The sequence below is a fragment of the Schistocerca cancellata genome, chromosome 7, assembly GCF_023864275.1.
Source record: "Schistocerca cancellata isolate TAMUIC-IGC-003103 chromosome 7, iqSchCanc2.1, whole genome shotgun sequence".
In the NCBI taxonomy this organism is placed as follows: Eukaryota; Metazoa; Arthropoda; class Insecta; order Orthoptera; family Acrididae; genus Schistocerca; species Schistocerca cancellata.
The window spans coordinates 65,446,323-65,690,115 of NC_064632.1; the positions used below are offsets into that span (position 1 = coordinate 65,446,323).

Genomic DNA, 243,793 nt, shown 5'->3' on the forward strand with positions numbered 1-243,793 from the left:
CTCAATACCTACCAAAACTCTACACAGTTATGAGTCGTGGAGGTGCAGAATATCAATCCAGCAGTCTGAAGCTACTTCCATGAGAGTTTTGGTACACATTCAGATTGGACATCTGCTACTGCTGATTGCTCTTCCATTTTAATAAATAACGAATATGTTTACATACCTCTTCCAGTTTCTTGTTGTTGTTGTGGTCATCAGCCCTGAGACTGGTTTGATGCAACTCTCCATGCTACTCTATCCTGTGCAAGCTCCTTCATCTCCCAGTACCTACTGCAACCTACATCCTTCTGAATCTGCTTAGTGTATTCATCTCTTGGTCTCCCTCTACGATTTTTACCCTCCACACTGCCCTCCAATGCTAAATTTGTTATCTCTTGATGCCTCAGGACATGTCCTACCAACCGATCCCTTCTTCTAGTCAAGTTGTGTCACAAACTTCTCTTCTCCCCAATCCTATTCCATACCTCCTCATTAGTTACGTGATCTACCCACCTAATCTTCAACTTTCTTCTGTAGCATCACATTTCAAAAGCTTCTATTCTCTTCTTGTCCAAACTATTTATCGTCAATGTTTCACTTCCATACATGGCTACACTCCATACAAATACTTTCAGAAACGACTTCCTGACACTTAAATCTATACTCGATGTTAACAAATTCCTCTTCTTCAGAAACGCTTTCCTTGCCATTGCCAGTCTACATTTTATATCCTCTCTACTTCGACCATCATCAGTTATTTTGCTCCCCAAATAGCAAAACTCCTTTACTACTTTAAGTGTCTCATTTCCTAATCTAATTCCCTCAGCATCACCCGACTTAATTCGACTACATTCCATTATCCTCGTTTTGCTTTTGTAGATGTTCATCTTATATCCTCCTTTCAAGACACTGTCCATTCCTTTCAACTGCTCTTCCAAATCTTTTGCTGTCTCCGACAGAATTACAATCTCGTCTGCGAACCTCAAAGTTTTTATTTCTTCTCCCTGGATTTTAATTCCTACTCCAAATTTTTCTTTTGTTTCCTTTACTGCTTGCTCAATATACAGATTGAATAACATCAGGGAGAGGCTACAACCCTGTCTCACTTCCTACCCAACCACTGCTTCCCTTTCATGCCCCTCGACCTTTATAACTGCCATCTGCTTTTTGTACAAATTGTAAATAGCCTTTCGCTCCCTGTATTTTATCCCTGCCACCTTTAGAATTTGAAAGAGAGTATTCCAGTCAACATTGTCAAAAGCTTTCTCTAAGTCTACAAATGCAAATGTCAAACTCTTCACGCAGTATCATATTTCCCATTTCATCTTCATCTACATCCTCTTCGACTTCCATAATATTGTCTTCAAGTACATTGCCCTTGTATAGACCCTCTATATACTCCTTCCACCTTTCTGCTTTCCCTTCTTTGCTTAGAACTGGGTTTCCATCTGAGCTCTTGATATTCATACAAGTGGCTCTCTTTTCTCCAAAGGTCTCTTTAATTTCCCTGTAGGTTGTATCTATCTTACCCCTAGTGAGATAAGCCTCTACATCCTTACATTTGTCCTCTAGCCATCCCTGCTTAGCCATTTTGCACTTCCTGTCGATCTCATTTTTTAGACGTTTGTATTCCTTTTTGCCTGCTTCATTTACTGCATTTTTATATTTTCTCCTTTCATCAATTAAATTCAATATTTCTTCTGTTACCCAAGGATTTCTACTAGCCCTCGTCTTTTTACCTACTTGATCCTCTGCTGCCTTCATTACTTCATCCCTCAGAGCTACCCATTCGTCTTCTACTGTATTTGTTTCCCCCATTCCTGTCAATTGTTCCCTTATGCTCTCCTTGAAACTCTGTACAACCTCTGGTTTAGTCAGTTTATCCAGGTCCCATCTCCTTAAATTCCCACCTTTTTGCAATTTATTCAGTTTTAATCTACAGTTCATAACCAATAGATTGTGGTCAGAGTCCACATTTGCCCCTGGAAATGTCCTACAGTTTAAAACCTGGTTCCTAAATCTCTGTCATAGCATTATATAATCTATCTAATATCTTTAGTATCTCCAGGATTCTTCCATGTATACAACCTTCTTTTATGATTCTTACCCTTTGCACTTATCTACGAAACTGAACGAAAAACTGGAGTGCCACATCTGGCAAATTCACCGTGTTCTAAAATTTCTAGTACCAGTATCTTGAACAAGAAAAACAGAGGTGGCTTATCTATTATATCCAATGATCATGTTTATTTGTGCAAAATAGGCCAGAAAGTATTAAACAGATTTCAATTTTTAATGTGAAAAACCCTTTTTAAGAAATCAGTTACCTCATCGTTGCAGTATATAAGGGATGATGTTTTCCTTCATCTGAATAAACATATTTCAAACAGTCCTCCCCTTGATAATCACATACATCAACTGAAAAAAGGCTGTAGTAATTGACTACTGTGACATAAAGCTACATGATGAAGTGGGACTCTACAGCAAGAAGCTTCACCATGTTCTGATTAGAGGTGCCCATACAAAAATAGTTTTGTTTAGTAATCAGTGATTTTGTGATTGTTTTGAAAATAGAATTATATAAATTTGTGGTTGCACCTACAGCTGCAGAAGTCAAGTCACCTACAGCTGAAGAGTAGTTTTTAAAGTTATTCATCTGAAATAAATTATTGAATTTGAGTCTCATTCTGTAATCCTTCTCTGTATTTTTCATAAACTCTACTGCTGACAAGTGAGAAATTAATGCCTTAAATTTTTTTGAAAAAAAAACGACATTTTGTCAATGGAGTGACTGATTGATTATTTTGTAAAATTTTTTTGTTTGTTTATAGACGCAGTCACATTCTTATGACACTGTCATAACCGGTTTAGGCCATACAATGACCTTCTTCAGATTCTAAAACAATACAAAAGAAAATTTATATTAAAACCTAAAAATAAGTCCAACATTTAACCAGGCTTATTAGTAATCTAACTGAATTTATGCGCAATACATATAGTTCATACCTAAAGGCAGCATACAGTGAACACAGGTTCATGCGTTGACAACCAGCTAACCTAAGTACACTTCCAAACGGAACGTTGGATGCAAAGGAATAAAGTTAGTTGTCACGTTAGGATCTCCTGATAACTTTTTCCGTCGATATGTCGTTAGTTAACATTTCATTGTAAGAAATCCTTCCAGGAGTGACATGTTTGTGACAAATCTTCAATGCGCCAAAAACAACTTTAGTCAGAAAACGGATATAAACCTGCACGCGGGTGAAACATAGTGTTTTCCGGTTGGCGTTTCAGTTCTGACATTTCGTCGGTCACGTGGTTAGAGCTTGCACCATGTGGTGGGGATAGTGCAAAACCCTGTGTCGTTTCGCAACTTCTTGGCGGGCAGAGAGGTCTGTGTTCGTTATTGTTTTCGTCTGATACTGCATTGAACTGTAGTAGCTTGAGGCTATTCTGATTTCTAAGAGACAAAAATCGGATCGCAGAATGGTTGCAAGTTGTTGGAGAGAGAATAGGAAACGTGACATACATTCGCATCCTGGGAGGCAAGTAAGTTGATTGGTTAAAATGGTTGCAGCTAGAATACCGTATTTTCCCGTAGAATATATAATTAATTTAACACTGTGACGTATGTATTAAAGCTGCAAGTGCAGTGTTGCACTGATGAATGTTATAAACTGCAGCTTTAGTTTCACAGCAGTGTGCATATAAAAAGGCACACAGCTGTGATGTATGCAACTTATTACTATTATGACTATTGGAAGGCTTCTTCAAATTTAATTCTCAGCTAAACATTTTGAGTTGTTAAGTAACAGAGTTCTTGAACATTGCTAGATGTAAAAGGAGACATGTTACAAAACTGGAGATATTTTTGTAAATTTGCCTTTTGCAAAACAAGATGCTGAAATGGAAGGTAAGAGTTTATTAGAACGTCTCGGTTGATATTAAGAAAATTCGTAAATCAAATCAGTGCCTACTAAATTCACTCTTCATTGTTAACCACAAGACAATTAGGGAGTAAATGTTCGGGGATGTAAGTGAAAGACTTTCAATTTATAGTGGACTGTTATGACATCTTACATGCATTGCTTAAAAAGATTCTGCTATGGCAGATTGAATAAAAGTATGATGGCAGCCCTATCCGTGGTTCAATGCAGTGAGAGAGATTTCCAAGTGCAAGGCAGGCGGCACTGACCTTTTTAGGCAGCACCAAAAACACACCCACTCTGGTCAATGTTTCAACAGAAATAAAGCTTCACTCTATATAATTGAGTCCTGTTTTCTTGTTATTTGTTAATACTTGTCTCAACACTATTTTCTACTTGAGGCTAATGTAATTTTATTTTCACAGGATCAAGTGCTGATGCTGTTGGTGGTAGTACTATTTCTATTTTGGGTCACACTTTAGGCAGTGCTTGTAGCTCAACTATTAAATGTCACAAAAGTCAGTAGTCTCTCTGAAGCAAGGCTACATTTAGAGTGATGGTATGACCAAAGAATCTGGTACCTGTTACTCATTTTAGAATGTTACTGCTCTGTCCCATCGTAATAACTATGGCAATAGTGTTCCTTTTACAACTGTTTACTTGCATGAGACTACTGTAAGTTCATGTCTATATGCTCAGCTACAGATACAGAGTTATTACAAATGATTGAAGCGATTTCACAGCTCTACAATAACTTTATTATTTGAGATATTTTCACAATGCTTTGCACACACATACAAAAACTCAAAAAGTTTTTTTAGGCATTCACAAATTTTCGATATGTGCCCCTTTAGTGATTCGGCAGACATCAAGCCGATAATCAAGTTCCTCCCGAACTCGGCGCAGCATGTCCCCATCAATGAGTTTGAAAGCATCGTTGATGCGAGCTCGCAGTTCTGGCACGTTTCTTGGTAGAGGAGGTTTAAACACTGAATCTTTCACATAACCCCACAGAAAGAAATCGCATGGGGTTAAGTTGGGAGAGTGTGGAAGCCGTGACATGAATTGCTGATCATGATCTCCACCACGACCGATCCGTCGGTTTTCCATCTCCTGTTTAAGAATGCCGAACATCATGATGGAAGTGCGGTGGAGCACCATCCTGTTGAAAGATGAAGTCGGCGCTGTCGGTCTCCAGTTGTGGCATGAGCCAATTTTTCAGCATGTCCTGATACACGTGTCCTCTAACGTTTTTTTCGCAGAAGAAAAAGGGGCCATAAACTCTAAACTGTGAGATTGCGCAAAACACGTTAACTTTTGGTGAATTGCGAATTTGCTGCATGAATGCGTGAGTATTCTCTACCGCCCAGATTCGCACATTGTGTCTGTTCACTTCACCATTAAGAAAAAATGTTGCTTCATCACTGAAAACAAGTTTCGCACTGAACGCATCCTCTTCCATGAGCTGTTGCAACCGCGCCGAAAATTCAAAGCGTTTGACTTTGTCATCGGGTGTCAGGGCTTGTAGCAATTGTAAACGGTAAGGCTTCTGCTTTAGCCTTTTCCCTAAGATTTTCCAAACCGTCGGCTGTGGTACGTTTAGCTCCCTGCTTGCTTTATTCGTCGACTTCCGCGGGCTACGCGTGAAACTTGCCCGCAAGCGTTCAACCGTTTTTTCGCTCACTGCAGGCCGACCCGTTGATTTCCCCTTACAGAGGCATCCAGAAGCTTTAAACTGCGCATACCATCGCCGAATGGAGTTAGCAGTTGGTGGATCTTTGTTGAACTTCGTCCTGAAGTGTCGTTGCACTGTTATGACTGACTGATGTGAGTGCATTTCAAGTACGACATACGCTTTCTCGGCTCCTGTCGCCATTTTGTCTCACTGCGCTCTCGAGCGCTCTGGCGGCAGAAACCTGAAGTGCGACTTCAGCCGAACAAAACTTTATGAGTTTTTCTACGTATCTGTAGTGTGTCATGACCATATGTCAATGAATGGAGCTACAGTGAATTTATGAAATCGCTTCAATCATTTGTAATAGCCGTGTACTGCTACTCATTGAGGTTCTGTTATGAGCATTGCTTTCTGCTGCTACATAGGTCAAGTGAAACTTGTGGTGTTGGATTTTGGAGTTGTGTGTAAGTTCATGGTGTCTAGAGCTTCGTTTGAGCTATTTGGGTGAAGGGAAATTTGCAACACCATGTTTTAGAGTCGTTTGTTGGTTCCTGGTATCGAGGCCTTTGTTGGAGTCGTGCAGGTCAAGTGAAAAGTGCGCTATTGAGTTTTTGAGTTGTGTATGGATTACTGGTATTGTGGTCTTCATTTGAGATACATAGGTCACATGGATTTTATAATACCAACAGTTTTTATTTTGCAATTTTTTGTTATTGTGTTAACTTTTGAGAATTTTGTGTGCTTGATTTTTGGGTGAATATTTGTTTTGCATTGATATCATTATTCTTACTGTCGTATATTTAGTTTGTTCCCACCCAAAACCTCCCTTTTCAAGTGGCTGTCCTGTTAGTTTCATTCTGTTGCTGGAGTTAAATACTTCACATGTTATTTATTTTTGTTCACATGTCTAATGAGTGAAGTCGTGGTCGCCATAGTTTATGTGCTTGAAATAGATGTGTATGCCACCTAGATGACATCACTGGTCAAGACAGGTTGGTGTAATCACAACTTTTATAACTGTTTCAGCAGTAGATCCGTTTATACAGACTGATTTTGTTCTTTGGATATAGTTTGTGTGTGATTTGATTAGTTAAAAATAATGCCATATTCCAAGCATCAAAATGGCGTAGCTTACATTGGTTTTACACTCTCACTCTGTGTTCTTTGCATTTATGGCTACATACTAGCCATTTGCAAATTGTTGACTAGCTCCTTGGCTTAAAGGTAATTACATAATTACCATAGGACGTCGATTTGCAGCCTTGGCATCGGTTCTCAGCGTGATTCAACAGCAGCAGCGTTCTCCTGAAGATGATGAATAGTTAGATTGCCAAAATATTGAATAGAGTTGATTTTAGGATCCGGCAGCAAACCCAAAGAACCACCAGGAAAGCCTACGAAGTCACAATAATAATGAACATATTGATCTCTGTCATTGCTCATGTTTCTCTTAAGGAATATTTACGTCAACTTCTTAATAGGAAATCAATGATTCTAGTGTTTTATGTTACGAGTTTTAGTTAAATATTTATCTCCAGAGCAATGTAAGTTCAGAATTGAAATTGTGTAAAATTTGCAGAAATTACTGCGACCAGTGACCTTTTGTTTTCTTCTTCAATTTTTATTTACCATCTCTGGTTTTGAGTTAAACCCCAATTTATCATCAGATGGTACATATTTATTGTATATTTGTAGTGTTGTGGGAGTAATGTATGTAGCTATGGCAAGATGTAAAACCGATACACACACGCACAAAATGTGGTAAGAATTATACAGGGTTGTCCATTGATAGTGACTGGGCCAAATATCTCACGAAATAAGCATCAAACGAAAAAACTACAAAGAACGAAACTCATCTAGCTTGAAGGGGGAAACCAGATAGCACTATGGTTGGCCCGCTAGATGGCGCTGCCACAGGTCATACGGATATCAACTGCGTTTATTAAAAATAGGAACCCCCATGTTTATTACATATTCGTGTAGTACGTAAAGAAATATGAATGTTTTAGTTGGACCACTGTAAGATTGTTACTTTAATTTGCTATGATGAAAGCGGCACTGATGGACAATAAAGGCGGGTTAAAAGCTGTAAGCTGCCTGGGGGAGGTTAACCATGCATTACTGTGCAACTGTTTCTTCAGGTAACTAGTCTAGGTTTACCAAATTCACAAAACAGACTAACATTAATTATAATCTTTTAATAGTCATACGATAACTGGTGATATATATATATATAAATATATATATATATATATAAAAGTGAATTTAAATAAAAAGAAATAAATCAGTTTATATTTGGAAATTTATTTTAACATTGATCATTGAAATTTCAGCATATTAAACGTGAGTTATAACTGAGCTGGTGCCTTATTTAGGACTGTGAAAATGTGAGTTTGCAATCTTACGGAACACATCAAATATGGAGGCAAGATCGGGAGACTGCATACAACACTGCATTCATAAAACAACACACAAAGAACGTTGAAACGTATGCAAGAGAAAGTTAACCACTACTAACAGATTCAAATTTTCACCCAAAGAAGATACGTTCGTAGCACAATCCTGTCCGTCATGTAATTACCACACACTGGTACACTAAATTCATATTAACTCTGTGAAATCTTGGCGAAAAGAATAGCTGAGAGCTACTTTGATGATTACACCACTTGCTTCACGTGGTCAACTTGGTTTACACAAAGAGTGTAACTCCACAATAATTTTGATAATTAAAATAAATTAGATCGAAAAGCAATTTACAAAAGAAAAACTTCGAACTGGTTACTAACGTCTTACTGTTAACCTGACGGGTCAAACAGTTATATAAGCACGTGGTACTGGTCTCGCAAAGTACACCCCACGTGGGTTGAACATAAAGAAAAGTTGCTATATTGAAAAATATTGTCAAGACGAGACGTTATAATCACACAAGCATTCGCATTTAAGATTGATCTTAGTTAGAGTTACTGATCAACACGTGGTTCCACTTTACTCACAAAGTAGTGACAAAGCAACTACCGGAAAATAATCTGAACTTCACACGAGAATTACACTGCGCTGCAATTTAAGATAACATTAGATATTTTAGAGCTAAACCTGAAATAAAGGTGATTAAATTTTCAGTTAGGCTGAACTTAAGAAATCCATTGTCCTACGGACTTAGCAGACACGCGCTTAGCCGGAGATCTTACCACTTCAGACGCTCGCCACGGACCGACTGATCTGCGCTCCTACCGAGCGTGCTTCCCAAATACAAACGGAAGTGACCAGAGGGGCAGCTTCCTATACCAACATGACAACGGACGGACAGGACCATACTAAGGATAGAAACCTCTTTGCTTTTAGAAAGCGTAGCTACCTGTTCCGACGTTGGTCCTACTGTTCTCTAGTAGACAGGCTTGTCTGCTATCCTCAAGCATGCAACTACAAATACATTTGCTCATTCATCCTCTCACACAGAAGGAAAGGGGGATGACAGTATCTTATCATACACAGTGTATAAAAGAAAGCGGATGTAGGTTCCATATGAGACTGTGTGACATGAATTACATAGAAACTGTGTTTTAAAGTGTAGTAGTGTGACAGATCGTTCTTGTTTATGTGTAAAAGTAACACGTTCCACTACTCAGTCTCCTCCCATACAGTCAGAAACGCCACAGTAAATTTAGAAGAGGAATTTATTCCATAAATGACAACAGATTTAAGAAATCAAACATGAAAGGAATCCAACAGAGACCTTTCATAACCCCAACGCTCCGGGAAAAGACTGTGCAGTGAATTTTCTGGCCATGCTAGGACATTCCCAAGCAGGCTTCTCACACCCTACTTAAACCAAAAGTGTAAAGAAAAGGCAAAAGGTCACCAGCTACTTGCTAAAACACAATAATTTCAACAAATCTTTAAAATCTACTAATTTCAAACAGAAAAAAACACAATCTGTGACACCTATTTAAAAGATAGTGTAGACCTAATTCGGTCAGCAAGTAAAAACAATGGTTCCTGTGTCATTAATATGAAAACAATTTCTGGTTGTTACCCTTATGGAGTTCACCAGTATTTGCTCATTGCAAGAGCCAACTGATCACAGGAAAATTTATGACTGTTTATTAACAAGCAAATTTTATGAAAATAGCAAAGGTGCCACAGCAATTAAAAAAGAACATCAAATAACATCGGTATTTAAAAGCAAAACGTTACAATGCACAATCCGCAAAAGCAAAAATTGATAAGAAAAAAAAAACATGTTTTACAAAGTGGTTATCGCAAAAAAATTCTATATCTTATAAAACTAATAATTTGTAGAATTAAAATAACATTGTGGCAGTAATTTAATCACTCTACTATATTTCAGTTAATTAGCAAACCATGATCACTGTGTCATTATACTGAGACCACAATTAATTATGTGACTGTTACCCTTAAGGGGTTCCTCACAATAAATATGCCCCATGCAAAGGCTAATCGATCACAGTCCAATGAGAATGAATAGCAATCTGACTGATAAACGAAGCAATGCCACTTGAATGAATTTATGAAAGAAAATAACACAAATCTAATACATCACACAAGAACAAACATTGATCAATAAAACAGTATAATAGTCAACATCTAAAAAAAAACACCAATAAATAAAACACCTGCAAAATACAAGAGTCAAAGTCTAAAAAAAACAATAAATAGAACACCTGCAAAATACAAGAGTCAGTCTAATAAACACCAATAAATCGAACCCCTGCAAAACACACGAGTCAAAGTTTCTGTGACAGAAACACACGTATATGCACTGGACTAAGAACCGTATAATCACTGTTCACTGACACACTCAGTAGTTCCACTGTTCCGAGGCACAGTATAAGGGGTGGGGGAGGGGGGTTTGTCGCCACAGCTGTCAGTAGGGATTTTTGTCCATCTGTTGGGTGCGATCCCGCCGTCTCTGCCCTTTCATGAAGTTTCTCTTGGTGGCCCGTGTCACGTACATCTCGATTTGGTTCCATTGTTTGTGTTGTCAAATTCGTGCGGTCTCCTCGTTTGACACGCCAGGTTGATATTCCTGGGCAAGGATGACACTTAATGGCTCTTCTTTTGTGCCACCCTTAGCGACCAGAGAACATCGAACCATGATTTACTGTCGCTTGACAGTAGGCATCCGTCAGGAAGGGTTGCACGGGGCGGCCGCCCATTAGCTCCAGGTGCAAGGGAAAGTGTTTGTCGTGTGCCCTTCTTTTGTTGTCAACCACGCTCCCGAAGTGGCCCGGTTGACAGCGTGTCCTGCTGGGAAACCCGCCAGTTTACAACTAGTCCGGCTGCTCCCGCTGTCTCGTAAGAGTTTAGCCGGTTCGCTTTCACGTTCTCAACTGCATTTAAAGACATTGTTCATCATAGTTATGTCATTACAAAATGTGATACATAATACCACTTCGTATTGTCTTGCACAATTTTTTAAGAACGAAAGTGAGATTTAATTTTTTTTAAATAAAAAAGTTACATGAATCGACAGTATAAAAATAAAAGTTAAATGACTTGACAATATAAAAAAATAAAAGTGAAATGACTTGACAGTATAAAAATAAAATTTAAATGAACTGACAATATAATATTTAAATCCACATCACTAATGTGGTTCACTTACGTTTTAATAAATCAAATGCTACTTATTAATTCACTAAAATGAATAGGATTATGCCTTGTGCAAGTATAGGTCAGGACAGCATAGGGTTCATATGTTATTTACACACACACCTGTTGTCTATTCTACAAACTAACTACCTATAAACATGCATTACTGAAAATTTTACTTCAATCCACTACTAGTTAAGCCAACAAGCTACTTCAATGCTATTTCAACACCGTGTATATACCACTACAACATTGTTCTAATTCGTCCTCTTCTTGACACTCGCGGCATACATCTTGTTACATGATAAATATGGAGAACTTTCCTTAAACATACACAGTAAAAAGGACAATGGTTATTTACACGCAAAAACATTTATACCAGTTGACACACCTGATAAGAGACTCGCAATTATACATCTATCATACTCATATGTTTATACATAAAACAGTAAGACAATTTCATCTAAAATTACGTTATCACAAGAATTAATCACGCAGATGACTCTGAGAACGGTAAAAATATCTGCATTATACAGGTTATACAACATTTTCTTACCCATTTTGCTGCGATTTCGTTCCTTCTTTAAGTTACCTTTCGCTTCCAAATCAGTCATTTCGCCTGTGGTGGTTATTCTGGACTCATTTCTCATGAATGGCAAAATTGTGGTCACCTCTATTCTGTAAAACAGTTTCATCTTAACATGTTGAACTCACAACAGATACAAAAGATCCGAATCCTCCTGTAGTTTAAATGACAAATGTTTTGCTTCATCCTTATTACCTTAAACCAAGCTTTCCTTCGGTCCCATAATCAAAATTATTTAATCATCCTCTACCTTCAAGAGGGAAATTTCCTCAGTACAAATCATATAGGCTGCAGTGCATCCCGCACCAGCGAAAACAGTAAGCTGCAATGCTCACAGCATCAGCAAAACACATAAACGTCGCTTTTCTAGGACAAGTATTAACGCAGAATTATTTTTTAGGCTTTGGCTCAACATCAATCAAGACTACAAAAAGGATCCATATTTCTGTTCCATTCTCCATTTGCTGAAAAACTGCTCGTATTTGACTACCACAATAATATTTCAGAGCCACGTAAATTACACAAACCACAATTCTTCTTTCACCTTGAAGGCAATCAATATACTTACGAAATCCACAGACAGCACTTTACGCACTCAGCTATAAAGAACAAAAAATATATATCATCAATATTAACATATTAGCACATATTGGGTAGCCATTGGTTAAACAATCGTATTATCGCATCCTGTTTTCAAGATTCCAAACTTACTCATTCCTTTCTCAGAGTTCTCCTATCTTAAAATATTCATACAGCACGCATACTATAGTAAGAGATCCTCATTTATACTGACAGATATAGAATAGTAATAGATAGATAGTAGCACTGAAAGCAGAAAATCGGAAACACGGCTACTAACAGCTGGGGACCTGGGTTTGCCAGACCCAAAATACCCACAGATCGGATATTCCCCTGAGTTTTGCATTAATTCAACACAGATCTTGCTTCCCTCAGGAGCGACTCTTTCCAATTGACACAAAAAAACATAAACAACATTTTACTCGTTCACAAAGAAACCTTTTATCTTCACGTTTGAATCAAACTAAATCCTAATTGCACAAGGAAAGAAAAAAAATTAAAATATCACTTCAATCAATCACATAGAAACATCTTTATAATTAATTTTACGAACATATTATTCAAAATGCATATGTCACAAATGTAAACCAATCAATTCATTCTCCTCACCGTCCTCTCTGCATCTCATTGTCCTTTCTACTCATTTGCCATGTCGCTCATTTGTTCTGATTGAGCACCTTCTGCGCTGATCGTTTGTCATTGCCGGTTTTGTTCATTTCCATTTGCTGGATTATGTCTAGGGTTAGCTGGCCAAATTTCAACATCATGAGGTGCTCCGCCTATAGTCCTATTCCCACCGTGTTCACCGTAGTATCGATTCTGGTTGCCGTAACTGTTCCGTTCACGATTCTGTCCACGTCCTTGATCATTTCTGTTGTTCCACCTGTGTTCGCGACTGTTACCCCAGTTTCTATACGGCCGGTCCCGATTACTGTTCCGTTCGCGTCGCGAGGACCAGTCACGCCGTTGATTAGTACTACGGCCACGACTGCGATCGCGCTGCTGTGCCCCGTAATAACTTTGTGCCTGATGAGGCGGGCATTCTGCTGTATTATATTCCAACTCTTGGAGAAGTGTTTTAAACGTTTCCACGTCCTCTTTGCATCGTCCCGCAAGAATGACGTGGCGCAAGTGCATCGGCAATTTGGTGATGCATATCCTAATTAGTTCCGCAGGCCCGTATGGGTCGTATAAAAATTGATTTGCCTGCAGCATGTGGTCGAATAGGCGTGCAGGGCTGCCGAAACCAGACTGGTTCAAATTTGGCAGCATAATTATGCCATGTTTGACCCTGTCTTGAGCCGCTTCCGACCAATAGGCGGACAGAAAGGCTTGTCGAAACTCCTGAGTGGAGTTGCAGTGACGCGCTGCCGACCTCATGCGAATCGCCGGTTCGCCTTCCAAATAGCCACACATATATTCTATCTTATGTGAACTTGCCCAGTCGGGGGGAAGACAAAACTCAAATTGCTCGAGCCATGCACGTGGATGTATTCCTTTTTGCGAATTTCGGAATATCTCAAACTTTCTCACCGTAAGGAAATGTTTGAAATCAAATCCCCGCATTTCCTCCTGGCGAGGCCCTTGTATGTTTCTATTCGTCTCATGTCTGCCCCTCAAAATAAATTCTTCCCTGTCGTCAAAATCTCCCTCGTGGCCGGAGGCCCTCTCTGCACTGTTCGTACGGCTATTTTTAGTGCTATTGGCGAGTTCGGAATCACACGCCATGTGGTTTTCCAGATGCGCCATGCATTCTTGTAATTCGCCTGTTACAGCTTTGTGCTGCCTGTTCACTTCGAACTGTCCCTTCTGAAATCTAAGAAGCGAACGCACTTCTTCGGTCTCTGCGGCCGCCACCGGTGTAGTATTGTTCTCGCTTTCCGACAGTTTCATCGTGCCTACAATGTCCGCTAATGCCGCAATCTTATCATGTATTTGTCTCTTGTCCTCCACCCCAGTCTGCTTCAATTGTTCTACTTGCTGTTCCAGTGCGTGGATCGCTAAACTGTTGTCCGCTATTGTGTTGCTAACGGACGTGGGACAATGCGTTTCCGCCTCTTGGACCCTCGAGAGTACCTGCTGGTGTTCTCTTTCGCATTCTTCTCTCAGCGCTTGGAAATTCCTAAGTAGCTGTTCTTCGCTCTCTTTCGATTCCGTATTGTGACTCCGCTTGCTCTGTTCTAAGGCTTGCAGGCGATCATCGATTTGTTCAAATGTACGGCCTAATTCTTTCATAATATCACTTTTTATTTCACTTGCCAGATTGTTTATTCTTTGTGAGATATCATCGGACACTCTCTGCATCGACTTGTCAACTTTATTTGTCTGCTGGATTAGTTTTTTGTCTATTTGTTTGCCTAGCTCGCGGATCGATTTTTCGGATGTTTCTTTTTGTTCTCGGAACGATTTTTCTGATTTCTGCGTCATCTGTTCGCCTAGCTCTCGGATCGATTTTTCTGATTTATGCGTCATTTGTTCGCCTAGCTCGCGGATCGATTTTTCAGATTTCTGCGTCATTTGTTCGCCTAGCTCACGGATCGATTTTTCAGATTTCTGTGCGTTTTCTTTATTTTGTTGCAATAAGGCTTTCATGAGTTCTGCCAAATCAATTTGGTTAGTAGGAGGCAAATTTATATCTGGCTCTGCTGTGAGCCCGTTCGTCCTGTTTTGCATTTCGTCTGAAGTATTTCCCATTGTATTTTCGGAACTGTCCGACGCATTAACATTCGAAATCAAATTATCCCCTTGGTCCATGTTGCTTAAGCTGTCGGACCGCTTACTTTTAGCTTGGTTACATGTCTGCATTAGTGCAATTTATACCCGGTACGCGACACACTAATCAAAATAAATGTGTCCCCCAAAAATTACGACAGTCACACGAAAGATACCCAACCTAGTACGCACTTTTTCACACGCAAAACAAATTTTTATCTTTGATCGAAACAGTGGAATTTACAAGCGAGAAAAAAAACACACACACATATAAAACACACAAATATAGAAAACAAAACAAGACAAACAACACAACGCCGATCAACAACGCTGTGAATCTTTTGAAAGTCTTCTCGGAAACAACGCAAAAGTTGTTTGAGCGCTGTAGGGAAAAAAAAATTAAGATTATAACACGCTCGCAATCTAACGTTTCAGAGATTCCAGAGTCTAGCGGAATCACAGAACAGGGTCGCCATGTGTAAGATTGTTACTTTAATTTGCTATGATGAAAGCGGTACTGATGGACAATAAAGGCGGGTTAAAAGCTGTGAGCTGCCTGGGGAAGTTAACCTTGCATTACTGTGCAACTGTTTCTTCAGGTAACTAGTCTAGGTTTACCAAATTCCCAAAACAGACTAACATTAATTATAATCTTTTAATAGTCATACGATAACCAGTGATATATATATATATATATAAAAGTGAATTTAAATAAAAAGAAATAAATCAGTTTATATTTGGAAATTTATTTTAACATTGATCATTGAAATTTCAGCATATTAAACGTGAGTTATAACTGAGCTGGTGCCTTATTTAGGACTGTGAAAATGTGAGTTTGCAATCTTACGGAACACATCAAATATGGAGGCAAGATCGGGAGACTGCATACAACACTGCATTCATAAAACAACACACAAAGAACGTTGAAACGTATGCAAGAGAAAGTTAACCACTACCAACAGATTCAAATTTTCACCCAAAGAAGATACGTTCGTAGCACAATCCTGTCCGTCATGTAATTACCACACACTGGTACACTAAATTCATATTAACTCTGTGAAATCTTGGCGAAAAGAATAGCTGAGGGCTACTTTGATGATTACACCACTTGCTTCACGTGGTCAACTTGGTTTACACAAAGAGTGTAACTCCACAATAATTTTGATAATTAAAATAAATTAGATCGAAAAGCAATTTACAAAAGAAAAACTTCGAACTGGTTACTAACGTCTTACTGTTAACCTGACGGGTCAAACAGTTATATAAGCACGTGGTACTGGTCTCGCAAAGTACACCCCACGTGGGTTGAACATAAAGAAAAGTTGCTATATTGAAAAATATTGTCAAGACGAGACGTTATAATCACACAAGCATTCGCATTTAAGATTGATCTTAGTTAGAGTTACTGATCAACACGTGGTTCCACTTTACTCACAAAGTAGTGACAAAGCAACTACCGGAAAATAATCTGAACTTCACACGAGAATTACACTGCGCTGCAATTTAAGATAACATTAGATATTTTAGAGCTAAACCTGAAATAAAGGTGATTAAATTTTCAGTTAGGCTGAACTTAAGAAATCCATTGTCCTACGGACTTAGCAGACACGCGCTTAGCCGGAGATCTTACCACTTCAGACGCTCGCCACGGACCGACTGATCTGCGCTCCTACCGAGCGTGCTTCCCAAATACAAACGGAAGTGACCAGAGGGGCAGCTTCCTATACCAACATGACAACGGACGGACAGGACCATACTAAGGATAGAAACCTCTTTCCTTTTAGAAAGCGTAGCTACCTGTTCCGACGTTGGTTCTACTGTTATCTAGCAGACAGGCTTGTCTGCTATCCTCAAGCATGCAACTACAAATACATTTGCTCATTCATCCTCTCACACAGAAGGGAAGGGGGATGACAGTATCTTATCATACACAGTGTATTAAAAAAAGCGGATGTAGGTTCCGTATGAGACTGTGTGACATGAATTACATATAAACTGTGTTTTAAAGTGTAGTGGTGTGACAGATCGTTCTTGTTTATGTGTAAAAGTAACACGTTCCACTACTCAGTCTCCTCCCAGATAGTCAGAAACGCTACAGTAAATTTAGAAGAGGAATTTATTCCATAAATGACAACAGATTTAAGAAATCAAACATGAAAGGAATCCAACAGAGACCTTTCACCACTTTTTTCGCTTTGTGATAGATGGCGATATAATAGTCACAAACGTAACATTCCGCCAGTGCCCACGGTATTTGCTTCGTGATACATTACCCGTGTTAAAATGCACCGTTTACCAATTGCGGAAAAGGTCGATATCGTGTTGATGTATGGCTATTGTGATCAAAATGCCCAACAGGCGTGTGCTATGTACGCTGCTCGGTATCCTGGACGACATCATCCAAGTGTCCGGACCGTTCGCAGGATAGTTACGTTATTTACGGAAAGAGGAAGTGTTCAGCCACATGTGAAACACCAACCACGACCTGCAACGAATGATGATGCCCAAGTAGATGTTTTAGCTGCTGTCGCGGCTAATCCGCACATCAGTAGCAGACAAATTGCGCGGGAATCGGCAATCTCAAAAACGTCGGTGTTGAGAAAGCTACATCAACATTGATTTCACCCGTACCATATTTCTATGCACCAGGAATTGCATGCCGACGACTTTGAACGTCGTGTACAGTTCTGCCACTGGGCACAAGAGAAATTACGGGACAATGACAGATTTTTTGCACGAGTTCTATTTAGCGACGAAGCGTCATTCACCAACAGCGGTAACGTAAACCGGCATAATATGCACTATTGGGCAACGGAAAATCCACGATGGCTGCGACAAGTGGAACGTCAGTGACCTTGGCGGGTTAATGTATGGTGCGGCATTATGGGAGAAAGGATAATTGGCACCCATTTTATCGATGGCAATCTAAATGATTCAATTTATGCTGATTTCCTACGTAATGTTCAACCGATGTTACTACAAGATGTTTCACTGCATGACAGAATGGCGATGTACTTCCAACATGATGGATGTCCGGCACATAACTCGCTTGCGGTTGAAGCGGTTTTGAATTGCATATTTCATGACAGGCGGATTGGTCGTCGAAGCACCATACCATGGCCCGCACGTTCACTGGATCTGACGTCCCCGGATTTCTTTCTGCGGGGAAAGTTGAAGAATATCGTGATCCACCAACAATGCCTGACAACATGCGTCAGCGCATTGTCAATGCATGTGTGAACATTACGGAGGGCGAACTACTCGCTGTTGAGAGGAAGGTCGTTATACGTATTGACAAATGCATTGAGGTTGACGGACATCATTTTGAGCATTTATTGCATTAACGTGGTATTTTCAGGTAATCACACTGAAACAGCATGCGTTCTCAGAAATGATAAGTTCACAAAGGTACATGTATCGCACTGGAACAACCAAAATAAAATGTTCAAACGTACCTACGTTCTGTATTTTAATTTAAAAAAACCTACCTGTTACCAACTGTTCATCTAAAATTGTGAGCCATATGTTTGTGACTATTACAGCGCCAACTATCACAAAGCGAAAAAAGTGGTCCAACTAAAACAGTCATATTTCTTTATGTACTACACGAATATGTAATAAAAATGGGGGCCTTATTTAAAAAAAAACGCAGTTGATATCCGTTTGACCTATGGCAGCGCGATCTAACGGGCCAACCATAGCGCCATCTGGGTTCCTCCGTCAAGCTAGACAAGTTTCGTTCTTTGTAGTTTTTTCTTTTGACGCTTATTCCGTGAGATATTTGGCCCGGTCACGATCAATGGACCACCCTGTGTACAGCTCACGTCTGGCCACAGCTGCACAACTCCAATGCTGCAAACGTGCAATAAATATATACCGTCTGATGACAGTTGTTTGAATCTGGTCATGATAAATAAAAATTGAAAAATAAAACAAAAGGTGACTGATCGCAATGATTTCTGGCAACTTGTATTCATCACAGTCACAGTGTCCCATAACTATAATGGATAAACCTTAAAGTTTTAAAAATTGTGTTGGTACCTGCAAGATAATAGAAAACTTGTGTGGCAATTGTTGAATACTTTCATGAGCCATTGGCAGATTTAGTGATAAATTATTATCTTTTCTTCTAAATTTCGATTAAAATAACTTTGTGGCTGACAAACTTCCATGGTGGAGCAGGATTGTTGGTGTTATACAACAGCAATAGCTGGAAATGGAATGCAAGTGGAGGAAAACATACATCCAGATTATTGTTGTCACCATCAGCGACAATGGGGAGTACATCAGTGGTGGTGGTTGTTAGGACAACTGTTGGACCTCCCCTTCCAGTGTATCCTACTGTGCCTGGGAAAGTTATGTGGTGTCTAAAAATCAGTCATTATAGCGAATAAATGAGACCAATCAACAAAGACCAAAAAATGGCGATTAGGGGAAAAAATTCGTGTAGTCGCAAATTTTTGTATAGTTGTAGCGGGAGTGTCATGAACATCATACTAAAAGTCCTGACCTATAGGGTGTGGGCGTTGGGCCGTTTAAATGTCACTTTTGCGTTTTTCTTGAATAACACGAAAACCGTGACTTCCAACGAAAATGTTTCCCAATATAAAATTAAAGTACGCTGAATTTACTACAAAAAAGGTCCATCCACAAGGGGTGGTAAGATAGTATATCCATGAAAACAATGTTTTAATGGTATAAAATTAATGTTTATTGTTAAATGAAGTTGATTAAGACCAAATATTAAATGGCTATAACTCTTTATGTACAGTAGAACAGTATTGAGGGATAAATTTTGTTCTGAGGATGTGTGACAGGTGGCAGCGTGTGAGGGTGGAGTTGGGGGGGAGAGGGGGGGCGATGCAACGTAGATGATCATTGAAGGCATGGCGCAGAACTATGTCAAACACTTCCCTTATTTGTGCATCTGCAAAACGAAGAGCAAGTTAGCGAGTCCTCGCTCCACCTACCCCTTTACGTCGCAAGAAGCAGCTGTAGGATGTTTCACCAAGTTATACCAGCCCTTCCACAGTGCACCTCGTAAATAACTGGTGATGCAGTATACAGACACACCTGGAGATTTTTGATATTACACAAAATGCGTTGTATGTGGAAACATGATAGAAGTGTTTATTTTTCACAAATGCATTAACGCTAAATCCATTTAGTATTGATATTAGTATTTAGATATTAGTTATTAGTTATTAACAGAACTACACATATGAACAGAATCTACATAAATCTCAACACACCACCTTGCACCGGTAGGCACACTGTATGTTTGTTGCAGCTTTTTTTTCTGGGAAAGGCCCCTTCCCTCACCATGAGAACTACTCTTCAATTTATAGACAGCATATCCTGTCCAGATCTGTTATGTGAGTAGACAAGACAACTTTACTGTTGATTTAGTTCAGTGGTTCTCTCTACCTTTATACGGTATGTTTGTACCTCGTGCTTAGAGTTTATTCTGACTCTAATGGTTTAGATAAATTCATGACTCAAAAGTTTCATGTAATGACTACTCCATCATTTGTTGCAGTTTATATGATGGTGCACTAAGAGAACAAAATGCGTTTTTAATTATTAACTATTGCAGCAGAGACTGTCTTATATTTGGAAATCATTTTATTAAGTTATTAGTTATTTGCAGTGTGTAGGAGTTTCGGGCAAGGATGGAAACTGTCAGGATGTGCCGTATTAAAACTCGTCCGAGTTTGCCAAGTGATTTATTATTTCCAGCTACAGTGCCCCCGTTTCTCTCAGTCTGCATCACCGGGTCCCGCAATGCTGAGGACACCACTTTGCTGTCTGCAAAACGGCTTGGCATGGAATGGCTGCCTCAGCGACCTGTGCAGTGCACTGCTATGTGTCGGCCTTGTATGGCCGCAGAGTTGTGACGACGTCAGGATGTGCCGGCAGCCGACTCAGCGGCCTTCATCCCCAATGTCTCAGGGCCGCTCATGGGAAGCCGCGGTGTGGGCCACTGTGTGCTTCTTTGCTGTTGTGGTTAGGATTGTGGCGACAACAAGTGCCTGCGACCCAACAGCCAAATCTGTGGCCCTCGACTCGGGATGTCTCCGGCTTGTGTTGAAAGCCAAAAAGACTGCATGTGGTAGAGAGCCACGGCGTGGCCCGCCGGTGGCTGGTTGCAGACCCTGCATTAGTCTCAGAGAGTCGCACCAGCAGCCTGCCGAGGACTGGAACAATGGTGCCCCATCTGCTGCTGCGTGTAGCTGGTGGTGTGACAAGCGCCCCGTCCAGGAAAGCTGTCACACTTGAATGCCTTGTTAGTGAACCGGCACCTATTTATACATGGCTGTGCGCCCTGATTTGCTAATGCGCCACTCCGAGTCATGTACTCATAACACCTAGGTAGGCCAGTGGGCCCCTCTGCCTGTAACATATGCCATGCGTACCACTGTGTTTACTCTTTTCAGCAGTTTGACAGCCCTGTGGCCTCCATTCTACTTTGCAACCATGGGCAGCGTAACTACTGTGAATAGGCCTGCACCTGGCTGTAACTTTTGTGCTCAGAAATATTGCACCAAATCTAACTTTATCCTATCTTAAATGGTGGTGCCACTACATTATTCGGAAAGACCCTGTCCCCGGGTCGACCTCTAACTACTCTTAAACTTGTTTTGGTCAGCCCGTACTTATGACATATTTATTACTACTATTAGAAAACTTAGATGTGGTCTAGCCCTCTTAAAACATATGACATGAGACAAAACGTAAAAATTCCTCACTGGATGACCATTCCACTTAATGCTCGATCAATCCCTTACCTATCCATCTTACGCCCTTGGTATCCAATCCACTGGGATTTGGACTACCACTGGTTCCCTCTTGGAATTGGTTCTCCGCCTGATCAGAATGAAAACAACACACAACAAAGTACAGGATGCAATGGCACTTGGCACAGAGGTGCTCATACCGATCGTTACATGTTGTTGCCTTTCCCTACACTGAGCAACAAGCTGCACAAGCTGTTCGGCTGATATACACCCCTCTTGCTCTGAAATGAACTGTTTTATGGATCTCAACAGACCTGACTTCCGAGTTTGATTTAACAAGGTCAGATTCTGCCTTGGCAAAAACTCTGAAGTTGCTTTTGGCCAGTACAACTGTGGCTGTGTAACATTCAATTGTGTGACACCTGAAATTGACACTGACAGATGGAAGGTTGGTCCTATTAAGTTACACGCAGTTCCATTGATTAAAATTCTGTTCCCCTCAAGCTCTATACATTTTGCTTCTGCAAATACTCCCTGCTCGAAACAACTTGCTACTACTATCAAATTTTCGTAGGTGGAGAAAGTCCAATGCATTCCTACCCGTTGAAAGCTCAATTTTGGCTCCACGATGTCCCTTGGACAGTCTATTTCTTTCCTCCTGGCTAAAAATAACTGCACCATGCGCGTGTCCAGATTGGTGCTTATCACCATGGCTGGACATACCGTTACCTTTCCTCTATGGCAGCTCCGTAATTCCTCCCTTCCCACCTCGGCATACCAGCTGTTAACTGCCAAGATCAGCAATACCTCCTCAGTATTTAGTTCTACAAACATGCTCAACGCTCCCCACTTCACTTTCCTAAGGACAGGGATCACCATCACCCTTCCTCCCTCTTCAAAAAGACTGCTGTCCCAAACAGGCTCACAATAATCGGAAACACATACAACATATGAAAATACAATGCCTAATTTACGCAAACCCAATGGTACATAACAAGAAAACAAAAAATTACAAATGCTCTACTACTTTCTGGATCGCAAAGCATACGGTTCATCATGCTGTACTCTATCTTCCTGGTTTTCCCTGTGCTTAACACCCCTCTCCAATCTCTCTTTCTTCCTCTTCCCTATCTGTGTACTATCATTGTTCTAGTTGGCAGCTGAAGCTTAACGTTAATGGGGGATGTGGTATCAACTACTTGGTACGGCCCTTGATACCTAGTGACGAACTTTCTCGTTTTTCCCTTTTGGAGTATTAGGGCTGGATAGCATTACCCATTGCCCTACTCTATACTGCAGTAAACTTCCTTTCTGCTTCACTGCGTCTTCCTGTCTTTCCAAAGCCTTCGTGTTCACCTTTTGTACCCATTTCTCACGAACTGCCGTCTACTTCGCATCTCCTGTGCAGCAAGCTACGTAAATTTAAGTATTAACTGTGTTTTTCTTACTTGTCACTTCTATTTCCGTGTGTTTTTGCTTTTAGGAAGCTTTAATTTTCGAGTACTAGTAATAGTGTTCCATAGATTTCGTCTTTGTTTTGAATACAGTGCAGAGACAGTTAGTGCTTATTTTCATTGTTTCCAACAAGAAGTGTCTAGTAACCACAGTTTAATCAGCTATCAGCCGCCTTCAGTGAACTAGCAGTCTACTCAAAAGTTGATTACTTAACTCTCTACAGTAAATTGTTGATTTCTTAGGATGGATAGGATGTGTGACTCCTGTGTATGGATGCAGGAGGAGCTGGCCACTGTTCGCGAACAGCTGAACGTGCTGATGGTGACAGTCAGCTGTCTTCAGGCTGCTGCGTCGGAGTGTAGCGACAGTAGGGAGTCTGGTGCGTCGCATGGTACACCCCAGGTGTTACATGCTTCACCCTGCTGTCGAGACATCTTCGCGCGTACCGGGCGCGGTTGGGCCACTCTCTCCCCAAGGGGAGTGGCGGGTTCAGCGGCGTTCGCGGCGCACGAGGCAGAGGGTCAATGTGGAGGCTGGCCGTGTGGCATCACCCGCTCTGCCTGTGAGTCGACATTGTGGCCTCTCCTTCAGCAAGATCTGAGCAGGCACATGGGGGAAGGGGTTTATTAGTGATTGGGAGCTCCAATGTTGGGCGGTTGATGGAGCCCGTTAGGGAAATAGCGGAAAGGTCTGTCTGCTTGCCGGGAGGTCTCATCCGAGATGTGGAGGAGGCCCTACCAGCGGCGATAGAGAGCACTGGGTGCACCCGACTGCAAATTGTTGCTCATGTCCGCACCAATGACTCCTGCCGTCTGGGTTCAGAGGTCATCCTCAGTTCATACAGGCGGTTGGCAGAGTTGGAAAGCCTCGCTCGTGGGGTGGAATCTGAGCTAACTATTCGTAGTGTCGTTCCCAGAACCGATCGCGGTGCTCTGGTTCGGAATCAAGTGGAAGGCTTAAACCAGATGTGCAGACGATTCTGTGGAGATCTGAAGTGCAAATTTCTCGACCTCCGCTACTGGGTGGAGAAATGTAGGGTCCCCCTGAATAGGTCAGGCGTGCACTACACGCAGGAAGCGGCTACAAGGGTAGCAGAGTACGTGTGGAGTGCACATGTGGGTTTTTTAGGTTAGAGAATTCCCTCCCTAGGCCTGACAAGACGCCTCCTCAGACGCGACTAGGTAGCAGTAGGCAAAACGCAACATGGAATGAGAATATTAATGTGCGAATAGTAAACTGCAGGAGCGTCTATAGAAAGGACCCAGAGCTGCTCTCATTAATAAACTATCACAGTGCCCACATAGTACTAGGGATGCCCACATAGCACTAGGGACGGAAACGAGATGTAAACAGTAATGAAATTCTATACACAGATTGGAATGTATATCATAGACACAGGCTGGTCAGTGAAGGGGGAGGCGTGTTTATAGGGAAATAAAGTGCAATAGTATCGAAGGAAATTGACGGAGATCCGAAATGTGAAATGATTTGGGTGAAGGTCACGGTTAAAGCAGGCTCAGACATGGTAATTGGATGTCTCTATAGGCCCTCTGGCTCAGCAGCTGTTGTGGCAGAACACCTGGAGGAAAATTTCTAAAATATTTCGAGTAGATTTCCCGACAATGTTATAATTTTGGGTGGAGATTTTAATTTACCAGATATAGACTGGGAGACTCAAACGTTTATAACAGGTGGCAGGGACAAAGAATCCAGTGAAATTTTTTTAAGTGCATTATCTGAAAACTACCTTGAGCAGTTAAACAGAGAATCGACTTGTGGCGATAACATATTAGACCTTCTGGTGACAAATAGACCCAAACTATTTGAAACAGTTAACGCAGAACAGGGAATCAGCGATCATAAAGCGGTTACAGCATCGTTGATTTGAGCCGTAAACAGAAACATTAAAAAAGGTAGGAAGATTTTTCTGTTTAGCAAAAGTGACAAAAAGCAGATTTCAGAGTACTTGACGGCTCAACACAAAAGTTTTATCTCAAGTACAGATAGTGTTGAGGATCAGTGGACAAAGTTCAAAACCATCGTACAATATGCATTAGATGAGTATGTACCAAGCAAGATTGTAAGAGATGGAAATGAGCCACCGTGGTACAACAACCAAGTTAGAAATCTGCTACAGAAGCTAAGGGAACTTCACACTTGTGTGAGGAGGGCTATGCGAGAGGCGTTCAATGAATTCGAAAGTAAAGTTCTATATAATGACTTGGCAGAAAATCCTAAGAAATTTTGGTCTTATATCAAAGCGGTAGGTGGATCAAAACAAAATGTTCAGACACTCTGTGACCAAAATGCTACTGAAACAGAGCAAGACAGACTAAAGGCCGTAACACTAAATGTCTTTTTCCAAAGCTGTTTCACAGAGGAAGACTGCACTGTAGTTCCTACTCTAAATTGTTACACAGATAACAAAATGGTAGATATCGAAATAGATGACAGAGGGATAGAAAAACAATTAAAATCGCTCAAAAGAGGAAAGGCCGCTGGACCTGATGGGATACCAGTTCGATTTTACACAGAGTACGCGAAGGAACTTGACCCCTTCTTGCAGCGGTGTATCGTAGACCTCTAGAAGAGCGTAGCGTTCCAAAAGATTGGAAAAGGGCACAGGTCATTCCCTTTTCAAGAAGGGACGTCGAGCAGATTTGCAGAACTATAGACCTATATCTCTAACGTCGATCAGTGGTAGAATTTTGGAACACGTATTATGTTCGATTATAATGACTTTTCTGGAGACTAGAAATCTACTCTGTAGGAATTAGGCATGGGTTTCAAAAAAGACGATGGTGTGAAACCCAGCTCGCGTAATTCGTCCACATGACTCAGAGGGCCATAGACACGGGTTCCCAGGTAGATGCCGTGTTTCTTGAATTCCGCAAGGCGTTTGATACAGTTCGCCACAGTCATTTAATGAACAAAGTAAGAGTATATGGACTATCAGACCAATTATGTGATTGGTTTGAAGAGTTCCTAGATAACATAATGCAGCATGTCATTCTCAATGGAGAGAAGTCTTCCGAAGTAAGAGTGATTTCAGGTGTGCCGCAGGGGAGTGTCGTAGGACCGTTGCTATTCACAATATATATAAATGACCTTGTGGATAACATCAGAAGTTCACTGAGGCTCTTTGCGGATGATGCTGTAGTATATCGAGAGAATGTAACAACGGAAAAATATACTGAAATGCAGGAGGATCTACAACGAATTGACGCATGGTGCAGGGAATGGCAATTGAATCTCAGTGTAGACAAGTCTAATGTGCTGCGAACACATAGAAAGAAAGATCCTTTATCATTTAGCTACAATATAGCAGGTCAGCAACTGGAAGCAGTTAATTCCATAAATTATCTGGGAGTAGGCATTATGAGTGATTTAAAATTGAATGACCATATAAAATTAATCGTCGGTAGAACAGATGCCAGACTGAGATTCATTGGAAGAATCCTAAGGAAATGCAATCCGAAAACAAAGGAAGTAGGTTACAGTACGCTTGTTCGCTCACTGCTTGAATACTGCTCAGCAGTGTGGGATCCGTACCAGATAGGGTTGACAGAAGAGATAGAGAAGATTCAACAGAGAGCAGCGTGCTTTGTTACATGATCATTTAGTAATCGCGAAAGCGTTACAGAGATGATAGACAAACTCCAGTGGAAGACTCTGCAGGAAAGACGCTCATTAGCTTGGTACAGGCTTTTGTTGAAGTTTTGAGAACATACCTTCACCGAGGATTCAAGCAGTATATTGCTCCCTCCTACGTTTATCTCGCGAAGAGACCATGAGGATAAAATCAGAGAGATTAGAGCCCACACAGAAGGATACCGACAATCCTTCTTTCCACGAACAATACGAGACTGGAATAGAAGGGAGAACCGATAGAGGTACTCAAGGCACCCTCCGCCACACACCGTCAGGTGGCTTGCGGAGTATGGATGTAGATGGATGTAGATGTAGAATTGATGTACAGATTAACTGGTCCTTCCCTTCTGCAGCTTCACTAAATCAAACGGTGACGGCATTTTTCGCCTGTACACTACCTCATACGGAGACAAACCAGTATTGATACGTACTTTTGCATTGCATGTGCATACAATATGCTTCAAATACTTGTCCCACTGACGGTGGTGAGAATCCACATAAAAACTCAGCATCTTCCCGATTGTTCTGTGTACCCGTTCTGTCCTTCCGTTCGCCTGTGGATGCAACGTGCTCATCCTCAACTTCTTTACGATCAATAATTTACACAGTTCCTTCATTAAATCTCACATGAAATTGGTCCCTCTTTCAGTAATTATTGTCTCCCGTACACCAACTTCAAAATCCAGTTATATACTAACACCTGCGTGACCATTGCTGCCTGTTGATTTGGCATAGCCACCATCTGCACATACCTCGAAAAATGGTCTATTATTGTCAGAACGAATCTGTTCCATGATGGTGTTCGACTGAAACGTCCTAAGACATCAACTCCCAACATAGAAAATGGACATGTCGCTTCCGGCAATCGTTGTAGCCGTATCTGTTTCCGACACAAATCTGCCCTCTGCGCACATGGTATACAGTTCTTGACATACTGATCCACAACCACCTTCCTACCTCTCCACCAGTACCTCTCCGCCACTCTCCTATTCGTCGCTCTACACCCACTATGACCAGATAACACGTGATCATGTGCTTCTTTAAAACCTCATCTCTCAGCATCGCTGGCACTACTACCCTTGGCTCTAACTTCGTTTCCCTGTTCAGAAGACCCTCGTACATATTAAATTGTTGCTGTGAGCGATACAATTTACAATCGTTGTCAGCGTCCTGTAATGACTTCTCCCTTTGCCACATTTCTACTTAGTGCATCTGCATTACCGTGCTTCTTCCCAGGCTTGTGCACCACGTCGTATTCAAATTCACTAAGCCACACAGCCCAACTAGCGAGTGTAGTGGATGGATCCTTCAACGCCAACAACCACTTCAACGCAGCGTGATCTGTCACTACCTGAAATCTTCTTCCATATAAATAACGTTTAAAATACGTGATTCCAAAGGTTATGCTAGGCATCTTCCTCTCTGTTGTTGAATAATTCCCCTCCACTGCATTCAACTGCCTAGACGCATAGGCTACAGGACATTCTTTCCCATCAATTTCCTGACTAAGAACACACCATAATGCTTGATTCGATGCTTCACATGCTAGAATAAATTCCTTTTCAAAATCTGGAAACACAAGAACCGGACTTCTATATCTACATCCATACTCCGCAAGCCACCTGACGGTGTGTGGCGGAGGGTACCTTGAGTACCTCTATCGGTTCTCCCTTCTATTCCAGTCTCGTATTGTTCGTGGAAAGAAAGATTGTCGGTATGCCTCTGCGTGGGCTCTAATCTCTCTGATTATCATCCTCATGGTCTCTCCGCGAGATATACATAGGAGGGAGCAATATACTGCTTGACTCCTCGGTGGTGGTATGTTCTCAAAACTTCAACAAAATCCAGTAACAAGCTAATGAGCGTCTCTCCTGCAGTGTCTTCCACTGGCGTTTATCTGTCATCTCTGTAACGCTTTCACGATTACTAAATGATCATGTAACGAAGCGCGCTGCTCTCTGTTGGATCTTCTCTATCTCTTCTGTCAACCCTATCAGGTACGGATCCCACACTGGTGAGCAATATTCAAGCAGTGGGCGAACAAGTGTACTGTAACCTACTTCCTTTGTTTTCGGATTGCATTTCCTTAGGATTCTTCCAATGAATCTCAGTCTGGCATCTGCTTTACCGACGATCAACTTTATATGATCATTCCATTTTAAATCACTCCTAATGCCCACTCCCAGATAATTTATGGAATTAACTGCTTCCAGTTGCTGACCTGCTATATTGTAGCTAAATGATAAAGGATCTTTCTTTCTATGTGTTCGCAGTACATTACACTTGTCTGCATTGAGATTCAATTGCCATTCCCTGCACCATGCGTCAATTCGTTGCAGATCCTCCTGCATTTCAGTAGAATTTTCCATTGTTACAACCTCTCGATATACCACAGCATCATCCATAAAAAGCCTCGGTGAACTTACGATGTTATCCACATGGTCATTTATGTATATTGTGAGTAGCAACGGTTCTACGATACTCCCCTGCGGCACACCTGAAATCACTCTTACTTCGGAAGACTTCTCTCCATTGAGGATGACATGCGTTCTGTTATCTAGGAACTCTTCAATGCAATCACACAATTGGTATGATAGTCCATATGCTCTTACTTTGACCATTAAACGACTGTGGGAAACTGTATCAAACGCCTTGCGGAAGTTAAGAAACACGGCATCTACCTGGGAACCCGTGTCTATGGCCCTCGGAGTCTCGTGGACGAATAGCGCGAGCTGGGTTTCACACAATTGTCTTTTTCGGAACCCATGCTAATTCCTACAGAGTAGATTTCTAGTCTCCAGAAAAGTCATTATAATCGAACATAATACGTGTTCCAAAATTCTTCAACTGATCGACGTTAGAGATATAGGTCTATAGTTCTGGACATCTGTTCGACGTCCCTTCTTGAAAACTTTGTGTTAACACTTCTTTCAGTTTGTCAAACGCCTTCTGACAGTCTTCTATCCATTCAAATTTCACACCCTTCCGTAACAATCACGTCGATAGCTGTGCTAAATCTGCAAAACCCTTCACGAACTCTCGGTAGATATTGCAAATCCCGACGAATGATTGCACTTCCTTAACTGTTTTCGGCTCCCGAAAATACCTTACAGCCTGTACCAATCTCGGATCTGTTCACACTCCGTCCTCACTGATGATATGATCTAAATATTTCACTTCTTACAATGCAAAATGACATTTCTCCAGGCTCAACGTCAAATGAGCCGCTCTTAACCTCATAAAGAGTTCCCTTAACCGCTGTCTATGCTGCTCCATACTACTTGAAAACACTATAATGTCATCCAAACAGGCAAGACACTGCTGTGGTTTCAAACCCCTCAACACACTGTCTAGCAACCTCTGAAACGTTGCTGGAGCGTTTCTCAAACCGAATGGCATTCCGATGTACTTGTAATGCCCTCCAGGAGTAGAGAAAACAGTTTTTGGACGATCCTCTGGAGCCACATCTAACTGATGATAACCACTTGTCAAATCTATCATAGAAAAGTACTGGCACTGTCCTAAGTGATCCAAAGTCTCCACTATGTTGGGAATGGGGTATGTGTCCGTTACTGTCTTATTATTGAGGTATAGTTAGTCACAACAGAACCTGCATTTCTTAGTTCCATCCATAGATTCTTTAGAGACAACGACAATGCACGCTCCCCAGCAACTATTACTATGCTCTATAATACCAACTGCAAGCTGCTGATCAATGAAATCCTCCACAATCGGCTGCAAATACCTTGGTATTCTGTATGGTTTACGGTAAACAGATGCTTCGTTCCCTGTTGGTATCTATGTTGAATTAACGGAGTTGCTGGTGGTAATGGCCCTCGTGGAACAAGTAAATCCTTCAACAAGTAAATCCCTCAACAATTCTTGCATTGCTCTTTCTCTCCTCCTTTCAAATGCTTAACATTGTTGCGTAATGCAGTTGATCGCTATGCCTACCTCTCGAACACCAGTCTTCATCATCTGGTACATCCAAATTCGCTACTAAAACTCCTTTTATCAAATTCATGTCTACAGCGCTAAAATTATCCACGTTAATGGGGACTAATCGCCTGTCGTTTCCCTCTTGTACGCTTACAGTACTACATTTCACAAAACAACCTAATGGATCCAAAACTTCATTATCCTCCAGTGGTTCAATAACACATACTGTACCCACAGGTAGATTTGACTCAACACTTACCCAAAGCGACTTCCCAGTACCAATAGGCACACACTCATGCGTATTAAGCCTTAACGCTAATGTATGTGTTTCAGTTGGTTTGTTCATTACGTTGAACGCCCCTCGCGACAGCTCTGCATCGACAGCAGTTTCCCCTAGCTGGAATAACATTCCGCCAAGTACCACAGTTCGTTGTCCAAGATCAAATTTGGCATTTTGTTGATGCAAGAAATCTACTCCTAGGATCATGTCGTAGCCCTCGCTTACCCATGGTACTACCTCCAAGCATGCATCAAATTGGACTTCCCATATGCGAAAGTCAACTGTCACTGACCCCAAAGGTGTGACCTCCTTATCCCCCACTCCACGCAACCTATAACGTGGTGGGTCTAACTTCCTTCGTCCCATTAAACTCTTAGTAGCCACTGACACTTGTGCCCCAGTGTCCAACAAAATCTTAAACGTTTTAGTTCCTATGGATCCTACCACTGAACATTCCACCTCTGCATACGTATTTGTTGCATCGAAATTAAACAGGAGCTCCCTTAAGTGGGTCTTGGGCCCCCTCTGTTGTTTAACGACTGTCCACCTCAACTCCACTTCTCCATCCTCCACACTGCTGATGACTGGGTACATTGCCTCTGCACATGTCCCGTACGACCACACTTATAACATTTTATACCTGCTGTAAACTCTGCTTGTCTATCACGTACCCCTGTTGCCACGTCTATTTCCTCACGTTGAGTTGCCAGCTGAATGGCCGAATACAAATCTTTCAGAGTCCCTTCATGCACTTTCCGCGCCATATGCGCTGGTAACCTCCTCAAAAATACAAGTGCCCTTTGCTCAGCCTCCTGCAACAGAACACCACTCGCCTCATCGCTCTGACACAACTCGTAAGTATACTCGTTAATTACTCTTATCCTGTCCGCAAATTTCTCTGCCGTCTCTCCCTGCCTCTTTGTCATTATACGCAACCTCTCCTTGGAGTACCGAGCGCTGTTCTGTTTCTTGTACCTCTGTAAAAGCCCCTCCTTCAACTGCTTAAACTGTCCAGCCTTCCTTAAGGCCTCAGAACACCTTACATATGTCTTCACTTGACCCGTTAATCTAATCTTGGCTACATGTAACAACTGCTCATCAGACCAACCATTCATCACAGCTGAAGTTTCCAAGCCCTCCACAAACGAATGCACCTCCTCAGATTCCTTGCCAGGAAACAGAATAATCAAACTCGTGGCAGCTGGATTAATCTCCTGCTGCGGCACCCTAGGCAACAATGACTGATGCGATGCTGTTTCCCACTCACTTCTAGCTGTTAATTCACTTTTCAACTGCGTATTGTCTGCTGTCAATTGTGCTACCTTTCCCAACAAAATATGTACCACTTCTGGTTGTGACACACCTTGTGTCCCTGACTCTGCCATTGTGTTGCTTTCGTTCCCAGTTAGTCCTGAAAGAAAAAATTTAAGTACAAGAATAACCTGAGTTCCTACAGCTCTGTATCATCATACTCAGTATCATCGTACACCAATATAAAAGTAATCAAATGCCATAAAAAACAACATACACACTAACACTTATTCTGACAAAAAAATATACGCCTACGCAAAACATCTAAAATCGACTGCCAGAAGCTATACTGAAAACATAAACAAAAAACAGAAAGAAAACGTCCAATACTCAAAAAGAAAAATTGGTCAACATTCACTACATTTTGTGACTGTAATGCAGGCAGTGGGTTCAAAAGTCATACTGTACAGATGACGCCCGCTATTCTGACAGCAAATGTTGAGGTATTGTTGGGCAAGGATGGGCTGTCAGGATTAAAACTGGTCCGAGTTTCCCAAGTGATTTATTATTTCCAGCTACAGTGCCCCTGTTCCTCTCGGTCTGTGCCACCGGGTCCCGCAGTGCTGAGGACACCACTTTGCTGTCTGTGAACAGCTTGGTGTGGAATGGCTGCCTCAGTGACCTGTGCAACACACTGCTGTGTGTCAGCGTTGTACAGCCGCAGAGCTGTGATGACGTCAGGATGCACCAGCAGCCAAGTCAGTGGCCTTCGTCCCTGATGTCTCAGCACCACTTGCGGGAAGCTGCAGGGTGGCCCGCTGCGTGCTTCTTCACCATTCTGGTTAGGATCCCGGCGACAACAAGCGGCTGTGATCCGACAGCCAAATCTGTGGCTCTCGCCTCGTGATGCCTCCAGCGTGTGTTGGGAGCCAACAAGACTGCCCACGGTAGCGAGCCATGGTGTGGCCCGCTGGTGGCTGGCTGCGGCCCCTGTGTGGCCTCAGACAGTCAAACCAGCGAACTGCCATGGACTGGAATGCTGGTGCCCCATCTGCTGCTGCGTGTAGCCAGTGGTGGGACATGCCCTGCCGTCCAGGAGAGCTGTCGCACTTGAATGCCTTGTTAGTGAACCGGCGCCTATTTATACGTGGCTCTGCGCCTCTGTTTTGCTAATGCACCACTCCGAGTCATGTGCTCATAACACCTAGGTAGGCCAGTGGGCCCCTTCTGCCTGTAACTTGGGCCATGCAAACCGCCACGTTTACTCTATTCAGCGATTTGATGGCCCCGTGGCCTCCATTCTACTTCGTAACCACGGGTAGCGTAACTTACTGTGAACATGTCCGCACCTGGCTGTAACTTGTATGCTCAGAACTTTTTCCTATCTTAAATGGTGGTGCCACTACAGCAGTGATTAAGCGAGTCTGTACATGAAATGTGTTCCGATAAACAATGGTAGAGAAGTGTTTGATCTGTGAGTGTGATGTTGTCAGTGACCTATGCAATGTCGGTGGGAAAGAAATATGTGGATTGCTAAATGCCTGCTATTTGAGAAAAGATAAGAAAGCTGAAGCTTTCAGAAACAAAACACATGGTGTTGTTCATGCATCTTGCAGGAAAAAGTACACTAGAGGTGGTTCAGTTAAAAGATTTTTAAGAGAATCTCTTCCACAGGAGCAGACTTCAACATCAGCTGTAATCAAATGATTGCATTAAGCTGATGCGAAATTTGACTTTAAAACTATCTGTCTGTTTTATGCAGAATCAGTTGATGATGAATTTTTTGATAAACAGAAGAAAATACTCAAAAGATGGTGGCGAAAGATTTACAGTTTTAGATCCTTCAGTTACAATAATACAGTTTTAGTTTGTGCACAGGAGGGAAGGGATGAAAGGGGAGATACCGTCCAAAGAAGTATCTGTTCCATTAGCAGTCTACACACTGCAGATGCAAGGTATCATGAGGACTGCTACAAAAGGTTCTCCATTGGTTCAGTGCCTAAATCTAGACAGAGTGGACGCCCTGATGATTAAGTTATTAATGCGTGAATGGAAGAAATATTCTATTACATAGAGGAGAATGATGACTGCCAGTTCACCTTAGATGAGTTGTTGGAGCAAGTTTCAGGAACATTACCTTACTTAAAGGCAATCAGGGACAGATTGTTTTCAGCACAATCTACACCAGAAAAACTGACGTGTGCTTTTGTAGTTCAGGCGAAACAATTTTAAATAATACAATTCTATTCTTCAAAGAACAAAGATGAATAAGCAGAACGGGAAAGAATTATAAAGGCAGCTGCCACTATAATTTTAGAAGATGTTCAGTCAATGGTGTATGATATTCCTGTGTTTCTACCCTGCGACAAATTCTGTGGTGAAGCTGAGGAAATGGTATCTCATATACTCCATGTCTTCATGGACTGCATATCGGCGAAAAAAAGGGCAAAGTAGAAAATTAAAGAAATCTGACATCTGTATCCCATGTCATAGTTGCCATTCGCCCTCCATCATTCATGTCTCCTACACTACATGCTGTTGCACTCTTCAGTCACAGGAAGTTTGGATCAAAAACTTTGATCAATCTACTTGCTGGTTTGGGATTCAGTGGAACATATTACAACGCACAACAGCTGGAGCTATCAGCTGTCTGCCTCACTGAAAAGCCTCTCCCAAGTGGAACATTTTGTCAGTATGAATTCGACAATGTCGATTTCAATGTCCCACTATCGACAGCTAGTATATGTTCCACAGTATGGGGGGCATCAAATGCATCACCCCAGCCTCAGCTCTCTCACCCTCTGAACAGGTCCAGAAGGTTAAATCGGCTCCCTCTGCCACAGAAGCAGGCAAACTGGAGTCATGAAACTTGAAGTGTTTGAACATCCGTGAAACAATGCATTATGACATTTCCTGGCAGATTAAAACTGTGTGCCGGACCGAGACTCGAACTCGGCTGTGAGGACGGGGCGTGAGTCGTGCTTGGGTAACTCAGTCGGTAGAGCGCTTGCCCGCGTAAGCCAAAGGTCCCGAGTTCGAGTCTCGGTCCGGCACACAGTTTTAATCTGCCAGGAAGTTTCATATCAGCGCACACTTCGCTGTAGAGTGAAAATTTCATTCTAGAATGCGTTATGACACATTACTGTCCTTGACTTGAACATAATTAATCCCATTCCATCTGAAATATTAACACCCACTATGCCAGATATGCTGCGGATGTGTGTTAAATGGCTTCATTCTGTGCAGAACACTCCACAAGTGTCAGCAGTTCCTGAGTGGAAGGGATTTATGCAGTCTCTCAGTAACGCAAATAATGTTGAAAGAAGTGCAGTAAATTTCCTATAATTCATTAATTCACCATGAAGTGACTACAATACAGTGTACGCAGCTTTACAATCCGCTGCTAACGAAAGCCAGTAGCAAGGTGCCGCAATTTGTTTCGTTACTTTCGAACAACAACTGTACATAAAGGCTCGAGAAATCCATTGTAGGATAGTATCACTGAGATTGGGAGAATTTCGTACACACATGTCGTTCATGGAGTGCATTGGTCACACAATGTCAGGGTTTGGGCTGGAGGAAGTGTTAAGCTTAGTTTGTGACGCAAATTCTGTTGAAAAGATGTTAACTGAACATGCTTCTGGCAGAGGTGTTAGAGGAACTAGCTTGTTCAAGCTGTTTTAACTGGGATCATTCTAGAGGACGCCAGTGTCTCCGAAGAAGAAAAGAAGAGTTATCAGCATTTTGAGCAATAAAGATCATCTTAGTGCACAAAAAATTGAGGGAGATGATTGTTTGGCATCAATTATAAAAATGTAATAATGAGCTGGGTCGTTTCAAGGAGAATGGACCAACTGCTGCTTTGTGGGTGTAGTATTTTGGTATGGTTTCATTAATAAAGAAGTTCATAGATTTTGAATGTCGTGGTGATTGGAATGGTCATTTGGCATGTGTTCAGAAAATGATACCATTCTTCCATGGAAGTGGTCATTTTCAGTATTCAAAATGTGGCCATCTTTACATCCAAGATATGATATTATTAAAAATTAGCTGGCCAGATGTGTTCAAGTATTTCTCAACTAAGGGTTATTTCACCATAAATAGAACTGCATCTGTTCCATAAAATTTCGGGCGTGCAGCCGCATAAATTCAGCTTCTTCTCCTAATATTTCGGCTGAATACCGTCCAGCCATCTTCAGAGTGAGCCCAGGTGACTAACGATCCAGCACTTGCTCCATCCTTTTACACCTGAGGACCGAACCACTGCGTATGCGTCCAAAGATACACAAGGCGCCAGAGAAATATTAGAAGAAGAATCGGAATTTATGCGGCTGCACGCCCGAAATTTTATGGAACAGTCTTTGTGCCATGAAAACGCATCTTCTAGGGCAAGGACTTGATCAGATATGACAATAGAACAGACTCTAATGAGCTCCTTTACAAGCTCTTTTGATCAACTGTGGAACATGCTGTTTCTCGATTTCAACTTGTTGCAGAAGACGGTGGGCAGCATATTGAAAATGTTTTTCGCGTCACACAGAAATCAGTAATCCGACACGATTTTTATTGATGCTTTTTATGCGGATTTTGGCCTCAGGGCAATTAAAAACCAATTTTCCTCATCTGATGTGAGACGACTTTGCTGTGGTTGATGGGCTTACGTAGCTAACAGTATCACACCTGTACACTCATGCACACTGAGTACAACAGTTTAACGTCAAATGTACGCCTTAGGCATTGTTGTATGACTCATTTGTCATTTGTAGTCGACCACTATTAAATTGTGATGCTTACAGCGCCATCTATTGCTACATTTTGTAACTATTTAATTTTCTTCTGCTATACGTTTTCCCCCTTCTCCGATAATATTCCATTGCAATTTGAAGTCATTCTGACCAGTGGTGTTATTTCTACAGCGGTTTCAAAGTTTAACTTTAATTGTAATTATCCTGTACATTCAAAGCTCGTGCTTGAGTTTACCACCACAATGGCCACCTAGGAGCTATTCAATTTGCCCACAGTTCACAGTAGATCACTCATGCAATTGCGGGGCCTTGAATAGGGCTAACGAAAAAGTTGGCAGTTGTAGACTTGTAAGCACGAGGCACTCTTGCAGACTTGTAGAAGATAGGTGGGTCGTGTATTATATGTGCAAACAAAGTTGCCACTCGACGCCGTGGCTGATGGGAGCAGGCCCCCACAACCGCACGAGTGGTCAACTGTGAAGAGCGGACAAATTGAATAGCTGGCCGGCGGCCATTAGAGTGGTAAAGTGACGCGCGGATTTCGAATGTTTATACATCGCTTTTGGTTATAAAATGCCTTCCCTAGAGTTAGGTCACAAACATAATGCCTCATTTAAATACGTTACTACAATATAGTTTTTAATTTATGAACAAACAGCAACTAGTCACTGTTTATGAATTTATGTTACGTAGTACATGGAATCTGCCGTAGCTAAAAGTTATGCACTAGACCCCTAGCATTTTTCGTAGTTCATTTACGATTGATGTACGAAAAATGCATCAAAATACTCGAAGATTTGCCCACTATGTTAGTAGATATTTTCTGACTCTACCTTGCTTAGATTTTATGACGAAAAGTGCGTTATATATGGCGTAGTGCTTTGGCAACTCACGACCAAATTATCAAGTTTCAACCTAACCTAGACCATGAAAACACTACCGATCAGCCAGCTACAACAAACAAGACTTCAGGCAGGCATCCGGTATCGCATTAGTCACAATATTTACTTTCGAAGATGTACACTTCAGTTTACATGTGTGGTTCCATCGAGATAAGTTGTGAAATCAGATTACAATTACGCACATTCAGTTGCATTTTATAACGGTAAAAAGCCTGCTAACTCAAATTTCGTGTTGCTTGCAACTCAACTTTCATAGTTAAAATAAAATGTGGTTCACAAAGAAAAATTTATCTTCTGCTGTATATAGTCTGGAAAACGAAAGATGGATGGAACAGCATCATCTTTCAGCTTTCTGCGATTTACGTAATTTTCAAGGAAACAACTTTCTTCAAAATGATCGGAATATATAAAATGGTATTCTGTCGGTCGGAAATCTTGCCTCCTGACAGCGTGTAACCATTTTTGTAACAGCTGTCGTTTTGAGAAAGGAGACCTGCAAATATATGCACAGACATTATGCTAATACCGTGTTACAAAAACATTTACTAAGCAAGTGCACTGACATACAAAACAACTTAAAATATCCACATACCCGTGAAATGTAATATTCGTTCCTTTCTCGAATTTATTTGTGCAATTAATCGCTGCACAACTCTTCATCATTGTACTTCTTTTGATTGGAACGTACAGACAGTAGAATTACGAGTAACAAATACTGTATGTGCACCCCAACAAATATACAACGTTGAATCAGGGTCTTCATAAACAACAGTACTACACAACACATCAGACTACAACCACTATAATGGCGTCCAGCCGAAGGTTCAAATTATCCCGCGACTGCAGCGCCATCAGTGAGTCTAATTATTTTTTACAAGGTCTTTGGATGGGAGCGGCAGTAAAGGCACTTCCCATTTACAGTCGCTCCCATCAGCCACCGCGTCGAGTGTCAACTTTGTTTGCATGGTGGGCTGCTGCAAAATCGTTGCTGCGGTTACAGTGGACCGATATCAGTGGACTCCATTGACGACCGGCCTCAGCCGATTAAGGCCTATCTTTTGAAATCAGTACAGCAACGCCAATACGTGCTCGGTCACAATGTAACCGATCTCATCGCCCAAACATACAGATTTCGGACGACACTCTGTGAAACTCGATCAGTTTGGTTTCTTCGTCCAATATCGACGGACACGACAGGAAACATTGGGTCATCTGAATAAAACGGAGAATATATTTGTACTTTATATTCGAAATTTCGGATAACATTCTCAGGTTTTATGAATAAGGCGAGTCAGAGAATATACTTCACCCAAGAATGTTCTCAGCGCGAGTAAAAGGGTTGGGGAAGTTGCTCAAAATGAAGAACATTCTCCGGTTTCGGATCAATAAAACTGGAGAAGTATCACACAACTGAGGAACATCTTCTGTTTTCTGAAGTGACCTCTGTAGACTAGGTACTTCGAGCTGAATAAGTTCTGTTGAGGTTAATTTTTATCTAGTTGTTTTAGTTAAAATGACAGACTTTGTGTTTTTTGGAAAGCAAAAAGATATTTGTAGTCCGAATAAGTACTGAAGAGAGAAACTGTAGACGTTTTACGTGTTTAACAATAAAAACATTATTTGCTTGACGAATTTCCTTCCCGAAAATCGTGAAAGAGTAGGGTGCGACCTGAGAAACAACGAGAAAATTATACATTTTAGCCCTATTTGGTAAATCAAGGTTTTCATACTGGTACACAAGGACACGTATTTAGTATAAGCCAGACAACGACAAACTATCTAACCGACATTTTCAGATGCTGATCATCACGTTTTCTCACAATGTAAATCTTATATTTTGTCAGAAGTAAATAGGCGGATCAAAATAGTTAATAACTGGTTCATTACAAACCCAGCGAGCTGTTTTTCGTTACGAAACACAAGGGCGACTGCTTACGTAATTGACATACGAGCGGAACATTATGCATTGCATTTAACCAAAATTATCTCGTGTTAGAAAAATCTGACAGATTCCAGTTTGCAATAGACAAAAAAGTCATATAATCTTAAGATTTCGTTCACGTAGTGTGTCCACCTAACTCCAATAATAGAAAAGTTTCCCACATGTCGAAAATTCGATAACATCGCTAGAAATGCTTTTTCATGCACTGTCCGTAATCGTCTTGATGATTTGTTGTCGCACATAAAAGTGAAACAGAAAGGTAGTGCAACTCATCCAGGACATACTGATGCCAGCTCCATATTTGTAAACTGAATTCGTTTGCCTTTTTGAGCGAGTAGAATGAATGTAATATTACACGAGTGTTCTATGATGAGCGTGGCAGACAACACACACCGAGAACCTGCTCAAGAAGGATGGGAGGTAGTGACACGGAAATCCCTTATCAGAGAATACATTCGAATTTTTTACTCATATAAAATTGGCATGGAGGTAAGAATAAATATTCTGATCTCTGTGAAAATTGGGAACTTTTTCAGAGAATGCTCTTTTGCTCTGAGATTCTTGTCCGGTGAATGTTATCTTTTTTTATTCATAGGACCCATTGACTTGAGAAACTAATAAGTTTAGTGAAAGGAGGAATTTGTGGTACCCTGAGGATGAAAATATCATAATTAGGATTTAATTTGTTGCAAACCACAATTAGATAAAATCTATATCGGAAATTTTGGCGTACATTATAATTTCAAAAAATAATTTGTTCAGGTGAGAAGGATGGCGAATCAATGCTTAAAGTGACTGTATTGGTTCTTTTTTCGGCTGTGCTAGGTATAAAAATTGTTTTTACTGCTTACTCGTGTTTTAATGCCAGCAGAGTGGTGATTCCATTTCGGTTAAATAAATTGGTTTGGAAATGTGGTGTATGTCTTTCCACTTTTCAATGCTTTAGGTGTTCAGAGTGTCTTCTTCTAAACTTTACATTTGTCTTTCACACATAAGCTGAATGACAGTCATTGTAGGTTAACTGACCTACATCTGCACAACTTCAAATAAATGTAGCACAACAGAGTGTTTGTAATCTTGCTTTTTAAAAGTCACCATGAACCATCTCGAGTATGTAAAGCCGAAGACCCATACATGAAACTTTCGGATAATGAAAGCTAATGGCGAGTAATTTGTTAAAAAATCCGATACTCACATTAAAGAGGGTCTGGCTCAAGTAAAACTGAATGTGACACATTGATATTTGACATCTGGTGATTATACCTTTCCAATATATTAAATTCTAAAAGTACAATTTCAAAGTTTTTGTGTGATATGTTGAGTGCTATTTACAGTGTACTAAAGGATTATTTAAATTCCAATATTTTCACTTTACCCCCAAATAAAACAAAATATTAAATTTATTCTATACCAAATTTCAGAGCTATGTTTCGTGCAAGTGCACTGAAAGACACTGTAATATAGCTGATTTACTTTATTAAATGCTAAACTCAATCTGAAATAATACTGCCATCAGAATGCTTGTTACTTCCTTTCTCAAATTCACTGGGCAAATGTTCTATCTTAATATACTGCCAGTATTGAAGGTTAATTAACTTTCAGTGCGTTATATATATTTTATTTTATAACAAAAGTTGTTCACACAACTTTAAGCATGAAAGATTACATGCAGATTAACAACATGGTTCTTGACAAATTTGTGAAACCACTAGAACGGAGAGTGTGTTTTCCAATTTGGTACCTTTTTTTCTATTTCTACTAGTTTGTTGAGGAGGTACACATACTCCATCATTTCTTTTGTTCAGATATCAGACTTCACAGTTGTTGTGCTATAAAGTCGTCATAGCATGAATTATTCTTCTCTGTTTTCCTACTTTGAAACTTATGGTAACTTTTTCTTTACAGTAATATGATTGGAGATTTTCTACCTAATCCTTGGCACTCAGGGCATCACATCCCAAACTTTTAAACATTAAATCTTAGAAGCGGCATTCCATATGGCTTATCTTTGTAATCATCTATAAATTTAAGCGTGCTTCCTGTGGAATCGATAGGCACATGAATTGCTTCACAGCATTACCACAACATACTACACCACCAAACACACATGGGTCACAGCTACCTGTCTGCTAAAAAGTGCAAAGATTCCAATCGAAGCCGGGAGCAATGCGCTTTATACACTCCTGGAAATGGAAAAAAGAACACATTGACACCGGTGTGTCAGACCCACCATACTTGCTCCGGACACTGCGAGAGGGCTGTACAAGCAATGATCACTCGCACGGCACAGCGGACACGCCAGGAACCGCGGTGTTGGCCGTCGAATGGCGCTAGCTGCGCAGCATTTGTGCACCGCCGCCGTCAGTGTCAGCCAGTTTGCCGTGGCATACGGAGCTCCATCGCAGTCTTTAACACTGGTAGCATGCCGCGACAGCGTGGACGTGAACCGTATGTGCAGTTGACGGACTTTGAGCGAGGGCGTATAGTGGGCATGCGGGAGGCCAGGTGGACGTACCGCCGAATTGCTCAACACGTGGGGCGTGAGGTCTCCACAGTACATCGATGTTGTCGCCAGTGGTCGGCGGAAGGTGCACGTGCCCGTCGACCTGGGACCGGACCGCAGCGACGCACGGGTGCACGCCAAGACCGTAGGATCCTACGCAGTGCCGTAGGGGACCGCACCGCCACTTCCCAGCAAATTAGGGACACTGTTGCTCCTGGGGTATCGGCGAGGACCATTCGCAACCGTCTCCATAAAGCTGGGCTACGGTCCCGCACACCATTAGGCCGTCTTCCGCTCACGCCCCAACATCGTGCAGCCCGCCTCCAGTGGTGTCGCGACAGGCATGAATGTAGGGACGAATGGAGACGTGTTGTCGTCAGCGATGAGAGTCGCTTCTGCCTTGGTGCCAATGATGGTCGTATGCATGTTTGGCGCCGTGCAGGTGAGCGCCACAATCAGGACTGCATAAGACCGAGGCACACAGGGCCAACACCCGGCATCATGGTGTGGGGAGCGATCTCCTACACTGGCCGTACACCACTGGTGATCGTCGAAGGGACACTGAATAGTGCACGGTACATCCAAACAGTCATCGAACCCATCGTTCTACCATTCCTAGACCGGCAAGGGAACTTGCTGTTCCAACAGGATAATGCACGTCCGCATGTATCCCGTGCCACCCAACGTGCTCTAGAAGGTGTAAGTCAACTACCCTGGCCAGCAAGATCTCCGGATCTGTCCCCCATTGAGCATGTTTGGGACTGGATGAAGCGTCGTCTCACGCGGTCTGCACGTCCAGCACGAACGCTGGTCCAACTGAGGCGCCAGGTGGAAATGGCATGGCAAGCCGTTCCACAGGACTACATCCAGCATCTCTACGATCGTCTCCATGGGAGAATAGCAGCCTGCATTGCTGCGAAAGGTGGATATCACTGTACTAGTGCCGACATTGTGCATGCTCTGTTGCCTGTGTCTATGTGCCTGTGGTTCTGTCAGTGTGATCATGTGATGTATCTGACCCCAAGAATGTGTCAATAAAGTTTCCCCTTCCTGGGACAATGAATTCACGGTGTTCTTATTTCAATTTCCAGGAGTGTATATGCATCATGCAGATGGAAATGAAGTCCCATGCTTCTTTATAGAGCGTAGGGGAACGATGCGGGAGACCCGCACCGCCTTACTAGGCAAGGTCCTAATGGAGGTGGTTTGCCGTTGCCTTCCTCCGACCGTAATGGGGATGAATGATGATGAAGACGACACAACAACAGCCAGTCATCTCGAGGCAGGAAAAATCCGTGACCCCGCCGGGAATCGAACCCGGGATCCCGTGCTCGGGAAGCGAGAACGCTACCGCGAGACCACGAGGGGCGGACATCATTGCTTTGTTTATGCAATAATGACTAACACATGATGTTAACGTCCCACCCATTTCAGTTCCATAGACGGCCTGTTACCGCAATTTGAATGCGTTAGGTTCGTTCAAGCAGCTGCCAGCGGGCTGTTGCGTGTCTGCAGAGCTGAAATGTGTATAACCAGCGCCTTCTCCCCCTCGTAGCCACCTAGCGCGTGGCTGTTTGTTGCACAAGCAGTGAGAGCAAGCAGCGATACTCTAGCTGGAAAATTTTCTCTGCCCTCCCTAGCTGCCAGTTTCGCACATGCACAGAGCTGTTGGAATCAGACTAGTCTCCACATTACTCGTGTTTTGTCAATAGCGGGTTCTTCAATTCATTCATTCATTCTTTATTGATACACTGAATCATTTTGTGTACAGAGAGTATTACATGATATGGGACAAGTCAATATACTTGTTAAACATTTAAAAAATACATAACACCAAACTCAATACGCCTAGACTTACACACTGGTATGATAGTTATAGATTACAGGATATTGTATTAGTATATTCACAAGTTGTTCAAAACTAAGGTCAACAAGGCCTAATTAAAATTAAAATTTGTGGATACATTTAAAATCAAATTAAGTACAGATAATCATCACATAATTTATACAATAGTTAATATTTACTAGATAAATATAATAAGTACATACTAGTAGATCAATTTTGGACAGTCGGTTAGGCCTTACTGAAATTTACATTTGGAAGATAAATTATAGTAGAGTAAGATAAATGTGCAGATATACTACATAGAAAAATCACATTCAAAATATTCATGTACCGGTAAGTTATAAAAAGAGTGATTTAATAATATCGATTTAGGCCTTATTTTGAAAGCTGTTGTAGTTTCCGTGATCGACTATTTTGTGCTCACGCTTCATCATTAAATGTAAGGTAAGCATTTTCCTTACTCCTATAAAATCACCTTTTCTTGTAGAAGTGCAAAAGAATAGCAACTGGCTGAATCATGAAACATACAACTGCCATTTATTTCAGGTGTCCAGCGAACGGAAATCGGATTTTTTGCCGAGTGATGAGTAGTTGGTAGTGTTAAGTCTACGGTGACCATATTTTCTTCGAACAAAAGTGGGACTTACATACATTTTCTTGGCCAAAAAGTGGGACAGTTTTTATTTCTCGTTAAATATCACTTTTAATGCTAACATTTCTTCTTCCTCTGCAAATATAGCCTTCACTGATATTTGTGTGTGTGTGTGTGTGTGTGTGTGTGTGTGTGTGTGTGTGTGTGTGTGTGTACGCGTGTGTGTATGTATGTACAAAACCAAAAAAAAATAATGGAAAGACTGTAAAGAAGTACATTTCAAGTTTTCAGAAATTTACTTATTAACAAATGTAACATTTATAACACAGAATGTAGAAAGACATACAGTAACAATCACTACAAAAAAAGTTCTTAGTGAACACAAGGAATTTATGGTTTTGTGGATTCCACACTGCAATCATATTTCTTCGAAGATGAAATTTCATTCAGCATCTCAGGTTTGCCTAATACGTATGAATAGAAGTCAGTGCAACTGTATTTACTGAAGTTTAAACAGGTCAGTAAAATACACTTAATGCTCCTCACCGTAAATCTATTCCTCTTATCTGTCCACTGCGACGATAGTAAGCTGAAAACTCTTTCATTATTTGCATTGTGGGCAGGGAGTGAAAAGAAGTACTGCGCTATATTAGGCGATTCTCTGAACTGTTCATTACACTGGCAAGATCTGAAAAACCTGCACTGTTTTTCATATGCCATCAACTGATTCCATTCTTCACTGTCTGTTTCCACTTGTTGTTTTACAAATGACTGTATATGAACTATTTCATCAAATAAGAGGCTGTCATGTACTAGAATGCCCTTTTCATTTAGCCACATTAAAGTATTTTCAACTACTGACCATTCTGGTGGTTCTGTGAGCATCATCCATGAGAATACAGAAAACTCAGCTATTCCCTGTAACCATGAGGATAAATAGTCTACTGAAGCATTATAAATGTTGATACTGCTATGTCAAATTTCTTAACAGACTGGTCATCACAATCATCCAGCAGTTTTTTTACACTTAGTGGTACAAAATGTTCATGTTTCCTTGAATTTAGACTTGTCAAAGCATTATTTAAGACTGCTAATACTTCACATATGGAATTATTCTGTTTCTCAATGCTCAGAATAAATTGTAGGAAAACACTCATTTGTGAATGTACCAAAAGTAAATAACATTCATTTATAGGATCACTGAAAAAAATCTTTAAGATTGCAGGGCACTTTGAGTTAGACTGTGACAAAAAGTAAGATTTCAAAGGCTCATACATTTTCAAGATCCTTTCTATGGCTGGCAATAATGAAAGCCACCTTGTTTTGGAAAAGGAAAGTAAATTTTTGTAAGTGACACCAACAGATTCACAGAATTCAGTGAGTTCTGCAACATGAATAGAAAAAATATGAAAATGGTTATACAACTTCATGACAATGCAGTCAATGTCAACAGGTAAAACATCACAAACACTTTGAAGTGTGTTATGAACAACATGTGCTGGACAACCTATGCCAACAATGTTAGAGTTTTTTAATTTTTCTTTCAGATGTGTGAAAACATTATTACCCGCTTTCTTCATTAACCCCCCAAAATTACAGTTAGTATTGTCAACAACCAAATGCAACACCCTTTGAGATGATACTGAATGACTGTATAACATGAGAAAGATAATTGGAATTTGTTTCGGACTTTTCGTTCTGCAATTCATCAAGATCAAGCAATTTCGTGTGAAGTCCACCCTCACTTACAGAAAAATACTGAACTATCACAGGAAAAATTTTCTGATGCCCATGGTTGCTAGCATCAGTAGATACTGAAAAGTATTTTGCACTGTTTACAGCAGCTATTGCCTGTTTCTAGGAATTCGGAGCTATAACATTGTTGATAATTGCTCACACTTTGTTCTTCCACACATCTACATCTGCATCTACATCTACATGATTACTCTGCAATTCACATTTTAGTGCTTGGCAGAGGGTTCATTGAACCACAATCATACCATATCTCTACTATTCCACTCCCGAACAGCGCGCGGGAAAAACGAACACCTAAACCTTCCTGTTCGAGCTCTGATTTCTCTTATTTTATTTTGATGATCATTCCTACCTATGTAGGTTGGGCTCAACAAAATATTTTCGCATTCGGAAGAGAAAGTTGGTGACTGAAATTTCGTAAATAGATCTCGCTGCGACGAAAAACGTCTTTGCTTTAATGACTTCCATCCCAACTCGCATATCATATCTGCCACACTCTCTCCCCTATTATGTGATAATACAAAACGAGCTGCCCTTTTTTGCACCCTTTCGATGTCCTCCTTCAATCCCACCTGGTAAGGATCCCACACCGCCCAGCAATATTCTAACAGAGGACGAACGAGTGTAGTGTAAGCTGTCTCTTTAGTGGACTTGTTGCATCTTCTAAGTGTCCTGCCAATGAAACGCTACCTTTGGCTCGCCTTCCCCACAATATTATCTATGTGGTCTTTCCAACTGAAGTTGTTCGTAATTTTAACACCCAGGTACTTAGTTGAATTGACAGCCTTGAGAATTGTACTATTTATCGACTAATCGAATTCCAACGGATTTCTTTTGGAACTCATGTGGATCACCTCACACTTTTCGTTATTTAGCGTCAACTGCCACCTGCCACACCATACAGCGATCTTTTCTAAATCGCTTTGCAACTGATACTGGCCTTTGGATGACCTTACTAGACGGTAAATTACATCATCATCTGCGAACAACCTAAGAGAACTGCTCAGATTGCCACCCAGGTCATTTATATAGATCAGGAACAGCAGAGGTCCCAGGACGCTTCCCTGGGGAACACCTGATATCACTTCAGTTTTACTCGATGACTTGCCGTCTATTACTACGAACTGCGACCTTCCTGACAGGAAATCACGAATCCAGTCGCACAACTGAGACGATACCCCATAGGCCCGCAGCTTGATTAGAAGTCGCTTGTGAGGAACGGTGTCGAAAGCTTTCCGGAATTCTAGAAATACGGAATCAACTCTGCGGTGTCACCGCCAGACACCACACTTGCTAGGTGGTAGCCTTTAAATCGGCCGCGGTCCGTTAGTATACGTCGGATCCGCGTGTCGCCACTATCAGTGATTGCAGACCGAGCGCCGCCACACGGCAGGTCTAGAGAGACTTCCTAGCACTTGCCCCAGTTGTACAACCGACTTTGCTAGCGATGGTTCACTGACAAAATACGCTCTCATTTGCCGAGACGATAGTTAGCATAGCCTTCAGCTACGTCATTTGCTACGACCTAGCAAGGCGCCATTACCAGTTACTATTGAGATTATGAATAATGTACCGTCAAGAGCGATGTTCACCATTTATGGATTAAAGTTAAGTATTCCACCAGCTACGTCCGTTTTTTCTAAAGTCTAATTTCCTTGTCCTGCTCCAGACCTCACGCCAGCCTGCGTGAGCTAAAACGCGTGCCTTTCGGCTTCCTCTAATAACACGGGGTTGGCTCTCCTGCCAACCCACAACAAACTTGAGATCCCCTGTCGATAGTGGCCATTACTTCGTGCGAATAAAGAGCTAGCTGCGTTGCACAAGAACGATGTTTTCTGAAACCATGCTGATTACGTATCAATAGATCGTTCCCCTCGAGGTGATTCATTATGTTTGAATACAGTATATGCTCCAAAACCCTACTGCAAACCGACGTCAATGATATAGGTCTGTAGTTCGATGGATTACTCCTACTACCCTTAAACACTGGTGCGACCTGCGCAGTTTTCCAATCTGTAGGTACAGATCTATCGGTGAGCGAGCGGTTGTATATGATTGCTAAGTAGGGAGCTATTGTATCAGCGTAATCTGAAAGGAACCTAATCGGTATACAATCTGGACCTGAAGACTTGCCCGTATCAAGCGATTTGAGTTGCTTCGCAACCCCTAAGGTATCTACTTCTAAGAAACTCATGCTAGCAGCTGTTCGTGATTCAAATTCTGGAATATTCCATTCGTCTTCCCTGGTGAAAGAATTTCGGAAAACTGCGTTCAATAACTCCGCTTTAGCGGCACAGTCGTCGGTAACAGTACCATCGGCACTGCGCAGCGAAGGTATTGACTGCGTCTTGCCGCTTGTGTACTTTACATACGACCAGAATTTCTTCGGATTTTCTACCAAATTTCGAGACAATGTTTCGTTGTGGAACCTATTAAAGGCATCTCGCATTGAAGTCCGTGCCAAATTTCGTGCGGCTGTAAATTTTAGCCAATCTTCGGGATTTCGCGTTCTTCTGAACTTCGCATGCTTTTTCCGTTGCCTCTGCAACAGCGTTCGGACCTGTTTTGTGTACCATGGGGGATCAGTTCCCTCTCTTACCAGTTTATGAGGTATGAATCTCTCAATTGCTGTTGCTACTATATCTTTGAATCTGAGCCACATCTCGTCTACATTTGCATAGTCAGTTCGGAAGGAATGGATATTGTCTCTGAGGAAGGCTTCTAGTGACACTTTATCCGCTTTTTTACATAAAATTATTTTGCGTTTGTTTCTGGTGGATTTGGAAGAAACGGTATTGAGGCTAGCTACAACGACTTTGTGATCACTAATCCCTGTATCAGTCATGATGCTCTCTATTAGCTCTGGATTGTTTGTGGCTAAGAGGTCAAGTGTGTTTTCGCAACCATTTACAATTTGCATGGGTTCGTGGACTAACTGCTCGAAATAATTTTCGGAGAAAGCATTTAGGACAATCTCGGAAGATGTTTTCTGCCCACCACCGGTCTTGAACAATTATTTTTGCCAACATATCGACGGAAGGTTGAAGTACCCACCAACTATAACCGTATGAGTGGGGTATTTATTTGTTACGAGACTCAAATTTTCTCTGAACTGTTCAGCAATTATATGGTTCAAATGGCTCTGAGCACTATGGGACTCAACAGCTTAGGTCATAAGTCCCCTAGAACTTAGAACTACTTAAACCTAACTAACCTAAGGACATCACACACACCCATGCCAGAGGCAGGATTCGAACCTGCGACCGTAGCAGTCCCGCGGTTCCGGACTGCAGCGCCAGAACCGCTAGACCACCGCGCCCGGCCAGCAACTATATCATGGGAGTCTGGGGGTCGGTAGAAGGAGCCAATAATTAACTTAGTTCGGCTGTTAAAGTATAACCTCCACGCATACCAATTCGCGCGGAGTATCTACTTCGACTTCACTACAAGATAAACCACTACTGACAGACACAAACACTCCACCACCAATTCTGCCTAATCTATCTTTGCTGAACACCGTCCGAGACTTCGTAAAAATTTCTGCAGAACTTATTTCAGGCTTTAGCCAGCTTTCTGTACCTATAACTATTTCAGCTTCTGAGCTTTCTATTAGCGCTTGTAGCTCATGGACTTTTCCAGCACAACTACTTGTCAATTTACAACTACAATTCCGACTGTTCCTTGATCCAAGCACGTCCTGTATTTGCCATGCACACTTTGAGATTGCAGCCCACCCCGTACTTTCCCGAGGCCTTCTAACCTAAAAAAACCGCCCAGCCCACGCCACACAGCCTCCGTTACCCGTGTAGCCGCCAGCTGCAATCTTAGAATCAGGAAATAATTTTTTGTTTAGTTGAACACTGGAGTCATTAGAACGATAGCTTTGGAGGTGTTTAACAACATGGAATGACAGGCTTCCTTCTGCTACAGCTACGTTTTTCTGTTCCTGTGTATTTGAAGTTACAAAATATCTCGTCATTTCTTGCGAGGAACCTGCCGATCGAAGATTCTTCCTGTGTTTCTCTGAGATCTGCAGCACCACCATGAGACACGGATACAGCACAGTTACATACGTTACATTTTGCTGAACAGTCATTGTCTATGGCAGTGAAGCAAGGAAATTTCCTCTGAAGCTCTTCCGAAAACTTTGATTTTTGTTTCGGCATCGCCACGACGTGCTAGCACTTCACGAAACTGAGTGCTGACAACAATGGCAAGCAATAGGAAAGAAAATAAGAGGACGCAATAATTATAGTGCTTAAGCTGTACATGTTCAGGGGGTACCAACATACGGAATGTCGGTTTCAATTGATAGTTTATAAAATCGACACTCTGAAAATATTTTAACCACGTTGTAAATGTCTGAAAATAATCCTTGAAAATCGAGACAAATTGCTTGTTTCAAAAAAAGTCGGGACAAATTTTTGAGCCTCAAAAAACGGGACAATCCCGATTAATTGGGACGTATGGTCACCCTACTTAAGTCGTTCAAATGTGATACCGCAGTACAGCGACACTGAATTTATGGAACATTTTCGTGTGCGGCATCATGTGGCAGGAGAGCTTAATGAAAAATTCAGGAATTCTCGCATTATATGTATCAGGCTGGGGGAAATGGGAAGCTGCTTCCACTACTGCACACTCGGATCTTCTGTGGTTTGCCGACCACGAAGTGGCAAGTTTTAGAGACGTAGCAGACAGATTAAAGAGTGGCTTATTTCGTTAGTGGTTTAGTTAGGAGTCGTTATGAAGTGGCCATCTGCCGAGGAATGTTTGCGTATCTTCCGACACAACTTTCCAACACAGTACGCAGTTGCTGGTATTACACAAGTCAGGCGTTCAACCATCACTACGCGCGGGAACCAAACCAGAAATAGGACAAGAAACGTTTCAGGCCGGTATTACACTATTAAATTTCCTTGTCAAAGTTGATATGTCAAAAATTTATGTCAGAGCAATTTGATGGTGTAATAGGGAACTTTGTCAAATGTTGCCAGTCGTCAAATAAACATGGTCAAATCTAGGGCCTTGTCGTATATTTGATCATAAGAGTCGTTTGTCTTCTGCTCACTGCAATGTGAAATGAAACCGCTTTGAGCGGTGGTACCGCAACAAAAGAAAAATTCGGAGTAGGTATTAAAATCCATGGAGAAGAAATAAAAACTTTGAGGTTCGTCGATGACATCGTAATTCTGTCAGAGACAGAAAAAGGACTTGAAAGAGCAGTTGAATGGAATGGGTAGTGTCTTGAAAGGAGGGTATAAGATGAACATCAACAAAAGCAAAACGAGGATAATGGAATGTAGTCGAATTAAGTCCAGTGATGCCGAGGGAATTAGATTAGGAAATGAGAGACTTTAAGTAGTAAAGCAATTTTGCTATTTGGGGAGCAAAATAACTGATGATGGTCGAAGTAGAGAGGATATAAAATGTAGACTGGCAATGGCAAGGAAATCGTTTCTGAAGAAGAGAAATTTGTTAACATCGAGTATAGATTTAAGTGTCAGGAAGTCATTTCTGAAAGTATTTGTGTGGAGTGTAGCCATGTATGGAAGTGAAACGTGGACGATAAATAGTTTGGACAAGAAGAGAATAGAAGCTTCCGAAATGTGGTGCTACAGAAGAATGCTGAAGATTAGATGGGTAGATCACATCACTAATGAGGAAGTATTGAATAGGATTGGGGAGAAGAGAAGTTTGTGGCACATTTTGACCAGAAGAAGGGATCGGTTGGTAGGACATGTGTTGAGGCACCAAGGGATCACCAATTTAGTATTGGAGGGCAGCGTGGAGGGTAAAAATCGTAGAAGGAGACCAAGAGATGAATACACTAAGCAGATTCAGAAGGATGTAGGTTGCAGTAGGTACTGGGAGATGACGAATCTTGCACAGGACAGAGTAGCATAGAGAGCTGCATCAAACCAGTCTTCGGACTGAAGACCATAACAACAACAACACCGCTACAGCTATTTGACGAATCTGTAATGTGTTTATTTAATGGAGGTAATAAATGGTTTATTTATTTATTTACCAGTTTATGATGTTCATCTATGGAGTAAGTCGATATTTTTAATAAACTTGCCTCGGCAAGATTGGGGCTGAGCAAGGGGCACAGTGCATGCTATTAATTGTGTGTTGATGGGCAAGTGGAATATGCTGCAGGCGACTTCGTGTCCATAATCACAGCTACAGGCATCCATCTCTACATCTGGAAACATCCAGGCAGCTTTCCAGCAAGCCGGAATAGAGAATAGAAAATAAAAAAAATCATTCTTAGCGTTCCATTCCACTTTGTTTATCCTTAAACTCTAGATGCCACAAGTTAAAAAGCGCTTCATTTGTTTCGTACTTTTTATTAATTTTGTAGTTGTTGGAACTCTAATTCCATTATTCAAAAATAAAAATAGTTCTTATTGCCCATGTAGTGTAGGCCTACTAAACATTTATTTACATTCATACATTGCCCCTTCAGTGCTTTATACATCGCTTCACACCTTTCTGGAATTATTTTGGTTAATGTGCAATGTGATATTCGAGTGCTGTGTTGTAAACTAGAGTAGCTCTCTCCTATGTCAAGAAATCCCAGTGTCATAGTTTGCCTGTCTTCTGCACGTAAATCTTCTCAAAAGAGTATTCTCTTTTGTAATATGAGAAGCCACTTTTCTCAGCAAATACTGAAATACACTCTCACCCATTCGTAAGTAATTTACGACCTGCATTAGCAGCTCTCGTAACACATTTTGCTGAATGCTTTTACTATCTCGACGTAATACCTATGACTTCGTCCAAGTATAAGCAAAGGAAACATGAGTTTTACGTCATCGTTGCTGCGCATGCGTGGTAACTTCTGTTTCTAGCGCTTTAAGGTAGTTCTCAGACAGCTGCTTGAACGAACCAATTGTGGTATGTTTTGAAACCCACATCCACCAAGTGTGTATTGTCCTTTTATAAATAGCCAAAATGTTGATGATTTACAAACCGAAAAAAAATTGAGCACTTAAGCCAATGGTAAAATGCTTAGATTATAGATACTTCTGTGCTTTGAGATAAAATACGAATACAATTAGACAAATATCAGATGTACAAAATGTTCGTATTATGGCACACCTGCCACTTGTTGTGCTGTTGCCATGGTGACAGGTGACAAGATGCCAAGCTAGGCATTGCAGTTGCGGCGTGTGTTTATAATACTGAGAATGGAGTCGTCGGTTATTTTGCGTATAAGGAAAGGTACCGATATTTAGACGTTTTGATTCAGTATCTAGTTTTAAGTTAGGCATCTAGATTTATTTATTCATTCAGGAATCATCTCATAGTGACATTGGATTTATTTTTTAATCGTAATAATAATGAAAAAACGGTACTGGTAGCTCAAAAAATATACACGGACAGAATATAATTATGTTTTTATGAGGATGGACAGCTGGTGGGCTGTGACCTAGATAAAGGAACCATCACAGTATTTGCGTAAAACTAGTTAGGGAAACTTTATCCCGATAACGGACAGAGTTAACTCCAGAATACCAAATATCAGGTGCCGGCCGGGATAGCTGTGTGGTTCTAGGCGCTACATCCTGGGACCGCGTGACCGCTACTGTCGCAGGTTCGAATCCTACCTCGGGCATGGATGTGTGTGATGTCCTTAGGTTAGTTAGGTTTAAGTAGTTCTAAGTTCTAGGGGAAGATTGGTACAGCTGATTCATGAAAGTGTAGGGGGTGGATCTCAGGCCACACATGGTCAAATACCTGTTGTCATAGGTAGGAAAAGTAGGTATTTTTTAGGATAAATCCAGACAACAGGTTCTCCTGCCTAAAGAGTATCTCCAGCACTTTAAAAAATACTGAAACAACCACTCACAAGACAGATTTTAACACCTCAAATATCACGTATACCATATGTCACAAAGAAAAACAAACCATTGGAAAGAAGTAACATGGAACATTTCACAGACTTAACAATCCTCCATCAAAACATGCAATCAATAAAAAATAAAATACAACTATCAGAAGTTGAGCTCCAATCTTTGAACTGCACAGTAGTTTGTATTACTGAGCACTGGTGTAGGGACACAGAAATCCAACATGTAGTATTATCATTGTATGAAATGGCAAACTCTTACTGCAGACTAGTTCAAGGGGTGGAGGATCATGCTTTTATATCAGGAAGGGAACACAGTTCAAATCAAGATATGACCTCAGACAAACACTTTGAAATATCAGGTATAGAATTAACAGGGCTTGGTATCACCAAGAAATTAATCATTTTATGAGTGTATAGATCTCCCAGTGGAAGTGTGGACACTTTTTTCAATAAATTAACAGGAGTTCTAGATAAAGTAACAAGTACGAAGGTCAACATAATTCTGTGTGGGGACATTAACATCAACACTAATATCATAAATGAATCCAGCAGCACCCTCATAAATATCCTTCAAAGTTTTGGCATGTCCCTATTGGTCAATAGTGCAACAAGGGTTACTACAGTGACTGCATCAGTGATTGAACATGTGGCCACAAATATGGACAGGAAAAATGTGATGTAGCTGTAAAATATCTCGGACTATCAGACCATCTCTGTCAAATAACAACAGTAAATTCAGGCATTGAATCATTCCCTAAACTACAAGCCTACAAACGACATATATCAGAAATCAATTTAAAAGATTTTTCAGAACTAGAAAAATAAAGCTGGGATGAAGTGTATAAGAAAACCAATATGAATATGAAATTCTCTAAATTCTCCACATGGTTTAAATCAAACTTTGAAATAGCATTTCCAAAAGTATGTATGTCTGTATCAACATCTCACAAAAACAGATGGATAACAGCAGCTATTAAGAAGTCCTCCCAAACACTTAAATGCCTCAGTTCCATGAAAAAGATTTGCAATGGTCCAGAATTCTTAAACTTTTATCATAGATACAAAAAGATCTTAGGGAAAGTGCTGACTGCTGCAAAAAGTTAATTAATGACAAAATAATATATAATGCAGAGAATAACAGCAAAGCAGTCTGGGACTTTATGAAAAAGGAAACAGGGAGAGGCAAACAAATGCAGAATAACATAGGCCTACGTCTAAGGGAGGGGGATAAGGTAATAAATGACCCACAACACTTAGAAAACTAGGTAAATGAGTATTTTTCAAGAATTGCAGAGAAGTTACAGCAAAAATTCCCCAAAGCAAATATAACACTTATAAATAATGTTGCACTAAATACAATGATGTTTCTTAACAACCAAAGAGAATGAAGTCAATAAATCTGCTCAAAAAATAAAAAATAAAAATTCAGTAGGCTTAGATGAAGTACCAATGTGTGTACTGAAACAATGCATGGGGATTATATAAGGCCCCTTAACAAATATAATAAATGATTCCTTCACATCAGGGACATTTCCAGAGCAGTTAAAACAGGCAAGAGTTGTACCTTTGCTTAAGAAAGGTAATGCAGAAGACATAGAAAATTACCATCCCATTTCCCTACTGTCACCATTCTCAAAAATAATAGAAGCAGTTATGAAAGACAGATTAATGAATTACCTGAATACATACAAATTTTTAAGTGAATCACAGTTTGGTTTCTGCAGTGGCAAAAATTTGGAGTCATCCATATTAGAATTCACAAGTTGTACATGATGCTCTTGATGAAGATGAGTGTGTCACAGGCATACTTTTGGATCTTTCTGAGGCATTTGATACAGTCGACCACAAGATTCTATTAAATACATTAGAAGCATTAGGAATAAGAGGAGTAGCTTATGACTTGCTTCGATCTTACCTAGCGGATAGGGTACAAAGAGTAGAGATAACACATACGCAGATAGATCTAAACTTCTAGTAAAACACTTATCAGAACCAAAATGCATTAATATAAGGGTTCCGCAAGGTAACATATTCGGACCAATACTATTCCTGATATACATCAATGACTTTCCCAGTAGTGTTACTCATGGTGAAAACATTCTCTTTGCTGAAGATAACAATATTATAATCGCTGAGGAAACAAGAGAACTTCTGGCAGAGAAAGCAAACGAAACTCTCAAGGAAGTTTATGACTGGTCAATATGCAACAAAGTGACATTGAGCATAAAGAAAACTAATGCCATGAATTTCAGTTTGAAGAGGAAAAATGACAATGTTAAATTAAATATAGATGACACCTCTATAGCCTGTGTAACAAATGCAAAATTTCTAGGAATGAATATTGATTCTCAATTGAAGTGGTGTGAACACACAAAGGTACTTGCAAACAGAATGTCATCAGCATGTTATGCCCCTAGAACCTATCATCAGTGTGTAACATGCAGTGTCTTTTAGTTACATACTATTAATATGTACACTCAATTTTTAGCTATGGCATTCTTTTTTGGGGAACAAATGCATAAAATATGAACACAATTATTAATTCCCGAAAAGAGCCATACTATGTTTTTTTCCTTCTTTTTTCGTTTTCTGTAAATATTTACCCCCAAGCTATGCATAACACAACACTAACACCTCTTACTCTTTCTGAGCTCAACATCTCACTCATTAAGGAGGGATGTTGACTCAGTTTTTCAGGATAGCAAATGGGAAGTTACGGTGCAGAAAATGGCCCAGAAATCACCAGTGTGTGTGTGTGTGTGTGTGTGTGTGTGTGTGTGTGGTGTTATGAAACAATGTGTGTATAGTGTGTGCAGTGACTGATAATGCGATATGAGTGGAATTACATTATTTAATATGTTATTTGTAAAAAAAGTATTGTATATCAGTAGTAAATCTAATGATTGTGTCTAACTAGAAGTCTGTAAATATATGTGTGTACGAATTAGCTTATTTTAAATTGTTCTAAACTTGTAAATACTTTGACATGTCCTACATCCTTGTAAAAATAGATCTACGGATGAATAAAGCTACTACTACTGCTACTACTTATACTACTACTACTATTCCCCACTACTACTACTACTTTATGAAGATAAGAACTGTATAAAAACTTCATAGGTCACGAAATGGGATGAGGGTTGAAATTTAATCCACATGATCTTGAATCAGAAATGCAAAAAGACTAAGCCCACCATGTCCAAAAATTTTAGCTGCTACATTTGAAGTGACCAAAAATTAGTTTCTGATTCAGTTGTGTTACACTTGCCTTGCAATATAACCTGGCTCCACAGCTGAATTGTTTCACCGTATATGTGATCACTACTGAAACTTCTGATTCCATGGAAAATTAATCTGCCTTCAGTCATCCATATTCATTAGACACACTATGGCTCATGTGTCTAATTTGAAATCTGTAGCACAGTTGTTAATGCTTGGGGTAAATGTCAACTTGCTTGGAGTCCTGTGTGGACTTGAGCATAATAGCATGGGCTGAGGGTGATGTACCTGAAGCACACAATTGCTAACTGTCCTGTTTTGTTACAGGCGATACATGGGGTGTCACAGTGAGAACTTGCTTGTGCCTGCTACCACTGTCTGTGCTTCATGTAACACTGATGATAACATTGATTGTGGGCTATTCCATGTATGTGTCATCTGTTCTCAAACAGATGTTGCACAGCCCAGTGCTACTAAAAATGCTTGTGCACTTTTTGATACAGCATCAGGATTTTGTTGAAATGATCCCAGAGCCTTAGCTCTGACCTACGTAATCCATGTTTATCATTGTGAGCTACGGAGCCTGAATAGAAAATGCCACACTGATTACAAAGGAAATTACATTGGAAAGCTGAATATCTACAACCCATGCTGCTTATTGTCATTGACTTTTTTTGCATACAGATTGAATTTCTGTCTGTTAAAACATAGGTAAGGTCACCATAGTACTGCAGAATTTATCTAAATTCAAGGTACTGGGTCTCAAAAATAATGACAATTTGTGCACCAGAAAAGAACAAAAACACACTGTTGTCATAAGGAGAACTTGGGAAGAAGGTAGTGAAATTAAGTCTCTGAACTTGATCATTGTAAGTGAATAAATTTTGGTAAGCAATGAGTAAAATTTTACTTACTAAGAATGTTTCTGTCAGAAAGATATCACAGATCCGTAATTTCAGCTTATCTGTAGTGACCTCAATGTTGACGGTGTGTTAAACCATAATCTTCCTTCCTTCATAAATTCAGCCACTCTCCTCTTCTGCACATGTTGCTGAGCAGTGTATTGTCGCCCCTATACATATTTCTCGTCAAGCCCAAAGTATGTAGAAATTCACAAAGGGTGCGCAATTCTGTATAAACATGTTATCATTCCTCAGCAGTTGTATCGTCTGTCACATGGTGAGGATGTATTCTCAGCCTCTGCAAATTCAAAAGAAAATTAAAACCATATCTTGTGGAATGGTAACATTGTCATCAACTTGAAGGTTGTTTTGTGCGTCACAGTTCTTTACCAGGCACTGTCCTCTTGGAGATGGCCATCTCTAATGACCTCGTTGCTGCCAGGGTGTTGAACTCTAGTCAATTGTGTAATGTTCAAAGTGATCTACATTTGCACATGTACTTTGACTCTCAACGGACTGCAACGTTGGTTACAGTCATGCTGTGTGCAATGCCTCCATTTGTGCAAAACGCACACGCTATCAACCTATACTGGTTTTGCCTCACTCACAAACTAATGCTGGACATTTTCATGCACCAAATTCCCCTTGCTCACCCACCAGACCTGTTGCTCAGTTTTTTGACCACCTGGGCTCAAGCACATCTTACAGCGCTTCGCCTTCCAGGAACGTTTTACCACAATAATGTGATCTTCAGCAAGTTTCACTGGTAATTTATAGTCCGACCACACGGGGTGTGTTCCCGATGTGCACAGAAAACTCACTCTGTTGTCACACAAAGTACCACACATCCCCCCCCCCCCCCCCTACAACCCCTCCCCACACATCGGGGGGCCCCGATTCCGATCATTCAGCCGCTCGCCTCTCACACAGTTCCGCCAGTGTCTGCCGCGCCAGGCTTCCGCGTCATTTCCGAGGTGGACAATTCCAAATCTGTACCTTTAACCACCGGTCCAGTTTACGGGACCGCCACGCTTGTTGTACAACCGCTCTTTCCCACAGTACCGACCGTGTGTCCGTGTCATGTTTTCTCAACATGTCTAGGACAATGTAACCCGCTATTGCTTCAGACGTGTCTGCCAATAACACACTTACGCCTATGGTGCTGGGCTGCAGTACGGCCCCTCCTACAATGGACCAGCAGGCCTTCCAAGATACACCGAAGCCGCTTTTGTCCCCCCCCCCCCCATCCCATCCCACCCCCCTCCGGCCGTCTGCCAAAGCTGGACATGAGGACAACACTGTATCGTGGTTTGTACTTGTGTGGAGCATCTGTTCAAGTTACATCATGTGTCCGACAACAACTCTACATTCCTATGTCTCGTCACGCGCCTCCATGATTACTTGGACTTAATTTGTGATCTACTCCTCTTGCCCCTGCCCCCACCAAAGTACGGGTTTGCAAAGAAAACAATATTGGACTGACTCGCCTGCTCACCAGAAGAATTAATCATCAAGATCTTGTACAAGGAGCACTTGGGGGACTGTTCTCCATCACAACTCTGGCGCCTCCTTCGATTACTTCTGAGTGAACATACAATGCCAGACATTACTCTGTGGGTGGTATGGTCTGCCAAGTTACCTACCAACCTGCAGAATCACCTGCTACCACACTCCTTTGAGTCAATTGGCTCTCGTCTTCGCATCTCACACCAGCTGTATGCACTGCTGCGATAACACCAACCAGCACACCGCTCACCACTGGTTGGCACAACTGCTCCTGTTTACCAGCCGTCTGTGGGCAGAGGCAGAGCTCGATCTACCTTTGTTGCCGTCTACACCATCAGGCAGCATCCGCTCGCTCTCTCCTCCGTCGGAGCACTCAAGAATCGCCCACACACCGTAAGTGCCAGTATACATCCCGGAACAGATCAATGAGGACAAGCCTCCTCCACTGCCACAATCGTCGCCACCACCACATCCAGCTCATCTGTATTGTTGATACCACAAGATTTTTGGCGATGATGCCAAGAAGTGTCGATTACCTTGCCAGCTGCCAAACGCCGACTGCAGGATCTAGAAGACACCGAGTCCTGCAGGGAACATCACAGACATCCTCACACATTGCACTCCATCCACTTGTCCACAGGGTCGAGTGGTCATTTATACGTGACTGATGTTTTGTCACGGCTTGTCTTCCTAGTTGACACAGGTGCTGTCGTGTCTATCGTACCCACATTGTTGACTCCTCCTGCCTTTCACTGACGAGGTCACTTCTACAAGCTGTCAACGCATCAACGTTACAAACCTCAGGCTCTGTTAAAGTTACGGTGCACTTATCTCCTTCTCTGTGCTTTCCGTGGACTTTCTACATTGCTGACATCGATAAACCAATTCTCGGTATGGATTTTTTTATCGCATTACAAACTCTCTCCGAACGTGGTACAGGGCTCAGTGCTACATTGTCCCACTAACACTCAGATACCACACTCCCGCACTTATGACCCATGGTCTGTTTCTCTTGTGACATGTGAGTTAGTACGCGAGTGCTCCGCCTTCGCGAGCAACATTGTGACCTGCGTCACTAACTTACTGTCAGAATATGACACGGCGACACAACTCCGCCAGGAAAATGACAAGCTGAAACAATGGATAGCACACACTTACAACGAGCTCGTCACAGCTCGTACCTTGCTGATGAAACTGCAGTCCACACTGCCACCACCTAATCAAGTTTCTCCAGCAGACACCAGCTCGGGCACTCAGCAGCTTAGTCCAAAAGCATTAATCGCGTGTGACGATTCACATCCGGTAGACACCGCACCCCCCGACGTGGTTGCCACATTCAGTGCCATGTGTTTCAAACGGTGCTTCTAATGACAGTCACATGCACAATACGACCACGCCCACCATGCAGGTAGCTACCCTGCGTGTTGATAAACATTCCCCCCCTCTCTCGTGTGCCAGCCACATGACTCGGCAGCCATCGCTGTTCCCTGCGCGATGCCAACGCCTCTCTCACCCGCACCGGTTAGGACGTTGCTCAGTCTCGTGTGCAGTTCTCAGTTTCTTCCGTCACTGGCGGAACAACACACAAGATACTTACCACTGCCGGCCCTCCTATTAGCACAAGGTTAGACGCCTCAACCCCATTAAGTTGCATGCGGCCTGGCAGCAAATTAACGAACTTTTGGAGGCAGGTATCCTGCAACATTCGGATACCAACTGGTCTTTAATGATTCACCTCATCACCAAACATGATGGTTCTTTCTGAATATGAGGCGACTACAGATGCTTAAATGCTCATACTGTCATGGACAATTACCCAGTGCCAAACATAAACAATTTCACTCATATGTTACCAGGCGCCACAATCTCCAGTGTTATTTACTGTAAACGTGCCTATCACCAGACTTCTGTAGAACCGGAAGACATTCCAAAGACAGCTATTATCACGCTGCTCGGTTTGTTCCAATACAACTTCATGCTATTCGGTCTGAAAAATACGGCACAAACATGGCAACATTTCATCGACTCAATCTTATGACAGTTCGAGTTTTGCTTTGCATATCTGAATGACACACTCATTTTCAGCAACTCGGCTGAGGAACACGAAAATCATTTATGAAAGGTCCTCCAGACCATGAACTCCAATGGCGTCGAGGTCAACAAGGACAAATTCCAATTGCACCAGTCTTCTGTCACATTTTTGGATTATACCATCTCCACAGACGGAATACAGCCTCCCAAATCCCACGTGCAGGCCATCTAGTCACTGCTGCCTCTGGCTACTTACAAAGAACTCTGACATTTCTTGGGTACAATAAATTACTACCATCGGATCTGCCTTCTGCCGCTGCCGTGCAGGCCCCACTGACAGACTCGCTGTCGGGCAAACAGCCTTCAGGCCTTAAAACCAGTTCGCTGGACTGAACCTATGCTGGAGGCCTACAAGGCTCTAAAAACTTCCTTAGCTCACGCTGTGACACTCACCCAACCTGACCCGTCGGCCAAGTTGTTCATCACTATGGACGCCAGCGACATCACGGTGAGGGCAGTACTACAGCAACGCAAAGGCAACATGGTTTCTCCCATTCATTTCTTCTCTAAGAAACTGTCTACAGCTCAGAAGAAATATTTCGCTTTTGATAGGGAACTTTTGGCGGTCTATGAAGCCGTTAAACACTTTCACCCCGACGTCGAGGGCCGTTCGTCCTTCACCCTTACTTATCACAAACCACTAGCAGACGCTTTCTGCATCCCTACCGAGGATCCAACCCCTTGGCGTCTCCGCCACTTTGATTTAGTCTCTCAATTCACAACACATGTTTGCTACATCAAAGGCACAGAACACATCCCCGCTGATTTTTTCTTGAGGATCAATACTGTCTCACGCATCATTGACTTATCCAACGTGGCCACTCCCCAGGCCTCTGATGAGGAATCTCAAGCTCTCCTCGCAGATCCTCAAACATCTCTTGTGTTTACCAAAGCCAAGTTCCCCGGTGTTTTGGATGAGGTGTGGTGTGATTCTTCTTCCAGCACCCTGCGGCTGTTGCTCCCGCCCACATTGTGCCAGCAAGCCTTCGATGCTTTGCATAACCTCGCTCACCCTGGCATCAGCACCACCACACGGGTCGTATCCGAGCATTTCATTTGGAAAAATATTAAACGGGACTGTCAGACCTGGGCACGCAGCTGGGTCTCCTGTCAACGCAAAAAAATCGGCCACCACACCTCCCCTCCACTAGGCAAGTTCGACATTCCGCAAGGAAGATTTCGTCATGTACATATCGACCTTATTGGTCCACTACCACCATTGGAGGGCCACAGATATATACTCTCCACAATTGACCGCATGTCTCGCTGGGTGGAAGCTGTTCCTTTTTCCAACATCACCGCTGAAACCGTGACCAAGGGTTTCGTCTCCTCATGTATTGCCAGGTTCAGTTGCCTGACCACCATCACCACCGACCAAGGTCGGCAGCTTGAGTCTCCCCTGTTCACCATTTTATGTAACATCTGTGGCATTAAAACATTTCGTACAACAACCTTCCACCTGCAAAGCAACGGGTTAGTTGAATGGTGGCACCGCACCCTCAAAACTGCCCTCAGGTGCCATGACTGTCTCTGGTCCAAGGTGCTTCCATGGGTGTTAATCAGTCTCCATTTGACCTTTAAACCAGACTTACAGGGAACCATCTCCGAATTCGTTTTCGGCGAGAACCCTGTCCTACCAGGGGAACTTATCCTGCCTCAAGCACCCAAGGATTTTCCCCCCTCCCCAGATTTCATTAGTCGCATGCGAACTCACTTCAAACATGCATGGCTACACCCGCCTATCAGCCATTCCCCACTGGACACTTACATGCCAACCGCACTCAACACTTGCTCCCACATTATGCTCAGGGATGATACATTAGACAACCCCTGCAATCATCCTACCTCGGCCCCTTTAAAGTACTCCGCCGGGGCGAGACAACGTTCGACATTATGGTTAAAGATCGTCCTCAAACTGTTTCATTGCACAGGCTCAAACCTGCTTTCGTGGTCTCCGATGCCCCTCTGCATCTCAATCGGACCCTCCTGATGACTTTTCTGCCACGGAGTCTGAAAATATTTTGTCTCATCCCATAGTGCTGTTTTCTCCAACTCGTGATTCATCTTCACCATTTGCAGGTTTTCCAGGCATGTCGCCATCCACCCCATGTGTTCGTATCGCCACCACTTCACTGACTGCGGAGACCCGCTCTCCCTCAATCAACCTGTGGTGCAACGTGCCACCACACCGCGTGGACGACGTGTCAATCATCACCGTCGATAACCATGTGCTCGTGCTCCTAACAGACACCGCGGCCTCGCCCTCCAATGGGCAGTTAAATGTCAGTGTAGCGCATAGCCTGTCCCCCTCCCCCTGTGAGTCTGACCCGTCAGAAATTCGCGCGTTCATGTCCTCCGATGGCTCGATCTGCATTCGGGGTGGGCACCGCACTGCAGGCTGTCCCACACACCTGCTCTTGGGCCAGACGCATCGTCTGCCCCGACTGGTTGACTGACTACGAGGTGGACCTGCCGCCAATCACTCCGCATTCGCACTCAGCCTTGTTGTTGTTGTTGTTGTGGTTGTCTTCAGTCCTGAGAATGGTTTGATGCAGCTCTCCATGCTACCCTATCCTGTGCAAGATTCTTCATCTCCCAGTACCTACTGCAACCTACATTCTTCTGAATCTGCTTAGTGTATTCATCTCTCGGTCTCCCTCTACGATTTTTACCCTCCATGCTGCCCTCCAATGCTAAATTTGTGATCCCTTGATGCCTCAGAACATGTCCTACCAACCGGTCCCTTCTTCTCGTCAAGTTGTGCCACAAACTCCTCTTCTCCCCAATTCTATTCAATACCTCCTCATTAGTTATGTGATCTACCCATCTAATCTTCAGCATTCTTCTGTAGCACCACATTTCGAAAGCTTCTATTCTCTTCTTGTCCAAACTATTTATTGTCCATGTTTCACTTCCATACATGGCTACACTCCATACAAATACTTTCAGAAACGACTTCCTGACACTTAAATCAATACCCGATGTTAACAAACTTCTCTTCTTCAGAAACGCTTTCCTTGCCATTGCCAGTCTACATTTTCTATCCTCTCTACTTCGACCATCATCAGTTACTTTGCTCCCCAAATAGCAAAACTCCTTTACTACTTCAAGTGTCTCATTTCCTAATCTAATTCCCTCAGCATCACCCGACTTAATTCGACTACATTCCATTATCCTCATTTTGCTTTTGTTGATGTTCATATTATATCCTCCTTTCAAGACATTGTCCATTCCGTTCAACTGCTCTTCCAAGTCCTTTGCTGTCTCTGACAGAATTACTATATCATCGGCGAACCTCAAAGTTTTTATTTCTTCTCCATGGATTTTAATACCTACTCCAAATTTTTCTTTTGTTTCCTTTACTGCTTAATCAATATACAGATTGAATAACATCGTTGACAGTCCACAACCCTGTCTCACTCCCTTCCCAACCAGTGCTTCCCTTTCATGCCCCTCGACTCTTATGACAGCCATCTGGTTTCTGTACAAATTGTAAATAGCCTTTCGCTCCCTGTATTTTACCCCTGCCACAATTAGAATTTGAAAGAGAGTATTCCAGTCAACATTGTCAAAATCTTTCTCTAAGTTTACAAATGCTAGAAACATAGGTTAGCCTTTCCTTAATCTTTCTTCTAAGATAAGTCGTAAGGTCAATATTGCGTCACGTGTTCCAATATTTCTATGGAATCCAAACTGATCTTCTCCAATGTCGGCTTCTACCAGTTTTTCCATTCATCTGTAAAGAATTCGTGTTAGTATTTTGCAGCTGTGGCTTACTAAACTGATAGTTCGGTAATTTTCACATCTGTCAACACCTGCTTTCTTTGAGATTGGAATTATTATATTCTTCTTGATGTCTGAGGGTATTTCGCCTGTCTCATACATCTTGCTCAACAGATGGTAGAGTTTTGTCAGGACTGGCTCTCCCAAGGCCGTCAGTAGCTCTAATGGAATGTTGTCTACTCCCGGGGCCTTGTTTCGACTCAGGTCTTTCAGTGCTCTGTCAAACTCTTCACACAGTATTGTATCTCCCATTTCATCTTCATCTACATTCTCTTCCATTTCTATAATATTGTCCTCAAGTACATCGCCCTTGTATAGACCCTCTATACACTCCTTCCATCTTTCTGCTTTCCCTTCTTTGGTTACAACTGGGTTTCCATCTGAGCTCTTGATATTCATACAAGTGGTTCTCTTTTCTCCAAAGGTCTCTTTAATTTTCTTGTAGGCAGTATCTATCTTATCCCTAGTGAGATAAGCCTCTACATCCTTACATTTGTCCCCTAGCCATCCCTGCTTAGCCATTTTGCACTTCCTGTCGATCTCATTTTTGAGACGTTTGTATTCCTTTTTGCGTGCTTCATTTACTGCATTTTTATATTTTCTCCTTTCATCAATTAAATTCAATATTTCTTCTGTTACCCAAGGGTGTCTACTAGCCCTCGTCTTTTTACCTACTTGATTCTCTGCTGCCTTCACTACTTCATCCCTCAGAGCTACCCATTCTTCTTCTACTGTACTTCTTTCCCCCACTGCTGTCAATTGTTCCCTTATGCTCTCCCTGAAACTCTGTACAACCTCTGGTTTAGTCAGCTTATCCAGGTCCCATCTTCTTAAATTCCGACCTTTTTGCAGTTTCTTCAGTTTTAATCTACAGTTCATAACCAATAGAGTCCACATCTGCCCCTGGAAATGTCTTACAATTTAAAACCTGGTTCCTAAATCTGTCTTACCATTGTATAATCTATCTGATACCTTTTAGTATCCCCGGGATTCTTCCATGTATACAACCTTCTTTTGTGATTCTTGAACCAAGTGTTAGCTATGATTAAGTTATGCTCTGTGCAAAATTCTACCAGGCAGCTTCCTCTTTCATTTCTTAGCCCCAATCCATGTTCCTTTTCCTACACTCGAATTCCAGTCATCCATGACTTATTAAATTTTCATCTCCCTTCACTATCTGAATAAATTCTTTTATCTCATCATACATTTCATCAATTTCTTCATCATCTGCAGAGCTAGTTGGCATATAAACTTGTACTACTGTAGTAGGCGTGGGCTTCGTGTGTATCTTGGCCACAATAATGCGTTCACTATGCTGTTTGTAGTAGCTTACCCGCACGCATATTTTTTTATTCATTATTAAAACTACTCCTGCATTACCTCTATTTGATTTTGTATTTATAACCCTGTATTCACCTGACCAAAAGTCTTGTTCCTCCTGCCACCGAACTTCACTAATTCCCACTATATCTAACTTTAACCTATCCATTTCCCTTTTTAAATTTTCTAACCTACCTGCTCGATTAAAGGATCTGACATTCCACACTTCGATCCGTAGAACGCCAGTTTTCTTTCTCCCAATAACAACATCCCCCTGAGTAGTCCCCGCCCGGAGATCCGAATGGGGGACTACTTTACCTCCGGAATGTTTTACCCAAGAGGAAACCATCATTATTTAACCATACAGTAAAGCTGCTTGCCCTTGGGAAAAATTACGGCTGTAGTTTCCCCTTTCTTTCAGCTGTTTGCAGTACCAGCACAGCAAGGCCATTTTGGTTATCGTTACAAGGCCAGATCAGTCAATCATCCAGACTGTTGCCCTTGCAACTACTGAAAAGGCTGCTGCCTCTCTTCAGGAACCACACGTTTGTCTGGCCTCTCAACAGATACCCCTCCGTTGTGGTTGCACCTATGGTACGGCCATCTGTATCGCTGAGGCACGCAAGCCTCCCCACCAACGGCAAGGTCCATGGTTCATGGGTCTTGACCAAGATGGAAATCCCGGATGTGCGCCTGCCGCCTCGCACGACGATTACCGATGCCGACACCCAAATGACCTCCACTCAAGCCTCACAGGTGGTACTCTGTACTGCAGGGGAGGGGTGGGTGAGAGGGGGTGGGGTGGGGGGGCTGTGTGGCTTTGATGTTAGTTTTTAGTTCTGTTGTGTATCTCAAGCTTTGTACACATTTATGACTAACTACGAAATATATCTCCATGTGGAATTTAATGGGGATAGTTTTTGCATTCAACCGATAATCATATCCCGTTCCCAGAGAGCAAACAGTAGGCACATAAACAAGACAGAAAGAATACTGCAACTTGAGGGCCATAGGAACAGCTATAGAGGTGGGCGTGGGCCTGGGGATAGCGATCGAGACAAAGAGGATTTCAGTATCGTGGATGTCTTGTATGAACAGTTCCCGTTTATGCAGTTCAGAGAACCTAATATGGAGGGAGGGGGGAAATCCAGATGGCATCGGTTGTGAAGCAGCCATTGAAGTCAAGCATATTGTATTCAGCAGTTTGTCCTGCCACTGACTGATGACCAACTCTGCTCTGGGTCACAGTTTATTAGTGGTGATGCATTCACGTTACATGGGTCAAACCCCTGTGAAAGACCCAGGTGCGAGGCAAGTCTTATTCCAGCCCTTTCCAGTCCAGTCATGGTCATATCCTATCCTATCAGCTGCAGGGTCATCTGTGAAAGCAGTTTTTGTGGCGGGGTTCGTAGCGACAAACACTTCGCTGTAGATACGGCTTACGAAGTCACCGCCACACTTTTAATAGCGGGCCGACCGGTCCGCTGGAACAGTGAACAGAAAGATGAAAACCCAAACACTCTGATTAAATAAAAGTCGGTACTTATCTTTATTAACGAAGATACAGAAACACAGTAGTGAACTCCGTGTCTACAGAAATCTGTCTAGTTCGAGTCGGAGCGGCTAGGTCAGCGTCGGCTGACGACAAACAACAGCTCTGCTGCGATGAACACACAACTGACTAGCAAGTGCACAAATCGGTGGCGAGTATCCCACTGAGCGGCGAATACAGAACTGTCCTAGCGCTCGCGACTCCAGCGCTTAAGAAGCCAGAAGCCAGAAGAGGCGCACGCAGACTTGCGGCGATTTCCTGTATCGCTGGCGCTGCTTATGCGGACGGCGTCCAGACTTTGATGCTGCCAACCTTTTGGCAGCAGGCTCGGTTGGCATTACTGGCTAGGATATAACAGCAGTCATATCAAATGCCGGCTATCTTGGCACTTCTACACATTCTTTTATGTAGATGAGACTACCAAACAAGCATCCATATGAATAAGAGAAAGCAGTAGATTTTCTCATAGTAGAAACCCTATTGCTAATTGTATTATATAAAGGGTGATCAAAAAGTTTCCGTTTGAGGGCCATACATTCCAGAATTGGTATTTCAATCAGGCAGAAATGCCACGAGTGTTGTGGCAATCATCACACCGATACATCTAGTTGAAGATATCCGTTTGGTAAAACACTGTGTTGTGCTGCATGAAGAAGTTTGCAACTACGTGCTGCACATCCTTGTCCAATAGGAATTGTTGGCACTTCAAGGCCTTTTTTAATGGACTGAAGGCACAATAATCACATGGGGAGAGATCAGGACTATAGGGCAGGTGCTATAGATTGTCTCCCGCTTGAGTTGGTGTAACTTCTGTGTTACGACATGTGCGATATGGCGACGTGCAATAACATGAAGCAGTGGCACCCCTTGTCACAGTTTTCCCAGACGTTTCTCTTAATTGCATGCTGTAGTTTCTCCAGCATTGCACAGTACCATTCCCCAGTGTCGGAGCCACCAGGTTCATTGAAACCAATGAGTAAGGTTGCCCTCCCAGATCAACTGGATTCTGGTGTCAAATCGTGACTGGTACAGAACTTTACGCACCATTCCGAGAGACATCCAGTATCCATGATATCAAAGACTGGTAACAACAGTTATGGGCCGTCTTGCCTGAGGAGAGAATACAACAGCTTCTTGACACTCTTCCCACTCACATTAGTGTTAGCATCCAAGCTAGAAGGAATGCCATACTGATAACTGGACTCATACTGCCAAGTTATTTGTAAATTTGACTTGATTTTGTAATCATTGAAATAATATTACTTACCCTCTCAACCTATGAAGTTTCATGTTGTTTCCTCTGCCCTTTCTGGGTGCTTCAATTGTTTATCAGGCAGTGTAAATAATAGCTGATAGTTAACACAGCTTACAGAAATAATTTATGACAGATTCTTTCTTTGTTATGCCTTAATTCATTGTATGTTTCTGAAGCATCTTCTGGATGATGGATTCTGCAGAACACTTTATGAATGCATGATTATGGAAGTGTAATTAGCATCCTTATATTCAATATTATTGTAGTTATTTTGTTTCAGGGTCTGGATTTGGTTTCCTGGAAGAGCCAATCCTCATTAGAGCATCATTAGCTGGAACTGTACACGAGACAGAATTATGTCAGCCATCAGAAGAACCTATTCTGGACGTTGAGTTACACTGGGACACGGAAAAGAAGGTGATTAAGAGGTAATTTGAATACCTTTGTAACACTATAACGCTATCATGAAATTGCTGTCGCGTCTTCTATTAAAGTACAACAAACTTAAGTTATGAACAAGAAAAGTGTCACCACAGTATTAAATCACAGACAAGTTTTTGTATTCCATTTGGATTGATTTTGGACCCGCAGAAGTCCAGTTACATATTGTTTTCTAAAAACAAGCAAAAATAGATTAACTTTGGAGAAATGAGGAGAGTAACAATACCACAATTGTAGTTTCAAAAGTATAAATTAGGTGTGTATGAAATTAGATCATATTCAGAAATGACTTTTGGCCAAAACTGTGTGTGAATAAATTCACCCCCTTCATTAATTAAAAGCTAGCATTTGAGGATATAATACAAGACTGAGTTTCCATTACAAACATTTCATTGGAAAGAAACTTACAAAATATATGATGTTACGAGTATAAAGAACATTAGAGCATACATTGGTCAGAAATAAAAAAATCACAATTGTCTGAATGAGAACTTAACAGTTATGTATCACATTAGGGAAATGTGGACACTATGTGTTTTCACCATACTTAAAGAACTCTGAATACCTTATCGGAGAACTCCTTAAAAGTCATGGAAGTCATGACAGTAGCATGTAAGTGGTTGCCCCTGTAATTCTGTTATGAAAAGGAAAGATGCTACTCATCATATAGAGGAGATACTGAGTCATAGATAAACCCCACAAAGAGTCATAAATAAGCTTTTGGCCAGCAAGGCCTCCATCAAAAATAGATGACTGACACACACACACACACACACACACACACACACACACACACACACACACTCACTCACTCACACATGACTGCAGTCTGCACAACTGAAGTCTGTAATTCTGTATGACAAAACTAAGAGACTTTACACCCCCACCCCCCACCAACACACACACACCAAAGCCAATCATGGAATCTTCTATTTAATACAATTTAGTATATGTCCAAGTCTCTTGCAAGGTTTCATAATGTTTTCTGACACGAACTATTTACTGCAAGCGGGATAAAAAATTCACACAATGACAAATCAGGTAAATTTATTGATCTTTACTTAGTAGAAATGGGTCTCAAAAGATAATTTTCACCCAACAACACCAACAGCTCCCTAGCTAAAATTATACTTTTTAAATCTGTTAGCACGTCATGATAAACACTTTGCATGCAGACTCTGGAAAGTGAATGTCTTCTTTCCTTTGGATTGTTTTTGGCATTTTCAGTTATTTAGCTTCTGCAGATTGCTGCTTGCAATTTGTAGTGCCCACATGGCCCAGCCACCCAGACTTAAGTTTGCTGTGAGTTCCTCAAATTGTGTAAGCTAAGTACAAAATGATTAATTGAAAAGGATGTGTCAGGTTTTCTACCCTATCTTTTCTCAGTCTGAGCTTGTGTTTCAATCACTTGTCACCATTTACCTGTTGTATACATGCAGGTAAGGATATATGCATTATCAATCCAGAGATGAAATTATTTTACTTTATGTTTTCAAATGAATTAAATAAATGATTGTTGCTGGAATTTCACTTATTTACTTGTTATGCAGAGTGTAAGTAGCAGTTTATGTAAACTTTGGTTTTATTTCACTTACTAAGTAGACAGGTTAAGGGCTAGGAAGAAGCCTGTAGAGGCTACCAAATTGTCTTCACTTAGTAACCTTAAGGAACTGTTAGCATTTGTGGGGAAAAACAAACTATTGTGGCAAATTCATTCCTGATGCAAATCTTTAAATTGTAATGTTCAACAAGACTGCTGTAAGTGTTTTGCATTTAAAGTCTAATTTGTGATGACCACCGTGTTTATCAATGACTCATTTATTCTTAACAGTTGACACCTCTCAAATCTGGATTGACACAGTACTTTTCAGAGAAAAACGAACTTGACTGAACAACTGATAGCTTATGTCTTGAAAATACCAAATGTGCCCCAAACAAGCTATCTCCAAATTGAGAGGCAGACAGATCGACTTTAGCAAAAATTTTTGGACTTGAGAAATTCCACACTTTTGTATATGTCCTGGAAGTTCCACTTAGTGACAGGTTTTGTCTGACTCATGTTTGAAGCTGCTTGGGAAAACTACACACAAACTGCAGTGATGGAAACTATTCCTAAGAGTTGTTGTTAAAAGTAAATTGCAAAACAACAAGTAAACTGACAAATGCTAGTGCTTTATGAAGATTGCCCATGGGTCCAAGCCCATATTTTGATACAAAGGGATCAATGTATTTTCAGGGAGCCACAAACTTGCGTTATACCCTGGCATTGTTTCCAGGTGGCTGTATAGATTTTGGATAAAAATATTGAGAGAAATTATGAATTTTTCTCATTTTTGCATTGCATGCTTACAGTTTTTACTTTAGTTTTCAAAATGCATTTCTTTTTTCAGGTTACGAACACTAAGAACTCAGTTAAGACTGGAATGTTTGACACAATCACACAAACGTATTGGTTATTTTCTGGTACCTCTCACAACTGCATGGATTATAAAGCATGGAGAGGATGTAAAGGTAGAGGAAACTAATGTTTACATCATTAAAAGCAAATGAAATAATGTATAATGTTTGGCAGAGATTAAAAGTGTTATAGATATACAAAATGAAACAAGCTATTTAAATGAACGTTGTTTTTGTTGTAAAGTGAATGGGAATCTGCAGTCTTTGGCACTAGATTATCAGATTATACATGGTGTAAAGGGTATACGTACAGATATTTCTATTAGTGAATGGGTATGGTTTACTGAACAACATTACGTCAGCATTTATGTCAGTTGCAGAGTAATAATTATAGCTGTCGGGAGTATTATGTCTATAGTTTGGTTAGTATCTCCAAGCACATTTGGTAAGAGCAAGCCATTAATGCCTAGTTTCACCTTGTTAGCAGGTCAGGTGCTCTTTGCTGCTATTTCTGATGACATTACAGGGTGGTTGTTGAGCGTTAAATGAACTCCAGTAGCAGGTTATGTTTTTTCTTATAATTTTGATTAAATTTTCAGAATGATCCTTACTTAAGGTAGGAACTGAGTTAGAAAATTTGAATCTTTGAATCCAGGAAGGCCATTTCACACAACAGGTAGAACTAATCTCGTCTTCCACATCGTGAATTAGCTGTATTAGCCATCACTGTAGTGATGAGACAGAGGTAAATGCAACAGTATGTAGCAGTTCGCCTACTTTGTTTCTTTATTTGTTGTCCTCGGTGTCGTCGTACTGGCTGAAAAAATAGGGGGTGGATGTGCGGTACTGTCTACTGTAAATCACGTAGCCGACTGATGCACAATTGCATTTCACAGTCTTTTACTTTCACTTTTCACAACCCCCCCCCCCCCCCCCCCCCAATAATATAAAGTTATATATGGCCAGTGCACTATTGTTCTAACTTCCCATAATCCTCATTAATAGTTTGCGGGTGAACATCCACATACTGCTACGATAGTTTACTGTTGAACATCTACGAGCAGTAAAACATAACCACATAATTCACAGTTCTTTCCAAGTAATCGGGTACATACGGAACAGACACTGTCATTGTTTTATCACATGGCCTAATTGTATAACACTTGTTTCACTGTTAAGTTGATGCCTTGTTGTCGTTCTAACCGACACAGGTTCCTCGTCTGAAACTCGTCCATGGACTGACTACCGGGCCCTTATATATCCTCACGATAATAGGGGCTGAAACTACACATTGTTCAAAGTTAAATTTACAGAAATTACAATTAAAACTTAACTCATTAAGTTAACTGAATACATCAAAAACTTCGTTCTTTTTAACAGTTTGTTCTACTACAAGGTTTAGGCCGAATTATTTGATTAAGTGATGAAATTAACATATATTGTTATGCAAACAATACTTTTTACAAAACTGTTAATTGCTTTGGAATGAATTAAGGGCTGGCTTTGCTAACATGTTTTCGAATAGAGTCAAATAGATCCTTTAAGAATACAATTAGTTGTTCCTACAAATGTTTATAATTATTATAGAATTTATATTTGTTTATACATCAACAACAGAATTTAAGTTACAAAACGATTACTAATTTCACCCTATAATGAAAGATACTAGTAGTAGTAGCAGCTTTATTCATCCTTAGATCTCTTTTTACAAGGATACTGTATTTACTCGAATCTAAGCTGCACCTCAAAAATGAGACTTGAAATCAAGGAAAAAAAATTTTCCCAAATCTGCCGCACCTGAAATTTGAGACTCAAAATTTAAGGGGAGAGAAAAGTTTTAGGCAGCACCTCCAAATCGAAACAAAGTTGGTCCATTGTAAGATGAGACACAATTTAGGTCAAATGAATGACGATACAGCTACAATAGTTTGGTTCGAGTCGTAAGCTTAGCAGTTAAGCTTTACCAGGTAGCCATTGCTATGCTTCAGGCGCTCCGTCCGTATTTATAAGGGTACCCTTCCTTTTTCACGCGCTTCATCTGGTTTGAATTGATTGCTTATTTTTCTTTGATCTGATAAGTGCCGTACTCTTTGTTATAGGTGTTTATGTCACTCTAAGCTGAAAATGCATTACTGTACTGTGTCATGCATTGTTTGTCGGATTCTGATAATGAGTGTTTACGGCTTGTTGCCGCTCGCGGCATGGCTTGCCTTTGTGCATGCTACCGCCGCTTCCAATTTAAAAAGAAAGAAGGAAAGAAAGATAGGAATCGTCTCATTAGCGAAACAATGGCAAGAGACTGCTATTTGTTGTTACTTACACTGCTGCTTACTTTGATAATGACCAACAAGAACCAAATAATAGGCTGCATATGATAGATGTTCTGAACGAGAGTTTAGCGAAAAATTTTCTCCGTTTGAAAATCTTTGCAGACACCTCTTTAGTACCTTACATTCTGCACAGAAATTTGAGTCATCTTAGATTTAAAAATCTATTCAATTGCCGTGCTTCATTTCTGACTGTATCACTATTAGGCATAAGAATAATATGAATATAAACATGACATGATATGTATATTCTTCCGCGTTTGCTGTTGTCTCACTCTAGTTTTGTAGTTTATTAGGCAGACAGGATTTAAATGAAATAGCAGCAAACAGGAAACAATATATGACAAAATGTTTATATTCATATTATTCTTATGGTGAAGAGAATACTGCATGTGATTCACAATTCATAAAAGTTCCTATTAGCAACCATCTCTTCTCACAGTCAGGAAAAAATTCAGAATGTAGGGTTGGCCATATTGACAAACAACCCAAACAGTCTCGCCAGTTGGATTTTCGTAGTACATTGAAATGCTGCTACATTCGAAGATGAACAATACGGAATTTGTATTTACTTCATTGGATAATGTATGAAAATGCAGTGGTCGAAACTCGGGGTGGAGAAAAAAGCTCGTCTTCCACCTTTTTTTTAAATTTATCTACAGACGCAGAGGTTTTGGCGCCAGTTTTTATCTCTGTACCTGCAAACATGCCAGTGTAGCGCTACATATATTTGACGGCAGAAGTTAGTTGTGGCAGCACCTACCTACATTTTTCAGAACTTCCGCTTACTTTGCACTCGATTCTAAGCCGCAGGCGGTTTTTTGGATTACAAAAACCAGAAAAAAAGTGTGGCTTAGATTCGAGTAAATACGGTATAGAACATGTCAAAGTATTTACAAGTTTATGAATATAATAGAGGGAAACATTCCACATGGGAAAAATATATCTAAAAACAAAGATTCTGTAACTTACCAAATGAAAGCATTGGTACGTTGATAGAAACAATAACAAACACAAACACACACACAAATTTCAAGCTTTCGCAACCCACGGTTGCTTCATCAGGAAAGAGGGAAGGAGAGGGAAAGACAAAAGGGTGTGGGTTTTAAGGGAGATGGTAAGGAGTCACTCCAATCCCAGGAGCCGAAAGACTTACCTTGGGGGGGGAAAGTGACAGGGACACACACACACACACACACACACACACACACACACACACACACACACACACACATATCCATCCGCACATAACAGACACAAGCAGACATATCATATCATTGTCAGCAAATTGCAGCTGTGATGGACACACACCTGGGAAACAGTTCATACTACAAAATACTTTCGTTTGGCACCAGAAGCAAAACATTATGTTTTGTGAGCTTTGCTAGAGGAAAATATTTTTGTTAGGCCTCAGCCATTTATTTGTTTTGATGAAGTTAACCTAAAGGCACTGTATCTCGTTGCCAATAATGATATTGGATAGGAATTATCAAGGATCAATTGATAATGTTCAAGCAAAAATGCGTATATTAGATTTTTGTTTCTTTGATTTACAGCCTGCAGTATCCCTACACCTAACCTTGAATCTTGCCTGTTGAATGCAAATTTTACACAGAGTTTAAATGTTTGCAGTTGATCACATTTACTGAAATAGGGTTCATTGTTGAGTATCATCATGGATTAAATCTAAACATTATTCATCATAGCTTGTAGGTTTCTGAATTTGAATAATCATTCTCAGCCCCCCCACCCAAAAAAAAAAAATCATTTTCTGACATGATTTTCTCCACTGTCATCATCCCATATATAGCACAAATGTTTCTAGCTACCTCCCTTCTGTTGATCCCAAAGTGAATAATACCTCACAAATGTTAGACTTTCTCCAGATGACACTGCATTTCGTAACACCAAATAACAACCATAACCTTCAACTATGCGAAGGTCAATGTGTAACCTCAAAAGCAATGCTAGAACTTCAAATAAAAAGGTGAACATAGGTAAACACCCTCGTAACAACCTATACTCCAACATGCCCAAGACAGTGAATCACCATATGATTTCCTTTTCTTTCCCAAGGTGTATTTTAATCATTGTAGTAGAATAATTACATTAATATTCTTCAAGTGGTATTGTGCATGGGCAATGGCAACAGCAATGGCAATGGCATTCTTACTGCACGGTGTTCTCTCAGTTTTAAAAAGATATTTTTTGTGGAAACCCACACTAGAATCATAAATCATTTTATATATTGGGCAGTCAAATGAAAACAAGACAGATAGGGAAAAAAAGTGAACTGTTCATTATTTCAAAAGTAATCACCATATCCATTAATACATTTATCCCACTGTGAGACAAGGTGGTCAATACCTTCGTGGGAAAATGTCTGCGGTTGTCCGTGTAGCTATGATTGTACCCAGGCAGGCACCTCTTTGTCCAAAGCAAACTGATGGCCACAAATGTCTTCCTCCAGAGCTCCAAAAATATGGAAATAGTATGGGGAGAGATCAGGAGGCTTCCTAACGAAACTTCTGCAGCATAGTCAAAACAGTCTCAGCATCATGTTGATGGGCATTATCCTGCATCAGATGATGCCTTCTGTCAGTATTAATGAGTATTTGGACTGGGTGGCATGCTTCACATGTTGAGAAGAGTGTTTTGCCTATGCTGCAGAAGTTTTGCTGGAAAGACCTTAAACACTCTCCGTACAGTCCCAATTTCTCCTTATGCGATTTGCGTATTTTTGAAGCCAAGAAGAAAGGCTTTGGACAAAAAGGTACATGCCTGGTGCAATAATAGTTCTGTAGGCAACTGCAAATATTTTTCCATGAAGGCACTGACATCTTGTCTCACAGTGGGATAAATGTTTTGACAATTATGGTGATTACTTTTGAAATAATCAGCAGTCTACTTACTTTTTCCATTTGTCTTGTTTTCATTTGACTGCCCCTTATACTTGCTATAGTGATGGAAGCAACTTGCTCTGTAGATTGTAGAATGAGATACGATGCATTGTGACCACCTTGGCAGATGGCAGTTGCCATCAGGTGTCTGCTGCTGACCGGTGTCCATTGCAAGGAGGGCAAACTATTCAACAGGAGGTGTTTGAGCTGAAAGGATGGTGACAAGCCCTTTTGTGGAAATGTTTTCACAATTTTTTGCCATTGTAACGTAACAGATGCTGAGGACAGACTCAGGAGCGCTTGTTTTAAAGTGCTCTCCTGTCAGTGGAAGCGGGGCTTCAACATGGCTACTGGCTACCTGGTAAATGGCAATGCATGAGAGATGCTGAACATGTGGTGGATTTCCTTGCTGCAAAGATATGTCATACCTGCATGTATGGTATGAAAGGAGTGTCATGTTAAGAATTCTCACTAAAATAAAATATGTGTATTTAAAAATATTTGATATTTAATGTCACAAGATCCAGTAACACTGTGTTAATTCCAAAGGTACCAAACCAAGAGTGCCAAAGAGATGAGTCCATTGCTGCTTAGAATGTTTTTATACATCAAATTCTTTGCAAGTTACATCAGTCTTTGTAATTGCCATCTACTCTAAGGTGCTACACACTCAAATGTGGAGTCAAATTAAATATACTTGTTTATAGTATAACTTTTGAGCACCATCCTTTAATAGGATACAAACACTGTACAAATAATTTTGCAGCTTAACAAATTAAGGCAGATGTGCAACTCTCTACAGTAACACATATTATGAAGTCAGTACAGTGCTGACTTTCCATTACCTATTTACTACGTGATTCTACAGTATTTTGTTTTTTAATAGTAATTTTGAATTTATTTAAATCATCCATTAATAAAGGTTTTTACCACATGAGTATGATACATATATTGTAAATTCTAGGTGAAAGGTTGTTGAAGGCTGATTTGGAATAACTAATTTTATTAGTTAAAAGTGAGAAGGGAGCTCACACTATTACTAATGGGTCAGAAAATGAAACAAATTTTCTTTTTTCTTCCACCAGACTGATATTTTACCCAAACAGGTGAATTGTGGTTTCGAAAAAGTCAAGTAATGAGGCACTTTGAACTCATGACACTGCATGACATTTAGCCATGGACTGCGAATAGATACAACTCGGTCTCTGTTGATCCATTACAGTCAGGGGCATTGGCTGGTATGTATGTCTCGATTCAAAAAACTTTACAGACAGCCTTGTATTTTGGGTTATTTTATTTTATATGTCAAATGCTACCAGTTTCGGCAACTCAGTATTACCATATTCAGGTCCCATATGCTTTTTTCGTATTAACAAGCTTATCGTATGGAGCCATAAAACTGGAACCGTACATCCGGTGTCACCCTTTCATAGGAATCAGTTGCCTAACGGTTCGGATTTACGGTTCCAGTTTTATGCCACCACACGATAAGCTTGTTAGTACGAAAAAAGTTTATGGGGCCTGAAGATGGCAATATTGAGTTGCTGAAACTGGTAGCATTTGATATTTAAAATAAAATAACCCAAAATATACGGCTGTTGGTAAAGTTTTTTTAATCAAGAGATACATTAGACATAAGTTCCTCCAGAAACTTCTGCATTGTACTGTGTTACCAGATATTGCAGAAAACCGTACTTATTATTTTGAGGGACAGCCATTTTTCTTGCCTGGTTAGTGAATGACTTGGACTTAGTCTATGGGATGGCCATCCAATGTCCAAGTTTTATGTCAAATACTGTACAGAGATAAGGAGTTACATAGTCACTATGAAGGTGACAGAGATCCAGTGTTCCGACATTTTGTAGCTATCACAACAGTCTCAAATTTGATTGGAAAATCAAATATTTGCGATCAGAGACAAATTAAATGTTCTTTGCAAGTCGTTTAAGCACTATATTGTCAAGAAAGTTTCCACATGCAAGACTTAGTTATATTACCTAGTATAAGAAAAATCTCATTATTGTAGTGGAATATTAGCCACAACAAACTTTTGTGATGCTTTGTCTCATGCTAACTGAAGGTATGCATCAAGTTAGATCAATTTTACAAAAACTTAAATTATTACTTTCATTATTGCTGGGTATAAGCCTCTTCTGTTTGGTGTCATTTCTTCCAGGCCTGTGCGATTCTCATCCACACCTCAAAATAGTTAGTGAAGTTGTAATTACTTGTTATGTAAAATCTGGAAACCAATTCGTCTTTAATTAGCCTAAGATTGTTAAAGAATCTATTTATGTTATATACTAGTTCAACATGATTACATACAAACTTAGTTTCATTCATTAATAAAACTTATGAGGCCTATGTTCTGTAGTGGTTTGTTAATAGTGTACTAACTCATGCCTCATTAAATTGTGAGCACAAGTTGCATAGTACATGGCACGTTGGGTGTGACCAACTGCGACGGCTGAATAGGCGGTCGTATGAGGACAGATGCCATTGACTGTTGTATCTATATTGCGAATTTTTCAGAGTAAATTAATTAAGGATTTGTCTCAGTGATTTGATATTGTTCTTTTGGTATTTACTTACATTGTCTAGGTAGCTGACTTTTATTTAAATTTCATACTTTATCATTTTTAAATGTAATATGCTTTTATTGTATTTACTTAGTGGTGTCCCAATGCCACAGTTCATGAATCAAAATATTGCAACTTATCTTAAACTCATATGGGCAATATATGTTTTTTTTTTACTTTATAGACATTTTTTTAATTTTTTATTTAAGTTTTAACTTCATATTTTACCAGCACACACACTATGACTAACACACTTTCCCCACATTCACACAAATACTTTCCGGGATGAAACATGAAATTGTGGTGCAAGATCTTTTTCACTTATGCGATTTATGTGTTTCTTTTTTTAATTCACACATGTATCCATTGTGTGTGTTTTAGTACACATTTAGCTAATTTATGCAACATAAGCAATAAGCAGTGGCAATAATTCTAAATCAAGCCAGAATAAAGTGTGTTGCCATTGTGCTCTCTTGCAAGAGGCTGCCTAAATGATTAGGGCAAAATCATTTGATTTAGTACTGAATTGTAAACCTCAAAAGAACTACAAAAAAGTCTATAAAAGCATATGTTTATATTTTAAAATTGGACCGTACTTGCCCTTTTTCTGCTTTGTAGGTGCTGAAACAGGTGACTTCTAAAACCAGAAATCATCAGTACTGTTCAACAGTAAAGACAAAAATATATTCTATCAGACTTTCATTTAGATCTTTCTGAGCTCTACAATCTGTAATTCCATAACTTGATGTAGCTCTTATATATTACATGGTGTATTTCAATAGAGCACACTGGCAGAAAACATTTTGACTTAGTTTAGCTGATGAAATTTAATCATCTGAACAGTCTTCCATGGAACATAGCTAAGAACCATCCTGATTAAACCGGCTTTCAAGTAAAAGAACTGTATTAAAACTGGACCTTTCGTTTGCGAGCTATGATGCTTCAGACAGATACACAGATACATATTTTAAACTTATAACACCCTTGTTTTAGCATCGGGGTTTAAAAATACTTGAACCTATCTATTTGTGTATGGATGTTTGTCATTACTTAAAAGTTACTGCACGAATGGAGGACTCCATTATGTTTTTTTGAGAATTACTAAAGCAGTCGTAGAGATGGACGGGAAGTCCAGCCACACAAGACACATTGTTGGTGTTACATGGGACATGCTAGTTAACAATATTTGTGACTGAAAACTCTCCAGTGGCAGCTGTCGGTTGTGTCTGGCTCACAAGCTACACAGTTTGTTTACAAAAATGGTCACGTGTAAAACTCCCTACAGTAGCTCACATTTCCTCCCTTGTCATATGCTAGTAATGTTGTTCTGTTTGTAGTATCAATAAATAAAAACTTCAATATCTAGGAATATACTACAAGACAAAAAGTAAAGTTCGATGACCAGTCAGTAAGGGCATCAGCTTATAAAAGTTTACATAATATCAGTTGTTGCAGAAAATATGTATGTTAAATTACCATGAACTTTCCACAGCCTTTAAGAAAATGTGAATGTAAATTTTAAAAAAAATGGATGCAGCAAAACCCAAACCTGCTATGGCTACAAATAACTTCATAACTCAGCGTCTTCATCTGCTATCCTACACTATCTTTGTGTAACATACAACCATATATTGTTCATAAATCTCCTGAAGGCTTTAACTTCTTATATGTTATTAGCTTTCTTTTAACTATAACAAATCCTAATGAGAAAGTGTTTTTAATGAATGTTCAGTGTGCTGTTGCTGTAAAACAACATACTTTCATTACATGTGATTTATAATATGAAAATAACCAAATATGAAATCTGTAACCACCAATAGGACTTATCCTGTCACTGTATACAACAAACCATACTAGTAATGGTGCATTTTTGAGAGATGCTCAATGTTCTGACTCTTTAAAACAGCATATATTCACAGGATGTAAGTTATACAGAGTGTACATAAAGTCCGGGAGCACTTTCAATTATTTATTGCACAAGAACTAAACATTGTACAGATGTCCAACATATTGCATTTTGAAGAGAAACTCTGCAATTTTTTTTACAAACATATGTGAAACATGAATGACCCAGCAGATGTCAGTATGGTAATCAGCATGGCATCGTTGACTGGAGCAGTTGCTTTCTGTATTCTCTCCCGGAGCTCTGCTACATCACATGTTTGCGACGGTACATACACCAGATCTTTAATGTGTCCCCACAGAAAAAAAGTCACACGGAGTGAGATCTGGTGATTGGGGAGGCCATTTCATGAAACAGCTGTCCCCTTCTGTAGCATGGCCAATCCATTGACGCGGCAGCTCCGTTTTCAGGTACCCACGAACTTCACAATGAAAATGGGGTGGAGCCCCATCCTGCTGAAAGAAGAACAGAGCGCCCGATTGCATTTGAGGCAGCCATTGCTGCAACATGTCCAAGTAGGAATATCCAATGACAGTGCTCTCGGTGAAGAAGAATGGTCCGTACAGTTTTCGACGTGACAGTTTTTGCTTCTCTTTGCTGGGCGCAGGCAACCCATCATAACAAATTTGTTGTGCCAGTGGTAAATGACCTTCCTTGTTGGTGGCTCCATATCGTACTTGGTTCTAAACAGTTGTTGAACAGCTGTAGCACACTTGTTTTTGTCGGACTCCAACACACAGTAAGCTCGCTCCGCACCTGAACTCACCATGTTTGCGACTAGCACTGACTATCGGCAAATTATCAAACTACGCTGTGGCGGTACACATGGAAAAAAAATTTCAGGGTTTCCCTTCAAAATGACATATGTATGATATCTGTACAATGTTTGGTTCTTGTGCAGTAAGTAATTGAAAGTGCTCCCGGACTTTATGTACTCCCTGTATTATAAAACCCACCAAATATGGGCTTAAACTGTAAACAATGAAATCAATATGGCATCTCCCAAGTTCTACTTGTGACATAGAGAGCATTCTTGCCTCTTTTTTGGTTGAATGTTTTGTGACACATTACTGAGATATTGCAAAATTTATTTTGTGTTGCATGCACAACAGTTACTCCTCAACATGAAATAACAGGAAACGCATTTATAAAACTTACATTTCCATGTCATCATTAGCTAACTCACTCTGTGTGGGTACAGCTTAAGGGTGTCACCCAGGGAGACAAAAACTGGCATGTCAGGGATGGCAGAACTGTGGTGGATGGGTTAAGGAAGATGTAAACAGAGTAACTGGTCTAGACTGTCCAGGAAGAGCAATGAGGGTACCAAAAGTGGAATGGGCATAGTTATGAGGGTTTGACTAACAGAGGATGTAATTGGAATGAATGAGAGAATATCATTGTAGGTGGTATTACAGATGTAATGCACATCAGAGCAAAAAGAGGAGATTTGAGAATAATTACAGAAGCAGATGACTAAGGAGAACACAGTTGTAGTGAGATGTGAGTGCATTTGTTAGTGTAGAGAAATATGGATATGAAAATGTACTTGGAACAAATGCCTCGGGAGGCAAAAACAAAGAATGTGAAATTTTATTCAGCTTTTGCAAAAAGGATTCAATTGAAAGTTGGGAACTCATGTACTGATAGGAGAGAAAGTCATAAGGTTAATGTAGTATAACAGAGATTGGTCTAAAAGTCAGAGGTTGATTATTTGTTAGTAGATGATGAATGTTGACAGGCATAGCAGATATCAAAGTAATACCATCAAGAGGCCAGAGAAAATGACCATCAGCCAATATCAACGAACATGAGAGAAATAAAGGAGGAGGAAAAAAAAACAAGAACTGTAAATAAGAGCACAGAAATTAAAAGAATGCAGACTTGAAGGAACACCATCACAAGAGAGTAAGAACTAAAATTTACCTGTGTGTGCTACAAGCAGTGAAGAAACAATGGATGTGTTTTAAGAGCACACTGGTAGAAGCTACAGAGGAAGTGGAGATGTGTAGAACAACTGCTAGTAGGACATGTGAGGTACCCTTCAGTGGAATTATAAAGTTGAATAAGGAATTTTGGAGAAGAATAAGGTGTTTAAAGTGTGATTTCAACAAAAGAAAACAGAAGCAACAGAAGAATGTGAGAGGGAGGCACGGAAAAGTGGTTGTAGAGGAAAAGAAAAAAGTGAATACACAGGTGGACTATGATGATGCAACAGAATAGCAAAAGAAATAATAAAATACTGGGGGAGAAGTCTGGTATCCCAGCCTAGCAAGTTTGAAAGCTTGCCAGAAGACATGGATCTCGATGATGACAGCTGGAAGGTTGTGCCGTAATCTGCAGGCACAGCTCTCTCTGCTGCAGTGGAGACATGCTTGTCCTGCTGCCATATCAGTGCTAGTGGCTGCCCTTTAAAGCCAGAAGCACAGATCCACAGTCAGTCAGTCATGATTTCATGATACTATAGTATTTATTTCACACACATCATTGATTGGTTCCGAATTTGCTGCATCTTAGATTTTGATCTTGATTTAGTTGTTGGACTTGTTCCTCTGCTGTATCATCACCATTGTTTATCCTTCTCTGTTGTTGCCTTTCTGTTTGCTTTTGGCGGCTCGCTCTTGGTGCCCTCACCCAAATGACCAGACTCAGAAGTTTTGCAAGTCATTCATGGTCTTCTCAGACTCCGGTCACTATAATTGACATTGAGGTAAAAGGATAGTGATGTCCCATGAACGCAAAGCTCATGCAGCTCATGGGACAGCAACAGCTGTTCCTGCAGCAGCAATTGCAACAGCAGTTTCAAAAGACTGAATTTTTTCATCAGGAAATTCAGTTTTTGTTGAATCACTTACAGGTTCAGAGTTCCCAAAGCATCCAGGCTTTGGTCATTTCCCAGGCAGAGAGCCACCTAACTGTGCTTCCTCCATTTAACAGTGCCAAAGAGGATTTGGACACATATGTGCAGCAACTGGAACAGCACCCCAACACTTTTTGAGTTATGAATGAACTCTCCAATGATCACTCTTTCTTTCTTGGGGTTCCCAGAGACATTTTTCTTACTTAAGAAGTTGGCTTCACTCTCCAGTCCTGAGGCTCTCATGTTTGAGGAGATGTGTGTGTTGTTGTCCAGTTATTATTCATAATGATTCCACACAGTTACATTGTGCCTCATTTGAACCTGGCCTGTGCCACAGATTTCCAGGCTCAATTCTCCTTAGATCCAGATGCAGTGTCCCATTTCTGCCGGGCATGCCCTATTCCTGTCTCCTTCTGGGCAGCCATTAAGCAAGAACACGGTCACTGGGACAAATGAACCTGTTAAAACCAGTGCTTGGGTTACAACTATGGTAGTGGTCAGGAAGTTAATGGCTCCCTCCAGCTATGTGGAGATTTAAATCAACAACCAGTGCTGAGTCACAGGTGCAATCCTAACACCATATTACATACAGAGGACCTCCTCACAAAGCACAGAGCGAGGTGGCACTGTAGTTAGCTCACTGGACTCAAAGTCAAGATGATGACGGTCACCAGATTTAGGTTTTCTGTGATTTATTGTTCCAGGTAAATGCTAGGATAGTTCCTTTGAAAGGGTACAGCCCGATTTCCTTCCCTATCCTTGCCTTGCTACAGTCTGAGCTTGTACTCCATCTCTAATGACCTCGATGTTGATGGGACATTAATCCGAGTCATTCTTCCTTCCTTTTTCCTCAAGAAGCATGTTGGAGGTGAATATTTTTCTTAGATTGATCTTGCCGACACACATTTGCAGACCCCACTGGAATCACAATGAATTATGATCATCAGCACTCCCTTTGGCTTATACAAATACAAGCCCCTTTCGGATCTCTTCTGCTCCGGCAATCTTCCAGAGATATCTGCAATAGTTAACCATGTCCATCCTTGCTTGTACTGTCTTGATGGCTTAATTATCACGGGCACTACTTGTCAGAACCACCTGTGCAATCTTTGTATCCTCTTCACAACTTTGTGTCATGCACATCACAAGTGCCGATAACACATTGTCACTTCTTAGGAGCAAGTGGAATATCTCAGAACTTGCTCAACAAAGATGGGGTTCAGCCCACTGATCGCAGCGTTTTTACCATTGGCACTCTGCCCCACTCCCTAAACCTGCAGAAGCTGCAGGCTTTATTGAGAAATGTGAAATATTATTCTAAGTTCCTTCTACAAGCAGCCCACATTATGCACCTGCTGAACCAGTTCCAAAAGGGAGACACTCGGTGCAGGTGGACAGCTGTGTGTGAGCTTGTTTTCACACAGCTGAAGCATCTGTTGTGCTCGGCACCCTGCCTCACACCCTTTTCTCCATTATGTCCACTGCTTTGGCTGCTGATGCTTCTCCCTATGGCATAAGTGCAGTGTGGCACATAGAAATGATGATAGTACTGAGCAACCAATTGCATATGCATCAAAGACACTGACACATGCTCAAAAGAACTATTAGTGGAACGAAAAAGAAACTTTGGTGATCATCTTTGCCATTAACAGGTTCCATGATGGTCTGTTTGTGAACAAGTTTACCTTCATTATGGATCATAAATCATTGGTAGCACTCTTTGGGCTCCACTCTAAGCTTCTAGAGTGGACGGCACAATGGTTCCAGCATTGGGCACTTTTCCTCAGCTTGTACAGTTATGTCATTAATTACAAGTCCATGGTGCCACATATAAATGCATCTGCTTTCTCTCATCTGTGCTTGGAGCTTGACTCAGCATTTGACCAACAGGAAATCTTGTTTCCATGTCAACATGGAATGACAGCAGACCTCGGACAGGTTTCTCATTACAGCTTCTCGCATCACTGCAGATACGCACCGAGACCCTGTCTTACAGTGTATCATGCAGTTTGTGCTCCATGGATGGCTCACTTGTTTTTTGAAGTCTACCGACCCAGAGCTGCAGGCCTGGGCTCACCTCTCGCAACATTTGTCCATTGTCTCCGATTTTCTCCTGCCTGACACATTTTCTCCTGCCTGACACAGAGACAGAATCTTACTGTTATCATCCTGTCTACCCTGCATCCTCAGATTTTGCAACTGCTCCATTGTGGACATTGGGAAATGTACAGAAGAAAGCCCTAGGGAGGTGACGTACCTACTGGCCAGGACTGAACGGAGATGTGGAGGCCATGGTGTGCAGCTGTTCTTCTTGTGCCCAGAACCAGGCTCCTACTCCAACATTTTCCACATATTGGCCTGCTCCCTGTCACTCCTGGGATCAAATTCACCTGAACTTTGCTGGTCTCTTTCTGGCCTCCATGCGGCTCACTGTCATGGATGCTTATTCTAACTGCTCCTTTGTGTCAGCATTGTGACCACCACCAGTGATGCTACATTCAATGTTTTCATCCAGTTTCTACCCATTGAAGGGCTTCCCTGCACCATCATGTCAGACAATGGACCCCAATTCATGGCAACAGCTTTCTAACAGTCCTACACCTCCAGTGGCATCAAAAACCTGTTTAGTCTGCCATTTCATTCATCCTCCAATACTGTAGCAGAGTGTATAGTGTGGAGGTTTAAACAATGAATGTTAAAGGTGTTGGGTGCTTCCACCACCACTGCTGTGCTCACAATGTTTCTGAGCAACTACTGGACCAACTACGTCCACATCTGTAGCCCAGCAGAGCTTGTCCATGAGTGGCAGCTGCTTACCCACCTCAATGTCCTGGCCCAGAGACCCCGGTCCCAGCAAGGTGGACACTACCTGCTGAGCTCAGCTGTATTGTATGAGGTGAAACCATCATGGATGCCAGCTGCTGTGTTTGCTGGCCATGGGCAGTGCCTTACTGTGGTTGACACTGTGAGGTGATTGTAATGCCATGATACCAATCAACTCCATCCGTACCTACCGACTGTCCCAGCATCGATGTCTCAGTCAGACCTGGAACACCCATCCTTACCGATCTCGCACTTGCACTGGTACAACTTGCGCTCCAGGGCTCCTGTGGTGTTTCCTGTGGATGCAATCATGGAGGTGGAACCCTCACTGCAGCCTCCACCCCCTCAGTTGTTGTTGCCCGCACCACAGGACCCACTGTGTTGCCAGATGCCCCAGGTTCTCCCAGCCAGCCGACGGGCTTCAGTGCCAGGGCTCTTGCTGTGCTGCCAGTTCATGTCCCCATGCATCTTCCTGGGCACTTCTGGCCCTACGTGCTGTTGCAGCACGGAGACACACCCGTCCTGCCAGCCAATCGGTGCTCACAGCCACATTTTAAAGCGAGCAGTGCGGCTGCTCAGTCAGTCAATTCTTATTTCACTGTGCTATAGTATTGATCTTGCTACGCATCACTGATTGATTGGTTCTGAATTCTCAAAGTCTTAGGTTTTGATCGTGGGTTACTTGCTGGACTTTTTCTTCTGCTGTATTGCCACTGTTGTTTGTCCTTCTTTGTTGCTGTCCTGTTTGCTTTCAGTGGCTTACTGTCAATGTCCTCGACCAGCTGGTCAGACTCAGAAGGTTGGCAAGTTGTTCCTGATCTTATCAGATTCTGTTCACTTTACGCAGAATGTCAGGTAACGTAAAAGTGGCTGATAAGAGTACCTAAAAGAGCTGTGGAGGAAATATTTGATGAATTGCTTAATCTAGACAGAGCATTGGAGGTAGATAGAGATGTCAAGAATGTAGATGGTGAAGTGGGGGTGGAAAAACATCTAACATGGATAGACATGGAGGTGGCACTAAAGAACTTGAGAAGTAGAGAGGCACTGGGGTTGGATGGATTAGGTGTAAAAATGATCAGAGGATCAGAAGAGTTGGGGGCACTGTGGTGATACAGAGTTATGAGCACTGTATGGAAGGAAACTGAAAAATCCAGAAGATTAGAAGGGAATAATTGTACTTGCCTTCAAGAAGGGAAGCTGAAAGGATGTAACAATGCTGTTGGGACATCATCCTTATGTGCCACCACAAAAATTTATGGGAAGAATTCAAGGGACAGTGGGAAAACAGCGGAGAGAACAACATTACACCTTCACGCCAGCAAGGTCCACAGTGGATCTCATATTTGCAGGGAGACAGTTGCAGGAACACCACTATGGTTTGGGAGAGATCTGCTGATGGTATTTCTGGGTTTAGAGAAAACATACAGCACTATATACAGAAGTAAAGTGTGTGAAACACTAAGAAGGAAATGGTTATAACAGCAGACTGTAATGGTGAGTGTAAATCATTTGAGAGTGGGAAGAAAGAGAACATGATGGCTGATGCAGAGAAGCAGTTTGAAACAAGGAAGTACATTATCTCTATTACTTTTCATAGTGGGGCATAAATAGCAAGGGAGATAGAATGCAGGATGACAACAGTGTTGGTTACTAATGATTTGATGGTGTGGGGGAACAACGAGGATGAAATACGGGAACAGATGTTTGAGAAGAAGTTGTGCAAGAGTTTGGCCTGAAATTTAATCTAATGAACTGTGAGTGTGTGGCCACAATAAGGAAAAAAGATAGACCTACAGTAAACATGACACTGGAAGCAAAGCAGCTGAGATCAGTGAAGTCTTCAAGTACATGGGCAGTATAGTGCAGGAAATGGAATGAATAACTGAGAGGAAAGTGGCAGGAGTCAAATACAGGGAGAGAAGGCTATTTGCAATTTGTGCAGTAAGCAGGTGGCGGTTATAAGAGTCAAGGGCCATGAAAGGGAAGCAGTGGTTGGGAAGGGAATGAGACAGGGGTGTAGCCTATCCCTGATGTTATTCAATCTATATACTGAGCAAGCAGTAAAGGAAACAAAAGAAAAATTTGGAGTAGGAATTAAAATCCACAGAGAAGAAGTGAAAACTTTGAGGTTTCCTCATGACATTGTAATTCTGTCAGAGACAGCAAAGGACCTGGAAGAGCAGTTGAACAGAATGGACAGTGTCTTGAAAGAGGATATAAGATAAACATCAACAAAATCAAAAGTAGGATAATGCAATGTAGTCGAATTAAATCAGGTGATGCTGAGGGCATTGGATTAGGTAATGAGACACTTAAAGTAGTAAATGAGTTTTGCTATTTGGGGAGCAAAGTACCTGATGATGGTCGAAGTAGAGAAGATATAAAATGTAGACTTGCAATGGCAAGGAAAGCATTTCTGAAGAAGAGAAGTTTGTTAACATCGAGTACAGATTTAATGGTTAGGAAGTCTTTTCTGAAAGTATTTGTATGTAATGTAGTAGTGTATGGAAGTGAAACATGGATAAATAGTTTAGACAAGAAGAGAATAGAAGCTATCGAAATATGGTGCTACAGAAGAATGCTGAAGATTAGATGGGTAGATCATGTAACTAATGAGGAGATACTGAATAGAATTGGAGAGAAGAGAAATTTGTGGCACAACTTGACTAGAAGAAGGGATTGGTTGGTAGGACATGTTCTGAGGCATTAAGGGATCACCAATTTAGTATTGGAGGGCAGCATGGAGGGTAAAAATTGTAGAGGGAGACCAAGAGATGAATACACTAAGCAGATTCAGAAGGATGTAGGTTGCAGTAGGTACTTGGAGATGAAGAAGCTTGCACAGGATAGAGTAGCATGGAGAGCTGCATCAAACCAGTCTCTGGATTGAAGACCACGACGTTTTTGAGTACAGGGAACTACACAAAATTCATTAGTGCTAAGCTCACTTATATGAAATCAGAAAATTATAATTACAGGGACTACACAAGGACAAAAAAATAGTAGTAGTCCTGGGTTCTTCCCAGATTTCCTGGTTAAAATACTTTTTCTGAGATGAAAATATACTTTTTCCCGGATGAAAATACACTATATCTCAGATGAAAGTATATTTTTTGCATGTTAAGTGACAATATACTTTCTCTTGGAGCCATAACACTTACAGATTCTTTGAATGGTAAAGGTTTTATACACCAGTGTAGAACTTCTCGGCATTTTAGTTAATGAAACCCAGCAAAAAATGATACATTTTGGAAACGTGTGATGAGTGGCAGCATGTACACTGCATATTTATGTATGTAAATTCCACCAGATACAGGACAGTAGTTTCCGAAGCCTTGAGAATCAAGATTGTGATGCGCTTCTGTCAGCCAATCATAGATCATGCTACATGATTCACTAGCCAATGACAGCAGATATTCAGGATATGTGATGTTGTCAGCCAATAGCAGCATCATTGTTAAGTAGTGCGAACACACTAATAGAAAAAATTAATGGTTTAAATTAATATTCATCCAGTATAGCTACAAGAAAAGCTTAGTTTTCACATATAATATTGGTTGTCAAAAATTTTTTGCTGTTTTTTCCCCAAGGATGTGGTTACACAAGATCCTAAGAGCACAGCTTAAACTGCAGCAGCTGAAATATTTCTGGCAAGCATGATTATAAATTTCTCTGCTGTGCACTGAATATTTCATGGGTTACCTGGCTGAATAAATGTTCTGTCAAGCACTTTGACTTTTCCATATGTGTGACATTGCTCAAGAACTCACTTCGCACTCTTGTTTGAGGATAATAATGTTTTTGCCATTGTTATTTCACATTTTGTAATCTATGAAGGAACTAAAGTAAATATGAAAAACTAACCTTGATGCTTGATCTTTTTTAGCTTGTGTTACCCTTCAAGGTATATTAAACAAAAGTGTGCCAGTAAAATTTTAAATAATGACATAAATAGCTTTTCTTCTGGGCCTGATATTTTTCTAATTGGCTTGTCCTCAAAGTGTTAAGTTTTGAATGAAATTCAGATGCTCCGTGATTTAAGAACTAAATCACATAATCTCACACGCAACATAATTCACCTTGTCTAAAAGTAAATTTGCTTTGAAAATAACACTTCTCAAACCACCATTCGCAATATTTACCTGTAGCCTGCTAGAAATGTTAACAGTTGTGATGTCAGGCTCATCGAAAGCAGCTTGTTGTTATGAAGTATCTTTGTCCTAAAGCCTTTTAGACATTTTGCTGTTAGTAGATGCTTGTGTGTGCACTTTGTTTTGTTGTTGTAAATGGCAAATTTTCTTTTAACTGTAGTTTTATTTTGGTGTTATTCTGTAGTTTATGTTTTATTGCTGCAGTATTATTCTGCAGTAGAGGCCTAAAGTAAAAATTCTTTGTTAGAGTATCAATTCTTGTTAGTCAAAATAACAAAAGTTTAACTGAAAACCAAAACAATGAAAAAGTCCCAGAATTCTAAAAAAATCCTGGGTTTTTCACAGATGAAAAAATCCTGAGTTTTCCCAGATTTTCTGGTTGTCCTGGTTGCATACACCCTGAATTAGTTCAAATTATAGTTGTTCAGAGGTTTAAATGCAAAAATGCAATGAAATTCTAGATGAAATAGTTTTATAGCCTGATTTTTCAGCAGGATGAATGTATTAAGCAATTTGCTGACAGAATTTGAAAAATTAATGCTCAGATGAGCTGGTAGAAGATAGTGCTGAGAATGGCATTTAGCTTTTCAAGTCTTGTCAGTGAGCTTTGGGCACATTCATCTATGGGTTGTATGGACAGAAAGTAAGAAAAGCAGTAAAGACTGGCATGATATAAGGCCTTTTAGGAAGCAGTAGAGGGAGCTGTCACATATTCAACACAGCTGCAGAACATTAACAGATATAAGAAGCATGGCCACAAATTTAAGGACTGTAAAGAAAAATGAATATCCTACAATTGTGGGATACAGGTAGTGTATTGCGAGGATGCCACAATAAAATAAAAAGTAATGTTGGCAGTAGACAATTTTGCAGATCGTTAAGAGTATGTGGATGCATAGGCTACCACAATGTAATACAACAGTGTATATGGATTTAATTTCTTGTTTGGTAATAGGGTAGAATATTTGTAGCACATAGAAAGATTTGACTAGACCGCATTAACCACAACTGAGGACGTCATTCTTCAAATCATACTCAGAAAGAGTAGCGACACAGACATTGTGCTGTTGGACCACCTCGGTGATGTATCGGTTCTAACCCACAGAGACAATGTGCAAACTGATCAGTCCCAGAAAATTCCCCAGGAAACCGAAAAAACAATATAATTTGTAGTCACGTCACTCTGATGCAAAGAAAGAACTCATATTGGCTGAGCAATCACATAAATGTGAATTACCGTGCGCGGTACATTGTTATATCACCAGAAGTGAAGGTGTGGCTACAATGGTGAGGCTGAATGCAGCAAGAATCCCAACAAAAATAATGAACATGAGCAAATTAGAGGTTGTATTACCATGAGCTATGAAGGTTGCTGGAGTATTGAGCATAACTATAAGCGATGTAATCCAAATTCGAAATGAGATATGAAACTGATATGGCAATGGTACCACTTTCTTAGAGAAGCATGCAAACGAAAACAGTAGTGATTAACACCTCACCAGTAACCAGCAGTAGTTGTGTCTGAGACGCAGGAATCATGGAAGTACTGGCCGAGATGGTTTAATTGAAAACCATTTACCATGACATTTTATTAACACAAGTATTGTAAATTGATATAACTATACTGAACATGCAAGGGTAGTACATTCCTTGTTTTAACAGCAGTAAGTATTAAACAGAAATAAACAATAAGGAAATACTTTAAATTAAAAAAGTAATACAAATCCATACACAGAGAAGGAACTAGATAACTGTTTCCTGTTGATTGGAGACACCTTTACCTTCGGGGCAAGGCAGTACATGAAGTGAAAACATAAAATCAGGCACTCGCTGATCATCAGAACAACAAAATTGCAGTAGTTACAGGATTTAATACACAAGCAAAGCCTTAAGACTGCAATAAGAAAACAATACAAGTGAATAACATAGACTAATAAGGCTGCACTTAAAGTTGAATACACAAGCATTCATTCAACAGCCAACCCGAGAAGACGAGGGCCACACTAACTGGTACAACCACTAACCACACCCATGCAGTGGACCTGCCAGCATGGGACCAGGGACAGACCAAGTAGGACCCCACAGAAACACCAAGTCAGAAAAGCCACAAACCAAATTACAGTTGAACTCTACAACACACACACACACACACACACACACACACACACACACACACACACACACACACCAGTTAGTTTCTATGTGGATCATAATAAGGATGATTCAACGCAAAGATTTTTTAATGCATAATCAAGTGACACACCATAACCTGCATATACACAAGGGGTAGCCTACAAGAATTTGCTAGCAATAAAGCAGCCTGCACATATATACATATGTACAGATCTCCACAAATTAGGAGAAAACTATTTTGAACTGCTATGCTTATAAGTAAATGATAACTTGGTTACACTCATTTTAAAACTATCTATGAGAATAACAATAAATATGCACAAGTAACTTTTAGACAATAGAGAGAATTTATAGCTCCTTGGAAGAAGTGAGGAGAAACAACCGTGCAGCTTACTGATTAAAACAAAGTTCTGACCACAGCTCAACTAAAAATAGACTAGCGTATAACACAAAATATTCCCCTTAAGTCCTTAAGTAAGAAAGAGTACAGACCACAGTTTTAACTGATAATAACTTGAAACTCAAACTTTATAAAAGTGACTTAGCATTAACACTGAGATATTGAGCCACTACTGGATCACCAAAGCAACAAGTCTGATGCAAAACATATAACTGGCAAGCTTAACTGCTAATTGATTTCAGACATTCAGAAATGCCAAAGGTAGCTGCACGTAGCTACACAATACCACTGAGTTGCTGTAGACGGAAACACTCTGTCAATATCCTTAGTTGCAGCTTTATGCCCGCAGCTGATAACAGTAGAAGACCATTCCGGTTGAGTCAGCAGTCCTCGCCAAGTCATGCAGAACTAATCATTCCAGCATAAGGCAGCCAACTAATGCTACACAGTCACAACTCTGTCCAGAAAGTCAGCAATCTTCCACGTGCAGCACTCAATGGCCACCAACTCTGTACACTCTTTACACGTTCACTGCCACGAAGACATATACTGCCTGCTGTACAAGCACTTCCTCATCACTCCTTCCCTCACCAGTTTCAAAACCAAAACTGGCCAAGGATGCAAGACCATGAAGATAGGACAACACCAAAGATATCAAAATAAGAATCGACCGCAACATCTGAGCCCCTCCGGCTCAGCCTCTCTGCCACAAACTGGACCCCAGGGAGGGGAGACAGTAGGTTAAACAGACCTTACCCCATATTGTCGTACTTGACCTGTGCACAGCATCTGAGACCTCACCTCACACACACAGCGTGACCGGAGAGGGCACCTCAATGACACTCCATTGTCCCACAAAGGGTGGGGTAAACTTGTTGGGGTTCCTACCCTTCCTGTCACACTCTGCGACATCCTGTCACACTCTGTGACATAACACATTTAAATAAGCTGACTGACTTTAAAACTCCCTGCTTGGCATCCCTAGTTATAATGGATTGCTGTAGAAATATGAGCTTTAGCCTGTTGCCAGTTCCCCTGAATTATATCCGGGCTAACCACCTCGGGCAACAATTCAGATACCCCTCCACACATTAGCAGATGGGGAGTTAACCTGATAAGTAAACATAAACTAAACCAGAGTAGATTGGTGGGACTTGTGTCTTGCCATATTAAATACAAAATTCAAAATGGCGAAGACTGGTCCCACTCTGCTGGACAATTAGTGCGAAAAGCAATAACTGTGACCTTCAAATTCCTATTCATCCTCTTCGCAAAGGGCTGCTGTGAGTAATAAGAAGTCATAGTCATGTGGTTAAAGCCATTCTTAAAACAAAACCCATGAAATTCCTGGGAAACAATAGCTAGGCCATTATCGCTCAACAAAGTAACAGGAGGACCAAACCATGAAATGATTTTACTTAGGACATTTGAATAGCTCCTGCTGTGATACCAGTACTGGGCATCAACTACGTGAAACTAGTAATTAATCAATGATGATAAAAGTATACCTATAATCACATCCTTTGTGGGAAAGAGGATGAATGTAGTCGACAAGTCTCTGCGTGGGGAATTCTGTCTGTGTGGAGTTAAGAAGGCCACACTGATGTCCAGAACTAGGTTTGGACCTTTCTCATTCAGGCACTGTCTAACCCTAACTACTTAACATCTTTATACTGGGAAGGCCTGATCTTATGAAGCGTCTTGTGAAGGCCGAGATGCCCCCCTGTCCCCAACATCGAATGATGGTAATATTTAAGACAGCAGGATTTAGCTCCCTAGGAAGACACAGTTTCCAAAACCCACCTCCTTGGATTTCTGTGCACAGAATTCCTTTCCTAACTTGGTACCCAGTACATTTTCTCTGGACTGGATTCACTGCTTAATCTTTCCTAAATCAGGGTCTGAATCCTGATGTCGCCCCAGATCCCCAAAAAGTTCAGGCACTCCACTCAGAACCACAGTCACCAAGGCCTCTTGCTAGGCCACATGTTTATCTTTGTTTGCATTGTTTAAGGTGTCTTGCATTCAGCAGCATCCCATGGCATAATCGGTGTCAGCAATTTTAGCAAGGAAGAGTTGAAATACGAGTTAAGAATATGGGGACCCAGTCAAGAGGGTGATGTTAACGAATTGTGTGTGTAGTTGCACATGTCCTTGTCTCTTCCTGTCCATCCCACAGTGGAATGTGATGGACCGATAGGACCTGCCAAAACTTTGTGTGCCAGTGCATTAGCCAAAATAGACAAGAGTATTGAGTTTCTTTCTGGAGGGACTCCTACCTACACTCAGATACATTGAATGTGAGCCTAGATCTCACACTGGTTACATAGAGTAGAGGACCTGAAGATGGTGGTCGACAATGGGGTTAATAAAGAAAAGGTAGATGAGGTAATATTTGCTTCAATGACTGCACAAAGAAAATTGAGTTCTGTGGAATGGGATGAGCATTGTGTGAGGTTGATGGAGAAGCGCAGGTGGGGGGGAAGAGTACAGAAAATTTTGATTGATACTGTGCAAGGTTTAGACAGATGTTTCTACAGTTTTGCTAAGTTACCCAACTCATTTTTAAGTATGCTTCATGGTGTGGAGTGTCTTGTAAAATTCCTGTGGTTTTCATTTGATTTGGAGAAACAGGTTAGGATTTTTAAAATTTTTTTGCAGGTAGTGTAAAGGTTCACTGCTCAAGTTTGTCAGTGACACCTTGCAGCAGGAGCGAGAGATAGGTATACAAACATTTCTTTCATGTCCAGCAGGAAAGGGAACCTCTTGGTGCTACATCTGGGAAGTGCATATGGCAGCTTAAGCCCTTGAAAGGCTTTATCTGGAGCCAAGATAGTTTCTAGCATTGTTCAGGGAATAAATCCAGAAGATCAATCACATATTTTGTTCACGGGCAAACCCTCCACATTTCAAGAATTAGAATCATTAGCTTCCAATGTTATTGGCATTGCACAAGTCGATGCAAGGTGAAGGTATAGTGGTAATGTTAAGCAAACTGAATGTGGAATTAATTCAGAATCTGGCGCCAGTATTGCTAATCAATCCAGCAGATGTTTTTATTGTGGTTTTGTCTGGCAGTGCAATTGCTCATAATGTATGGTGCCGAACAGGTGGCACCAGAGTAGGGTCAGGCAGAATGGCCGAAATAAGATACCATGTGCTTGTAATCATCTCATTGCAGCTAGTGACTGAATCTTGCTGTTTGCCTGTACCCATATTAGTGATGAACCCATATATGCGTTAGTGGATTTGGGAAGCTCCACACCACTACTCAGTTATGACTAGTACTAGACATCAACATATTTGTAGTTTTGGGCGGTTGCTCCTGACCCCTGTAAGGAGGACAACGGTTCAATCCCACGTTCAGCCATCCTGATTTAGGTTTTCCGTGATTTCCATAAATCGCTCCAGGCAAATGCCGGGATGGTCCTTTGAAAGGGCACGGCCGACTTCCTTTCCCATCCTTCCCTAATCCGATGAGACCGATGACCTCGCTGTCTGGTCTCCTCCCCCTCAAAAACAACCCCAACAACCCTGTAAGGTATCACACTGCCAATGGTCAGCAACTGGTTACTGTCGGAGCCCTGCAAATCAATCGCAGTATTAGGAAATTTTCTTGGTCACTTTGGATCATTGTGATTAAGGATTTGCATCTTGAATTAATTTTGGGCTGTCGCTTTATGGATAGAACTGGATTAGTATTGGATTATAGGCAAAGGTCATTCCATTTCAAGTATGCGCTCGCAACTAAGTTGGTATTTTGTCACTGTAGGCGCAACCACAGGATACATTTGACACCCGCTAGTTATGGGGAGTTTAATTTGCAGCACCTGTCGGAGGTGGAGCCACGATAGGTGTGTGGAGAATATTAAAACGGTTTCCTCACTTGTGGACTAATAAACCTGGGGCATAAGGTGGAATACCATATTCAACTTATCAATGATATTCTTGTTAGACAGTCACCATATCATTGCCTCCCTCCCTCTCTCCCCCGAAAATGAAGGCCTCATGTGCCGAGATTGAGAAGATGTTGGGCCTTTGAGAAGATGTTGGACAAGGATGTTATCCAGCCATTCAGCTTGCCCTATGCGTCTCCAATATTTTTAGTTAAGAAACATAATGGATCAGGGGTTTAGACCTATGGTGGATCAATGTTTGTTAAAAATGAAGGTGGTGTTAGAATCTGTTCCTTTCCCAGACCTCCACCACTGTTTTACTTGGCTTGCTGGTGCGAGGTGCTTCATGGTCCTGGATCTCCAACTAGCCTATTATCAGATTCCCTTGGCAGATACTTCTAAGGTTCTTACTGCCTTTGCTATGGACTGGAATTTATATGAATTCAACCAGGCCCCCGTTGTTTATCCATGGGAATTGCAATCCTTTCACATCTGTTGGATTCCATCTTGGATGACATGAAACTGTAGTTCTTATACAACTATATAGATGATGTCCTCATATACAGTAATACAGTAAAACCGTTTCCAAACACCTGGAGCACCTACACCAGGTTTTGACAAGGTTGGGGGGAGGCAGGTTTAACTGTAAAGCCATCCAAGGTTGATTTGGTCCATCCAGAAATTTCGTTTTTAGAGCATTTAATATCAGTAGACGGGGTACAAATAGATCATTCCCGCACACAAGCCATTTTGAATTTCTTTCCTCCAAAGAGTAAGAAGGGGATAGCCTGGTTTGTGGAAATGATTAATTTTTTTAGGAATTATATTCCCAAATTTACTGAAATAGCAGCTCTTCGCAACATGCTGTGGTGGAAAAATCAGCAATTTATGTTGACTGATACCCAACAAGCGGCCTCTGATGCCCTTAAGCACATGTTGAGCAACACTCTAGTTTTAACGGCCCCTAATTCTGATTTGACCTTTATCTTTCAAACTGATGCATCAAACTCTGGGGTCGGAGCAATGTTGTTGCAAGAGCAGGATAGTCAGCGACATCTTGCAGCTTATGCGTCACATGCTCTTGCGTCACATGCTCTTACCAGGGCTGGGGCCAAATATTTCACCTATGAGTTCAAGGTGCTCGCGGTCCTCATTGGTACCAAAAAAATTTCAATTCTACCTTAAGCATCAGTCCTTTGTGTTGGACACAGACAACCAAGCCACAAGACTGGTGGATTGCGATGTGGACCATCAGGATATCTGCATTTCAGTTTAGTCACATCAGGGGTTCTGACAATGTGATCACTGATGCCTTCAGCAGAATGTTTGAAGCTGATGCTGATGGGAGTCCTAGAAAACAGGCGGTCCAGAAAGAGACCTTAGTGGCTGTGGTTCTGGGTGAAGTGCCTGTACTCTTTCGGGTCTGGGGCTATGTCAAGATTCAGACCCTAATTTAGGAAAGATTAAGCTGTGACCCAGTCTGGAGGTGTGTTGGGAACCAGTTTAGGAAAGGCGATCTCTACATAGAAACCCTTTTACCATCTTGTTGGGTTGGGGGGGCTTTACCTTTACAAGATACTTCATAAGATCAGGGACCACATCACCTGGCCTTCCCTGTATAAAGAAGTTAAGCAATTAATTAGTTTCAGGAATGCAAAAGATCCAAACCCAGTTCGGGATTGCTTCTTAACTCCACATAGGCAGAATTTCCTATGCAGCTGCTTTTCGTTGGCTACATTGATCCTCTTTTCTGCTTAAAGTGTGGTTATAGGTACATTTTCATTGCTGTTTATGCGTTTAGTAGATTCATCTGGTTGATGTCCAGTACTGGTATAAAGGCGAGAGCTAGTGCAAACTTCCTAAGTAAAATCATTTCATGGTTTGGTCCTACCATTATGTTAGTGACTGAAAATGCCCCAGCTTTTGTTTTCTAGGAATTTCATGGGTTTTGTTTTAAAAAAGGCATTAAGCACATGACTACAACACCTTATCACCCACAGCCTTTCTTTGTGGAGAGGATGAATAGGAATTTGAAGGCCATGCTTATTGCTTTTCACACTGATAGTATGGCAAAATGGGACCAGTATTTGCCATGGTTGAACTTTGCATTTAACATGGCAGGAAATGAGCTGCACCAAGTTACCGCAGTTTCATTGATGCTTGTGCATCCAGTTAATTCCCTATTTGCTAACATGTGAGGGGTATCCAAATTGTACCCAAGGTAGTTAGTCTGGTTATTATTCAGGAGAACTGGTGATAGGCTAAAGCTAATATTTCTAGGGCTCATCATAAGGAGGCACTCCATTGTAACCAGAAACTCAGAGTGGTGAGTTTTAAGGTTGGTAAACTTGCTTATTTGCATTATGACGTGGGGCGTGAAGGGAAGGGCAGGAACCCCAACAAGTTAAGTTTACCACATGTTTTGTGGGACCATGGCGTGTCATCGAGTTGCCCTCCCTGGTCATGCTGTGGGTGCAAGATGAGGTCTCGGATGCTGTCCACTGGGTGCATATCAGCCAGGTCAAGGATGGCAATATGGGGTAAGGACTGTTTAACCTAGTGTCTCCCCTCCCCAGAGTCCAGTTTGTGGGGTGGAGTTGGGGGGTGGGGGATGGGTTGAGCCCAGTGGGACTTGGATGTTGCAGTTGATTCTTGTTATGATATCTTTGGTGTTGTCTTATCTTCACAGTCTTACCTCCTCGGCCAGTTTTGGTTTTGAAAATGGCAAGGGAAGGAGAGAGGAGAGAGCACTTGAATGATGGGCAGTGAGTGTGTTTGTGTCAGTGGGCATGTAAAGAGGTACCGAATTGGTAGCCATTGATTGTCATACATGGATACTTGCTGGCTTTCCGGACTGAGCTGCAGCTGTGTTGCATTAGTTGGCTGCCTTATTTTGGAGGACAAGCAGTTCTGCACAACTCGGCAGGGATTGCTAACTCGTCCTGAAGTGTTCTTCTGCTGTTATCAGCTACGGACATAAAGTTTTAACTTGGGATATTGACAGAGTGATTACGTCCACAACAGCTTGCTGGTATTGTATTGGTGTTCCAAGCCTTCTTTGGCAGTTCTGACTGTTTGAAATCAATTAGTAGTTAAGCTTGCCAGTTATATGTTTTGCATCAGACTTGTTGCATTGGTGATCCAGTAGTGGCTCAGTCTCTCAGTGTTAATGCTAAGTCACTTTTATAAAGTTTGAGTTTCAAGTTATTGTCAGTTAAAACTGTGGTCTGTACCCTTTCTTACTTAAGGGCAATATTTTGTGTTATACGCTAGTCTATTTTTAGTTGAGCTGTGGTCAGAACTTTGTTTTAATCAGTAAGCTGCACGGTTGTTTCTCCTCACTTCTTCCAAGGAGCTATAAATTCTCTCTAGTGTCTAAAAGTTACTTGCGCATATTTATTGTTATTCTCATAGATAGTTTTAAATTGAGTGTAACCAAGTTATCATTTACTTATAAGCATAGCAGTTCAAAATAGTTTTCTCCTAATTTGTGGAGATCTGTACATATGTATATATGTGCAGGCTGCTTTATTGCTAGCAAATTCTTGTAGGCTACCCCTTATATATGTACCCCTTATGATTACGCATTAAAAAATCTTTGCGGTGAATCATCCTTATTATGATCCACATAGAAACTAACTGGTGATGTGATTGTGTGTGTGTGTGTGTGTGTGTGTGTGTGTGTGTGTGTGTGTGTTTTGTAGAGTTCAACTGTAATTTGGTTTGTGGCTTTTCTGACTTGGTGTTTGTGTGGGGTCCTACTTGGTCTGTCCCTGGTCCCATACTGGCAGGTCCACTGCATGGGTGTGGTTGGTGGTTGTACTAGCTAGTGTGGCCCTCGTCTTCTCGGGTTGGCTGTTGAATGAATGCTTGTGTATTCAACTTTAAGTGCAGCCTTATTAATCTATGTTATTCACTTGTATTGTTTTCTTACTACAGTCTTAAGATTTTGCTTGTGTATTAACTCCTGTAACTACTGCAATTTTGTTGTTCTGATGATCAGCGAGTGCCTGATTTTATGTTTTCACTTCATGTACTGCCTTGCTCCGAAGGTAAAGGTGTCTCCAATCAACAGGAAACAGTTATCTAGTTCCTGCTCTGTGTATGGATTTGTATTACTGTTTTAATTTAAAGTATTTCCTTATTGTTTATTTCTGTTTAATACTTACTGTTGTTAAAACAAGGAATGTACTACCCTTGCATGTTCAGTATAGTTATATCAATTTACAATACTTGTGTTAATAAAATGTCATGGTAAATGATTTTCAATTAAACCATCTTGGCCAGTCCTCCCATGAGTCCTGCTTTTTGGGCACAACCACTGCTGGTTCCTGGTGAGGCTGCGTCTGGGGCACAGCCATAGCTGGTTCCTGGTGAGGTGTTATGGTATCAATTTGATAGGAGAGTGTGGTTTTGATCCACAGACCTCTCCTTTGATCCACAGACCTTTGGGTTATGGGCCCAGCATGCCACTATGTGCTACAAACATGCTCACTGCCCACTGTCCAGGTGCTCTCTCCGCACTCCTTCCCTTGCTGATTTCAAAACCAAAACCAACCAAGGAGGCAAGACTGTGAAGGTTAGAACCACCAAAGATATCAAAATAGGAATCGACCATAAAATGCGAGCCGTACCGGCTCAGAAATGTTGCCATCAAGAAGGCAGGTTTTTGTAGCGGTACAGGAAAACTGCAAGTTGAAGTTAAAGCCAATAGTGAACTAAAGACTAAGATTTGGCAGAAGATAGCATAATAGACAGTTATTGAGCAAAAGAGCTTGGCACCTGTGGTATTGGAGTATGCAGACCTCTTTTGAGAACATTCAAATTTACCTGCCACTCATTTGGTTCAGCATCGTATGCATACCAAAAATGCAGCACTGATCACTCAGAACCCTTATCGAATACTCTAAACTGAATGAGAGTTGGCAGAAGAAATGGTTAAAAAACAAATGGAAGCCAGAATTATAAAACCAAGACAGCCTGAAGATCCTTCATGGTCATTGCCAATAGTTATTGTTTCCATTAAATCATTTTCTGGAGACTTCCAGTTCCAATTTTGTGTCAGTTACCGAGCTTGGAATGCAGTTGCTATTCTGGACATTTATCCCTTATCAATTGTGATGGAAACATGGGATTAATTGGGCAAAAGTCGAATTTTTTCAGTTTGTGATCTAACAAGTGGATATTCTCAACTGACAGTTCATCCAAATGGTGAAGCAAAGACTTCTTTTGCTGCTGCATCCAGAGTTTATAAATACCTTTGATTGCCATCTAGACTTCACAGTGTGCCAGCTAGCTTTCAGCACGTAATGGATATAGTTTTAAAAGAGCTCACCCCAATGCAAGCTCTTGCGTATTTCAGTGACGTAATCATTTACAGTGAAGACATGAAGCAGCATACCGAGAGACTCAAAGTGCTTATGTACCCGTCATGTTGTGGGACTAAGATAAAGTGAAGAGTTTAAGAAGGTTCTGTTATAGTTTGTAACTAAACCAACTACTTCACTCACGATCTGTCACCTCGATGTTGTTCATGAGCACTTTTACGTTATTACAAATTTACAGTCATCCCTTATTGAACATTAACAGTCGTCTTCTCATGTTTTTCTTGATGCAGTGGAGCTGTTATTCCGTGCCACTAACCATCTGCATAGGGTCAAAGGCTAAGAGAACTCACATCTACGCCAGCTCACTACAAAGTGATGTAAATGCCTTTTTAGTGAACTCTTCTGCATTTGGTTGTCCTTGTATTCACTCTTTACAATGTTTGGTGACAAATCTCTTATTACTCAGAACAGCATATCTGAAATGAATTTCAGAAGTGTACATAAGAGAATGACATTTCTTGACAGCTTTATCAATTTTTTTTTTGGTTGTTTATATTGTCAGCAGATGTGCTTCCTCTGTGTCTTCCAAAACAGTACCAAGCCATGATCTAAAGTATAAATGCCACCTCCAGAGCAGGTAGAGACTCTTTAACAGCTTTGTGCTTTGCCAATGTTGTGTGCTCACATTTCTCACATTGTTTTTGCAGAAACCAAAATTGAAGCATGCACAGTGGATATTCTTTACATGCTAACTATAGAAATAATGTTTTTATACAAACATCTTTCACCTGATTGCAAGGAAGAGGTAGAACAATCTATCACACCACAGACTTCAAGCAATTTTTAAACATATGGGGAGCATGAACTAGTCTTCTTTGATAGATAAACGTCGTTTTGTGCAAACTACTTTGGACACATTATAACCAGTGAAGGCGTCCGCCCTGATCCAAAATTAGTTGAAGTTGTTAGGCATTTTCCCGAACCACTGAATTTAAAGGATCTACAGTCATTCCTAGGTTTATCAAATTTCTACAAAATATCCACAGCCAATTATGCAAATTTAGCACTTCAAATGAGCCAGCTACAGAAAAAAGTGGCCTCAATTGGTCGACAGAATGCAAATGGTGCTCGAAAAACCTAAAACCAAACTAAACATAGTTCTAGTGTTGGCCCATCCAGATTTCAGAATGCTTTATTTCTTTTAACACAGGCTTCAAATTTTGCTGTCGGTGTCTGCATAATAACACAAAATTTCACTCCTTAATATTTTGACTAATTATTTGAACAGTACAAGGCTGCATACTGTAATCATTGTAACTTAATAAATTTGCATACAATAATTCAGTGGTATAGAAACACACAAATGCATACACACCTTTATGGATGCAATGTAATAGCTATTAATTCTCTTCTCAGAGTATTATTTGAAAATAATCAAAAATTTAAAAACATATAAGCGTGGCTAAAATACTGCACATTGATTGAGAAGCTGTCAACACTATAGCACAAAATACAAAAATGTGAAACATCCAAACATAAAAAATTGTTGCCAGATCTTTGTGTGAAGAAAACTTTTAATAAACAATTTGCAATTATCAAACAATGGAAAATTAAGGGCTGTTAATGAACATATTATGAAAAGGATAGATTGCACCTTACCATGTAGTTGAGATGTAGAGTCGCGGACAGCTAAGCAACACACACACACACACACACACACACACACACACACACACACACACACACACACATATTCATGCAACCACAACTCATACACACATTATCACTGTCTCTCGCTGTTGAGGCCCGACTGTGAGCAACAGAGCATGATGGAAAATGCAATCTTGGTGTGGGGGAGGGGGGGGGGGGGGGTAGGGCAGCTGTGTGCATTTGGGAGGTTATACAGACAGTTGAGGGGTGGGGTGGGGGGAACAGGAAAGAAGAAGAGAAGTAAAAAGACTGTTGCTGCACTTGTGGAATAGAATGCTGCAGAGTGCTGGAGTGGGAACAGGGGAGGGGACAGGTGGTTGAAGGACAGTGACTAACGTAGGTTGAGGGCAAGGGGATGACAGGAACATAGGATATGTTTCAGGGAGAGTTCCTGCGTGCAGTCCAGAAAACTGGTGTTGGTAGGAAGCATCCAGATGGCACAGGCTGTGAAGCAGTCATTGAAGTGAAGGATTTTGTGTTAGCGAGTGTGCTCAGCAACTGGGTGGTCCAGCTGTGGCTCAACATCTCCACTATATGGTGAACAGCGCTCTGTCCGTTTCATAATACTGAAATTGCGATTATGTTGGATTAATAGTGTGCTTTTTGGTATCCCGCACTATATTTTGACAACCAACCCAGTCATCTTTTTCATGTGCTGTGAGTTTTGTTGTTATGCTTGCTTGATATCTTCACACCAACCGCATTGTGAAACATAATTAATGTCACTCTGCTATTTATAGCAGAGTTTGACTCCTGGTGCCCACTGTGCCCTTTGATGCGTACACTGAGGTGACAAAAGCTATGGGATAGTAATATGTACATGCACAGATTGTGGTAGTACAGTTCGCAAATGGTATAAAAGGGGCAGTGCATTCCCAGAGCTGTCATTTTTACTCAGGTGATTCATGTGAGAAGGTTTCCAGCATGATTATGGCTGCACTATGGGAATTGACAGACTTTTGAATGCAAAATTATATACGGAACTCAATGCATGGGACATTACAGTTCAGAGATCATTAGGGAATTCAGCATTCTGTTATCTACAGTGTCAAGAGCATGCTGAAAATACCATATTTCAGGTATTACCTCTGATCACAGACAATGCAGTGGCTGACAGCCTTCACTTAATGACCTAGAGCAGCGGTGTTGGTGAAGAGTTTTCAGTGCTAAGAGACAAGCAACACTGCAAAAAATACCCACAGAAATCAATGTGGGATGTACGATGAACTTATCCGTTAATATGGTGAGGCGAAATTTGGCGTTAATGGGCTGTGGCAGCAGATGACTGACTTTGCTAACAGCACATCATCACCTGCAGCATCTCTCCTGGGCTCGTGACCATATTGGTTGCCCCCTAGACAACTGGGAAACTGTGGCCTAGTCAGATGAGTCCCGATTTCAGTTGGTAAGAGCTGGTGTTAGGGTTTGAGTGTGCCACAGGCCCACAAAGCCATGGATCCAAGTTATCAACAAGTCACTGTTCAGGATGGTGGTGGCTCCATAATGGTATGGGCTGTGTTTACGTGGAATGGTCTAGGTCCTTTGGATGTTCAGCTACTTGGAGGCCATTTTCTGTCATTCATGGACATCATTTTCCCAAACAATGTTGGATTTTTATAGATGAGAATGTGCCGTATCACCGTGCCACAATCATTTGTGATTCATTTAAAGGTCATTCTGGACAATTTGGGTGAATGGTTTGGTGACCCAGATCACCCACCATGAATTCTGTTGAACATTTATGGAACATAATTGGGAGGTCAATTCGTGCACACAGTTTTGCGGCAGCAACACTTTTGCGATCATGGGTGGTTATAGAGGCAGTGTGGCTCAATATTTTTGCAGAGGACTTCCAACAACTTGTTGACCCCATGTCATGTTAAGTTGCTGCACTACCCAGGACAAACGGATGTACAACATGATATTAGGTGGTATCCCATGACTTTTATCATTTCACTGTATTGGGTTTTTCAGAGTCCACACTGTTATTCCATGCTATACGTATTCTGTCAGTGATTCCAGGTGAAATAGCTTTGCTGCCATCACTGGAGAATAATCAAGTACAAAACTGTTTACGCTGAAGTTAACTCATACAGCAGTAAAGAAAGATTATATTAGTCTAAGAGAGCAAGCTGTACTAGTCCAGGGAGTAAAGTAAAGTTTGTTGTGTGGTTCCAGATACTGAGACTGTATCATAGGCAGCTACGTAACCATGTAACTACATATGGAGTAGCTGTTTGTGGCTGTGACAGTGACTTTATGTCATGTGCTAACCACAGAGTTGGAACATTTCACTCATCATCATGGGAGTGGCTGTGCGTGAGGCATCATTTGTAGAATGCCTTGTTTGCCTCATGTGTTGTGGCTGTGTGACTGGCATGGTTGAGTACCCATTCATGTGATTTTGGTCTGGTTTTTGATGGCTTGTTATGTTGGTCAGAGTGGATGGGTTGTTATTACTACAGTGTTTTGCTCATTTCCATTACTTGCACAATTTAAAAGGCTTGTATGGTGAAAAAGACTTTCTTTAATGTTAAACACTACAGAGTGGACTGTAGACTCCATTATAAAGCCCTAGCTGCCTACGATTTACTAGATAACCTGCTAAGGACTGTTGATTCTTTGAATTAGTACTGGTCACTGTGAGTGTGTAGATCTGTGACCCTCACTTGGTGATACTGTATTGAAAGTTTCTGTTGGTGGTTAAATTTAAAGCATTGTGACTTGCTGATATGATATTCTCAAAGCTCATTGTATTGATCTGAAAAGAGAAATGAATTGGGCTCTACCAAGGAATTCAGCTTACAAAACAGGTACAGAATGTCTGGAAATAACCATAACTACAGAAATGGTTGCTGGAAAGTATAAAAGTCTTGCCATGGGTGCTACAAGTAGATGTAGCAGTCATCTGCTATTTCAAAATTGGAATATTTACCAACATTGATGGAGTTAGTGTTACCCCTGTGTGTTATTTCTTTAGTTCCTTATTGACAGCAACAACAACAACAACAACAACATACAATTATGTCAATTGTGGTGAGCCAAGCATTGAAATTACACTTGCATGAGAGAACAATAGGAAAGAATACAAGTGCAGGTAGAATCTGATCACATGCTATGTCATTCTATTATGACACGTAAATGCTCAAATCTGTGAGTTAAAACTTCACCTAGCACAGCTGATGCACAAAAGAGCAAGGCTGCATTGGTGATGATGTGCTGCGAGCAACAATCGTCTGGCAGTGGTGCTGCCATTGACTGAAGCATGCGCCCTCGTATTGCCTTCTCTCGGCAGCACTGAACATGAATGTTGTAGTTGTGGTGGCGGCATACATTGGTGTGCTGCCACAGTTTCTGCAACATCTGAAGTTGCAGTAGCTACAGTTGGCATGGTGGCTGCAGTTGGAACTGAAGAAGTGCTCAGCAGTCTCAGGTTGTCAACAATATGTTGGATACATTCCATGAAGTTTCAGGATTGCAGCTGGACAACATCTATGTCTTGCCACGACGATTTGGCTGACAGCCATTTAGCCATCATCAGTTGAAATTGGCACAGTTGTTGCTATCAGAGTTGAAGAAGTGCACAATCCTTTTCAGGTTATCAACAGTATGTAGAATACATAAATCCTTATTCCATGAAGTTTTGGCATTGCAGCCAGACAATGCTAATGTTTTGCCATGATATTTTAGCTGACCGTTCAGCCATCTTCAGGTGAATGTTTTACACTGAAGATTGCTGGTGCAAGTCATTAATTTTATACCAAAAATTGGCAAGGAGGTGCATGAGCAAAGATAGCTGCTATATTAGCACCCTTTTGTTGAGTTTAGCATCCTCTTCGAGTATTGTTCCATCTATGGCACACAGGTGCATTTATAATAACAATACTACCTGTGTGCAATCTGTCGGTGTTCTGGTCTGCAGAGTTATAATTTAGATGTAAAATTAATAAAAGTAATTGTCACTAGATGTGTCATTAGGCATGAAATGTTTTCTTTCTGAAGACATTAAAGAAATCACCAGATCCTGTGCCTTGTCCATTTGAAAGCCACCATCATGATTAAACCATTGGAGCTGACGGACGTAATAGATATGTTCACTATGTTTTAACCATAAAATCCTATGGATGAATGTCGTAAGTTCTTCACTTCTGACTTATTTATTTATGATTTAAACATGTGTTTTACATTTGTAAGTGGTGAGACTAATTGTTTGGCTTGTCATAAGTGCATTGTTGATGGCTAGCGCGTGCCAGTCTCTCATGAATGGTACCAGTGTTATATGAACTGGGTGTGCGCTCAGAATATTGTTGAAGGTTGTTTTGTTCTATGTCAGCTGCCATGTTGTGCTATTGTGTGCATCCTTCCCATGTGTAAAAACATATAAATAGTGAATATGGCTAACAGACATCACTTGTCAGACTTAGAGATTGAAGAACTCTTGAACAATGGCACAGAGTTTCGTGAGCTGGAGAGTGAAACCTGTGCTGCTGATGGGAACGATGGTAGTGAGTATGAAGAAGCTAAAGCACAAGTTTCTATTAGTCAGGTTTGTCATTCAAGTTCAACAGCCTGCCCTTCATAATGAATGGTGTCATGTTTGATGCTTTCCCTGAATTACCTCTATTTGAAGAAACAAGTGGAATTCAGGTACCTGTTGATACATTATCAACAGAACTAGACTGTTTGTTGCAATTTTTTGATTGTAGCATGTTTCTAAAAGTAAAGTCAGAGACAAATATATATTCTACTGATACTATTTCTGAACTTCGTTGCCACAACAGAACCAAACCAAAATATTTATGAAAGAAATGGAGAGCAGTGAGGATGCTCACAGTATATCATTTTTTTAAAATTGTTTTGCATATGTGTGTTGTAAAGAAACCTAAACTTAGGGATTATTGGTCTGAAGACCCTGGGCTTGCTTCATCATTTGCTTCTCAGCTAATGTCATGAGACAGATTTTTTGCCATATTCTGGATGCTGCATGTGAACAATAATGCACTATGGATACCTCAACAAGAACCAGGCCATGACCCTCTGCATAAAATAAAACCTGATGGGACTTTTTCACAGAAAGGTGCAGAAAAGTCTTTTATCCATCATGAAATCTGACTGTGGATGAAGCAACATGTCCTTTTTGAGGAAGTATTGGATTTCGTGTTTATATGAAAGACAAACCAGAGAAGTATGGGATAAAACTTACATTGTTAATAATGCTCAAACAGGTTACATGTGCAATGCTGAAATTTACACTGGAGGAAAAGGAAATGTTGACAATTCTGTCAAATCCATGCTGCTGAGACTGTGTTCCTCTTACTTGGGAAAATCACGTGATATACATGGACAGATTTTATACAAATCCTGCAGTCCTTGAAGAACTATGGGAAAGAAGCATCTGGAGTTGCAAGTGCAAACACAGCACATCATTTTCCTTGAGAAACTGCCACTAACAGAAAATAAAACAAACCCACCTAGAAGATGCAAGGTCTGTTGGGAACAAGGGAGCTGCAGGAAAGGTACTGAGGAAAGAGACCAGATATTGCTGTAGGTCATGTGACACAGGCCTTTGTGTTCCCAAGTGTTTTGAAAGATTTCATACACGATTGAAGTTCTCTAATTTGTAAAAATGAGAGAAAAACATTTCACAAATAAACACTTTACCTATAAATGAAGCATTTAGTATTTCCTGCTGAAAAGTGATTTTAAATCAATAGCCTACCATTCCCTACAACTTATGAATATTTTGTCAACTTTGGGGAAAAATAAAAATGCTGAAAAACAGTATCTTTAGAGTAATATCTAGAAATCCCTCTATAATTTATTCGTGGTAAACGTATACATATTCATAAAGAGGAAGGATGGAAGGTTAAGCTGATGTACTGCCTAAAGAGATAAGTGGATTAGTAAATTTATTAAAAAATTGTAAATTTTAACAAATTTCCTCAGGCTCCAGGTATTAACTGGACTGCCGATCCATTAAACTCCAACGTGTTAATAAGATCTGCTGCCAAACATATTTCCTTAGATTCCTTAATAATTTAATCCCAGATGGATCTCCTTTTGGGACCAAGATATCCATTGTGGAATAATCCATAGAATGTCCTGTGGAGATCCAATGCTCAGCTATGTTTGATGTACTAGGCTGTTCAAGGTGAGTGTGGTGACCATGTTCAATACACCTTTAACGTACTTTAAATGTTGTCTGGCCAATGTGGACTTAGCCACACTGGCAAAAACCAAATAAATCCTTGTTGTCCCTTTTGAGACCTTTTCCCAGTTCATATATTTTTCGTGTGATATACGTACAGATGTAGTTCTGTTGTACAGAAAGACAGAAGACTTCTAGTCCCACTGGGTTTTTGTAAGCAATGTCAAATATTGAACAAGAAACAACCAAGCCCATTCAATATCTGCAACTCTACATTGTTACCAAATGCACTGAGCATCCAAATTACATTTAGCTCTCACACCCAAGTGAGTTGCTGCTCTCATTGTATGTCCATTATTCTGATGAGTGTGGATCACATGATCCTCTCGTAACACTCCGGACATGTGACATGGGGTAATTGTGCTGCTGTAATGTGTTATGCAGCAGACATACTCTTTTTCTGGAGGCTCTATGGCTTCATCCTGTCATACAGGAACTCTTAATATGGTATTACAAGTACTGTAAGTGCAGCACGAAAAGTAGTAGATGTGGTTTAATCACAGAAGTGGCTTGTTACTATTTTACTGTTATTTTATACACAAATGTATGAAGTTAGTTTTTCGTGTACAAAATATAGACACTGTGTGAAAAAGTTTACAACACTATTTAAAAAGTATATACTTTTAATGATGGTATACTAAATGAAGACACTGTGTAAAATTTCTTGTAGCCCAACAGGATAACAAGTTAAAATGAAGTCAACATAAAGTTAATTTGATCGAGAAGCTCTGTTTTCTATGTTTTGCCATTAGATATATCTCTCATTGTGTTGCCTGAAAGACAGTTGTGTTGGCTTATTTTGTATAATTTCACTTCATGTTGTCTCGAGGAGTTATCTTCTGGACTTATTTTCTGGAGAGTGCACCTAAACTAAATACTGAGCTTATTCACTGGAAGCAAGCACTAAAATATTACATAAAGCAGATAACAGTTCTTGAAGGAGCCATCTTAAGGATCTAAGAAAGTTCACATTCACTTCCCAATACATTTACTTCTTACTGGTTTTTGTCTCTGGTAATAGAAGCCAGTTTCAGCTGAACTTTGGTTTGCACAATCACAATACAAGACACAAAAATAATTTTCATGTAGACTGTGCCCCCTTGTGTAGAATTCACAGGTATTTACCCTGATGCAAAGGTATTCATAAAAGTCCCACCCAGCATAAAGTAAGAAATTGGGATTGCCCATCAGTTCAAAAGAAAATTAAAACATGTGAGCCATTCCTAAAAATTTTCTGAATATCCAGATTCAGGAACCTTTTAGCTACAAGGCAAAGAGCATGTTCATTATAGAGATGCATAACAAGGAGCAGTTTGTTGTAAACAGTCTTTTGTTGGTGCAAATGTAAGTAACTATTTTTTGAAAAATAGAAATCTAATCATGTAATTATTAAGATATCATTAGAAGATAAATATAAGGGGTGATCAAAAAGTTTCTGTTTCAAGGCTGTACAGTCCAGAATTGGTATGCTAACTAGGCAAAATTACTATGAGCATTTGTCAATCATCCCACCAATGCACCAGGTAGAAGATACCAGTTTGATAGAACACCTTGTCCTGCCACATGAAAAAGTCCATAACTGCTTGCTGCTCATCCTCATCTGGCTAGAATCATCAACCCTTCAAGGCCCATTAAAGGGATCAAAGGTGTGATAATTTTGCATGGGTAGAGATCAGGACTATAGGGTGGGTGCTCCAGTCTTTCCCTCTAGAGTTGGTGTAACTTCTGCACTATGACATTTGCAGTATGGGGATTTAGATTATCATGAAGCAGCAGTCACAATTCTCCAGATGTTTCACCTTAATTACATGCAATAATTTCTCCATCATTGTGTAGTACTGTTCTCCAATGATGGAGACACCAGGTTCTTTGAAATTAGTAAGCAATAGGTCCCAGTAATCAAAGAAGAAGGTGAGCATCACCTTTACAGCAGATGGTTAGCTCTTGAACTTCTTGGGATGAAGAAATGATGGATGACACCACTTCATTGTCAACACTTTTGACTCCACTTCCAGTGGTGGCACCAGCTTTCATTGCCTGCAAATAACGCACCCAAGAATGCGTTGCCTTCATCTGGGTCAACATTCCACAACAGTGGTTTTTGACAGATGTGCTGCCCCATACACATTCTTCATTCTCCAGTAGTTGTCTACTGGTGTTTATCCTTTGGCAACCATGAAAAGAATAACATCACGTTAGTCCTGTCTGGATGCATTTGATAATAACATCATCATAGTTCCCATGTCTGCATGTACCTCAAGCATGTTGGAAAGATACAAATGGCACACTGATCCATTGCCTACAGGTAGGTGGTTATATACCCTCATCAGAGTCATCCTACGTTGCATATATGCTGCAGCAATGCCTTGAAATGGAAAGTTTTTAATAGCCACTTATAGCAGGTATTTAATATGGCAGAGAAAGCAGCACTTTAATAGCCACTTATAGCAGCTATTTAATATGGCAGAGAAAGCAGCACATTTTTCAAGACGATGGCTTTTCTTTTGTACTATTTTACTTGGTTAAATTTAGCTGATGTAAGCTTAGAAAATTAAGCAGTATAGGAATTATGTTCTGCAGATACAATATAAAAGTTAATTTTGTGAGAGTCACTTGTTTTGTTAGTGTATTTCTTGACTTGTTCCATGATCCTAAAGCTTCTCCTTCTCAGTGGGATTTATGGAACACAGTGAATGAATGTGATAATGTAAATGGAAGTTGACAAAAATTGATACTGCGATAAGATTTTATAAAAGAACTTTTTTGTATTTTGTGTTAAAAATAGACTGCTCTGAAATGAAAAGTGCCTGTGATATTTATTTGATGTATGTATTACATGTGATTGCATGGTGAATTATTTTCTGAAACTCACAAAAATCCTTATAGGTTGAAGACAAATGGTACAAGTTAATCGATGCAGGGTTTTGTAAACCGCATAAACCAGAACTTTTAATAAGCTTACGAATTGAAGAACGAGAGAGAATACTAGTGGACTCAGAAGTATCTCAGTCTGAAACCAATATAGAGGTAAGAATTTTGTGTATCTTGGGATATGTGCTGTTATTCACTCTGAAATAGAGTTTGTGCTGTGTTCCTTGACACCATGATTCCCAGGTAATCAGTTATCAGAATTCACTTAACTTCAGGAAAATGGTAATGTTTATTAGCAACCACCAATTTTGTGGTGGGACAGTGCTTCAGTACATGTGTAGACCCATGAAACATCCAGCAGATTAAATCTGTGTGCCAGATTGAGACTCAAATCTGGGACCTGTGCTTTTCAGGGGCAAGTGCTCTACCAACTGAGCAATCCAAGCATGACTTATTACACATCCTTATGCCATTACTTCCTCCAGTACCCTAGCTCCTACCTTTCAAACTTCACTGAAGTCCTCTTGTATACCTTGTGATAGATTAGCACTTGTGGAAGAAAGGATATGACAGAGATATGGCTTAGCCACAGCATGGAGGATTGTTTCCAGAATGAATTTCCACTCAGCAGCAGAGTGTGCATGAATTCGAAACTTGTGCATCTGCATATGTACTCCACTGGCCACCATAGGGTGCTTGGTGGAATGTATGTTGCATTGCCACTATTCATATCACTTCCCATTCCACTCGTAAATAGAGAGGGAAAAATGACTGTCTTTATGCCTCCATGTGAGACCTGATGTCTCTTATCTTAGGTTCATGGTCCTTAAGTAAAATGTACGTTGGCAGCAGGAGGATCATTCTGCAGTCAGCTTAAAGCCTGTTCTCTGAATTTTCTCAATAGTGTTCCTCGAAAAGAATGTCTCCTTCCCTCTAGGGATTCCCATTTGAGTTCCCAAAGCATCTCTGTGAATAAATGCATGTTGATTAAACTTACTGGTAACAAACCTAGAAACCCACCTCTGAATTGCTTCAATGTCTTCCTTTAATCTGACCTGATGTGGATCCCAAACACTCAAGCAGTACTCAAGAATTGGTTGCTCTAGTGTTTCTTCACAGATGAGCCACACTTTCCTAAAACTCTCCCAATAAATTGAAGTCGAACATTCGCCTTCCACACTACAATCCTTACATGCTCATTCCATTTTACATCACTTTGCAACATTATGTCTAGATATTTAGTCAAGCTTAATTTGTCAAGTAGCATACTACTAATGTTGTATTCAAACATAACAGGATTGTTTTGCCACCCGGTCCTCTCTTACATTGGACCAGGGTTTCCCACATACAGTATCTACTACATCATAGTTGCCTAAGAAAATTATAATTTTAATATGACAAATAGTGTTATAATGATGTGAGAGTCTAAAGTGGCAATGTGAGTAAATTATACTGACTGTGAACTGACGAAGTTAACAATGGCCTTACTTGTACTACTGCAGCTGCAGCCACTAAAAGTGACAGTAGTATTGATAATAATGATGATGATGGTTATGATGATAATAATAATGACAACAACTGTGACATTAATAAGAATAAAGACAGTGGCAGATAAAAGACGAATTTGTGGGTCTACAACTAGATGTTTTCTGATATAGCAAGTTCTGGGAAAAGGAAATTTAAGAAGACTACATTTAGAGCTATCTGCCATTCATCACAAGAACTAGAAATTTTGTGAAAGTTATCTTATATCCTCCTACAGTCACTCAACAATGACACTTTCCCATACACCTCAGCATCATCATCAAACAACCAAAGATTGCTGCTCACCCTGTCTATCAGATCATATATGTATGATATAAATAAAATAGAAGGAAACATTCCACATGGGAAAAATATATTAAGAACAAAGATTCCATGACGTATCAAAAGGGAAAGCACTGGTAGATGGACACAATAAAAAAACACACAAACACACACACAAAATATCAAGCTTTCACAACCAACGGTTGCTTCGTCAGGAAAGAGGGAAGGAGAGGGAAAGACGAAAGGATGTGGGTTTTAAGGGAGAGGGTAAGGAGTCATTCCAATCCCGGGAGCGGAAAGACTTATCATAGGCGGGAAAAAAGGACAGGTACACACACACACACACACACACACACACACACACACACACACACACATATCCATCCACACATATATATTGGAATGACTCCTTACCCTCTCCCTTAAAACCCACATCCTTTAGTCTTTCCCTCTCCTTCCCTCTTTCCTGACGAAGCAACCGTTGGTTGTGAAAGCTTGAAATTTTGTGTGTGTGTTTTTTTTATTGTGTCTATCTACCAGCGCTTTCCCGTTTGGTAGTCATATATGTACCTAGAGAATAAGAGCAGTCCTATCATACGTCCTCAGGGCACTGCTAATGATACTCCCATTTTGGATGAATGCACACTAGTTGAGGACAACATACTGGGTTCTGTTACTTGAGAAGTCTTTCAGCTGTCACATTAGTAGACCTAGGTGCTGTTTTACAGGCCTCTGGTATCTGCACTGTTTCACTGAATTATGACCTGAAATAAAATGATGTAGGATCTTCACCTAAATGGAGAGCCAAAAGCCTCCTTTAAAAGTTCAAATTGATAGTTCACCAGTCTTTAATTGCTTCACTGAGATCCTGCTGGTGATGACCAGGTCTCTCTCAGTCTCTAATAGTGTTTACAAACAGGTAGTTCTAATCTCTTCATAAAGTAAAAGTGCGCACAGTACAAATGAAGTGATCAGAAGTTGCTTCACACGTGGTTAAGTTAAGAAGTCACAGATTGTTACTGCAGTCACAAGTATTATTCAACTGAACCAAAACACACACATTTTAAAGTCTACTGCTCATAACAACAAAATATGCTCTCTCAGTCTGATTTAAACAAAAAGAGAGTTGCACAAACATAACCCAAGTTAGGCTATTATGCCGACAAGCGAGCTAAATGAAGACTGATAGCAGACTGACTGAAATAGCTTGAGTGTAGGTCTCATGAAAATTTGCTCCATGATATAACGGAACTTTGTTAATTTATAATAGTTTTTAAAGAGTATATATCAGAGTTAATCTTATATTGACTATTGCATCTGTCAGTTTATTTTGTTTGTATATTATATACCATGAGCAGCAGCATAATAAAGTATGCAGTACTAATTTATACTTACGCAACAGGAATTCTGTGTTTATGATGGTGCGATTCGTCTTGTTATATTAAAGTTTGCTTATTGAAAACTTAGCAATTTTTAATTAGCAACTCTTGATTCAGAAAAATCGGGCAGTAAAAGTATATCAATAGATCTCAGTAATTTACAGTGGTTTTTGCTATAAGTAGCACTGAAAATTTGGATCAAGTGAAATCTTAAATTATCAATATCTTTTCAACTAAATAAGTTAGGACTAATATAAATACGTTACTGAAAAGAGGAAAAATAGTTCTTTAATTTGAAAGTTGTCTTTCCAAATCTACCTTTCAGCATATAAGATTTTCCATATTGCTAGATTTACAAAGTTTTATAATTGCAATAACTTTTGATTGCCATAATTTTTCACAATACTAATGAGTTGATTGCAACCAGAATAACAGACTGAATGATGTGAGTAATAAAATTTTGTGCGTGTATGTGGGGATTTGTTTCTACAGTTTTGATAATTCACGTAACATCTACTTAATGTACAAACTTAAACCTTCAACTTTTGAAAATTTTGTATGGACCTTACTATTGGATATAGGAGTGTACTAATGAAGTGTACTAATGATGGAAGCTATCATGCTTTGTCATAGGACCACTCACATATCTGAGAATTTAATCCATATTCTCGTACCTTTGTTAACAATCTGCAATGGGGCACCATGTGAAATGTTTTTTGGAAATCTAGGAATATGGAATCTGCCTGTTGCCATTTATCCATAGGTCACAGAACATCGAGTGAAAAATTGACAAGCTGAGTTTTGCACAAACAATGATTTCCAAACATGTGCTGATTTGTGGACAGAAGCTTTTCTGCCTCAAGAAACATTATTATATTTGAACTGAGAATATCTTCAAAAATTCTGCAGAAAACCACGTTAAGATTATTGATCTGTGACTTTGCAGGTCGTTTCTTTCAGCCTTCTTATATTCAGGATGACTTATTCCTTATGCTATTTTTTGTTGTTATGATTATTAGTGAGGTTAGATGTTTAAGTTGAATTTTCAGAATTAGCTTATGATTTAGTTCAAAAGTCTATATAGATGGTTGAGGTGAGGCAGCAGCTCCTGTGATCACAGGTTAGTGAACAGTCGAAGGGACTCTGCAGTGTGCAATTCGTGCCCAGGTAATGAAACTGAAGCTGCAAGCTTTCTTAGCAGAGGCATGAAATGGTGTTGAACTTGTAGCAGGCTTGTCCCCCGATCATCAGATCCATCATTCCTATTTAAGTGCATACCATCATAACTAAAACCTTGATGACAATTAATAAAATAAGTAGTCAGTGTGTAATCTACCCCCTCCTTCCCAGTTGCTGCTATTGTTCACCAATGTGCAAAAGTCTTTTCTCATGATTTGACAGGAGTAACATTACAATAAGCTTTTTAGTTTACTTATCTTTTCTTGTAGAATTGGCTCCAGTTGTTCTTGCCTAAGGGTCTGATTCTTGAAGCTGAAATTCTCACATTTTAGGTTCTTATCATTCTAAATAATTATGAATATATCTAAAAACAAAGATGATCAGACTTACCAAACAAAAGCGCTGGCAGGTCGATAGACACACAAACAAACACAAACATACACACAAAATTCTAGCTTTCGCGACCAACGGCTGCTTCATCAGCAAAGAGGGAAGGAGAGGGAAAGACGAAAGGATGTGGGTTTTAAGGGAGAGGGTAAGGAGCCATTCCAATCCCGGGAGCGGAAAGACTTACCTTAGGGGGAAAAAGGAAGGGTATACACTCGCACACAGACACACACACATATCCATCCGCACATACACAGACACAAGCAGACATTTGTAAAGGCAAAGAGTTTGGGCAGAGATGTCAGTCGAGGCGGAAGTAAAGAGGCAAAGATGTTGTTGAAAGACAGGTGAGGTATGAGTGGCAGCAACTTGAAATTAGCGGAGGTTGAGGCCTGGCGGATAACGAGAAAAGAGGATATACTGAAGGGCAAGTTCCCATCTCCGGAGTTCTGACAGGTTGGTGTTAGTGGGAAGTATCCAGATAACCCGGACGGTGTAACACTGTGCCAAGATGTGCTGGCCGTGCACCAAGGCATGTTTAGCCACCGGGTGATACTCATTACCAACAAACACTGTCTGCTTGTGTCCATACATGCGAATGGACAGTTTGTTGCTGGTCATTCCCACATAGAAAGCTTCACAGTGTAGGCAGGTCAGTTGGTAAATCACGTGGATGCTTTCACACGTGGCTCTGCGTTTGATTGTGTACACCTTCCGGGTTACAGGACTGGAGTAGGTGGTGGTGGGAGGGTGCATGGGACAGGTTTTACACCGGGGGCAGTTACAAGGGTAGGAGCCAGAGGGTAGGGAAGATGGTTTGGGGATTTCATAGGGATGAACTAAGAGGTTACGAAGGTTAGGTGGACGGTGGAAAGACACTCTTGGTGGAGTGGGGAGGATTTCATGAAGGATGGATCTCATTTCAGGGCAGGATTTGAGGAAGTCGTATCCCTGCTGGAGAGCCACATTCAGAGTCTGATCCAGTCCCGGAAAGTATCCTGTCACAAGTGGGGCACTTTTGGGGTTCTTCTGTGAGAGATTCTGGGTTTGAAGGGATGAGGAAGTGGCTCTGGTTATTTGCTTCTGTACCAGGTCGGGAGGGTAGTTGCGGGATGCGAAAGCTGTTTTCAGGTTGTTGGTGTAATGGTTTGGGGATTCCGGACTGGAGCAGATTTGTTTGCCACGAAGACCTAGGCTGTAGGGAAGGGACAGTTTGATGTGGAATGGGTGGCAGCTGTTATAATGGAGGTCCTGTTGCTTGTTGGTGGGTTTGATGTGGATGGACGTGTGAAGCTGGCCGTTGGACAGATGGAGGTCAACGTCAAGGAAAGTGGCATGGGATTTAGAGTAGGACCAGATGAATCTGATGGAACCAAAGGAGTTGAGGTTGGAGAGGAAATTCTGGAGTTCTTCTTCACTGTGAGTCCAGATCATGAAGATGTCATCAATAAACCTGTACCAAACTTTGGGTTTGCAGACCTGGGTAACCAAGAAGGCTTCCTCTAAGCAACCCATGAATAGGTTGGCGTACGAGGGGGCCATCCTGGTACCCATGGCTGTTCCCTTTAATTGTTGGTAGGTCTGGCCTTCAAAAGTGAAGAAGTTGTGAGTCAGGATGAAGCTGGCTAAGGTAATGAGGAAAGAGGTTTTAGGTAGGGTGGCAGGTGATCGGCGTGAAAGGAAGTGCTCCATCGCAGCGAGGCCCTGAACGTGCGGAATATTTGTGTATAAGGAAGTGGCATCAATGGTTACAAGGATGGTTTCCGGGGGTAACAGACTGGGTAAGGATTCCAGGCGTTCGAGAAAGTGGTTGGTGTCTTTGATGAAGGATGGGAGACTGCATGTAATGGGTTGAAGGTGTTGATCTACATAGGCAGAGATACGCTACAATGGGGCGGCCGGGATGATGGGTTTGTGAATTTTAGGAAGAAGGTAGAAGGTAGGGGTGCAGGGTGTTGGTGGGGTCAGGAGGTTGATGGAGTCAGGTGAAAGGTTTTGTAGGGGGCCTAAGGTACTGAGGATTCCTTGAAGCTCCGCCTGGACATCAGGAATGGGATTACCTTGGCAAACTTTGTATGTGGTGTTGTCTGAAAGCTGACGAAGTCCCTCAGCCACATACTCCTGACGATCAAGTACCACAGTCGTGGAACCCTTGCCCGCCGGAAGAATGACGATGGAACGGTCAGCCTTCAGATCACGGATAGCTTGGGCTTCAGCAGTGGTGATGTTGGGAGTAGGATTAAGGTTTTTTATGAAGGATTGAGAGGCAAGGCTGGAAGTCAGAAATTCCTGGAAGGTTTGGAGGGGGTGATTTTGAGGAAGAGGAGGTGGGTCCCGCTGTGACGGAGGACGGAACTGTTCCAGGCAGGGTTCAATTTGGATAGTGTCTTGGGGAGTTGGATCATTAGGAGTAGGATTAGGATCATTTTTCTTCATGGCAAAGTGATATTTCCAGCAGAGAGTACGAGTGTAGGACAGTAAATCTTTGACGAGGGCTGTTTGGTTGAATCTGGGAGAGGGGCTGAAGGTGAGGCCTTTGGATAGGACAGAGGTTTCGGATTGGGAGAGAGGTTTGGAGGAAAGGTTAACTACTGAATTAGGGTGGTGTGGTTCCAGATTGTGTTGATTGGAATTTTGAGGTTTTGGAGGGAGTGGAGCTGGAAGTGAGAGATTGAGTAGATGGGAGAGACTGGGTTTGTGTGCAATGAGAGGATGTTGAGGTTTGCTGGAAAGGTTGTGAATGGTGAGTGAGTTGCCTTTTTGGAGGTGGGAAACCAGGAGATTGGATAGCTTTTTAAGGTGGAGGGTGGCATGCAGTTCTAATTTGCGGTTGGCCTGTAGGAGGATGCTCTGAATAGCCGGTGTGGATGTGGGAGAGGAAAGATTGAGGACTTTTATTAAGGATAGGAGTTGAAGGGTGTGTTCATTGGCTGAGTTGATGTGTAGGTGAAGGATTAGGTGGGTGAGGGCAATGGATTGTTCAGTTTGGAACTGGTATAGGGACTGATGGAAAGAAGGGTTGCAGCCAGAGATGGGAACTTTAAGTGTGAGGCCTTTGGGGGTAATGACAAATGTCAGACAAGCCTGAGAAAATAAAATATGGGAGTGTAATCTGGCTAGGGCGAAGGCATGTTTGTGGAGGGAATGTAAATAAAACTTAATGGGGTTGTTGTGGAGGTGTTGTGAGGGTGACATGGTATTAGAAGGTGGAAAGTGTAACATGAGGCTGAAATGAAAATGAAAATAAAAAATAAAAATATATGGGGAGAGATAAAGGTGAACTAGAAAGCAACTGGAGATCTGGTGTGAAAAAAGGCGAAAAAGTGTTGGTTAGAGCTGAGCTATGTTGATCCTGTGGTGAACTTGTGTAGGTAGACAATGATGTGCATAAAGGTTAGGTGGTTGTGTTGCCGCCAAAACACGTTAAAGGGTGGAGAAATTCGGGAAAATTTCGAAAAAACTATGTGTAAATGTATTAAAAGGAGTGGTTTTGTGGTGGCAGATTATGGAAATGAGGCTAACAATTGTCTGACGAAGAAATAATGACATTAAAACCTGTGGGAAGCGGCTAAAAATGATCGGTGATGTGAGAAAAACAGAAATGGAAATAAAGCAAAAGTTATTAGAACTAGCCCAAATGGTTGTTTAATAGGTGAAAGGAACTGTTTGTGAACTAGAAATGGTGGATTTCATAGCAGCGGTAGTGTCGAAAGCGGGAAAAAAAATAATTTTTGGTTATGGTTTGGAAGTGGGTTACGTATTATTATGCATTACGTATTATTGAGTATATATTGGCGGGATAAGATTGTATAGTAGATTACGGTAAAAAGGAGAAGGTGAATACAGTGTGAAACTACTGGCAAAAACAGAAGGAGAAAATAAGACGACAGAAAAGATTTCGAAATGCAACAGTGACAATAACAAATGTAATTGTTGGGTTCAAATTAATGATATGAATATAATAGAGCGAAACATTCCATGTGGGAAAAATATATCTAAAAACAAAGATGATGAGACTTACCAAACAAAAGCGCTGGCAGGTCGATAGACACACAAACAAACACAAACATACACACAAAATTCTAGCTTTTGCAACCAATGGCTGCTTCGTCAGGAAAGAGGGAAGGAGAGGGAAAGACGAAAGGATGTGGGTTTTAAGGGAGAGGGTAAGGAGTCATTCCAATCCCGGGAGCGGAAAGACTTACCTTAGGGGAAAAAAAGGAAGGGTATACACTCGCACACACACACATATCCATCCGCACATACACAGACACAAGCAGACATTTGTAAAGGCAAAGAGTTTGGGCAGAGATGTCAGTCGAGGCGGAAGTACAGAGGCAAAGATGTTGTTGAAAGACAGGTGAGGTATGAGTGACGGCAACTTGAAATTAGCGGAGGTTGAGGCCTGGTGGATAACGAGAAGAGAGGATATACTGAAGGGCAAGTTCCCATCTCCAGAGTTCTGACATGTTGGTGTTAGTGGGAAGTATCCAGATAACCCGAATGGTGTAACACTGTGCCAAGATGTGCTGGCCGTGCACCAAGGCATGTTTAGCCACCGGGTGATCCTCATTACCAACAAACACTGTCTGCCTGTGTCTGTTCATGCGAATGGACAGTTTGTTGCTGGTCATTCCCACATAGAGTGCTTCACAGTGTAGGCAGGTCAGTTGGTAAATCACGTGGGTGCTTCACACATGGCTCTGCCTTTGATCGTGTACACCTTCCGGGTTACAGGACTGGAGTAGGTGGTAGTGGGAGGGTGCATGGGACAGGTTTTACACCGGGGGCAGTTACAAGGGTAGGAGCCAGAGGGTAGGGAAGATGGTTTGGGGATTTCATAGGGATGAACTAAGAGGTTACGAAGGTTAGGTGGACGGTGGAAAGACACTCTTGGTGGAGTGGGGAGGATTTCATGAAGGATGGATCTCATTTCAGGGCAGGATTTGAGGAAGTCGTATCCCTGCTGTCCATCAGATTCACCTGGTCCTACTCTAAATCCCATGCCACTTTCCTTGACGTTGACCTCCATCTGTCCAATGGCCAGCTTCACACGTCCGTCCACATCAAACCCACCAACAAGCAACAGTACCTCCATTATGACAGCTGCCACCCATTCCACATCAAACGGTCCCTTCCCTACAGCCTAGGTCTTCGTAGCAAACGAATCTGCTCCAGTCCGGAATCCCCAAACCATTACACCAACAACCTGAAAACAGCTTTCGCATCCCGCAACTACCCTCCCGACCTGGTACAGAAGCAAATAACCAGAGCCACTTCCTCATCCCTTCAAACCCAGAACCTCCCACAAAAGAACCCCAAAAGTGCCCCACTTGTGACAGGATACTTTCCGGGACTGGATCAGACTCTGAATGTGGCTCTCCAGCAGTACGACTTCCTCAAATCCTGCCCTGAAATGAGATCCATCCTTCATGATATCCTCCCCACTCCACCAAGAGTGTCTTTCCGCTGTCCACCGAACCTTCGTAACCTCTTAGTTCATCCCTATGAAATCCCCAAACCATCTTCCCTACCCTCTGGCTCCTACCCTTGTAACCGCCCCCGGTGTAAAACCTGTCACATGCATCCTCCCACCACCACATACTCCAGTCCTGTAACCCAGAAGGTGTACACGATCAAACGCAGAGCCACGTGTGAAAGCACCCACGTGATTTACCAACTGACCTGCCTACACTGTGAAGCTTTCTATGTGGGAATGACCAGCAACAAACTGTCCATTCGCATGAATGGACGCAGGCAGACAGTGTTTGTTGGTAATGAGTATCACCCGGTGGCTAAACATGCCTTGGTGCACGGCCAGCACATCTTGGCACAGTGTTACACCGTCCGGGTTATCTGGATACTTCCCACTAACACCAACCTGTCAGAACTCCGGAGATGGGAACTTGCCCTTCAGTATATCCTCTCTTCTCGTTATCCGCCAGGCCTCAACCTCCACTAATTTCAAGTTGCCGTCACTCATACCTCACCTGTCTTTCAACAACATCTTTGCCTCTTTACTTCCGCCTCGACTGACATCTCTGCCCAAACTCTTTGCCTTTACAAATGTCTGCTTGTGTCTGTGTATGTGCGGATGGATATGTGTGTGTGTGCGAGTGTATACCCTTCCTTTTTTCCCCCTAAGCTAAGTCCTTCCGCTCCCGGGATTGGAATCACTCCTTACCCTCTCCCTTAAAACCCACATCCTTTCGTCTTTCCCTCTCCTTCCCTCTTTGCTGACGAAGCAGCCGTTGGTTGCAAAAGCTAGAATTTTGTGTGTATGTTTGTGTTTGTTTGTGTGTCTATCGACCTGCCAGCACTTTTGTTTGGTAAGTCTCATCATCTTTGTTTTTAGAAATATTTTTCCCACGTGGAATGTTTTGCTCTATTATATTCATATAAATAATTATGAAGATTGTCGTTACAATATTTTTGTTTTTACATTAATTTATTTTGTCACATTTTTGTGTAACACACAGTCTTTTGAATTTTCACATTAACAAAGCCCAAAATACAAAAATACATCCGATCACATCAGAGGCATGCTTGCAACTACTTCACTCTGCAGTAATAGTAATATTCCAAAGGATTTACAATTTTTCTTGACAAATGAATTTCTGTTAGTGTTGATTATTATTTCATAAATGAATCCAGAAACAAACATGTAAACAGTACTAGATTGCATAATTGATAATAGAAATTTTAAGTGTACCAAATAATTTGTAATTTCAAATGTTTCTAAAAAAAAATAATAATTTTGACTGTACATTCAATGCTAGTACTTATCGATTGTCATATCGAAAATAAAGTATTGCCTTTTTCATAGATTTAAACTTGAAATATAACATATTGTGTATAAAATTATATGAAATTTCTCAGAAAAACAGCTGAGGATAATATTGACCTGTCTTAAATTCAAATAATAATACTGGTATCGACTACTACTGTTGAGGAAAAGTAATACTAGAGGAGGATGTCTCTTTACATGAGGCAATTTGATTTGAGTCTCCCAGAAATCTCGTGATGATGATTTTTATGAGACTCCTTCCTGCTGACAACCCATTTCCATTCACATAACAAGTAATGGCAAAAGACATTTGATGGCTTGTTAACAGCTCTCTTCATGACTTATCCGTACCGAGAAATTACAAAACCAAACTAACTATTCCATATTTGGATATGGCCAGTGTCATAGACCCTGGAACTTAAATTGTTTTCAACTCTTTTTAGTTGCTACTCTACGTCAGGGATGCCTCTTACTATGTCCTACATATGTGAGTATGTACAGTGGCCAAAGAATTATGTGTCTGTGTGCTCCTCCCATATGAATGATTTCTTAAATGTGAAATTTAAAACTTAATCTAAAACTTCATCTTTCTTTTTGCTGTTGCCATACCAAATTGGTCAATGAGTGGTTGGATAGAGGCCTTTGACCTGCTTAGCAATTTTATGTAGGACCAGAATTTTCTTGAGTTCTTAGCTAGATTCTTTGCTAAGGTATGACTGTGGTGGTAGTACACTGTGCATGTCAATCTTTTCACAGGCACATGAATCTCTACAAAGTTTTCCTTGTTGTCTTTTGTACCAAGAGTGCCTTAGTGTTTGCTTCCTCAGCACTATCCAAATTTTGTTATTAAACCACGGTGGGTTGTTTCAGTCCTTAATCCACTTACTCGTACATATTTCTCCAGAGCATGATTTACAATCCATTTAAACTTTGCGCATAATTCCTCTACTTCTATCATTTTAAAACTAAGTGGTCTCCTTTCATTGTCTAAATCAGATGCTAGCAACTTGTTATCTGCTCTTTCTCACAAAAATATTTATGTAGCCATTTTGATTAACTAAAGTAACCATTGCTACAGTGATGACATTATGATCAATAATCCATGTCTTCATACTGACGCCATCAATAAGGTTGGGTCTGTCTGTAGCTGTGAGGTCTAAAATATTTCCACTGCGTATGGCCTTTCAAACTCACTGCTCAAGACAGTTTTCAGAAAACAGTACTTTGCAAAACTGCCTATTTGTACCCCCCTACAATGAATCCATAGACATTCTTGTCTATACTCGGTAGGTTAAAGTTGCCTCCAACTAATATTGCACGATCTGGTTGTTTTCACGCTACTGAGCATAGCCTATCTTTAAATGATTCTAAAACTGCCACTGTGGAATTGAGTGGCCAGTAAAAACATGTAACAATTACCTTGATTTCACCTAGACCTGTTATACCCATCCAGATAACTTCATAGTCACACTAAAAATTGACTTCATTAGAGGCAATATTTTTGTTAATTGCAATGAACACTCCCCCTCCTATGGTGTCTAATCTGTCTTTCAGAGTTAATGCTCCATGACTCGCTGAATGTTAGAACTTTCTACTTCAGGTTTCAGCTTGTTCTTAGCCTTAAGAATAATTTGAGTGTGAAAAATTTTCTGGAGGCCAGTAAATTTGAGAACTCTTACGAATACTTTGAGAGTTTACTGATAAAATTTTGACAGTCAGTGTGTCTGAACATGGTCTGAGTTCGGTATCTGTGTGTCATCTTGTGAGTGTTCATTAGAGTACCTCCAACTACTGCATAGCCTAAAAAACCTCCATGAGCACGCCACAAGTACTCTGGTATCTGACTAACTGCTTCCTTTTTGTAATGCACTCCCAACCTACCAATTGGAGTCCTACAGTTCTTGACCTGATAACACAGGTCCAGAAACCTGCAAATTAAAACCGTGTACCAAACTGGAACTTCAACCTGGAATCTTTGCCTTTTGCAGACAAGTGCTCTATCATCTGAGTTATCCAAGAATGACTCACCACTGTCTTCACAGCTTTACTTCCTTCCTCCCTCCTGTACCTCAAATCCTGGTTTCCAAACTGTGCAGAATTCTCCTGAATACTTCGAGGGACTAGCATTCCTGGAAGAAAGGATATTGCTTAGCTACAACCAGGAGGAATGTTTCTAGAATGAATTTTCACTCTAAAGTGGAGTTTGTTCTGATTTGAAATTTCTTAGCAGATTGGACAAGTTATTGTTGAACCTATATATTTTTGTGGAAGTTGATATCCATGGTGTAGTAATATACAATTTCCCTTTACACACCTCTTTATAAAGTAATTGTAAGGAGTGCTCAAATGGGAAGGTATGAAATATTGTAACAACCAAATTGATCAAAATTTCCATATAATGCTTTCAGATAAAGTAGTGGGACATCTATGGATGAAAATGTAGTGTCGTCTCCCCCTCAAAAGTTTGAAGCTGTGCTCTCAGCAGGCAAAGCAATGCTCTCAGTCTTTTTCAATGCCTGAGGTCCAATACTCATCGAATTCCATGAGCCTGATGAAACCATTAACAGTGACATGTAATGTCAGACACTCCGTAGCCTATGGAAGTCCATAGAGAGCAAACAGCTTGGGCTGCTCACAGACAAGGGTTACTAATCCCTGGTAATGTGTGTCCACATGTCTCCAAGGTCACACAAAGTGAAATGGCCAAGTTCAGGTGGGAGTAGCTTGAACATGCGGCCTACAGCACGTACACGTTACTCTGTGTCTTCCATATGTTTGGTCTGCTAAAAAAAAATCTCAAAGGAAAGTGCTTCAAATGAGACAATGAACTGAAGGTCATAGTGGAGCACTGGCTCACGTCACTGCCACAGGAATTCTGGGAATAGGGTCTCCTTCAACTCATGAAACAGTGGGATAGTAGTGTGCTCAGACATCTGGTAATTACTTTTGAATAAAGACTTCAATTACACCCACAGTCTTGTTTCATATCTTTTCTTTTTAACACCCCGCACCCATACATCCTCAGTTGTACAGAATATTTAATGATTTGTTACAGTTGGAAGTTACTATTCTCATAGATGATAGTCTTGGCAATAGTACTTTTCTAGGCAGAGAACAGGTTCTACAACACTCTCCATGTGGCGTATTGAGTGTAGCACCAAGCTTGTTTGCTTTTCCCTCACAATCTTGCTAAACCAAATTACAAAAAAGGGGATGCACTGTGCTTGAGCAAGACCTGTACAACAACTTCTCCAAGGATTGAATAAAGTTACTTTGTGAGAATTAGATGTTAGTGGTGGGGAGCGGTGCCCATATGGCCAACTGGTGTCATTGTTGCTGGCTTCGTTGGTATTGGGAAGAGTGGTGGTACATGCTACAGGAACTACTATGCATATTGATGATACTGTAAAGCTCATTTCATGCATGCAGAGTAGATTATATTTTTCGGAAATGCTTCGCTCTGTTTCTCCCTTCTGTAATAGAAAGTTATTAATACTCATGGAAGATTTTTCTCACATGCTGTTGAAGTCTGGAATGGTAGAGAAATAACCTGAAAATGGTTTTCCAAACACTTAAGTATGAGGTGCAGAATACTCATGTAGATGAAGATGCAAGTGAGATAAATTGTGAGAGCTGGAAAAACCATTTATTTATCTCTACTGTACTTGTTGCAGATACATAAACTTGTGAGTTAGTCATGCGACATAACAACCAGCAGTCATGACAACAAAATAATGGTTTGTAAATTAACAGAAGTGTGATATTCTCTTGCTAACAGCTAAAAATTCTGCCATTTCTTTTATGAGCACACCATATCAAGTTTATGTGTTGAATGTATACTAGTTTCATATGACCTAGTCCATGGATAAGACCTGCATGTAATTAATCATGTTGTTGGACATGAAAGTCTAAACACCAACTGTAATTGATACTAGGTGCTTAGTGACAGACTTATAAGCGAAATTCAATTTTTACTAGTTTTCATAAAGCTTGGTAGCTTAAAATTTGCTACAGGATATACATGAATCTCTGTGTGGATCAGTGTATTTCATACCCATATGTTACCCACATTTGAACCCAACATTTATATTTTTATGTCTCTTGTGCATTCCTTTGATAGAGCTTTACTGCCATAACCTGCACAGCGATATTCATTCTCACTCATATGATTTCAGTTGAAGCCATATTGAAAGCTATGCCACTGTAATTATTAATACAGCATTTTGAAATGGCAACTCAGGGTGCTGCCACAGTTTGAGCCATCATGCCACTTGCTGTAGCATCAATTTAGTTGCATGTGGACAAGTGACTTAATTACACTTTGGAAGGTGTATGGTAGCAATAAGATGAGTGTTCAGCCATACATAATAAATGTTGCAAAGTAAGTAATTACTCAATTTAACAGAAAAAATTGTTAGATATGAACACAAGCGGTATTTGGTAAAACACACTTGTGGATACTTGTTGTCTAAAAATCTCTCCTGTAAACTGTGGTAAAGGGTGTGTTGGTTGTTTTGAGAAATTACACAGTAAAATGTCAATGAAATCTCATAAGTAAGGTATTTCAAGTTCACCCATTGCAATTTTGTTATTCAGATAAGTCATTGTTTTCAGATATATTTTGAAGTAGTGATATATTTTTAAAATTTTAAAGACCACCCAAAAATTAAATCTTAAAAATACATAGTGTCCACATAACATTGTTTACTGGTGAACTGGGTGCAGTTAACGTGGGTTAGCAGTGACTTACCACTGTTTACATGCTGAGTGAGTTAACAAAACACTACTGAGAAGCTTCACAAAATAAATACAAAAGGTCATAATTGTTTCAGTTTACAATACCAAGATTTTCAGTACCAACTCATGTGAGAATAAAGCAAAGCTACTGCAAAAATTTCTGTGATTCATCACATATAACATTAATTTTATTGTTGCCTTACAACACCATGTAAACAATGTTAAAGATGGCCCTTAGCATTTCTGCCATTACACTGTTATGTAGATTCACCTGAATAAAGGCAAGGGACAAATCTTTACGTTGTTTGCTTGTTTAAATAATTATTTGCAATTGCCTGATAAGCAACAACTTTTGAAGTGCATTTGCATTCATAAACATATTCAGGATGTTTATGTGAATTGGAGTTATCACATCTTCCTCACATTTGTGCAAATCATCTCTCAAAATGATTTTCCAGGACAAACACTACACACATTACTACTACTGTCTCCCATGGTAATGGCAGTTAAAACTGTTTACATGGACATATCCTGAAAAGTTCTCATTAGTGAGAATAGTAAATTAGAGATAGGGCTGCCTTTTCTCAGTTTATTGTGGAATTGTCAACTAATATTAATATCTAATCATCACATACCATATTTTACAAGCAATAACTCTGTTTCTTGTCATCAGCTGTGCCTTACCTTAGTTTACAGCCAAGGTCTTCATATCAGACTCACTTCCGCAATCAACTTGTGTGCCCGTGAGACCCACTATCTGAATTTAGTGAAATAACAAGCTGTTCAGCATTATTTTACAGTACACATTCATTGCTCCATGCTTTCATAATTAATTTCTATATATGTCTCTCAGATGTATGTCACTCTGATGACAATGTGTGGTTCACTACGTCTCTTGCCAATATTTCTGCTTTTGCCAGAAATAGTAAACTAGTTGCTTGATGAGATACTTAAAAGACAAATTTGATACAATGATCAAGGATAACTGATTTTTAAATACAGAAGTCTAAAGACTGAAAGAATCTGTGTTCACCCTACAAAAGAAAACACACGATAGTTCCGATTTAAATCGTGTAAATTTGAAGACTACAGAGAAGACATATCAGTGCAAAACCTTCAATACTGGGGAGACTTCAAAATCCAAATGTGCCACTCAGTTACAGAAAGAGCTAAACTAAAATGCAAATGAAAAGAATAAAGTATTTGTAGAAATGGATACTAGCATGAAACAAGTAATGTATTAAAAAAAAAAAAAAAAAAAAAAAAAAAGAGCAAGAGGAAAGTAGGTCGAAACCTTGAAAAATTAGAAAAAAGTGCAAAGTAGTTGTGACAATAATATGTGCAGATAACTGTAACATTGCTGAAACACTACGGTATGAACAAAACATTAATGCGCAAGTTACTTAAAATCAGAGCCCCTACGAATAAAGTAGCAAAGAACTGCTCCATCAGTGATCTGTACGTCCAGTGCATTTTATGAATAGCAGGGTCAAATGATATCTGCCTAAACGAACTAATATTTACTTGAAACACTGTATGGTCTAAACACCAAGTAAAACTAGAAGTGCTTGTAGATGATGCCTCATTACATGGAATAAGGGAAGTTTTGTCTCAGTAGGTTGGCAATATGGAACACCTTTAGCATTCGTGTCTTAAGACACTGAACAAGCCCAAGTCAACTACAGTCAGCTGGAAAAGGAAGCTTTAGTCACAATTTTTGCTGTCACAAAATTTCCTCAATATCTGCATGGTAGAAAATATTTTCTTGTGACTGATCATAAGCTGCTGAGTGCTGATTTTTGTTCAGCAAATGATGTTCCTGATCATACAGCACAGAGGCTGCCATGTTGGTCACTACATCTTTCCAATTATCAGTATGAAAGTGTTTTTATTGCCCTATGGCACAACAGTGCAAACACACACATTCTGTCTCATTTGCCTATGGGAAATGATTCTAATTTTGACACATCAGACATTTCTTGTCTTCAGATTCCTCATTCTGATTCACAAGCACTGCAAGCTTTTCCTATTGATCCTTGGCAGATTGCACAGGCTACTGAACATGGTCCATCACTTGCTCAAGCACTTCATTTGGATGAGGTAGACTCATAATCAGAAATCAATCTCAGATGCAGTAGTTAACAAATACCAAGCTCTTTGCAACAGCCTTTCTCTTCAGAATGAGGTAATTTTATTACATTCTCATAATAAACAAACATGAGACCAGATTCTCGCATTTCTGCAACAACATATGCTGAAACTATTACATAGAGGGTAATCATTAGAATGAAGCAGCTAGTGTGCCAGCATTGTTCGTATCTCAGACTAGATAAACAGATAGAAGATATGACTGCCGTAATAACTAGCCAGTGCTGCACCAAGAATTATTTTTTCTTTTTAATATTCATATTGATTTTGCTGATCCTTTCTGGAATGTAAGAGGGCTCATTATAGTCAGTGCATTAAACAAACATCCTTTTGTCATTCCAGTACATTTGGCAACTAGTGCTAGCACTATCACTATCGGAGCACTCAGATCTGTCTTTTGTCTAGAAGGTTGTCACAGGCAATGGTTTTGGACAATAGTCTGCAGTTTTCTTCTCTGGAATTTCCACAATTTTGCTAACAAAATGGAATTCAACATATCCTAATGATACTATTCTCTCCTCAATTGAACAGTGAAGTTGAACATTTCTTTCATACTTTGAATGCCCAGATGTCCAAACGTCATGCTTCGAACTCGAGGGATGGTGCTTTGTTATTTTTTCTGAGCAAATGGTTCAAATGGCTCTGAGCACTATGGGACTTAACTGCTGAGGTCCGCAGTCCTCTACTTAAACCTAACTAACCTGAGGACATCACACACATCCATGCCTGAGGCAGGATTCGAACCTGCGACCGTAGCGGTCGCGCGGTTCCAGACTGTAGCGCATAGAACTGCTCGGCCACTATGGCCAGCTGGAAGGGAGCCAAGAGACCAAAGGGAAATGGTTACTGAGGTTACTGATGGGACAAACAATCAAAAGAGAATAAGAGACAGGAAGTACGGAAGCGTATGGTAAGTATTGACAGTCAGTGTTACACCTATTGCATTATGCCTGCTTACAACACTCCCCCATCATAAATTTGTAGGATGTTTCAATGAACCCTCTGTCAGGCACTTAATTGTGAATTGAAGGTTAATCATGTAGACATGGCTGCAGATGTTCATTGCCACCACACTTTGCTGTGTCTCTTTCACCTTTGTCATTAACTTCCAATGAACTTCTGTGTGAAGGACAAAGTTTTCTGTAATGTCCATACCAAGCTTCACAACTGAGAGTCTGGGGTCATCACCCAGAGATTTAGCTGTGCTCATAGCATTATTGACAGTGCATTGGGCACTCATCATTGGCACCAAAGCCTACATTGTTTCTGTGATTGTAGTGATCCTGCTGTAGATTTTCATTTTTCAGACACCCTGCCTCCAATCCAGCCTGCTGCCATGAAGCAACCTTTGCTGGTTCCTAATCAGGGTACATGGGTCTTCCAATGGCCCTGTCATGATTGATCCTTGCCTGTCTATGCAGCTAGTGCTACCTCCACAGACATTGCTGCAGCCACTGCTGCACCCTTTGCTGTTTGTAGTGATGGCAGTCACAGATAACGAGCCTTTCTGCAGTGTCAGTTCAGTATCAATGCTGTAACGACCTTTGCCATTGAATTGATGTCCTACCTTCTGTTTTTTGGGAAATGTTCATGGTGGTTAGCAATATGAAAGTTAGGATGCAGGTTGATTGACACCATTCGCCAGAACGCCACAGCCAACCCCACCAGCAACACCACAGCACAGACACAAACCTCCCCCTTGTCATCGTTGACGATCCCACTATGCAATGAATGGACGCAATTTTGGTGCGGTGATTGGTGATAGGCAGGAGATGCAGTTTTCAGTATAGAATGGTATCATCATCTTCATTGATGGCATGCAGCCACAAGGGAGACAGTGTATGTACACCTTCCACCAGCAAACTCGCTCTTTCATTGCTCGCTGTCTCCTGTGGGGGGCGCCACATATATGTGCCACCAGAGGGTACTGAATTCACAAGACATCACTGCCTGCGACTCTGATTTTGTGAACAGCCACACTCAGAGTTTTGACCCAGATTCAGTGACTCTTCATACTGTTATTAACCATAGTATGAAATACAACAGTGAGAAAATATGTCGATGTAGGTCAGTGCTATGAAGTGTTACTACCACTTCGAGACTACTGGGTTGCATTAGTTTGCCTCTGTAAAGAACATTACTCTCCTTTATATAACTCATCATCATGAAGAACTCACAGCTATTAAAGTTACATATATTTCAATAGGGTACTTTGCTTTGATATACAACTGTGTGGCGACGTAGAAAAATACTAGTTTCCACAGTAGAATGAAAGGAAAGTAGCAGAAAGTGTTTAATTTGTAATTACATGTGACGAAAAAGTAGCTTTTGTGTGAGTTTGTGTAATCAGTTTTTCGGTTCGTATTTGCGTCTTTGAGAGCATTATTCCCTGGGACAGTAAGGGCGTATCAAGTTGAAATTGATATCACGTACTAAGGTCAGTGGCAGCTTGGCGGTGTCAAAGTTTCAAGATGAACCATGGACCTTGTCGTTGGTGGGGAGGCTTGCGTGCCTCAGCGATACAGATGGCCATACCATAGGTGCAACCACAACGGAAGGGTATCTGTTGAGAGGTCAGACAAACGTGTGATTCCTGAAGAGGGGCAGCAGCCTTTTCAGTAGTTGCAGGGGCAACAGTCTGGATGATTGACTGATCTGGCCTTGTAACACTAACCAAAACAGCCTTGCTGTGCTGGTACTGCGAACGGCTGAAAGCAAGGGGAAACTACAGCCGTAATTTTTCCCGAGGGCATGCAGCTTTACTGTATGGTTAAATGAGGATGGCGTCCTCTTGGGTAAAATATTCCGGAGGTAAAATAGTCTCCCATTCGGATCGCCGGGCGGGGACTACTCAAGAGGACGTCATTATCACGAGAAAGAAAACTGGCATTCTATGGATCAGAACGTGGAATGTCAGACCCCTTAATTGGGCAGGTAGATTAGAAAATTTAAAAAGGGAAATGGATAGGTTAAAGCTAGATGTAGTGGAAATTAGTGAAGTTCAGTGGCAGGAGGAACAAGACTTTTGGTCAGGTGAATACAGGGTTATAAATACAAAATCAAATAGGGTTAATGCAGGAGTGGGTTTAATAATGAATAAGAAAATAGGAGTGCGGGTAAGCTACTACAAACAGCATAGTGAATGCATTATTGTGGCCAAGATAGATACAAAGCCCATGCCTACCACAGTAGTACAAGTTTATATGCCAACTAGCTCTGCAGATGATGAAGAAATTGATGAAATGTATGATGAGATAAAAGAAATTATTCAGGTAGTGAAGGGAGACGAAAATTTAATAGTCATGGGTGGCTGGAATTCGAGAGTAGGAAAAGGGAGAGAGGGAAAATAGTGGGTGAATATGGATTGGGGGAGAGAAATGAAAGAGGAAGCTGTCTGGTAGAATTTTGCACAGAGCATAACTTAATCATAGCTAACACTTGGTTCAAGAACCATAAAAGAAGGTTGTGTACATGGAAGAATCCTGGAGATACTAGAAGGTATCAGATAGATTATATAATGGTAAGGCAGAGATTTAGGAACCAGGTTTTAAGTTGTAAGACATTTCCAGGGGCAGATGTGGACTCTGACCACAATCTATTGGTTATGAACTGTAGATTAAAACTGAAGAAACTGCAAAAAGGTGGGAATTTAAGAAGATGGGACCTGGATAAGCTGACTAAACCAGAGGTTGTACAGAGTTTCAGGGAGAGCATAAGGGAACAATTGACAGCAGTGGGGGAAAGAAGTACAGTAGAAGAAGAATGGGTAGTTCTGAGGGATGAAGTAGTGAAGGCAACAGAGAATAAAGTAGGTAAAAAGACGAGGGCTAGTAGAAATCCTTGGGTAACAGAAGAAATATTGAATTTAATTGATGAAAGGAGAAAATATAAAAATGCAGTAAATGAAGCACGCAAAAAGGAATACAAATGTCTCAAAAATGAGATCGACAGGAAGTGCAAAATGGCTAAGCAGGGATGGCTAGAGGACAAATGTAAGGATGTAGAGGCTTATCTCACTAGGGATAAGATAGATACTGCCTACAGGAAAATTAAAGAGACCTTTGGAGAAAAGAGAACCACTTGTATGAATATCAAGAGCTCAGATGGAAACCCAGTTGTAACAAAAGAAGGGAAAGCAGAAAGATGGAAGGAGTGTATAGAGGGTCTGTACAAGGGCGCTGTACTTGAGGACAATATTATAGAAATGGAAGAGAATGTAGATGAAGATGAAATGGGAGATATGATACTGCGTGAAGAGTTTGACAGAGCAATGAAAGACCTGAGTCGAAACAAGGCACTGGGAGTAGACAACATTCCATTGGAACTACTGACGGCCATGGGAGAGCCAGTCCTCACAAAACTCTATCGTCTGGTGAGCAAGATGTATGAGACACATGAAATACCCTCAGACTTCAAGAAGAATATAATAATTCCAATCCCAAAGAAAGCAGGTGTTGACAGATGTGAAAATTACCAAACTATCAGTTTAATAAGTCACAGCTGCAAAATACTAATGCGAATTCTTTACAGACGAATGGAAAAACTGGTAGAAGCCGACCTCGGGGAAGATCAGTTTGGATTCTGTAGAAATGTTGGAACACGTGAGGCAATACTGACCCTACGACTTATCTTAGAAAATAGATTAAGGAAAGGCAAACCTACATTTCTAGCATTTGTAGACTTAGAGAAAGCTTTTGACAATGTTGACTGGAATACTCTTTTTCAAATTCTGAAGGTGGCAGGGGTAAAATACAGGGAGCGAAAGGCTATTTACACTTTGTACAGAAAGCAGGTGGCAGTTATAAGAGTCAAGGGGCATGAAAGGGAAGCAGTGGTTGGGAAGGGAGTGAGATAGGGTTGTAGCCTATCCCCGATGTTATTCAATCTGTATATTGAGCAAGCAGTAAAGGAAACAAAAGAAAAATTCGGAGTAGGTATTAAAATCCAGGGAGAAGAAATAAAAACGTTGAGGTTCGCCGATGACATTGTAATTCTGTCAGAGACAGCAAAGGACTTGGAAGAGCACTTGAACAGAATCGACAGTTTCTTGAAAGGAGGATATAAGAGGAACATCAACAAAAGCAAAACAAGGATAATGAAATGTGTTCAAATTAAGTCAGGCGATGCTGAGGGATTTAGATTAGGAAATGAGACACTTAAAATAGTAAAGGAGTTTTGCTATTTGGGGAGCAAAGTAGCTGATTATGGTCGAAGTAGAGAGGATATAAACTGTAGACTGGCAATGGCAAGGAAAGCGTTTCTGAAGAAGAGAAATTTGTTAACATCAAGTATAGATTTAAGTGTCAGGAAGTCGCTTCTGAAAGTATTTGTATGGAGTGTAGCCGTGTGTGGAAGTGAAACATGGACGATAAATAGTTTAGACAAGAAGAGAATAGAAGCTTTCGAAATGTGGTGCTACAGAAGAATGCTGAAGATTAGATGGGTAGATCACATAACTAATGAGGAGGTATTGAATAGGATTGGCGAGAAGAGGAGTTTGTGGCACAACTTGACAAGAAGAAGGGACCGGTTGGTAGGACATGTTCCGAGGCATCAAGGGATCACAAATTTAGCATTGGAGGGCAGCATGGAGGGTAAAAATCATAGAGAGTGACCAAGAGATGAATACACTAACAAGGGGAGGCCGCCAATTGTGAAATTCAGATTCGATTCATACTGCGCATAATAAAAGGTCATGGCCAGAGTTGTAATGTGGCAAAGCACCAAGATGCACTTCTCAGCCGTTGTCAGGAAAATCGACAGCTTAAAGAAACCGTTGCGGTGAAATACTCTCTACGATAAATAGTTTTCTACAGCGTCGTGGCGCAGCGGTAAGCTCTCGGGTTCGTAATCCGAAGGTCGCCGGATCGAATCCCGTGGCATGCAACTTTTTTTTTTATTTTTAATTTTTTTGTAATTCAAATATATATATATATATATATATATATATATATATATATATATATATATATATAATAGAGGGAAACATTCCACGTGGGAAAAATTATATATATATAAACAAACTATTAATGAATTGCTTATGCATGTTGGTGAATGCGGATCGCTCTCCAATTGTACCGCCTCCATTTTTCCGTTTGTTTAACAGGGTGTACCAAAGCTCTCACGTCCGCACTGATTTTCGACGATGTTATAAGTTGCGCTAGGGACCGCATCTACCTTCTTTCGAAGTTAGCAGGCAACTACGCTGTTATGCGGCGGCTCGTTTCGGCCCATTCAACGTCTGTCCATCAAGTGTAACGAGCGAGTAACGGAGTTTATGTTTCATACCTACCACAGCAAATTTGTGTTCGTGGGGTCTCTATTCTAATTCGAACGTTTGACTTACGCTATACGTCTTCGTTTCGGAATATTGTTTCTACGTCTTCCGTTAACTATACGCGGTAAACATTATGAAGACAATTAATAACATTTGTGAAATACAACTTTGTTTGCGGAAAACATAATGATGTTCGAAGTCGCCAGTTTTTCCATGACAAACGACTTTCAACAACTTATTACATGCATAATTGTTGCAACTGATTGCCGGGATATATATATGTGTGTGTATATATATATATATATATACACACATTTGAATTACAAAAACAAATACTAAAAAAAAAAAAGGTTGCATGGCTCGAGATTCGATTCGGCGACTTTCGGATTACAAACCCGAGCGCTTACCGCTGCGCCATGACGCTGTAGTAAGTTATTAATCGTAGAGAGTATTTCACCGCAACGGTTTCTTTTAACTGTCGATTTTCTCGACAACGGCTGAGAAGTGCATCTTGGTGCTTTGCCACATTACACCTCTGGCCATGAGCTTTTATTATACGCAGTATGAATCGAATCTGAATTTCACAATTGGCGGCCTCCCCTTGTAAACAGATTCAGAAGGATGTAGGTTGCAGTAAGTACTGGGAGATGAAGAAGCTTGCACAGGATAGAGTAGCATGGAGAGCTGCATCAAACCAGTCTCAGGACTGAAGACCACAACAAAAACAACATATTTCAATATTTAAGTGTACATATTGTAAATAAACTTATTAATATGTTACCCTTTTGTAGACGTCTGATTGTCTTTCTCGGCCATTTCGATCACTGACACACCACATTGCACAGTTCTTTGATTGTGAACGAGAATTGAATTCACTGGATAAATTAATTGTAGACTGTGGGTTTGAACATGATGTAGACTGCCACAGAAAACTGCACACAGCTGCCAAATCATCTGTGATCTTTCATTGGCATCTGCATCGTGGTCGTCAGTAGCACACATCATCAGCTGGCTGGTCCTTGGAATAACAGTGTCCAGGTCCACTTGTCCTTGGAACAGCAGTATCAGCTCCACTCATCCTCGTATCTTTCCAAAGTTATCGGCAGTGGCACGATACTCTTGTGCTCCCACTCTCCATCAGCTCAGTTGAGCCCTCTTCAGTGGATTCACCTATCTCTTTTTGTCTTTCCGCTGTCCTGTGAGCCTGTTACCAAGTGCAGTGTTATGCTTCTGGTCTGAAGAACTATGTTAGGGTAGTTGACTTTAGTTTAATCATGCTCTAATTTCATTTAACTAGAGTGTGGGCAACATGAAAGTTTTGAACTACAGTAATGAAAGATTTTTTTAATAAACCTGGAGATCTGTTGTATGAGAAAGAGACGTGACTGGAAAAATAATTCATTCACCTTGTAAGGGGTACTGCTGTCTGTGATGTCATAATGTATTGATATTGTACTCCTTAATAATTGCTGACTTTTGGAGGGAGAAGAGTCAGCAATGGGCTACTGTGAGGAGTGATCACATGTCCCCACTAATCAGTAATGTGCAGAATTTGATAGACAGTGGAATTAATAGTTAAAAAGTGTTATGTCGGTTAGTAGAAGAAAAGTATTTCGGGGAAAGGCCCTCTGTATTCGTTAAGATTTCTGGCGGGTACAGTGTCATGTAGAAAAATCAATAATTGTCATGGAGAAAAGTGGATACAGTTTTATATTTGAGAATTAATAATTGTCGTAGAGACACATATTGATACCAGAACATAAATTAACCCTTTAACGGTCGCATTTTTTGTGGCAACTCAGTGAAACTAATTTTTTTTGCATCGAATTAGAATTTTGATCAGTTTATTATATTTTATTTTTTGATAATTTTATTTTTGTGATTTAGGTCTAAAAATTATGGTGGTAAATATATCACCACAGCTCTTTTTTAAACCTTACATTTTTGTTGGTAAACCGATTTCCCTCTTGTGAGCTTTACACTTTGGTGGGAAGGAGATATGCCATTTCCATTTTATAAGCTGTAACATGTTGGCATTACATGTAAAAAATTTTTAAGAAGACGGTGATTTCTTTTTATTTTCCTTTATTTCAAAAACATTTACATTACAAATTTACAAGTAATAATTCTTTTTCAACAAAATGTTCAAATGATTGTTACATTTTCTTTTTATTTTCCATGAAACTGACGGAAGCATAGTTCAATACACAGGGGTACGTTGCAGGAGCAACATACATATTTTGTTCTTTTGTCACGAGCTTTTGTTGAACACTTTCGTCACTGTCTGTAGGTTGTTTCTAAAACAGGCATATGATCGCCTACTTTTGCCAGTAGAACATGATCTGGTACGGTGTTCTTCTTGGTTAGAATGGTTACTGGACGTCCTTTTTTTTGGCGGGATGTAAAGCCATCTATCAATTGTTTTGCGAGTCATAATCGAAAGTTCAATTGATCATCATATCCCTCTTGTCTTTTATTAGTTTTGTACAATATAAAGGCATTTATAACTGCCATGTATAATAGGAAATAGAGAATCGGATGCCGCCACTTACGAGAATGTCGACCTATTGCATAACATTCTCTAAGTTCATCAAATTGATCTACACCTCCCATTATGGTATTGTATGTTGCCACAGCTGTGGGACATGTAACCATGCTGGTTGTGCCATCCTTATACTTTCTTGAGACAAGTGTGGTATCTCTAGGATTGTCTGAAGTTTTCAAAATAGTGACAGGTTTGTTGTCAATCCATTTGATAGCTGCAATGCCACCTTTGAATTGAAACTGAAATTCTCCTCTTTTCAAGATACATTTATCTTTCATCATTTATTTATTTTATTTATCCATCCGTTGACAATAAATATTGTATGGCTGTTGTCAAGGGTACATGTAAGCCATTTCAAAGAAATGGGACACAAACAATATATACGTAAAAAAGTACAAAACAAAATAATACAATGAAGTTAATAATAATACAATGAAATTAATATAGCCTATATACATCCCAGCTTGTTATTTTAAATGCATAGTCTGTTTTTCATAAGGCTTTAGCTTTGTCCTCCCTAAATGGCAAGTCCTCATATACACAACACTGCTTAAGTATATATTTACATCACACAACAACTGTCCTTTAAGTATGTAAATGTAATGAATGATTAGGTAATGAATGATTAGGTACAGATAGAGTATTTTCCATTTGCCTTTATAAATATCATCAGAAAAAATTCATTAACCTACATAGTAATTTACAAAATAAAAACATTGTCCTATTAGAAATTATTTAAATTCTGTTTTAAATTGGTTATCATCTTCTAACTGCCTTATGTTGACTGGCAGTGCGTTGTTCAGTTTTGCACCGATATGGCTCACATGCCTTTGTGTATTCGTTCTTTTTGTTCGCTGAGTATGGAGTGCTGCACTATTACGGGTATTGTAGTTATGAAAGTCGGCATTTGTCTGAAAATCTGCAATGTAGGTCCTGACATGCAATACACATTTGTATATGTATAATGATGGTATAGTAAGTATTCTAAACTTTTTGAATATGGGTTTGCAGTGTGTCTGTGAATGACTGTGAGCTATTGTTCGGATGGCCCTCTTCTGCAACAAAAAAATTTGTTTTAGGTGCCCTGTTGTGGAACCCCAAAATATTATTCCGTATGTGGCAAGAGATTGAAAATAACCAAAATATGCCATTCTGGCACCCTCTGAGGTACAAACATTTGCAATAATTCTGAGGGCAAAACAGGCTGAATTAAGTTTCTGTGCAAGTTTTATTACGTGGTCATTAAAATTTAACTTTTAATCCACATGAATACCCAGCAATTTTGTGGATGTCACTCTGTCTAAGGCTTTGTTATCCCACACCAGATCGAGATTTACATTTTGACATCTTTTCCCAAACTGCATATAATTTGTTTTATTTACATTCAATGTCATCCTGTTTGCATTGAACCAAGAGTGGATGTAATTTAGTACTTTATCAGCAGTTGTTGGTAGCAATTGCTTTGGTGCACTTATTATCACACTAGTATCATCTGCAAATATTATTGCTTTGGCTGCATCATCTGAGGTGTGAAAATCATTTATATAGACAAGAAACAATATGGGCCCTAGGATGCTGCCTTGTGGTACTCCTATTTCTACATTTTTTGCCTCTGATACTGAATTTATTTTGTGGTTGGAGTAAGTTGTCAGTCCTACAACCTGTGCTCTGTTTTTTAGGTATGATTCAAACCATTTTTTTCCTATCCCATGTATACCCAACGCTTCCAATTCTCCTAAAAGAATGTCCTGGTTCACAGTGTCAAAAGCTTTGGAGAGGTCTAAATTTACTCCTACTGCACTATAATCTTTTTCTAGATTTTTGATTATTTGTTCAGTGTAGCACATTACTGCTGTTTCGGTATTTTTACGTGCTTGGAAGCCATGCTGTTTTCTGTTTAGTAAATTATGGTCATTTAGATATTTGCTGATTCAGTGCTTCATGAGTTTTTCTAATATTTTTGAAAATGCTGGGAGGAGAGATATTGGACGATAATTTTTTACCTTATACTTGTCGCCGTTTTTAAATAATGGCTTCACTTTTGAAATTTTCAGCCTTTCTGGAAAAGCTCCTTCACTGAATGATAAATTGGCTATGTGTGCAAAGGGCTCTGCGATTTGTGGTGCTGTCCTTGTTATGATTGACACAGGCACCTCATTTATGCCAGCCGACATTTTGAGTTTCAAGCTTTGTATCACTTCACCCTCATTTGTTGGCTGTACCCTCATCCTACAAGCTGTTTTTGGATATTGAGGTTTTTCTTCATTTGTAAAGTTTAAGCTTAATGAAGTTGTTTCATTTATGAAATAATTGTTAATATAATTTGGAAAATCTTGTTTATTAATATTGAGATTTTTTAAATTTTTGAGACTAATGTCCTGGTTTTCACAACTCTTCCCCGTTTCAGTTTTCACAATACTCCATATGGCTTTTGATTTGTTTTCAGACTGTCTTATAAAACTATCATTACTCATGAATTTTGCTTTAGAAATTACTTTTCTATATACCCTATTGTAATTCCTGACATATTCTATGAATTGTGGGTCTGTGGATGTTTTCGTTTTAGAAATTACTCTCTTTAGAGTTCCACAGGAAGTTTTGATGCCAGCTGTGATCCAAGAACTTGGCTTTGTATTGCCATGTGACCTGATTTTTGACAGCTTTTTTGGAACATACATTTCAAAATATCCTATGAAAATGGAAGAAAATGTGTTATATGCATCATTTGTATTTGTTAGGGGTAGTACTTCTGCCCAAGCCTCATTAGTTAGCATATTTATGAATTCTACACAGTTTTCTGTAGAAAAAATTCTTTTATACATGAAGTGTGTTTTTTTCCTCTTTCAGTGGCCTTGAAGGAATTTTGAGGACAAGAGCATTGTGGTCTGAAACAGATTTAGGAACTGGTCTTTTAGCCTACTTTCACTCATAAGATTAATATTAAAGTCACCACACACAACTACTGTGGCTCTATCGGTGAACAGAGTGTTAAGCAATATTTCTATGAAGGAAGCCCTTTCCGGTTTGCTCTGACAGTCCCTGTAGAGTAGATTCCATTGTTCAAAAGCATTTGCATTAGATTCACTGTGGTGAAGAAGTTGTCAAATGCTACTAAACTGTTACTATATTTCAGGTCTTGGGTGAGGCTAATGACCACACGCTCTCCCAGGGAATTTTCTGTACATCTGTCATTTGATTTTCCTGTGTAAATGTCAAATTTTATGACATAGTCAGTCTTTGAATCTGCTAAATACCATACCTTGTATCCTCATTTTACTGGCTTGAGAGGCATATACTGCTTGAGCGAAGACTGTCCCTTGAAAGTTATCATACTTTCATCCACAGCCAGTACCTTACTAGCAGTGTATGGCTTATGAATTGTGTTGTTCAGAAAGGTTATAAGAGGTCTGACCTTGTGAAGTTTATCGTGGTTTGGATGCGCTCCTGGAGGATTCAGCCTGTTGTCATTTATGTGAATAGTTTCACACATCTGTTTGAAACGTTTGCATGTCATAGGTTTCGATATGTAAGGCTCACCTAAGGCAGGTTCTGAACTCCAGTAGTGCACTACACTTGGCAACACAACCACACCCATCAAGATATTTGTTCCAATCCAGGCCTGTAACTCCTCTACAGATAAATTTGTCCAGTTATTTGTTGACTCACGTACAGTCTGACCAGATTGCCTTTTTTTGTTTCTGTTGTTCTGCATACAGATTTGTCTGCTGAACCACATACTCCAGCATCTCATTGGTAAATGAAGAAAGGAAGTAGTCTCTCTCCGTGCTGTGTTTTGTCAGTGGGTGGTTGACAACTGGTTCTCCTTTTGTATCAATGTGAAGAAAGTCGAAAACAGCAGTGTCATCGGACCATTCCTCTTCTGCCAATGGCTCTTCTGCACTTACGGTACTGTCACTAGAAATATCGATGTCCATGGAGCAAGAATTGTTTGCACTGTTATTGATATTAGGTTGTGGAAGCAAACACAGATCAACGTCTGAAGCATATTCATCTTCTGATGCTTCATCACATTCTATTTCAGAATCCTCAGGATCGCTAGGTAGTGAAAATAGCAACTCCAATGCTTCTTCTGGTGTGTATTTCTTAGTATAGGCATGTTTCTTTGACATTTGTGCTATGAAAAGCAAAGAAAGATTGTGAGGCGAATAATAAGTGATAATATGATATTCCAAATATATTTGCCACCAATATTAAAATTTACTTACCACAATGTGAAAACAGTAAAGCTATGAGCTGATAATAGTGACACAGACATATACTTCAGAAGCGAAGCAAACTCTTCCGACAACAGTAGTGATCCCGCAATACACACAAACTGATTGTTGTAGCAGTTTTCATACACCTGGTACAGTGTACTACTACACAATGTCAGGCAAATACAGTGATGGTAAGATGTATTCCCAGAAGCATTATGGTACCTCGACGTTTGTGGTAAGTATGCTTCCCAAGGATCACAAAAGACATTGTGGTATATATATTTCCCGAGCTCCTTTCAGAAACGACTTTTGGTGGTAAGCATACTTCCCAAGAACCGTGGGAACACCATTATTTGGTGGGATACATACTTCCCACAGTCCTAAAAACTATGTTCAGCAACAAACAGAAACCAGAGCTAGTGCAGCAGACTACCACTAGGGGCCAGGAGCGTACGGAAGTGGGAACACGTATTTCCATGAATGCAGTAAAGGAATAGCATTAGTGGGAAGTATATCTCCCACAGCCCGTGAAAGGGTTAAAAGGCTTTCTGTGATCAGTGAATACCTGCTCAATTAATGTGAAAACACAACATAGTAATGCTCACTTCAGCGTGAATGTGAAACAACAATAATTGCTAAATGGGACTGGGTAAGTGTAAGTATTGTTAGGGAAGTATGTCACATGCAAAACAGACAATAAAAGGAAGTGATTTAAATTGTACTGTTATTATTTCAGAGTGACATTTTTCGTTCTTTAATTAAATAACTTCAGTATGTGCAACCTAAAAGAGACACATTTTCATGTTATACACATAGTCAAGTTATTTTTGTAATCAAGCATGATCTTCGTGTAAAGCTCCCATACTTGAGCCTGATAGTCTGATATCAGCAAAAACTTGAAGAGACATTTAGTAACGAAAGGAGTGACAGAGTTTTACAACTTTGTTATTCCGATATTGACCAGTCAAATATGCAGTATGTTGGTGAAAATTGCACCAAAATTCAGTTATCACAGATGAGATCATGATTTTTTGTCTGAACATAAATTAGCTTCTTTATTTCAGAAGTAAATATGACGTAAAATTAACATTCAATTCTAAACATTTTCACTGTCTTCTTAAAGGGAGACAACAGCTGATAGACTCTCTCTTTACATCATTAGAATTTTATTAAAAGTACAGTTTGATTATTTTTCTTTCAATTAAAACATCAATGCTTTAATTTAATTAACATCTCCTTATGTGTATTCACTAAGGCAGTAAGAACATCAGTATGACAACTTCTGATATTCTGCTACACTGTAGTGCACAGTACTTCACCATTTCTTAAATCCATATTGATTGTTCAGAATAAGTTTATGAATTCTGTTACACTTTTCTAATTGATTACATGCTGTTTGTGCAGATATTTTATTTAAAAAATTTGTAGTATTGCCATTGGGCAGAAATATCCTATCTCACCTCGCCTCCCCCTTTTATGTATAGGTTGAACTTCTGCATATTTCATCGTGTCAAGGAAGCAAGAAATGATTGATTTATTATGTGGCAGAGATGGGGTGAAATTTTGTGACAATTCATTATTTTTTTGGAATTTCATCCCAGCCCATAGATTAACATTAGAAGTATGGTTGAGACAAGTTACTCTCTTAAATCATTAAAGAGTGCCCCGTTGTGTTTTACACCCACTGTCCATTTGCAGATGCTTATGATTGTAAAAGTTAAATAGATGAATTTAAAAAGTGTGGCCATTTTGTTGGTGATTTGTTACTAGATAATATTTAGAAATTGGTAACTGGAAATTGGTAACTACAAATCCATAAGTTATTTTAGTGTCTTTCAAGAAACATTAAAGATACTTATTTTTTTTTTAATTTGTATTTTATTTCCAAATCTTTCAGTGTTGTTATATTTTCATGAACACACCTACAATGGCGAACATTCCTCTTATGACGTCTTTTACTTTTGCTCCTCTTAAATAGACTTCTATTATTTTGAGCCCATATTTTTTCAGAATTGTGTTTTATTACTCCAAGGAAACCAGAAACCATAAAACAATTGAAAATTAAACAATATAGTTGTATTAAGAAGTTTGCGTTTTTTAGTTTTTTTATTAGGTACTTCAAATTGGCTATTCATAAATGTCTTATTTTCCTTCCAGAGTTGTGAATCATTGTTACAAGAGTCTGGTAGCCAGACATCGTTTAATTCAGAATATACATGTGAAAATTCCCAACTATATTTTCCGGAATTGTGTGAGGCTGAAGGTTTTATACAGATTGGTCCTCAAGGAGAAACAAGAGATATATTTTTGTTCACAGTATTTATTGGTGACTCTGGACATTTGAGCTCAGTAAGTGCGTATGGCAAACATATTTTACTATAAAGAGATTGGTTAAACAACTGTGAAATTTGATTTTCGTGCAGTTGATTTGTGTGTTTACATTAATTGTGTAATACCATTTGTAAATATTCATAGCATATGAGAACTGAAAAATGGAAATGTTTTGTTAGTATGTAAGAATTTAAGAAAGGAATGTTCCATATATTTTTGTTTTCGTCATTATGCCAGAATGAGAAAAATGATTGAATTTATGTAACTTTGCTATCCTCTTCTCCCACAACCTCTTTGTATCCTTCATGAAGTTTGTCTTCCATTCCTCTGACCAGGTCCTTTTGGTTCCAGTTTTTGCTTTGTCTGCAAACGTATGATTAAAACTTTCTGGAAGATCAAAACTGCATGATGGACCAGAACTTGAACCTCTACCTTTGCATTTTGTGGACAAGTTCTCTAATGACTGATCTATCCGAGCGTGACTCGTGTTTCCCTCAAAATTTTGCTCCCACCAGTAGCTCTCTCCTATCTGAATTTGAAAGAAGAGCGTTGTTTCCAGGATGAATTTCCACTCTGCTGCAGAATGTCTGTTAATTTGAAACTTCCTGGCAGATCAAAACTGTACTGGACTGGGATTTGAAAAGGGAAACTTTTCCCTTTCAGGGGCAAGTGCTGTACTGAGTTAACTATCCATGCCATTTCTGTGCTACATTTTTTCTTCCAGGAATGCTAGTCCAGCAGGGTACGTAGGTGGATTTTCAAAAATAGGAGAAATGTACTGGCAGATGCAAAGCTGTGAGTCATGCTTGAATGGTTGCAGAGAGAAAATTCATTCAGAAAATTTATGATCCTCAACAAGTGTTTTGAATGCAGATTTATCCTGTACTGTGTCACCTGTAATGCCAGTGTTCCAAGCAGCTCATTGATCTCACCTTTCATTGTGATGGCAAGACTTAGAATTCCTTTGATCAGCCTGATATTACTTATTGTTAGAATGTAACTTCAGAATTTAATCATCTTTTTCTGAAAGTGTGAGATATTTTCTCAAAATTCTGATATTATTCCTGAGATTCCCTTTACATCTGAATTCACCTATTCAGACACAGCCAAATGTGAGGGTCATTGCAAAAGTCATGGCAACTATTTGTTGTCTCGAAAATGGTAACAAATAAAAAACTTCTGAAATATGCAGATGGAAAGTTAGTTCATATGTAAACATTACATGTAGGGAGATAGATGAACACACATATTGCCATAAAGATATAACATGAGAAGAAAGATGAAACAAATTTTGTCGTTTCAAACATATTTTACCGTCAGTTGCAACAACACACCATAGTACATTACGAACTATGTGCATTCCATGGCATCAGGAGTCTCCCCAAGAAGCCACAGTAACATAATGTGATACTAGGTGGTAGTTCTTTCCAGGAGAATGAATCATGAAAAAAGACCACAGTGTGAGTTGAGCAGCTATTCAGTAGGGATGTTACCCAACTTGAACAGTGCTCTTACGTAAAGATTGCAGTTCACCATGGAATGAATGCATGACAAAGACACAAGAAGCTTGTGAAAGTGGCAGGAAATGCTGCTGTACCGTACTGAATGGTTGCTCAGTGGGTAGATGCTGTCAAGTTTGGCAGAGGTGCAATGGGCGACATGCACCAATCCAAGTGGACTGTCAGTGTGCATATGGATGTGCTCACCCAGATCATCCAGTGCTTGTGTACAGGTACTGAGAAGATAACAATCTACAGGATTTTACACAATGAGCTACACATACATAAAGTTGCTATAAAGTGGGTGTCTCATGCACTGTGTGAAGTAGAAAAGTGAAAACATTACAAAACTTCTCATGTGCATCTAACACATTGTGAGGAGGAGAGACAATATGCTTGCAAGAATAATCACCATGGATGAATTCCGGGCCAGAGCCTATGAGCCAGAACTGAAACACCAGTTCCTTAATGGCGTCATCCAGGTTCACTACACAGGCAGAAATTTCATCACAGTGCTCTTCTGTGAAGTTAGTGGTCATTATAGCTTGTGACATTAGAGGAGTGGTTTTGTGCCATTTTGTTCCACGTGGACAAACTGTTAATGCACTGTACTACTGCTGCACTTCCCTGCAATGAAACCTATGACAGGCTGTTCAGGAGAAATGTCCTGAATGGCTACACAATGCATTAATTCTTCAGGGCAACATGAGAGCACATGTAGTAATGTGTGTGTGGAATGTGCTCAAGCGATGAGGTTGGGAAGTACTAGATCATCCACCATATTCACCATATTTATCACCTTGTGATTATGACCTCATACCAAAACTGAAAGTGCCATTGTGTGGAACACAATTTCAAACATGACAACATTGCCACAGCAATGACATGTGAGATGCAATGATTCACTCATGGTGAGGCCATGGGTATTTAGCATCTTCTACAGCATTGGCAGTGTGTGACTGATTTGTTGGGAGATTATTTTGAGGGACAGGTTCGTGTTCCTGTCCTGTACTATTGTATACCGTTGCAAATGACAGTAAGACACATTTGGAAAGATCAAACTTGTTTCATCATTTTTCTCATGCTATATCTTTATGGAAGTGTGTGTGTTCATCCATCTTCCTACACATAATATTTACATATGAACTAACTTTCCATTTGCATACCGAGTGAGGTGGCGCAGTGGTAGCACACTGGACTCGCATTCAGGAGGATGACGGTTCAATCCCACGTCCGGCCATCCTGATTTAGGTTTTCCGTGATTTCCCTAAATCGCTCCAGGCAAGTGCTGGGAAGGTTCCTTTGAAAGGGCATGGCTGACTTCCTTCCCCATCCTTCCCTAATCCGATGAGACCGATGAACTCTCTGTTTGGTCTCTTCCCCCAAACAACCCAACCCTCCATTTGCATATTTGGAATTTTTTAATTTGTTGCCATTTTTGAGACATAAAATATTTGCCATGATTTTTGAAATGACCCTCGTATTTTCATTGGAATTTTTCTTTCTTGCTTTTCTGTGCTTTGATCGGCCTCTATTCATTAAGATTATCCATTTTTGTAATCCTTGTGACATGATTAATGTGTTGTAATGTCTTAGTTTTGCATTCTCAGATAATGATTTTTATTATCTGTTTCAAATGATTTTGTAGGTGTTTTGTAATGCAGATTTTTGGATTGGATTGTTTGGGGGATGAGACCAGACAGCGAGGTCATCGGTCTGGTCGGATGAGGGAAGGACAGGGAAGGAAGTCGGCTGTGCCCTTTCAAAGGAACCATTCCGGCATTTGCCTGGAGCGTTTTAGGGAAATCACGGAAAGCCTAAATCAGGATGGCCGTATGCGGGATTGAACCATTGTCCTCCCGAATGCGACTCCAGTGCGCTAACCACTGCACCACTTCGCTCGGTTTTTGTAATGCAGAGGTTATCTCTCTGTTTGGTTCAAGATTTAATCCTGAAGGTTAGATAATTGCTCCTAGGTATTTGAGTGAGGTACCTCGGATATTTTGTCAAATTGAGTAGTCCATCAAGATACTGCAAAACTATTTCCCATGTGCTGAATCTTTATATAAGGTACTTGGATGCCAGTTTTGACTTCAATTTGAAGAATTTTTTTTAGGGAATGAGTTGCTTCGTTTCTGTTGTCATAGAGGAAAGTTAGGTCATGAATTACATTTTAATACAGTCTGCAATAGTTACTGTTTCTCTTTTATCCGATAGTGAGGTTAGTACCCTGCTATGTCCACTATTAGCATCCAGTACGAGGTGCCAGGATGTCACAAGGACCTGGTTGCTGACATCCAGCCAGAGATAAAACCCTGCTCCCAGTTGGCTGCAAGGCACATCAAATTCCACTGTGCTAAAGTCTCCAATTCACTTGCACCATGCTTTCATGACTTGGTTGTATGGTGGATTTCAGCTGGACTATGTTTTTTATTGCTATACTTAGCACATGTGTGAGGAAAACAGAGTATCAGTGATCATGAATCTTGAACTCATGAAACTATGGAGTAACAGCTGCAACTTCAAATGCAACAGCAGGCACAACAAGAACAATGAAAGTAACAGCTGCAATTTCAAAAGGCAATTCTGGAACAACAGCAGCAGCTGGTATTGCTGCAACTCATGAAGCTAGAATAGCATCCCACGACCATCACCACCCTGTATGCTATTTCATCCAGAAGTCAAAAGACTGGGACTTACACTGCAGTCATCTACAGCTCCATTTCCAAGCGAGTAGCATACCGACATTGCTAAACAGAGTGCTTTTCTGATAGCTACTAATCCTCAAATATTGTGTCTTCTACAAAAATTACGTCCTCTTGATAAACTTGAGTGCTTGGGTTTGTCTAAAATCCATAGTTTGCTCTCTAAACATTAAAGCAGCAAGCACATTTTGTAGCAGCTAGGCTTGCATTTTTTTCATTGTTGCAAGAAGTTGCATCAATCATATGCTGCATAGAATCTCAAAGAGCTGACTCATAAGTGTCAATTGGTATGTGATAATCAAAATTTTAAACAATCCTATGTTGCATAGTATATGATGATGTAATAATTATGTATGCACATGCACACTCCACATTGGAAGAAAATGATTCGAGGAGTAAGAATAGATGCAGATGTCATCTATGTGGATAAACTAATAACAAAGTTCAGTGAACTGTGCTATGTGTAAAAATTCACTTGCAAGAAACATCTTACACATACATGTAAAAAATTTTAGTAAAGGTTAGGCATAGGGTAATAAAATCAACACATGTATCATTTTCAAACAATAGAAACCCCAGATAGGAATATCAACAATGCAGGAAAAGACAGATTGCTACTTGCTGTAAAGAAGACATGTCAAGTTGCAGACAACACACACACGCACACGCACATGCAAGCAAAGCAAGCACATCTTGCACACACACGACCGCCAACTCAAACATCTCAGACCGGGAGCTGGCAACCTCTCACTGCTGCAAATGAGTTACTTCCGTATCTCTGTGAATAAAAAAAGGTTCCAAGTTTTTATCATACAACATACGTTCCTCATAGCATGTTATTATTTGCAGAACACCTTGTTTCATTATCTTGAATCATTTACAAGATATGAAGGTTGTTATGATCACAGGATTTGTGATGTGCAAGGATGTGAATAGGCATGTTGTGCATGACAATCCTTCAGACATAAAACCCAATAACTCAAGGAGAAATGAGATAGCCTTCTTTCCTCAGTTTTAAATAAAATTTTGATATCTTATCTACATTTCATTCACAGCATTGTATGAACTAAAATCAACACAGGAAGCAGCTACATGGGTAGCACAGTACTTGTGGCATGCACATGGGTTTTTTTTAGATTAGGTTCCTCCCCACGGGGAGCAAACTGTTGGCCTGAAAAATTACCAGTTCATGTCACTAATGTGGGTGTGCCAACTGTAAAAATTGTTAGTTCGCCTAAGCAGGTCATTCCAAAGGATTTAAATATGCTTAATCTCATGTTAGTAAATTGTCGAAGTGTCTGTAGCAAGATCCCCAAGTTACTCTCCGAAATAAACAGTAGCGATGCCAATATTGTATTAGGTACTGAAAGCTGGTTGAAACCAGACATAAAAAGCAGTGAAATTTTGAACTTGGATTGGACAGTGTTTAGGAAGGATAGGACTGATGCTATGGGAGGTGGTGTGTTCATTGCAATTAAAAGCTGTTTAAATGCAGTTGAGATCGATACTGGGTTGGACTGTGAAATAGTCTGGATAAAGCTGTCAATCAGACAAGGACTGACCATTGTATTAGGATGTTTTTATAGACAACCAGCATCCACAACAGATGTCACAGAACATTTCAGGGAAAGACTTGAGTACATAGGAAATAAATATCCAAATTATCCATTAGTTATAGGTGGAGACTTTAATCTGGCATCCATTGATGGGGAAAATTACATGTTTATCACAGGGGGCAGAAGCAAAGATTCATGTGAAGTTATTCTAGCAGCACTCTCAACATACAACCTTGAGCAATTGGTTATAAAACCAACTCGAAATCGGAACATATTAGATATCTTGGCGACAAACAGACCTGATCTTTTTGAGGAAGTTAATCTAGAAGAAGGTATTAGTGACCATAATGTCATTGTTGCTTCTATGTCATTGGTACTTGGGGGGGGGGGGGGAGGGGGAACAAACAAATAAAGCAACAGCATAGAGTTTTCTTGTTTGGGAAAGCAAATAAAAGTGTCATTAATGAATATCTTCATCGTCAGCCCCAAGCATTCACTGTGGGACACAAAGGTATTAAACATCTTTGGTCAGAATTTAAAGGTAGTGTCCACCATGTGCTAGAGAAGTATGTGCCTAGCAAAAATATAGGGGAGGAAATGGATCCACCTTGGTACAACAAACATATTAGGAAGTTGCTGAGAAAGCAAAGGATTTTACACAGTCGTTTTAAACATAGTCACTGCCCTGCTGTCAAACAGAAATTATGTGAAATGAAACAGCTGTCAGGAGGACAATGAGAGATTCTTTTAATGAATTTGAAAGCAATATTTTATCTGCAGATTCTAAAAATAACCCCAAAAAATTTTGGTCATATGTAAAATCTATGAACGCTACAAATAATTCAATACCTTCTCTTGCTGACAGTATGGGTGATGTAACAGATTATGATAAACAGAAGGCCGAAATTCTAAACCTAGCTTTCAAGAACTTGTTTACAGTAGAGGACTGCAGCACCATTCCCGCTTTCAATTATCGAACAAATGCAAGGATGGCTGACATAGTGTTTAGTGTATCTGGGATTGTAAAACAGTTAAGATCCTTAGCCGCCAGGAAGGCATCTGGCCCAGACGGTATCCCCGTAAGATTTTATGTTGACTATGCTACCACCATTCTTATCCATAATCTGTCAGAGATCATTGAACAGCGGAAAGTTCCATGGGACTGGAAGAAGGCCCAGGTCATAGCAATCTATGAAAAGGGTAGAAAATCGGATGCACATAATTACTGGCCAATTTCACTGACATCAATTTGTTGTAGAATCATGGAACATATTTTGTGTTCAGACATAATGACCTTTCTAGACTCTGACAGGTGACCTCCCCATCGCACCCCCTCAGATTTAGTTATAAGTTGGCACAGTGGATAGGCCTTGAAAAACTGAACACAGATCACTCGAGAAAACAGGAAGAAGTTGTATGGAACTATGAAAAAAATTAGCAAAACATACAAACTGAGTAGTCCATGCCCAAGATATGCAACATCAAGGATAGAGAGAGTATTCCTGCTAACGTGGCTCCCTGGCTGGCAGTTGACTGTTCGCTACTTTGGACGAGAGTGCATTAAATACGTGAGATGTATTGCATGGGCAATATGAATCCAACAAATATAGCTTGCGACTTCAATAACAAGGTCAATGAATATTTTCGAAACTGTAAGGAATCGGAAAGTTCCTTAAGGGATCGAACGATTGTCGAACATTTGTATGATTATTTCCTACATTTGTTGATAAACAGTACATGTGGTGATGATGATACCTTGCTGATTGCTGTGGGGCTGTATGTACCAGATGATGAGATTGTTGACGATCTGTACGAAGAACAGGAAGAGGAAATACTGCGACTTCAATCTGATGGTATTTCTTTGGGTTACATGAAGGAAGTGCTCCAATACAGGTTACTGTCCAAACCAATTTAAAGACGTAAATATAGATTATGGAGTGAAGTAACAAATAAATTTAAGGAATTTAAAGGGATGGAGGAGAAAAGCACAATTAAATATTGCAAAGTAGTCATGGAACGAGGTGGAATTCGAAGATAGAAGTTCAGTGAACTAGAAAACCATGTATACCGACAATTTATTAAAGCCAGAAATGAATTAAGTGCAGTGCATGATACAATCTTACAGATTTGGGGATTGCATTATGCTAAACAAATTGGCCTGGACTTCAAGGCTTCATCTCATTGGCTTGTCACATTCAAAAGAAAATACAAAATTACGAGCAGGAAGATTACGAAATATGTAAGTAAGAACTACTCGAATAAACTGGAAGAACTTTTAGAGTGTTCCAAGACGTTTATTACAGAAACTAATGTCAGATTCCAACAGTATGAAGACGCATATATTATCAACACAGATCAGTCCAGTTTTAACTATGAAATGAAATTGATCCGCACGTTATCGTTAGTTGGGGAAGGCGACACAGAATGTACTGTAGACCAGCTGCATGCCACTTCACATAGTTATACCATACAATATGCTCTGAACAAAGCAGGATTTCTTTTACCTACATTTTATTTATGTTTGCAGGAAAAAAATGGTGTATTTGGACCGCAAGTTCAGCAACAGGTGAATAGGGTACTTGCGCAAATGTCAGGAAAAATGGAGAAAAGACTAGTCAAAGATTTTAATGAATGTGTGATTGCTCCTTACGTGGACAAAGATTTTGCCTTACTCCTTGACAGCTATACAGGACAGAAGGATCAGGCATTGTACAATTTTAGTGTGGAAGTAGACGTGATTACCATTCCTCCAGGTTGAACACCTCTTGTGCAACTGTTAGATGTGTTTGGTTTTTGGCAAGTGAAATACTTTGTGAAAAGACTCTATGATTTTGCGAAGCTGCACAGGTACATAGAGCAGTATTGTTTACGTGATCGTGTGTCAATTATCAAAGTTCAGGCACTCACATATAATCAACTTCACTCTCCAAAATTCCATAACATGTTCAGATTTGCTTGGACATATGCAGGATTTGACAGTCTACACACGGAAAAATTTGAAAACGTTAAAAACATATTTTGACAGAGCACAGGGAAAACTGTGTGACTGTGAAACTGTTGCATTCATTTGTTGCAGTTTATGTGACAAACTCTTATGTTTTCATCACTTTTTTGGGAGTGATTATCACATCCACAAGAAAACCTAAATCGGGCAAGGTAGAAGAATCTTTTTACCCATTCCCCAAGTGTACAAGTTAGGGGGGTCAACAACATACTCCTGTCATGTGACGCACATGCCGTCACCAGTGTCATATAGAATATATCAGACGTGTTTTCCTGTGGTGGAATCGGTTGACCTATGACCTTGCGATCAAATGTTTTCGGTTCCCATTGGAGAGGCACGTCCTTTCGTCTCCTAATCGCACAGTTTTGCGGTGCGGTCGCAAAACACAGACACTAAATTTATTACAGTGAACAGAGAGGTCAATGAACGAACGGACGGATCATAACTTTGTGAAAATAAAGAAAGTAAACTTTTCACTCGAGGGAGGACTTGAACCAAGGACCTCTTGTTCCGCAGATGCTAACCACGAGGCCACGGCGCTCCTGAGCTCACACTATCCTTGATGTTGCCTATCTTGCGCATGGACTACTCAGTTTGTATGTTTTGCTTATTTATTTCATAGTTCCACACAACTTCTTCCTGTTTTCTTGAGTGATCTGTGTTCAGTTTTTCAAGGACTATCCACTGTGCCAACTTGTAACTAAATCCGAGGGGGGTGCGATGGGGAGGTTCCCTTGTGAGAAGCTTATCTGCAGAAACCAGCACGATTTTAGGAAACAGCGGTCATGCGAGACACAGCTGGCCCTCTTTGTGCATGATATACAACAGGCTCTAGATACCATCTCCCAGGTTGATGCCATATTCCTCGACTTTTGAAAGGCGTTCGACTCAGTTCTTCAATGTCGCTTGCTCCAAAAAGTGCGTGCTTACGGTCTATCCAATGACATACGCGGTTGGATAGAAAGTTTTCTAACAGACAGGGAGCAGTATGTCATCCTGAATGAGGTGACTTCAACAGAAACAAGAGTAACTTCAGGTGTGCCCCAGGGCAGCATAATTGGTCCACTGTTTTTTATGATTTACGTAAACGATCTGGTTGATGGTATTGACAGCGGCATTAGACTGTTTGCCGATGATGCTGTAGTCTACAGTAAAGTAATATCACACGAAAGTTGTGATCAAATCAGCGAGGATTTGCAGAAATTAGTAAGTGTAACCTACTGCATATAACAAGGCGAAAATCCCCATTAATGTATGAGTACAAAATAAATGCCAAGTCTTTGGAAGTGGTAACATCCGTCAAGTATCTGGGTGTGACTTTTCGAATTGATCTAAAATGGAATGATCAGATTACACAAGTAACAGGTAATGCAAACTCTAGATTGTGGTTTATTGACAGAATCCTGAAGTGATGCAGTCCTTCAACAAAGGAAATAGCTTACAGTACATTAGTTCTTCCAGTCTTAGAGTATTGTTTGTCTGTATGGGGCCCTTACCAGTTGGGTCTGATTCAAGAGATTGAGAAGGTCCAAAGAATAGTGGCAAGATTTGTGACTGGTACATTTAGCCATCACGAGACATTACAAATGTCATAGAAAATTTGAAGTGGGACACATTTGCAGATAGACGGCACACGAAATGGAAGGGGCTGCTCACTAAATTCCGAAAACCGATCTTCACCGAGGATTTAGAGCATATATTATTACCACCAACTTTCAAATCGTGCAATGATCACCATTGAAAGATAAGGGAAATTAGAGTTCATACTGAGGCGTTCAGACAGTTGTTTTTCCCTCGCGCGATCTGCGGGTGGAACAGAGGGGAGAAAATATGACTTTGGCACAAATTGTGCCCTCTGCCACACACTGCTTGGTGGCTAGCAGAGTATATATGTAGATGTAGATCAACCATACACAATGCATTTTTATGTCTACAAGATTTTTAAAATCGAGTGTAATGTTTTACTTAATTTGATGCAGCACTGTAACTATAGCATGTAATGAAAAGCAATTAAGTTCTGTATCAAGTGAAGATATCAGACTGTAAGATGGGAAAAATCAGTTTTCTTTGAAATGGATGATAAGTATTTCATAGCAGCCGGCATGTCCACATGGATGGAACTGGGCACATCGTGTCTGACCATCCATCCATTATCAAACCCAATAACTCAAGAACAGAATGAGATACCATTCTGTTCTAATTTTAAGTGATATTTTGATAGCTTACCTACATTTCATTCACTGCACTGCATGAGCCAAAACTGACCATATGAAAAGTTTTGTCAGTGCATTAGTACCTCTGTGAACTCTTTAAAATTTCATGCGATGTTTTGCTTAATTTGATGCAGAGCAGTAAGTATGATGGACAATGAAAATAAATTGAGTTATTTATTGAGATGCAGATATAAAATCATAAGATGTGCAAAAATCAATTTTTTTTTTCACCTAGTAGTTTTTGAAAAATAGGATGAGAAGTATTTCATATTGACTGGAACACCATCTCTCAGCACAGGCACCAGGATTTGGTGAACAGTACAGCCACAACAAGAGCTATCTCAGCATGAAATGCAAAGAGCACACCTGTAGCAGAGAAAGGGTTAATATTCGATTATTGTATTGTTGTGCTATTCTGTTATCCAGTTTGTATGACTAATGCATTAAACTATCTAAATTATACCTTTATTTGTGATTTCAGTACACAAATGTGTAAAAGTATACCTACAGCAGACAGAAAGAAAACTGAGTCCTTTTTGACCCAAACATCTTGAGAGCATGTGGAAAATAAACAACATAACACAGAAGACAGAAATGTGCATATCCCAATGATATTTTGTGCCTGATGTGATGGCACAATTAAGATGACTTGTTTGTACAGTGCCGTTACTCACATTTGTGTTGGACTGTCTACATTGATACGCCATCATATCAGGTAATTTCATTCTCAATGTGGTCATGAACATGGCCTAACATGACAGCTCCTTTGTGTCATTCCGTCACGTCCTTGTGTCAACCCATCTTACTTCACTGATTCCATATGACTGACTGGCACATACACACCGTTCCACTGCCATGAGCTATGTCACTGGTGGAGTTTTACGTGGCATCCTGGTACTAGTTCTGCACCATTCCTACACTGCAAAGTGACCGGCATGCTCTTTTAAGGAAGTGGCTACTGTTATGTCTGGTGATCTTATTTAAATACGTCACATTTTAAAAGAGTACATTTCATATTCTTTTGAAAGGGCAGGTATATTTCAGCTGATGACAAGCCGTGTGTGGGATGTGTTTCAATATTTTTAATTTTTCACGCTCTAGCCCAAACTCTTAGATTGGAGGGTTCAGTATGTTCTAGAGTGACTTGTTCATCCATTTTTAGTTTCATAATCAGCCAGTCATCTATATCTGCTGTAACAGTTTAATACCATTGTCTTTGAGGTTTGTCTTTTGTTTTATGTAGGCTTACCATATTTCTTTTGGGTTCAACCCAGGAGATAATACCATATTTTCTTAGGTCCAATGCTGGGCACATTTTTGAAATTACTTAAACCACTTTGAACTTTTCTGGACACTTTTTCATTCCCCTTTCTTTTCACATCACTAAAATGACTGTTAATATTATTAGTGGTTTAAAAAAGCAACTTTTCTTCGAGTTTGTGTTTTTTCACACACTGCAAAAGTTATTAAGTCATAATTTGAGCAGTTTCACATGACACTTTGGCAAAATGTAACAGGTTAACTGAAATTTCCTTCTCCAGACTGAAATGTCTTACAACAGTGGCTACAAGTTTTACTTCTCTTCTGTTTGAGCTGTCCGTATATTTGAATATGCAGGGGATGCCAGACTAAAATCTTTTATTAGAAAAAATAACAGTCTTTCTTCTGCTCAGTATGGTTTCCAAGAAACTAAAACCACTACTGATGCACTCTAGGGATTTCTTGATACTACTATACATCTTGATGACAAGAAACTCCCAGCTACAGGTGTCTTTTGTGACCTCACAAAGGCTTCTGACATGGTAAATCACAACATACTGTTGCAAAAGTTGCATTCGTGTGGGATAAGGGGAACTATCCACAGCTGGCTCAGCAACTATATTAAAGACCGAGCACAGTACATTCATACAAATAAATTCAAGCAATCAGAATTCTAAATGGGGTGCACTCATCTATACAAGTCATAAAACATTGTGTGCCACAGGGTTGTGTTCTAGATCCTTTGATATTTCTACTTTATACAAATGACCTCCCTTCCACTTACCCACTAGCAAGGTATTTCTCTTCACTGATAATACTAATATCCTTATATCAAAATGAATTGAATCTCTTCAGTCAGCATTTAATAGAAATACAAGCCAACTAGACTCATGGCTTGCATAAAATAACTACTTCTAAATGCAGAAAGGATGGTATGCCCAACATTCCACACCATTCACATCAGAACTCCCCAGGTTCCAAAAGTAACACTAAGTGGCAGCAATGTAGTATTTGTCAGTGAAACAACATTCTTAGGGATTGACACCACTGATACATTCACATGGAAAAGCCACATTGACATGATTGCTTCCAGGCTAAACAGTTTGCTTTATGCTCCACTCAGCGAGGGATGAATGATGATGATGATGATGATGATGATGATGATGATGATGATGATGTGACGATGATGATGATGATGATGATGATGTTGATGATGAAAAAGGAGTCGGAATAATCCTGTATAAAAAGTAAAGAGAAAATGTAAACTGCCCTTTAAAAAATTAAACATGTTGCCTCTGCCCAGCCAATATATATTTGAACTTCTCTGTTTTATTAAACAAAACATCAACAGATTGCACAGGAGACTGGACGGTCACCTTCATGACACAAGGTCAAAAAAATTGTAAAGGCTAGCTCCCCATTCTACTCTACAACCATCTCCCAAGTAGAAAGTATTCAAGAATCAACAAAATTTTAAAAAATCTTAAGAGCACTCATAACAAAGCATTGCTTTTACAGCATACAAAACTTTATCCTATGTGACCTATTGTAAATTAAGTTATACATTTTTATTATGTTTCAAAATCAAATTGTTTCATTAAAAATAACCTTTTGTCCATTAATAAACTTTTGATAGTTGATTGTGGCCAGTATTATTATTTGAACTTGTTCTTACCCTGGTATTATTATGAATACATATGTAATATATCTAATATATTAGTTACACTATAAGAGACAGTGCTGTACCTATATACCTGTATGTTCTCATATCACTTGATTGACTTGTCCCATGCCATGTCATACACTTATGTACATTGAATGATTGATTGGATCAATAAACATACAAATACAAGTACTGTTACATAATGGAAGTTTTCCAAAGAACACAACATATTATCAGATATAAATATCAAAATAACAGGAACAATAATTGCTTTGGTTTTGGTTCTAGCAGATGAAAATAGTGGGTCATTTGGGTTTTTAACCAGTTTATATGTGCAGTCTGATATTTTCAAACTGAGTTTGTATCTGGCAGTGTGATACTTAAATGTAGCCTTTTTAACAGCACACTCCAGATCACAATCTCTGTCTTTGGCTTTAATAAAATCATGTATCTATGGTGGAGCAGTAGCATAAATAGTATTCATATGTTTAGCTGTTTTCACATGGTCTTTAATATCGCCTGTTGTTTTATGTACAACAGAAAATTCTCCATTACAGAGTGTGCAATAAACACGTTTATTGTTACTGTCATTACACAATTTCAGAAGTTTGTATTCCGTTGCAGGTTAACATTAAACACTTTCTTTTGTGCACTGCTAAATGATGAAACAAAAAACAAACAGAGATAATGTGATCAAAAAAAGGGTAGATGAGTTACTTCACACATGAAAACAACATAATTACTGCCGTTGTGTTACCAGATGATAACAGTAAGTGGAAAGTTATGGCAGAACTGATAGCTATACCTTCACACTGACATGAGTGCTTGCTCAAAGTTTCACTGGCAGAGGCATGGTCTTTACTGTTATTGTTTAAAAATGTGATGTTGAACATATAGGTCTAATTAAAAAAAAAAATTCTCGACAGTCATAAAATTCTCAAACACCATACATTTTTACAATCCCGGGCAACACTAAAAAACAAGGACTGACTGGTATTAGGCCAGACACATAGTAAGCCTAGTTTTATCTCAGTTTGTTCAAAGAACTGAGATATGGAGATATGGTTAGTTTAGTTTGTTTGTGTGAGGGGAGGGGAGAGGAAAGCAGAGAGATTCTGTTTGTGGTTGTTGTGTAAGATGTTTTAAGGTAATAATTTTTTTCTTGTAGTAAAACTTTTCAATGCATTTAGTCATTTTTAACCACATTAGTCTCGTCAGGTTTCACTACTTTCACTGAAGGTCTTGACCCCATGCACTGAAACAGATCTATCTCCATAATCGTAATTTCCTTCATGACTGAACAATGACTATCTAAAAACAAAAGAAGAGGGGCTGTTCATGTTACTAAAGAACTATTTGTTGTGCTATACAGTATTTGTGCACATGTGTCATTCAACATAGAGATGTGTCTATACTCCTTGACTAGTTCAATTAAAATCAGTTAGCTCGATGAAAGTGAGTGATCAGTTTATGGGTATGTTCTTGTCATCTGTGAGAATAAAAATCTCACATATGAGTATTGCTGCAGATTTGTGTGGTGGTAGACTTCATAGTAGGATCCTATTGAGTACACAAAAGTTTTGTGTTTTATTGCTTTCACTGTTCATCAATTTAACGTAGAGCTAATCAGTTTCATTGACACTTGTTGTAAAATAAGAACACATTTCATTGTCAAAAAACAGTTGTGCACTGAGTGTGGCTATGGTGAAATGTGGAAGAGAGCAACTGTTGTGATACAGCATTTTTCATGGCTAAGTTCCCAGAAAGATACTAAATCTCACTAGCTATTTATGGTTAGTGCAAGTGGATGTACAGAAGAGCTGAAAACTGGACCATCAAATGATGTGGTGTTGTGAGAAGTGTTATTTCTTCCTATCAAAATAGTCCATTGGCAGTATATGAATGAAGAGCCCTTCTAATGCACAGAAAATCATGATAAAACAAATTAAAAACTGCATGGCTTTGGAAACAACAATGACTGTTTTCATACTTTGGGTTGATGATAATTTCTGTCACTTACTTGCAATATTGTTTACCACAACTGACACCTCATTGCTAGATTACTTATCATAAAGAAAACTCGTTACAGCTATATTCAGAGCAGAAAGTGCTGTTGAGTCAAATTATGCTGAGACTCTTTTCACATGAAATTTTCTATTAAGACAGCAAATGTGTAGATTGTAATGTTTCACTGTTACTAAGACAAAAATTAGAAAAGCCATGTTATGTGGTTTAAATAACTAAAAATCGTGAGCCATCTATTACAGACAATTGTATGTTATGCTTCATTTTGACTCTATGTGCAATTTTAGTATTGATTTATATGAGTGCCAGTTTTGCCTAACTCCATTACAAATTGAAAGATTCATTCTGCACAAAAAACTGTGTCACTTATATTCTGTTCAATTACATTGCAGGCACACATTCATTGTAGTTGGTACTGAGTGAATCACACATTTATTGATTTCTTGTTGCTATTGCACACAACAGATGCTTGTTTATTGTCATGTGGATAAAGTATATAATTTTGTTCTTGGTGATAATTGTGTCATTTTGTACATATAATTACTATATTTTTCTGTTTCAGCTTGTAACTGATACAGAAGATCAGAATTCAGCAGAAATGCACTTTAGTTTTAATGTGTTGGGAGTAACAGTACGGACAAATCCATTAGTAAACATATCTGAACCAGTTGTTACAATGAAAGAGAAAAGCGTTTTTCGCATCAGAAGCTCTCTAAAAATATTACAGAAGTATTTTTTAAGTAAACCTATTATGAAAATATGCCTGATGAAAGGGGAAAAAGAATGTGCTTCTTCAAATGTTGATCTTTCTGCACTCATTCCTGCTGACAGAATACTAGAATTTAATAATGAATCATTCAGCAAGTGTGTAAAACATAAGAAGCATTGCATTTTATGTACATCAGGCACCGAAGTGCTACAGGAAGTTGCACATGAACCATTTGTTGATATTTTGGTGAAACTAAAATATCTTGACACAGTTGGAGAAGTTTTGTTACTGAACACTGAAGATACAGAGCTAGCTAGAACACCACTGAAAAAACTACCAGTTGAAACTCTTGAACTCAAGGATGTTGCAACCAGTGTTAATATACCGGATTTGTCACTCATGGAAAAGACTGCTGAAATTAATGATGATTTTATTACACCAACTCCAGGCACTCTGAACACAGCTGTGGGACCTGGAAGCTTCTGCTGGTCTGTCAAAACAAGTGATAATGTTGACCCATATCATATCTACTGCCTGCAAATAGAGTTACAAGAGATCATATTTTACAAGTATCCACCACAGGAAAATTTCTTTTTTATGTAAGTTTCCATTGATATTGATAAATATTTAATTTGATGAAATCAGAATATGCCATTGCTACTAGATAAAACTCTGAATTCAGGAAATATCTTATGTATTTATTCCACAGTTAGAGATGAAAACTGTCACTTGAAGTTAAAAATTTATGAGTGTATTTTTACAGATTTAACCACTCAAAGGCACAAATTTTAACGACTGCTCTTGATGAAATCTGTGTACATGAAGTGAACAAATATATACATTTACAAGGCTTTGGGTGCAAAATGCATTTTGAAGCACCTGTTCAGGAGATTGATAAGCAGCTTCTGACAGAACCACCAACAATATCAATTTACAATAAGATAAATGGAGAAAATATTAAATTTGCGGAAGCACAATTAGATGTGGCACTCTTGTTCTTAAACAAAGAGGTAGTTCCAGAAATCTCATTCTGTAAACTTTTAATTTTGTTTCTATTGTCTTCATGATAATGCTACATTGTTGATAATTTTTTACAGAAGCTCTCTACGTCATCTGCATTAATATCAGCACTGAACAAGGGTGAAATTGTTGGCATTTTGACAGTCTCAGTGGCACTCAAGGATTATGGTCTTCAGCTGCCCATGGATGTGAAAGCTAAATATACTTCCTTAGGTAAAAACTTGGGAAGCTGCATTTTTTTTTTTTTTTTACTTCTACTTGGTTGAATCCTTTAGTGTGCAACGTACAAACCGTGGGTGTCTCAACTGATCAGTGTTAAAGTTGCAGACTACAAATTCAGTGGTCACCAGTTTGATCCCTGGTCACTCCTACGATTTTTAATCTGTCACTTATCACTTCTTTCACCTGTGGCAGTGTTTATTAATTTGAAAAATGCTGAGTTTGCATCATGGTTCGAAGTCCATGTTAAAAGTATAGGTCTCCTATAACTGCCTGGTTAAGCCAATTCAGAGGTCAGAGGAAGACTATGGCATACTGTCTCCTATAGGAACGTACCTATTAAAGCATTGTGGTGTTCAGATCAACCTTCAGGTTGATGACCACTTTATCTTGTTTTATACAAATAGTGTACATTAGCACCAAAATATTAAAAATGTGAATCACTGATGCCATGTGAATATATGCAGTTTATCAGAATACCATGAAAATCGTCAGCTTAAAGTGATAAAAATTTGTCTCATACTACTGACAGACTGGTAAAACAAAAAGGAGTTCGATATGCAAAATGAAAGTGCTAAGACCCCAGTCCTAGTGAATAAACTATGTTAGTGGAGACATTGAGCAGCGGACAGGAACATTTAAAAGTAGACTGTTGGATGTTGTTAATCTGTCTGACAAAGTCCTTCATCAGAGGTGAGTAGTGATGTTGTCTTGGGTTGGTAGGAGTGGGAGAAGATGCCATAGTGTTACCTGTGGGAGTGTGCAGGGACAGGATGATGGACTGCTGGATGCAGCATTGAGAATTGAGGAAGGGGGGGAATAGAATGTGTGTGAAGCTGGAGTGGGAGCAGAGAAGGGATAAGGCAGTAGATGGAGGACAGGGTCTAGTGAAGGTTCAGTCCAGGGGTATTACAAGCTGTCAACAACTAGGGATTTATACTGGCACAAATATAAAATCCGTTAAAACACACACACACACACCTCTACAGTTATATTGTGCCAGCTGGATACACAATGCTGGGACCTTAGCTCTGCAGCTTGACTGGAGTGTGATTGTGCATGTGGAGGGGGGTGGGGAGAGGGAGTGAGAAGTGAGAAGTGGGAGAGAGCAGTGGAAAAGAGGAAAAGGTGCTAATGGCTTGGAGTGAGGCAGGAAGTGCACAAGATAGGAATGAGAGACAGTGGGTGCATGGGATAGGAGTGCAACGCGGGCACTAGAAGCAGTTAATTTGTGTAGAGCACAGTGATGGTGATGTGGAGGAATGGATTGGTAAATGGTGTCAGCAGTGGAAGAGGAGACAGGAGAAGACAGTATGTCGCAAGAACAGCTCCTATCTACATAGTTAAGAAAACCTGTTGCTTAGTGGGAAGGATCCAGATGGCAAAAACAGTGAAGCAGCCATGCTTCTATAAACAATTTGTGTTAGCTGTTTTTTTTTTCAACAAAGACATATCAATCTGATGGTTCTGCATTATTCACCCCTGTCACTAGGATGGTCCTCAAGATTGGAATTATCACTTTCTTCTCACTTTCTTCTTGAAATCTGGGGGTATTTTCCCAGTCTCAGCAAGTAGGTTCAAATTGATTTCGGTTGCCGTAATATGCACAACTGAAGAGGCTTCCAGGTTATACTAGCATCTGTCTTTAGACTGAAGACCACAACAGACATAATAACGTACCCTGATGAGGTGTCATCCATGTCTTCTGCCACTGTTTCTTTGCCATGGTGTTATACCTATGATCGAATAACTAACATGTACATGTATTGTAAACATAGATAAGACATTGAGTGACATTGGTAGTGTTCAGTAGCTGAGCCCTGGTTGCGACAGAAAATTTCAGTTTTCACGTTAGATGCATATAAATCAGTTTACTATGACAAGGTATGAGTGGACTGATGGGTGGAATGAGTGGCGCTACACTTTATACCTTCTTAACAGCACCCACTGTTTAATCAAAAGATTTTATAGCAAGCACTGATCATACATAACTAAAGTTAGGCAATAATGTAAATAAATAAATAATTGATAAAACCCTCTAAATAGAATGGGGGAAATAAATGGAAAAGATGACTGAATAACATAGTAATTTCAGTGATGAGTTTGATTTAAATTGAAAGGTCACACAAATATGATGATGGCCTTACAAGAGTATATTAGGAGCATGTCTGTTCTCCCTCAAGCTGAATGATGAAAACTGTAGCAAGTGCAGTTAAGTTGTGTAAAATAGTGAACTATTTGGCAGAGTCCCCAGCAATTCAGCAAACCCAGTTGTACTATCCAAGTAAAAATTTTGATGAAACTGTACAGTTAAATTGCCTCATTTATACTGCATCGTTATTCGCAAACAGTTGTTATGAATATACGATCACTTACGCCAAGCTAATGCCCTTCAGTCATAAGAAAAACACAATACTCGAAAGTGTTGTGACAATGAGTAACTCCATTGGACCATATCTGGCAGGTGACATTGGAGGTGTGGGCAGGTTGGCTCATGTGGAGATGCAGCAGTGTCGCGTAGTTCACGTGGCAGATGAATTGTTGAGCTGTGTATGTTGGTGTTCTAATATCAGAGGTGGGGATCGCTATGGTTGACCAACAATGGAGGAGGTCTGTTTTGCAGTATCCATGCTGCTTTGAGGTGGTTAAGGGAGACAGGAGTTGGTTTGTCATTAATAAAATGTTGAAGGTATGGGTTCCAAGTTTCAGCACTTTGTAGGGTTCTGAATAAAAAAGGTGCAATGTGGGACATATGATGTCATCATGGAATATCAGTTGGTGACATTGTTCGACATCTCTATGAATAAATGCCTTTGATGTGGAGTATGGTGACAGAGTGATCCATGTGTGGTCGGTGTGATTTTTGAAATGTCATACCAATTGAGGAAGAGTGAACTCTTTGATGTTGGTTGCGGACAGAGTATAATCAGCAGGGAGTGCAAGGGATTGTGCATACACTGTTTTGGCAAGTATTATCATCATACGCAATCTGTATGCCTAGTAGGACCCATGGAAGTACCTCAGTCCGTGAACCATTGGGGCATATGAGCATCACTTTCATTGTTCTATGCTCCCTCTCCACCATACCATTGCTTTGTGGGAGGTAGGCAGTGGTGCACATATAATCAGTTCCACAGAGGCAGCAATGAGCATTGAAAATGGCTGATTCAATCTGTCTGCCCTGGTTTGTCTTAATATGGTCAGGAATGCCAAAGTGCACAATCTGTAGTTCTACTAAAGCCCATGCGATGGTGTCTTCTGTGATATCATGAAGGGGCCTGCCTCCACCCAGTGAGTCATTTTGTCAATGGCAGTGAGAATATAACAAAATCCTTTGCACTCAGGCAATGGCCCAGTGATGTCAGTGTGGATGTTTTGAAACGTGCTATCGAGATGGGAAAGTCGCCTAATATAGGTTGAAGTGTGATGCCCAGTTTTGCTTTGTTGGCAGGGTAAACAGAATGAGAATATATATGAAAATTCCTGCCAGTTTAAAACAGTATGCCGGACCGAGACTCCTGAGTTCAAGTCTCTGTCCGGCACCCAGTTTTAATCTGCCAGGAAGTTTCAGGGTAAACAGCATCGTGCCCAGTGGTGAGTCAATTTTTTCATTAGGCCACACAAAATGGTCTGTTATGCACTGTGCCATTGCCTGGCATCAGGGTGACTGAGGTTGTGAAGTCTGTCAAATACTTTGCATCATGTGCTGAGGGGTACCAGTGGCCATGCTTTCCCCCCGACACATCACAGAGTAATGTGGTGGTCACTGAAGGCAAATTGCATAGTTTAGTCTGAAGGCTCATATATCCATCAGTGACTAGTTGAGTGGTGGTGAGATCATTTGTTTGTTCTTGTGCCATTCGTTCATAGTTGTATTATAGGGAGATTTCAGCTTGTGCCATTTGTTCATAGTTGTATTACAGGGAGATTTCAGAAATATGTGAGAAATAATTGGTGATGATATTATCGGCTCTGTGCACATGTCGGATGTTGGTTATGTATTGGCCAATAAAATCCAAGTGATGGAAATTTAGGGGCTAGCATCTGTGGACAGATTGCAAATGGTGTCGACCAAGGGCTTATGATCTGTGAATATTGTTACATGACAACCTTTGACGTCTTCATTGAAATAATGCACAGAGGAGTAAACTGTGAGCAGCTTGCAGTTGAGTGCTGACCTTTTGCATTGCATGTCCGAGAGTTTCTTGGAGAAAAATCAAAGTGGTTGTGGGCACACAATTATCAATCTGTTGAAGAATTGCTACATTTGTAGTGTTGCTTGTGTCCATTGTAAGGGTCAGTCGCACTTCTGGTTGTGGGTGTGCCAACACAACTCTTTGAACCATGTAATTTTTGGCATGGCATACACTTGAATCATTTCTTGGGGTCAGGATAATTTTCTTTTTCCTGAGTTTGTCTTTGCCTTTCAGTGCATTTGTTAGCAGAATCTGCAACTTGGATGTCTGTGAGAGGTGTCGACGGTCAATGTTCAGAATCCTGAGGAATTGTCACAGGTAGTGAAATGTTTTTAAGTGAGGAAGGTCCCACACCAGCAGCACACATTCAGTTGTCAGTTTGATGCCATTGGCATTCAGAGTGCCTTCCGTCTGCTGAAGTTGTGATTTCATCTCATTAATGACTCTCAGGCAATGTGGCTAGAACCTGTTCTAGATGCCATGACTGCTCATCAGCAGAACATGAGTGTGCCATCAAGATATGTAGAGCAGAAGGGGAAGTGGAATAGGAGACTGCCACTGAACCACTGCCAATCATGCACAGCATTTTTAGGCCCTTATGGCATAAAGAGATACTCACAGTCTGAATGGAGTTAAAATGGCAGTCTTTTGAATGTGATTGGGGTCCATTGGTATTTGTAGGTGGGTACACTTGCAGTCAATTGTGCTGCTAATTTTACACCTTTGAGGGTGTGCACAAAGTCTTGTATGTTGGGATTGGAGTAGCTGTCATGTGCTATTCAAGAACTGAGGACCCTGTTATCACCGCAAAATCTAGTAGGGCCATCTTTCTTAGGATCGAGCTCGATTCTGGAGGCCCAATGATTGTCTGAAGGGCAAACAGCTACTGCCTGAAAGAGTTAATTAACTGCAACTTTAACAAATTGTAAATCTGCTGGGGCTAACCGTGTGGATTGTGTAGAACTGGGGGTCCATGCATGGTCATTATGTGATCCATGGTTCCATGACGAACAGTACGGGTACATGCACATATACGTGAGGTCAGGAGCACTGTTAACAGACACTGCATGCTGCAGTTTGCTGACTTTGGGGTGGTTTTCAGCAGCCAGTGGCGTCCGTATTGTCTTGATGTGTGCTGGAGGGGGAAGTGGGGGGGGGGGGGGAGGTCTTGCCTATGCGAGGGGGTCTTGCCCATGTGAGGGGGTGGGGCCATGTCCAGCTGTTTGTTGTCTGCCATGCAGAGCTGTTCATGTGTTGCTGCTAGGGCCACAGAGACAGGAGGCAGCAGTGACGCGACGTTGAAGCTCTTCGTTTTCTGTATGGAGTTATTGCATCCACACATTATAAACAGTATAGCGTCGATGTGTATGGAGCATTTCTCTGAAAGTTGGACTCATTTGCATAGAATGTCGTCATTGCATTGTAGGAGGAGCACAGTGGGCAGTGATTGTGACAGCATGGAACATGTGGAGGTAACTTGCAATCAGTTGCCCGAGATGTGGATGGACGTCCTGTAGAAACCTTGCAACTGAACTCAGGCTCGTTTGCTACCTATTTTTCATGTGGCTCATCTGCAAAGGGGGTTGGTAGTAAACGGTTGCATTTGCACCCCTATTATTGAGTCAGATATTGGCTGGCTTTTGAACAGCAGTGAATTGAACTATACACGTTCAGATTGAAACTTATTTATTCAAAAGAAACACTTTAACGTTGTGCATTTTTAAGTTCACAAATAATAATCAGTGCAATTCATACACTGTTTCTCTCACACCCACACACTTTCACTTTGTTCCTTCGCATACACTGGTGTCCATGCTTGCACTCGTGGCACTTTGCCGCTCCAAACTAGCCACCACAACGGCCAACGACAAAAGACCTCGTTTTCCCGCTCATATCCACAGTCCTGAGTCGAGTATATAATTTTACACATTTATCACCACACTTTTATAATTCGTTGCAATTAATAGAAAACCAAAACACTATGCAACGGAAATACAACGCCCATCAAAACACAAAACAAGTATTTCTGGTCTATTTTGCCCAGCATATTATCCCTGTTGCCTTGCAACCTCTTCAAAGAACTGGGTATACTAACTACTGCCTCTCAGTATATTTACTCCTTAATGAAATTTGTCCTAAATAATATATCTCTTTTTCCAACAAACAGCTCAGTTCATACATACAATACCAGGAACAAAAATGATCTGCACAAGGACTTAAAAGCACTTACTTTAGTTCAAAAAGGGGTCCACTACTCAGGAACACTCATCTTCAATAATTTGCCAGCAAACATAAAAAATTTAGTTATAAATAAAGATCAGTTTAAAAGGAGCCTGAAAGACTTACTAGTGGCCAACTCATTCTACTCCATTGACGAATTTTTTAATAGAAACAAATGATGTATTGTATATATATTCATACTATTAGTATTGTTATTTCAGCTTTTTATTAAAAAAATAAAAATAAAAATAAAAATAAATAAAAACTGACATGTTCCACATCCACATGGATCTCCTCAGCATGGATCTATGGAACGAAAATCTAATCTAATCTGGTGAATATGCATGGGCTCTAAGACATCAGGGTCAGCTGGTGATGTCATAAAAAGTCAATTCCGATTGCCTGTGGATAAAGGTGTGCCTGACAGGTGCACAGTGCATGTGGCTGTGCCGTATACACTAATATTAGTGTCATTGGTATCCTGGAGTGTGAGGGTGGCTGCCGGCTCAAAAGTTGAAACAGATGAGAGTGGAAGTGAGCTGACATCAGAGGCCATGTCTGTTAGTAAACATTGGTTTGATGTTTTGCCCAAGGTGAAGAGACATCCGTGAGCAACAGCAGAGGTGGGTTTGTTAGGTATTCTAGTGGTTTGGAGGTAACTTGGTGAGGTGTCATGGGCTTGAGTGCCTATTGTGACCCGCCCACGGAGTCTGCATGCTGTGTTGCCAAATTGTGTATGATGCAGGGTGGTCAGGATAAAAGTAGCCAATGTACTTGTAAAGAAAATGCAGTGAGATTACAGAAATGAAGAGCTGAAATTGATGTACCATTTATTTGCAATGAAAAATACTGTGAAAAAAAAAACATTTATAGAAGATGTTGATGGTGATATCCAACAACATCAATATACAGCTGTGCACATCTACACTCATTCAGATTCACCCAGCGTAAAGTTCGGGTGTCAGTGGTGGCAACTTCATGGCGATGTTGTCTTTCTGTTCCTGTATTTTGGGTGGACTTGTTTCATAGACCTTGCTCTTCAAGTGTCCTCACATGAAAAAAATCAAATGTCATTAGATGCAGCAAATGTGGAGGCCATCAATGTTTTCTGAAAGTTCGTTCCTCAGTAAAGACATCTTGGACTCATTCCAGGAATACCTTATGATGTGTGGCATGTTGCCCCATCTTTGCAGGAAAAAGCAGTATTATCTTTCATATTCAGTGAGTTGAGCACAAAATGTACCAAAAATGTCCATATATGTAGCTGTGTTGAGGACAGTGTCAAAAAATATCAGTCCAATGATACTCATTCCTGTTATACTGCACCAAATTCTGATTTTTTTCATCGTGGAGTGGTTGCTGACACACAGTGTTAGGGTCCTCCTTTGCACAGTACCTTGTGGTCATTGAATTAACATGACCAGAAGGAAGAAACCATGTCATCACTCACAATGTAATGGAAAAAGTCTAACAAATCATCGTTGATGTTATTCATAAGTGACGTGCTATAAGCTACACATTTCAGACTGTCATCCTCTCATAATCGCTGCACAATCATCACTTGAAATGGCTTCAAATTAAGACTTTTTAATATTCACTGATAAATTCTCCTCCTTACATACACCTTTTGGGCCAGTCTACATGTAGACTTCTTTGAGCTCTGAATAGTTCTTTGGCAAATGTCTGCAATAACTTCTGGCATGTGAACTGAAGGAATTCATTGTCATTTTACATTTTGCACAGATCTGTAGGTGCACCAGTTTTTATTCAGACTCTGTACTGCTCTCTTTGCTGGTAGTCCTCTATCTGGATACTTGACTCCGAAAATGTCATGAGTTTCCTTAATCTAACCTGTTTTTGCGTATGCTTCCACATTTTCAATTCTTTCTGCTGTCAAGAAAGTCATTTTGCAGACTGCAAAGGGAAACGTGTAACTTCACTGATGAAATAAACTGAAATGCTGATGAAAGAGTGTTAACAATCAATTATTGTATAAAACTGTCCATTGTTGTAGCTGTTTATTTCAGAAGCTAAAATATTACATTCACATTCAAAGGGGAGGCAAAGTACTTTTAACTGCTCCACCCCTTGGCAGCAGAGAACAGGTCCTGGAGCTGGGGTGGCTTGCATGACGTTTTTGCTCTGTGTAGCTGTGGGTGTGGATGTGCACTGCTGTGCAGACAGTGATGAGTGTTGAGGTCTGCCATGTTCATAACCCTTTGTGTCTCATTGGCTGTGTTCATGCGGTGTGTGAGTGAGGTTTGCCACATACGCTGCTGAGTCAAATCTTGGGATGCTGTTACTTTTTGGCTATGGTGAATGACAGTGAACATTGTGTCAGCTGTCTATTGGCTGTCTCATTAGGGATCATGGTGGGCTTTAGGTCTGTCAGTAGTATGATCAACCACAGGACACACAGCTTGGCATCCAATATAAGAGCTGGATCGGCCGAGGTGCAGAGGTAGCGCCAAAGATGTGACAGTGTACTATCACCCAATTTGATCTCGTACATGATCTCTTGACAATGGTGTTTTCCATGGACGATTGTCTCTGTAACAGCACCACCTTGGCCGTCTTGTATCTATTTTCTGCTGGAGGCAATTTGATGATATTGTCAACTGATTCCCAGTGGCCTGCCAGGTGGCTGATCAGATGCATATACTTCAGTTGGGCATCAAAAATGCCGGTTGTCTGAAAAATGCACTCGATGATCGTGAACCGAAAGCTTGGCATTGAAAAGTGGTACTTTGAGCTGAGCAGCACCTGAGGATGTCAGTTTACCAGTGGTCACACTATGTCTGTGAAGTGTGTGAGGCAAGATGATTGCTGATCGTTCATGCATAGTTGGTTGTTGCGTGGCTAATATGTAGTCCAGTATGGAAGACAGGGATGACCCGAACATGGCACTGCAGAGATAATTAGAATCGAGAAGGCACTAGAAGGTGTCTGTGGAATTTGTTGGATTTAAGTCGGTTAACAGATTCATCATATGCCTCCATTGTTGCAGTGGCATACCACTATTGGCTACTGATAATGAAAACAGATTATTCACGCACTCAGGTTTCACGGTTGGATTCACACACTGTTCACACTGATCTTGCATGGCATTCCAATGTGCTGTGGCCATTGATGTAGGTGCATTGCCAGTGTTGTGGTGTACAGTGGCCATATTGTCACTGTGGTGTAAACACAATTGTGTTTGGAGACCAATTTGTGTGCATTTGCGGATGACATGGGGCGACCAATGCAGGAAGTGGGATATTAAGCTGGAAGTAAGCGACAGATAGAGATAACACACCTGGATCACTAGAATACTCTGTATTAAACACAGCACTGCATTATACGAAAGAGCTTGCAAATTGCTCATGCTAAAAATGTTTGGTTTCTCTATGATAATTTCCCTGAACATGGTATGCCATATAAATGTTATTTATAACTAACATTGCTGAACGTATTAAGGGAGAGGTTAATGCTATAAGGGGCACATGCTGACATCATGCTTTGAGTTTCTGCAGATTACCAGGAGTTTGGGTTCATTTGATTGAATTGTATTAATTACTATTGTTGTTACTCTTGTACCATTTGAGTTTCAGACAAAGCAAGTTTTTTTTTTTTTCTGTTTGCCGTATACATGAGCTTCAATTTGACATACAGATGAAGAATGTAGCTACATTGGTTTGTCAGTAGTTTAATTTTAAATATTTGTTAAATCATAGTTAATGAAAATCTGTGCACTAGAAGACATAGAGAAGGTGCAAAGCTGCAATGTACTTGTGGACTCACACTTCACAGTTTGATATCCTCATATTTTTTGAGCCACCACTAGACTCAGTTTCAGTATTTTTCATATATTTCCAAGTTATATTAAGTAGCTGGAAAGTATCATTGGTGCACAAGTCTCCCCTAACTCGTGGGCTTTACCTGACATTTGCTGTCACCTAACCCGTTTGTAAGCACACTGTGCTGGGTTGTCTTGCTGCAGTGTTGCTGTGCCATATCCCAGCCAAATCCAAACCATGGCTGTAAATTAACAAAGAAATGTGGTTCTCTTATTAATAACTTGAATACACAGTTTTAATGTTCCGCAGTAACATCTATTTAATAGTATGTGGAATATCAATACTGTGTATTCAGTTTTTAATATGTCTATGTTTCTCCAAGAACTGATGGACTATTCTGCAAGTATTATCAAATGATTATCATGTTTCTTGTATATGTAAAGCAGCATTGTATTATTTAATCTCTGAGAAAATGGTCTTAAATATATCATACATTCTTTAAAAAAAGTAAAGAGTGGAGGAATTTATTAAAATCATTGACTATTTCATGTACCAAATAGATGTACAAACATTATCTTACTTCATAAATTAGCAACGGCTGTTGACGATGTACAGTTTTGTAACCTTTTATGTTATAGAGCAGGGTATGAGCCCATTGGTGTGTAATAACCAGTTGACCTCAAAAGCTGTGAAGGAATTGGAAGAATGGAAAGCAAAACAGAAAGAAATTTTTAGGGAGCAGGTTTGAGCTTTATATATTGTATTTAAATTAATGTTTCTTTTTGACTATTCATATTCATGTAGTTAATATACTTTCAGCTACAGAGGAAAGAAAATTATTATTTGAGTGTTTTATCAGCAAACTGGGAATTTAAAAAGGAAGAACTTGAAAAAGCTATTAACAGTAACATACAGAAATTTAGTGCTTTAGCACAGTCGCTAGAAGTCTCAGCTACCGAACTTTATGGACAGTGTACACGAGCCAAGGAAGAAGAAATTCAAGTAAGCCACAAGATTTATATAAATATTTACATTCAATTGGAATAGTATATGTTACAAAATAAGTTTATAAATTTTGTTTCATAAGTAAATTCATTAGTTAAAATGAGATAAATTTAAAAAATGCTTTCATAAGTATGACAACTTGTGTGGACACAAGATGGTATAATCTTGCCACCCTCTGACTTGAAAACTGGTCAGCAAAGTCATTTATTGCCTGGTGTGTAGCTTAAGATGAATGCAAACCATAATGCAACTTTCCATTTTTCACTGTAGCACAACATTGCCAGAGGTGATGCAAAAAAGACTTACAGGATGACAAAGGAACTGTAACTCTATAATTTGCATTTGTAATAAACCCTGAACTATTATTTATATAATCTGCATTTATGTCATCTGCTTCAGTTACTTTCTGTTTTTTAATTTGTTTTTCAAGAATGGAAATCCCTGGATGGAAAAATACGTTAATAAAGGAAAGACAACCACTAACCTATAGTTGACTTACGTCTCACATAGAAACACACAACAGAAGACTACTTATAATAGCTTTCAAGCTCTTTCTCCTTCTCTAGTAGAAGTTCACACATTCATACACACAACAACACATACATCCAAAAGCACACACCCATACCCACAGAATTATCAGAAGTGGTTGCCTGGGCAGATGGAGGTGGGGAGGAGGCAGAGAAAGACGCAAAAGGCAAGAAGGGGGTAGTAAGATAGTGTGAGGAAGGTCTTTCCACAGATGACTTAGCGCCTGCACAACAAGACGAAAGGACTTCAGAGGGTGGAGTATATAAGAGGTAGGGAGAGGGAGTAAGAGGAGAAAATGGAGGGGAGGAGAGGAAAGGAGAAGAAGGTGGAATGAGGAGGGGAAAGTGGGGGGGAAGAAGGGAGGAGAGAAAGGGAGAGTGGGAGAGAGGTAGAAAAAGGGGAGAGATGGAAAGGGGGGGAAGAAGAAAGGGAGGGGTAGAGGGGAGAGAGAAGGGTAGAGGAGGGAGAGAAGGAAAAGAGGGAGGGTGAGGAGAGTGAAAGAGAGAGGGAGAATGGCCACATAGGGGGAGGAAGTGTAATTGCAGCATAGCTGATACATAACATGGCTGTTTTCACATGTGGCCCTGCCTTTTATAAGGTAGGAAATGAATCATATTGGCCTTGGAAGGAGATGGTGGTTTGGTATAGAGGACAGGTCTTGCAGCTGGGTCGACCAAAAGGTAATGACACGTGGTATGCAGGATTGGGAGTAGGATTGTAATAGGGGTGCGTAAGGATATTCTGTAGGTTGTCTGAGTGGCAGAAGACAACTTTGGTGATGGGACACAAGTTTGGGTGATGGGGACATCCCTCATCTCAGGGCATGATGAGAGGTAATTGAAGCCCTGGCGAAGGATGTGGTTGAGTTTTTCAAGGTCAGGGTGATACAGGGTTATCAGAGGTGTGTTGGTTGGTGACTGGTTATCAGGGTTCCTTGTGTCAGAGATGGGGAGATCTGTTTATGGATCAGCTGGATAGGATACTGTATGTCAATAAAGGCTTTTGCAAGGTTATCGGTATATTTCTATAGCTCCTGCTTTCCGCTACAGATGTAGTGTCCTTGGGAGCAGTAAGGCAGAGGCTTCTGACATGGAACATGTGCAGCTGTCAAAGCAGAGGTACTGTGGGTAGATGGGTGCATGATACAGGGTGAGGAGCCATAGTGGCACTTGAAAAGGTGATACAATATTTTTAAAAGTTGATTAAAAGGTGACAAATTACTTCAATAAACAAATATGGCACAAATGAATTGTTTTTATTTTCGATAATGTTCTGCCAAAAAGGCCAGTGTAGACCGTAATAAATTTCTCTATTATGATCATGGATGGAATATGGCCTTCTTTTCAGTTATACAAGTTTATTAATGCATGCTCATATATTGGTAATTCAGTATTGGTATCATCATCCACAAACAAAATATATATCACATTTTTACAACTAATGAAATTCTACAGATTAGTACTGGAAAAAGATAACAGAATATTTTTGAACTGCTTTTTCTTAGGAATTATAAAAAAAAGTGAGGTTATTATACTAGATTGTCCTTTCTCAAGATTTTTTGAATGGTTTACACTTCCCTTCCTGTCACACTTTCTTCTATTTTCAAGAATTGTGAACCATCAAGCATACACTGGACCAGTTTTTCTGTGTTTAATGTTTCTTTCTTTCTTTTTATGAGTGCTCTCTTCAGTTTGGCTGAAGCTTGTGAGAGAAGCTCTTCTTGTGCCTCTTTAGGTAGTTGTGTTCTTTTTCCTTCCTGTCAGAGCAGTTGTCCAAATATTTCAAAATTTGTTAAGGCTTCTGTTACGTGGTCCCATGGAAATTTGAATGTGCAGAGAAGCTTTTCCATTTTGAAGCACATGTTAGGAAAAAACAAGGCAGCATAAAATTAAACACAACAAAATTGGCCCAGGGTGTGCTTGATGGTTCACAGTTAATGAACTTAGAAGAAAGAGTGAAAGAAAAGAGCCAGCCGGAGTGGCCGATAATCTTACCAGAGCCTTTATTGACAGACTATGTCCTATCCAGCTCATCCCTATACACATCCTGTGTGATTTCCTCCTTCAACCCTGTGAACAGCCCACTGACCAGCATTCCTCTCATAACCTAGAATCACCATGGCCTTGAAAAGCATAAACACAACCTTCACCAGGGCGTCGTTTACCTCTTGTCATATCCTGGGATGAGGGATATCCTACCCAAAATCCTACCCATACCACCAAAAATTGTGTTCTACCACTCACCCAACCTGCCCTTGCTCGTCGTTATTCCAATCCTGTTCCCAATCCTACATCCAATGTGAGTCAACCCATGCCCAAGACCTGTCCCATACAGCAACACACCACCTCCAATCACAGTCCAGTCACAGGCATTTACTACCCTATAAAAGGCAAGGCCATGTGTGAAAGCAGCCATGTTATAAGTCACCCATGCTGCAATTACTTCACAGCCATCTATGTATGCATGACAAGTAACCAGCTGTCTATTCATATGAATGGCCACCGTCAAACTGTGGCAAATCATAAACTTAACTATTCATTTACTGAACTTGCTGTACATCACAACACAAATGACTTCTTTACCCATTTTAACTGGTGGTTTGAAAATGAATGGATATGTTCAAAACTAGTCACCAGTAAAATTACCCAACTTTGACAGAAATTTAAATAAAGAATTATCGAACTTTGGTTGGCGGTCCTCCCCCAACAAAATGTTGGAGCTACACAAATGATTTCAACAGCTGCTGCACTGTGCACGACATTTGGATACTAGTTTCTCTGAACTACGCAGGAGGACCTTAATTTCTCCTGGCATATACAGTGTTCAAATAACTTATAGGACTGCAACCGAGTGACGTCATCAATAACTACCAATATTTTTACAGGAGCACACCATGCCATTTTCAAGGAAAGTAAGCGCTATAAGCACTGAGCAAGCAAATGTAAAACCTCAGTTTTCAGATAAACTCCGTAAAGATAAAAAGAAAAAAAAAAAAAAAAAAACCACACACACACACACACACACACACACACACACACACACACACACACACACACACGCGCGCGCGCACACAAGCACGCATGGGCAGTGGCACTGACATCGTTGTTTTGGACAAAAGATGCAGTGTTGACTGTGTGATTCAGTTATCACAGGATCGGTGCTGACCGCACAAACAGTATTGAGAGAAGAACTAACAGTTATCTGAAGAAAAGTTCCTTATTGCAGAAGATTATTGAGAATCTCAGTTCTTATTGTACTGTTCCCCCTAGGTTACATGGCCTCCCTAAGGTCCACAAGCAAGGGGTTCCTCTTCCTTCGATTGTGAGTAACATTGGTGCTCTGACGTATTGTGTAGCAGAACACCTTGCTACTCTGTTGCGGCCTATAGTAAGTTGGCATGAGCACCATATTAAGAACTCAGTGGATATCTTATGCCAATTAGAGAGGATTCATTTGAATGACTCTGATATTCTAGTAACTTTTGATGTGGTCTCTCCCTTCACTTGTATCTCTCTGTCTGATTCATTAAGTCGATTGATGGTATTAATGAACTTGTTTTAACATGAGTTGACATCCACTTACTTCACTGAATTACCAGTACTACAAGCAGACAGATAGAGTTGCGATGGGAAGCCTATTGTCACTTATTATTGCCAATTTGTTTACAGAAGATTTCGAGGAACATGCCTTGTAGTCAGTGAGTTGGTGGATTTGAAACCTGCATGTTTTTTCAGGTATGTAGAAGATAGTTTTGTTGTTTGGTGTCATGGCAGTGAGACTTTGAATGGCTTTTTAGAACATCTGAATATTTGTTTCACGTTGAAGGTGGAAAAGGATGGCTGGCTTCCCTTCCTCAATGTGCTGGTCAGGAGGAAAGTGAATAGTACATTGAGGCATGTCATTTAAAGGAAGCCTACTCACACAGACTTGTATCTGCGGGCTGATAGTTGTCACCATCCGGCTTAGTGTGAAGGGGTATTTTGTACCTAGGCTCAAAGGGCTAATGTTGTCCTAGACCCTGAGAGCTTGTCAGCCAAGTTAGCCCATCACAAAGTTACCTTTCATCAGAATGGTTATAATGAAAGACAGAGTAGATGTGTGTTGTGTTATTTACCAACTGTGCACTGGGTGAGTGACAATTATACCAAGGTGGCACCAAAGTCTATGACCTTTTTGCCTTACGCAGGGAGCGTTTCAAACAGGATTGGTTATATTTTGCAGAAACATGAAGTGAAGTGTGTTTTTCGACCACCATCTTTCTGGTTGTGTAAAGAATTATCCTAGTTTGCGTAAGGGTGTCTACCATATTCTTTGCAGTTGTGGCATGTCATGTATCGGTCAGACTATCAGAACTGTGGAGAACTTGTGTACGAAGCATAAGCAGCACACGGTTACAGTAGCTGGGCAAATCTGCCATTGCAAAACATTGTCTTGGCACCAGTTATCCTATGGAATATAACAACATGAAGACTCTAGCATGCACTTACAGCTATCGGGGTAATGTTACTAAGGAAGCTGTTGAAATTAAATTAGCAAGTAACCTTATAAATAGAGAAGGTGGTTTTTGTTTGATTTCTGCATGGAATCATGCTCTCTCATTTGTCAAAAAACAGAGAGACAGAGTTTATGCTACTTTACCGATTAATTATTTCTGTCTCTATCAGGAACTGTTGATGTCGGCCATTTTCAGTTTGTGATGGCACTATTGTTTGCAGTGTGTCTGTGTGTTACCTTTACAGAGTTTCAATGAAGACCAAGGTTTTAAATTTGCTTGCACAATGCTTACCTGCTGCTGTTTTGCCTTGAAAATGGCAGGGTGTGTTCCTGTCAAAATATCGGTGGTTGTCGAAGACATTACCCAGCTGCATTCCAGTGTGTTATTTGTAAGCAGGTGGGAATTTCCAGCATATCCTTAGCTCTCACAATCCTCCTGGCCTAAATCCCTGCCTGACTGTTTCCCACTGGCTCACCTTCCCTTTTCCCTTCATTCCCTCTTTCCTCCCTCCCTCCCTCCCTTCCTCCCTCTTCATCTCCACCTTCTTCTCCTTTCATCTCCTCCCTTTTCCCCTCCCCCCTCTCACCCTGTTTCTTATACACCCTAACTCCTGAACTGCCTTCATCTTGTTGTGCCATACTGACTCATTTGCCTAACTCTATCCCACTACCCCCTCCAAGCCTCGTGCATCCTTTCCCTATCCCTGCCTCACCTCCAACTGCCCAGGCAACTGTTATCAGTTATAAGTAGTCAATCATGCTGTGCCCACAGATGTGTGCATTTGGGTATCTGTGTGATTGTGTGTGTGTGAATATGTGTACTTCTAATAGAGAAAATCAAGAGCTGAAAAGCTAATGTAAATAGTTTTCTGTTGCATGTTTCTATGTGCCACATGTCAGTCAGCAGCAAGTGAGTGATTGCCTTTCCTTTATTTCACATAATTGGTTTTTCATATTTTTGAAGCTCTTTTATTGTTGCTGCTGCTGCTGATTGTGGGTTCAAGATCAAGAATCTAAGATCAGTTTCCTGTTCCCCCCACTCAGAATAGAATCAGTGAATCCTAATTGTCTGCATATAGAGTAAATTCCATGTGCAAGCATGAGGAAATTTTCTGAATGTTTGCCTAGCATGTATCTGAGGCTGGATATGGGTTGTGTATGTCACCTAGTTGGATGAGAGGAAACACTCTAAAAACGACATCCAGGCTGACTGGCGCATCAACCACATCTGTCGGGCAGATTCAAACTGAGGCAGTTGTGTCTCCTCGTCCAAGAAGCGTGTGCTTTAACACACAGGGCTCTCTGGTGAAATCTCATTTGTTCTAATTTGGGTCTGAATTTCATCTCCTTCTTCAGACAAGTCTTCCTATTCTCTCTGTTGGTACCATAGGCCATTGTAGTGCACACTTACCAACTTCATCCTCACCCATAATTACTTCACTTTTGAAGGCCACACCTACAAATAAAACAGGGGAATGGCCCAGGGAACCAGGATGGCTCTGTCCTATGCCAACCTCTTCATGGGCCACATGGAGGAGGCTTTCCTGAAGACCCAACAGCTGCTTCCCCTGGCCTGGTATAGGTTTATAGATGACATCTTTGTGGTCTGGACTCATGGAGAAGAAACACTCCTTAATTTCCTCCATAACCTCAACTCCTTTTCGAATCTGAATTTCACCTGGTCCTTCTCCAAAACCCAAGCCACCTTCCTGGATGTTGACCTTCATCTTGTTGAAGCTCACATCCACACCTCTGTCCATATCAAACCCACAAACAAACAACAGTATCTTCACTTTGATAGCTGCCATCCATTCCACATCAAATGCTCCCTTCCCTACAGCCTAGGTATTCATGGCAAACGTATCTGCTCCAGTGACAAATCCCTCAACAATTACACCAATAACCTGACCAGTGCTTTCCTCTCCCGCAACCATCCTGCAGACCTTGTCCACAAATGGATCTCCCGAGAAATACATTCTTCCCAGTCCAACAATAATGTTCCTGCCCCCAGACCACGCAGAAGCATCCCCCTTGTCACCCAATATTATCCAGGCCTCGAATACATCAACAAATTACTCCACCACGGATATGACTTTCTCAAGTCAAGCCCTGAAATGAGATCATCCCTTGACAAAATTCTCCCCACACCACCCAGAGTTGCCTTTCATCGCCCCCCTAACCTCCGTAACATCCTTGCTAAACCCTACAATATTCCCAGACTACCTTCTTTACCCTGCGGTTCCTACCCCTGTAACCAACACCGCTGCAAAACCTGCCCCATGCATACCCCCCACAACCACCTACTCCAGCCCTGCTACTGGTAAAACATACACAATTCAAGGTAGGGCCACGTGTGAAACTACACATGTCATTTATCAACTGACATGCCTGCACTGCACAGCCTTTTACATCGCTATGACAACAACTAAACTGGCTGAGCGCATGAACGGACACAGACGAACTGTCCGCCTAGGAGATGCCCAATACCCAGTAGCGGAGCATGCCCTCCAGCATAATTCTAGGGATCTAGGAACCTGCTACACCGTATGTGCCATTTGGCTTCTCCCACCCAACACCAGTCCCTCTGAACTGCGGAGATGGGAACTTGCACTCCAACACATCCTTTCATCCTGCCATCCCCTTGGACTGAACCTATGTTAACCAACCTCACTCCCATTTACTCTTCAGTCTTCTCCTCTTTCCCTTTCCTCTTTAGCCATTCACGCATCTTTTTATCTTTATACTATATACCTCTTTACTTCTGTATGCATCCTCTTTGGTTTGAAGCTGGCACAGTACTTACAGTAGAATATCTTTGGCTTCCCTCTGACAACCATACCTCCATCCTTGCTACCCTCCCTGTTTTCCTTTCCCTGTTGCTTCATAACCTGGGTTGCGAGTAACTGAATCTACTTTCCCTTCTTCCCTTTCTTTCCCTTCTCTCCTTCCTGATGAAGGAACATTTGTTCCGAAAGCTAGGAACGTAAATTTTCGGTTCTGTTTTTTGTGTATCTATCAGCTGTACTGAGCTGAGGTAAGTACTGGCCAGCCCCTCTATCTCTTTGTTAGTATTTGTTTCACATCTTTATATGAGATTTTCCATTAATCATTCAAAGAAAAACTTTGTAATTTTTAAATTTGTTCTTGTAGGTAAATTACTTTGTCTGAATTATTATTTCTGTCTCATCCCCCAAATGAACTGATAATTCATTGTGTTATTGTGTTACTTACTCTTGCTTTAAACTTATCACATATGATTATTTTTATTAATTTCATCAGTGTGTTATATAGTTATTAATAAAACTTTTCAACTTTTTCTTTATTTCCTTCTTCAGGAGAAAATTTTTTATATGAGCAGGTAACTCTATTTCGAGTCTCAGTGTGACACACTGTTTAAATCTTCCAGAAAGTTTCATATCAGCTCACACTCTGTTAAAGAGTCAATATTTCTTTCTGGCAACTCTACTTAGTCTCGCTGTCCTAGATGTGGCTCCCCTTAAGGAAGTGGTAATTTTGAATCCTCAGTTTCAGCCTAAATGAATGAATGTGGCAATTCCTGCTTTTGGGTGTGCTTTCTGTGTAACACCACTATAAATCATTATGTACTTATAAATTTCATACATTCTTCTTTGTTTTTGTAATGACTGAGTGATATGGCCCCTTCCTTCAGTATTGCTTTTCTTTTTAGTTCCACTTTTTTTGGCTGCAAATCCCCTCAGATTCTAGATGACAGTATGTAATCTTTCTGAAATTTCCATTCTCTTGTACTATCCTTTCTTTTATCTTCATCACAGTTTGTCTTTGGTTGTAACAGGTGGTGAATTCGAGTTATGTAAATAGCTTACCAAATATGAGATCATTTTTTTCGTATTTGGATTATTTGCTATTCACTTGTTAGGATGTTGCGTATGTCAATGTGCCTTGTGGTAATGTGACTCAGTATTTTTCTTAAACAGACCTGTATACTAATTACATTTTTTATAATAATTAATAATCATAAACGTGCTTTGAATTCCATTTTTCATTAGAATTATTGAAAAATATTTTATGCAGCCTCACAATTTGTGGTCACAAACAGTTCTTGCAGTCTTGTAAATCTTAAATCTCACAGTGCAAATCAGATCCTTCTGTATAATTGATACTCTTATTTATGCTGCTGGCTATTAAAATTGCAACATTGTGAAGGTGGCATGGAGCAAATGTTCATCAGCATTTCTGCACAGCTGCACATAGTGGGTAGGAGTGACACCATCTACATTCTGTACTTAAGGAAATATTACATGGTGGGTTTGTCATTCAGAAATGATATTTGGATGTCAGTTGTTTGTGTAAGAAGGAGAAATGCCTACCAGCATGTGTGTTAGAATTCAAATGTCATAGGACCATGGCCCTACACAACTAGCACTAGAGAGGACCAAAGTATTTTTGTCTGCTCAGCTGTGCAAACATGGCACATACCTTGGTCAAGAAATGGGCTTGTTTGCAGCAAGGCAGGTATCAACATGGTCAGTGTGCTGACAGAGTATTATGGATGGTTGTTGTGACTTTGCTCAACAGACCACCAAGATCTGAGGTGCCAAGAGTGGTGCACCAAAAACAACATTGGCACCATTTCATCTTTTCAGATACCTTAGTTCTGCATAGTGCATCACAGTGGATGTATCCGAGGAAAACAAATGTTGTCACATTCCATTTGTCATTGGCATACAGGTCCAGCACTTGGATGTTGGTGATGTGGTGCAACTGGGTACACAAGGTGACCATTCTGGTGCTGACCTTTGGACACCACCTGTTACTTTTCTGATTGTTATGGTCAATGACTGTGCACTGTCTTCCAGGTCTCTGTGACATTATCTTCCAACAAAATAACACAAGACCACATATTTCTCCTAACCTGCCTCAATACAGAGGGTGTTGCACTGTTGTCCTTGTCAGTTTGTTTTCTGTTTCTGTCACCCATTGAAAACTCCTGGTCACGGATTACCAAGAGATTGGCACATGATTACTTGCCAGCCACTGCAGTTGATGAATTCTGGCGTAGAGTTGAAGGAGCATGAAATGACCTACCCGTGTCTGAATCCAAACTCATTTTGGCTTGATGCCCAGCTGGGTTAGAGTCATTGTTGCTGGCAGAGGTGTCAACTTTGTGTACTAAATTCTGCATCTTGTACATCCCCTAATCCCCTACAAATTTAATCATGTATTCTTCTTACTAAACTGTATATACACAGTAAGTAAAAGGCTATGGTTCCGTTGTTCCAGGCCAAGATGATATTGGATGAAGAGGAGGTTGCTCTTTTGCAGCTAGTTCTGGGAGGATTGTGGATGTGTGAGGATACGGTGAAGGAAGTCTGTTTGCTTACTAGATATGGAGGATATTACTTGTCAGTGAAGGCCTTACTGAGACTGTCAACATGCTGGGCAAGGGAATTTTTGTCATTGCAGACACACTGTCCGTGGGTGGAAAAGACTATATGGGAGTGGATTTTTTGTGTGGAAGGGATGACAGTTGTCAAAATTCAGGTACTGTTGATGGGTAGGGTACTTGATATGGACAGAAGTGTGAATGAAGCTGTCAGAGAAGGTAGGTCAATGTCCAGTAAGGTGGCAAACTGGGCTGAGGAGGACCAGATGAAGCAAATGGGAGATAAGACACTGATTGGAGAGGGATGAGGATAGGGTATCTTGGCCCTGGGTTCATATCATGTATATATCATATCATCAGTGAACTAGACAAGAGGTTTTGGGAGGCAAGGAAGGTTTGTTCCAGATATAACATAAACATATTGGTGTAGGAGGGTGCTATGCAGGTGGCCATAGCTCAGTTGTGGATTTGTCTGTTATCTTTCCCTCAAAGGAGAGATAGTTACATATGAGGATGTAATTAGAAGTCTAAGGAATGAGGTGGTGAGTTTTGGAGTTGGAAGGATGTTGGGGGGGGGGGGGGGGGGGGATAGGGGATGTTGGTGTTGAGGGAGGTGATATCAACACTTACAAGTAGGGATCTAGGTGGTAATTGGGTGGGGATAGTTGAGATTCAGTGTAGGATGTGTTTCATAATTTTAATATGAGGGGCTGGGTTATGAACAATTGATTTGAAGTGTTGGTCAACTAGAGAGGAGGTTCTTTCAGCAGGAACACAGTAATGAGCTTTGGTGGGGGGTTCACTGAGGTGACAAGAGTTATGGGGTAGGAATACGCACATATACATGTGGCAGTAGTATCATGTACACAAGGTAAAAAAGGGTAGTGCCTTGGCAGAGCTGTCATTTGTACTTAGGTAATTCATGTGAAAAGATTTCTGATGTTATAATGGCCACACTATGGGAATTAACAGATTTTGAACGCGGAATGATAGTTCGAGCTGGATGCATGGGACATTCCATTTTGGAAAGTGTTAGGCACTTCAGTATTCAGAGATCCACAGAATCAAGAGTGTGCCAAGAACACCAAATTTCAGTCATTACCTATCACCACAGGCAACACAATGGCCGATGGCCTTCACTTAATGGCCAAGAGCAGCTTCATTTGCCTAGAGTTGTTTTTGCTAACGACAAGCAACACTGCATGAGATTACCACAGAAATCGATGTGGGACATACAGTGAACATATCCATTAGGCCAGTGCAGCAAAATTTGGCATTAATGGGCTATAGTAGCAGATGACCGATGCAAGTGTCTTTGCTAACAGCACAACATTGTCTGCAGTGCCTCCCCTGGGCTTGTGACCATATCAGTTGGACCATAGACAATGGGAAAACTGACCTGATCAGATTAATCTTGATTTCAGTTGATAAAAGCTGATGTAGGGTTTGAGTGTGCCACTGACTCCATGACCATGGATCCAAGTTGCCAACAAGGCACTGTCAAGCTGGTGGTGGTTCCATAACAATGGGGGCTGCATTTACATGGAACACACTGGGTCCTCTGGTCCAACAAAACTGATCATTGACTGGAAATGGTTATGTTTGGTTACATGGAGACCGTTTGCAGCTGTTCATGGATTTTATGCTCCCAAATGATGATGAAATTTTTATGGATGACTATGTGCCTTGTCACCAGGCCACAATTGTGAGCAATTGGTTTGAAGAACACTCTGGACAATACAAGCAAATGATTTGGCCACCCAGATCACCTGAAATGACTCCCACTGAACATTTATGGGACATAATTGAGAGGTCAGTTCATGCACAAAATCTTGCACTGGCAATGCTTTTGCAATTATGAATGGCTATAGAGGCAGCATGATACTAAAATGTAGACTTTCATGGCTGGAAATGTCATGTCCATTATAATTATCCGGGCTGTTATGCCGTGGTTGGTTGATGAATTCTGTGTCAATTTCCAACGTTGCATCCCTGTCTGCGGAGGACATCTTCAAGGTGGTCTGTGGCTCAATGGAAGGTTCAACACACCCACTGGCTCGCGACTGACTGCCACTAAATTCTGTGTCCGCGTGCTCTCGCGCTGAGGCGTGACGTCATGTGTTTTGAAAACGTCAGTGCAGTTGGCCGCTGTCCGCTGCTGTCGATCGCCGTTGCCATCACCCAGTAGTGGACGGGTGATACACATCTTCTTCAACACCCTCATCCATATACCATTTAATTTCACGCCCTCCTCCTTTCGATTGAAATTATTAAGGTGTTTGGCGATTTCGATTGGCTCCCCATAGAGCCTTTCGTAATATCCGCTTGTGGCCGCTAGTACTTGTGTCTCCTGGAAACGAATATGGTGGTTACCTGGCTGGAAAGCATGTTCCACAACAGCTGATTGTTCCATTTCTCCTCTTCTACAATTGCCATTGTGCTCTTCCAAACGTTTTGAAACAGTTCTTTTAGTGGTACCCACATAAACATCTCCACAGCGGCCACAAGCGGATATTACGAAAGGCTCTACAGGGAGGCAATCAAAATAGCCAAACACCCTAATAATTTCAATCGAAAGGAGGAGAGCGTGAAATTAAATGGTATATGGATGCCGGTGTTGAAGATGTGTACCACCCATCCACTACTGGGTGATGGCAATGGCGATCGACGGCAGCGGACAGTGGCCAATTGCACTGACATTTTCAAAACATGTGACGTCATGCCTCGGCGTGGGAGCGCACGGACACGGAATTTAGCCGCAGTCAGTAGCGAGCCAGTGGGTGTGTTGGACCTTCCATTGAGCTACAGACCCCCTTGTAGATGTCCTCCGCAGACGGGGACGAAACATTGGGAATTGACACAGAATTCATCAACCGACCATGGCATAACAGCCCGGATAATTATGATGGACAAGAGGCAGCATGTCTCAATATTTCTGCAGGAGATTTTCTGCACCGGCCGCTGTGGCCGAGTGGTTCTAGGAGCTTCAGTCTGGAACTGCACTGCTGCTATGCCCGCTGGTTCGAATCCTGCCTCGGGCATGGATGTGTGTGATGTCCCTACGTTAGTTAGGTTTAATTGGTTCTAAGTCTAGGGGGCTGATGACCTCAGATGTTAAGTCCCAAAGTGCTTAAAGCCATTTGAACCATTTTAGACTTTCTGCTGCACTATGCCTGGCAAAAGTATGTCTGACACAATATTAGGAAGTATCCCATGACTTTTGTCACCTCAGAGCTTGGATTTTCAGAAGTGTCTAGAAGGTGTGTATGTATTACAGTGTATAAATTTTTTTTGTAAATGCCTTTCTGATGGTATCCGTGGCCAAATTGCATTAAAGTGTATTTGGATAATTACATTGACTAAGAATTTGAGTAGGAACTGGAGGTTATGATGGATTTCTGGGGTGGGATCACTGTGACAGGACTTGTAGGTGGAGGAGTCATAGGTGCTGTCAGGTAATTGTTACTGTTGTGATTATATGAAAGAACTTTCTTCCGGCGTAACAGTGGGTTCTTTGGTTTGGGTGGCACATAGGAACTGTAACTCAAGAAATACTAATCTGATTTACTACATTAATGAATAAAAGATTTACCTAACTTTGACACACTTCTTTGTCACAAGAGTACTGGATAATTTACAACCGTTATTGACTCTTAAATCATCACTTGAGAAAATCAGCACTTGATGCACTAATTAACAAACTATTCTCTTGAGGTACAAAGCTTAACTTTAAATAAAGTAAAAGTTCATCAGAAACTGTAACAACTTGTTGGTTATGGTGTTGACTCCTTCATATCAGGTCACAAACTGGGCAGAGTGCTTCCGTGCTTGGCTCTTTATTGTCCTCTGGAGGGAGGATGCTGCTGAGCTGAGAGGGGAGGCATGAGCTTCAGGAGTGCCTCCCATACATCATGGATTGCAGTGAGTCATTGCTAAGGTCTGTGGTATCGATATGTGTTGCTGACTGAAGTATGGCACCATGATCTCTGGATGATACCACAGCTGTGATTCATGATGACAGTGGTGGTGCCTTTGTTGCTGTGAGGATGATTAAATTATCTTTCTTAAGATTGAGGATAGCTGTTCTTTCTTTTATTTAGGGATGTACCATGTGGGAAGGGTGATAGGGAAGGATGGTGAGGGCTAGCTGGAGATAAGGAATTCTTGACAGGAACCAGGGGTGGTTATGTGGAAAAGGGGCAGGGTCACAGTTGGATGGTTCTGTGGACTGGAAAAGGCAAGGTTCAGTGATGGGACTGGCTTTTACAGAAGGGATTGGCATTAAAAAAGTATTTTTGCTGCAGGTATCAGGAAAATAGAGTAGGTCTTTGATGAGTTCAGCGTAATTGTACTTCGGTGTGGGATCGGAGGTCAGGTCTTTGAATAGCACTATTGCTTCTGTAGGACTGAAGTTTTTGGTGGATAGATTGACCACGGTGTTTTGGGTTTGCCTAAGTTCTGGATTTTGTAGAATATTTGGAGGAAGTTTTGGAGGATGTAACGGATGGAAAAGGTCAACAAGACTGGAGCTGGGTGTTAAGAAGTGTTGAAGAATGGGATTTAATGTGAGAGGGGGCAGGATGGGTGAATGTTTTTAATTCTGTCATACTGTGGCAAAGATGAATGTCACTTACTTGTAACAGTCTCTTCACTGTTCAGACCAAAACAGAATCTTATGCATCCCATAGCCAAGGTCAAACCAAAACATGGAAAGTGCATTATGGAATGATGACTGAATGAATTAGCAGAGATTGCCACTCACATACTCTGTGTAGTGATGATGGTGATGATGATATTTGCTTTGTGGGGCCCTCAACTGTTTCGTTATCAGTGCCCTTACAAATTTCCAATCTTTTCACTGTCCAGACATGCCACTTTCCCAAATAATAATAAAAAAATGAGGATAACGCGAACACCCATTCCCCAGGTGAAGAAAATCCCCAACCCAGCTGGGAATTGAATGCGGGACCCCATGACCTATGTAGTGAGTAGCAATCTAGCTTAATTCATAGTGCCCTAGCTAAGGTTGTCAGAGGTTGGTGCTGCCAGTTTGAAGCCACCTGACCTGTTTGTTTTCTGTAAGGGGCTGTTGCTTAGGGAAATAGGACTTGGTCTAGCATTGGACAGATCATTTTGAGACATACTTTGACTGGCTCCTACATTCAGGCCTGTCTGACATGGATGGTATTGTGGATATCTACGCTTCTGCTAGTATGATCTTAAGAATCTTTGACTTCCAAATGGCAGTTCATCTGACCATAGTGCTAAGCCACTGGTTGATATGAGGGACCTGCAAGAGAAATCACTTGCATGGACTGGTCTACAAAGCTATTATATTTTAAACAAATTGAAATGTTGGGTATCTCGTAAAACAACAAATGAAATGCAAGGGCTAGCATCAAGGCTTCCTGGTATGCATTGTTGGGCATAATGTACTATACATTCTGTGTCTTATCCTGTACAGGTTACAGAGAACTGCAGCATTTTAGTATGGTCATTTCATTGGGAACAGAAAAAAAATGTAGCACAGTATCTCCAGGTAGAAGATGTATGTGTATATGTAGAATACTTTTCGTGTGTTATTATTTTACAGCATTCTGTAATCCATCATTCCTTTTATAAGTTATTTTGGTGCCAGACATAATGACCTTTAAAAATAACTGGAATTGTGCCACTCTCTTGTGCAGTGACAAAAACTGCTTTTGTCTTGTTACCAAAAGTGTGTAATCTGTTTTTTTGTAAGTTGGCACTAATGTTACCAACATTGATTTTCTTTTCAGCTGCAAGAATTAAAGGAAATGTACAGAAAAACTCAAGATGAACTGAAAATTGAGGTAAGTATCTTATTTTCAATTCTTTTAAATTAAAAAAGGAATATTTATGAAATTCTTGCAATGCCCTGATTGGTGTGATTTTTAGCGAACCAGTCACGAACTTGCAAGACAGGAATGGGAGAAAGAAAAGGCCACATTAAAACAGAAAAACCAAAGTCTTGAGGAAGAACTAAATAAATTAAAAGATACAATCTTAATATTTAATCCCAGTGGTGAAACCTCGAACATAGTTGCAGAACTTGTAAGTTTGTATTCATATTACATTCAGAATGAGAAATTGGTAAAGATTAAGTTTTTTAAATATCATGTTTTGTTCACATTTCAGAAGGAAATGGAAGCCAAATATCAAGATGCCCTCCGTGCAAAAAAGTTTTTCAAAGAAGAGCTGGCCTTACTGCTCCATGAACACAGGGAAGAAATCCAATCACAGATGAAACACAATAAAGAGGAACTTAAAGCCCTGGGGTAAGAGCCGTCTGATGTGTTGTTTTCGGGTTGAGAATTTGTACTGAAATACATGTTTTTAATGTGAGTATTGTCTCTGTCAGCTCCTGTTCAATGAAATTCATTTCTTACACAAGGAGAAGTTCTTGGTGTTCAAGAACCATTGGTGCTAAATGCCTCCTTAAACACACCATAAATATACAGTTTTGATATTTCATAAAAAAAACTATTTTGACATTTTTGTTTGCTGTCCACTCCAGTTGAATTACTTTTAAGTTTATTTTAATTTTGGGAGAATGCAAATATTTATTAGAAAATGTTAAGTATATTGCATTTTTACAAGATAGTTTCTGTAGTTCATTTTGTGTACTCTGAAAGTTGCCACTTCCAGAATAATGAGCTTGTTGTAATGGTTGTGGATCTCTGTGAACCTAAAGATACTATCATGCAGATTTTTACTGTATCAGGACCTACACCTACATGAGACTGACACGAGCTTGGTCCAATGTAAGTTAAAGAATGAAAAAATTTTGAAAACTGGAGACGAGGTAAATAGCCTTCTAACACTGATAAGGGAATTTTTACTTCTCATCATGGATTAGGTCTGTATTGTTTGATTTACCAAAGACTGGTTTTACTGAAGGGTCCTGCCACCTTGGCTTTTGAAGAGTTGTGTAACTCATTATTAATATGTTAAAGTCAAAACAGGCACCTAGTGTCAGTAGGCTGCAATTTAAACAACACTAGTAGTAGCCATTCCCAGTCCTATGATGAGTGATCTGCTGACAGAAATTGGGGACATATAAATAACAAATGAGTGTCTGCATCCAATTCCTATCTTGTATGACGTATCCTCCCCTTAACTGAAGCATCCCTTGTCTTGTATAAAATCTGGTTCGCTGCAGTAGTTCTTATGTGGTGTTTGACCACTGTGAACTTTGGTATGACTTCCTCATCATGACAGAGTTGTAAGAAAGTCAGTTGTAACTTGTTAAAGCCAATCTTGGCCTCAGAGTACCAGGGATTTATAATGTGTGGGCTATTCAGAAAGTAAGTTTCGGTTTGTTGCAAAATGGAAACCACTGTGAAAATCTGATGAAGCTTTGCACATACTTGTTGGTCAGCGTCCCTAGTACACCCAAAGAATATGTCACGTTGCTCTTTTGAGTTCTGAACACACAATGAGCACATAAAGACGCCTAGAAAATAGTCTCTCTCACCAGGTACGACAGCCAGGTGAGAAATTTTACCTGAAACTATGCAGCGCACATAGCATAACTGTCATGTGTTTCCTTCTCCGAGACAATTCTCAGCTGCATTCTGCAGGGCAGTGAAGATGCTCTGGTTATGAAGAGAACATTTTGGCACAGACAACGAACTGTAGACCAGTATAGAGAAGTAGCAGAAAGCACTGGTGGCTGCCTTCTACGATGAGAGTATTGGAAAGCTGGTGCAATGCTACAAGTAATGTCTAAGTTGGAGTGGTGACTATGTAGATAAGATGCTGGAACTTGTAGCTAACTGTTTAAAATAAAACATTTTTGATTTTCACAGTGGTTTCTATTTTGTGGCTGGTCAGAAATTACTTTCCGAATACCCCTTGTAATCTTTGTGAGTGTGGCAGCAGTTGTGTTGGATAGTGTGTACAGACTATTGTCGATTGCTGTGTTGAACGACAGCTAAAATACAAAAATTCTGATAAATCAGCAATGGCTGAGCTCACTCTAATAAATAAACATGAGATTGTATTTGAACATACAATATTTCTGGTTCATACTCTGAACTACTGGAACTAAACTAAACTCCACCCAAACAGGCCATGAAGGCTTGACAGTACTGACTGGCCGTCATGTCATCCTCAGCTCACAGTCGTCACTGGATGTGGATGTGGATGTGGATATGGAGGGGCATGTGGTCAGCACACCATTCTCCCAGCCGTATGTCAGTTTACGAATTGGGACTTTATGCTTAGGGAAATAGTGGAAATTGAACTATGTGAGAACAACTTCAATAGAGACACTGACCATACGCTTAGCAACACAAGGGACTTGCTAATGAAAGATCACAGAGGAGGGCTGTCTGTTATGACTGGCAGCACTGCAAGTGCCACTGGACAGTTAGCTAAAACATTATCTATGGATGCATAGGGTGCCATGTCTGCATGTGCACTCTCTGTAATGTTGTTATGATCCAATATATCCAATCAGATACTGTCCTCTGGGAATAGAAGTGTGATCTTTGCCAGTTTCACAACAGTCATAGTTAGCCGTTGATGATGGTTACTGAGGCAGTCATCAAAAGCTTGAGATTTTATCTGAATTTAAAGTGGCAAGTTAACTGAGAACTTTTTATCAGTTGTCCTCCCCGTTCAGAATCAAAGAAGGGCTGCCACATAGCACACAAAGCTTTCATAATGTGGTTCTTTTCATCTGTACAGGGAAGATATCTGTGTGAATTTTAAACTATGACTTAGGTTGTCGAGTGTTGAGTAATGTCTCCTGAACCCACACTGGACAATGATAAATAACTTTCTTGATTCAGGGATATGTACTGACTCTACATTAGATTGTGATACATGGGAGGCTTTTATATAATGGCATATTTATTTATGTTAAAAAACTCTATTATACTATCTGGTGGTATAACAACCTACAGCAGATATACAATTGGGGGTTTTGTGTTTATCTTGCTACTATATAGAAAGCTTCCCTGGCTCCATTGTTCTTCAGATTTTGAGTGAATTGTGTATTTTTTAGTCAATATTTGTGAGAGAATGGGATTTCTCAGGGAAATTTGTTTTAGTGCTACACTTTTCCATTGAAGAATTCAAGAACACTTCTGAAGTAAATCATTCATTTAAAGCCAGTGAGTTGATCTATTTCAGTGAAAGTTGTCACAGCCTAAGCATACAGTTCAAGATTAAAATCCAGTTGCACTATTACACAGGACAAATAGTACCTTAGTAATGAAGCAGTATCATTTGCTTTTTATTGCACTTTGTATTTCTCATTCATCACCATCATTATCATGTATGCCATTAATGGTCCTTTAAGGCCTACAGATGAAAAACAAAAGAAATAACCACGCTTCAAAAGGAGAAAGAAAGCAGCACACTATAAAAAAAAATCAAAAAAGAACACATCATAAAAAGCACAACAAAAAAGGAGGTCGGTTAGTTGCAACAGAGGAGTTACCTACTGCAGATGGTAGTCCATCATTGCTGGACTCTGGCTTCATCTTCCACTGCCATTGGATCCACTTGTTAGTACTCAATCCTTCCATCAGGTCCCTGGGTGTCCCCTTGGGCATCTTCCAGCATGTTGAGATTCAAGGACTTGGTATGGGAATGATCTATCAGTTTTATGGATGAAACCACTGTAGCCTCTTGTGCCCTAATATTTGGTCAGTGTGTGGGAATTCAAACTACCGGTATAGGTCTTCATTCATTTTTTGTTCCCATTTACCTTCAATGGTATTGTAGACGGGTTCTTAGATCTTTTGAATTACCTTCCTCTCGAAGGCACAAATTGCATCTTCAGTTCTTGCTGATGTTGTGCAGGTTTCACAACCATATAAATGTACCAGCCATGTTAGTGTCATGTACAGCTGGATATAATTCTTCTGTGATATCAGTTGTGACTGGAAAAAAATTTTTAGTGGACATATTAACTGTGTACCTAAAGGTGATGTATTATTCAGTTGTTGAAAACATCTCTATGAACGGAGCAGAAACATCGGTAATAAATAAGCTCCAGAGAAACAAATTGCTTGCACTATGTATTGACTTTTGTAGGCAAAGTTGTGGCATTTCCAAGCTGGACTATGCGCCAAATACTAACATAAGAGTGGCTAAGAGTATTGATAAATCAGTAATAGACTCTATAGAGGAGAATGTCTAAAATGACTGGACATCTAGAAAGAATGGACAATAGCCAATAGCCAAAGAAAGTGTGGCCTTGGACTCCAGCAGAAAGACGGAAGTATGGGCAACCTAGGAGAGCTAGGGTTGAGATGATTGGGACACGACAGAAGCACGAGGACTACAAGAAGGAGATTGGCCTGATCAGAGGCTGTGGAATGTGGGAAGAGAGAAGTGGCATCAGCTGTAGAATACTCACAGTATGTTGACTTAAAAGAAGCAGTTTTCTATGACTTAACATTTTTCCTGCATTTAAATTGTCACTTTATGTATTAGTCATTTGGACACAACCATAGATCAATTGTATATAACAAAGAAACAATACATATATTGTGGTTTTCATATTACAAGTTGTTACCATATTTAACACGTTTTCAATGACTCTTCAGTGGTATTGTAGGTTTCTGGTATTTCTATGTACAAATAAATCAGTTTTTGTGATTCTGTCTAACTTTCAACTTGAAAAGAGTTTGTAGCAGGGGTGTCAACCTTTGTTGCCTGCCAACCATTTTATAATGTCTGTTAGTAGAAAAATTTTCTAACTGCCCACTGGTTCCACAGTAATGGTGATATACACTGTCCAGTCACATTAATGTGACTATCTGCCAAAAGTCTGAATTCAAACCTTTTATAGTGCAGGAAGAGAGAGAGTGAGGTTCTTTAATGTACAACAGGGATGTGGAACCATGCTGACTCCAGTGTCATGGCCAGCTGCACTACGTTTCTCTGTTGATAACTCAAGGTGCGAAGATCCCAATTGAGGTGGTCCCACAAATTCTCGATTTGGTTTAAATCTGAGGAGTTTGGTGGTCAGAGGTGTATGATAAACTCATCGTGGTGCTCTTCAAACCGCACATACACACTGTGAGCTGTGTGACATATTGTATTGTCCTGCTGGAAGATATAACCTGCTGAGGAAAAAAGAAACTTCATGTAGGGGTGGACATGCTTCCCAAGGGAAGATGCAGACTTGTGTTGATCCATTGTGCCATCCAGAATGACAAGATCACCCATGGAATGCCACAAAAACATACTCCAGACCATAACACTCCCTGCTCTGGCCTGGACCCATCCAGTGATTGTTGCAGGGTGTTTGCTTTCAGATGTTTCATTTCGATGGAACATAAGATGTAATTCATCAGAAAAATTCACCTGTTGCCACTCTGTGGACACCATTCGTGGTATTGGCATGAAAATTCCAGCCTTCATTACCACTGAACAGTGCTCACATTGATTCGTGAAATGGGCACCTGCTGTGGAGGCTCATATGGAACAACATTCTCTGAACGGATATTGAGGGGAGACTGTTGGTAGCCCCTTTGTTCATCTGGGTGATCAGCTGCTCAGCAGCTGCAGTCTGTTCACCCATACGCTCTGCATCTGCCTCCCACAGAACACCCTATATATACCTTCCACTGCTAGTTCTGCCATCTGTTGTCTTTGAATGGTTATTGCACGTTGATGTCAAACATAGGTGGTGGTCACCTTAATGTGACAGGACTGTTTATAAAGTAGGGAAGTAACTTTACACTATAACATTTATAATGAAGAGTTACATCAGGTTACAGCATATAACAGTTACTTACCAAATACTTTATTTCAAAATTTTATGACAAAGTAATGAAAATTTTTTTAAAACCCATAGTACCCAACATGAAAGCTAGGTTGCCCATTAGTGGGTGGTAGGGACTGGGTTGGCTACCACTGCATTTGAGTATCTGTTTTATCATTCAGAGCAAAGTAAGATCACACACTTTATAATCATTATTTTAGCACAGTTCCCCATTCATCTGTTTCATCTCAGAGGATGATAATGGGAAAACATTGTGTGTCACGTGAGTGATGCCACCGCAATGTGGGTATTTTCATCTGTAAGTTGGCCAGTTGTTCAGGCCGTAGCACTGTGAATGTACTTGGTGCACTCATAAATCAATTCTTAGCTGCAACAGGCAGAAGATATGCTTTGTTGAACTGCCCCATTCTTCGGTTTATTGGTAGAATACTGGGGAAGTGCAATCAGTCTACAAAGGGGATTGCTTACAAATCACTTGTGTGACCAGTTCTAGAATTTCACTCAAGTATGTGGGACCCATACCAGATAGGACTAACAGGGGATATTGAACGTATACGGAGTAGGGCAGCACGAATGAGCACAGATTTGTTTAATCTGTGGGAGTGTGTCACAGAGATACTGAAGGAACTGAATGGGAAGGCTCTTGAAGTTAGACATAACTATCCCGAGAAAGTCTATTAAAAAAGTTTCAAGAAATGACTTTAAATGGTTCTTACATTCTTATCTCTTCACAAAATGCAGACACGATTGCGATATTGTCGAGTCGTGATTGGAGGCACTCGACTCGTACAAATATCTACGTGTAACAATTTGTAAGGGCGTTGTCGTTGTGGTCTTCTGTCTGATGACTGGTTTGATACAGTTCTCCGTGCTAGTCTATCCTGTGAAAATGTCTTCATCTCTGCTTAACTTCTGCACTCTGCGTCAATTTGAACTAACTTACTGTATTCGTCCCGTGGTATTTTTGTAGTGCTTGAACTCCACGTGCTTACAGATCTAGTTCTTATATTAATGGAAAATTCAGAATTTAATATAGAATGTGTATGGAGATATATCTCTCTTTGTTAAATAGAGTAGGTTCTGAGCATCAGACATCTGCATTGAAAAGAAAGAAAATCACTTAGCTTTTGGACAAAGTATTTCTTCGACGCTAATAGACGTACACCCAACTCTTACAGTCTCGGACACACTTGTCTCCCAATGCTGTGGTCTAAAGGTGCATCTCATAACACAGGACTCTTTCCTGCAGCTGCAATGGAACTCCCTCTCCGATGCGACAGTAGCTGTCAAACTGCACGTGTGAATTTTGACATTGGGATTCGACACACAGCAGATGTGCAGTCTTGATGCAGCAGCACTAGACCATTATATAATGCTGTGATTGTGCAAATGAAGCTTTGAAAGAAGTGTTTCCATGAGTTGTGTATCACAAGAAATCAGGAGTACAGTGAGTCACTTATAACAACAGTGTCTGTCTGATTTAGGGTGTCAAGAGTACGAGGAATGTAAAATAAGACAAACAAGCATTTTATGAAATGAACTGTCTAAATGAAACAAGTCAGTTACACTATACAACTTGAATAATTATTTGTTGTAATCACAAATATTAATTTTCTGCATTTATTCATTTGATGAGAGAGAAATATGTTGGGCCTAGTGTCGGTAGTGTTAAGAAATAACAAAAATCACTAAAATTAAGAAAGGCTACAGATTTGGATAGCATCTCTGTCAGATTATGTATAGAATTTTCAGCTGAGTTAGCTCCCATTTTAACCATGACACACCATAGATCACTTAAACAAAAAACTGCCCAGTGATTGGAAGAAGCCATAGGGCACAACTTGTCACAAGAATGGTAGCAGAAGTGAGTTAGTTAGTTGGTTGGTTGGTTGGTTGGTTGCGTGTTCCATTGATCAATCACATGGTACGGTAGCTGTTATGATGTGGAATGTGTCAAGTGCACAAGAAATGCACTTATGAAACAAGATTTTTTTAATATATATATTACAATACAGAGTGAAAGATTAATATTTCTGTTATTAACCCCATTTCCTTAAATGGCACAAAATGCATATACTATATTTATAGATTTATTTATTCCTATTCAAGAATTCATCTATGGTATAGAAGGAGTTCTCAAGGAGATATTATTTCAATTTATTTTTGAAGCTATTACTGCTGTCTGCCAGACATTTTATTTCATCTGGTAATTTGTCGAAAATTTTTATAGCAGCATATTTTACCCCTTTCCGTGCCAAAGATAGGTTGAGTAAAGGATAGTGTAAGTCTTTCTTTTTTTTGGTATTATAATCATGAATGTCACTGTTGTTTTTAAACAGATCCATGTTGTTGAGAACAAATTTCATCAGCGAGTAAATGTACTGTGAGGCTGTTGTAAGAATTCCCAATCTTTTAAAAAGATGCCTACAAGATGTGCAACTATGAACCCCACACATTATTCTAACCACTTTCTTCTGAGCAGTGAATTCTTTTTCTCTAAATGTTGAGTTACCTCAAAATATTATTCTGTATGACATCAGAGAGTGAAAGTATGCAAAGTATGTTAACTTACTAATTTCTATATCCTCAAAATTGGCAATTATTCTGATTGCAAAAGTTGCTGAACCTAGTCACTTTAGAAGATCCAAAATATGAATTTTCCAACTAAGATTCTCATCTATGTGTACACCCAAAAACTTAGATTTCTGTTCCCTGTCTACTGACTTCTGTTGATGTGTTATATTTATTGAAGGAACTGTACTTTTTGCAGCAGAAAATTGGATGTACTGTGTTTTTTCAAAGTTTAGAGCAAGCCCATTTGCAGAAAACCAATTAATGACTTTTACAAAGACCTTATTTGGATCATTTTCAATTGGAGTTTCTTTTACTGGATTAATAATTATACTAGTATCATCAGCAAACAGTGTCGGTTCAGCTTCCTGTTTCAGGTAGGAAGGGAGGTCATTCACATATATCAAGAATAAAGGGGGACCAATGATTGAACCCTGTGGAACACCTAATGTCATTTCACCCCAGTTAGATGAAGTGGCAAACTTATTTAAATCACTTGACCCATATAAGGAAACTTTTTGCTTCCTGTTCTGTAGGTATGACTTAAACCAGTCATATGCTATTCCATTGACACCATAGAATTGTAATTTCTGTAACATAAAGTCATGCTTCACACAATCAAATGCTTTGGACAAGTCACAGAATATTCCTACTGGTGACATTTTACTATTTAAAGACTCTGTTATGGGGACAGTAAAATTGTATACTGCTGTCTCAGTGGAACAGCATTTTTGAAATCTGAACTGTGATTTACTAAGTATCCCATTACTGTTGAGATGGCTAACCACTTTTGAGTACACTACTTTCTTGAAGATTTTTGAAAATACTGTAAGCAAGGATACTGGCTGATAATTATTGACATCTGTGGTGTCCCCCTTTTTGTAGAGCGGCCTGACAATGGCACATTTTAACCTTTCTGGGAAAATACCTTGAGTTAGTGATGCAATACATTTGTGACTCAGAACATCAGCTGTAATTGCTCCACATTGTTTTAATATCTTATTAGAGATGTCATCTACTCCAACAAAACATTTATTTTTCAAAGATTTAATAATTTTACTTGTTTCACAAGAGGTTGTTAGGTGAAACTTAATCGGACTAATTTTTTTCAAAACAGACTCTTCCCTGTACTGCCTGTCTTTTTCTTTTGAACTTTTCTCACCAATTTTTTCTCCTACACTTAAGAAATGGTTGTTAAATACATTAGTTACTTGTGTATTGTTGGTCAGGATGGTCTTGTTCTCATTAATAGTAATACTACCTACCCCAGTGGTTACTTTTCCTGTCTCCCTTCTAACAACATTCCATATTGATTTTATTTTATTGCCGGAGCTGTTAATTTCTTCTCTAACATACATATTTCTTGATTTCCTTACAACTTTTCTCAGTATGTTACAATAATTTTTATAGTGTAAAACTACTTCTGGATCTTTACTAGTTCTTGCTGTCTCATACAGTTTTCTTTATCTTTCTGAAGACACTTTAATACCTGTAGTAATCCAAGGTTTCTTCAAAAAGTATGTGGTGTTAAATTTAGTAATTTTCTTTGGGAAACAATTTTCAAAAAGGGATATAATTTTATCAAGAAATATGTTGCATTTATCATTAGCATTTGACTCATTATATACATCTCCCCAATTAACATTTCTTAAGCTTTCTCTGAAGTGCTCTATAGATACCGGGTTGAACGACCTCACACTTTTACTTAATAATTTCCAAACTGTTCACCCTGTGAAACAAACTACCATCCTGTTTCAGTGTCATTCTGTTTTAGAATATCAGAACATATTGTGAGATCAAACATAATGAGATACATCGAACAGAGTGGCCTCCTCCATGCCAACCAAGATTGATTCTGAAAACTTGGATCATGAAAACTCATCTTTTATCAGACAACGTACCGAAGGCCTTAGATTAAAGGAATGGATGAAGTATTTATTGACTTCCAGAAAGCATTTGACCTTTTGCCATACAAATGATAATTATGAGGGATATCAAACAAAATTAGTGACTAGATTGTGGATTTCTTAGTAGTGAGGATGCAGCATGTTCAAATACCTACGTGTAACAGTTTGTAAGGATGTTGTTGTTGTGGTCTGTAATCTGATGACTGGTTTGATGCAGTTCTCCATGCTAGTCTATCATGTGAAAACGTCATCATATCTGCTTAACAACTACAGTCTGCGTCAGTTTGAACTTGCATACTGTATTCATCCCTTGGTCTTCCTCTGCAACGTTTACCCCCCACACTTCCCTCCATTGCCAAATTGGCTATTCCTTGGTGCCTCAGGATATGTCCCACCAACTGACCAATCTTTTAAATAAGTTGTGCCATAAACTTCTTTTCTGTGCACAATTCAGTGCCTCCTAATTAGTTACACGGCCTATCCATCTAATCTTCAGCATTCTTCTGTAACACCACATTTTAAAAGCTTCTGTTGTCGTCGTGTCTGCTTATAGTCCACATTTCACTACTGACAAATAACTTCACAAAAGGCTAACATTTCTAAATCTTATTTAACTAACACATTTCGTATTGTTTACTAGTTAGGCAGACGCGATCTTGGTCTAAATTTTCTGAGTTATAAACGTTTAAAAACCTGACCAAACATGCCCGATAACGTAAATTCTCTAAAAGCAAATTAATTACAAATTCATTCTTCTGTCATTGTATCTCTAAATCAGTACAAAAACAACAACCATCGCACGTAAGACCTTTGTGTTATTTTTTGTTTACATACAGCCAATCTCGCATCCTTGACAAATTTAAAACATTCTTTAAACTTAATTATTCTTTCGAAACTGACCATGAGTGAGAAATGTGGGAGCTGTTACAGGGTAGTGAGTAGAGGGATTTGTTGCCAATCTTGTAGGAAATATTTTCACTGGGGGGGGGGAGATGCAGTGGAGAGTATGTTGGGAGAACAGAAGATGCTCTCTCCTGGAACTGCAGAGTATGCAGTAGGAACATTTTGATTGGGGAACATGATAGGAAAATCTGTGCCCTTCAGGCACAGTTGGAGGAAGCAAGGAAGGAACTCGTAAGGATCAAGGGAGATAGGGGGGAGGAGGATGGATGGAACTGGCACCTGGTAGGAGGAAAGGAAGAAAGAGAATGTGATCTGACAGTTATATCATCAACATCAAAAACAGGTATCTACCACGGCCAGAGTTAAGTGGAGAAGAGCCTCAGGTAGAACGAGGAGCAGGAAATGTGTGTAGCGCACTTCAACCGAGGCCTAGAAGCCTAGAAATGTACAAAGTCTTAGGAAGAAGAAAGTGTGCTGCTAGGTAGTAGCCATGGGTGAGGTGTAGGCCCTCAGTTACAGGAAAGTTTAGGGGCAGTGTACGAGGCCACCAGTTTCTTAAAGCCAAATGCCATGTGATAGAGGACCTACAATCTTTATGTAAGGGCTTTACAAAAGAGGACCATGTAGTGATAGTGGGTGGGGCGCGAAACAGTTTGGACAGGGATGCGGCAAATGACATCCTGGACAAGGTAGCTTCCCTGACTCATGGCAGCAACGTACACTTTGTTGAGCTGTTCCGGCGTCATGATCGATCACACCTTGATGGACCTATGAGGCGAATTAATGTGGGGTTAGGGATGGCTCTGAGGACAGCCAACTTTGCTCATGTTTCTCTGGTGCCGGTCAGGAATATCAACAGATGCGGTTTCAATAGGCATGGCCTACACCTAAACAGGACTGGGAAGGGAAGATTGGTACAGCTGATTCATGAAAAAATAGGGGGTGGATCCCGGGCCACACATGGTCAAATACCTGTTGTCATATCCAGGAAAAGTAGGTCTTTTTTAGGATAAATCCAGACAACAGGTTCTCTTGCCTAAAGAATATCTCCAGCACTTTAAAAAATACTGAAACAATCACTCACAAGACAGATTTTAACACTTCAAATATCACGTATACCAGATGTCACAAAGAAAAACAAACCATTGATTAGAGTAACATGGGGCCTTTTACAGACTTAACAATCCTCCTTCAAAACTGCAATCAATAAAAAATAAAGAAGTTGAGCTCCAATCTTTGAACTGCACAATAGTTTGTATTACTGAGCACTGGTGTAGAGACACAGAAATCCAACATGTTGTATTATCACTGTATGAAAACGCAGACTCTTACTGGAGAACTACTTCAAGAGGTGGAGGATCATGCATTTATATCAGAAAAGGAATACAGTTCAAATCAATACATGACCTCAGTACAGTAAGTGAAGACAAACACTTTGAAATATCAGCTGTTGAATTAACAGGGCTTGATGTTGTTGTTGTGGTCTTCAGTGCTGAGACTGGTTTGATGCAGCTCTCCATGCTGCTCTATCCTGTGCAAGCTTCTTAATCTCCCAGTACCTACTGCAACCTACATCCTTCTGAATCTGTTTAGTGTATTCATCTCTTGGTCTCCCTCTACGATTTTTACCCTCCATGCTGCCCTCCAATACTATATTGGTGATCCCTTGATGCCTCAGAACACGTCCTCCCAACCGATCCCTTCTTCTAGTCAAGCTGTGCCACAAACCTCTCTTCTCCCCAGTCCTATTCAATACCTCCTCATTAGTTATATAATCTACCCATCTAATCTTTAGCATTCTTCTGTAGCACCACATTTTGAAAGCTTCTATTCTCTTCTTCTCCAAACTATTTATCGTCCATGTTTCACTTCCATACAAGGCTACGCTCCATACAAATACTTTCAGAAATGACTTCCTGACACTTAAATCTGTACTCAATGTTAACAAATTTCTCTTCTTCAGAAACGCTTTCCTTGCCATTGCCAGTCTACATTTTCTATCTTCTCTACTTCGACCATCATCAGTTATTTTGCTCCCCAAATAGCAAAACTCCTTTACTACTTTAAGTGTCTCATTTCCTAATCTAATTCCCTCAGCATCACCCGACTTAATTCGACTACATTCCATTATCCTCGTTTTGCTTTTGTTGATGTTCATCTTATATTCTCCTTTCAAGATACTATCCATTCGATTCAATTGCTCTTCCAAGTCCTTTGCTGTCTCTGACAGAATTACAATGTCATCGGCGAACCTCAAAGTTTTTATTTCTTCTCCATGAATTTTAATACCTGCTCCGAATTTTTCTTTTGTTCCCTTCACTGCTTGCTCAATATACAGATTGAATAACATCGGGGAGAGGCTACAACCCTGTCTCACTCCCTTCCCAATCACTGCTTCCCTTTCATGTCCCTCGACTCTTATAACTGCCATCTGGTTTCTGTACAAATTGTAAATAGCCTTTCGCTCCCTGTATTTTACCCCTGCCACCTTCAGAATTTGAAAGAGAGTATTCCAGTCAACATTGTCAAAAGCTTTCTCTAAGTCTACAAATGCTACAAATGTAGGTTTGCCTTTCCTTAATCTATTTTCTAAGATAAGTCGTAGGGTCAGTATTGCCTCACGTGTTCCAACATTTCTACGGAATCCAAACTGATCTTCCCTGAGGTCGGCTTCTACCAGTTTTTCCATTCGTCTGTAAAGAATTCACGTTAGTATTTTGCATCTGTGACTTATTAAACTGATTGTTCGTTAATTTTCACATCTGTCACCACCTGCTTTCTTTGGGATTGGAATTATTATATTCTTCTTGAAGTCTGAGGGTACTTCGCCTGTCTCATACATCTTGCTCACCAGATGGTAGAGTTTTGACAGGACTGGCTCTCCCAAGGCCGTCAGTAGTTCCAATGGAATGTTGTCTACTCCCGGGGCCTTGTTTCGACTCAGGTCTTTCAGTGCTCTGTCAAACTCTTCACGCAGTATCGTATCTCCCATTTCATCTTCATCTACATCCTCTTCCATTTCCATAATACTTTCCTCAAGTGCATCGCCCTTCTATAGACCCTCTATATACTCCTTCCACCTTTCTGCTTTCCCTTCTTTGCTTACAACTGGGTTTCCATCTGAGCTCTTGATGTTCATACAAGTGGTTCTCTTACCTCCAAAGGCCTCTTTAATTTTCCTGTAGGCAGTATCTATCTTACCCCTAGTGAGATATGCCTCTACATCCTTACATTTGTGCTCTAGCCATCCCTGCTTAGCCATTTTGCACTTCCTCTGTCGATCTCATTTTTGAGACATTTGTATTCGTTTTTGCCTGCTTCCTTTACTGCATTTTTATATTTTCTCCTTTCATCAATTAAATTCAATATTTCTTCTGTTACCCGAGGATTTCTACTAGTCCTTGTCTTTTTACCTACTTGATCCTCTGCTGCCTTCACTACTTCATCTCTCAAAGCTACCCATTCTTGTTCTACTTTATTCCTTTCCCCCATTCCTGTCAATTGTTCCCTTATGCTCTCCCTGAAACTCTGTACAACCTCTGGTTTAGTCAGTTTTTCCAGGTCCCATCTCCTTAAATTCCCACCTTTTTGCAGTTTCTTCAGTTTTCATCTACAGTTCATAACGAATAGATTCTGGTTAGAGTTCAAATCTGCCCCTGGAAATGTCTTACAATTTAAAACCTGGTTCCTAAATCTCTGTCTAACCATTATGTAATCTATCTGAAACCTGTCAGTATCTCCAGGCTTCTTCCATGTATACAACCTTCTTTTATGATTCTTGAACCAAGTGTTAGCTATGATTAAGCTGTGCTCTGTGCAAAATTCTAGCAGGCAGCTTCCTCTTTTATTTTTTAGCCCCAATCCATATTCACCTACTACGTTTCCTTCTCTCCCTTTTCCTGCTACCAAATTCCAGTCACCCATGACTATAGTTTTAAGGGAGAGGGTAAGGAGTCATTCCAATCCCGGGAGCGGAAAGAGGGAGTCTTTCCGCTCCCGGGATTGGAATGACTCCTTACCCTCTCCCTTAAAACCCACATCCTTTCATCTTTCCCTCTCCTTCCCTCTTTCCTGACGAAGCAACTGTGGGTTGCAAAAGCTTGAAATTTTGTGTGTGTGTGTGTTTGTGTGTTTTTTTATTGTGCCTATCTACCAGCGCTTTCCCGTTTGGTAAGTCATGGAATCTTTGTTTTTAATATAAATTTGTAAATACTTTGACATGTCCTATATCCTTGTAAAAAGAGATCTACAGAGGAATAAAGCTGCTGCTGCTGCTGCTGCTGCTACTACTACTACTACTTTACATTTAAATTTATGTACAGAGTTAACTAATTCCTCTTTCTAGAAATTATTTCAAGGCTTAACTTTTACGCATTTTGTTTACTCTTTAGTTTGAGCATCATCAATTTTACTGCCAAATAGGAAAACTCATCTACATTACTCATTCTATTCAACTGCTCTACCAGGTCCTTTGCTGTCTCTGACAGAATTACAATGTCACAAGCAAACCTCAAAGTATTTATTTATCCTCACTGAGCTTTAATTGCTTCTCCAAATTTTTCTTTGGTTTCCTTTACTGCTTGCTCAATATACAGATTGAATAATGTTGGAGATGGGTACAAACTTCCTAAGTCCTGTCTCAACCATTGCTTTTCTTTCATGCCTCTCGACTCTTAAATATAACTGCCATCTACTTCCTGTACAAGTTGTAAATAGGCTTTTACTCCCTGTTTTTATCCATGATTCCTTTAGAATTTCAAAGAGTGTATTCCAGTCAACATTGTCAAAAGCTTTCTTTAAGTCTACAAATGCTGTAAATGTACATTTGTCTTTCTTTAACTTGTTCTTAGATAAGTAGTAGGTTCTGTGTTGCCTCACATGTTCCTACATTTCTCCGGGACCCCAAAGTGATCTCCTCTGAGGTTGACTTCTACTAGTTTCTCTATTCTTCTGTAAATAATTCGTGTCATTATTTTCAGCCATGAGTTGTTAAACTGATAATTTGTTAATACTCACACCTGCTCTGTTAGAAATTGGAATTCTAATGCTTACATAGTTCTTGAAGTCTGGACGTATTTCACCTGTCTCATACATCTTGCACACCATATGGCTGGCTCTCCCAACGATCTCAATAACTCTTAAAGAATGTTTTCTGCTCCAGGGGCCTTGTTTCGACTGAGATGTATCAGTGCTCTGTCAGATCCTTCTAGCAGTATCATATCTCCTATCTCATCCTCTTCCCTTTGTTTAATACTGGCTTCAAGTTTATTTCACTTGTAGACTCTTGTATATATCCATTCCACTTTTCAGGAGCTTTTCTTTCATTGTATGGGAACAGGATATGATTATGGGTTGAATGCAATAATTATCCCCATTAAATTCCACATAGAGATATATTTCGCAGGAAGTCATAAATGTGTACACAGCTTGAGATACAGAACAGAACTGACAACTAACATGGGGGCTTGGCAGAGCAATCAGAGTCCAAAGATGGTGTCGAACTGTGTCGATGCCTCCCCCCCCTCCTGGAGTACCACCAGTGAGGCTTGAGTGGAGGTCATGTGGGCGTCGATAGTAGACGTGCGAGTCGGCAGGCGCACAGCCAGGATTTCCATCTCAGTCGAGGCGAAGTTCGGGGGCAGAGTGACTGTAGCAGGTCCACCTCGTAGTCGGTTAACAAGCAAGGGCAGACGATGTGTCGACCGGCCCGAGAGCAGACATGTGGAACAGCCTGTGGCTCGGTGCAGGCATGTCCACCCCGTATGCAGGTCGAGCCCTCCGATGAAATGAACATGCGTATTTCTGACAGGTCACACTTGCGGGGGACAGACATGCTCTGCATGACACTGACATTTAACTGCGTGTTGGATGGTGAGGCCGCGGTGTCTGTTAGGAGCATGAGCACGCGGTCATCGAAGGTGACGATCGACACGTCATCCATGCTGTGTGGTGGCACGTTAAAGCACATGTTGAATGTGGGAGAGCAAGTCTCTGCAGATGGTGAAATGGCGGCAAAATTCATACATGGGGTGGATGGCAACGTGCCTGGAAAACCTGCGAATGGTGACGACGAATCATGGATTGGAGAAAACAGTGCCATGGGATGAGACGAAGCATTTTCAGGCTCCGCAGTGGAAAAGTCATCAGGAGGGTCCGACTGCGATGTCAGAGGGGTGTCAGAGTCCATGAAAGCAGATTTGAGCCTGTGCAATGAAACTGCTTGAGGATGATCTTTAACCATAATGTTGAACATTGTCTCGCCACGCCAGAATACTTTAAAGGGGCCGAGTTAGGGTGATTGCAGGGGTTGTCTAACAGAATCATCCCTGAGCATAACAAGGGAGCAAGTGTTGAGTGCGGCTGGCACGTAAGTGTCCGGCGGGGAATGGCTGATAGGCGGGTGTAGCCGTGAAGGTTTGAAGTGAGTGCGCATGCAACTAATGAAATCTGGGGTGGGGGGGAAAAATACTCGGGTGCTTGAGGCAGGATAAGTTCCCCTGGTAGAACTGGGTTCTCCCCGAAAAATGAATTCAGAGATGGTTCCCTGTAAGTCTGGTTTAAAGGTCGAACGGAGACCGAGTAACACCCACGGAAGCACCTCAGACCAGAGGCAGTCATGGCACCTGAGTGCACTTTTGGGGGTGTGGTGCCACTGTTCAACTAACCCGTTGCTATGCGGGTGCTAGGCTGTTGTATGAATTTTTTTAATGCTGCAGATGTTACATAAAATGGTGAACAGGGCAGACTCAAACTGGCGACCTGGGTCGGTGGTGATGGTGGTCAGGCAACCAAACCTGGCAATCCATGAGGAGACAAAACCCTTAGTCACGGTTTCAGCAGTGATGTTGGGTAAAGGAACAGCTTCCACCCAGCGAGACATGCGGTCGATTATGGAGAGAAAATATCTGTGGCCCTCCGACAGTGGTAGTGGACTGATAAGGTCGATATGCACATGATGAAATCATCCATGCGGAATGTCGAACTTGCATAGTGGAGGGATGGTGTGGCGGCCGATTTTGTTGCATTGACAGGGGACACAGCCGCGTGCCCAGGTCTGACAATCCCGTTTAATATTTTTCCAAATGAAACGCTCGGATATGAGCCATGTAGTGGCATGGACGCCAGGGTGAGCGAGGTTACGCAACGCGTTGAAGGCTTGCCGGTGCAATGTGGGCAGGAGCAATGGCCACAGGGTGCCGGTTGAAGAATCGTACCACACCTTGTTCAAAACGCTGGGGAACTTGGCTCTGGTTAACACGAGAGATGTTTGAGGATCTGTGAGGAGAGCTTGATATTCCCAGTTAGAGACATGGAGAGCGGCCAGGTTGGATAAGTCGATAATGCGCTAGACAGTATTGATCCGCGAGAAAAAATCAGTGGGGATGTTTTCTTTGCCTTTGATGTAGCGAACGTCTGTTGTGAATTGAGAGAATAAATCAAAGTGGCGGAAACACCGAGGGGGTGGGTCCTCAGAAGAGTTGCAGAAAGTGTCTGCCAGTGGTTTGTCATTGGTGAGGATGAAGAAAGAGCAGCCCTCGACATCAGAGCGAAAGTCTTTGACGACTTCATAGACTGCCAGAAGTTCCCTATCAAAAGTGGAATATTTCTTCTGAGCTGTAGACAGTTTTTTAGAGAAGAAATGAAGGAGAGAAACCATGTTGCCCTAGCGTTGCTGTAGTATTGCCCCCACCATGATGTTGGTGGCGTCCGTAGTGATGAACAACTGGGCCAAAAGGTCGGGATGGGCGAGTGTCACAGTGTGAGCTAAGGAAGTTTTTAGAGCCTTGAAGGCCTCCAGCATAGTTTCAGTGCAGCGAACTGGTTTAAGGCCTTGAAGTCTGTTTGTCCAACAACGAGTCTGTCAGCAGGGCCCGCACGGCGGCAGCAGAAGGCAGATGCCGACGTAGTAATTTATTGGGATTTGGAAGGCTGTATTCCAGTGTAACCCATAATTGTAACAGAAGACTGGCACAATTGGAAATTGTCCTTGTTGACTTCGACAACATTGGAGTTCAAGGTCTGGAGGACGTTGTATAAATGATTTTAGTGTTCCTCAGATGAGTTGCTGAAAATGAGTATGTAATCTAGATATGCAAAGCAAAACTCAAACTGTCCTAAGATTGAGTCGATGACACATTGCCATGTTTGTGCTGCATTTTTCAGGCTGAATGGCATGAAGTTGTATTGGAACAAACCAAGCAGCATGATAATAACTGTCTTTGGAATGTCTTCCAGCACTATGGGAATCGGGTGATAGGCATGTTTACAGTCAATCACACTGAAGATGGTAGCACCCAATATCATATGACTGAAATCATTTATGTTCGGCATGGGATAATTGTCCATGACAGTACGAGCGTTTAAGCATCTGTAATCACCACATGTTCAAAAAGAACCATCGTGTTTGGGGACGAGCTGAATTGGTGAAGACCGATTGCTGTCTGACTGTTGTAGAATACCTGCCTCCAAAAGTTCATTAATTTGCTGCTGGGCCACGTGGAGCTTAATGGGGTTGAGGCCTCTAACCCTGTGCCTAATAGGAGGGCCAGCAGTGGTAATTATCTTGTGTGTGTAGTTCCCTCAGTGATGGAAGAAACTGAGAACTGCACATGAGACTGAGTACCGTCCTAACATGAAGCTTTCAGATGAGTGGGGCATGATGAGGAGTAATCATTACCACGGGTGGGAAAAGACAGCAGAAAGTCACGTGCCTATTATGCGAGTGCAGCGCACGCTTGTTTGGAGAGGTCGGCTGTGCGCGCAGCACGGAGCGGGTAGCGACACGCAACGATTGTCTGTTGTCTGCCTTGCCTTGGGTAACCGCCGCGGGCGAGAGGGGCGTTGGCATTGCACGGGCAACAGCGATGGCTGCCGAGTCACATGGTTAGCGCGCTAGAGAGGGGGAATGTTTAACAACATGCGGGGCGGCTGCCTGCCCGGTGGGTGTGGTCGTATCGTGCGCGTGACTGTCTTTAGAAGCACTGTTTGAATCGCATGGCACTGGATGTGGCGAGCGCGTTGGGGGTGTGATGTCTACCGGATGCGAATTGTCACACGCAATTAATGTTTTTGAACTAACCTGGTTAGTGTCCGAGCTGCTGACTGCTGGAGAACAAGTTAGGTGGTGGCACTGTGGAGTGCAGTTTCAGCAGCGAGGTACGACCTGCGACAAGCTCATTGTAAGTGTGTGCTATTCATTGTTTCAGCTCTTCGTTTTTCCAATGGAATTGTGCCTTCGAGGCGTATTCTGACGGTAGGTTAGTGACGCAGGTCACAATGTTGCCTGCGAGGGTGGAACACTCGCGTACTAACTCACATGTTGCGAGAGGAACAGAATGTGTAACATAAGTGTGGGAGTGCAGTATTTTAGTGTTACTGGGATGGTGTAGCACTGAGCCCTAAACCACATTCAGAGAGAGTTTGTAATGTGACAAAAAATCCATAGCGAGAATTGGTTCATCGATGTCGGCAATGTAGAAAGTCCATGGGAAACACAGAGAAGGAGATAGGTGCACCGAACTTTGACAGAGCCTGAGGTTTGTAACATTGATGTGTTGACAGCTCGCAGAAGTGACCTCGTCAGTGAAAAGATGGGGGGAGCCATCAATGTAGGTGTGATAGACATTTCAGTACCAGTATCGACTAGGAAAACGAGCCGTGACGAAATGTCAGTCATGTATAAACAGCCAGGCGGATGAGTGGACAGAGTGCAATGTATGGGAATGCCTGTGAGATTCCCTACAGGTCTATGCGTCTTTTAGAGCCTGCGGTTGGTTTGGGTGCTGGCAAGGTACTGGGACTTCTTAGCATTATTGCCAAAAACGTTTTTGTACCAGCAGTATGGCTGAGCCGGATGTGGTGGTGGTGGTGGTGGTGGTGACTGGGGCAGCAGAGGAGGCTTGTCCTCGTCGATTTGTTCTGGCATGTGTACTGCACTTATGGTGCACGAATGATCCTGTAATGTTCGGACAGTGGAGAGAGCGAGTGGATACTGCCAGGCAGTGTAGAAAGTGCGAATGTGGAGCGAGCTCTGCCTCTGCCTGCAGATGGCCGATAAACAGGAGCAGTTGTGCGGACCAGCGGTGAGTGGTGAGCTGGTTGATGTTGTCGTAGCAATGCATACAGCTCGTCTGCGATGCAGAGACGAGAGCTGATTGACTCGAAGGAGTGCGGTAGCAGGTGAATCTGTAGGTTGGTAGGCAATTTGGCTGACCATACCGCCTACAGAGTGACGTCCGGCATTGTATGCTCACTCACTAGCAACCAAAGGCGGCACCAGAGTTGTGATGGAGTTCAGTCCCGCAGGTGTTCCTCGTACAAGATCTTGACGATTAATTCTTGTGGTGAGCAGGCAATTCAGTCCATGATCGTTTTCTTCGCGAACTCATACTATGGTGGAGGAGGTGGCAAGAGGAGTAGGAGGTGCATGACGAGACACAGGAATTTAGAGTTGTAATCGGACACATGATGCAACTCGAAAAGCTGCTCAGCAAGCAAAAACCATAATACAGGGTTGTCCTCATATAAAGGAGGCAGCTTCGGCAGACGACCTGGGGGAGGGGATGAAGGTGGCTTCAGTGTCCCGTGGAAAACTGGCTGGTCTGTGGTAGGAGAGGCTGTACAGCAGACCAGCACAGTAGGCATAGGTGTGTTACTAGCAAGCACGTCCGTAGCAACGGCAGGTTGCATTGTCCTTGATGTATCGCAAAAACACCATGCGGCAGGCACAGTCGGTACCGTGGGAATGAGCAGTTGTGCAATATGTGCAGGAGTTCCATAAACTGGACCGGAGATTACAGGTACTGAATTGAATTGACCCACCTTGGACATAACGCGGAAGGCCAGAGAGGCAGATGCAGGTGGTGCTGTGGGAGAGGCGAGCGGCTGAGCGACCAAAACCAGGGCCCTCCCACGAGTGCGGGGGGAGGGGAGGGGGGGGGACGACTCTTAAATGAGCAGGGAGAATTTTGCACACTAAAATGTTCTTGATTAGTTTGCCACTGAGGCAAAACTGGAACAGTTCGCGGTTGATACTGGCTGGGTGCATTTTGCAATAATGGCGGTGCTGCACATGGCCCGACAGTAACTGTGGTTGTGGTATGTTGAGAGTCAAAGTATGTGTGCAAATGTAGATCACTTTGAGCACTATACGATCAATCAGTAGGTACACAATTCTGAATATTATTCACTTCACACTTCACATGTTGGTGAGCACAGTTCGGCGACACGAAATCCGAGTCCGTTGTTTGTGTTGGTAGCATAGCACTCGACCGTTGTAGAGCAACAAAGTTTGAAGTTAACGTGGCTGGAGATCACAAATCACTATGAATTAATGTAGAACCGGTCGTTGGTGAAGGAATGAAGATGTCCGGTGATTGTTTTTGTGCTTCCAAATCTTCAAACAAAGCATTGGGTGAGGTAGCCATGGTGTCATGCGCATAACCTGTTGATTTACAACACCCGCCATGGAAGTTGCGGAAGACGTAGAAACTTCAGGGTCACCAGTATGGGAATAGGATATGATTATCGGTTAAATGCAATAACTATCCCCATTAAATTCCACATAGAGATATATTTTGCAGTAAGTCATATATGTGTACACAGCTTGAGATACAGAACAGAACTAAAAACTAACATGGAGGCTCAGCAGAGCAATCAGAATCCAAAGATGGTGTTAATCGTGGTCGATATGACCTATCAACGGCACATTTGTTTAGTACTCACTTTCCATCTGAGCCCTTGTTTATCAAACAGTTGCTTCTCTTTTCTCTGAAGGTCTGTTTAATCTTCATGTTGATGGCATCTGTCTTTCTCCTAACTGTATATGCTTCTAAAGTTCTTTATTTGTCCTGTAGCCATTCATGCATAGCCAGTTTGCACTTTCTGTCAATCTCATTTTCTTAGATGACTGTTTTCTCTTTTGCCTTTTTCATTTGCTGCATTTTAATATTTTTTCACCTTTCACTATTTAAATTAAATATCTCCTGTGCCATTCAAGGATTTATACTAGGTCTTCTCCTTTTACCTGTCTGCCTGGTTAGTTGTGTGATAACGTGCTTGCCTCCCATGCAAGTAGGCCTGGGTTCGATTCCCGGTCGGGTTGGAGATTTTCTCTGATTGTGGACTGGGTGTTGTGTTGTCCTCATCATCATTTCATCCTCCTCACCAGTGGCAAGTCACCCAATGTGGCGTCGAGTGAAATAAGACTTGCACTTGCCGGACGAACTTCCCCAAATGGGGCCTCCCAGCCAATGATGCCATATGCACATTTCCATTTCCTTCTACCTGTTTGATCCTTCATGGCTTTTGCTATTTCATGTGCCAAAGTTACCCATTAGTCTTCTACTGTATTCCCTTCCTGTGCTACAGTCAAGCATTGCCTAATGCTCTGTCTTAAACTCTCAGCAATCTTGGGTTCTTCCATCTAAGTCCCCTCTCCTTAATTTCCTACCTGTTTGCAGTTTCTTAAGTTTTAACTTACAGTTCATAACCAGTAAATTAGGGTCAGAGTGCATATCTGCTGTTGGAAATGTGACAGTTCAAAATCTGGTTATGAAATCTCTGTCTACTGTTACTCAGTCTGAAACCTTTCAGTATCCCTAGGTCTCTTGCCTAGAGGACAAATGTAAGGATGTAGAGGCTTATCTCACTAGGGGTAAGATAGATACTGCCTACAGAAAGATTAAAGAGACCTTTGGAGAAAGGAGAACCACTTGCATTAATATCAAGAGCTTTGATGAAAACCCAGTTCTAAGCAAAGAAGGGAAAGCTGAAAGGTGGAAAGAGTATAGAGAGGGTCTATACAAGGGCGATGTACTTGAGGACAATATTATGGAAATTGAAGAGGATGTAGATGAAGATGAAATGGGAGATATCATATTGCGTGAAGAGTTTGACAGAGCACTGAAAGACCTGAGTCGAAACAAAGCCCCCAGAGTAGACAACATTCCATTAGAACTACTGACAGCCCTGGGAGAGCCCGTCCTGACAAAACTCTACCATCTGGTGAGCAAGATGTATGAGACAGGTGAAATACCCTCAGACTTCAAGAAGAATATAATAATCCCAATCCCAAAGAAAGCAGGTGTTGACAGATGTGAAAATTACCGAACTATCAGTTTAATAAGTCACAGCTGCAAAATACTTACACGAATTCTTTACAGACGAATGGAAAAACTGATAGAAGCTGACCTCAGGGAAGATCAGTTTGGATTCCATAGAAATTTTGGAACACGTGAGGCAATACTGTCCCTACGACTTATCTTAGAAGAAAGATTACGGAAAGGCAAACCTACGTTTCTAGCATTTGTAGACTTAGAGAAAGCTTTTGACAATGTTGATTACAATGCTCTCTTTCAAATTCTGAAGGTGGCAGGGGTAAAATACAGGGAGCGAAAGGCTATTTACAATTTGTACAGAAAGCAGATGGCAGTTATAAGAGTCAAGGGGTATGAAAGGGAAGCAGTGGTTGGGAAGGGAGTGAGACAGGGTTGTAGCCTATCCCTGATGTTATTCAATCTGTATATTGAGCAACCAGTGAAGGAAACAAAAGAAAAGTTCGGAGTAGGTATTAAAATTCATGGAGAAGAAATAAAAACTTTGAGGTTCACCGATGACATTGTAATTCTGTCAGAGACAGCAAAGGACTTGGAAGAGCAGTTGAACGGAATGGACAGTGTCTTGAAAGGAGGGTATAAGATGAATGTCAACAAAAGCAAAACGAGGATAATGGAATGTAGTCGGATTAAGTCGGGTGATGCTGAGGGAATTAGATTAGGAAATGAGACACTTAAATTAGTGAAGGAGTTTTGCTATTTGGGGAGCAAAATAACTTATGATGGTCGAAGTAGAGAGGATGTAAAATGTAGACTGGCAATGGCGAGGAAAGCATTTCTGAAGAAGAAAAATTTGTTAACATCGAGTATAGATTTAAATGTCAGGAAGTCATTTCTGAAAGTATTTGTATGGAGTGTAGCCATGTGTGGAAGTGAAATGTGGACGATAAATAGCTTAGACAAGCAGAGAATAGAAGCTTTCGAAATGTGGTGCTACAGAACAATGCTGAAGGTTAGATGGGTAGATCACATAACTAATGAGGACGTATCGAATAGAATTGGAGAGAAGAGAAATTTGTGGCACAACGTGACTAGAAGAAGGGATCGGTTGGTAGGACATATTCTGAGACATCAAGGGATCACCAATATAGTATTGGAGGGCAGTGTGGAGGGTAAAAATCGTAGAGGGAGACCAAGAGACGAATACACTAAGCAGATTCAGAAGGATGTAGGCTGCAGTAGGTACTGGGAGATGAAGAAGCTTGCACAGGATAGAGTAGCATGGAGAGCTGCATCAAACCAGTCTCAGGACTGAAGACCACAACAACAACAACAACAACAACAACAGGTCTCTTGCATTTACAAAACCATCTTTTATGATTCTTAAACCAAGTGTTAGCAGTGGTTAATTCATGTGCTGTGCAAAATTCTACCACGTAGCTCCCTCTTTCATTCCTTTCCCTCAGTCCATGTTCTGTTACTACATTTCCTTCCCTGCCTTTCCCCAGTGTCACATTCCACTTGTTCATTGCCTTAAATTTTCATCTTCCATAACTATCTGAATGATTTCTTTTATATCATCATACAGTCTTTCAATATCTCCACAACTGTGGAGCTAGTTTTCATAGAGTAGTAAGCTTGTACTGCTGTGGTGAGTTTTGGCTTTGTGTCTATATGTTCACTCTGCTGTTCACAGTATCTTACCTGTATTCCTACTTTCTTATTCGTTAACTTCGGGAACTCTTTTATTACCGATATTTGATTTTGTATTTATAACCCTGTACTCACCTGAGCAGAAGTCCTGCTCTTTCTGACACTGCGGTTTACTAATTCCCACTACAGTTAACTTCAGCCTATCAATTTCCCCTTTTAAATTCTCTTGCCTTTCTACCTGATTAAGGGATGTGACATTCCACACTCTGATCTGTAGAATGCATTTTGCTTTTCCTGATATTAATATCATCCTGAGTAGCCCCCATCTGGAGATCTGAGTGGGAGACTATTTTATCTCTGAAATACTTTACCGAAGAGGATGCCATCATCATCTAACTGTACGGAAGAGCTGCATGCCCTCAGGAGAAATTGTGGTGTTAGTTTCCTATTGCTTTCAGCTGCTCGCAGAACCAGCACAGCAAGGCCACAGTGGCTAATGTTACAAGACCGGATCAGTCAATTGTCCAGACTGTTGCCCCTGCAACTACTGAAAAGGCTGCTGCTCCACTTCAGGAACCATGTGTTTGTCTGGCCTCTCCACAGATATCCCTCCTTTGTGGTTGCACCTGTGATATGACTATCTGTGTTGCAGAGGCTCTCGGGGCACCCCGACCTCAGTGAGGTCCTTGGTCCATGGGGGATATTAAATGAAATAATCACACAGGCTCTGTCATGATGGCACATTTTTCTGGGTCATTGGAAGGATTCTGTGAAAATGCAGTCTGTCCACAAATGAGACTGTTGATAAAATTACTTGTCCATCCCATCATTAGAATAATTTTCAAGTTTGTGCGACCCATAACAGATAGGACTAACAGATGATATTAAACTTGGACAAAGAAGGCCACCACATATGTCCATATGTTTGACTCATGGAAGAGCATACCAAATGAGGTGGTGCAGTGGTTAGCACACTGGATTCACATTCAGGACGACGACAGTTCAAACCCATGTCTGGCCATCCTGATTTTGGTTTTCTATGATTTCCCTAAATTGCTTCAGGCAAATGCCACAATGGTTCCTTTGAAAGGACGTGGCCAACTTGCTTCCCCACCCTTCCCTAATCCAGTGGGACCGATGACCTCACTGTTTGGTCCCCTCCTCCCAAATCAACCAACCAGCAAACCATGGGAGAGAATTATGGAAATGTTGAAAACCCCAAATTGTCAAACTTGTGAAGAGGTGCCTGTTATCTAGCGAAAGGCTACTTGTCAAGTTCCAGTATTAAGTGAAGAATGTAGAGATAATTAAGCAGTCCTCCTTCCTGTGCTACATACATGATTGGAACTGGAACAATCACTAATGTAGCACAACACTACGCACGACAGCCATGTCCTTCACAGTGTTTTGCAGAGTATATGTGTAAGTGTAGATTGTATTTCCAGAAGAGCAAACCCTCACTTGCGAAGTAATCTGTAAACTGCTGTCTAGCACTGAAACCTTCATGTCGTGACAAACTGCAAGCTTACCCCTGTGTTTTGAGAAATATATGTCAATGTTCTGAAACTGATTATAGAAATTTATTGTAGTTGAGGCTAGTGGATGACCCTGATGACAATATGTGGCTCTACAGTCTTAGGGGTGGATCATAAACTGCTATACTTTTGCAGCATGGGCTGTCTAAAATAGTCTTTATTTGCAAGCTCCAATTACACACATAAACTCTGGTATATACTGCAAAAATAAGTGAATAAATAAGTTGGTGTAAACAAATAAATAAATGTAGTTGTCACCGTGGCAAATTTAAATGTATATTCTATGTATTGTTTAGCTTGAAACACACAAAATGTTATGGCCATACATCGTTATAATTAAAATTAAAATTTTATATGTTGTTCAACTTGAAACACACAATATATGATGACCTTAATCATGTAATTAAAAGTTAGAGAAATGAAAACATAGCTTGTATTGTACAAAACCGGGAACCTAGAGACGACGGAGAGACTTCGTCCCGCCATAGCCCTCAGTGGTTCACAACCCCACAACAGGCCACAGCAGTCCACCCAACCCACTGCCACCCCACACTGAACCGAGGTTTATTGTGCAGTTTGGCCCCCAGCGGAACCCCCTCCCTCGGGAACTTCTCATACCAGACAAGTGTAACTCCAAATGTTCGCATGGTAGAATAATTATGGTGTACGCACACGTGGAAATGATGTTTGCGCAGAAATCACCAACACAGTGTTACTGAGACAGAATAAGGGGAAACAACCTGCATTCGCCAAGGTAGATGGAAAACCACTTTAAAAACCATCCACAGGCTGGCTAGCAAACTGTATTTCGACACTAATCCACTGGGCAGATTCGTGCTGGGGACCGGCACACCTTCCTGCTTGGGAAGCAGTGCATTAGACCGCGTGGCTAGCTGGGTGGACTAAACATAGCTTAGTGCAGTTAAGATTGCCTGAATAATGAATAAACCTAGACATTTCCTCAGTTTCATAAGCTACTGTAAAAGCAGAACCAATATCCAAGTCCCACATATACTTTAACATTACAATTCCTCAGTGATGCTGCTCCTCTGTCCAGAAAAATTCACCACAGAATATAAATATCACTTGCACAAAGGTAAAGTCTTCATCTTGAAAACAGTGTGAAAATAAACAAGTCCACTGGCACATTTTTTTCCTCTTTTCGATTTGTCTGTCTATTATACACTGCTTCCTGTATTTGAAGAGTAGTGATTCATTTGCATGTAAATATTAGATACAGTTTTTAGTTCATTGTTGAGGTGGTGACTGAACATAACTTTCATTAATACTACTCAGTCTTTAATGAGAGGTCCCCAGGGATGGGACTGACTTTTTGAAACCATCTGTATGGTGGTGGTCGTTGTCAGTTAGTCCCAGCCATTCACCCAAGAGGGCCCTCATTTGTGAGTAATGGATGAAAAAGGATTTCATGTGATGCTTTAGAGCCTTAAAAATTATAGAATTATCCAGGTTAGTGGTACAGTATAGTGGTTAATATATATTTCTGACATACTTAAGGTCATGGATTTGAATCCTGTCAGGTGCTTTGAGATTATTATTTTTTCCACTTTTTATAAAAAAAACCATAATCATTACTTTTATTTAGTTAATTGGTGTAAATGCAATTTTTGATATTTGTAATCCTTTCCACATCATTTTAATCATTGCATTAACTTTTATAATTGCTCTAATTTTTTGTCCTATCATTCTCATTTTTACACATGGGATTTAAATTACTTTTTATTTATCTATCATACAGTGTAAATACTTGAAAATATTGATGTATCAGTTGAAAGGCAAAAGACAAAATAATCTATTTTTTGTGCCGCCATTGCCACTTTACAGTCTTGTACCAGGGGAAGCAAGGGAGAGGACGTTGTTTGGTGGCTGGTATTCTCTTTCTACAACACATGTGTTTATAGGGTTCTTTATGTACCAGAACAGAAAGCTACTTATCTTTAAGCTAGTCCAGGTGTTGTGGTAGAAGCTCTTCCATAATAGTCCACGTTGGCCTCACTGCTGGTAAAGTACAAGTCCCGCTATAAACACTACACTCTCATAGCCATTGACTTGAACTGACAGATACCAACTAGAATAGTGACTGAGCTAGTAACTGAGACTGATTTGGCTATTGAGACTGTTTGACTCAGACTGGGTGAGTGGGCCCTGTGGTCTGTGGCAGCTATCTAAATACTTGTGGTCAAGAGGGCAGTAGCAGCGCATTGTTTGTGAGTCTGTCTTTGGCCCATCTTGTGATAGGCATGCTTGATCCAGTGCCCACGATCGATCTCGCAACCTCTTTGCCAACCAGTGTGCTGGCAACAGCTTATGCCAGCACATTCCTCCCCCTGGAAATGTCGCACCATTGTCGTGTAGGGAGACTCTGAATGACAGTGTGGAGGGAGGCAGGACTGTGGACTTAGAGATGAGCCGGGAGCTGTGACTGTGGAGGATGGCATACTCCTAACTGCACCCCGCCACCTGGCTTGCAAGACAACAGGAAGATTTTCCAGAAAACTGCTGCCAGGGCATGTGTCAAGGCCTGAGGGAGTGTTGTGGGGTGATGACGGCAACAGCGATGGTGGGTCCAGGTCCATCGGTTCCGTGAGCGAGGACAGCGAGAGTGAGGGCACATCATCCATCCACTCCTCCTTGCGTGCCCTAGTGCAAATGCTGTGCAGTCCCATGAGGCCATGAATCTGGGGGAAGAAAAGCAGCAGAATCAGGGGGCAAATGACATATGCGAATTTGGTTCTGGTGGCAACACTGCAAACCATCAGGACCTGCAATCAGATACGTAGAAGAGCCAATGCATTCCTGGATCACACCTCTTTCTTTGTGCACACAGTTGCCATAAACCCTGAAAATAACAAGATCACGCGGTGCAAAGTGATATCTGTGGACCACTGGCAGCACCGGATGCTGTGATGGGTGTAGCAAGTGTAGCAGCGTCTAGTGGCAGCGGCCATGCAGAAATTCTTCCAGTGATGGTCAATCTCATGGGTGGGAGCGGTAAGAGGTGAGAAAGAGTTGCAGCACTTGTTACCGTGTGTGGGTGGTATGAAGCTTGGCCATCTTTGCTTAAAAGTACATACAAAGTGTTCTGCTTTTCCATTGGGCTGCGGGTGGAACGAGCAATTGTTAGAGGACGAATGCCATTTTGTTCACAAAACTATTCAAAATCATGCGATAAACTGTCGCCTGTTGTCCAACACAACTACTTCTGGCAAACCTTCTATGCAGAATATGGAGGACAACACTTGAAAGTGCTACATGATATGGTAGAGTTCATAGGTGCCGCAAGTGGAAACTTGCTAAAAGAGTCTACCACTATGAGCCAACAAGCATTCCAATATGGTCCTGCAAAGTCAGTGTGCACTCATTGCCATAGTGATTGAGTCTTAGGCCAAGCTGTGATTGTCTGTGGTGGAGTGGATTAGTTTTCCACGCATGCGCGGCACTGTGACGTAATCTGTTCAGTGTGGGCGTCCATGCCCTGCCAGGTATAGAGGCATCGCGCTAATAGTGCGAACAATTCCCCAATGTCCTTGGTGGAGCAATCACAACACATCCTTTTGCAACACTTTTGGAGTAAGCACACGTGACTGTCCACTGTCATTTTGAACTAGAACTAGAATCACACCCTGTTGAATTGTCAAGTTATGCTGAGCAAAATATCGGCACACAGCTGAGTTCGGGATACTGTTCGATGAATGAGGCCAAATGTGTAAATGTAATGCAACAAAATCTTGAGATCTGGGTCTGCTTCCATGGCATGTGCAATTTCTCTGTAGTGCAAGGGAAAAGATTCCAGCAATTCAGAGTCCTGCGCATCGATTTGGTAACAAGGTGCGGCAGATTCATCAAAATCAGAGTCTGGGCCAATGTAGGGCATCTACACTGTCATGCTTTGCTGTAGGTGTGTACACAATTTCAGACTGATACAACAAGGCACAACATTGGAATTCTTGAACAGCGCATGTAGGAACCATCTTTGACAGATGAAACAAAGACTGCCAAAGCTTGTGACCTGTCACTAAATAGAACTTGCAACCACACAAACAGTGATGGAATTTTGTTACACCATACACATAGCGAGAGCTTGAGAATAATTGCTTGGAGTTTGAGTTAACAACATTGAAGCAAAAGCACTGGGACTGTCTCGTGCACCAATTCTGTGCAGAAGCATAATGCTGATTCTGTCAGAAAAAGCGTTGACTTGCAAAACTACCGGCTTGGCACTAAACATCTGTCATTAAGTAAAACATTTTTGAGTTTTTGATATGTGTCATGACAGTCTTTAGTCCACACAAAAGGTAAATTTTTGTCATGCAAGTGATGTATTGGAACTGCAGTCTGTGCTGCATTTAGTATTATAAGGGGGTTTAGTGTGTGTTGTTGCCTCAGATGATGTTTACACAAATATTTTGTCAGGATTTGTAAGCAGTGGGTCCTTGAGGTATGGCAATACATGAACATGAGAAGTAAGTTTAAACAGTTTTATTAACAAAGGCAGATTATAAAACACGCATGCTACGCGCACCCATCATCACTGTGTCTGACATCCTAACAGTGGCTAATTACGGTCATATCGAAAAGGCTCCATGGTGAGCTAAGAAAAGAGACATATTCATGCCCAAGGCCGCGCTGGTTAATACGGCACACTGCGGACGGCGGCCAGTCGCGTACTCTCCATTGCAGTCCGGCCAGACGCGTGTCTACTGACCAAGCAAATTGTCAGCATTCCAGACGGGCCGTCCGGTGAGCGCGTGTCCGTACTGTATGGCTGCTTGCAACCCGTAGACCCTTACATCACTCTCCCCAGAGAAAAAGAGCAACCATAGGTGGCTCAAAGTGACCTCCTGGGCATTACGAATCTATTTTGCCATTTGTGGCATCAGAAGGCATTGAAATATGTGTTTCATTTGCAGACACAGTAATGTTCGGTACAGAGAAGCATGCCTTCAAGATGACAATTTCATACATGACAAATGCTGTTGACAAAAGACAAATTAATAAAAGCAATAAAAACACAATACTGACAATCAAGTTGGCATTAATATTACTGGAGGAATCGAAGGACTTAATTCTATTTGCTGCTTCAATGAAATTTAACTCATTATTTGAAAAGATTACATTTTCATGGATGTCCTTAATTAAATTATTGGCTTCAGAAAAACTTGATAAGGAATGCTTTCCATATGTTAATATGTATGCATCATTGTAATAAACAGATAACATTCTAGTTAGTGGCAAAAGTCCAGTTGCATGAAATATAGTTGGCAAAATACTAGGAATATCAAATAGTTCACATGATAAACCACAATGTGTGGCATTCAAGATTAATCCACTATTATTCAATTTTAGTGTGAAGGGTAGCTCAGGTGTATCATAGTTTTTACATGTAAATGTGACATCAAGGGTGGAGTTAAATGAGAAAATTATACCTTCAGAACATCGTTTAAGAAATGGATGATAAAGATGCTTTAAAATTCTAGGGCATTGATCTCTTGGGGGATGATTCATAAACAATTCTTCCTCACAGCTGTACATTCTACTGTCTAAGAATACTGCTGATTCAGGGCAAATTAACTTATGACTACATTTACACATATGCAAATCATTTTCATTTAGGGACACAAAATATCTTTGATCCTTGCTGATCAGTAGATAATCATTCAGTACATACCTTACATGAGTACCTGCCTGTCTCCACTTCACAGGGTAAGTATAAATCTTATACATTTCAAAATTGTTCTTTGATCTAGCAATGGGAATAGAAACAATGACAGTTAATTCATCTTCAATCATTAAGGAGTGTGTGGTGGTTAACTTATAGTAAGCATATAAATCGTAAGAGTTAACAGGGTAAATCATAGTATATTTTGCATCTATCTTTCGTTCAATTGATTGTAGGATCTGTAAAAATTGTTCTGGATGTAGTAGTACACTGCTCAAACAATCATTTGAACTACTTTTTAAGACTGTTCTTAAGTTAAGGGCATCAATTCTATTATTTGATAAACTATCAGTAATCCTTAACAAAAGAGTGTTTAAATCTAAGTGTGCACTCACAGCATTTAATCCCTGGAATAGCTCTTGGACAGTTGCATTCGTTTCATTACGAAGTACGTGGAAATGTGAGATAAATTGCTTTACAATCTGTTCAATGAAAACTGTGTGGTTAGTAATGGTTCTTTGCATATTCTTTAATACGATAATTTCATTAGAGGGGTTAGTTGAATCTTTACTGGAATGTTGTTCAAGAGCTAATATTTTGCCTTTAACTTTCAGTAGATCTTTACTAGTTAAAGTACCAAATACAGTATGAAGGATACTCCCTCCAAAATCAAACCAGGCATGTTTATGCCTAATTAAAGTTTTGTGTGGGAAAAGCTTTAAAAAAACAGTAAATCTCTTGTTCATAATTAGCAAATGTAGACTCTACCTGCATTTTGGCTGTGATCCAGTTATTATACCAAGATGTACCCATTTCCAAAATTGTATCATTACCCTTAACAGAACAAATTAGGTCAATTTTCTTCTTTACAGAATTGAACTGTTGCTGGACTTCACTCAGATTGTACTTGAGGACAAGTTTTGTATTAGTTGTTGAAACTACCATGTCTGATCATGGTTCAAACAAACACCTGTATTCTGTGGTACTATTACTACAGAATTAGTAGAATACGCTATCATAGCAAGCATTAGAATAAAAATGAACATAGTTAATTAGTTCTAAATACTAGAGTTCACAACGAACATAAAATAAATGAGTTTCTTGTGGTAAAAATCTATCCAGAAATGGCTTTACACGAATGACGTGAATGACAATAAACAAAATGGCAGTTGGAGCTTAAGAGTGACTGGTGACAACACCTCCAAGATTGGATATGGTCCTTTTCAAAACTTCTTAAACCTTTTGACTTGACTCTTCTTTAACATCACGTTGCTCAGATACACAAGATCTCCAACTCGATACTGTGGCACTGCTGCTTGGCGATCATGTTGTCTTGCTTGTTGAAGAAAGGATTGATGATTCCACTGTTTCACTCCCCTCCGTGCTTCCTTTAGCTTGCGTGCTAGATCCCTTATGTGTTCATTGCTGATTCCAGCAGTCGATCGTGCAAAGTCCAAGGGTGAATGCATTCTTCTTCCGTAGACAGTCTCATATGGACTTAGGCCAGTTGAGATGTGCATTTTGGCATTGTAACAACTTACCAGGTACAGTAAACAAACATCCCAATTGTCGTGTTTGCTGCTCACGTAATGGCCAACCATTTTAATAATTTTTCTGTAGACTCGCTCAACTCTTCCATTTCCTTCAGGGTGTGCTGGTGTAATCCTTAACTGAGTTATTTACATGAGCTTACAAGTCTGTTTAAGCAATTCACTCATAAAAATCGTTCCTTGTTCACTAATTATATTTAAGGGTGATCCAGACTTAAGAATCCATTCTTTTACAAAAATTTTAGCTATAGTCTCAGTGCTCTGATCAGGTATTGGTATCATGAGAAGGTATCTAGAGAAATGATCTAACATTGTCAATATGTGTTTGTTTCCATCTTTAGTCTTAGGCAATGGTCCTACAACATCTAGTCGTACTCGTTCAAATGGTTCACTTCTTTCTGGCAGTTCTTGCAATGGTGCTCTACTTTTTCTACATTATTCCGTCTGTTACAGGAATCACATTTCGAAACAAACTCGAAAACGTCAGCTTTGCGGCTCAGCCACCAAAACATTTGAGCTATTTTACTGTTTGTTGCTTTTTTACCGCAATGTCCTGATAATAAAGAATCATGTTGCTCTCCCATGATTTTCTCTTTCATACTTTCTGTAATAACTAGGCAGTTTCCTTTACTAGTGATTTTGTACAATAACCCATCTATTTCAACAAAACATTGATCATTTTTCCATAATTTGCATTGTGGATCTTCTTCTTGAGCTGCCTTTAACTCTTCTTCTTGACTTATTGTAACACAAACATTGACTTTTCGACTCATTGCATCAGCATTCACATATTGTTTTCCAGAGATCGGTCCGGGTAGACTAACACTGGGGCTGTGGTTAGAGCAGTTTTAAGTTCTTCCATTGCCTTTTTGCATTCTGTTGACCAATTAAATGTGGCTCCTTTCTTCAGTAGCTGTATCATTGGACGTGCTATATTCACATAACCAGCTATAAATTGTCTGTAGAAATTTGACAATCCCAAGAATGATTGTAGTTCTTTCAAGTTCTTGGCTCAGGAAAATTCTTTATATCTTCAATTAATTCTGGATCAGGCCGAACACCTTCACTGGTTATAACATGACCAAGATAGTTAACTTTACTTTGTGCAAAATGACATTTATCTATTGATAAAGACAGGTTTGCGCTCCTTATATGCTCAAAAACAGCTTGTAGTCTCTCAGTATGCTGCTTCATGTTTTCGCCAAAAATTATTACATCATCAAGGTAAACAAGTGCTTGTGTTGGGGTGAGCCCTTGTAAAATTGAAGGCGTTGAAATGTAGCTGGAGCATTACGAAGTCCAAACGGCATACGAAGATACTTGTATACTCCTGTTGCGGTTACAAATGAAGTTTTTGCGTGATCATCTGGATGCACTGTCAACTGGTGATAAGCACTTGTTAAATCACATACTGAAAAAATTCGACATCTGACCAAATAATCCAAAGTTTCCACTAAATTTGGTAAGGGGTAAATGTTGGGTGTGGTCACAGCATTCAAAGATCGGTAATCAACACAAAAATGGAACTGTGGTTCTCCAGAAATTGATTTCTTCTTTACAATTACAAGAGGTGAACGCCATGGTGGGTCTGAAGGATCTCTTGGTTTTATAATTCTGGCTTCTAATTGTTCTTTAACCATGTCTTCTACTAACTCTCTTTGACTGAATGGTATTTGGTAAGGTTTCTGTGTGATTGGGGGTGCATTCCCTGTATGAATACGATGCTGAACTAAATGAGTGACAGGTAAATTTGCATGTTCTCGGAATAAGTCTGCATACTCCAACAAAACAGGCGCGAAAATCTTCTCTTCATAAGTTGTCAAATGTTGTATCTTTTCGAAATCTTGTGCTTCAGTTCATTATTAACTTTGTCTCCTCGTTGCAATTTTGTGGTACTATTACAAAAATATGTGTTTATAACTGCAGCATTTGTTACCTCATCTGGAATCTGTATTACGTCACTTTTACTTATGCTTGACACTTCAGCAGCTTTCGTTCCTCGTGGCAAAACAACATCCTTATTGCTCATATTTGTTATTGTAACTGGGACTTTTGCGACATTCTGTCTCGCCATTGTAGCGACATCTACACGTCTAGCAACATAACAATGCATTGTATCCAATAACTCACTTTTCTGGGATCGCTCAATTAATAATAAAGTTCCTTCCCTGCATTGGGGTGACTTAACTTCAACGTAGATTGTCTTTCCTGCTCCCTTGGGAATTTGCTGAGGCTGATCAATTTGGACATCGACTCAGATGGTTTTAACTGATCCATCGTTTGGGTGGTCCATTCCCATGACGTCAGTATTGCTGCTCCTTTGAGTATGATCTGAAGAACGATTTCCTAGGCTGTAGTTGGTACGGCCTAGTCTGATCCTTCGTTCTGCGACAAATATCTCTGCCTCGTTAGCGGACAAGAAATCAAATCCAAGAACACCATCGTAACGCGTTTCGTTATTTGAAACTACTTGCACCCTTGCTGTGTATTTATCTTTATTTTCACCTTCATCTTAGCCTTGGCCAAGAATTAATTCTATGTCAACTTCTCCATTGTTATGTAGCCTTCCTTCGTTTAACCTTCGCACTTTTGTTAACGGCGGTTTCAATTTATCCTGTTTATCTATGCAACGCAACAATAATAAGGTCTGCGCTCCTGTGTCAATAAGTAGGTTGATGTTTCTCCCATAATATACAGCCCTATCACGAAGTCATTTTCGGTCTGATTTTCACTGGAACTAACAGGAATCGCTGTCTCTGGCAAGGGACAGATGGAGTGGTGGCCCGTACATCCCCGTACTCGTTTAAAGATCTGGCAGATTGTCTATTGTTCGCATTACCATTCTTCTTGTTGCGACAATCTCTCGAAACATCACCCTGCATCCCGCAACGATTGCAGATTCGATTCTCTTTACAGTCCTTATGCTTGTGACCCAGCTTATTGCACCTTTAGCATTGCTACTGTTCTGTTGAAAACTCTGTGTTCTTGTTTCTGCATCTCATTCGGACGTCTTAGTGCTTCAACGAAACCAACAGCTGATTCTACTGCTTCCTGAAACATTTTACATCGCGCCAATCGAACAGCTTTGCTTACTTCCTCTCCGTGCAACCCATGAATGAATGTGTCCAAGGCTCTCCGTTTGGCTTCGAACAACTGAAAGTGATTTTCATTCTCATCTTCTACTAACCCGTACGTTTGAGCATTGATGTTTCGAATTCTGTCGGCAAACTGCTTGATAGATTCATCGCATCGCATTCACAAATTGTTAAGCTGCTCTCTGTAAAATCTGATTGCATTTTTACATTTAAATCTCTGAACAACAATCGTTCTAAACTCATTGTAAACTTCTGTTTTCACACAAGTAGACTCTGTGCAAATGAAATCTTGTGCTGCTCTTTGAATCCTTAATTTGGCAACCACTAGCTTATCGGAATCTGCCCATGATCCTAACAGGGTGGCACCTTCAAGTTTATGAAAAAACACTTTCACATCATCTTTGGGTTTCCCCTAAACACTGGTACTGATGGCAATAATGAAAAATTCTTTATTGTAGTTGTACTTGTACTGCATGAACTATCATTTGACAAGTCTCTCGGAATGTTATGCTCACCTCTTTCTCCTTTTAACTGCCAAATATCTTCTTGCAGTTCATTAATAGGAGTTTGTAGATCGACAACGTTACTCTGACTAGATTGCGACATTTTGTCTAATTTAACGCCAATGAGTCACTCAAATGTAAAATAAAAATCCATCACTGCCTTTCGTATTCTAGCCAAACTGGAGTAGACCAACCTGAATTCCAGCATTGGATGTCCCCGCATAGTTGGAAGATGTCCACGCTGCTGCTGCTCGAAGTTCACATTGTACTGCACCTCTTCAAGACTGTAGATTTTCCATAATTATCCCCATGCTGACACCACTTCTATAAGGGGGTAGTTTGTGTGTGTTGTTGCCCCAGATAATGATTACATGAATATTTTGTCAGGATTTGTAAGTGGTGGGTCCTTGAGGTACGGCAATACGTGAACATGAGAAGTAAGTTTAAACAGTTTTATTAACAAAGGCGGATTATAAAACACGCACGCTATGCGCACCCATCATCACTGTGTCTGATATCCTAACACTGGCTAATTACGGTCGTATCGAAAGGCTCCATGGTAAGCTAAGAAAAGAGACATACTCACACCCAAGGCCGCGCTGCGGACGGCAGCCAGTTGCGTACTCTTCATCGCAGTGCAGCCGGACGCGCGTCTACGGACCAAGCAAATTGTCAGCATTCCAGACAGGCTGGCTGGCGAGCGCATGTTAATACCGTACGGCTGCGTGCAACCCATAGACCCTTACAGTATATTATTTTGCCTAATACTGACTGCAGTTCAGACACATTGCGAGGAACAGGCTGGTCATGGATTGCAAGCAAATGAGATTGGAGGGGGTGCATGCCCTGAATATTTATCACATGATGAAAATAGTCACACTTTTCAAGATGACACTTGAGTCCTGCTTCTGACAACACTTGAAAATGGTACGCAAATTGGCAATGTGTTCCTTTGGTGTACAACCTGAGATGACAATATTATCAAGGTAGTTTGAACAAAATGATACTTTCGCAGTCAGCTGTTCCAAGTAACAATGAAAAATGGTTGGTGTGGAAGCACTGCCAAAGGGCAAATGCAAATACTTCAACAGTCCTAAGTGTGTATTTACAATAAACACTTTCTGTGATTCTTCAGCCAATGGAATTTGCAAGTAGGCATCCTGCAAATATATCTTACAGAAGCAACATCCTGGACCAAGCCTGTCCACGAGTTCCTCAGAGTGAGCTAACAGATAAGTCTCAACTATTGTCAGTGGGTTGACAGTACACTTGAAGTCAACACAAATGTGAATGCAACCAGAAGGCTTAGGCAACAAAACAAGAGGACTTGCCCATTGATTAGCTCAAATGGGAGCAATTACACCATTACCTTGCAATTCTTTCAGTTTACTGGCTACTTTGTCTCTTAATGCATCAGTTCTTTATCAAGTTTTGGTGGCATAATCATATGTGTTTCTTGTAATATTCCACTTGTTTCAGCTTGGAGCAACTGTTACATCGGGAAATGCAAGATTTGCAAAAAGATCAAGATCTCATTGCCGCTGCACCACGACTTTCCATTCCTGTTGTGAGTATTCAAACAGTAGTTTTAACTGTAAGTTTAATGTAACTAAACAACTACCTTTTTTACTGGCACAGAGTCTATGGTTCAAATGGTTCAAATGGCTCTGAGCACTATGGGACTTAACATCTATGGTCATCAGTCCCCTAGAACTTAGAACTACTTAAACCTAACTAACCTAAGGACGTCACACAACACCCAGTCATCACGAGGCAGAGAAAATCCCTGACCCCGCCGGGAATCGAACCCGGGAACCCGGGCGTGGGAAGCGAGAACGCTACCGCACGACCACGAGCTGCGGACAAACACAGCCTCTATGTTGAACTTTTGCATTAAATTCTGTTCCCTGTATCTGGTACATTTTCCAAGACAAGTATCATTCTGTGAATTGTGTGGGAACCTTTATACTGAGTATTAAAACACTGTGCCCATGACATTTATACGCAACTTGCTGAAAAGCTGATCTATTTTAGAGATTATACTGAGTCAGTAAACTTTGCAGACACACCAGAGAAGTGTCAACAAGCTCAGTTCGTGTGGTTAATTTAACTTCAGTATGAGCTAGCTAGATGTAAAATGATCTGCCCTAAGAATTTATCAGCATACTGGATGCAAGAGGTCAGTCGATTATCAATGATGGAGCTGTGGTCAAGGGAATGTATACTTGCTTGCCATCCTGGCTCCGGATGACAAAAGTATACCAGAGCACAACTGAACCAGCAAATCAGATAAGAACCTGTGGGTCACATGTCAATTGCAGCACAAAATAGGACTACGGTATCAGGAGCCAGGGCTACATACAAGGGTGCCACTGCCCAGATTTCCTCTTGAATCTTTTCACCACAGAACATGCCTCCTTTTGTGAACTCGTATGCATGGCCGAAGAGATGAATGACAAATACTTCCTTTGTCAGAAAAGTTCCAGCACAGACTTTTTTAAAAAAAATAGGAAATAGCACTTACCAAGTAATGATGCTAGCTCAACCAAGTAGTCCCCTTGGCCATCTGTACACATTTTCCAACATTTCGAGAGGTATTGAAAGCAAGCAGGGAAATTTTCTACTGTAATGCTTGTAAGCTCATTTGTCACAGTGTGTTGGATATCTGCAATATCTTGGTGGAGCTCTTTTCAGCTGCATTTTCACTCATGGAAACATGAGAAAATTGTCAGGCAAGACGGTTGGGCTAATACAGCAGATGTGGGATAGTAATATCAGAATGTCTGGCCAAATACTTGGTAACATATAAAGCAGCATGGGTTCTTGAATTGTCGTGCAGTAAGAACCAGTCCTGAGAATGCCACAAATCAGCACGGCGATGTAGAATTGCTTGTCGCAAATGTTTCAAGACATCGATGTAAAGAATTTGGTTCACTGTATGACCTGTAGGACCACACTCATGGTGAACTAATCCTTTGTTATCAAAGAATGCAGTCAACGTATCTTTGTTCGCAAAGGTTGTCATTAGACATTTTTCGAGGTTTGTGATCCATGACTCTGCCATTCAGTACATTGATGCTTCGAGTGAGGGTCGTACTGGTAGCACCAGATTTTATCTCCAGCAATAATCTTTACCAGAAATGTGGGATCATGTCTGTCTGACTCTGTCCAGTAGTTCCACAGAAATTCTTTGTCTCTCCTCTTCATGTTCGTCTTTTAATGTGTGAGGGAGGAGTTTTGCCTTAAGTTACTGTTTCTGTAAGTCTTTGCGCGTATTCTTAAGACACAAATCACAATTCTATTTAAGTTTTTCTTGTATCACACGCACAGTTACATGATGGTCTTCTTCCAATAACTGCCTTATATGCTCCGTGTTTGCATCTGTATGTGCTGTAGTTGTTTGACCTGCTCTGGAATCACATTTCAGTGAATCTCTACCTTCATGAAATCTTTTGTTTCACTCAAAAACATGACTTCTTGAAAGTACCTCGCTCGCTTTTTCTCACTTATTCATTGTCTACACTTTACTAGGGGTTTTCCTGAGCTTAAAGCAGAACTTGATGTTATCTCTGTGCTCACAATCAGCATCCATTGTGTCAACGTAACTAATGCACCAAAATCCCAAACAGTGTGTTGCTAAGCATAGCCCTGCCATCTAGTGAGTTTGCATCAAACCATGGCCGAGGTCATTTTGTGGAGACACACATACCAGGTAACATAAAAACCCCTGTTCCTTTTTAATATTGCAAAAAAAAAAAAAAAAAACTGTCCTGGAAGTGTTGTGACAAAGGGAGTACTTATGTTTCACATATAGAGCAGACTCTAGCTTGATGTTGGTAGAGAAGCATTAAATGAAGAGTGTCAGGCAGGAACATACAAGAGACACTATGGGCAGCATAATGTGAGCAGCTATAACCTGCAATGACCATACACCTCTAATGTTTGAGGGGCTATCCTGAGAATTGCATTGTACAAGGTCTGTTGAAAAAATTCCAGAACTTTGTCCACAAAATATTTCTGTGCTTACTTTTTAGTTATTGTGCATGGTCTCCTTTGAAATACTCTTCTCCACAATTGATACACAGTTCCCAGTGCCATTCTCACTTCTGGAAGTAGTCTTGGAATGCCTCTTGCTGAATCATGCGAAACAGCATCTGCAGATTTTCTTTTCTCTCTTCTGTCATTGCAAATCCTCATCTTTTCAATGTGGTTCCGAACTTTGGAAATAAAGAAAAGTCTGGAGGGGCCAGGTCTGGTGAGTATGGAGGATGAGGCTCCACAGTGATTTCGTTTTTTGTGCAATAGTCGCTCACCAAAAGGGCTGAATGTGTGGGTTTGACATTGTGATGCAAGAACCATGAATTGTCTCACCACATTCCAGGCTGTTTCCTTTTCACATTTTCTTGCAGGAGTCCCAGCACGTCCCAATAGTACCATCCCTGTGGCGTGAATTCATGATGAACTAATCTTTCAAAGACAAAGAAAACTGTCAGCATGACATTTGACCTGACCTGACGAACTTTTTTAGTTGTGGAGAACCTTTCCAACCCATTGTGAAGATTGAACCTTGGCCTCAACATTATAACTATAGACCCATGTCTCATCACCAATTATGATTCTCTCAAAGAACATATAATTTGCTTTTCACAGATTGCGAGGCGAAGGTCTTTCTGGTCTTGGTTCATGAGCCGTGACGAACTTGGTGGCAATACGATGCATTCCAAGATGCTGTGTCAGGATTTCATGACATGATCCAACTGAAATGTTACATTCTTCTACAATATCTCAGACAGTCAGTCTTCGATTGGCATGCAAAATTTTGTTGATGTTCCTGTCATGAGCATAGTCAGTAGACGTCAAAGGGTATCCTGAATGAGGGTCATCTTTAACTTCTGTCTGGTCAGTTTTAAACCATGTGAACCATCCGACACCGAGTAGGGCTTCAGCACTCATCACTGTAGGCTTCGTTCATCATTTGGTGTGTCTCTGTAAAAGTTTTCTTGAGTTTCATGCAAAACTGAATGCAGATGCATTGCTCCTCTAACTTTGCTATTTCAATGTTTTCAAACTGTGCGACACAACATTCTACTTAATACAGCAGTGAACAATAATTAACAGACTTTGTTTAACTATCTTTCACACATGGTGGCATTTTTAATTACGGGTGACATTATAAAGAAGCACTAAAAAGCACACGTTGGCAGCAGTGATCTGAAAATGGCATACATGTCTTCTCCTTGAGTCAGAGTAACTGCCGCGCATGTTCGGAACTGCAATTGTAGCGCTGCCACGGATAGAAATAGAAACAGAACTTACTTTGTGGACGACCCTCGTAATTCACTTTCTGTGAATTCTTTGCATCAGCTATATTAGGTATAGACGTGCTAACCCAGATAATGAATTTAGTAGACTACAGTATGAGGATGTAGGCAGTGTGATACAAAAGTTTCTATCAGTCTGGGGAATGTGCACGGATAGCTGATCTGGTTAAGGTGAACACTAACAAAAAGCGGGAAATCTAGGTTTGAGTCCCAGTCTGGCACATTTTCATATGTCGGCATTGGGGTAGTAGATCTGTATAACCGCTGATGTCAAGTAATCCACAGTCAGGAAATTAATTTCAAAAATGAATGAAATGCCTGTCAACCAGAATGTCTGAATGCATTAACATCCACTATCTACTCTTAAATGGATGGATGGATGTCAATAAGATTTCCAGCACAATATAGAGCAGCTACCCCAAAGAAATTAAGACCTTTTCTTAATTAAAAAAAGGTTAGGTGTTTTATTAGTGAGAGACAGATATTTTCTTTCATAAGATGCATTGGAAAGAACCAGTTCTACATCTCAAACATTTTCACATATAGTTCAAGAATCGGTACATGAATTTCAACAGAAATTTCTCATTGTATAGCATAGCTACTGCAGAAAGCTTTAAGCTTCATTTATTATAAAACTGGCTGACAGGTAATGGAGATAAAGATTTAGTGTCAGTCTCAAAGTATCTTTTTTCACAGCTCCTGGGATCTTTTCCTCTGTGTTCCATAATTAGCAAAGGTTTTTCACTATGGAAACATATTCTATTGATAAACATAATGAAATTTGTTGTGAAGTTGTCATGTTATTACTGTTGGTGTAGGTTGTGTGGATACAGATAAAACATTGACTTTTTTAATGACATTTTCGTGTATGTATCTCAGAAGGTTTATGTTTTCACTATGGCATGCACATTTTCTTTTGATGTAGTGAGCTTAGCTACACTTTGCCTAAGCTTACTTATCACTTTGCCTAACTAAATAATTAAGAAACTCACAGAATATATAAATACAACTAACTGAATTGACTAAATTAATATAACTGATACAAGGAATATATACAAACAGCATCTACATAAATCACCACATGCTGCACTTCACTGCTAGACAGAAAATAGATGTTTTGCGTCCCTGTATGTAACCATTTTGTCTTGTCTTATGTGTAATTTGAAAGTAATATGTACAACTTCTTTACTCCACAGCACCAGAAGTCACCTACAACCTTTATAAGTTGTCACGAAGATGTGCAGCGTGATGCTTCAAGACTAATAGAAGAGATGGACACACTTCTCAGTACAGGAAACTATACTGAAGATGATCCAGTTATTTTGGGACTAAAAAATGAGATAAGAAATCTACAGTTGTAAAATAACTTAACCACCTGCACACATAATTAAATTGTTAGCCTGTTTCTAGCAAAGATGAAGAGTAATCTCCTGGCATGTCATCATAATACTGTATGTAATATATGACTCTTTAAGTGGTGGCATTGTGGTTTTCATTCCAAAGACTGGTTTAATGCAGCTCTCCATGCTAGCCTATTCTGTGCAAGCTATTTATCTTTGTGTAACTAGCAGCTTACCATATTTGCATGAATATAGGCCCCATGGAGTTGTACTCTGAATCTAAACTTTTGCTGTTAGATTGTAGTAAAAAGTGAATCTTGACTATAGGTTGCACTACTAAATTTATGAAAAAGTGCCCTTAGACAGTGCTTTTAGTTGCATGTTTTGCCACAATTTCATCAAATTCTGCATAATTAAGGTTGACTTATCACATGGACACTAATATGTGACCTTTATTTATCTCAGAGTACTGCAAACATTAAGCTGCCCCTAGTCTCGAAAGCTGCTCATTGTTAAGGGTAACGGTGCCAGGGCTATGGCAAGCAGCCAGTGCTGCCTTCCTCTCATCGCTCCTTTCCCCTAGGCAGTCAAAATGCCCCTCTTGCCATTTTCAACAGCCACCGTGTGAATTGTCAACTTATCCGGGACAAGCAGTACACGATGCAGACCCTAAATTAAAGTGTAATGTAATTGTATAGGTAAAAAAAAAAATCTACTCACCAAACGGCAGCAGGAGAACACACATAAAGTTATTTAAATTTTGGAAGCTTTTGGAACCAGTGGTTCCTTCTTCTGGCAGAAGGGTTAAAGAAGAAGGAAGTAGGGTGAAGTGTAGAAAATGGGGAGAGTTCAGGAAAGCCACCCAGAACCCCAGGTCAGGGGAGACTTACTGTATGGATTGAGAAGGAAAGACTGACTGTTGGCGACTGCACCAAATGAGATCTGAAAACCTGAGAGCTTAATGGTGCAAGATAGGATAGTACACAAGACAGAGATTACTGCCAAAACATTGTGCATGAGTTAATAAGAGCAAAAAGCTAAGTGCATTGTATGTGATGGAGGTGGGAGGGGGGCAATAGAAAAATCAGAAAATGAAAGACGTAGAAAACTAAAAGGGACTGAAAAAAAGTATAGTTACTGTGAAGAAATGCTGAGGCCTAAGAAACTAATGTAAATTAAGGCCACATGGGTGGCAAGAACCAAGGACATGCTGTAATGCCAGTTGTCACCTGCGGAGTTCTGAGAAACTGGTCTCCGTGTGAAAAATCCAGGTGGCACTTGTGATAAAACAGGCACCAGGATCTCGACTGTCATATTGTAGAGTATGCTCTGCAACAGGAAATCACTGAATAATGTTGGCAACCATACATAACAATTGAGCTATGCAGAGCAACAATATTATGCCATGGTATCTTCTGAAGAAGAAGTGCCCAAATTTGATCATTTGGTTTGTGACAATGGGAAAGGAGCATACTTGTTACACAGTGAAATTTAAACACCAAATTATCAGCTATGCAAGGGAACAGGGAAATCGCATATTTGATGTTGATGGAAAAAAAGGGTCATTGGTGGTGTGAAAATGAAGAGAAACTGTTGAATATTGGGCAAGTTGGGACACTAAGTGTTTTTACGGGGAAAAAACTCGTAGAAAGATTTTCCAAACCAAAATTTATTTTTACAAGAAGAGCATTTCTTAAAATATTTTTCTACGCAGTTGCCACCATTCTTCAGATATTTGTCATAGTGGGAAACCAACTTTTCTATGTCCTCTTCACTGCTGAACACTTTTTTTTGCATTGTCATTGTGTCCAAGTGCCTTCCTCCAGAATCATGCTTAAAGTTCAAGAGCAAGTGGCAGTCAGAAGGTGTGAGATCAGGGCTGTATATGGTGGATGATCAAACTGCTCCCAACTGAATAGGTTTTGAGTGACGTCAACAGAATGGGCATGGTGTTACTTGAAACAACACAATGCCTTGACTGAGAATTCCATGTCTTTTGTTTTGAATTGTGCACTGATGTTTTCTCGGTGTTTCACAGTATCTTACCACTTTGATGATTTCATCTTTGACAAGGAACTCAACAAGCAGAATGCTCTGTCTGTCCCAGAACACTATGCACATGATTTTTTGTGCTGACAATTTTGCTTTGAATTTTTGGTTTTTGGGGGATTGTGAGAGTGCTCCTTTCATTCCATCCTCTGTTGTTTTTATTTTGGAGTGACATGACAAACCCAAGTTTCATCGCTGGTCTTAATTCTGTTTAAGAATTTATGTTGCATGGATTCATTTATATTTTAAGGTACCTTGTTGTGATCTTCAGCCAGGAGTAATCTGCAAACTTATTAAATATTCTCATTATCTGTAGCATAACTTATTTTTTACTAAAAACCAAGACTTGGTAACTCCAGTACTAGATGATAAGTATTTTGTTGCAGTAGACCTTCTGGATTGTGAATAACAAATGTTTTTTGATAACATACATATATACATTGTTGATATAAACTTCTGGTCATTGGTATTTGGGCAGAAGACTCTGCTGCCTTTGACTGTCACGAGTCCAAGTACATCTTTAACAAAGACCAGCAGAATACCTCATTCAAATAATAAAATACACAAAACATGACTTGTCCCCTAATAAATCTTCTTACAGAGTGATTAGGATTTCATATTCTGATTGTTTATTCTGGATGACAAAAATACATATAATTCTGCTAAAAAAGCTCATTCATATATGTTCAAAATTAGTATGAGATTTCACTTTCACTCAGTGAAATTATTTATTGCCAAACTTTGGCTACAAAATATTTGGAAAATCTCATACCCTCATACCTGATGCCCCCTATAAATGAACAAGCGTTTCGGTACTAAGTAGTTTCCACCTATAATAAACCAATGTGAATTACCTCAAAGAAAATGGTCTATTGATACACAATCAACAAAGATTTAGAAAACGTCGTTCTTGCGACATACAACTGGCTCTTTGCTCACACGAGGTGTTGAGTGCTGTTGACAAGGGATTTCAGATTGATTCCGTATTTCTAGATTTCCAGAAGGCTTTTGATATTGTACTGCACAAGTCGACAAGTGGCTTGTAGTGAAATTGCAAGCTTATGGAATATTATCTCAGATATGTGACTGGATTTGTGATTTGTTGTCAGACAGGTCACAGTTCCTAATAACTGATGGAAAGTCATTGAGTAAAACAGAAGTGGTTGCTGGCATTCCCCAATGTAGTGTTATAGACCCTCTGCTGTTATAAATGATTTAGGAGACAATCTGAGCAGCCGTCTTAGGTTGTTTTCAGATGATGCTGTCGTTTATCGTCTAGTAAAATCGCCAGAAGATGAAAATAAATTGCAAAATGATTTAGAAAAGATATGAATATTGTGCAATATTGGCAATTGACCCTAAATAATGAAATGTGTGAGGTCATCCAGATGAGTGCTAAAAGGAATCCATTAAACTCTGGTTATACTATGAATCAGTCAAATCTAAAGGCCGTAAATTCAACTAAATGCCTAGGAATTACAATTATGAACAACTTAAATTTGAAAAGATACATAGAAAATTTTGTGAGGAAGGCAAACCAAAGACTGTGTTTTATTAGCAGATGCTTACATCTGGGATCGGTGTTGGGGCCACTCCTGTTCCTTATTTGTATAAATGGTATGCTTCGTAGTAAAGGATGTTGTGTGCAACATTGGCTCGGCTTCAAATAGTGCAGTACCGGACATAAGTTCATGGCTTGTAGAAAATAAACTAACACTAAATCACAGTAAGACTCAGTTTTTACAGTTTCTAACACATAATTCAACAAAACCTGACATTTTAATTTCACAGAATGGGCATATGACTAGTGGAACTGAACAGTTCAAATTTCTAGGTGTTTAGATAGATAGTAAGCTGTCATGGAAAGCCCATTCGGGATCTTGTTCAAAGACTTAATACTTCCATTTTTACTGTTTGAACGGCATCAGAAGCAAGTGATCATTCGACACAAAAATCAGTCTACCTTGCTTATTTTCATTTGGTTATGTCATATGGTATAATATTTTGGGGTAACTCTTCCCATTCTAAAAGGATATTTTTGGCTCAGAGACGGGTGGTTTGGGCAATACGTGGTGTCAGTTCACGAACCTCTTGTCGACCCCTGTTCATAAGTTCAGTACATGAAATGAAGTTGGTAAGTGTGATCCTTATCACACTTACCAACTTCATCCTCGCCCATAATTACTTCACTTTTGAAGGCCAGACCTACAAACAAATCAGGGGAACGGCTGTAGGAACCAGGATGGCTCCGTCCTATGCCAACCTCTTCATGGGCTGCATGGAAGAGACTTTCCTGAAGACCCAACAGCTGCTTCCCCTGGCCTGGTATAGGTTTATAGATGACATCTTTGTGGTCTGGATTCATGGTGAAGAAACACTCCTTAATTTCCTCCATAACCTCAACACGTTTTCGAATCTGAATTTCACCTGGTCCTTCTCCACAACCCAAGCCACCTTCCTGGATGTTGACCTTCATCTTGTTGAAGCTCACATCCACACCTCTGTCCACATCAAACCCT

The 243,793-nt window shown here is 40.5% G+C and overlaps 1 protein-coding gene across 2 annotated transcripts; it reads left to right on the top strand.

Moving 5' to 3' along the window:
• The first annotated feature begins 53,787 nt into the window (after positions 1-53,787).
• LOC126092383 (centrosomal protein of 120 kDa-like) lies at positions 53,788-239,635 on the top strand. Of its 2 annotated transcripts, none has more exons than XM_049907947.1 (15): positions 53,788-53,901; positions 70,441-70,588; positions 72,992-73,112; positions 115,105-115,245; positions 148,709-148,900; positions 165,370-166,115; positions 166,280-166,526; positions 166,617-166,749; positions 177,589-177,692; positions 177,770-177,952; positions 194,123-194,176; positions 194,262-194,417; positions 194,502-194,641; positions 234,044-234,131; positions 239,082-239,635. In XM_049907947.1, the coding sequence occupies exons 1-15, from the start codon at positions 53,868-53,870 to the stop codon at positions 239,244-239,246; spliced, it is 2,652 nt and encodes an 883-aa protein (XP_049763904.1). In that variant the 5' UTR covers positions 53,788-53,867; the 3' UTR covers positions 239,247-239,635. The 2 variants fall into 2 exon arrangements, with proteins under 2 accessions (XP_049763904.1, XP_049763903.1); XM_049907946.1 differs by having other exon boundaries at positions 166,614-166,749; positions 239,082-239,633.
• The last annotated feature ends 4,158 nt before the right edge of the window (positions 239,636-243,793 follow it).

What these genes read in the sequence shown, in the direction of transcription:
- LOC126092383 (XM_049907946.1), top strand. Translation starts at nt 53,868, where the DNA reads ATGGAGTCGTCGGTTATTTTGCGTATAAGGAAAG. An exon ending in GAAAAGAAGGTGATTAAGAG is followed by an intron (nt 70,589 to 72,991) that starts GTAATTTGAATA and finishes TTCTTTTTTCAG; the next exon opens with GTTACGAACACTAAGAACTC. An exon ending in CGAACATAGTTGCAGAACTT is followed by an intron (nt 194,418 to 194,501) that starts GTAAGTTTGTAT and finishes TTCACATTTCAG; the next exon opens with AAGGAAATGGAAGCCAAATA.